Consider the following 276,608-nt stretch of genomic DNA (forward strand, 5'->3'; position numbering starts at 1 on the left):
TCCAGAAACAAAGGACCAAAACTGAGTCTCAGTGCCCGGTATTGCAGCATTGAGAGAGATGCATAGGGTTGTTGAATCACATGCACAAACATAGACATAACTGTGCACAAACATAGACATAGACATAAAATAAGAAAGAGCAAGCAAGCATACAGTAATTTAGAGATACACTATGTTCGGAGGCATCTAAACTTGTGGCATACATCATTTGGCACTGTGCTGGTTAGAAACATTAGTGAGAGTCAGAGGAGTAAGATATACAACAAACATTCTGTATGGGCTTTTAATGAGCGATAGTGCGGCAAACAGACCCAAGAGCAGAGGAACAGTTCAAAGGACTTATTAACAGCAATAATGAGCAGTCACTGGGTTGAGGAACAGATTCATAGAATCCTCCATTGAAGCTCAGTGAGGTGCTGAAAAATGCCCAGCAGAGATGAGTGAATTTAACTCCCGACACACGGGCAGAGACGAGGTATCCTCCATGGATGACCAGCTGACATACTGGAAGGCAACCACACACCCAACAAGTGGGCAACCAACAGATGCACGAGACAGGACCAACTAGGCAGAGAGAGTGAGGTTCATACTCAGCATCAAACAACAACGTTCAAAAACTCAGTCAACACTGAGCAACATTAAACATTCAATATCTAACTAAATTTAACATTAAACGATCTAGCAAAGGACATGATACACAAGGGGATTCATATGGGCATGAACAAACAAGAGGCAGGTGCTGCTCGCAGCTGAAAGTTGGCATGATCAGCGTTCTCATGGAAACAATTAGGGTTGCCATGGAAATGCTGATATGGGCTGAAATATGTGCCACCAGAAACTGAATTTGAACCATTTATATTTGAATTTGAATGGCTAAACTTGAATAATTGCATTGAAAAACTGAATTTGAATCACATAATTTGAAATTGTATTGTTTAATTAAAATTGAATTTATTCAAAAACTGAATCTGAATTGTATCATTTGAAATTGAATTTATTCGTTTGGAACTGAAGTCCAATAAAATTTGATCCTCACTGAAAATTAAACTCTCTATATATCTTCACATTCACTTCTCACAATTCAGATTCAGTTCTCAAATTCAATTTCAAGTTACTGAGACAGACATCCGGGTAGTTGGAGGATGAAGGAAGAGCAATCGAGCGCAGATCGATAGATAGCGTTCATAGGTTGGTTTCACGTGACGTCACGCTGCTGCATCGCGAGAGCGCGCAATTCAGATGGAGGGCAGGAAGTGAAATAGCTGAGGATCTGCCGTCTGGCAAAATGCCAATGTTTTGTGTAGTTTACGGCTGCTCCAATCGTTCTAATCGAGAAAAGGGAAAGGGTTTTTATAGAGTACCGAAGATTGTCACTCATAAAGGTGAGAAATGTAAAAGCTCACAGAACAACGCCGTAAAAGTTGATTTTTAACGTACGTCTGCGGTCGGGAGGAGCAGAGTCTGTTAATGCCCGTGTCTGCAGCGACCACTTCGTCTGAGGTATGTTAGCTAGCCAACGTGTTTTTTGTGTCTGTGTTTATATAGCATTAGGTTGTCATTAAATGCTCATTTACTTAGTAATGCTTATTAAGTTACCGGTAGTCTAATATGGACTTGATTGGGGCTTTTAGGTTGCCCTAGCGCTTGTCTAATCTTTCGGAGTCTATTGTCCCATTGGAGTAAGGAGGAGGGAGAGGGATAATAATCAGTCAGTCCAGTACCTGAGCCCTCACACATGTAGTGTCCAATACCTGATCCCTGCTTCTTGGCTCTGATGATGATAAGTAAGAGGACATGGAGTAGTAGTACCTGAGCCCCTACACATATCAGTCTGTTAATATGTTTTCAACAAGTGTAATACTTTTATCCACTAGTCCAATTGTACTGGCTATATGTATTATATGTAATGAAATGGATTCTAATCTGTTATTGCACACCATGTTCTTGTTATTATAACAATTGTTGAAAAATCTAATCTTGTAAATAAACCACCATGTATAATTCTGTCTTCTCAATGGCATTTAATCTTTTCATTTAAATTATACAACAGCCAGAACTCACAAAGACCACACTCATAACAATAGTCAAAATGTAATCTTGTCTCATACAACCGTATTGATATAACAGCAATATCACACAGCCCACTTTCAAGAGTGCCTGGATCCTTTCATTACATTACACATGTGAGTTTGTAACTTGCTGTCCCAGTATTTCTGGAAGTATACCGTTTCTAAAAAAGCCTAACATCATCCTAAAGTTCAAGATCGGGCAAAATCCTTTCAACAAAAATGTCATTGTGGTTCCACACAACAAAATCACAGTACTCAGCATCTACAATGTGAAGCTGTCCCTGAACTTGGTAGTAGTAGTCATGAGTCCGGTCCAGCATGACATTATCCCCATCATTGATGAGGCAGAAGCCCTTTTCCCCAGCACACAAGCGCAGATTGGCTTCATCTTGGTGAGAGTGTGGACACTAAAATCACAGAGAGAAGGACACGTGAACAATAGATTAACAAATATATTTTCTGCCTTTTGCTCAGTTTAGGACTTGAGACACGACTCAGTCTCGAGATTTAGGGACTTTACTACAACAGAGACTGTAATATTACCTTAATCTTGCAGATGCCAGTTCCGTGACAGTCACAAGCAACAATCCCATCAGGGAGGACCCCATGTATGGCCACTTGGGGTTCAGCCAGAGACCACTGTCCATACAGGAGAAGCCTGCATGCTCCCGACCCATCAGCTTCTCATAGACTCCTCTGGCTTGTGCTTCATGTTTGCATCCATAACTGTACACAGTACACATGCAAAACATGAAAAGGAAATGATTACTTAGTATTGGATGTGTAGAGCCAGTTCAGTGATTTAAATGCCATTTCCCTAACCCATATACTTAGTTCTACTCCTGCATAACCATAGTCTTATAACCCTATAACTAATAACTAACGTGCACCAAAGCAATGTGTTACTATACATTTCATTTAATATTCCACCAGTAAGATACATTTACTTAATAGACAAGCTTCTTTTTATCCAAATTATACCCTCTGTTGTCAGTGTTTCTTTTTCTGGACATAAACACTGTTTACACGAGGCCTTACCTCTGCCTTACCCTAATTTCAAACCCTAAATACCTTGTAGCGGCTGTGGTGAACCTATATGCTTCTGGGTAGCATATGGCCTTGATCAAGCTCTTGGATGGTTGCTGTGGGTTGGTCTTAATAGCTTGTTTCAGCTTGGAAGCAGTTATGCGTCCAGCTCTTTGCCTAAACCAAATCCTGCTTGCACTCTGACTTCGAGTTGCCCTCTCTACAGCCTGGACCTGGGACATGATGAGCTCTTCTAGGTGGAATACCTGGCATAGCTCTCCAAGCTCTTTGGGGGGTAGCTGCAGAGTCTCTGGTGTTCTGTATTCAAGAACAGTTTTAGGAAGCATACTAGATTTGGGGATGAATTCTTTGTAGTAAGGCTCCCTAGCCATCAGTGCTGCACTCCTTGGACAGTTTTTGCTTAAAGTCTCAAAAAACTAGCATATGTTTCTGACCCTCTCTTCACTCTTGGGCATGAAAGTGATTTCCCAACCTGGTTTTCAGTTGTCCTGCCATCAATAGAACGGTCAAGCTTTTTTTTTTTGGCTTTAGCAGAGAAGTCGATCAGAGCTACTGGAGCAGCAGGAATCTGAAAATAAGTTAACACAAAGAAGATCATTAAGTCCACATTTCTGTGGTCCATAACCATAACATATCTATATGCAGTATAAATCTGGCGTTTATCCTATGGCTGTGAGCAAAACAGGTAAGGCTATCATCACAGGATTGAGATGCCAAACTGTGTTTATGTGGGTCTTTGCTGTCTTAGCTTCTCTTTGTCCAACAGGGAAATTGTGACTGACCACATTGTCACAAGCTACACATGTTAAGGCAGAATATAGAATAGAAATAATTTAATAATCCCCAACATTAGGTATGATGGAATATAATGAAAATCCCCTAAAAGAAGATGAAATGTAGGCTAGATGAAGACAAGCAATCTGCCTGATTAAGTAACCAAAGGGGCACAATATAAACATTAATTTAACATCATAATTTAGCCTACAGTTACAGTGTCCAAAAAATACAGTGTCACCTTACCTTTTTACATGTGATGGCATCAGCCACTTGCACTGCTCTGTTGTGCAGGAAGCTGTATCGCTTTCTTTCGAAGTGTAAATGTGCTATTTTTGTGTTCTAGTCAAACGGAATTAACTAACGTATGCATTCAATTCAAATGAATAGGGCTAGTGCTATGGTGTAATTGCCCTGAAGTTTATGGCCTTACATTATGCTAGCACCTGCCAAACACAGCGACACATAACTTACACGCTTACTACTCTCTCTCTCTCTCCTCTCAGTAAGCAGTAACGTTACTCTGACAATGACAACCACGAGGAGAAGTTATCGGACATGACCAGTCTACTTGGCGGCGCTAACACTAGCTACGTTTGCAACAACATTTTCACCGGAGGAAGAGGCAAACGCTTAGAAATAATAAACACCAGGCAAAAATGTTGTTACAAGAGCTAGTAGGCTACCATAAAAACGTGGGATTATAGCTACTGTTTGCAACGTCGGGAGAAAGATTTAATTTCCCTGTTTCTACAAAATAGCTATAACATTAACAACAGTTAAACAAAAGATCGTTAGATCGTAAAAAAAAATTCATTACCGTATTTGTCCCAGCCGAATCCATGGTGGTGGTGGTCACGCAAGTCAGGCAAGCACTTCTTCTTTGTTTCATGGCGGGTAACGTACTGTGCTCCAAAACATTGGTGCTGATTGGCCCAAGAGGAGTCCTGTGCGCCAATGAACGCTATCTATCGATCTGCGCTCGATTGCTCTTCCTTCATCCTCCAACTACCCGGATGTCTGTCTCAGTAACTTGAAATTGAATTTGAGAACTGAATCTGAATTGTGAGAAGTGAATGTGAAGATATATAGAGAGTTTAATTTTCAGTGAGGATCAAATTTTATTGGACTTCAGTTCCAAACGAATAAATTCAATTTCAAATGATACAATTCAGATTCAGTTTTTGAATAAATTCAATTTTAATTAAACAATACAATTTCAAATTATGTGATTCAAATTCAGTTTTTCAATGCAATTATTCAAGTTTAGCCATTCAAATTCAAATATAAATGGTTCAAATTCAGTTTCTGGTGGCACATATTTCAGCCCATATGCTGATTTCATGTGCCAGCGGTACCTGAAACACATGAGGGCTAAAACTTCAACATGCTTGGAACAAAACAAACTGGGAACAATGATGCTGTGACATCAACAGAGAGCGCACAACAGTAACTCGCGCACGGCGGTCACTAACAACCGGACCCGTGTGCTCACACAAAGAACTTACACAAACACGAGACAGACAGGGGAAGATGATGCTATGGCCCTCATCAGACAAAACCAAACCTGACAAGGTGACAGGACCATGACATTACCAGAGAGTGCATGGTGGTAACTCGCACATGGAGGGCACTTACAACCGGACCTGTGCACTCACACAAAGAATGTACACGAAACACAAGAAAGAAAGGGGATGATAATGCCATGGTCTCGTCAGACAGAAACCCAACCAGACAAAGTGACAGGACAGTACCCTGCCCCCTGAAGGGGACGCCTCACTGGGGACAGTGAACTTGTGAGTGAGCTTGATTATATTAGTTTCTTGACTTATTTTAAACAATCTAATTTAAAGTCTTTTCATGGCCCCTTGGAAGTTTGTGAGGCCTGGTTAAGAACCACTGTGGTAATATACAGTACAGTCATATGGTCATTATTCATACAATATCTGCCAACATCGGATTGTGAAAAATAAGGAGATATGTGGTTCATATGTGCAAGGAACGGTAGCCGGTGGAGTTTCTGGTGACTTCCTAGGGTAAGATGGTGCGCCCGTAGGGAGTACTGAGATGCTGAGAAACTTCATTACCCATGACTTAATATAATTTGCATTTCTTCGATTATTTTTCTTCTTTATCTTATGTATACATGTTGGTTTATATGTATTTTTATTTACTTTATTTCAATTATGTATTTTTTTTCATTCACCTGTACTTCTTTATGACTGTAATTTTGTACACATGATTAAACATTTAACCTTCTGCTTTTTAATAAAAATATCCACTGTTTTAGCACAAAATGTGGACTTTCTGTTTTCATACAAATTCATATGAGTGCAGTCAAATGATATTGTACGAATTAGCCAAATTTAGCCAAATTTCATATGAATTCTTATGATTTCGCCATGAGAGCGTGCAGCACATTCTCGTGAGCAATGTGTGGATGTGGAAAATCATGAGTTTATTGAGAGAAATTGTAAATTGGGAGTACAGCAGATATGCTGTCATAATTGCAAAATCAAACCTTTCAGAATAATAAATGTCCCCTCCACTTTGTATCTGGTTCCAGATCATCCTGTCTGGTTATTTTGCAGTAATGACCAACTGACTGTAAACTATCCCTTACATAATTCCTAAAGCAATAGAAACAAGAAAGTTTCAACAGCACAGACATTGTTTCTGATCACTGAACTGGGCAATATAGTGAGACAAAGGTCTCAAATCTAACGGTATTCACAAGCACTAGTAGGTATTTCTGCACATTACTCCCTAATGAGTATAATCCATAACACAGAGAGAGGAGATCAGCATTATTAATACAGCTCCCTCTCAGCTCACCGCTGCAGAGTAATTCTTATAATCCGACTCACAAGAGGCCAGACAAGCACCTGCCTAATCTGCCTGACATTAGCACAGAAAGGAATGAGTTCATTCATCTTTGTTATGTACAGGGATTCTGACTGTTTCCTTCCATTTCTCCATAAAACTCATTAAAGCACTGGCCCTTTTACCAAAATTGTTTTTTAACTGTTGAAGTTCTTTTAAACTTGACAAGGCATCACAAACAGTGCGAAACACTTACCTTAAAACGGTAAAGGTGTCAGCCTAGTGAAGGCTTTCTTAGAAAAAATCAATCAAAGAAAAATGACATGGACAGAAGCAAACACGTGTTCAGTGTGAACAGTGTGACCCTAACTCGAATGCACAAGCAACCTGTTTATTCACAATCTCAAAGTCCTGACTATGTGAGGTTCTGAAACTTGCTACCTGAAATCACGTAGATTTAGGAAATGAACTTTCAGTAATTAAGAAAGTTTGTGACCAAAATTTCGGCAATTTTCCACAAACTTGAGGCATGCTCCACAAATTATTTCAATGCGCAGTGAATGTCTCCTTCACATTCGGCTTACCCGAGATTAAACAAGTTTTTACTAATAAATTCTTGTCTGACAAATATGATTATTGTATACAGACCTGTGAAACATTCCTCAAATATTTCAGAAGTATGATGTGTGCCAGTTATTTTCTGTTCACGGTTTCGAATTAGAACTTACGATGACCAATTCCTGAGTAAATTACTTGTTTTGAATAGGTTCTTTCAATGAATGACAATGACCCGAACCGGTTTGCGGATTATTAAACAGCTCACTCACAGGCTGAATCGTTTGGTGATGTTTTTTCATCTCAAAACAGTAATGGAAGACTTTAAACAGATAATTAAAATAGTGCTTGGATGAAGGGGATATTTACATAAAAAAAATTATAGAAAACATAACCTACGAATGAATCCTTTTGATTGGCAGTGGGGAAGAAGGTCTTTATGAAGTTCAACTCCTGCACATGCAGCTTGGGAAACAACTTACTAGCAGGTAAATTAACAACCAAAAGAGTAACACCATATTACCAATATTGGAAGCACTTAAATGTGCATTAACTGATTTTAGCTGTTCTAACTTCCACAAGACTGAGACGTTGACTAAGCCTCTCCCCCTCTTTCCAAAACCCTGCACATTAAAAATAGCGTTAAAGAATTAGTTCACCCAAAAATTCAAATTTGCTGTGAATTTACTCTCCCTCGGGCCATCCAAGATGACTTTGACTGTCTTTCTTCATCAGAACAATATTTAAGATTTTTAGGAAGTATTCCAGGTTTTTAGCTTCATCCAATGCAAGTGAATGGATACCAATATTTTCCAGTCCAAAAAAGTCCACATGACTCCAACTAATCAAGTAATGTCTTCTGAAGTGAATCGATACGTTTGTGTGAGAAACGAATCGCTAATTAAAACTTTATTATCTTTATTTGCTTCCTGTAAACACTCAATGCCTCCATTTGCTGTCGCGTGACGTCATCGTGTTGGTGCGTTCATGCGAGAATCCAATCCAATGAGGTTAAATTATCAGCAAAAAACATTTTTTTTGGGGTGAACTATTCCTTTAAGACCAACAATAAGCACAAGAGGAGCAGTAGTGCATGCTTCCACGGTTGTCAAACACAACAGTAGCAAAATTGTGTTCTCAGCTGCCAAATATTATGAATCTGAGTGACACTAAGCCTCAATGATCCGCTTCAACTACAGCACTATGAGAACACGCAAAATGATTGACAGGCAGAAACGAACAACGAATCAACGACCGTGGCCAGGGGACACATTTTTGTTTGCTGATTCTAGAATCTAGTGCTGTCACAGAGAATGGTGAGCTCTCAGGACAATTATTTCAGTGATATCTTTCAGGGAGTAGCAACATTTTCTTCATACATTACATAACAAAAACGCTTACAGTACCTTTAAAGTACGAAAAAGTACCATGGAAGTACCTAAAACCATGGTATGAATACAGTAATCTTTCAACTCCTGCAAATTTCCGTCTGATGCCATCACCGTAACATGGCAGATGGCAGATTCTTTGTTTTCTTGAATCGTAATTTTGAGTCAGAGTCAGGTAGTTTGTTGTTGTTGGTTGCTTTGTTTGTTGTTGTTGGTTTCCTTGTTGTGTCTTCTGCTGAGGCTGAAAGAAGACAACCTTGACAGTGTTGATCTTAGTGAAATCTGTCAACAGTTTGCTGTTGTTAATGACAGGAGAAAAACATTTGTTTGGGTATTCTTTACCCTAAATTCTTTAAATAAGAAGGCCTAAAATAACCTACTTCTATGATTGAGCACTGTGTGTGGTGACAGACCATTGCAATAGGAATCACGTGAAGTCATGCATAGTTTGGTATTTGACATTTTATTTAACTTTATTGGCAGCATAACTTGCCATGTACTTTAAATAGTATACATTATTAGGTGGCTACTTCAATGAGAATGTGAATCTTTCATACAAGGTGTTGCTGTACTTCCCCAATGCTTTACTGATACCTTTTCTACTAGTAGAAGTGTAGAAATCTAAAACAAGATAATGTAGGTCAGCAATTATATTTACTATGGTAAGGCAGAGAAATGTATAGGAAATAAGACTTAGAAATAAAGTTATTTTGCCTGTGTCACCAGACTTATTTCTATGCAATGGTATTTTCTTAACACCAACATTATCAATATAATGATTTTATATAGAATTAAAATTTTACACTAAAATGGTTATAGTTTGGCTATTTTAAGTTAAGTCAAATTTGCAGAATCACAATTTGATTGGCTTGTTAGATCAGTATGATGGACAAAATTATTGAAAAGAGGAAACATTTAAGCCATGATGGTATGCAAAATATGTACTTTTGTACTTTGAAGGTCTAAAATTGTAAGGAGAAAATGTGCCATGCAGAATTGCTGAATGGCTTGCTGTGGCACACAGGTGGACCTCATTCACCACTTATCATCCCCGCCCTGCTCGTCACACTTACTTAATGATGTCTTTGTCTATTAAGTTGGGTTGGAGAACTTTTTTAACATTGAATAAGTACAGTACATGTACATCACAGAGTCCATCCCGGATGTGCATGACTTTCTTTCCTCTGCTGAACACAAAGATTTTTAGAAGAATATCTCAACTCTATTGGTCTATTCAATCCAAGTGAAAGGTGACCAGACCTTTGAAGCTCCAAAAAGGACATAAAGGCAGCATAAAAGTAATCCATAAGACTCCAGTGGTTTAACCCTCAGGGGTCAACGGACATGCTGGATTTTTTATGCATAACAGCGGAAACACCTTAAAATACTAAATTTTTGGGCATACAAATAAGTGTAAGACATCATTAGAAACTATAAAGGGTCTACATTTATTTGTGTACACTCAAAATGTAAAATAAAGGAAATATATAGGGTGCACTTTCAGCTGTCTCTGTCTCTGTGAGCATATTTCTGAAACACGTCACAAAAATTAACTGAAACTCCGCAAATACTTATCACACAAACATAAAGCATATGTCTAAAGAAAGCTTAAAATGTATACTTTTAAATAAAACAATTCAAATTTAAAACAAATATTCTACTGCAATGTAATCTGTATGAAACATAATGATGTACAGTTTCACCTGGCTCAGCTAATTATCCCTAATGTGATCACACCCACGGGCAGAGTGTGTACGGTAATGTGCTGAGACGATCAATGCAAATGGTAAATGCCCCCAAGGCAATTATATATATATATATATTTTTTTTTTTTAATTTTTTTTTTTTTTTTTTTATGCAATTTATTCCTGTGATGTAAATCTGAAATTTCAGCATCATTACTCCAGTCTTCAGTGTCACATAATCCTTCAGAAATCTTTGTAATATGCTGATTTTCTGCTCAAGTAACATTTAAAAGAAAGTTCAAAATAACAGCATTTATCTGTAATAGAAAGCTTTTGTAACCTTATGCTGTACACTACCATTTAAACATTTGGGGTCAGTAAGTTTAAAAAAAAACTATTTGGAAAGAAATTAATACTTTTATTCAGCAAGGATGCATTATATTGATCCAAATTGACAGTAAAGACATTTATAATGTTACAAAAGCTTTCTATTTCAGATAAATACTGTTATTTTAACTTTCTATTCATCAAAGAATCCAGAATTTGTTTATATATACAGTATATTGTGTAAATGCTCTATATCAGATATTACATTTTATTCTGTTCCCAGGGGAGGGGTATTTGTCTCCTCAGGTGTGAATCATATCAATGTTCGTGATCATTTGTTCATTCGCCCCCTCGCATATGGCCTTTCTAACACTAAAAGTGTCTTACAAAAGATAAATGACTATATTGTTTTGTATGAATGAGTGATCAGGATGGTTTTAGTATGTGTTATATGGCCTTATTTCAGTGACTTAATTTTTTTGTTTTTCCAAAAACCATGCATAAACATTATTTGCTCAAAAATACAAACATGTCAATACATATTGCTCACATATTATTGTAGCCCAGTTAGTGCTGAATACAGTGTTATCAGACTTAAGCCATTAATACATTTTTAAGCAATTGAAAAAAGCACAAATGTCAAGGCATGTAAAAACTTCTACAGGGCCCCAAAACACCGTCAGACCCCAGAGACTTTCAAAGTTCTGGCCATTGAATACACCAACAGAGCAGAGATATGTTTTCTAAAAATCCATGTTAGTGTTCTGCAGAAGAAAAGTCATGCACATTTGGGTTGGCATGAGGGTGAGTAAATGATGAAGGAATTTTCATATTGTATGTTTTTTGTGAGTGTTGTTAAAGGCTTTGAAATACTGACTTTCCTTTGATATTACATAAGTCCAGTGCTTTGTTCAGAGAGGTAGCATTAATTTGGAACACAATCAAAATTAACTAATAATAATAATGTGTTTTATACAATGAAATGGACTATACCATTTCTTATTTTTGGAGCAATAGCTTAAAAATCTGGTTTTACTGCTAACATAGTTTGGCCCATCAAACCCCTTGATCACAGTAATATGGTCACAATGTAAACTGAAAGCAGCACTTCCACCATCAACTGGATTCAGTATCCTTTTCCTGATGATTTTATGTTTGAATGCTATTCATTTTTCTCCTTTCTTTCCAGTTGAAGCCTTTGCGGAATGAAATTTGATGCAGAACCTTTTAACGGATACTCCTGCTTAGATTCCTGCCTTATCTTTGACAGACAGTTTCTGAGACTTCACCAAGAACTACAACACTTGCATTCCATACATCAAAAGATTTATTCCCTGGATTTTATGCTGACAACTTTGTGGATGAATCCTCTCCTGTGTGTGAAAGAAGCTAATCAAGTTCTGGACTGATTGTGCATTGCCTTCACATTGGGACTATACAGTGTACTGTACATACTAGAATAAAAATAATAGTGAGGCTTTTGATGATCAGTAAAGTTGACTCTGGGTGATCTCACCAAGCAAAATATTTATATAAAAATACTGAATTTACCAATACTCTCCAACTAAAATTGAAGCACACAGCTAGCTATAAAATATCCATAGACAAACATTTTTAGCCAAATGAGGTGTACCTTTTCTTTTCCAGAACAATGATGGTCCATATAGTACTGATGTCCAGTTCGTGAATTAATCGTTCTTTTGAAACAGTTCTTTTTAGTGAACGAGCTGAACCAGTTCACCAGATTGGACTGAAACGTTTGAAACAATTTGCGTCTCGAGTCAGAACTGATCCACAAGTTACCCAATATTAACCTGTCTCTTGGATGTGCCTGACGAGGCATGATGAGCTGATAACAGGGAGTAATATGATCCTAGAACTGGTGATATCTGCTTTTGCCAACTCTTCTTTACAATTAATTGCTCTAACTAGTTCACAAATCGGACTGAATGCTCAGGCCACAACAGCTCTCGAGTCAACAGTACAATGAGCTGCAAGTAACAGTTCTCAAGTCAACAGTACACTGATCTGAGAGTCGCCTCTTTCTGAGGTGTCTGACATACTGTACTGTATTATGTACTGTTACATCATCATTAACAGTGAATATAACACTTTGGTGTTATATTTGATACCAATCTGTCCTTTGAAAATCAAATTAGCAATGTTTATAGAACAGCATTCTTCCACGTAAGAAATATTGCTAAATTACTGTACATGCTCTCTGTTGCTGATGCCAAAAAATGAATTAATGCGTTCATGACCTCAAGACTAGATTATTGAAATGCATTACTGGGAGGATGTCCAGCAAGATCAATAAATAAACTTCAAGTGGTTCAAAATGCAGCAGCCAGAGTGCTAAAGAGAACCAAGAAATATTATCACATTAGCCCCATTTTACCACATTATATTCCATCAAGTTCATTACGATCGCAAAATTCTGGCCTGTTAATAGTTCCTAGAATATCAAAATCCACAAAAGGCGGTAGATCCTTTTCATATTTGGCTCCTAAACTATGGAAGAGTCTCCCTAACACTGTTCGAGATGCAGACACACTCCCTCAGTTTAAGTCTAGACTAAAGACTCATCTATTTAGCCAGGCATACACCTAATTTATCCTCCAACCCACAATTAGGCTTCTTTAGTTTAGTCTGCCAGAACCAGAAACCAGCAACATTGATCATGATTTATAACTCTTGTTATAATTTGTTTCCCTGTCTCAACCTCGGGACTCCTATCCTGAGGTCACCAGAACAGGCTGGATCAGCACCATTCCTGCTTCGTGTTGGACTCCACTGCTACGTGTCGCTGAATGATGATGACTAAATGCAGCCGGTGCCAGCCATATATCACTTCAGTCTATTATGATGGACTTCAGAGGATGAACTGATTCCAACTCCAACCATAAGACATGTGATACTTCATATGCCATTGTCTGAACCTTGGATTTAGGATGGACCACACCGAACCTCACCAAAATGACTGGCCAGGTTGAACTGTGATCCACCTCACTGATCTCTGCCTGCATCACCTCGGTCTATTGATGGACTATGCTCTTGAAATGGAATACATAGACTAACAATGGCCAACAAAAGCCTTCATCAGTCAATTAACAAGGACAATTGCATCTATGTGAACTTCTGCAGTTAATCCATGATGGTCTTCAAAGACATTGGTCATTAGTCTTACAGTTCAAACAAAATCGATGTTAAACAATGACCCTTAACACTTACTTAGTTTAATAATTTTAAACCATGACTTGAACTATACATAAGTAATATTTACATTATATTCATGATGTAGCCAGAGGGGAACTGGCCCCAACAGTGAGTTCTCCATTAATCAACATATTATGGAGTTTTGTGTTCCTTGCCACAGTCGCCTTCAGCTTGCTCACTGGGGTTATTAAACCAGTTATTATTTATTTAATTATTTTTAAGCACAATTAACAATCGTATTTTATCTAATTACACAATGATGATTCATCGACATTGTAGACATTACAGTTTTATCTTCTATTAATGCCTGATCTTCTGTAAAGCTGCTTTGAAACAATGTGGGTTGTGAAAGGCGCTATGCAAATAAAATTGACTTGACTACTGAGAACAGATGAGCTGCTGACATTGAGCATGTGTGGGATTAAGTGGCACAATGTATGTTTCAGGTGGTTTTTGCTGAACAACAGAGAGTATAACAAATAAAACAGGCTGGAAATATGTTTATGACTTGATTGTATTAATGTTTTATCAACGTATGAGGATGATCCAGTCTACAGCTCTCGAGTCAACAGTATATTGAGTTGTTCGCAGTAGTTCTCGAGTCAACAATACACTGATCTGAGGACAGCAGCTCTCGCGTCAGCAGTATATTGAGTCATTCACAGCAGTTCTCAAGTCAGCAGTATACTGATCCAAGGACAGCAGCTCTCGAGTCAGCAGTAAATTGAGTCGTTCACAGCAGTTCTCAAGTCAACCGTACACTGAACTGAGAATCGCCTCTTTCGGACATAATACTGAGAATCGCTGATCAGTAAGCAGCTGATGATCACGCATGAACCGAGAACTTGAACTTGAACCTGTTCATTGAAACGAACCGTCCGAATGAACCGGTTCGCGGAAATGAATCAGACTTCCCATCACTACCATTTAGAAAGGGTTTACTTAGTCTTTACTTTACTTAGAACTTGACTGGCCTACACAAAGACCTAAGACCTGAACCCCATTAAACACCTTTGGTATGAATTGGAACGGTGACTGCGAGACATTCTCCATCACCCAACATCAGTGCCTGACCTCATATAGTCATAGATAGTCATACGGGATTGGAACAGCATGAGGTTAAGTATATGATGGCATCAGTTTAATTTTGGGTTGGATTATCCCAAAAATAATTTGGCCTCAGGTTGGGTAAAGCTTCAGTCAGCTTTAATAAAATTATGCAAAGAGAATCTTTGATATAACAAATAACAAATCAATCACAGAAAGTGTTGCTTCATAGCTATGCTTCAAAACACCCAGAGGATAACGTTTCTCTGTTAAAGACGAAAATGTCTTTCTAGTCCACATTTTAAAGACAAGAAAATGTGTTCTTAGAGCATTTAGCTTATTTGGACCTCATGCGATGTCAAAGAAAATAACATTAGGAAGCTTCTAAATGTATAAGTCTGGCTTCATAAGTATCTGTTACTGACTGCAGAACACACAAAAATACACTTAAATGTCATATCTGTTGAAATTACTTTTTCTCGGAATTCATCAGAACTGCATTGACTAAATACACTCACCTAAAGGATTATTAGGAACACCATACTAATACTGTGTTTGACCCCCTTTCGCCTTCAGAACTGCCTTAATTCTACGTGGCATTGATTCAACAAGGTGCTGAAAGAAGTCTTTAGAAATGTTGGCCCATATTGATAGGATAGCATCTTGCAGTTGATGGAGATTTGTGGGATGCACATCCAGGGCATGAAGCTCCCGTTCCACCACATCCCAAAGATGCTCTATTGGGTTGAGATCTGGTGACTGTGGGGGCCATTTTAGTACAGTGGACTCATTGTCATGTTCAAGAAACCAATTTGAAATGATTCGAGCTTTATGACATGGTGCATTATCCTGCTGGAAGTAGCCATCAGAGGATGGGTACATGGTGGCCATAAAAGGATGGACATGGTCAGAAACAATGCTCAGGTAGGCCGTGGCATTTAAACGATGCCCAATTGGCACTAAGGGGCCTAAAGTGTGCCAAGAAAACATCCCCCACACATTACACCACCACCACCAGCCTGCACAGTGGTAACAAGGCATGATGGATCCATGTTCTCATTCTGTTTACGCCAAATTCTGACTCTACCATCTGAATGTCTCAACAGAAATCGAGACTCATTAGACCAGGCAACATTTTTCCAGTCTTCAACTGTCCAATTTTGGTGAGCTCTTGCAAATTGTAGCCTCTTTTTCCTATTTGTAGTGGAGATGAGTGGTACCCGGTGGGGTCTTCTGCTGTTGTAGCCCATCCGCCTCAAGGTTGTGCGTGTTGTGGCTTCACAAATGCTTTGCTGCATACCTCGGTTGTAACGAGTGTTTATTTCAGGCAAAGTTGCTCTTCTATCAGCTTGAATCAGTCGGCCTATTCTCCTCTGACCTCTAGCATCAACAAGGCATTTTCCCACAGGACTGCCGCATACTGGATGTTTTTCCCTTTTCACACCATTCTTTGTAAACCCTAGAAATGGTTGTGCGTGAAAATCCCAGTAACTGAGCAGATTGTGAAATACTCAGACTGGCCCGTCTGGCACCAACAACCATGCCACGCTCAAAATTGCTTAAATCACCTTTCTTTCCCATTCTGACATTCAGTTTGGAGTTCAGGAGATTGTCTTGACCAGGACCACACCCCTAAATGCATTGAAGCAACTGCCATGTGATTGGTTGATTAGATAATTGCATTAATGAGAAATTGAACAGGTGTTCCTAATAATCCTTTAGGTGAGTGTATATACCAACTGACATTGTTGACATATAAGAGGATCCATGTAATACCTACAGGTATGACCTTTTAGAATAACTGGATATATTGTATGATGGATGATGAGAGAATGAAAGGAATATTTTCTTCTTGGTCATTCAATCGAATGAAGTGGTCTCTCGCCTCCTGATGCCTAATTTTTCACAAGTCAGATTAAGGAGAAGCTTTCTATGGGAGAAATGAGGCATATTCCCACTGAAGGTGACTCTCCATAGGAATTCAACACCATTTCTGAGGGCACTTTTCATTATTATTGAGCTATACACCCTATGACCTGTCAGACTGATTTAATGTAGTGTTAGTATGGCGGGATTCGTTTAACTGAACCTTGAGTCTTTTTCGCATTCAGCTTGTGTGTGTTTATTTTCCTTCTAAAAGCAAAAGGCTTGTTTCAATTGATCTTAATTCATTTTATCTTAGTATTCCTGCTGACAGTGACTCTCTGCTCACTCACAAATTAGATAGATATACAAATCCATGGCTTGAAACACTGAGTGATGGATGGTTATTATCATTCTCCCATCAAATGAGCCTTTAATACAGGACTCGCAAGGCAGCACTGTATTGATATTCCCCAAACATTCTGCTTCAGGGTTTATCTAAATCCTTTATCCAAAATATTAAACTTTTGTTCAGTTAGTTCATCCTGGATCACTTAATGTACAGAATCAGTTCAAATTTGTAGATAAATTCAACCTTGGGGATGCTATTTTTTTTTGTAAACTCAAAAAAAAGTTCCAATTGACTAGCATTGATGAAATGTTCAGCAAAAAAATGCAACAAACAGCGATACGTTTATTGTGATATTTGCATCTTACATTTGTGAGTTGCAACTGGTTTTCTTTTGTCTGTTTACAGACATATTGTTTCACTTTTAATTGACTATATCACAATTCCAGTGGGTCAGAAGTTTACATACTCAAGTTTACTGTGCCTTTAAGCAGCTTGGAAAATTCAATCAATTGGAGGTGTACCTGTGGATGTATTTTAAGACCTACCATCAAATTCAGTGCCTTTTTACTTGTCATCATGGGAAAATCTAAATAAATCAACCAAGAACTCTGAAAAAAAAATTGTGTACCTCCACAAGTCTGGTTCATCCTTTAAAGCAATTTCTAAATGCCTGAAGGTACCACATATCAGAGTCCTATATCAGCATAACCTGAAAGGCTGCCCAGCAAGGAAGAAGCCAAAGCTCCAATTTCCTCTGGTCTGATGAAACAAAAATTAAAAATGTTGTCCATAATAACCATTGGAGGAAAAAGGGTGAAGTATGGGGGTGGCAGCATCATGTTGTGGGGTGCTTTGCTGCAGGAAGGACTGGTGCCCTTCACAAAATAGATGGTTTCATGTGGAAGGTAAATTATGTGGATATTTTGTAGCAACATCTCAAGACAGCAACCAGGAAGTTAAAGCTCGGTCACAAATGGGTCTTCCAAATGGACAATGACCCCAAGCATACCCCCAAAATTGTGGCAAAATTGCTTAAGTACAAAAAAGGTATTGGAGTGGCCATCAGAAAGCCCTGACCTCAATCTGATGGGCAGAACTGAAAAAGTGTGTGCGAGCAAGGAGGCCTACAAACCTGACTCAGTTACACCAGTTATGTCTGGAGGAATGGGCCAAAATTCCAGCAAATTATTGTGAGAAGCTTGTGGAAAGCTACCCAAAGACAGTTAATTTTTCTACAATTAAATGTCAGGAAATGTGAAAAAGTTTAAATGTATTTGGCTAAGGTGTATGTAAACTTCTGACTTCAACTGTACATAGTAAGCCAGAGTCAGAAGACCTGAGTGAGTGAGATGGTGCATAGGGATGAATAAGATCTGTGATGTAAGGAGGGGAAAAAACATGTAGAACTTTATATGTTGTGAGGAGTAATTTATTCAGAATGCGTTAAGAGACAGGCATCCAGTACAATCTACTTAAAATGGGGGTGATGTGAGATGATTTCTTGGAATAAGTGAGAAACCGAGCTGCAGAATCTTTTATGAATTGCAGTTTATTGTTTATTTTAATGGGGAGACCACAAAAGAGGGCGTTACAGAAGTCGAGTCATGAATTGATGAATGCGATAACAAGGGTCTCTGTATCTTTTATATTGAGAATGGGATGTAGACAGGCAATATTACAGAGGTGAAAGAAAGCAGCTTTTGTGAGAGGAGAGATGTGAGGGAGGAAGTAGGATGAAGAATCAAAACTAATGCAGAGGTTTCTGACTTTACAGGAGGGTCTGACTAGGACACCATCAAAATCAACAGACTGATCAGAGTGGCGAGATGTAAGATTTGTGGAACCAACTAAAAGTACATCAGTTTTGTCAGTGTTACATTTAAGAAAATTATTGGACATCAAGGTATTGATGTCACTGATACATGCAAATAAGGAGCTTGTGGGTAAGGGGTAAGTGGGTTTTGAACTGATAAAAATCTGTGTGTCATCAGCATAAGAGTGAAAGTTGGGTTCATGCCAGAGGATGATGCGACCTAGGAGAAGCATATAATTGATAAAGAGCAGTGGACCAAGAACAGAACCCTGAGGGACGCCTTGAGAAACAGAAGCTGTAGTAGAGTTTGACTGAGATGTAGAGATGTAGCATTGACAGTCAGAGAGATAAGAATTGAACCAGGATAGTACAGTACCAGAAATGGCAATAGCAGAGAAGTGATAAATGAATATGCTGTGTAAGACAGTGTCAAACACAGAACTGAGATCTAAGAGAACAAGAATAGTGAGGGCACCAGAGTCTGTGGCCATTAGACGATCATTAGCTATTCTAATGAGTGCAGTCTCTGTGCTTTGGAGTGGATGGAAACCAGACTGAAAACGCTCAAAGAGATTGTGTGGCGCCAGATAGGATTGTAGCTGAGAGGCAACCATTTTTTCCAACAATTTGGACAGTAAAGGGAGATTTGAAATAGGTTGTTAATTTTAACTTCAGAAGGGGCTAGGCTTGGATTTTTTAAAACTGGTGTGACAGCTGCCGTTTTTAGTTCTAGAGGGACAATACCAGTACTAAGAAGTCTGTTGATGAGGAGTGTGATAGGCACCGAAATGGCAGACAGACAATGTTAAAGCATGGCGGTGCGGACAGGGTCTAATTGACAAGAAGTAGAATTAGGTTGATTAACTCAGTAATTGCAGGTGGGCTAGTAGGGATGAAGTCAGAAAATGTGCCTATCATTAGGTCAGTGAGGAAATCCTGTGTTGCATGTGGCAATATGATAAGAGAGAAATGTTTGTATAGTAAATTAATTTTATTTTTGAAAGAAGTGAAGAAATGACTGACAGAGCTCAGCATAATCGGAAATAACAGACACAGGTGTGTTGGTGTGTTTGTTAACAGTGGAAAGAGTTTTGGGTCTAGAAGATGCATTCTTGATAAGGGAAGAAAAATATGCAGAGCCTGCCGCATCGAATGCAGATTTGTATGTCTGCATATAGTCATTGTAGGCAGATGAGTTAAACCAGTTCCCCTTCTGTCACTCACTCAATGTTGTGTCGATGTAGTGACACTAAGGGTTGCTCTTGAGAGCCCCGAACACCTCTATTCTTTTGAGAAAAGGCCAATGAGAATTGGCGAGTGGAGTTTGCATGCCAGTCCCCCGGATATATGGATATAAAAGGAGAAGGAATGCCCACTATCATTCAGATTTATTCTTTGAGGCGAGTGGTTGTACTATCAGCAAGCTGAATACTACTGCTGTTCCATTCACCTCTTAAGAAGCATATGCTGTTGGATATATGGTGCATTTCCAGCAGCTTTCTCTCCTTCTGTGTGACGAGTGCAGATTTCGCCTGGCTGGCACTGGAGGCGATTTGTGGGGTTCAATGGTCGCGGTTTCGCCAGTTAATTCCCCACGGACCTCCCGTTCCCCAGCATGCTTGTTTGCTCCTGTCAGGTTCGAAATGAGACCAGCCTGCCTCATGGCCAGCTTGACGTCTCTTTCTGGGCCTGCGAGCAGGATGAGTCTTCAATCGTTGCATCAGAGAGCACACTGGTGATGTCAGACGCCGAGGACTCGACTGGGCTGCCACCTTCGAGTCTCCATGCCCAGTCTGAGGCTGACGCAGAGCTGACCGCCATGCTTGCTCAGGCCTTGCCTGAGCAGCTCTTTGTCTGCTTCAGTGGATAGTGGAAAGGGAATGCTGTCTCCAAACAGAGGCTTGTCCACTGGATCGTTGATGCCATCGCTCTGGCATACCAGGCCCAGGCCATGCCCACCCCTTTGGGAATACGAGCACACTGTACTAGGAGTGTGGCATACTCAAAGACACTTGCCCATGGCACCACTATAGCAGGACCTACCACTGTGCCCTTTCCATATGTGGCTGGTGAGCCCACATGTCGTATTACCATATGTTGACCTCCCCTTTTGGGCAGGATGTGGTCTCCGTGGGTTCTTTTCCCCCTGAAAGAATAGGAATGGAAAAGAACTCCTTCCCTGCTGCGTATAATAGCGTTAGATGGCCCCAGCTGGATCTAATACTCTGTGGAGTGAATACAGAGAGAAAAGGCCATGGCTGGTGTGGCCTGCTCCCATGCTAATTATGTCGCTTCCCCCCCTCAGGGATGTGAGGAACTACATGACATCTTTTTGGGGCTTTGGGTGAAGATACGTGCAGACTGATGAACCTGCTTTTACGCACGCAGCAGCTTGTTTGCACCTGCATCAGCAGTTCCCGTAACACGGTTCTGCTGTTGTGGCGTTTTTCTATAGGGACCCCTAGTGTCACTACATCGACACAACGTTGAGTGAATGACAGAAGGGGAACGTCTTGGTTACTGTCATAACCTACATTCCCTGATGTAGGGAATGAGACGTTGTGTCCCTCTTGCCACAATGCTGTACTAGCTGCTGAAATGGCCGGACCTTGTCTCGGATCCTCAGCACAAAACCCGAATGAGAGTGGGCATTCCTTCTCCTTTTATACCCGTATGTCCAGGGAGAGTCATACAACTTCCACTAGCCAAATCTCATTGGCCTATTCTCAAAAGAATAGAGGTGTTCAGAGCTCTCAAGAGTGACCCCTTGTGTCACTATATTAAAAAGATTTTTATATAAGGGAACAGTATAACTTCTAAAAGTGAACAGAGGTTACAACAGTAACCAAGATTTTTTCTTAAAGAGATGCTCAAGGCAATGTCCTGCAGCTTTCAGAGTGTGAAATTAATTTGTAAACCAGGGAGACGAGTGAGTGGAGGGGACAAGTCTACTCTTAAGAGGGGCATGTAAATCAAGGGCAATAGAAATGGATGTATTGTATCTAGCGAGGATGTCAATGGGACAGGTAAGTACAGTAATATCTGTAAGGTATGAGGTTCATACTGAAGCAGAAAAGGATACAGGGTCAATAGATTTAAAATTGCGGTAGGTCATAATGGATTTCAGACATGACCTGGGGAGAGGGGTTTCAAAATAAATGATTGAACAGACGGTCCGATCTGAGAGCCTAGCACAGAGACATTACTTAAACCAGCAGTACAGACAATGTCTAGAGTGTTGCCACAAGAGTGTGTAGGGAATTCAACATGTTAAATTTAAAAATTATGTAGGAAATTAGTGACTTTGTGGCAGGGTAAAGTTACAACTGCCAGCATTCGTCACTAATAGTATGTAGGGAATTATATAAAATTCCGCATGATTTGCAGTATGCTTTCAATTTAAATTAAACTGCCCACATATCTTCACCAGTACTTTTTAGGATTTTATATGTAAATAATTTATTTAAGAATCCTGTCTGCATTCAACCACCATTATATGAAAGATAAATGACAAATGATCCGAACAGAAATCTTAATAAAAATTCTCAACCATTAAATATGTAATACAACAGTTTGCTCACATTTTATATGTAATTTATGCAATTTAAGGCCGGCGACAGAGAAATGCACAGCAAATAGCAAGAGCCACACAAACTCGAAGCAAATCCATCAGATAAAGTGATGAAATACGTAGATAATCCAAGGGAGGTAAGAGAAGATAAATCAAAGCAACTGAGGGAGTCCAAATATTCAAACACGCAGAACAAACACAAACATGAGTAGCAACAGTGTTCTCCGGAAGCGTTCACTGGGCAAGCGTAATCAACAGTACAACAGCTGTTGTAGCCCATCCACCTCAAGGTTCGACATGTTGTGCATTCTGAGATGCCGTTTAGCTCACTACAATTGCACAGAGTGGTTATCTGAGTTACCGTTGCCATGATCATTTCGGAGCTTGGTATTCGTTATATTAAGCATGATTCAAAATGTTATATTATGTGTTACACAGAAGAAAGTTTGTTTGGAATGACATGAGTCTGTGTAAATTACAAAATTTTATTTATTTTTATTTATTTATTTTTTTGTTGAACTTTTCATTTATGGAGGATTTCATGGCATCAGCATCCACACTGCAGAAAGATCTCATCAGCATTGAAATCCCCTCAGTACATTTTCCTTTCTAAAAAGGAAGTGGGATTGAGAGATCTGACCTCATAAATAACTAGATCGTGTTCTGCATCTCTTCTAGCTGTCTTAGCCAGCTGGAAATGTGTGGCTTAACTTTTACTGACATAACAGACAGTAATGTCCCGTCTAGACGTGTTCCGTCTCCTCCTCATTCAGCTCTACATTCTGTTCACTTCAGTCTAACATTTGTCCAAATGACTCATAATTCGAAAACTTGCAATTCCTTAAAATTTGGGATAATTACATAAAGAAATTAAAAAATAAAACTGTATACTTGATGAAAAAATAGAATGTAAAAATGGTAGTTTACATACACTAAGCAGAATGTAGTAGTTCAAGTAGGTTGGTATATTAACATTATATCAGTTAATGAAATATGTGCTATTTATTGTAAATACATGCATCCATAATACCTGAAAAATTGCCACTATATTCCTTGCAATGAATCTCTGACAACTACAGTTGCCAGTTTTTTTTTACTGTAAATTTAACAGATTTATCAGGGTATTTGAGTCCTACTGTAGTTATACATAGCAAGTGAGAATTAAAAGGCCAAGAAGAAAGAGTATCTAACAAGATGTGTTAATTGCTCCATATGCACACAATATACTGTCAATCATCATGTTTCTTAAGCTGATTATGGTGTTATGCAGAAATGAGCATTTCAATATGTTGCCCACATTAAACAGATCTTTTAAAGGGCATGTGAGTAATGTTTAAGGCCTTGTCACAACTCTCTCCTTTCCTGTTCTTTGAGCTACTGGCATTCATAACAATGAAATGAAAGGTACTTAATGGCATTTGAAGAGGGATTTGTTAATTTGCCTTTATCACAATAATTGAAGGCCATCGCTGATTAATTTTTTCAGGCGTCCATAATTCATGTTTTTAGGCCCCTGACAACAAAGTGAAATTGCAACATAAGGTTAAGTGATCATTAAAAACAAGAGAACAACACACCACCACAAGGTGCTCGGCTTTCTGTGTGTGTTCATTAGCATTCACTCTTTGCCACAGGGTATTAGGATTCACTCCAGTTAATTTTTTCCCCTGTGGGCCAGCAATGTTCAACCACTGTTCAAAATTAAAGCTGGTTCAAAATTAATGCTGTGTCCAAAACCAAATGTAGTCAGATAAATTATGTGATGCTTTTATTATTTTATCAGATCTATTAGAAAACATAAAAATACAATTCACACAAAACTGCTTTCAATATCTGAGTTCAAACTCATTTAAATGATTTTTCTTCTTCAGGAGCTTAAAAAATATATAAGTGGTGAAACTGACTGGAGAAAGTAATAATTAAATAAATAAAAGTCTCATTACGGGCCAAAAAAAAAAAAAAAAAGACAAAAGCAATGAACCAATTTTGTTATTTTGTCAAGTTTTAATTTGGCCAAATATTAATATTTGAAAAACTTATGTCCACCAAATCAAAGTCAGGTGGTGGAAACAACATGCAGGTAGCTATTCAGTTGGATAAAAAAAATAAAATATTTTAAGAGTAACCAGGGGTGTTGCTAGACATAAAGCTCTTCTGGGGTACAGGCCCCCCATTACTCATATCTCTTTTCTTTTCTTTCTTGAAAGCCTGCTGCGTGCAAGAAGTTTGCAACACAATGCACTATACAAACATCCCTTGCTTATCCCACTATTCCTAGACTGCAACAAGTACTGGGAAAGGTAAACATGTAGAGACATTAATCTTTATGAAAATATTTAAGTGTCTTCAACATAAACATTCTCAACATGTTTTATGGCATAAAATGCAAATAATAAAACTGGAGAGAACTTTCTTGCACAGTTGCATTCTTCTATATTACACATTACACATTTCGCATCAGACGAAACGGCTTTAGACAAAAAGGGCTCAGAATGAATAGAGAGTTGGTCGCTAGGCACAGTTGGTAGTTAAACTGGCTGAGTTTGGTTGCTTGCTGCGAAACTAGCTGAGCTATCTCTAACTTTAGTGCTAATTGATGCTTCATGAAGCGTGAGTGAGGGTGCCTTACATTTACATTTGGAATATGACAGTTCCAGAGTGATCAGTAACATGACACTTATGAGTCAAATAATTGTCTCAAATAATATTTCACAGAAAATTATATAAGCTAAGGCTGATATGTCCCCTTTGAAATCAAAACAAAGTGGTCACAGGAGATGCATTTAGGTGACCAGGTGTAAACACCCATGTGTCTCGTCTGACCACATGTGATCAGATCAACCGAGACGCATCTTGATACCAGGTGTAAACAGGGTCTAAGTCCACACTGGGTAAGCTTCATCACAATTGTGAAACTTATCATCATGGAAACAGCTGGCATAGCTTTTTAGCCCCACTGTCCCTTCCCCCGCCATCTCTATTTAGACAAGCCAAGAATTTGGCAACAACAATGCCTAGTAAATAAAAGGTGTTTACAGTGCCTCAGCCCTCATTTGCTTTATGACCCACAGCTGTCATTCCAGGAAAGTAGGTTGGAGGGAGAATGGCATATACCATGTGCCTGGCTGCTGTTAAAAGATCAAACAGGAAAACAGCCAAGGATTGCCCGAAGTTTACCATCTCCACCGTGACCTTGCTAAGACTCGCCGTCCCACAGCTCACGGGCATTGCTGACACTTGATCCACATGTCAAGGTTGGGTGACTGATGTATAAAGCAAAAGAACTTGATTTGTGCTTCTATGACGATGACGACATTGGACGAAAAGCAAGGCATGATGGGTAACTTTTCATGAACGAACCAGGCATAAACAACAGAATTCATAAATCTTTAGAGGAAAGTACTCCAAATAAGACTCGTATTAGGATACTTACAAAATATCAAAACAAGTGTCATTTATAATAAAGAAAGTTAGCATTAACACACTTTTTAAGCAAAACGTTCACATAAAGAAGTTACTGCTAGTAATATGCTGATTAAGCATAAATAATAATAATACAAATAAATAAAAGAAGAATAAAAAAATGTATGTCAATTTTATGAGGCACTGTTTAAATATCTGCGGTACTATAATGAAATATTTGAACTCTATATGTTGTTTGCAAAAAGATTTATTGGTGTGAAGTGGACATGTTTTTGTGAGATTCACCCATATATTGTAGCATCAGATTTCCCAACCCACATTCATAATCTAGGTCATTTCTGGATTAGATCAGCATAATCACATCCCCCTTCTGATACCTAGAACTTCATCCCAAAGATGATACCTCCAATCATCTTCTAAGGCTCCACATAAGATGATTAAAAACTGAAAAAGTCTTGTCTGAGAGACATTCACGATTATTCATAGAACTTAGTTCATCACTTGTCTTGAGGGGATGACAAGATGAAGTTTAACAAAGGTTCATCACAAATCAAAAGTCAGAACTCATTCTCAGAGAATGTATTTTGCAAGACATGACAAGGATTCCCACTGGCCCTAAAATAAGAGAAAGGTCTGAGCATACCGTCTGCGCTTGGTGAAACAAAAATTGTCATAACATGTTATGCTCAGGTTTAAAAATTGACTGTACTGTATAGTGTCACTATTTCCTGAAGCGAAGCCTTTAATGATTTCCACGGGGCATTATTTAGTATTCATATCTGTGCTTATAAACTAAGCTTTTGTGACTCTGAATATTTTCCCTCCTTTTCAGACATTTAAATATTTATGTGCATTTCAGATCTTGTTCGAATCACCAGTAAACGTATTGTGACCTAGATAATGCAGCTGTAAAAAATTAAGTTGTATTTTTTTACACAAAAACCCTTTGTCCGCATTGTGTGACTCTTCCTTTCCCAACATCTTTGAAATCTTACATGATTTAAAGTGTTTTGTGCAAAAGTAATACATACGCCAATACGATTTTGATTGATTGCTTCTACGAATAGATAACAATATACTACGGAAGATGAACAGCAAAATAATTAGTTGAAATACCAATTTGGTCTTACAGTACAGTGACAGTATCACAAAGTCCAAAATTAAGGGACCTTTCATACGAAACTCGTTCTTGAAAAAAACATTTTGCAGATGTCTCAAGATGTATTTTTAAAAGTTAAAGTTCTTTTGACACAACATGTAAAAAAAGGAGTCACTCCAGTGTGAGATGCAAGTGCACAGCAGTTTTAGTCCCAGACATCGGTGGGGCTCCCGCCGTGGTAGGAAAGTTCTGCTTGAGGTGTGAGATGTTGTTTTGGGTACAGGCGAAAATACGCTGTTGTCAGCGCTTTCAGAGCAGTTCGCGTTAGAAGACGCCGGGTTCTGGTCAGTCATTAGGACTTTGGGTTCAGGTTTGTAATTTATGAAAAAACATATAGGCCATCCAAACTTGTTTTTGTGTGTGTAGCACTTCCCAGAATGAAAACACTTTGGCTTACAGAGTGGCTACATATTGCTTGTTTAATTCCTACAATCTCTGCAATATATAATATGAATATCAGTATTTGTAGCAACGCTCCATTTCAACATGTGAACTGTTCATGCAGAGTCTTACTTTTGAATTCACGCATTCAAATGCAAATATGTCAGATATCCAATTAGGAGCACATATGTCTCAAATACAACAAAACAATGAACACACAATACTAGATTCAATAATAATGCATACAGCACTTCTCTTACAATAATAAAGGTATCAAATGTATAAGTTTACAGTGCATGTCACTTTTGCAAAAAAATATTTACTTGCATAGATTGACTATATGGCCTTGTTCAGACTGCCACTAAAAATCAGATTTTTGGCATATCCAGATTGTATCCAGATGAGTTTTTGATAGTCTGGACAGCAAAAAAACACAAGAAATCATATTTTTCTGAATCTGAATGGTTTTAAATGCGATTGAAATCATATTTGTTCAGAGGCGTCGCAGTCCGGACTGCTCTGGCTGCTCAAATCGGATTTCAAATGGTCTTTAGCATCACTCTTATCGTGACACACAACGATGAAGGCTGTGTCTCGTTTCGAAGTCTGCGAGCTAGGTAGGACGCGTCCTTTGAAGGCTACAGTATACCAAGCGTCCTCTTTTAAACAACTCTCGTTTAAATGAGATGGCCTTTGTAGGACAATGGTTGCTATGACAGCACGCCACTCTTTAACAACCGTGAGCGCTTTGAGTGAGAAGGGAACACATTTCCTTTAGAAGGGATTGTATGAGTTCAATTTTAGTTGAGTTATAATGACGTAGAGAGAAAAGAAAATAGATTTTAAAGGAGTAGTTTTAGTCTAATACTTTATTTTAATTATATATTATTATAATTATACATATTATATAATCTGCACCCATCTACTGAGGTACTTCAACTTGGGATCAAACGAGACACAGCTGAAGTGGCATCAAAATATTTACCAGTCTCCTCAGTCGCTAAGTTTTCTTGTGCTACTACATCGTTACCAATGCAATCCATGCAGATAGGTTTGTTATGTCTGAATGCGCAAATCTGATTTGATCACTTGCAATTAATAGTGCGGACAGTCTGCCTGAAAAAATCTGATTTGCCTGCAGTCTGAACATAGATTATTTGTGTGAAGACTCTATATAGAAACTAGGGCTGTCAATTGATAAAAAATTGTAATCAAATTAATTATATGATGTTCCGTTTTAATTAATCGCGATTAATCACATTTAATCGCGTATTCAAATATTTACTGAGAAAGCCCCTCATATAACAGTAATTCAATCTTTCAATATTTAAAAATTATATATATATATATATATTCAGATAATTAAAATGCTTTACATTCTTGTGGCAGAAAAGTTAATTATTGATAAGACAATACAAAAAATGGCTTTAGAATACAATGTATTGTTTACTACCATATTATTGAAGCCAATCATTGGCATACAGTTCACAGCAATCCATTACACAAGTGAATTTGTCAATCAGTTGGAGATTTATTATGAGGGCTTGTTTAAGGACCCGTCAATTTCAAAAAGCATCATACATGATTGAGTAGCGTCTCGGTGCGTTGCGTCATAAACATAAAATGTTTAGGTCACTGGGTCAAGTTAAATATAGTTTAACACATCTTGAGATCACTTAGTTCGAATTTGCACTCGTAACGAATGTCTGTTTTGTGCTGTCTGGTTGTTTTCTTCACTGTATAAACTAAGCGTTGCCACACAGCTGAAATTTCAATTTCTGCCCTCTGGAGTAAACAGGTGGTACTACAAGCTTGCATTTCTCAGGAATCTTCCTTATTACAATCCGTGGGCATTGCGATTAATTGCGTTAATTTTTTTAAAGCGTTATTTTTAATAAAATTAATCGCACTGAATTAACGCTTTAAATCGACAGCCCTAATAGAAACAACAGCTACGGGCTACCGATCCATGTCTATCTATTCAGGTACTCTGTTTATGGTGTATATTACATGTATAGAAACAGATATATGCATTTAACATCAATACGATTTATATATAGGCAGGGCTGGGCGATAAAACAATATAGATATATATCACAATAAAGAAAATCCATGATAAGAAAACACTCTCAGCTTCGCTCACAATGTGCCAGTGGCAACGAAGGGTCAGACTGGATGAACTTGATAATGCTAGCTGCCTTGCTAACGATTAGGCTACGTCGGACACCGAATTGATTCCATCCACACCGCAAGACATCATGACAATGTTTGTGCCCTCTCATCGTCTCTAGTGAAGAGCGCGACAGAACAACAGTGATGTGGACAACAGCTCTGCTTCTGCTTCAGGGTTGAGAGTAACCGTTCTTTTACACTGATTCTGGTAGGAAGGAAAATGAAAAACAAAATCACCATCTTCTGAATCTTCACTTTCTGATATGTCACTTTAGCAGGGTTGGGGAGTAATGGAATACATGTTACGGGAATACGTATTTAAAATACAAAATATAAGTAACTGTATTCCACTACAGTTACAATTTAAATAATTGGTAATTAGAATACAGTTACATTCAAAAAGTATTTTGATTACTGGAGAGATTACTTTGCATTTTATTGTCATTTGTTTTATTTAATATTGAATCCTTTCAGAAGGAAAACATTTATACATATAAATGATGCAACCCAAAGTGCATTTGAACAGCGGTGAAACACTTTCTTATGATGTGTTACATTCATACAAGCAGACAGAGAAGTACGTTTGAAGTAAGTTTGGAGCAGAAGAAATAGAAATAAACCTTGTTTAAATTGTCAGCTTTACACTAATCTAAAATGCTATTTCTAGCCATTTAACATGCACATGTTACCAGTGGCGTGTCCAGAATTTTATATTTGGGGTGGCAAAGGGGGGGCAAGAGCTGAATGAGGGGTGGCAACTAGGCTTCCCATGATATATGTAAAAAAATAAAAATAAAAGTGTTATACTGGTTATGAGGGACATGTGCTTATTTTAATGAATTTCTGATGTTCAGAGAGGGCTAACAGTAAATTCTGAACTATCAGCCATTTCAACTGAAAGATGAAGGCTGTAATACTAACGTTGGATAAGAAATCTTTAAAGTACAATCGTTTTCAATCTGTTTCTAACATTGTGTGTAGGAGTATGTTTTTGAGTGTGTGTGTGTGTGTGTGTGTGTGTGTGTGTGTGTGTGTGTGTGTGTGTGTGTGTGTGTGTGTGTGTGTGTGAGAGAGAGTGCCTTTCTGTCCCTCCACTGCATCATCTCTTTCCTCAGGTCTTAGCTCCTCTTCTCCTGCTACCACTGAATCTTTCTTAGATTTTTGGAAAAAATAGCTATCTATGTCTCCCTTCTTCTTCATTTGGGTATTCTGTCACACAAAACAGGAAACAGTCACATAAAAACACATTAAGGATGACTATTACATATACTTTATTAACAAATAAGATTTGTAAATGTGTACATCCTTCATAAATTGTGCACTAGCATTTGGCCACAATGTGTAAGCTAGCCTATCAAAGTGCCAGGGCTCGACATTAAGCCTTGTCCTTTGGACAAGTAAATCGGTCATCCACTTATCCGAGTAAAAAAGTTACTTTTCTGTGGGGGGGGGATATTTTTGGTGGTGTAAATATAATTTTTTCTAAAGCAATATCCTCATCAGTGTTCTATCAGCTTTTACTTCTGAAAATGTGCATATTTTCTATATTTATCCAATGGCGGTAATTATTTTTATGAAGGCCAATTTTAAAACCTTATTTAATGTATGCATTATCTTTCATGTCAAATGTTTACATTTGAGCAATAAATCACGTGTTAATAGTAACACACTATAGCAATATACCAATCAAATTAAATAATGTATACTGCGAAATTACAAATGCAATAAATAATGTTATAAGATTAATGTTTTAATTTAACATTTGAATATACAAATAAGACATTTTGGAAAAAAATGTATGATACTTTTGAACATCAAACTAAACTGCCAGTAGGTGGCAGCAAGTCACTTAGTCTAATAACTGAGTCATTGATTCACCCGATTTATTCAATACGATGAATCATTTAGTAAAACGCCGTTGAGTGCTGTTTTTCTTTGTTTAGAACTATTTTCGATGGTAAAATAGAACAAAAACAGTTAATAATGTGTCTAAAATGCAAGTAACTTAATATGAACTACTTGTTTATTTAACTTAAATCAATGTAACATTTGCAATCGTAATAATATTCGGCAAAACATAGTCATGTTATTAATAATAAACTCAACATTTTGAATATATGTTTCTTCTGTGAGTTTTGTTATGCTCATTTGGTTTCATTTCTCCACTAAAGTCTCTCACAAAGAGACAGGCTGCGCTGGCCTCAGCTTTACGAGAAATACAGTGTTATCCATTTGTAATCGCTGTCTAACGTTAAATGTAATAAAATCAGAACCGTTCTTGCTTTTCTCCTAGTTATTTTTCTCACTGAAGTTTTAATCAGGCTACTTGTCCGGTCAGGCAAGTAAATGTCTTTTACTTACTTGCCCTTTCAAAAAAATCCACTTGTGTCGCCGCGGACAATGTCGTCGTAGGCCTAATGAGCTAACGATAGCAACTTTGCATTGATTGAAAATATACATAAGTCATTATAACAACCACCACTCAGGTAACTTTTGTAGATTAATGAGCAAGATAGACACATGATTGACTTTACCTGTTTCTGTGCATTAAAAAGAGAACAGTCTAAACGGCTTCAGCCTGGTGGTCGCGGGCCTGCCACATGTTGTAGTTTTGGTGAAATGATTAAAGAATGGGGGAGGGGTGAACTTAAGATATGCCAGTGACATCACTATATGACGAACACTGTCCCAATAAATATTATTTAGTTTGCACAGACATTTTATTGCTTCGCCATTTTAATATTTGCTTAGGCTATATTTGCTTTTGATACATTTACATTTTAATAGCAATTAGTAATTAATCCCAAACCAAGTAAGATCATCTTGGAGATATGTTAAATGTTGAATATATGTTTTAATTATTTTTATGTAAAATTAAATAAAAAGCTTTTAATATATTAATTTAAAAACATTTATATAGTTAACACATATAATTTCTCCACATGCTTTTTTTGTCAAGTTTTGTCTCCTGAAATCACTGTGATTTGAATGACAATTTCAATACCATTACACCTGTCAGAATATGCGATTCAAATGAAAAATTTGCTTTCGTGATTCGTGGAGATTCTCACAACTATAGGCTACTCGAGTCCACTCTGGACAAGACGAGCGCATTCTTCCTCCGAGACGAGTCCACGAGCACTCCAGTTAGGCTACTGCAGCAGCGCTCGCTGCGCTCCGTCACCCGTGGATTTACCGATCTGCCGTTTACACTAGCCTGCTGCAGGGGCAGAAATGCACTTAATCTACATAATAAAGACATCAGACTTAAAACTAAAACTATTGTGAATTATAGATCATATTTGATAAGTACTTTTCGTGACCCAATCGATTGAAGTAGCCTAAGATGGGGGGAAGTTAAGCCGACGCCCCTCCGTATCCGAGCTGTCATCTGGGGTGGCAAATGGGGTGGCAAAGCTATTTTTTAGGGCGGCAGCTGCCACCCCGTGCCACCCTTGTGGCCACGCCCCTGCATGTTACCAGACACAATCATGTTTTGTTTTTTTTAATCAAGAAAATTAATGTTGAATCATAATTTTATTTTTCTAGGAAGATCTTTGATATTAGGGCAAAAATCTAATTCTTGATAATAATTTTTGTATTGTTTTCCTGTAAAAATATCTAAAAATCCTTAAAACAAGATCAATTAGATTGACCTTGTTTGAGAAACAACACTGCATAAGATATTAAGGTTTTTCAGAGAATGTATTTTAACATGTGTATTTTGTCTTAATGTACTGGCAGAGTTTTTATTGTCAAAACAAGTGAAAAAAATCTACCAGAGCTGAAGAAATAATCCAAAGTATTTAGAATACATTACTGACACAAATTACATTTTACAGCATGTATTCTGTAATCTATAGTGGACTACATTTAAAAAGTAACCCTCCCAACCCTGCTTGTTTAGCTGCTAGATTAATTTTCTTTTTCCCTGCGTGTACAATGCCCACTTCAATGCGACTATCTGTGGAATGAATTAACTTAAGCATTGATTTGGGTGTTTTGAATGTCACAGAGAAAGCTCTGCTAACTTCACAGACTGTTTCTTTTTCTGACTCTTGTCCCCTCTTTCCACTGAGAACTGCTTCAATTACATTGAATCCAATTATGGGCTGTTCTGCTTCTATCCATCCCAAAAACTGTATTTCTGTTTGATTTGCAGCTAGCCCAATCAATGTACCTGATTGTGGGAGTGTTGGTGTATATGGTGTGCAAATGCATAAATGTAAATGATTGTAAAAGTTCATCAAGGGGTTTCACTGCACAATGAGGTAAGTTCACTTTTCTCCATTCCTCATTAACGAGACTTGCCTGAGGACCAGTAGTCCACAGAGCTTCCACCAGAACTCTATCCAACCGACAATGGACCAGACATCTCCTGCCAATGAGGTCTAAGAGTTTTGCGTGGTGTCGAAGAAAGATATAATTAACACTGTTTTTTGGGTCGCAAGGCACAGCAGTCTGTTCTGGGTGACTAAGTGGGGACTCTGACTTATGGGCTAGTGAGGGTCCCATCACAGAGGCCCCCTGCCATTTCCCTGCTGCTCCCTAGATCATCAGCAGCCTCTGGAGAGGTGTCCCTCTTGACCACACTTAAAGCAGCACCTGCATTGCTCACCAACTTGTGCCTCCTGACATGCTCTGCATCCCCGTAGTCTTTTTCTGTTAGCAGTGGTATCTCTTTCTGTTCTCCCTTGTGTTTTATTTTTCTCCACAGTCTCACCCACCATCTTTTTTATCCCTAAGACCTCTGCTGAGTTGTTCAGTTAGTTGGCTGGTGCCTAAATCTGCCTCCTCATGTTTGCTCTGAATCTTTTTCCTGTTCGGGGTTGAGTTGCATTTCACTGTGGCAGCCTTTGGGTCCTTATCGGGCTCTGGACATCTTTGAGGGGGTAATTTGGGCTCATGGGGATATTTGTAGGTTTGTATTTCACAGAGTCTTGGGGGTCTATTCATGACAGCCTTTTTCAACTTTTGTTGATGTTCCTGTTCTAGATTTGCAGCCTCATTTACTCTTTCTATCAGCACTTCGTCAGTGACACTGGGGTTGCTAGGGTAAAATTTGAGCTGCAATTTCACTGCATCATTTAACAGTCCAGTCTCTATTGAGCAGAGTAATTTCCTTTGAATTAATTCTGGGCTAAACTGTTCAGCTTCCTCACTTAATTTCCATAACAGCTTTTCTCTGAGTTTAATTCCTCTGAACAGGAAATTCTCTGCTGATTCTTTAGGATCCTGTGAAATGTTCATTAATCTATGCAATAGATCTGAGGAGGAGTCAGCCTTGAAGTGACCTCTCAGGGTTGTCTTAAGAGTAGGGATAGTGAGGTCCTATTTGATTTCAAGCATATCCCTCAGGTGGCGGCCTGGGCTCACTGCACATGTCATCTTCAATGATTTCTGCCTCGGTGTGGCCCTTTTGCCATCCTGACTCAATTTGGTTCATAAGGCTGGTGTAAGACAGTTTTTCACAATGCCCTGCTTCTCAATCTGAAACTCCTTCCACAGAGTCACTTCTGGTAGCACAGGTGGTGAAATTGTAGTAGTTCTCGTCTCCGGTCGCAATCTCCCCCTCAAGTGATTGTCTAGCCTCAGATTACTCTTGTTATAACTTGGGAGTATTTCTCTTTCAGGATATCTATCTCACTTGGCTCATTCTGTACAGTCATTGTCACACCAGGGTTTGACTGTTTTAAGGAATCAACAAAGGACAGAAGCTACTCAAGAAACTGCTGAAATAACTTGTTGTCCTCCTTTTCTATGTCATCCAAAGTCTTCTCCACCAGCCTGATGAGGGCACGTCTACTTTTGCTCTCAAACCCTCCTGTAGGCTCACTGCATTTCAGGCGTTAAAAGAAAGAAATGAGGTCTGTAGCATTCAATGTCAGCAGAACTTGGCTAACTTTGTCCATGCTTGCAGTTTGTTGTCCAAGTTCATCTCTGGATCTCACTCACTGTAACTTGCAGCTCCTGGCTGTGGCTCACCAAAATAAGTAGCAATTCCCAGAATGAAAACACTTTGGCTCACAGGGTGGCTACATATTACTTGGTTATTTCCTGCAATCACCGCAATATATAATATGAATATCAGTATTTGTAGCAACGCTCCATTTCAACATGTGAACTGTTCATGCAGTCTTACTTTTGAATTCACGCATTCAAATGCAAATATGTCAGATATCCGATTAGGAGCACATATGTCTCAAATACAACAAAACAATGAACACACAATACTAGATTCAATAATAATGCATACAGCACTTCTCTTACAATAATAACGGTATCAAATGCATCAGTTTACAGTGCATTTACATTTATGCATTTGGCAGAAGCGTTTATCCAGAGGGACTTACAGTGCACTTATTACAGGGACAATCCCCCAGAGCAACCTGGAGTTAAGAGCCTTGCTCAAGGACACGATGTTGGTGGCTGTGGGGATCAAACCAGCAACCTTCTGATTAACAGTTATGTACTTTAGCCCACTACGCCACCACCACTTCACCATGCCAACAGCTATGGGGTTTCAGACTCAAAACACAGCAACTAATTAACTCACGTTACCGATCCGTGTCTAGCAATACAGGTACTCCGTTTACAGAGTATATTATGTGTATAGAAACAGATCTAACAACAAAACGATTTATATTTAGGACTTTAGTGCAATAGTTTAAACATTTTCACCAAATAACCTGCAAGATATAATGGGAATGTCAGTATTTGTGGCAACTTTCCATTTCAACATGTGAACTGTTCATGCAGAGTCTCACTTTTTAATTCACGCAAGGCTTCACATGAGTAGCCGTATATCTGACCTTGGTGCGGTTGCCCCATATTGGTGAACAATGTAATTGCATTTAGGGATAGAAAAGTCATAAGAAAGAACACATTTCTACTGTATAAAATTAAACAAATTTTAAATGATCTAAGTACCATAATAAAACTGTATCACTGTATCAAGTTAATAAGAACTTCAGGTTTCAAAAACGCATGTCGAGACACCTGCGTTCTGTTTCATTTGTTTTGCTGCGTATAGACTGTGTTTAGCACAGGTGTCATAAAGATTTAAGTTCAGTTTGCAAAGAGGTGATTGGTACAATGTTTAACATTATTCCAGATTTTTCCACACCAATTCAAGTTTCAGCGCTTGATAAACAGCACTGTTTTTTTTTTGGGGGGGGGGCCACCGTGCCTTGTACTGTATGTTTACTGTTACTGTTACGAATGTTTCCTACAATGCTTACAAAAAGTACACCAGTCTCACCAGTCCAGAGAACCAACACGACAAATACACTCCAATCAGCTGACCTAACAAGCATTGTTGCGTAGTCTTTAACAAGAGGTGATTTGTTTAGCTGACAGTAAAATCATTGAAAACAATAAGGACAGGCAATAAAGCAAAGCACAACAATCCATCCCAAGAGCAATACTAAAATAACAATTGGTTTAAATAAAATATGTAGGCCTAGTAATAAAGCAATAAGCCCTGAGAGATCACGAGAGAACATGCATTATATTACTTATCACAGGTAAGCACAATGTGAAGCAGAGAGCCTAATCTGTGACAAAATCACTATGGACTCAAGTGGGTAGTTTCTTTTTTTCTTTTCTTTTTAAAAAACAAAAAAGGCTGCAACAGCACTATGATAAAAATATCAATGTTCAATAAACTAATACATTTATTACGTAACATTATCAGGAAAAACCTCTTTTTATATATATATATATATATATGTTTTCTGTTGTGGAAAGAAAAATAGCAGTTTTGTGCATTACAGGGATAGTTCAACCAAAAATGACAATTCTTTCATAATTTACTCAGCCTCATGTTGTTGACTTTCTTCCACAAGATGACAGGCAAAGTGACAGACTCAGTCACCATTCACTTTCACTGTTTATTAAAAAGGAAAAAAGAAAAATCCTTGAAAGTGCAATTCCATCTTTATGATAAATAAAAAAAAATAAAGGCAGCTGCTGCCTAACCATCCAAGCATGCAGTTGAGTTACAGTGGGGTTCCCGGTGGGCACAATGGAGATGACTCTACGGAACACAACCAGAACATCACATTTCCAAGCACTTCAAGGTATCCAGTGACAAGGTCAAGGACCTAAAGATAGTGTATTTTTGTCTGACCTGCATGAAAAAGTTGAGTTGTATTGCGGCATTCAGAATTTGAGAGATAATATAACTGACCTGAGCACACTGCGGGTTGTCTTCAGGTGACGGTGAATAATTTATAGACAGGAAGTACTAACGGATAGAACATTTTCATATTCTCCCAAACACAGAGGTGGATGGCACTCTTGGGGAGAATTAACTAAGAATGATATTGTCGGTTAGCTGTGCCACACAACAACAAAAATATGTTTTGAAGACAGAGGATGGTGCAAATCCTGATCTGGCAGGCCAGTTCTGAGTGCTACAGAAGATAAATTAATTTAAATACTCATGGCGCAGAACTATTTTACATTTGTTCCATGTTCAACTGGATAAAGAGTGATTGATAGAACTCCTTGCAAATGTGCAGCAACTGTGCAGATTTCTGCTGGAATGAGCTGGTCTCCATCTGCATTAGCATTAACCTTGACTAAAATCTTAGCACTTTATTTAATGTAGAACACATTAACTTTCGATTTACTGCTGTCTTTATTAAAAACCCTGAAAAACGTAATAGCACCTGTTGAACTTTGGATTGCCTGCTTTACGCTGCAAACATATGTGGTGAGCTTGGCGAGGTCTGAGCATTGTCTAGGCAGATCGAGGCTAGGAAGATAAGTGGTGAATGAGTTCCACCTGTGTGCCACACCGGTCTCGTGTTCTAGTGAGGGGCGGCGGAAGGATTTAAAGAGAGAGAGAGGGGAGAGAGAGATGCACAGACCAGTATGTGTTTCTGTATTGGGTTGAAAAGCTATTTATCTTCTGTGTGTATAAATGTCTACGTGCTGTCAAGCCGGTCCCAGCTTCCTCCTTGCCCATCCAAACGGAGATCCGTTACAACATATTTTTTCTCAATCAGAGTTTGTGTCTTGTTTTCTAGCTCTGAAGCAATATTGTATGATATGTTAAGACTTGCTTTCAGTGTTATATATCTTGGAATGGATTAGAAATTTTCCAGGCTTAATAAAAGTTAAAGGGATAGTTCACACAAAAATACCCTCATCATTTACACATCCTCATGTTATCCCAGATGTGTAAGACTTACTTTCTTCTGCTTAAAACAACTGAAGATTTTCTAAAGTATATCTTAGTTCTGTGGGTCGATACAATGAAAGTAAATGGTGGACAGAACTTTGAACTTCCAAAAAGCCCACTAAAGCAGCATAAAAGTCATCCACACAACTCCAGTGTTTAAAGCCATATCTTCAGAAGCGATATGATATGTGGGTGAGAAACAGACCAATATTTAGGTTATATAATTAATATTCCCTTCCCAATAGGTGGTGATATGCACCAATAATGTGAATCAACAAAAACAAAAAGAAGAAAAGTGTGAAAGTGAAAGTAGAGATTTATAGTAAAAAATGACTTGTATATTGATCTGTTTCTCACCCACACCTATCATATCACTTCTGAAGATATGGAATAAGTGTATCCACTGGAGTTGTGTGGATTACTTTTATGCTGTCTTTATACGCTTTTTGGACCTTCAAAGTTCTGGCTATTTTTCATGTGCATTGCATGGACCAACAGAGCTGAGATATTTTTCGTTCTGTTCTGCAGAAGAAAGAAAGTCATACACATCAGGGATGACATAAGGGTGAGTAAATTATGAGAGAATTTTCATTTTTGGGTGAACTATACCTGCAAGCTCAATCAACAGCAACAGCCTCATATATATATATATATATATATATATATATATATATATATATATATATATATATATATATATATGTAAAAAGAAAAAAATACAGTTTCAATAAGGCACTTAAAATTGAAGTAATATGGGGCCAGTCCATAAACACTATTGACTGACCCCACATAAAATTGCTTACAAACCATTTCTGTGTCTAATATTATGTCTAATATTACAACTTTGTTTAGATGACAATGTAATGCTGCTAAACTATGTAAATTATTTTATCACACTAAAATCATGTTAATATGTATTGTTTACATACTGAATGTTTAAAACCTTGTGCATTGTAATGTTTATGTACTGGCCCCATTCAATTGTATTGCAAGGGCTTTACTGAAACCAAGATTCTTTTATATATTCATGTTTTAAACATGAATTCAATAACATTTTGTGAGGATTACTCTTAAAACTTGAGAAACCGATTAACATATTGCTAATAGAAATATACGTAACTAAAAATATATTTTCTGAAAAGTTATTATTATACAAATTTGCTTCTCAAGCAAATGTATCTCGTATCCAGGGTGTTTAGATAATTTTACTGGAAATTCAAAAAAAAATTTTTCCCCGTGTAGGAACAGAGCTTTAATGTAAAACCAGTGTTTCCTGATTATAGAGGACTAGATTTCAATCCATTGCTGATGAGTGCAAAATGACAGCTGTGTTTGTGCCCTCTTCTTTGGCAGCAGTTCAAACTTGGTCACCTTTTTCCTGGCTCACACTATGTGAGACAGGACCGGTCATTCTCATTGTCACGCATCTCTGCTTGGGCGGGATCAGGGTCAAGGGTTCGTTTTGTATGTTCCTGTCTAGCCCTCTCAGGTTATGCCGTTGCAAATAAATAAATAAAACCGCTGTAATTGAATCATGCTAAACTGAATAAATCAGCAGAAACTGGAGACTTAACTCTGTGCAAGGGGCAATTATTTATAGAGTAGTTTATTTTGCAAACACTCTTTGTCTCTCCCTCTCTCAGTCTTAAAAAATGCACTCTTATGATAGATTAAACAGATTAACTGCTTTAGATGCATGATAACCTAAAGACATGCTTAATGTATGTACATGAGAAGTAGAGCTCACAGGATTAATAATTTAAAATGCTTCCTTAAAATATTTACAAATACAGTATACCCTACTGTTGATATTTCAAAATATAACAAACATTTGAAAAGTTCTTTTTTTTTCAATGAGTGAAAATAACGAGTTTGCATTTTTTATTTTATTATAATTGTTATTGAAATTATTAATTAGTGCGAATCGTCATGCTGAAATAAATAATTACAGGATTTTCATTTATTGGTGAACTATCCCTTTAAGGTAAAGTTTCTCATATTCAGATGCTTCTTAGACCTTAAATAAACAAACAAACAGGGTTGAGCACGCCAGGGTCAGATCCCACATGGAAAACTGTAAACCAACCAGTGCCGATTTCTTAGGGTTGGCAAAGCCTTCTCTGCTGGCATAACATGCATATGAATCAATATTTTTTTCATCCTTTCATTCTCATTCACCTTTTTGTCTATGTGTTTTCAATTTCTTTCCACTCCTATGTCATCTACAAATGAAGAGCAAAAAAACGAAAAGTTTATCCAATCAGAATGAATCCCTCAATGCTTATAAGCAAAGTGTGACAGCTGTTTCACAAATTAATCCCATGCTCCTTAGCCGAAGCACCGTGTGAGTCTGAGCTCCACCCTGTCACAGACCTCAGTGGGACAAGTGAAGCAAGTTCTGGTCATTAACTTCTCTTGAGAGTTGTTTGGAGGCAGTCATTATCGCTCAACTCAGAGACCTACAGACATTATTCTGTGCCTGAAACTGAGACAGAATAGCCTGACATGAGTCACAGTCACTGTATTATTTCTATTTCTGAATTTCTGTTGTGTGGTGTGGAACAGGTTTTTGAATAAAATGACACCAGTTCAATAGTCATGAATTGAACTCAGCATAATTTCTATCTCCAAAAAATATTTAACACAATAAATCAGGATCTTACGATATTTGCTTTGCATTGCTGGTTTATGTTTTGCAAACTAAAGTTACCTGATGCTTTTTCTTCCAGCATAATCATTGCATTCTCGAGGAGGCATTAACATGTGGTTTGGCTTCAAAAAGCTCAGCAGATAAGACATACTGTAATGGAAATTCACCTGTTTTTTGCTGTGGAATATTGTTGAGGATCACCTCAACAGGCAGGTCCCTTGTCACCACCAATTTAATAAAAATTAAAAAAAAAAAGATTTGCTTGATAAATATACTGTGTGTGTGTGTATATATATATATATATATATATATATATACACACATATATATATATATATATATATATATATATATACATTGCATTACACCTGGGATTTTAAAGGGTGACAGCCAAGGTTTGGCATTCAGAGTTTACAATGAAACCACAGTGGATATGTCCACCATGCTGGAATCAGGGTACTTTTAAATACAACAACATTCATGCTTTGGAAGACACTTTTACACAGAGTGACTTTTGATACATTTATATTTAAGGTATTCAGTAGGCCTACATTTGATCAGCATACAGTACATGTTCACTGTTCCCTGTTCCCTTGACTTTTTCATTACTTAATGTTCTCCTAGTTGAGCCACAGGAAATACACGGTAACTAGTTGCAAGTGGGATATTTTTAATGTTCAGATTATATATGTACATTAAATGTACCCCCCCAATATTTTCACCCAAAATGAAAAATTATCAGCATTCATGCCATACCAGATGATCAATGATTTTAGAGGAATATTTCAGCTCTCTAGGTCCATACAATGGAAGTGAAACTATCGCTTTATGAACTTTAAGAATAAGAACTTGACATTGAATTCAAATTTGAACATGAATGTGGACAAAACTGTGGGTTACAAAGTTATCTTTTTAGACAAATTGTCTACTAATTGGGATGATTTAGTACTGTGGATAATCTTCCTAGAAATGGCCATCCAGCCAAGATGACTCAAAGGGCACACTGCAAAATGCTCAATTAGGTAAAAATGAACCCTAGAGTGACAGCTTAATGCTTGAAGGAATCATTGGAACTGGTTAACATCTCTGTTCATGAGTCTTTTAAACGGAAAGCATTAAACAGGCATGGTATACATGGCAGGACACCACAAAATAAGCTGCTCTTTTCCAACAAAAACTTAGCCAAGGACTACCTTGACACTCCACAATGCTACTGGGAAGAATTTTTTTGGACTGATGAAACTAAGCTTGAATTGATTGGGAAGAACGCGTAGCACTATGTATGGCATAAAAAGGGTACCGCATGCCAACATTAAAGCATCATCCCAACGGTGAATTACCAGTGGATGGAGCATCATGATTGGGGCTGCTTTGCTGCTTTGGGAACTGGATCGTTTGCCATCATTGTGGAAAAAATGTATTCCCAAATTTATCAAGATATCCTACAGGATAATGTCAGGGTGACTGTGAGTCAGCTGGACATCAGTACACCACACCAGACATCCTAAGGATATGGCTGAGCTGAAGCAGTTCTGTAAGGAAGAATGGTCAAAAATGACTTCTAAACATTGTGCAGGTCTAATCCGTAACCACCGGAAATGCATTGTTGAGGTTATTGTTGCCAAAGGATGATCAACCAGATCATCCAGTGGTTCACTTACTTTTTCCATAGCACTGTGAAAGTTTGATGGGATGCGTTCAATAAAGACATGAAAGATTATAATTCTTTGTATGTTGTAAGCTTAAGCACCATCGTGTATGGTCTATGTGACTTTGACAAAGATGAGATCACACACTACCTGACAGTCAAATCAATCCAAACACAACAAACTCATGTTGAATCCCACTTACTCCGATTAACTTTGTCGCCGACATCTTAGACTGAATTAATTTATGACCAATAATGCAGAAAAACTGTTAATTCCAAAGGGTTCACATACTTTTTCTTTCCACTGTGAGTGTTCTAATATTACAGGTGTGACAGAAGAGATATCTAAAGACCTACATACTTCCTTGGTGAAATTGGAAAAGCATGGAGACTTGTCGACAATTTCTTTTTTCATCAGACGTTCATGGCAGAGGTCCAATTTGTTTATTGTAAGCACTGTATTTGGCAGCAAGAAGCAGAAGGTTTGCATCTTGACCTTGCAAGGACATATTAAAGGTGTTAAGCCTGTCAAATATATAAGGTAGGTATGACAAAGAGGCTAACCATTGGTTGTTGTCAAAGTGCTTCACAAACTCTGAATTGGCATTCATTAAAAACTATTTAACTTCTTAGCAAAGTTCATAAAGAGGCTGGTTGCAGCACTTTCCCCCTTTTCAGACCCCATTCCCTGGCACATTAAAGAAACGTGTCTTGATCAAATTAATTACATGTACGGCTTGCTGCAGAATAGACTCCAGTGGTTTTGGCATCTTTTGGCTGTCAATGATTCACGTGAATTATGCAATGGGTCCATTTTGACAGGGGAGCCACCTGGTGAGCGCACCAACCTACTCAACCTCCCCGTCATTGCACGAGCACTATCAGTGCATACCCCAACACATTTCTTCCATCCCACTTTTGCATGTTGGATGTAATTATCCAAGACACTAAAAATCAATTTGCCGGTTGTGGGGTTGTAAGAGGGCAACAAAACAGAACATCTTCCTCAATATTCTAGTGTTTTACAAACCTTATGTCAGTGAGTAATTGTGCTTGCCAAGCTATATCCCTGCTCTCATCTACTGAAGCTGTAGTGAATAGTAAGAGATCTGCCTAACAAAGTGAAGTACCAGTTCTTTAACATAATTGGCAAGATCAGATATTCTTTGACTGACGGTATCATTTGACAGTGGAATTGAACTTAATTGCACTGCAGAGCTTTTAGCCAACATAACTCTGCACATGTCTGTTGCAACAGGCAAAACCAACTTCTCTCCAATAGTGAAAGATTTTCCAAGTTTAGCAATGCATTACGAGACTATGAAGCTTCAAGGCATTTACTTGGACATTTTTGTGTCTGTTAATGGTAGACCTTTGCTGTTTAAGGCCATCAAGCATCAAGACCTGCAGGTCAAGGAATCTACCGTATCTTTTAAGGCTTGAAGTTTGGCTTCCAAACGGTGCTTTATTTTACCAGGTTTCATGCTGTATTAGCCAGCACATCACCACAAATAATAATACACTGTGGACACAGTTCAGCAGATGTACCATCTACTGTAAATCCAAATAAAAGTTAACTCTCATCATATTTTTTGGTTTGTTTTTATTTGAAGATGTCGATTGACTATTGCTGCCAACACTCTTCTTTTCACCAGTGAAAAATGCATTCATGTTGTCGATAGATTGTCTGTGGAGGAAATGTTCTGCTCAAGATTAAAGGTGCTGTAAGTGATTTTTTTATGGAAATGTATGCAGAAAATATTACTTCTCCCTGAAATATACTGCTGAAATAAGTGCACTGATATATCTCACAGTCTCTGTGACAGCACAGCCGCAATAATTAGCTGAAACTAAAATAAAATGAGAACACGCAGATACCGAGACCTGCAGACACATTTTTGTTTGCTGTTTACAGAGTCTAGAGCAGTAACAGAGACTGGTAAGACATCTCATGACATTTACTTCACAATAATCTTTTAGGGAGTAGGAACATTTTTTACAAACCTTTCCATGAAAAAAATCACTTACCAGCACCTTTAAGGCAGATTACATTACTGATTACCCAACTGAAACACAGATTTTAGCCCGATTTGCAATTAGGCCAAGTTGATGCTTATCGGTGCTAGTTGTCTCCAGTCTGCAGATTTTGGGCCAAATTTCGCAGAATATCCCATAGTATTAGGTTAAATTTACATCTAGTTAGAGTATATCAAACGTTTTGAAATTTTAAAGCCGAAAATAAAAGAAATATGTCAACAAAATAACAAGGGATGTTGCTTCTGAATGCTCATTTACTCTGAAATCGACCCAATTCTACCATTTTGTGGACAAGTGGCATCCCCTATCAGACTCATCAGACATCAATTTGAATGCAGTCACCTTTTCCCTTCGCTCTACTGGTTGAACAATGCACAAGTAAACAGACACCTGTTCTGGTCCCAAGTAAATCTGTGAGATCATCAGGTTCAACAACACTTCCAGCTTTGGCCACTGCGGGCAGTGGTTGAAAATTTTCATTGTGGCCACACAGCTGTTTAGTCCCAATCCTGTAAGTTCTTGTTGCATTGTGCATGTGGAAATGCTCTAAATTTCACATTTAAACATAGCTGTAAGTTCTACTGTCGATTTTTTACGATTTGGCTTCACCAAGCATTTTATTGATCTCCGATCATGATCATTCAATATTTTTTTCTGACCAAATTTCTTTTGCAAAGCTGATGGTTCAACGCTATTCTTCCAGGTTTTAATAATGCATTGGACAGTTCCAATTCCAGAGATTTCAGCAATTTTCTTTGCTTGATACGGATAAATAATGTGCCCCTTCTGAAACACAGTAACAACTTTTCCACGAGTACAGGATACGTCTTCAGACATGGTTATTTAGGAAATGAGAAGCTATAAACTGCATCAGTTAGGGATAAATTAATTGCTGCCAGCTGAAACATATTAATCACTGCAATAATGATTCAATCAGAGGATCTTAAGTATCTGCTTATTTAAATTTGTTTTTTTTTTTATTTCTTTTGGTCAGGCAGTGTATTTACACCACTAATTAAATAGTCAAATATAGTATAAAGGCATCACTGCAGCTTGTTTATTGAGTTTATTACATAGTATCATGGTACTTTGTGGTTAAATTATAACTACCACAAAATTAAACATGGTTACTATACTAACACCATATTACATATTACACCACGGTTAAACTATGGCTTTTGCAATAACATAAAAAATAAAAATAATAATTAAAAGTAATTTTTATTTATTATTATTAAATGAAATATTGACATTTCATGAGATGAGACAGGAAACAGAATAGAAAAATGTTGGACAAAAGGCAGAATCAAACCTGGGTCTTCCGCATGATATCAGCACATCCACACCATTGTTACACCCATGTCACTGCAGAGACACTGGGGGTGCAGTTGTTCAATTTGTGTGTTTAGACTACTGGCATGCAAATGTCCACACTGTGTGGCAGATGCTATTTACACCTTGTGCAAAAAGTCACTCCGAACAACGAATCCACTTTAAACGTGTGCATGTGTGTGTGTGTGTGTGTGTGTGTGTGTGTGTGTGTGCAGACATATGGATGTGTGCCTTAACATCCTCACATCTACTTTAATACACTGTATTAACCGTTCCTTAATACAAGGTAGATGAAATAAATACAAGGAGAATCACTAGGCCATTAAAAATGCGAAGTCCCCTCCTTTCCATTTAGCCTAAAAGGAAAGCAGAACCTGACCTTGTCAAGTGCATAAGCATGCTTTATTAATGTATGTCCCTGTAAAAGCTTGATCTAAAATTCCTATTCAAACGTCCTAAAGAGACAATTCCCTTGGGAAAGACACGATCACTCTTACCAGTACATTTCTGTTTAGAAATGTTTCTTTTTCTAGTTGCAATATGAATGAGTCATGCATTCTATATAGAAATGCGCAAAATGCACCACCAAAAACGGATGTAAATATGTCATTAGAGAGCTGACAGCACTCCAAGAAATAAAATGTATATGAGACCTATGCAGCAGCAGGTGTTGTGATAATGAATGGTTTTGTCATGATTGGTTCCCTTGGAAATTGTTGAAGAGACGAAAAAAAGGAGAGCCTGTTCTCTCTCTGTCATTTAAATGTTCACAGGTATTTTCAATTTCTTGTTGAAAAAGTGGATAACAAATAGGATGGTGTGTGTAGATGACAGAATATTATTTCCAATAAATAATAAAAAATATCAATGTCTTTGAAAAATTTTTGTTAATTTTTCTGTACGATTCTTTGTCTCTGGTTTAGTCTTGTGGTTCTATTTTTATGAGATTCATTTCACACGTTTGTCACATCAGTATTTGCCTAGTGGGATTAAACTGTAATATTTATTTTATTTTTTTTTTTTGTCATTTTAAATTATGCTAAAATGTGACCTAGACTGGTGCTTATGCTGGTGCTTACTGTACATTTAATAATGTGTAGACATCATAAACAATTGGAAACTAGTTTCAATTATAGCTTTTTTTTTTTATCCCCTTTTCTTCCAGTAGGTCTTAGTAGGTCCTCGTGGTGGCGTGGTTACTCACCTCAATCTGGGTGGTGGAGGACAAGTCTCAGTTGCCTCAGTTGTCTCAGTCGTGCATGACACCGCGTAGACTCCGCATGTTGAGGCTCAAGCTACTCTCCGTGATCAACTTACCATGCGCCCCATTGAGAGCAAGAACCACTAATGGTGACCACGAGGATGTTACCCCATGTGACTCTACCCTCCCTATCAACCGGGCCAATTTGGTTGCTAGGAGACCTGGCTGGAGTCACTCCGCACACCCTGGATTTTAACTTGCGACTCCAGGGTTGGTAGTCAGTGTCAATACTCGCTGAGCCACCCAGGCCCCAAAAGTCTGATGCTCTACTGACTGAGCTTTCTGGGCTCCTCAATGTTTCAAATAACAAAAGTAGGTTAAGTTTAATAAAAGCAATGTTTTTATGCCTCTATCTGATCAAAAGACATTCCAGTCAACATTCTCATTACAATTTTATAAATGGAAAGCATGTTCAGTTGTCAGGCATCTCTGTTCTGAGATCAGCCTGGAGGGTCACATACTTGCCTTGTCTTTATAAAGAACCTTAATCCATGGTCCTGCATTAAAGAGGCAGGGAGAATGATTGAATGCAGCCTAATGTTCTTTTCGACACCTCTGTCCTGGACTTCCTGTGTATTCCTGTGACTCTTGACCTTGAGAACATATTTAAATCTAGAAAGAGAAGAGAGTCTGCAAATACACGAGAAGCATTTGGTATGCTATCACCCTTGAGCCAGAGTGGTCAGAATCTGAAAAATCACTGACATCGGACAAGTTTGCGAAAATGACAGGTATTAGTAAATCTGCCAGAACTTGGAGAGGACGACATGGGATTTTCTTTGTTTTAAATAATAATAATAAAAAATAAAATAAAACAACAACAACAAACAAACAAAACAGAAGTTCCATAACAAGATGTCAATGTAAAAGATTATTGATCTTGGATAACGACTCGGTTACTAACGTAACCTCGGTTCCCTGAGAGGAGGTCTCTCCTATTGCGTAAGTAGCTTACGCTATGGGAAAACTCCGTTTCTCGAGAAATATTGAAGTCTTTATGTAAAACGCATTGCAGCTGCACAGCAGACAGTGATGAGCGAGGCAGCTCGGTCATTGGCTGTGCTGCGGCAACTGCTTGAACCAGTGACGGGGCGACTTAGAACGCACGACCAATGGGGGCGTGTCCCGCATTCGCGCGCTCAGAGCCTGCTGAAATTAGCATATGAGGGCTATATAATGAACGTCCCGTCATGCCAGTTTTTTTAGGTTCAATCGACTGAAGCGAACTGACCAAGCACAGACACGCCAGCTTACGCAATAGTCGTTCCCTCCTCTCAGGGAACCGAGGTTACGTTAGTAACCGAGTCGTTCCCTATCGAGAGGTCTCTCCTATTGCGTAAGTAGCTTACGCTATGGGAACACCATGTAAAACGCCGTGCGTGCTGACTTCGCTCTATAAAGCCAGAGGCAGGTGCCTGAGCCTTAAAGCAAAGTGATATTCCACGAGCCGGCCAGCGGCGAGCTATATAGTGGGGTATGACAGGGCGCCCTTGCCTTCAAGGTGGGCGCTCCTTGTACAAACACAAGCACATATCTCATGTACTGAGCTTTTGTGTACTGGTACGCATAATAAACCCTCTAAGTCGGTCAGAGACGGACCTTATAAGGGAGGAGATGATGCCCAGCATATACATACTCCAGTTCATTCCACAGTCAGACTGATAGAATGTTGGAATGCAGTGAGGGGACCTGTAGGTTATAAAACCTGATAAATGTCGAAGGCGAGGCCCAGCCTGCCGCCGCACAAATATCTTCAATGGGTATCCCACTCGACCATGCCCACGAGGAGGCCATGCTCCTCGTAGAGTGAGCTCTGACGCCTAAGGGGCATTGAAGGCCCTTGGCTCCATAAGCTAGCGCTATAGCATCCACTATCCAGCGCGATATTCGTTGCCTTGAGACAGCGAGACCCTTAGTTCGGCCGCCAAAGCATACGGATAATTGTTCCATCTGTCTGAACAGGGCAGAACGTTCCAAATATACTCTGAGCACCCTGACCGGGCAGAGTAAATTTGCATCACCTTCGTCTGCTGAGGACGATAGCGCTGCCAGAGATATCATCTGTGCTCTGAAGGGTGTAGAGAGCACCTTAGGAATATACCCGTGCTTTGGCCTAAGGACAACTCTGCAGTCGTTAGGTCCAAATTCCAGGCAAGCAGCGCTTGAAGACAGCGCGTGCAGGTCGCCCACTCTTTTAACTGAAGCGAGTGCCAGCAAGAGCGTGGTTTTGAGCGAGAGCTGCTTGAGGTGCATGGTTCGGAGAGGTTCGAACTGGGCACCTTTGAGTGCGTCCAGGACTGTGGCCAGGTCCCAGATCGGCACCGAAGGTGGGCGAGGAGGGTTCATCCTCCTAGCGCCTCTTAGGAAACGAACGATCAGATCGTTTTTTCCTAATGAATGTCCTTTATCAGGATTGTGTGACGCCGCTATGGCAGCCACATAGACTTTGAGCATGGAGGGTGTGCAGCCCGCCTCCAGCAGCTCCTGCAAAAAGGCGAGTACACTTGGTATCTCACACGTTTTGGGGTTCAAGCTCTTGGTATCACACCAGTCACTGAACACTTTCCACTTTTGGGCATACAAGCGCCTCGTAGAGGGGGCTCGCGCCTCAGTAATGGTTTTCAGAACTCCACTGGGGAGGTTCTCGGGAACCCGTTGAGGGGCCATGCATTGAGGGCCCACAGATCGGGGTGGGGATGAAGAATCATCCCGCTGGCCTGTCCGAGGAGGTCTTGCCTCAGCGGAATCGGCCATGGGGCAGATTGCATCATCTGTACCAGCTCTGGAAACCACGTCTGGTTTTTCCAGAGTGGGGCTACCAGGAGCACTGCACATTTCACCTCCCTGATCCAACTGATGACCTGAGGCAGCATCGCGATCGGGGGAAAAGCATACAAGGGGCGGCTCGGCCAAACTTGGGCGAGTGCGTCCATGCTTTTTGAGAAGAAGAGAGGGCAGTGCACGTTTTCCTTGGAGGCGAAGAGGTCGACCTCTGCCTCGCCAAAGGTTCGCCATAACCACTGAACCGTCAGAGGGTGGAGAGACCATTCTCCTGGGAGAACTTTGTCTCTGGATAGCATGTCCGCTCCTTGGTTCAGGACGCCTGGCACGTGCGCTGCCCTTAGCGAGCGCAGGTGGTGTTGTGACCATAGGATGAGCTCCCTGGCCATAGAGTGCAGGGAGCTCGACCTGAGTCCACCTTGGCGATTTATATACGAAACTACCGTCATGTTGTCCGTTCGGACCAGGACGTGTTCGTTTTGCAGGTACGGAAGCAGGGCTCTGAGAGCCAAGGCGACCGCTTTCATTTCCAGACAGTTTACGTGTAGGCGCTTTTCCAGGTTTGACCAAAAGCCGTAAACAGGCCTGCCCTCGTAAAGGGCCCCCCATCCTATTTTGGAGGCATCTGTCGTGATCATTTTTCTCCGCGTATTCACGCCCAGACTCACGCCGGTTTGATACCAGTTTATGGCTTTCCAGGGCGTCAGGGCTTTTATACAGCCGTGATTCGCTCTGATCAAAAAATGGCCCAAGCGCCACGCGTGAGTGGGGACACGGCTCTTGAGCCAGCGCTGGAGAGGACGCATGTGCAACAATCCTAGCTGGAGTACAGCTGATGCCGAGGCCATGAGACCGAGCATTCTCTGAAATCGTTTGACGGGGGCGTGCGCGCCCGTTCTGAACGATGTTGCAAGGCGTCGAATAGAGAGCGCACGCTCTGATGAGAGGTGCGCTGTCATCTGCACTGAGTCTAGCACTATTCCCAGAAAAGAATTATTCTGGCTGGGGGATAGCACGCTCTTTGCAAAATTTATTCTCAGACCCAGGCATTGTAAATGGCTGATAGTCCAAGATCTGTGTGTCATTAACTGAACCTCTGATTTTGCTATGATTAGCCAATCGTCGAGGTAATTCAGTATCCGCACTCCCCGCTGTCTCAGGGGAGAAAGTGCCGCGTCCATACATTTTGTGAATGTACAGGGGGCCAATGATAGGCCGAATGGTAGTACTGTGTACTGGTATGACTGTCCCTCGAAAGCGAATCTCAGAAAGGGCCTGTGGTGAGGCGCTATCGGGATGTGAAAGTAAGCGTCTTTCAAATCTACTGATAGAAACCAATCCCCGGGGCGAACTTGCGCGAGGATATGTTTGGTTGTTAACATTCTGAACGAGCGAATCATTAACGCTTTGTTCAGATGTCTGAGATCCAGGATGGGGCGAAGGCCACCGTCCTTTTTCTGGACGAGAAAATAGCGGCTGTAAAAACCTGCCTCGCTCAAAGAGGGAGGAACAGTTTCTATAGCGCCCTTCTCTATCAGTTTGAGCACCTCGGTGCGTAGAACATGTGACACATCTCTCCTCACTTTCGTCTCGACCACCGCTGAAATGCGGGGTGGTCTGCGAGCGAATTGAAGTGAGTATCCGTGTTTTATTATGTTCAAAACCCATTTCGGCATGTCGGGGATTTTTCCCCAGGCTTCCGCTCGCACAGATATGGGCTGAATGCCGGCTGGGGGCGTGTCGCAGTGACGTATGGGCCCCGCCGGCAAATCGCTTTGTGCTAACACAGAATCTACGGCTCTCAGAGGCGCAGGTGTGCGCTGAGCAGCCGTATTGAGTGCCGAGTGCAGAGGTGCGTGTGAGAGTACAGGCACATGCGCTATTTCCGAAATGCTCACAGCATGAGTCGGAGAGGTGCTTGAAACTGTATGAACAGTGTTTTGAAGTGGGGGTGCATTCATCATTATGGGCACGCACGCCACATTCATAAAGCTTTCCGCATTTAGCGGGGAGTTTCTTAGCTCGCGCATTGCATCTGTGATGTTTGCGGCATAGCTGTTTGAAACTGTGTGGGTAGCTGTGTGTAGGGGTGCGTGCAATACGGCAGGCACACGCGCTACACTTATAGCACTTCCCGCTTTTACTGGGGAAGTGTTTATAACTGTGGGAACAGTGCTTGTGTGTAGTGGTGCATACATGACAATAGGCACACGATCTACATTTTTGAGACATCCAGCCTGAGCTGGGGAGGTGTTTGGCACTGTTTGGACAGTATTGATATGTGGGAATGCGCACTTTAGTGTGGACATGTGAACCCTTAGTGACACAGGCAGAAAATGACTCTTTTGGTGATTTCTGTGTGTCGCCGTGAAAACGGCGTTTGATTGCAGGTGAGCGAGTTTTATGACTGGCCCATTGACTGCTGTATAGACATTTCCAGCCGCCTGTAAGGGGACTGGGTAATGTTTTAAATGTTTGCGAGGGAGCGGTCCGGCATTTGCGAGACGCGTACTCCCTCTCTTTCTTCCTGCTGCTAGGAAGACTTACGAGGCTCTGTGTTCAGGGTGATTCTGGGTCGAGGGCCTCGTTGCTCCTGCGGCTTTCTTCGGCCAGCGGAATGCGAGCGGCGTCGAGCGTCCTTTTCAGGTCTGCTCTTCGGCTGGGAGACGGGCGGCTCTGCCCTGGCTCGCTGCTGCTGCTGGGGCGGTTTTTGAGATGAGCTGGAGCACTTAGGCAGGAAGTGATGCATAGCTTGCGAATCCTTCCGCGCCTCAGTGAAGCGCTCCGTGAAATCTCTCACCGTAGGTCCGAACAGGCTGCTCGGAGTGACAGGTGCGTCAAGGAAGGGTGCCTTATCCGCGTCCTTCATCTCCATTATCGTTAGCCACAGATGGCGCTCAAGGACGATCAAATTAGCCATGGCCCGGCCAATGGATTGGGCGGTGGCCTTTGTGGCTCACAGAGCTACGTCCGTAGCACTGCGCAGGTCCTTAAAAGCATCGGGTTCAGGTCCAGACTCGTCCATAGAGCGGAGAAGGTTGGCCTGAAACACTTGTAGAACCGCCATCGAATGCAGCGCTGACGCAGCTTGACCGGCGGCGGCGTATGCGCGACCGGTGAGAGCTGATGTGGTTCTGCACGGCTTCGATGGGTGAGAAGCTCTGGCCTTCCATCCAGCGGTGTAGGGTGGGCATAGATGGTTGGCCACAGTCTCCTCTAGCCTCTTTCTCTCGCGCCGTCCACTGAGGAGAGCGAAGAAGAGAAAGAAGGCTTTAGGCGAGCCGAGTGCGGGGCTTTCCATGACTTTGTGAGCTCGTCGTGCACCTCAGGGAAGAAAGGAGAGGGTCTCTGTCGGGGGGCCTGCCGGCACCCCTGCAAGAGCCACTCATCCAGCCGGCTGCGGGCGGGTTCTTCCGGAGAAGACCAGTCGAGCCCGAGGTCTTCCACGGCCTTAGACAGGATACGGACGATCTCCGAGTCCATGCTGGTGCCTGCGCTCGTGTCCGCTGATGCCGATGGCGCGGGGTCGAACGAGCCCGGCCAGTCGTCGGATGCAGCGTCAAGAGAGAGGCTGTCATCCTTTCCGTCGTCGTCCCCTGATGTGCCGAACGAGATGAGACCCACCGCTTTGTTGGAGGGGTGCAGGTCCGCTCTCGCGGGGAGACATCTGGTAGCGGTGATGCCCGCGGGGACTGAGCCGGCGTGACATCACCGGAGTCGGGGTGCTCTGGCAGCATCTGTGAGCGGCGCTTTTTCTTGCGCGGCTCGAACAGAGGTGGCAGCACGGGGGCAGCCGGCTCGCTTGCGGTGAAAACGGCAAAGCGAGTGCGCAGCTCGGCGAGGCCCAAGGAGTCGCATTCAGGGCATCCGCCCTGAATGAGTGCAGCTTCTGCTTGGTCCAGACCCAGGCAGCGAGTGCAGATGATGTGCCGAACTCCGTCAGAAAGAGGGCCTCTGCACGAAGCGCAGGCTGAAGGCATTTGAAACAACGCCTGGAAAATAACTCTTTTACTTTCTTAAAAAGCGTCGCGGGGGCGAACGCTTGTTCAGTAAAGGATATGCGATGCGCGCCGGATGGCGTAGCAGAAGGCTTCGAAGGCGGCTGAAGATGCCGGCGTCCTCTCAGCAGTCCCGCTGTAAGCTTGTCCACGGCGGAGAAAGACTCCAAAAATCCGGAGGATCCAGCGAAGAGAAGGTCTTCGCTGAAGGAGATTAAATCTAAAAGAACTGGCATGACGGGACGTTCATTATATAGCCCTCATATGCTAATTTCAGCAGGCTCTGAGCGCGCGAATGCGGGACGCGCCCCCATTGGTCGCGCATTCTAAGTCGCCCCGTCACTGGTTCGAGCAGTTGCCGCAGCACAGCCAATGACCGAGCTGCCTCACTCATCACTGTCTGGTTTGCAGCTGCAATGCGTTTTACATAAAGATTTCAATATTTCTCGAGAAACGGAGTTTTCCCATAGCGTAAGCTACTTACGCAATAGGAGAGACCTCTCGATAGGGAACTGAGATATTAAGTCTAAATATGTAGTATTCAGTGATGCTTAACTAATAAAATGAGCTTTAAAATTATGAATGAATGAATGAATGAAGTTATTTTACCAGAGAAGGGTGAGACTAAAACTTGTTAAAGGAATATTCCATGTTCAGTACAAGTTAAGCTCAATCGACAACATTTGTGGCATAATATTGATTACAACAAAAATTAATTTCGACTTGGTTCCAGTGAGGCACTTACAATTAAAGTGAATGGGGACAATCTGTAAACATTAAAATACTCACTGTTACAAAAGTATAGCCACAAGACATAAACAATACGAGTGTTAACATGATTTTAGTGTGATAAATACTAAAATTTGTAGCATAAAGTTATAGCCATGATGATGTAATGACTCTAAAAAAATATGATTTATACAATGTGTGTTTTTATAAAATGATAAGCCTAATTTCTGCCTTTAAACCCTCAAAATATGGCCCAATTCACTTCCATTGTAACTTGTAAGTGCCTCACTATAATCTCGATTTTTAAGAAAAGGATGGACGAGTCGAAATTATTAAGATTATTATTATTCTTTTTTTTTAATTTGTGGTAATCAACAGCAGTCACAAATGCTGTTGATTGACCTTAACGTGTATTGAACTTGGAATATTCCTTTAAACTGATTAATGTATTGATATCTAGTTTATTCAGATATAATAATAATAATAATAATAATAATAATAATAAGGCTGCTGCACTTAATCAAATTATTAGCTGTTTAAAAGCTGGACATTTAAATAAATAGAAGCTTCAGGAAAAAAAAATGAAAGCAAAAAGTAAGATTGTCAAAAAAATATTAACCTATGTTTAGTCTTATTATTCTTATTATTATCATTTAGCTTACTTAAGTTATTTAGGCCTATTTACTTTTTTTTTCGTTTGTTTTGAAGCACTTTTGGTTCTTCAAAAACTTGGCACAACAATCTGCTAAGAAGCCCATGCCATCTGACAAACATTGCGCGTTGCCACTGCGTCAAGCGTCCATGAACGGATTGCGTATAGCACGTGCAGCGGCAGAGACGCACAGGCATCCTCCGTTGAAGCTAAAGCGCGTTTGGGATGACTCTCGCACAATTTTGAGACAAAAATAAATAAATAATCTGTGCATCCCATTACTCTTCTGTAAAGAGAAGCGGTTTCATAATTTTCATAATATGAATGAGAGACAGCCTAATTTAATAGAGGGGACAAATGCATAAATGCATATTAAACATAAACTATGGCATAGCTAATCAGTTTTTTGGCATGACGAAACGTTTCACCTTACACGAGCACCGTTTACAAGGCGCAGATAATGAGGTATTATGTTATTCGTACGCAGTAGGATTCATCTGTGATGCCATGTTTATTTATTGATTTTTATTTGTCATTAATTATGTTGGCGCAGCGGCCAGTGATAATTTCTGTGTGAATACAAAGCACTGTAATCACTGGTGTAAAAGAAAATTACGGAATTTCACATCAAAATAAATCGTATTAAACCCACTTGCGGGTTTTATATGATTTAGATCTAAATTTAAAGCAACCCTGCTTGAAAAGCAAGTTTGTAGCCTACATAAGGGCGATATTCGATTTTCGGAGGGGACAGGAAAAAAGTTGCCATGGGCAGTTTTTGACTAAACTCGTCATTAAATAACTCCAGCTCTGCGTTGAGGCGGCTGTCTAGCGCGCGAGTGAGTGCGCGCGAAAGAATGAACCGGTTAGATAGGATTGAGATGCATAACCCGCGTGGGAACTGCACCGGTTAGTTTACACCGCGCTCGCGCAGACTTCTTAATTTTCTCGGGAACGCTGGACAACATTTATCCACATGCGCGCACATTCTGAACGGCTATTCCTATTGTCAGCTCCTAGTGACGCCTCCTCGCTGTCATGTAGCGTTTCATATGAACGCAGTTGGGACGCAAACAGAGGGTCACCCAGGACCTTATAGCGGAACCACCGTTTTGACAAGCAACGAATACATTTGGAAGCGAGCGAATTCTGGTCAAACGCAATGTTGAAGCTACACTCGGAAAAGTTCGGTTTCAGCCGCGGGAAGATTTGTCGAAACGCTTCTCATATCTAACAGGGGCCACCAACTGAGTGCTACGCGTGACGGGGATCCTGTCTTTTTGGCAACAGAGACTGAACAAAACACATCTTTTTTCACCTACTACTCAAACCCGACAGAAGGATATTTTCCAGACGGATTAAGTGTGCAGCCGAATCTCCAAATAATAAGGATACATATTGGATATATAGGCTAGCTCATATCAATAACTCATCAGCACCTGAGTAAAAAATGAAGCAGCGCTTCAAACGCGCGAGGAATTCACCGTGACACCAGTTTAATATCAGTTGTAAATGCTATACTGACCAAACCTTGGGGTGCATATCTATTGTGGTCAACAGTGGTCTGTCACCCCGGAGCGGAGCATCCGGACAGCTGCATCTGGAGTAAAGCAGTGCTGTGCTGTTTGAGGGATTCCACAAGGGAAAAAGCAAACAAACATTGGGGCAATGAGTCGCATCCTTCATCCACAGGTACGACTAAAAGCGTAATGTGCTCTAGCATAACTACATTTAATTAAATCAGCCAGTAGCCTATCTATTCTACTATTTCAGAAGAAAAAACAAAAAAACTGGCGATTAATTTTATGCACCTTTTATTAATTTATGCATTTATCTCTCTCGCTATATAATTCTATTTCTGTCACACGTTATATTAGGTGGTCTTAACTAGCCTACTATGTATTAACATTTAATACATACACTACTATGCATTTACTGTGTAACTACATGTTGTTCTGCAAAATTCCCACATTTGCTGTTACTATGGTTGAGGTAGGTTTTGGAGTAAGGGTTGTGTTAGGGTTCAAGTTAACAGTGATGTAGCTGCAATGCAACAACATATATGTACATAATAAGTGTATTGCATCAAATGGTTAAGTATACATAGTATTTAAGGCCACCTAGTATAAAGTAGGTCCTTTTTTCCTCCTGTGTGTCTTATGGGAAATAAACAGTGTTTGAAAGCCCCTCAAACCTTTCCAAACTAGCACCGATTCATTTCACCTAAAGCTCAGAAGCTCATTTATTTATGTGACAAGATAGCTGCCTTTATTTAAACTGTGATCTGTCTATCACTTTCGAGTCTAAAAACAGCATAATTTATTATATAATTCATTATCATGTCGTCAGAAAGTTGGGTATATAGAATACAATGGACAATGGAATGTATAAATTGTAGAATACCAACAATTTAGGCTACTGGATTTTTTTTTTTTTGATAAAGCACACGTCGATGTCGGGTGTTACACACTTGTTGGTTTTATATATATATATATATATATATATATATATATATATATATATATATATATATTTGTGGAGTAATTTCTTTATTTATTTATTTTGAAAACTTTTTGGTTAACATCCTATAATTAGAATAGCAGTTAATGAGGGGCGTAGCGTGATTTGACACTGACATTCAGATAGAAACTGTGGAGGTAATTAACGACTATCCTTCCACTGAGGAGATCATTGCCAATGTGACTCAGCAGCGTGTGGGTGTGCTATTGAATTTTGTAGACCGTAAATACAGGCAGGGACAGGACCCAATCCCCTGCCAGTCCCCAGATGAGCCTAAAGACATTTTTAAAGAATGTGAATTCTAGCTGATTATAGAAGCTTGGCACTGCATCAAAAGCAATTTCATAGATTATAAATAATATGAAATGGCATCACTGAGAGGAAAAGAATAAAAGGGATTTCATTTGGCATTGAAAGGATGCAGCAAGTTTGTCGATCTTCGCTCTGGACAGCAGCCTAGTTTGGCACCATGACGAAGTAATGTGTGTCACAACATGCAAGTTTACAACTACAGTACACTACACACATATTTCATGATTCAGCACTTTAGACATCTAGAGCTGTAGATTATTTTGCTCTGAAAATTATTTTAGTGACTATTCACTATAACTAGATAGATAATTATTTACTGAATGAATACGTGGTACTGCGATCATCGTTCTGTGGTGTAACTTATTTTTGTGTAGTTTTTGACAAGGTTATGAAATGCCCCAAAGATTGCAAACAATAGCGAAGAATACTGTAATCTTAAACGGAAAGATAGAAGATCATAAAGGCTATTCAAATGATGTGACACCACATTTCATTCCTGACATTTAAAGGTGATGTGTGTAATTTTTTCGATGTTGGAAAAAAAATACTTTCTCCAATCCCATTTTAAAGGAATAGTTCACTCAAAAATGAAAGTTTCCTTCTCATTTACTCAACCTTATTCCATCTTAAACTCATACTGTATAACTTTTTTATATGTAGATGTATGATGTGTTTATGTCCAAACAATGTATGTCAATAGGTCCAAAACTTTCAAGCTCTAAAGAAAGACTTAAGGCCTTATGAATGTGTAATAGACCTCATCCTTCTCCTTTAAGCCATCAAATTACATTGTTATTGTAATTTTTTCCCCCAACCTTTTTGCCCTTTTCATAGCATGTTTCCTTCACAATGCCGACGGCTATATGCAAGTCATATTTCTGTCCTTGATTTGCACCTTACTACTTTTAATTTAAGCTCATCAAGCATAATTTTCAAACCGTTTTGAGCATTTAGATCAGAATTCCTGCAAGAAATAAGAGTGTCATTTATATTAATTGCACTCTTTTGTAAGTGATTTCACACTAGAAGAAAATAATGATTTCAACTGTCCGTACGATTCCTCTTTGCCAATAAATTGGCCTGGTTAACCACAGAAAGCTTTTTGTCAAATTAAAGCCAATCCAGTGCAGTTTAATAAGCATAGAGCTCTAATTAGCTCATTACAAAGGCAGAATGTGTGTAGGGGTTCTGTGCTCTCTGTAGACCTAAAGACTTCAGTGTTCATGTTTTAAAAAATTGCATGAACAACATTTTAGATGCTTGTAAGCAGGGAGCTTGTCAGTTTCTTACCAAAACTTTAGAATTTACATGTCAGAAGGAGACGAGCCACGGGCTTTTTAGGGAAAACGCAGCAGCTATTTGCTGTCTTGTTTGTCATGTCCATGGCTTATTTATCTGCTGCCTTTATACACTCTAGTTGGGAGGTGAGCAATTTGGTTTCTCTCTTGCAATATTAATAGGCAGAGGCTATTTGCACTAAGTGTAAATAGTGATAGATGACTGCAGTTTGTCCCACAGACACCCTACACCAGCCTACACCTAAGCCTAACCCAAACCTTGCCTTACAAATATTTACCATAATTTTAAACATTACCATGGTTCAAACATTTCTCTCAACTCCCTGACCGTCACTGTGGCCAAATCACTGCGAGGCAATTAACATTTTATTTATTATTATACATAGTATTAAAGGAAATTTTAAGAGTGGAAATAGGATTGGAAAAAGTGTGACAAAAGGGGGAATTGAACCTGGGTCATCCACATAAAATAAAGCACATCCACACCGTCTTTACACACTACGTCATTGCAGCAACCCTTGGATGCGCAGTTTTTTTTTTCAATATCTACTGTATGTTTTCACCAGACTGTTTGAGTGCAAATAGCCATGCTGTGTGGTTGGTGCTATTTACACTTAGTGCAAATAGACACCCCAATATTAATTTTATGTATTGAATGGTCAACAAATCTCATTATGTTTAGTTGAGTTGTACACCTTCCCTTTATCCTGAAGGAGAAATATTCTTTTTTTTAACCAAGACATGGTTGCTGTCTTTTGAACAAGAGAATAACAGAGTTGAGTTTCCAGAACAGGGGAAGCCACAATTTCTTTCCCTCGCATCACACATTGCTCAACAATCTCATTCAGAGACCAATCTCTTGAAATTGCCTTTTGGGGTACAGTTTAGATTTAGGGGTTTCATGCTCTTCCAAATGTATTCAGCAATAGCAGGTTCACCCCATTATTTATTGGCATATCTCAGAGGTCAACTCGGCTCAACTGTCAGAGTCTTTGCATGACTAATCGACACAGTATAAACACAGAAGAAACCAAGCCCCCCATGAGCTGAGAAACATGCCAAACAACTAGTGATCGGTCAAAATAATATATATATATAATGCCGATATTGGGTATTTTTAAAGGATTGATATCTGAACATTTTTGTGGTTTGACCAATTGGTTTTTCTAGCCGTGACTAGAAAATAGCCTCCTAGCATAAGAAAGAGCCATCTGAGACATGCAAATAACCAATCACATTTCATTTTGTTACATGCCAATGTGCTATAATAGTAGATTGGCATGCAACAAATCTAATTTAAACTGTACCGCGGCACAGCAGACGCACATGAGTTCATGATCTTTATTGCTCTTCTGTTTCATCTACCCTCTCTCTTGCAGTTCCCTGCAACTTTTAACTGTCTTGTCTAATAATAAAAAGCCAAGTAGCATTTAAATTATAGGTTACAGTGTGGCTAAAGGCCCTGTGGGGTAAAAGACTCCTTTGATTTGATTTTCTCCCAAAACACTAAATAGCAACAAAAACTACCACAGTACTTTTCTAAACACCTGTTTATCACCATACACTACAAAATATTCCTGATCCATGAGATCTTTGCATGTGGTGTGAAAAGGTTGAATTTGAAGCAACCTGATTGGCCAGATTGAACTGCGATGCACCTCACTGATCTCTGCCTGCATCATCTCGGTCTAATGATGGACTACACTCTTGAAATGGACTACATAGACTATCAATTAATTGCCAACAAAAGCCTTCATCAGCCAACTAACAAGGACAATTGCATCTATGTGAACTTCTGCAGTTAATCCAGGATGAACTTCAAAGACATTGGTCATTAATCTTACAGTTCATACAAAACCTTTGTTTTGAACACCGACCCTTAACACTTACTTAGTTTAATCATTTTAAACCATGACTTGCACTATACATAAGTAATATTGGCAATACATTCATGATGTTAGCTTGAGGGAACTGGCAACAGTGAGTCTGGTTTCTCCCAAGGTTATTTTTCTCGATTAACAAACATATTATGGAGTTTTTTGTTTCTTGCCACAGTCGCCTTCAGCTTGCTCACTGGGGTTATAAATACAATTATTATAATGTAATTACTTATTTTCAAACACAATTCACAAATTGCATTTTAGCAAACTACACAGTGATGACTCTAAGACATTATAGACATTACAGTTTTATCTTCTGTTAATGCCTGATCTTATGTAAAGCTGCTTTGAAATGTTAAAATGTTGAAAGTGTTGTTAAAAGCGCTTTACAAATAAAATTATTTGACTTGAATTTTATGTTTTTAATTTTTTTTTTTGGAAATGTATGTTTCAAATGAAAATTCCTGTAATTAGCATATTTATTTTGAGACAAAATACTTTCATTTTCAGTTTTGTTCAAGTTAATTAAATCAAAAGTTTTTAATAACTGTCCAAAAATGAAAGTATGGGGTAAAACAAATACATCAATAAAAAAATAAACCCTGTTAAAAGGGCTAAAGGTCCCTAAAAAACACTTTTTTGTTTGTGTGTGTGTGTGTGGTGGGGGGGGTTTCAATGTGGGCTCACATTGACTGATGCAATATTTGTTTGTTTATAGAATATTTGATGTGATCTAAAATTACAAATGTGTTTGAAATTTAAAGGAAATCATGCACCTTTTTTGAGGTAGTTATTTTGAGTAAGCTTAATTTGTCAAAATGTCATCTTAATTTATTTCTCAAAAAAGCATCTTGCTGTCTCAAAATGATTTGCATTAGTTGACATATTTGGCACTATAACTATTGCCTCTATATCTATACAATATCGCTATAATCCCCCATGGGCCCTTTTACCCCAAATGTGGGTTAAAGTTCCCAAAGTTATTCCACCGTATTCTCCCCCGTCAATGTTCTCGGGAAGGAAACACGTTCAGCGAGAGACGCTGATATAAACACAGAGAAGGCGTGTAACGATTAAAGCCATCTGTGTAGCGCATGGTGATTGAGTGCAAACGTTACACACATTTACACTCAATGCAGGGATCAACTATTACAAAAAGCCATATTTAAAAAAAGAAACATTGTAGATCATTACAGACAACCTTTTAAGAACCTGCAATTGGACTTTCACTTTGGGCCACGTTGCTTTTCTCACAGCCAATTCAGGCAATACTTTTTTTGTGTGTGTGCCAATGTAAATGGCGGCTTAGTCAGTGCTAAAACCCTTGTAGGTATTTGTAACAGTGTAATACCTCTTTTGAGAGCTCTTTTAATGATTGCTCCTCTGCCACATCTTCTGGAAATGTTGCTCATAATAATAATGTTAAGCCATTTGGGAGTTGCTTTTCTGAATGTCTCTTCTCAAATCCCCTCTGCAATTCTAGACTTACACTCTGAAAATTAGCTAGATGCTGAGAATTGCAGGATATGTAGCCTTCCAGCTTATTGCCATCTAGGGATGTTTTTTATATGCATGAAGGGGTGAACTTGTGCTCCTCTGTCAATAAGAACTGGACAGTATTAGATTGTATTGTTATTTAAATCTTTCTTGGTTGTCTGCTCTCTGTGTCATGGGAGAGATTTAGGGCAAGTGTGAAATTAATGTTATGGAAACTGATATTAGATCCAAATGTTCATATACCTTACATGCATGCAAATAGCATTGGAATACATTATCATTGTCTTATTAGCAGAACAGCTCACTGTTTGTAGTGTTTCCAACAGCCTATCACTTACAGTTTAACATTACAAATGGGATGATTTCATTCTAGCTTCTTTCGCAATGAAAGAGTTAGCAGATTGAGAGGTGGTGTGTCTGCCTCATTTAAAGACTTTCATTTATCACCCCCAGATTTTCATATTCAATTTTAAAAGCATATTTAGGGTTATCATAAATCACTTAAATTAATATCGTGCTTTAGCTAAAAAGGTAATCATGGAAGCTTTTGAAGCTATTACAAAAGCTGGGTGGTTCACACAAAATTCATTTTGTTCTTTAAACTGACTTAATTAGTTTAGCGATGGAGCATAGTTGTCTGGCTGAAGTGGGGATTGCTGCATTGGGGAGAGTTAGAGTGTAAGAATGTGTGTCAAGAGTGCCAAGACTTCTTACTGCAAATGCAAGAATACACAATTATAAGACCAAACACGAGAGTAAACATACTTCGATGAAGGGGTCTGGGGGAGATTTGGGCTTTTTATGAGGGAACAGGAAGTGGTTTTCATTAAAGGCTGAACAGCAATATCTCATCTGAAGGCTTGAGTTTGCAAAATAGATTTTGTATGAGCCGCTCACTATATCTGTGTTTAAAAGAGAATACATAACCCAGAGTCACTTGACAACTTGTGAGTCTTGAAAAACAATGAATGACCAAAAACCTGCAGAACTACATTACATTTGAAGAACACTAAATCTAACACTCTGTGGCGAGTGGATTCTCGTTCAAGAAAACATTTGATTGGAAAAGGCTTCTCAACCTCTGTGTGACATCATGGATGTTCCTGGGTCTTTTTAGCCAAAAGAGAGCGACTGCAGATTTTAAATCTTCTGAAAACAGATTTTGTCACTGATTTTGTTCTAGATACCGAACGGTATCTAGAAGACCATATGGTCCTCTAATAGATAGTTCTGGACTCTTATCTCTTTTGTCACTGCATTTTGAACAAAGGGAGTAGTGGACAATGATATTAGCTTTACACTACATTTTAAAGTGGCTTTTATGCTAAGTGAGGGTGCATATTCACCACATCCCCTTTGCCAGTTTGACAGACACACTGACACAAATAAACTGTACTCTACAAATATGGACCAGTATGTATTGTACGGTTTTGTATTGTGTGCACATCTTTCCAACCGAGCAAGCCAAGGCAAACATTCTCTCCTAGAATGTATTTTCTTTTATATGTAATGTTGGGAAGTTTGAATTATTTTAGTAAATCAGTTAATTCTGACAAACAATCTTTTGTTATGAGAAAATATTTAGATTAATATTGTTATTTGTCTAACATTTTTTATTATTTATTACGTGTTTGACCTTTAAATTAGTTATATAAATCTGGGATTAGATCTGTTGAACACGTGACATGCCCAACTTTTTAGGAGAATCACACAATGAAAAAACTAAATATGATAACATGATAATTGATATGAAAAAGAAATGTGTACTTCTAATAAAATGTTGCGCTTATGTTTAGCAGTTCAAAGCAACAGAACTCATATTTTGCATGTATTTGGTGTATATAATAAAACATTACAAATTCATGCTATGCATATGTTGGACAATTCTACTGAAATGTCAACCACATCATGGAAATTAAAAAGTTAAATAAAAAAAGAAACAAAACACCCTTTTAAATATACAAAGTGGTATAATGGATAATGTCATCCAGACCGCTAGAGGGCGCCGCTTGCTCACACACTGCTGACTGAAGCATTGAATGCAGAAACACAGCCTTTTAAGGTTTTGTTATGCAAGGCCATATTACGATTTTAATCTTCAGTCAATCATGCAGCATTAATGGATATCATAACGATGTCTAAAACGTCGAAGTCTGCTGGTTTCAAAGCATTTAGAATGGTTTCCCACATCATGTAGCCTATAGATAAGTGCCGCTTTCACAACTGTAATGTAAATTTATGACATCTGATTTCAGCATTAACATAACAATGCGTAATAATAATAAAAAAAATTATATTACATGTTCTTAGGAGTGACAAATCTTCTACACATTGTGGCTATTATTATTTCTGGATTATGCAATTAAATTCACAGTTTTTACAAAGTTTATTACTAATTAATTAATCAGCCACCAGTTTTTAATATCAGCATTTTCATGCTTAATACCGATAGGCCAATGGTTGTAATTTGGTTGTAATATTTTTGTGCCAGATTAATACTGCTCTGATTATGAACATAAATCTTGTGATATAAAATTATTGATTTTCTTCCTCATTCTATGAACAGAATCCACAAACGATCGAAAGATGTTGTTGTTAACATTGTATGTGTTTTGAAGAAAGTTTGTATCATCAGAAATAGTTCCTTGTTAAATTGGCATTTGAATATTTAGCATTAAGTCCAGGTGAAATGGTATTTCTAGCCGTTAGATACATCTGTTATGAGTCACGATTATATTTTATAATGAATTCTAACAAGATAATCCATGTTTGATCTTTTTTTTCATCTAGTATGATATTTTGATATGACTCTACTTTGATATTAGTGCAAAGATGTACTGCAAAATTATTACTCCTAATAAGATTTTTTTTCCTGTAAAAAAAATTAAGAAATTAAATAATTAAAACAAATGTACTTGAGAAGCTACACTGCTTAATATACTTTGGATTTTTTCAGAGCATGTAGTTTTATATAAGTGTTTTTTTTTTTTTTTGTTTTACTGTACTGGTAGATTGTTTTCATGTTTTTCACATCAAAAACTAGTGAAACAAATCTGCCAGTGCTGAAAAAGTAATCCAAAATATTTAGATTATGTTATATACAGTGAGTAATCTAACAGAATACTTTTTAAATTACATTTTAAAGCATGTATTTTATAACGTGTAGTGGAATGCATTTAAATAAATACATTTTTTCCATACATGAACATCTAAAGTGGAGAGCCCTTCAGAATCCATAGCCTTAAATAATAAACTAAAAATAAATGAAAAACAAATTTCCCAATGGAATATACAGTAGTATATGGCCACATCCTCTCTTCCAAGCATACTTGAGCAGTGTGCTTATTTGTATGTGCATGTTTGCTGTGTTTAAAAAATGCTTAAGTGTTAGTAACTGCAATATTCACATGCGCACACCCACACACACACACCAATACATGCATTATGTTGGGGCAATGGAAAACTCTCTCTCTCTCTCTCTCTCTCTCTCTCTCTCTCTCTCTCTCTCTCTCACACACACACACACACACACACTTTCATGGGAATATTAAAGAATATTACAGGCAGGCTGAGGGGCACTGCATCCAAGCATCTTTCATTAATTACCCAGCTATTCTTGTGTGGAGAGCTGGCATAAAAGATATTGACTCTTTGTGCTAACTGCAGCCCCTGTCATCTCTATATTTCACAATTAACAACCCTGCAGCTCAAAGTAGATCCAAGCAGCACAGCCACAAGATCAGGAGTACAGTACACAGAAGAGAGCATGAACTCTGTGGGTAGAAGAACGAAAATGAGCTTTAAAATTAAAGATGTAATTTTTGGTATCACATTAAAAAAAAAAAAAAAAAATCAATGACTAGTTTTATTTTAAAGGGATTATAACTTATGTTATAAAACATATAAAAAACAGATCATTTGAAAAACTGTGAAAACATACTTTGACTTTTATAACTCAAAACATCCTCTGCTGTCCAAAAAGTCAGTTTATTGAAACTAAGCTGCAAAATAACACACAAAGCCTGATCTCAATAAATTCTGTGAATGTGGCAAAAGTTTTGCAAAATTACATTACATCAGTCCTTAAATGTATCATGGCAGTTCTGAGGTCAAAGGTCCACTGAGTGGCACAACAAGAGAGTTAGATTGTCTCTCAAACTGATACTGCCCTATAGAGTTTTAAATAAACAAAAACTACCCCCCTACCCTATATTTTAAACATTAACCTAACAAATAGTGTCATAAAAACATTTTGATAATATAGCTGCAAGCATTATTATGCGATTCCTCCTCAAAATGGCAAATCATTTAAAACTGATCAGTAGAGGGTTGGGGTTAAACCCTCCCAATGGAGAAATCCAAAAACCATGTCTTTCTGTCTGAATCCTAAACAAAAAAATTTCAGTGTACAGGACAATCTATCATGCCTTATGAATCCTTGAGTCTTTTTTGATTCCAATGAGAAATGAGGTATGTACATTAAGTTTCAGAAGAATTGAATAAATGGGGTGGAAATGAGATCACTTTGAAAATAGGATATTTGGGCATGGCTTGTAGCGCCCCCTATGGGCGAATGTGGGCCATTCTTGATGTGGGGTTTCCTGTTGGCCTGTAGTATCAATGTACACAATTAGAACATTTATTTACCAGAAAATGGCTCTTTTATGTATGGCCTGTAGCACCCCCTAAGTGCAAATGTTGGCCATTATTGGTTTAGGGGTTACCGTTGGCCTTTAGTATCAATGTAAAAATGTTTAACCCGAGAATGGGACTTTTGGGCATGGCCTATAGCACCCCCTAAAGGCAAACGTGGGCCATTCTTTGCATAGTACTTCAGAGTGATGTCATCTTGAAGAATGTTAGGTTTGAAAAACCATCAGTCAAAATGACATTCCTCCTACCGGAGGAATCTGATAATAATAATAATAATAATAATAATAATAATAATAATAATAATAATAAAACCGTCAATAACAAAAGATTTCCTCCTACCGGAGGAATCTAATGACGCAATTGCTGAAGCAACCATGTCATTTTTTGTTGCTACAGGGACACTTTTCTACTTCCTTCCTTTACACTGTAGGACAGCTAACAGTTGTACAGCTAATGTGCAATTTGCTCACACTCAAATAAGCTTGTAAATGGTTATGTAATGCAAGCATATCTCCTTACAAGTCATTCCCTATAGTAAAAGTTTTTTCATATCATAAGATAGCATTATGTGTGGAACAGGTTATACTTTATACTTTCAACAAATCATGTAAATATTTTTTTTAAATGGAGGTATAGAATCATGTTTCTATCAGACCAGGTTGCCAGTGAGATTAATTATATATAATTATGTCACCCAAAAACCTCTTGTTCTAGTTTTAAATTTAGGGGGTATTTACACTTGGTCACTTCATGTTTACTGATCAAATTGCTGCCCGATCATGAAAAGGCCAAGTGTAAATGCCATCCAAGTGAATATGAGATAAATCCAGAGGTGGCTTGAGATGCATTCCAAGCCAAAATCGGTCAAGTGTAAATGCCTCTGGCTGTTACAGCCAATTTTTTTACTTTACTTCCCCACCCAAACAGAGATACATCAGCATTAGGAAAAAGCTAAACATCACAGCTGTTACTGAGTACTTGCAAATGGCTTGCATAGAGCAGTAAATAAACAACAAAGAAAGGAATGAATGCACATTGGTGGAGAGACAGTACTTTTTTCATATATTTTATGCAGATCACTGACAAAAACTGAAGCTAAACACTAACAATAATCGTTGCTGACAGGCATGATGCGCCTTACCTATGGCAAGCCCAGAGGGGAAAAATACATTGCGTGCTGACTAGCAGACTGTTGCGAGCAGGGCGTGGTCGAGCGGCATCTGTGTAGAATGAGGCCGGGGTGATGAATGGTGAACAAGTTCCACCTGTGCGCCACACAGGTCTCATGTTTCAGGGAGTAACAGCGGGAGTATTTTAGGAGAGGAGACAGCGGTAGATGGGGAGCTGTGTGTGTCTGTGTTAATGTGTAAGGCTGTATGTGGAATGTGCTGTAGTTGGTGTGCTGAAAAGCAAAGTTATGTTTTGTTGATGTACACTGAGAAGTCCTACAATTAAAGTTTGTTAGAGTGTTCACCCGGTCCCTGCTTCCTTCTTCCATAGAAAGGCAGAGGGCCTGCCACACAGTCTCACACACACACACACACATTGGGCAAAAGTCACTTGGAATCACATAATATATCAAATCATTTAAATTTGCTGCCCAACATTAGCACAATCATGGAATTGAACTCTGTTTAATTTGCATATAGCGCTGAAATTGGAGATCAAATTTATATTTGAATACATTTGCTTGTATTCAGAGCAGTGTTCTGGATATAGATCAAGGCAAGATGGTGTGTGGCCAGCTTGTTTCTTTTTTTTAATCAAAAATGTTTTTACTTTGCTGGTGTATGACTGTCAAATGCTCCTCAACATAAAAAAACACAATTGAGGTATTATCAAACAAAGATCTAAGAGGACCACACTCCAATTTCCCTCCCCCTCCCTTTTTGATGTCTGTCCCAACATGTCTACGCCAACTGCCACTGACCTTTCCTGGGAGGAAACGCTTCAGAAGAAGAGGAAAGCGGGGAAGCATAGTGGTTAAACTAAAATCCTGCCTAGAATGCCTACCTTTGCCTCGCCCTCACCTGGAATACCTTGAGCGTGAGTTTGGCTGTATTCGTTTTATCTTGTGGCGATTGACTCCGGACATTTAATTCTATTTTCCCCAGCGTCAGTCGCCACGTCTTCGTCAAGGTAGAGTAAATCATTGCAATCTTTGCCCGCTATGTCATGCAGCACAGCCGGCTGGTGATTAAATGCGAATCAGGATGGTTCTGGTTAACGCTAGATCGCTGTTAAACGAGACGTTTATTTTGCATTTCTTCAACTCATTTTTATTTGTGCCTGAGTCGTGGCTGAGTGCCAGGAATATAAGTCCCTTTTCTGAACTTGTGCCCTCAAATTGTACATTTTTAAACTGCCCTAGAACAACTAGTAGGGGTGGAAGGCTAGCATACGTTTTTAAAAGGAACTTTTGTTGTCGGACAGAGATGTTTTCAAGTTTTTAAAAATGATTATTTCAGTTGGATAAGGATCAAGCACTAATCATCGTGGTGGTGTATCGTCCGACTAAGCCTAACAAAGATTTTGTAATTGAGTTTTCAATTTTTTTAGGAGAAATTGTTCTTAAATATGATGAGGAGTTTAATATTCATGTTTGTTCTGACTCAAATTCCTTGGCAAAGGAGTTTATTAGTCTCATTGATTCTTTTGATTTGGTCCAAATGATGAAAGGACCCACTCATAAACAGGGTCATAGAACTTGTCCTGTTGCATGGATTATTTGTTCTGGCATCTTAGACTCTGTAGCTCATTTCAGATTAAAACAACAAAAACCCAAGACTGAGTCTTGGTTAAATAACACCACACAGGCACTAAGATGGGCTTGTCCAAGAGCTGAATGGAAGTGGAAAAAAGACAAGTTACAAGTGTCTTTTGAAATGTTACGTGACTCATTTAACATATATCAGAAAGCAGTTAAAGCGGCTAAGTCTAAGTATTTCTCGGGCATTATAGTAAAAAACCGTTAAAGACCTAGGACTGTTTTTGCTACTATAAATTATTTTATTAATTCTCCTGTTATTGTTCACTTTGATGCATCAACTACAGTATGTGAAAGTTTCTTAGGTTTTTTATGGATAAAATTGTTGATATTAGACAGCATATTATACCCTCAATTTATGATCCATCTGATCCTCTTGTACATCATTTGTTAATGAATTTGAGTCAATTTCTTTTAACTCACTTGAAGACATAATTAAGCAGATACAACTTACTATGTCTCTGTATGACATCCCCACACGTTTTCTTATTATAAGTATCTTAGCATTAATAAATAAGTGTCTGCTTACAGGGATTGTCCTGGAATACCTTAAACATGCTACTAAACCCCTGCTTAAAAAGCCAAATCTTGACTAGACAGTCCTATCAAATTTTAGACCAATTTACAATTTACCTTTTATTTCTAAAGTTTTATAGAAAGATGTTCAGTTTTTAAGAGAGAAATGGTACTCTTTTAAACATTCCAGTGTGGGTTCAGGAAACATCACTGTACTAAGTCTGCTCTTTTAAAAGCTTTAAATGATATCCTGATATCTGTTTCTGGGGATTCAGTGATACTTCTGCTTTTAGATCTAAGTACTGTGTTTGATACTGTAGAACACAGTATCCTTATGTCTCACCTTAAACAATGTGTTGGTTTCAAAGGTCATGATCCCAATTGGTTTAAATCCTATTTGGATGATACAACTTTTTCAGTTTGTATTGATGTTTTCTTATTGTCTAAATCTACTTTGACCTGTTGGGTCCCTCAAGGCTCCATTCTTACCCCAATTTTGTTTTCATTATAAATGATTCCTTTGGGATCCATCTTTAACAATCATAAGTGTGTTTTCATTATTATGCAGATGACACTAAATGTAAAACTGAGGGTTTTGTTTTTGGGCTGTCAGGCATCTTAGGCAGCATTAATCTTGATTTTTGCATTTTGGCATCTTATGTTAAACCCTCCATGAAAAATGTAGGTGTTGTATTTGACTCTGCACTGACATTTGATAAACAGATAAATGCAGTAGTGAAATCCAGCTTTTTTCAGTTAAAACTTCTAGCTAATGTTAAAAGTTTTCTATCATTTATAGAATTTGAGAGAGTTAAACATGCTTTCATCTCACCCTGACTACAGCAATTCACTTTATATAGGAATAAGCCAATTGTGAATTCATCATTTACAAATTGTCCAAAATGCTGCTGCTAGACTATTGACTTCGAACAAATTTCCCATCTTACAGTCTTTGCAATGGTTGCCAGTCCTTTATTGAATTTGTTTTAAAAATGTCCTTTTGTTATGGCTTTAAATGGACCGTCACCTCCTTATCTTTCTGACCTTCTGTGTATAAATACACCTGTTAGATGTCTAAGGTCATCTGATCAGAGACTATTGATGGTTCCTAGGTCTAGACTGAAGTCGAGGGGCGACGATGCTTTTGATAGCTGGCCCAAAACTGTGAAGCAGTTTACCTGTGTCCTTTAGAACAGTTTAGATCAGGGGTAGTCAATAGGTGGCCCGTGGGCCAAATCCAGAGCGCCATATGCTTTTGAACGGAACACAGAATCGTTTTCTTTACTTATCATTCTAACATAATATAATCATTACTGTCATTTTGTATTATTATTTGTACCCTCTCATTCACTCACAATACCATCTCTGATCGAGTGTACTGTTAATTTGAACTATTGGCAGTTTCCACAAATAAAAAAAAAAACGAACAAGTACATTTTTTATACACCTTCGCTTGCGCGCTCTACGTTCGCGCGCACTGTTGAACGCTGTTTCCCGCTTCCAGTGCTTTTGATTTCAAGTTAACATCAGTGTGTTTAAACATGGCAACAAAAAAAGGAAAGTTGATACTGAAAATCGTTCATTTAAAGAAGAGTGGACCGATGCTTATTGCTTTGTTTTGCCACAACAACCAAATGCTCGAACGGTATGTTAAATATGTACAGAGGCTGTTGATGTTATTAACAGTGGGAACATCAAACGGTACTATGAAACAAGGCACATAGATTTTGACCACAAATATTCACTGGGATCCCGTTTAAGATCAGACAAGATCGCTTCATTAAAAAATGGATATTCTCATAGCACAAATATTATTTCAAAGGCCACGTTTGTTCAGGAAAAGGCAACTGAAGCTTCACTGATGTGTGTGTGTGTTATGGCAAAACACAGGAATCCTTTTACCGATGCGGACATGGTTAAGCCATGTATGTTTACTAAAGCTGAAACCCTTTTTGAGGAGAAGAAAGACATTGAAGCCTTCAGACAACTACCACTCTCAGATACAACAGCCATTAGGCATGCTGAGATCATGGCCCAAGACGTTTTTAAGCAGTTAAGTGAGAAACTAAAAACAGGAAAATATTCCATGGCAGTGGACGAATCCTGTGATATCAGGGACACAGATCAGCTAGCAATGAATGTCTGTTTTTTTTTTTTTTAGAGGGATAAAGGCGGCCGGTGACGATTGTTCGAGAGAGAGAGAATTACGGACATGTCCGTCATGTGTGTGTTTGTTTATGTTGTGTTTTAAGTTTCTTATTAAATTATTATTTATGTTGACAAGCCGGTTCTCGCCTCCTCCTTGCCTATCCTTTAACTGTTTTACATTGGTGCTGAAACCCGGGAAGGAGGAGGGATGCCCGTCGCAGAGTCCTCGACACTGCCGTCCACCCAGGGGAGCGTCGCTGCCATCTGCCGGGTGACGGAGTAGCCCGACCGCCCGGATGCGGGGTACGGCCGTCGTCCGCGGGGCAAGTGGGGACTGGATACCCCGACCGCCTGGAGCGAGGGAGCCGCTGCCGGGGGCGGAGGAGTGCCCTGCCGTCCCCAGAGACGCGAAGGGGTCGAGGGAAGACCGCCGTCCGCGAGTGTAGGAGGGAAGAAACTCTCCGACCGCCCGGAGTGGTAGAGCCGCTGCCAGGGGCGGAGGAGTGTCCCCATCTGCCGACAGAAAAGCGGAGGAGCGTTCTGCCCGCTGGGGGTCGACGGTTTCACTCCGGTTCACCCGGGGTTGGAGCGGCTGTCGTCCGCCTGAGTGTGGAGGAGTGTTCGAGGACCACGCGACGGTACATCAGAGAACCGGTGAATGAGCTTTTCTCTCTCTCCTCGCTCTCCCTTTCGCACCGTGTTGGCTTTTTCCCTTGCCTACTTTGTTGTTGTTTGTCTCCTCCGTCTCCTCCCAGGGCGAGGAAGGCGGGGATGACCACGCGAGATACACCCCGCCCCAGGGATAGGGGGGGTTTAAGTCATGCCGGTGGCACCCTGGCCTGAGATAACGCCGGGAGGAATGTGGAATGTGGAATGTGGGCCGGGTCGGAATAGCGCGCGCCCGGTCCCCAATCGGCCTGATGAGGCGCGCGAGGGATAAAGGCGCCGGTGACGATTGTTCGAGAGAGAGAGAATTACGGACATGTCCGTCATGTGTGTGTTTGTTTATGTTGTGTTTTAAGTTTCTTATTAAATTATTATTTATGTTGACAAGCCGGTTCTCGCCTCCTCCTTGCCTATCCTTTAACTGTTTTACAATCACATTACACAGTACATCAGCTTTTGGGGATTAAACATCTTTCTGATATAATTGTAAATTATATACATTATAATTTAAAATCTGAACAATTTATTACTCCACCCCCCCACATCAACAATGTGGTTCGAACGATGGATGTGCAACATAGTTATTACAGTTTCAGGGAATATTCATAAATAGCTAGTTAATTTCTACAATGATGCATTGTACTATAGTGATGAAGCAGTTAGGTATATTGTAATATGGGAAACGAACCCTCCCCGTATGGAGGCTCAAAGAGCAATGTTTTGATTATGCCACAGAGCCACAGCTCTAACACTTTTGGGAGAATAAACCTATGAATGGCTTACTAGTTGTCTCTGCATATACCATATAGATGTTCAGTCATGACATCAAAAGCCAACTTGGAAGGCTAATTCACAATGGGTTCCTTCCGGGATTTTCAATGTGTTTTTATAATAGTAGTTTTTTATTTATGATTAAAATAAGATATGTGGATGTAAACTCACATCCTTGTGATAGAGTAGTTTTATTCCTTATTAAACAACTTACATTTTTAAAACAGATTCAAAATTGATGTTAAAAGTTGCATTAAAAGTCTCTTTAGTTATGTAACTCATAAAACAGAAACCGCTATTTTTAAAACCCACTGGATATTCCAGAGGAACCCATGACTCAAAAATGCTCCAGTAATTCTCTTCAGGTTTAGGACAACACACTGAACTGTAGGATTATCTATGAATGAAGCCATCAACTGAACACAACACCACATTCCACAGATCAGAGAGATACCCAACCGAGCCCTTAGAGAGTCATAAAAACGAATCCATAGCACCTAAATTGCTGAATGAGACCATCACTCCCATGCCTGCTTAATCTCAAAACAGGGTTTGTAATGTCCGAGCTGAAAACCCTTCTTTGATCCACAAACTTAAACTCTCTGTAAGACCAAATGGCCAGGTAAGACTTTGGGACCTTAATGCATAAATCCGTGGCCATATCAGGAAACAGAGACTCGTGAAGAAAGTCCCAGCATAGACCTAACACAGTGACATTTGTTCCTCCCCCGGGACACCTTCTCTCCCCATCTACATATTCAAAAGACATTCTCTCTTAGCTCAATAGAGACCGCATGGATCCACAATGTATACAAAACCTAGTCTTGCTAGATTATCCTGAAAATGACTTTATGACCTGTGATCAATTTTGTAATGATTATAGCCTGATGTACCTTTTAAAATACGTGTAGTGAATTGTAATCTGATAAAAAAAACGGACAATCTGATGATTTTAATCTTTAATCTTGTATGATTCATCTCATTCTACTGAGAATGGCAACTATTCAAGGCTTAACCTGATAATATACCCCAACAATCAGGTTTCTCATAACGTGTAATGTATTATCCATGTTGTAAAAAACAATGAATTAACCAGTATGATTTGTAAATAGGGATTTTCATGTTTTGTTACTTACACATACTGTATAATATTCATGAAAGCATTGTGACATTTAGTATGTAAATGCTTGCTTGTTTATGAAGAGAATGTTGAAGACAACGAATGTTAGGTCTCTTGCACTATTTTCAAGATATAAAAGTTCTCGATTAAACATTCACTATTTTGAGCAGGAATAATGTAAGGATTCTCCACACAAAGGATTGTAAATCAACTTTGAACAAGGCAGACCAGTTGACCATGTGACTTTGGAAAGCCATTTCTGATTGGCTTAGGACACCTTTGGGGTGCGGCCAATTTCAGTACAAATGTTTCAGAAACTGGAAAACTCTCTCTTCTGCTTTTGAATTAATCTTCTCTCTTGCAACACTCTCTTTGAACTGTCGCTTGGTCTCCTCTCTTCGGCTCTCTTGCTTCTTTCTAATCCTCCATGCCATGTTGAGTTCAAGGAAATCTCAGGACACAAAAGTCCCAAGGAAGCCTCTCACTCTCTGTTCTACAGTTCACACACCCAATGGAAGTCGCAACTCTTCCTTGCAGAAGGCCTCGCTTCAAAGCCCACTTTATCAGCCATCCAGACAATCGACAAAGATCCAAAGAACCAAGCAACAGAAGAAACGCAATACAAGTAAACACAACGACACGCAAGTACATCTCCAGACTTTTGCTCAAAATGCTGGTGTATTAGTTTGGGTTATTCGATTACAAATCGATTTAGTCTCAAAGAGGGATAAATGGTTCTTAAGGCATTGTCAACACTATAGCTCCATTAAGTTCATTATCTCTGTATTGATGATTTACTTCACATTCTGTCACTACACACCAACCTGTTTCATGTTGTATGTGTTAGATTAGTTTTATGTTTAGAATAGCAATGAAGTTTATCTGTATTCAGAGATAATTTGACAGTGGTATATTCTGATAAATAATTTCATCCCTGTTTTTCAATTATTTCTCTTCAAAGCTGTACCTAAATATGTGTAATATTGTTTCCAATAAGCCATGAGAATAATATTACTCCAATATGTGAATTAATCATAATTCCCTTAATAAAGCTAATTCCTTACAATAGAAATTGTGAGCTTTCAATGGTGTAGAATTTTATTCAGACAAATAATCTAGTTATTTGTCATTTATCTAATTTATAATGGTTGTCGAACGCAACTAATTCCTTTATAAATTTCCTTACATAATAATGTAGAATAAGGACAGATTAATTTCATTCCTAGCTCACACATACTGTTTCCTACATATAATGGTGGGGGTACACGAGCACTTGAACCCATCCTGTGTACATTTATACAACCAAATTTGCTACAGAACAGCTATTAAGATTGAAAAATTACATCGCTTTTAAACAAGCAGACTGGATTCAAGCAAATGCAAGGAAAGAAGTGCCCATTCCCAGTTCTTCTTCCAGACACCAGCTATAGTTCTCTGTTGAACTGATGGGAGCAGATTTCCATACAATTTTAAGCCAAACAACCCCCCCCCCCCTTTCAGTTTCCATGGCATCCATGATGCCTAGCGACTTGGCAACTGTGCAAGAGCATCACTGGTGGAGTGTGTCTTAACTGTGGCTTTGAGGGAAAGGATAATATTCTCACCGTGTGACCGAGCCATGTGACCGGAAAGGAGCTAATCAAAGCCTGACCACCTGTGATCAGTGATATTATCATTAATGGAAACTAAATGAAAGCATTTTCATTAAATCCAAAGTGTGTAATATACAGTACGCGCCACTATCTTTACCAAATGGAATTGGAAAAATCATCACTGTTTGTACTGGTCATACAAACAGAATGTCCCGCCCCAAACATACACCATTTGTTGAGACTACGTTTGTGTATGGGCAGCAGTGTTACACTTTTAAGTGAAATAAACCTTCAAATGGCTTACTTATAGATTCATTTGCATATTGAGCTGGGATATGAAAAATAATTTGAACAAATAAATAATTATACAAATCAGTTTTAGCTGAAATAAAACTAACATAGTTGGAAAAGTCCCACCACAACAAAAAGGTGGTGGTGATTCCATGGATCAGTTTAAGGGCTTTTTAACAAGCTGACCTACATATTAAAAGATTTGCTTCCTATTGCATTCTGCCTGCAGAAGCAATCAGCAGGAGCACTCACTCAAACCAGATGGATTCACAGCACACTGTTGAAGCTTCACGAGTCGATGACTGTTTCTTTGCAGCTCCCTCCCCTGTAGGATTGCACGGTTGACCAGTGCTATGGTAGTATCGTCATACTAAAGCTTCAAAATACTGGAGGTGCAATATAACGTGCAATATAACACAAAGATTAACTTTATAAAATTACACTCAATATATTTAAAAATAATAATATAAATTTAGCAAGATTTCTAATCTATATAGGTCTATAATGAAACAGCTGCTCAAAACAGTGTTTTCAATGTTACAATATGACTTGATTTATGTTACCTTGATTTATGTTACCAACAATCAAATATTCACAGAAATAATGGAATAAAAGTGTAAAACCATTGCCTTTTAAACTGGCTGTTTTGATGCAGCAAAGATGATATATATGTATTTATTGTATTTTTTTTTATGTCAAACTAAGAATTTATTTGGTAACAAGTTTATTAGGTAACATTTGAGCCTTCTCCCAATTCATGCATCAGTGATTTTCACCAATTCTGGAGCAACAAGTGGAATGTCTAGTTTCTAAAAACTACCTTTGCTACGACAAACTGTGTTAAGAATGAACATACTATCTTGTGGTATCATGATACTACTTGGTATCATGACACGTTAGCTGGTATAGTATCATAAGATATGATTATGGTAATGTGACAACCCTGCTTCCCTGAACCTTTCAAGTTTCGGGAGGGTGCAGGCATTTGAAACATTTGAGAGCCTGAGAGCTTATGTCTTGTTGTGAAGATACAAAAGCCATTTATCACATTAATCACTCATCACAAATACATTTTGCTTTCTGTTCCTTACCTAACTACTCTAGTTTCACTCCATCTTAATGTATTGTTAGTGTCATGTTGGCAGAAGAAAAGACCAAACAATTCCAGAATTGCATCCTTCAATCCACAGACCCAGGAAGTTGAATGTCAGTTTTAATATCTGCTCATCGAGCTTGCCTGAACTTTGTGGCAGCATCTGTACCATTCTCATCATCACCATTTTATTTTGTTCTTGAATTCATGAGGTCCCTTTTTATTTTCAGCTTTGTGTCATGGCTTTGAATAACTCTTAAAAGAAAAGTCTTACTTCTGAGCTTTCCCTCCAAACTAATTCTCAAACTTCATGCAGTTTGCTGGGTATGAAATTAGCTTTCTGGCAAAGTGGTTTTGACCCCTGATGTTCGTTATTTCATCAATCAAGGAATATACCATCTGCTAAAATGTACTATCTACATCCCGCAATACTGCAAACCATGCAGTTTGAATATCGTATTGAGCAAAGAGTTCAAGTGATGTTTGGATCCTCTACTGGATCTGCTGTTTTAAAGAAAAGGAGAGACAAGTCAAAAATATTTTCTGTGGTAATAAATATTATGCTACAAATGCTGTTGATTGAGCTTAACTTGTATTGAATCTGGAATATTCCTTTAAGTTCTCTAATGTTCACAAATATTTGCAACATTTACACTGCAGGCTACAGAAGTTAGTTTATTGTTTTTTGTACAAATTACTTTAATTACCATTGTAAAGTGTTTATCCTAATTAGAGTTGTCACGATGCCCATAATAGCAAAAATGTATGTTGAAATTGGAAACGGTTCTTGATACCAACTTCAATACCAAAAAAAAAAGATAATATTTACTTAAACTAAGAATTGATGTTATTTAACGGGGTCATGAAATAGAGAATCACATTTTCTTGATATTTAGACATATAAGAGGTAACTGTACTATAAAAACATACTGTACATTTCAAAACTTCCTCTCCAGTCTAAATAGAGCATTTATAGTTGCCACCCTGCTGAACTGTCTCGTTTTAAAATCCCTGTGTTAATGACATCACATCACATTGCTCATTTGTATTTAGACATCCCACAACATGCATCATCTCACTCAGTGGGTGGGGCCCACTGGCACACAGTTCAAGTCCAGCTGGCAGACTTTGTGTAACACCAAATAGGACCCACCTGGACTATTTTTAAATATTTGTACATAAACATGAACTACACGGACTCTTTGACTGCTGCCATGTATCTCGCTGCTTTTAAAAGATGCGGTGTCAAGTTACAACTCTAAAAGTGAGAAGCAATTCTCTCATTCATCTGCTGCCTCTTGTTTATTTGAGCACAAATGCATCATGAAACACATTCTTTCACCCATCTGCGCTATTTGTAATTGGTAGTGTATGTAAACATAGGACGTCTTTGATTGACGTCTACGACCGTTTCGGTGTTTCCGCTGATGTGCACCTCAGTGCACATTCAGTATGTATGTGCGTAATTTCACCGTACTTTGGATTATTTATGTGTGTTTTGTTTGGCTCATGTCAGCATGGATTGCTTGTGAACAGACAAAATACGATTCAAGCTTTGCAAAGGAACTGTTATTGAAGAATGGTGCAGTTAAAAACATTTCAAAAAATTTAAGTAAACCATTTCATTTATGAATAATGTGATAAATGTGATGACTGTTTGATAGATTATGGTGCCCTGTATTAACAGTTGTGCTTGAGATGAACAGTTTAATGTATTCAGATGCAATTTGTTGGACGTGTGTTGTGTGTAAACCCTGTAATTTTGTTTTATAATGTCAAAGGTTCAAGATCACAGGGAAGATAATAAAATTATATAAAAAAAACACTTCATGACCACTTTCAAATATATATATATATTTTTAAAGAAATTAAAACATTTAACAAATGTAAATAAAAAAAGACAAACTAGCATAGTTTTTTCAGCTACCAATACCAGTAAATTTATTAAAAATGCTAATATTCTAATGAACCCACTTCTTCCTTTAAAAAGTTAAATATTAATATACAGTAGAAATTAACTAATTAAATTAATTGACAATGGCTTGTAGTATCAAATTGTTACAAGTATGAAATAGCAGTAGGCTACGTTGGACATCTTTGTTGCAGGAATATATTTTTGGCATAAAAATTAGGAAAAAGACTGTTCAGACAACAGGGAATAGACAATCTTTGATTAAAACATTCCACAAGTACGTAACAAAGATTCTTTACTCAAATGACTAATTTGTCATCTTTGTTGAAAGCCTGGAACTTTAACCAGGCAAAATTATACTATACAAATCATCTGGATTCAGGCAGGAATACCGTAGGTCCCTGCACTGGGACTTATTTTAGGAGATGTTAGTGTCTTGGAGTCTCCAAGCATCGTTCAGTAGTCCACCTGCTTTTCACTGATAAATAGGCCTCAGAGACTATTCTTGAAATTGTCTACCATCGAGGCTGCCAGAAAGACATGTGGCAGTTGAAAGGATTTTTCTGTTGTGGCTGTATTTCACTATAAATGGAGCAACATGACAGACAGATAGAGACCCAAAAGAAGAATGGAAAGCTGCACTCATTCTAACATTATTTCCCCAGTTAGGCTTGCAGTGGAGCTACAATAACAATGCAAACAAAGTCATCATTTACTTACCCTCATGACCGACAGTCTTATTGTAGACAGACACCATTCAATTTCATTTTATGGAAAAAAGGATGTAATGAAAGAAAATTATGGTTGAGGCTAACACACTACCACTACTAACACTACCATCATGGTTACTGTTGTAACCTCCGTTCCCTGATGGAGGGAACGAGACATTGTGTCGAATGAAATGTCCCCTTTCTGGGATGCCAAACGTACCTCTGAACTTGAGAAAAGGCCAATGTGAAGTTGGTTGACAGAATTTTGAATATTCAATATTATTATTATCTATTAAAAGGAGGACAATTCTGATTAATGCTGGTTAGTGCTGGTCTGGTGCTGGTATCAAATTTTGCTCATATTGGTATCATGACAAACCTATTTTGACAGATAACACTTTACAGCACCTTTAACCATAAAATGTAACCTTTTTTGTTAGGTCTGAGGAGGAGGAATTCATTGAGGGCTCCAGTAACATGTTCAAGCATAATTCTACCCTGCCTTCCAGTCGACCCGTTTTAGAGATAACAAATCTTGGTAACGCTTTAGATAACAGCCCGCAATTTACAGCATGTCTTTTTGTAATAATAGTATACCTTCAAATTACTTATGTGTAGGTATAAGGGAACAAAATGCAAAGTTTGGTGAATAAAGGGGTAACAACCTGGAAAATTACGTCTTCGTTCTTCGCTCAGAGCCAAAAATACGTTTGAACAGCTGATCTTTGTTATCTATAAAAATATATTACATACTTATACACATATGCAACATATATTTCAATATACTAAAAACGAATCGGTTACTTAATGTAACCTCGGTTCTCTCTAGAAGAGGGAACGAGTATTGCGTAAGCTAGCTTACGCTACGGGAAAGATTAATCTTTTCTGAGATATTGAAGCCAAAAAATTATCCTTAATTTTGTATCCATTGTCAACGCAGTGCAACATCTGCATACCTTGAGCGGGCTATCTAGTGAGCTCATTGGTTGCTCTGCGGCAACTGCTGCAGCCTATAGACGAACTTGAGTGAACTTGCGTCCAATGACAGGCGCCCGCGCCGTCACTGTATCAAAGCCCGCCAGAATGGGCGTGGCTAGAGTGCATATAAGCGTAAGTTCGTAGGCTGGAACCCTGGTTTTCATTGAATGAAGCGAAAATCGCTCGTGGCGCGAGCACGGCCGGCTACGCAATACTCGTTCCCTCTTTTAGAGAGAACCGAGGTTACGTTAAGTAACCGATTCGTTCTCTTACGAGAAGTTCTCTCGTATTGCGTAAGCTAGCTTACGCTATGGGAACCCATTGTCAACGCCGTGCGCACCAAGCATCCACTGCATGAGCCCCGGGGGTTGGGGGACCCGGGGGAGCCCTTGTGAGTGGGGGAATAATATTTGGCCGGCAAGAGTGCGGGCCAGTGTGTGTGTAATACATAAGCACATAGTGGGAAGGGACAGACAGAGCGGTGGTGCCGGTCTGTGTGGAATGTGTCCCGTCAGTGCAGCTCACCAGGGGAGCTGTAGCGTATTAAACCGCTAGTAGTTTTGCCTGCAGGGCGGACACTTCCAGATTGTAAAATCTGACAAAGGTGGAGGGGGAAGCACAGCCCGCTGCCACACATATGTCGTGAATGAAAATCCCGCTGGACCATGCCCACGAGGAGGCCATGCCTCTAGTGGAGTGAGCCCTAATGCCTAACGGGCATGGTAGGTCTTTTGATGTGTACGCGGCAGCAATAGCGTCCACTATCCATCTAGACAGTGTCTGTTTCGAGGCAGCGAAACCTTTGGTGCACCCTCCAAACGAAACGAGAAGCTGCTCAGAGCGTTTGAAAGAGGCGGAGCGCGCAGTATACAATCTCAGTGCTCTGACTGGGCAAAGGAGATTGGCGTCGCGTTCGCTATCGGATGCTGGCAGCGCCGATAGGGAAATGATTTGTGCTCTGAAAAGAGTACCGATCACCTTGGGGACATAGCCGTGTCTAGGCTTTAAAATGACCTTGGAGTCACTTGGTCCAAACTCAAGACACGCAGCGCTGACAGACAGCGCATGAAGGTCTCCCACATGTTTAACTGATGACAGGGCAGTCAGAAAAACGGTTTTGAGTGAAAGGTATTTCAAATCCACGGATTGAAGCGGTTCGAAAGGGGGGGCTTTCATAGCTTCGAGAACTACGGAAAGATCCCAGATAGGAACCGATGGGGGGCACGGGGGGTTCATCCTTCTAGCTCCCCTGAGGAAGCGGATGACCAGCTCGTTTTTTCCCAGTGACTGGCCGTGCAGGGGTTCAGCGAACGCCGCGACGGCCGCCACGCATCACTTTGAGCGTGGATGGGGATCTGCCCTTATCCAGCAGCTCTTGTAAAAACACGAGCAGCGACGACACCCCACATGTCCGTGGGTCCAGGTCTCTGTCGGTGCACCATTTTGAAAACACAGACCATTTGGATGCATAGAGTCTTCTCGTGGAAGGGGCTCTAGCGTGTATGATAGTGTTTATTACTCCTTCTGGCAAAACGACGGGTAGTCGTTGATCACCGCACGTGCAGCCCAGCGCTCTGGGTGGGGATGCCAGATCGTGCCGCGAGCTTGAGAGAGGAGATCTGCTCTCACTGGAATGGGCCACGGGGCTGTCAGTGACAGATGCGTAAGCTCCGGGAACCATGTCTGATTCTCCCAGCATGGGGCTATGAGGAGCACCGAGTGATGCGTTTCCCTGATCCTCTGCATTACCTGTGGCAATAGCGAGACGGGAGGGAAGGCGTAAAGCGGGCGGTTGGGCCAGTCCTGGGCCAGCGCGTCCTCGCTTTTCGAGAAAAATACTGGGCAGTGAGAGTTCTCTTCTGACCCAAAGAGATCTATCTCTGCTCTGCCGAATATGCTCCATAACTTCTGGACTGTTTGAGCGTGCAGGGACCATTCCCCTGGGGAAATATTGTCTCTGGAAAGTCTGTCTGGGCCGTCGTTCCGGTGGCCTGGCACGTGCGTCGCCCTCAGCGAGCGCAGGTGGCACTGGGACCAACTCAGTATGCGTTTTGTCAGATGGAAGAGGTTCCTGGATCTGACACCGCCCTGACGGTTTAGATAGGATACCACAGATCTGTTGTCCGAACGGACCAGGACGTGGTGACCCTGAATGACCGGGAGGAAGCGCAAGAGCGCGTACTCGACCGCTATCATTTCCAGACAATTTATGTGAAGGAGCTTTTCCTGAACTGACCATAGGCCATAAACCGGAGAGCCCTCGCAGACCGCGACCCAACCCGTGTTGGACGCGTTTGTCGAGATCACTTTTCGGCGAGATACAGCTCCCATCGTCACTCCCCGCTGATACCATTTGGCCACTGCCCAGGGCTGCAGAGCTGAGATACAGGTCTGAGTCACTCTGATCGGCTGGCAGCCCGTGACCCAAGCCCGGCGAGACGCGCGGGTGTTTAGCCAATGCTGAAGCGGGCGCATGCACAGTAAACCCAGCTGAAGTACTGCTGCGGCTGAGGCCATATAACCTAGCATTCTCTGAAATTTTTTCAGAGGCGTGAGGCTGTTCATCTGAAAGGACGCGGCTAGTCGCTGAACACGGCGCACGCGCTGTGTAGATAAGCAAGCCGTCATCGCCATGGAGTCTAGTTCTATTCCAAGAAAGGAAATTTCCTGACTGGGCTGTAGTGAGCTCTTGGTCCAATTGACTGCAAGACCCAAACTGTTCAGATGACTGAGGAGAACTGTCCTGTGAGACAGAAGCTCCATATGTGACTGTGCCAAAATCAGCCAATCGTCCAAATAGTTCAGAATTCGCAAGCCCTGACTCCGCAGGGGTGCGAGCGCCGTATCCATGCACTTCGTGAAAGTACGGGGTGCTAAAGACAGGCCGAACGGAAGGACGGTGTATTGATAAACCTGGCCGTCGGCTGAATCTCAAGAATGGCCTGTGACGGGATTTATCTGAATCTGAAAGTAGGCATCTTTCAGATCGAGAGAAATAAACCAGTCCCCTGGCGCACATGCGCGAGGAGTTTCCTGATTGTAAGCATTTTGAACGGTCTTTTTGAGAGTACCTTGTTCAAAACCCTGAGATCTAATATTGGTCTGAGGCCGCCGTCTTTCTTGGGGACAAGAAAATAACGGCTGTAAAACCCCGACTCAGCTCAGAGAAGGTGGCACTCTCTCTATGGCCCTTTTGCACAGAAGGTTTGCTATTTCTGAACGAAGCATGCAGGCTGCTTCCGTGTTCACAGTAGTTTCGAGCCGCGCTCTGAAGCGGGAGGGCGGCGATCAAACTGTAGCAAATAGCCCTGTTTTATTGTGCTTAACACCCATTTGGATATCCCTGGGATAGCTTTCCACGCTTTGAAGCATAACGCTAGAGGGTGAATGGCCAAGTCGCCCTGATTGCCGCACACAGCGAGCTGAACAGAATGTGTGAGCGCTTACTGTGCTTATGCATGACTGCTCGCAGACAGCAGGGACAGGCTGTTCTGTGAGTGACTTCCGATTGAGGTGAATGGGGAAAGAGTCACATCTGTGAAGTGATGCGCGAGCATAGTCACGGGCATGGGACTTACATACAGAGAGGTGTTTGCTGGCCGTGTGACAGCGCGGGCAGAGAAAGGGCGCGCGCACGGATTCGTGGGCGCGTTTATTGACTCTAACACTCGAGCTGGCTGTGCCCGCTTTATGTGAGTGGGCTCTGATAGGGACGCGGGAAGTGTAATGCTTGTGTGTAGGGGTGAACACTGGATTGTGGGCACATTTTCTACACATAAGGCATGTTTGCTTTTCACAAGATTTCTTTGGGTCGCCGTGAAAACGGCATTTGAGTGCAGGCAAGCGGGCAGTATCACCGGCTTGTTGGCTGCTGAATCCACCACTGCAGTAGCCTGAGAGAAGGGGACTGACAGGGGGCGAAGCTTTGACTGTGGTCCGGCCGCGGTGGGACTGAACCGTCGTTTCCTTAACAAAGCTAGAGAGGACTTCGGTTGCTCAGGTTTCAGCGCAATCTTAGGCCGAGGCCCGCGGGGGGGTGGCGGTCTGCGGCTGCTGTCTGAGCGCGTTCTAGGGCTGCCGCCCTGTCGACGCTGAGAAGTCTGGCTTTGCTGAGCTGGGCGCTGCGAAGAGGCTCGTGCAGGAGGCTGGTCACGTGGGCGGCCTGCAGAGGAGCTAGCGCGACGAGGCAGGAAGAGATTCATGGCTTGGGTGGCTTTCTGGACTTCCGAGAAACGGTCAACAATGCCACTCACCACTTTCGTTTCGCCGCGCAGAAAGAAGCGCCGCTCCCAAAGGCTGCCGGAACCGGTGTTAGAAGCGACTACCTCGCCGGAGCCTCTCCCTCGAGCCTCGCTTTCACCCTCCCCGCCCCCCCGGGACGCGCAGTTGCCGCCGTGCGGCCGCACTGTTTCTGAATTTGGGGTTTTCATAAGCTGTAAGCCATAATCATCAAAATTATATCAAATAAAGGCTTGAAATATCTTACTTTGCTTGTAATGAGTCTATATAATATATTAGTTTCACCTTTTAAGTTGAATTACTGAAATTAATGAACTTTTGCACGATATTCTAATTTTTCGAGTTTCACCTGTATATGTAACATACATAACACAAGCATGTGTGTATTTGTGTATTTCTACCACATGCATAGATAGATTTAGTACTGTATGTTAGAATTTGTAAATGAAAAATCATTTTCTCTTCATGTTTGCACATTTTTACGGTTTAGAATACGTCACAAACAAAGAGTAGAATTGGAAATATATTCATGTTTGCCCACATATACTAACTATATTTTTATACATATGTTGATATATGGCCATATACTGTATCAGGATTTTTTTCCACAGGCACTCAGATTTGGAGCTAAATTGGTACTTTTCTAGTTGGAAGAGAATAGCCTGTGATATCCCATTCATTTCTATGATCAACACTAACTCATAAAAGTTGGAACATAAGGATTCCCAACTAGTGCTGGTGTCTGTGCTGAAATAAATCATGTTTCTAGAGCGCAATGTCTTTGAGTCTTTAATCTGCTTAATGTTCCGGCTGCTTAATTTCGTATCATTCAGTGATCACTCATTAAGCTGGATGAGTATGGGTGTGATGTTTCGAGCCGGAGAACTCACAATGACTCAAATCAAGCTTGCAGTTATCCGGAAATCATGCAAGTAGAGCTGAGAGATCTATTGAAAAGTTGTTTTCAACTGGTGGATCAAACAGAGTAGTGACAAAACAATGCTAGTTGCATAAAAATAAAATGCAACTTACCATACAATCATTCAAACCATGAACAAAACTACACTAGGTAAAATAAAATATCACCCAGACCACATTAAATAGAGGTTCTTGCAGTGAAAATGCTTTGTGATTAGTTATTGATGAATATTATTTTATTGTTTAACAATTATTTAGGTTTACATTTTTTATTACACACACACACACACCGACAAAGCTATTTGGTGTTAGCCGGGTATAATGAAGTTCTCTTTCATTTCTTATCAGGTCAGTCCCATAACAAAGGCCTTGGTGCTGGATTTATAAGTCGCTATATCCATTACTAGCCTGACCTGAATTAACTGTGTATGTATCTGACAAGTAGAGTTTCCAGCACTCATTCACAATTTCAAATTGACTCTTTCATATTCTGCAATGTGATTAGTATTTAAAAATCACTGAGACTAATTAACACCTTTTAATAGCGGTAGTGGAGAGTATTATTTATTGTTCTTTTAACTTGAACAGGGGCCGTATTCACAAAAATGTTCTTAAGAAAAAAATAAGTTAGTACTGAACGTTCCTAAGTGCAATTCTTGAGAAATTCTTAAGAAGATTTTCTTAAGAGAACCTCTCTTAATTTTCTTAAGAGAACCTTCATTTTTTTTAAGAAACTAAAGACAGACTAAAGACAGGCTGATCAGACAATTTAACATTGTCTGATCAGCCTGCTAATGGTGTTGCCTTGTCTAATAGCCTACAACAAAGTAAACACTTAAACACCGTAAAGCGTTGCAATAAATGAATCTTCTAACATATATATTTTTTTGGAGGAGGCGAGAACCGGCTTGACAATATAAATAATAGTTTTAATGATAAACTTAAAAGACAAACACACACATGATGGACATATCCGTGAACGATCTCTCTCTCCCGCACAATCCTCCGCAGTCGGCCTTTATCCCTCTCGGAGGCATGATTAGCCTGATAAGTGACCGGGTGTGTATAATCACGACCCGGCCCCGCCCTCCGCCCTGCCACAAACGCATCACATTTAAAACAGCCCAGTTAATTTGTTAACCTCTTAACGACGGGTGGTTCAAAAATGACCCAGTATTTACATTACATGTTTAAACTGTGAAATTGTAAATTAATGTTGACATCCGATAAATCATTTGAAAGATCTGGGTCTCAAGATTTGATATTTTAAAGCAATTTTGACTATTGCAAAGTTACAACAATAAGATTTTATTAAACATGTAAAGAGTGAAAATCAAAACATGGAAAATTAAACCAGAAGTTCTGACATTTATTGTCTTCGAGCCAAACACAGATGGGCACACTTCAGTATACATTTCATTGCAGGAGTCCAATAAATGTCACGTAACCCCGCTCCCTTGCTCCGCCCCTCGAGCTTCCACGCTCGCTCCGCCCTCGAGCTTCCACGCTCGTTCCGCCCTCGAGCTCGCATGCTCGTTTTGCTCCCTCGAGCTCGCGACGCTCGTTTTGCTCCCTCGAGCTTCCACGCTCGTTTTGCTCCCTCGAGCTCTCATGCTCTTTAGCAGGTCTCCCTCCTCGGGCTCGCATGCCCGCTCTCCTATCACCAGTGTTAGTTTCACCCGCACTCGTCCCAATCACTAGATCATTAGTTTCACCTGTACTCGTCTTATCACCCCTTTATTCGTTACACCTGCACCGCTCGTTAGTTTCCCTATTTATATCACAGCACATTCGTTTCACACCCGTTGGTTAATGTATTTAGTTTCCCGTGTCTTTGCCCCCGCTAGTCTTGTCTAGTTTTGAACTCCTCTTGTCCTCCTCTTAGCTTGCCAGCTCCCTTGTTCCCCTGTCTTTTGCTCCCCACTAGTCCCGTCTTGTTATTCTTATTCTTATTACCCCGGCTTTGACCCCCTACGCCTCGTTGACCACTCTCTCCCGGATTTGCCCCTCCATTCTATTCTGATTCCCCGGCTCCGACATCACGCTCCCCTTTGACGCCTCTTCACTGGATTTGCCCTGTTTGTACTGTTGCCTGCCTTTGTTGGAATAAAGCAGTTTTCTCCGACATTGTGACTGTCTCGTCTTGTGTTTGTGTGTGCGGGTGACAATAAATAAAATCCAATGGAGATTTTTGTCCACAAATGTACAACTATAAAGTAATATTGATCAATCTGTCTTTGTACAGGTTTTACATATTCAACACTTTATCATTCATGTCCATTTTCTGTGCAATCTTACACTCTGTATAGTGTTTCAGTAGCAAAACACCCAAACATGATATTTGGGAGGGTCTGACGAACAAAATGAGTCCTCCCTCTAATTTTATGTGCAGTAGTGATTGGGTAGTCACCAGGGCTGTACTGGTAATCTGGTATACCGGGCATTTTCCGCTGGGCCGACATACTTTGGGGTCAATCAGGGAGGACTGGCCACTGGGAGAACCGAGAGGTCCGGTGTGTCGGCTGCTGAACCTTGCCGAATAAATGTTGTTTCGAAGCTTGTTTAGATAAGCTAAAATGAGCCACGCGTTATGCAGAATGGACCACAGAACAGCACTGCGATATGCAGAAAAGGATATATATACTGTATATATATATATATATATATACACATGTACACTCACCTAAAGGATTATTAGAAACACCATACTAATACTGTGTTTGACCCCCTTTCGCCTTCAGAACTGCCTTAATTCTACGTGGCATTGATTCAACAAGGTGCTGAAAGCATTCTTTAGAAATGTTGGCCCATATTGATAGGACAGCATCTTGCAGTTGATGGAGATTTGTGGGATGCACATCCAGGGCACGAAGCTCCCGTTCCACCACATCCCAAAGATGCTCTATTGGGTTGAGATCTGGTGACTGTGGGGGCCATTTTAGTACAGTGAACTCATTGTCATGTTCAAGAACCCAATTTGAAATGATTCGAGCTTCAACAGAAATCGAGACTCATCAGACCAGGCAACATTTTTCCAGTCTTCAACTGTCCAATTTTGGTGAGCTCTTGCAAATTGTAGCCTCTTTTTCCTATTTGTAGTGGAGATGAGTGTACCCGGTGGGGTCTTCTGCTGTTGTAGCCCATCCGCCTCAAGGTTGTGCGTGTTGTGGCTTCACAAATGCTTTCCTGCATACCTCGGTTGTAACGAGTGGTTATTTCAGGCAAAGTTGCTCTTCTATCAGCTTGAATCAGTCGGCCCATTCTCCTCTGACCTCTAGCATAAACAAGGCATTTTCGCCCACAGGACTGCCGCATACTGGATGTTATTCCCTTTTCACGCCATTCTTTGTAAACCCTAGAAATGGTTGTGCGTGAAAATCCCAGTAACTGAGCAGATTGTGAAATACTCAGACCGGCCCGTCTGGCACCAACAACCATGCCACGCTCAAAATTGCTTAAATCACCTTTCTTTCCCATTCTGACATTCAGTTTGGAGTTCAGGAGATTGTCTTGACCAGGACCACACCCCTAAATGCATTGAAGCAACTGCCATGTGATTGGTTGATTAGATAATTGCATTAATGAGAAATTGAACAGGTGTTCCTAATAATCCTTTAGGTGAGTGTGTACAGTGAGGAAAATAAGTATTTGAACACCCTGCTATTTTGCAAGTTCTCCCACTTTTAAATCATGGAGGGGTCTGAAATTGTCATCGTAGGTGCATGTCCACTGTGAGAGACACAATCTAAAAAAAAAAATCCATAAATCACAATGTATGATTTTGTAACTATTTATATGTATGATACAGCTGCAAATAAGTATTTGAACACCTGAGAAAATCAATGTTAATATTTGGTACAGTAGCCTTTGTTTGCAATTACAGAGGTCAAACGTTTCCTGTAGTTTTTCACCAGGTGTGCACACACTGCAGGAGGGATTTTGGCCCACTCCTCCACACAGATCTTCTCTAGATCAGTCAGGTTTCTGGGCTGTCGCTGAGAAACACGGAGTTTGAGCTCCCTCCAAAGATTCTCTATTGGGATTAGGTCTGGAGACTGGCTAGGCCACGCCAGAACCTTGATATGCTTCTTACAGAGCCACTCCTTGGTTATCCTGGCTGTGTGCTTCGGGTCATTGTCATGTTGGAAGACCCAGCCTCGACCCATCTTCAATGCTCTAACTGAGGGAAGGAGGTTGTTCCCCAAAATCTCGCAATACATGGCCCCAGTCATCCTCTCCTTAATACAGTGCAGTCGCCCTGTCCCATGTGCAGAAAAACACCCCCAAAGCATGATGCTACCACCCCCATGCTTCACAGTAGGGATGGTGTTCTTGGGATGGTACTCATCATTCTTCTTCCTCCAAACACGGTTAGTGGAATTATGACCAAAAAGTTCTATTTTGGTCTCATCTGACCACATGACTTTCTCCCATGACTCCTCTGGATCATCCAAATGGTCATTGGCAAACTTAAGACGGGCCTTGACATGTGCTAGTTTAAGCAGGGGAACCTTCCGTGCCATGGATGATTTCAAACCATGACGTCTTAGTGTATTACCAACAGTAACCTTGGAAACGGTGGTCCCAGCTCTTTTCAGGTCATTGACCAGCTCCTCCCGTGTAGTTCTGGGCTGATTTCTCACCTTTCTTAGGATCATTGAGACCCCACGAGGTGAGATCTTGCATGGAGCCCCAGTCCAAGGGAGATTGACAGTCATGTTTAGCTTCTTCCATTTTCTAATGATTGCTCCAACAGTGGACCTTTTTTCACCAAGCTGCTTGGCAATTTCCCCGTAGCCCTTTCCAGCCTTGTGGAGGTGTACAATTTTGTCTCTAGTGTCTTTGGACAGCTCTTTGGTCTTGGCCATGTTAGTAGTTGGATTCTTACTGATTGTATGGGGTGGACAGGTGTCTTTATGCAGCTAACGACCTCAAACAGGTGCATCTAATTTAGGATAATAAATGGAGTGTAGGTGGACATTTTAAAGGCAGACTAACAGGTCTTTGAGGGTCAGAATTCTAGCTGATAGACAGGTGTTCAAATACTTATTTGCGGCTGTATCATACGAATACATAGTTAAAAAATCATATGTTGTGATTTCTGGATTTTTTTTTTAGATTATGTCTCTCACAGTGGACATGCACCTACGATGACAATTTCAGACCCCTCCATGATTTCAAAGTGGGAGAACTTGCAAAATAGCAGGGTGTTCAAATACTTATTTTCCTCACTGTATATATATATATATATATATATATATATACTGTATAGTTTTAGTTTCAGTTTTATTTTAGGTTTCGATTTAAACTTTTATTTGCTCATCTTAATTGTATTTAGTTTAGGATATCATGTGAATATTCCGATTTAGTTTTGGTTATCCAGGGTTTTTTTTCTCAAATTATTTTCTTCTAATGAGAATTAATACCTTTTTACATCAGTGAGTCACAGTACATCAACCTCAAATTCAATACCCAATAAACAAATTAAACAAAACAAAATACTTTTGAAACAACAAAGTAAAAATACACATTTCAGTAGAAGCTCAATTAAAATAGTTTAACAGAAATTCTCAGTAGGCTGAAATGAAATAATTCAGTTCAATTGAGCTTCTCAGTAGGCTCAAATGAAATAATTCAGTTCAATAAAGCTTCTCAGTAGGCTCAAATGAAATAATTCAGTTCAATAAAGCTTCTCAGTAGGCTCAAATGAAATAATTCAGTTCAATAAAGCTTCTCAGTAGGCTCAAATGAAATAATTCAGTTCAATAAAGCTTCTCAGTAGGCTCAAATGAAATAATTCAGATCAATAGAAGATTGATTGATCATTCTCAGAAGACTCAGTTGAAGTACTCAGTTCAGTTCCAGTGGATGATAAAGACTTTCACAGTGTGTAATTTGTCACTACACTTCAATGTTCGTAAATCCTGAAAAAAAAAACTACTTAACGCAATCACAGATCATCAGCTCTCACTCGTGGGTGGCTCGCCATCTGAGTATCAGTTCACATGTTCCAGTGTCATGGAGTTTCTTCTCTATTCGTGATCCAAACATAAAACCTGACCTGTTTTTTTTTTCTCACCAAAAACAGTGTCATGAACATCAATTCAACTAAAATATAAGTTTAAACATTTCCTTCTCCAAATTATATTCAACATAATAGTTGGCACACAATTTGCACACTGAGCACAGATGGCTTAGCATCACGACCAAATGAACCATCTGCACAGTCACTTACATTAGTAATAAAGTAAACCTCATAAATTCGCATCCTAATAAAATGACTAAATAAAATACATTTCTTTTAAGAAGAAAGTATAATTATATCGTACACTCAACAAGTTGGATAATTTCAGCATTCTAGCTAATACCTCACATCGGTTTGCATCCACTTCCATCTGGACCATCATCATTCTACAAACAATCTTATGTTGTTAATCCAACATAATATAACACTCTTTGTTTATTTTACTTAGTCATTTTAATAATGAATTAATGTTTTTTTTCAGCTTGTGCTTCATCTTGTGTTCACCGAAACATTTCACTCTCCGCTTCTCCATTATTTGCATGACTACATCATACACTCACCTAAAAGTTTATTAGGAACACCTGTTCAATTTCTCATTAATGCAATTATCTAATCAACCAATCACATGGCAGTTGCTTCAATGCATTTAGGGGTGTGGTCCTGGTCAAGACAATCTCCTGAACTCCAAACTGAATGTCAGAATGGGAAAGAAAGGTGATTTAAGCAATTTTTAGCGTGGCATGATTGTTGGAGTATTAGTCTGAGTATTTCACAATCTGCTCAGTTACTGGGATTTTCACGCACAACCATTTCTAGGGTTTACAGAGAATGGTGTGAAAAGGGAAAAACATCCAGTATGCGGCAGTCCTGTGGGCGAAAATGCCTTGTTGATGCTAGAGGTCAGAGGAGAATGGGCCGACTGATTCAAGCTGATAGAAGAGCAACTTTGCCTGAAATAACCACTCGTTACAACCGAGGTATGCAGGAAAGCATTTGTGAAGCCACAACACGCACAACCTTGAGGCGATTGGGCTACAACAGCAGAAGACCCCACCGGGTACCACTCATCTCCACTACAAATAGGAAAAAGAGGCTACAATTTGCAAGAGCTCACCAAAATTGGACAGTTGAAGACTGGAAAAATGTTGCCTGGTCTGATGAGTCTCGATTTCTGTTGAGACATTCAGATGGTAGAGTCAGAATTTGGCGTAAACAGAATGAGAACATGGATCCATCATGCCTTGTTACCACTGTGCAGGCTGGTGGTGGTGGTGTAATGGTGTGGGGGATGTTTTCTTGGCACATTTAGGCCCCTTAGTGCCAATTGGGTATCGTTTAAATGCCACGGCCTACCTGAGCATTGTTCTCTTACGAGAGGTTCTCTCGTATTGCGTAAGCTAGCTTACGCTACGGGAAAGATTCATCTTTTCTGAGATATTGAAGCCAAAAAATTATCCTTAATTTTGTATCCATTGTCAACGCAGTGCAGCAGCTGCATACCTTGAGCGGGCTAGCTAGCGAGCTCATTGGTTGCTCTGCGGCAACTGCTGCAGCCTATAGATCTAACTTGAGTGAACTTGCGCCCAATGACAGGCGCCACGCCATCACTGTATCAAAGCCCGCCAGAATGGGCGTGGCTAGAGTGCATATAAGCCGTAAGTTCGTGAGGCTGGAACCCTGATTTTCATCTATTCAGCTGAAGCTCTTCGCGATCTCTGAACTGCAGAAGCCGCTCGCCGCTCGAGGGGCATCTAGCAAGCTTGGACAGCGCCGAAGAAGCCGGCCGCCTTCGCCACCTTCAGCCATCCTGCGAGCTATGCCATCCGGCGACGTATCCTTTTTAGAGCAAGCTAGTTCCTCAGCTTAACTTCACAAAAAGAGCAACGAAGCGTCTTTTAAAGATGCCTCGCACCACCTGGCGCTCATGCCGCGCCTCTCAGCCGGAGACCGCCACCTCATCTGGCGCCTCTGCCTGGGACTGGAACATGCAGAGCTCGCTCGCTGACGGCGGATGCGACCTCTGCGAGGAGCTTCCGATGTCGACCCTGCGGGCTCGACTCAAGCACTCAAAACCGAAGCCGCCACGCCGCTTTCGCTTCACAAGAGAAAGAAGCGCCGCCCCAAAGGCTGCCGGAACCGGTGTTAGAAGCTGACTACCTCGCCGGAGCCTCTCCTCGAGCCTCGCTCACCCTCCCCGCCTCGGACGCCAGCAGTTGCCGCCGAGCGTCGCGACTGTTGCCATCTCGGATGACGAGGCGGAGGATAAGGGCTGCTGTTCCATCATGGCTTCGACAGCGAGGAGTGGTCAGGCTCCCAAGCCTCCTCCTCGCCCAGGAATCCAGCAGGACCCACGCCGAGTCGAGGAAGAACTAACGCCTCCTCACACAGGCCGCCGACCGCCTCGGCTCGAAAGTGGTCACCGCCTCTGAGCAGGCTCCCAACAGACTCGACGGCTGCTTTTCAGAGCCGCCGCCGCGGCGCCCGCGTCCGGCCGCCCCTTCCTGCCGGAACTCCACGCCGAGCTCTCTAAATCGTGGAACGCGCCTCTCGCCAGGAACCGATCCCATGTCTCCACCTCTCTCGCTCGGTGGACGGCGCCACCGAGAGGGGCTACTCTTCCATCCCCCGTCGAGGATTCGGTAGCAGCACACCTTTGCCCGCCTCCGCGAGATGGCGGTCTAAGCCAGTGCTCCCGCCTAAGGCCTGCAGAACTACTTCCGCCTGTGTTGGCCGCGCCTATGCCGCCGCCGCCAAGCCGCATCTGCTCTGCATTCCATGGCCGCTTTACAGATCCTCCAAGCGGACCTTCTTCGAGAGTGGGATGAGAAAGGCAGGCACCCAGAGGCTGTTTCAGATCTAAGGAGCCGACGGATCTCGCCCTTCGCGCCACCAAAGCTGCAGCTCAAGCCCTAGGGAAGTGCATGGCCGCGCTGACTGTGACCGAGAGACACCTATGGCTAACGCTAGCCGACATGGGAGAAGCTGAACGCTCCACGCTCCTCAACGCCGCCTCTCCGTCCGGTCTCTTCGGTTCCGCGGTGAGTGGCATTGTTGACCGCCGGAAGTCCAGAAAGCCACCCAAGCCATGAATCTCTTCCTGCCTCGTCGCGCTAGCTCCTCTGCAGGCCGCCCACGTGACCAGCCTCCTGCACGCAGCCTCTTCACAGCTCCAGCTCAGCAAAGCCAGACTTCAGCGCCGACAGGGCGGCCGCCCTAGAACGCGCCAGACAGCCGCCGCAGACCGCCGCCTCGCGGGCCTCGGCCTAAGATTGCGCTTGAAACCTGAGCAACCGAAGTCCTCCTAGCTTTGTTGAGGAAACGACGGCTCAGTCCCGCCGCGCCGGACCACCGCCAAAGCTTCGCCCCTGTCAGTCCCCTTCTCTCAGGCTACTGCAGTGGTGGATTCAGCAGCCAACAAGCCGGTGATACTGCCCGCTTGCTCTGCACTCAAATGCCGCTTTCACGGCGACCCAAAGAAATCTTGTAAAAAGCAAACATGCCTTATGTGTAGAAAATGTGCCCACAATCCAGTGTTCACCCCTACACACAAGCATTACACTTCCTGTGTCCCTATCAGAGCCCACTCACATAAAGCAGGCACAGCCAGCTCGAGTGTTAGAGTCAATAAACGCACCACCTAATCCGGCGCGCGCTCCTTCTCTGCCCGCTCTGTCACACAGCCAGCAAACACCTCTCTGTATGTAAGTCCCATGCCCGTGGACTATGCTCACAAGATCACTTCACAGATGTGACTCTTTCCCCATTCACCTCAATCGGAAGTCACTCACAGAACAGCCTGTCCCTGCTGTCTGCGAAGCAGTCATGCATAAGCACAGTAAGCGCCACACATTCTGTTCAGCTCGCTGTGTGCGGCAATCAGGGCTGACTTTGGCCATTCACCCTCTAGCTGCTACGCTTCAAAGCGCGGAAAGCTATCCCAGGGATATCCAAATGGGTGTTAAGCACAATAAAACAGGGCTATTTGCTACAGTTCGATCGCCGCCTCCCCGCTTCAGAGCTGCTCGAAACTACTGTGAACACGGAAGCAGCCTGCATGCTTCGCTCAGAAATAGCAAACCTTCTGTGCAAAAGGGCCATAGAGAGAGTGCCACCTTCTCTGAGCGAAGTCAGGGTTTTACAGCCGCTATTTTCTTGTCCCCAAGAAAGACGGCGGCCTCAGACCAATATTAGATCTCAGGGTTTTGAACAAGGTGCTCGCAAAAAGACCGCTCAAAATGCTTACAATCAGGAAACTCCTCGCGATGATGCGCCAGGGGACTGGTTTATTTCTCTCGATCTGAAAGATGCCTACTTTCAGATTCAGATAAATCCCTGTCACAGGCCATTCTTGAGATTCACCTTCGACGGCCAGGTTTATCAATACACCGTCCTTCCGCTCGCCTGTCTTTAGCACCTCGTACTTTCACGAAGCGCATGGATGCGGCGCCGCACTCCCTGCGGAGTCAGGGCTTGCGAATTCTGAACTATTTGGACGATTGGCTGATTTTGGCACAGTCACATACGGAGCTTCTGTCTCACAGGACAGTTCTCCTCAGTCATCTGAACAGTTTGGGTCTTGCAGTCAATTGGACCAAGAGCTCACTACAGCCCAGTCAGGCAATTTCCTTCCTTGGAATAGAACTAGACTCCATGGCGTATGACGGCTCATTATCTACACAGCGCCAGCCGTGTTCAGCTGACTAGCCAGGCCCTTTCAGATGAACAGCCTCACGCTTCTGAAAAAATTTCAGAGAATGCTAGGTTACATGGCCTCAGCCGCAGCAGTACTTCAGCTGGGTTTACTGTGCATGCTCCGCTTCAGCATTGGCTAAACACCACGCGCTCGCCGGCTTGGGCCACGGGCCGCCAGCCGATCAGAGTGACTCAGACCTGTATCTCAGCTCTGCAGCCCTGGGCAGTGGCCGAATGGTATCAGCGGGAGTGACGATGGGAGCTGTATCTCGCCGAAAGTCATCTCGACAGACGCCGCCCAACACGGGTTGGGGCGCGGTCCGCGAGGGCTCTCCGGTTTTTGGCCTATGGTCAGTTCAGGAAAAGCTCCTTCACATAAATTGTCTGGAAATGATAGCGGTCGAAGCACGCCGCGGCGCTTCCTCCCGGTCATTCAGGGTCACCACGCCCTGGTCCGCTCGACAACAGATCTGTGGTATCCTATCTAAACCGCCAGGGCGGTGTCAGATCCAGGAACCTCTTCCATCTGACAAAACGCATACTGAGTTGGTCCCAGTGCCACCTGCGCCGCTGAGGGCGACGCGACGTGCCAGGCCACCTGAACGACGGCCCAGACAGACTGTCCAGAGACAATATTTCCCCAGGGAATGGTCCCTGCACGCTCAAACAGTCCAGAAGTTATGGAGCATATTCGGCAGAGCAGAGATAGACCTCTTTAAGCGCCAGAAGAGAACTCTCACTGCCCAGTATTTTTCTCAAAAGCTGAGGATGCGCTGGCCCAGGACTGGCCCAACCGCCCGCTTTACGCCTTCCCTCCCGCCTCGCTATTGCCACAGGTAATGCAGAGGATCAGGGAAACGCGCCACTCGGTGCTCCTCATAGCCCCGCTGGGAGAATCAGACATGGTTCCCGGAGCTTACGCAGCTGTCACTGACAGCCCCGCGGCCCATTCCAGTGAGAGCAGATCTCCTCTCTCAAGCTCGTGGCACGATCTGGCATCCCCACCCAGAGCGCTGGGCGCTGCACGCTGGGTGATCAACGACTACCCGCCGCTTTGCCAGAAGGAGTAATAAACACTATCATACACGCTAGAGCCCCTTCCACGAGAAGACTCTATGCGTCCAAATGGTCTGTGTTTTCAAAATGGTGCACCGACAGAGACCTGGACCCACGGACATGTGGGTGTCGCCGCTGCTCGTGTTTTTACAAGAGCTGCTGGATAAGGGCAGATCCCCATCCACGCCAAAGTGTATGCGGCGGCCATCGCGGCGCTCGCTGAACCCCTGCACGGCCAGTCACTGGGAAAAACGAGCTGGTCATCCGCTTCCTCAGGGGAGCTAGAAGGATGAACCCCCGCGCTTCCATCGGTTCCTATCTGGGATCTTTCCGTAGTTCTCGGCTATGAAAGCCCCCTTTCGAACCGCTTCAATCCGTGGATTTGAAATACCTTTCACTCAAAACCGTTTTCTAACTGCCCTGTCATCAGTTAAACGTGTGGGAGACCTTCACGCGCTGTCTGTCACGCCATGCGTGTCTTGAGTTTGGACCAAGTGACTCCAAGGTCATTTTAAAGCCTAGACACGGCTATGTCCCCAAGGTGATCGGTATCTTTCAGAGCACAAATCATTTCTATCGGCGCGGTCTTGAGTTTGACCAAGTGACCGTCATTTTAGCCTAGACACGCTATGTCCCCAAGGTGATCGGCACTCTTTCAGAGCACAAATCATTTCTATCGGGCGCTGCCAGCATCCGATAGCTGAACGCGACGCCAATCTCCTTTGCCCAGTCAGAGCACTGAGATTGTATACTGCGCGCCCGCCTCTTTCAGACGCTCTGAGCAGCTTTTCGCTTCGCTCGAGGGCTGCACCAAAGGTTTCGCCACCGAAACAGACACTGTCTAGATGGATAGTGGACGCTATTGCTGCCGCCAGACGCGCCAAAGACCTACCATGCCCGTTAGGCATTAGGGCTCACTCCACTAGAGGCATGGCCTCCTCGTGGGCATGGTCCAGCGGGATTTCCATTCACGACATATGTGTGGCAGCGGGCTGGGCTTCCTCCACCTTTGTCAGATTTTACAATCTGGAAGTGCCCGCCCTGCAGGCAAAACTACTAGCGGTTTAATACGCTACAGCTCCCCTGGTGAGCTGCACTGACGGGACACATTCCACACAGACCGCACCGCCGCTCTGTCTTTTCCCTTCCCACTATGTGCTTATGTATTACACACACACTGGCCCGCACTCTTGCCGGCCAAATATTATTCCCCACTCACAAGGGCTCCCCGGTCCCCCCACCCCGGGCTCATGCAGTGGATGCTTGACGCGCACGGCGCTGACAATGGGTTCCCGTGAGCGTAAGCTAGCTTACGCAATACGAGAGAACCTCTCAGAAGAGAACGAATCGGTTACCTAACGTAACCTCGGTTCTTCTAGATGAGGGAACGAGTATTGCGTAGCCGGCCGTGTTCGCGCCTACGTAGCGATTTTCGCTTCATTCAATGAAAACCAGGGTTCCAGCCTACGTAACTTACGCTTATATGCACTCTAGCCACGCCCATTCTGGCGGGCTTTGATACAGTGACGGCGCGGGCCCTGTCATTGGACGCAAGTTCACTCAAGTTCGTCTATAGGCTGCAGCAGTTGCCGCAGAGCAACCAATGAGCTCGCTAGCTAGCCCGCTCAAGGTATGCAGCTCCTGCACTGCGTTGACAATGGATACAAAATTAAGGATAATTTTTTGGCTTCAATATCTCAGAAAAGATTCATCTTTCCCGTAGCCTAAGCTAGCTTACGCAATACTCGTTCCCTCATCTAGAGAGAACCGAGGTTACGTTAGGTAACTGATTTGTTTCTGACCATGTCCATCCCTTTATGGCCACCATGTACCCATCCTCTGATGGCTACTTCCAGTGGGATAATGCACCATGTCACAAAGCTTGAATCATTTCAAATTGGTTTCTTGAACATGACAATGAGTTCACTGTACTAAAATGGCCCCCACAGTCACCAGATCTCAACCCAATAGAGCATCTTTGGGATGTGGTGGAACGGGAGCTTCCTGCCCTGGATGTGCATCCCACAAATCTCCATCAACTGCAAGATGCTATCCTATCAATATGGGCCAACATTTCTAAAGAATGCTTTCAGCACCTTGTTGAATCAATGCCACGTAGAATTAAGGCAGTTCTGAAGGCGAAAGGGGGTCAAACACAGTATTAGTATGGTGTTCCTAATAATCCTTTAGGTGAGTGTACATAGGTTGCATTGCATCCGTATCACTTATTAATAATTTATTTCAGTGTTTTATTTATTTTCCTAATTCTTGCTTAGTTGTATATTAATTTTAATACATATTCTAATAACTTTTGAGCAGTTTTGACAAAAATATAATTGTTTATTTTCCACACTTATTTATTTCTCATTTAGGGCTAATTTAGTATGTTATTTCCGAGGTTTAGTTTTTTTTTAACCTGGGCTACATTTGTGCTTTTAAGTACAGTGTGCATTTATAGCATGTTACTGCCATACTGTCGACAAAGAACTCTTTTGGACCTGCGATCTGATCTACCCTTCTCAGCTTCAGTCACCATCACTGAGGGTATGGAGAACACAAGCTTCCGATTACATTTTTTCATGAAATGCCCTGTTCAACTGCACATCCAGGGGGCTCGGACATGTCATTCAAGACAAGATGAGCCACCCTCCCCGGCTTCGCTCACCGTGAGTTAGACTCCGGAGCACTCGTGCTTCCAATGCATTAACTTAGTCGTTTTGTCTACTTTTAAATGAGTCCATGTTTGTGTTTGAAGACTAAAACATTCAAGAACGGGAAGAGTTTTAATTTGGTAATGTTGTTTTCAAGCTCATCCACAAAAAGAGGCCGGATGTTAATATGAAATGTAGAAAAGGCAAGGTACACAGTATGTCTATTAGCCTTTGAAATGTGCCAGGAAGAACTTAAGACACAAGGGGTTGGCCATTTAAGGATCCTTAAGAGTTAGTTTGTTCAACAGCAACATTTATATTGTACTTTCAAACCTTATATTTAATAATGACATCCCAAAGCAGTAATGAAGATTGGTGCTCAAAGACTTATAAAAAGCAACACAAATAAGCGATAGAGGTCATCGTCACATTGCTTGTTTTTACCCTAAGTAAATTATACATGTAAATTATGATCTTCATGGTTTTGGGTTGCATAACTCAATCATTAATTTCAATACTTAATTCACTTAAGTCTCACACTCCCCAAAATTAATAATTTTGCAGTAGACTGTAATGCTGCTTCCCATAGGTGACTTTCAATCAGGCAGCCATTAAATCAAAATGGTTGTTTTTTCTTTGGTTGCAGGGGTTAAATACAAAATTGCATGCTGACACACACTTGCATATTCACACTGTTTATTTTCGCCCACCACAAAGCCTCTGCATACAATTAAGTGTGCAACTAATCAAGCACACACCAACACACTTTTACAGAGCATAAGTAAACATCTTATCACACACACACACACGCACACACAGTGTTTCCATGTAGTGTTGTACACACATGTAGTGTTTCCATGTTTTATGGGGACTTTCCATAGACATAATGGTTTTTATACTGTACAAACTTTATATTCTATCCCCTAAACCTAACCCTACCCCTAAACCTAAACCTCACAGAAAACTTTCTGCATTTTTACATTTTCAAAAAACATAATTTAGTATGATTTATAAGCTGTTTTCCTCATGGGGACCGACAAAATGTCTCCACAAGGTCAAAAATTTCGGGTTTTACTATCCTTATGGGGACATTTGGTCCCCACAAAGTGATAAATACACGCTCACACACACACACACACACACACACATCCAGCATTAAAGCTAGCTAATCACACAACTCCACACTGATGTAAGTGCACACATTAGGGCTAAGTGATTTAAATAATAATAATAATTATATTTATGTATATATATATATAATAATAAAATAATATGTATATCTATATATTTAAGTGACATAATTTTAAAGCGAAGAGCGTGAGATCTTGCTGATGAGTCGACTGTTATTACTGCCACTATGTGTGTGATTGCTTAATTTATTAAACAGGAAAGGAGGACTGATTTTTACTTCAAGCAAACTGGTAATTGCTTTTTGCATTGTCATAGCAACATGAGGAGTTTTCTAAGTGTAAATTAGGCTGCTTGATCATTCAGTGTCGAATCAAGTTTTGAAGTAGTTCTTCTTTCCATTCAACTTATAAAGTCAGATTTTACAACTTCCTACTAGGAAAAGTGCAGTGGAATGCATCTTTAAGTCAGAAACTTTTAGGCTCTTGCAGAAATTCTCAACTCTGATTTCGCCGAGATGCAGGGACATGATGTCACACAAACATGTCAACACTCAGGGAGATAATACAAAGTAAGTGATAAACATTCACGTTATTAAGTAACATCGATAAGTGAGTTGGTTTCCACATTACATTATATTAAAGCTTGTTTAACAAACGCCTGCAGAAACAGATGTATAAAACTTTATAATCTCTTTTGATAATCGTACGGTACACCTGAAGCACAAATGCTAGCGCTGCAGCATTGTTTATTAGCTGGGTTGCTAGGAGACATCTCTAATGAGAGTCAAACCACTGCTAAGCTAACGGGAGGGTTGCAGTTTTGTTTCCTTAAATGTTATCGTCTGAATATCGAGGAATGGAATGCATTCATGGTCGGAGATACAGTATCAAGTAGGAATATCCCACATCCAACTTAAATAGAACACAGCATAACCGTGTACCCTGACGAAACAAAATTTATTGCAAGCAACATTTAAATCGCAAATATTATTAGATCGATTTTTCAAGGTATTGTAGACCTCCTTGGTAGATTCATATGAAAAATTATGATTTTTGAATATCTGTTCAGGAGACGTTAATTTCACAAACAGTCATGCTACAGTTAAAATTAAGCTTGCTTGAGCATTAAATGTAATTTCAAGTTCTGGCTTTCATGTGTGGATGTGTTTTTAAAATGACAATTGGCATTATTAGTTAGCTGCGATATAATGTATGATGCCCAAAAGCATGGGGTGTCCTATTCATTGTGAAACTGTGTTTTCTTAATGGTATGAATCACACTGAAGGCCTAGAGTTTTAATGCATGGCCTGCCACTGTGTTCAGTCCATATGTATTTATGCAATACAAATGACTGATGTATGTCAATAAGCTGTAATACGTTCCTTTTTTTTGTGAGAAACCCAAAAGTTATCTTTCTTCTGTGGTTCACAAAAATTATTTTCCCATTAAAATTGGTGTTAGGTTTAAGGGTTGGGGTTAGACTTTATGGTTAGGTTAAGGTTTGTGTTAGCTGTTAAATTTAGGAAAAATTACAACATTCAGAAAATAATAAAATAAATAAAAAAGTAAAACAGTAAATATATATTTAAAAAAAATAGACAAGGCATGATTTTTTTACAGTGTTATTTTAAATTTAAACACCTCAATACACGCACGACGCAGCAAATTCAATGAACATATTTGAGTAAATTTGGAAAATTTAATTGGCAAAAAAGTGCATTAAAATCTTTGTGATATCCATGAAATTGCATCATTTCATTATGGTGGAAAAATCATTCATATTGAATTATCGATATTAGCATATACACGCAGACGTGCTCACACACAGACACAAACATGTGCATATGAGCCATAATCATAAGCAATAAGTAACCAATAGTCATTACAGCAAATGAAGAGACAGGATCATGATTTACGTGGGCACATGAAGCTACTTCATCATCACTGTGGGAAAAAAAAATGGTGACACCCTCCCACATCCATCCCCTGGCCGTTTAAGCCAACCCAAGATAGACGGGAGAGTTGATTTATTTTTCCCTTTCCAAATTAGCACCCATGAGTCACACACTGGTTTTTAGAATGGTGATAGGGAGCGATTGGGCTTATATTTTAAATGTAGGGGTTTGTGTTTCTTTAAGTAGTGATGACGCACCTCTTTGTTTAACTTGTGATATAGATGTCTTTGAAGATCACTAGCGGTTGTACATCTTTACTGGCTTTTCTTATGAAAAGGGCATGGGGCTATGAAAAACAATCACTCAATATTCACCCACTGCTAGAACAGTTTTAACTGTCTATCTGTTGGCAAGCCCTTTAGTTTTCACTGACTGTTTTTCTTTCTAGTGGAAGGAATTTACCAATTCTGGTTCTGATTCCATTTAATGCATTTGTTTCTGAACAATCCTATTAATGATTCTCTTAGCACCCAAATATTTGGTCCTTACTACATACTTAAAAAAATATATTAAACAAAAACAATACTGTGATGTGAGTATAGAGAAAATGTACATATATGCATTTGGCCGACGCTTTTATCCAAAGCGACTTAAAGAGCCCTTATTACAGGGACAATCCCCCCGGGGAAACCTGGAGTTAAGTGCCTTGCTCAAGGACACAATGATGGGGGTTGTGGGGATCGAATTGACAACCTTCTGCTTAACAGTTTAGTGCTTTAGTCCATTCAGTTCTCAGTTCAGACGCCATCCTTGCAATCAAGGGACCGCTAAGATGTAATGAATTCAACAGAGCCTAAACCTTACCATCAGTAGTGTAAAAATGTAGATAACTCTTTATAATAATGGTCTGTCATTAATAGGTAACTACGCAGGATTTAATGCAGAAAAAATGAGTAGTACTACATTAACACTTTAGTTACTACTATTAACTAATATGGATAAAGTATTAACCAATCAGTAAGCGATAGCAAACAGTGTGGTAGTTCACTTTTAGGTAATCAATAATTAGTGACTTTGATTTGCCTCATTGAGAACTATTAACTAACTATGGCTAAATTAAAATAACTACTAATTACTCAAAACATTAACATGTGTCTAAAATGTGAATGATTATGTTTTTATTGTGTTCCCAACCTGTGTATTCCTTGGGATTTCTCTTCTGTTCATTACAAATTATTAACTTTGGCAGGTTTGATATTGCTGTTGGTCTTTTTAAAATAATTTTGGTAACCCATAAGTAATGAGTCAAGTGTTACCACATAAAAATGAAGGAATTACATTTTATGTGAAGAGCATTTTTTTTTTTTCAGAGTAACTTAATGGATCCAATGAAAAAAACTAATAATGAGTGTCACATCCATCCAGCTTCTAATCCAATCAGGGTTTGCCATTTTCAATGCTTGCTGAAATTGAAAAAAGAGCAAGCATGCCAGTTTTCTCTCCCTTTTCTGTTGATGTCTTGTAGAGATCAACACATTTGTCCTTTAGACACATAATTTTATTATTTTACTTCATGTTAAGAGATAAGACTTTTAAAACATGTAGTAACCACGAGCACCAGCAATTAAAATCATTATCCTGCTAAAGGTTTGCAGCCTATGCAATTATGTTACATTTTTTCAATGATTCATAATTTAATGGAAGATTTTTTTTTAATGTCTGTGAATGTTTGTTAACTATCTGTTTGATTAAATTAATAATCTAACACATGAGGATTCATTACTAACTGACAAGTAACACCTCGGTTACTATTAAAGGTTTATAATGTGTTTTCACTTTATAATAATAATCCAGATAACCTTTAACTCCCAAGGAAGGAAACAGTAAGATCGCATTAATAAATAATGTGTTACCATGACTAGGGTTGTGCCGATGGACGATATCATCGTCCATCGTGATGGCTGACCAACATCACGATGTAGAGCCACCATCATGATGCCACGCCCCCTTTTGCGAGTCTTGCTAGTGTGACTCACTAATCCTAGTCGCTTCTATAGTTAACCTAAAAACTTTGCAGGGATTGCTCTGTAAATTAAATTGAGAATATAACATATTCTATATAACATATATAACATGCATATATGCTATTTTAAATACTGTGGTATATGCCAGAGACGTGACGTGTTAGTCTGTGAAAATACCGTGTCAGGCAGGCTACACAAATATTGATCTTGACATTGTTAGCTTCTTGTCTTTTTTACATGTCTTACACTGTACATTTAGATTAAAATATTTTATGTTGTAGGCTACAAGAAAATAGCCTTTATTAATTAATTATTAGTAGTTGTAGTGTCTCAGAAAATCTTGCTCATTGTCACATAGCTCTTGTATACACTGAAGCGGCAGTTTAAGATAAACCCAGACCAGCGAACGTCAAATAACTTTTGTCTGGTTAATACTTTTAAAGAAACATTTCCTTGGCCATAAATCCATAATGTCAAATCAAATGAAAGAAACAAGGTGAATATGAATAACACACATTTATTAAAACATAGAAGAACAACAAATAAAGAACAAGAAAACGGGTACAACACTCAGACCGAAATTTGGCATTAACATTTCACTTAGAATTAGCAGCACAATTAACTTCAGCACAGGCTACAAAATAAATTATGTTATTGAAATATTGTAAAGTGGTCATATGAACTACACAAATGAACGTTTAAAAAATAATATGCAAAATCGAATAGCTCTGCAATGGATGGCGAAAAATGCGTAAAGAAGTCTAATATCTTTCACCATAGACCATGTTTAAATTTCGATGTTTCTGGCCAGAAATACCAACATATTCACTTTATCTGGTTTTAATAAGCTGCGGATTGGAGTAACTACACTACCCGCTGTGCTGAAGACCTGCTCTGATGGAGTACTGGTAGCACATATGCACAGATATTTCCGTGCTAATCTTGCCATGAACGGAAACCTTGTCGTTCGTTTTCCACCAAGTCAGCGGGTCCTCTTCCCCATCAATGGCCATTTCCTGCAGGTACATGGTCATTTCTGCCTCCACCTTTTGCTCATCAGTGAGTAAAATAACGAAATTATAGTTTTTAAGTGGAAAATAGTATTTATGTAAAGATATATATTAAAATAAATAGTGCACAACTCTTCTTAAGTGAAAGCTAAAAAAAAAAAATGCTTCGTGTCGTGCAACCTACTGATAAAGCGCCGACGAGTCATTAGTTGGGTTGGTAAAATAACGAAATTTTAATTTTTCATATAATTTTTGAAAATTATATGAAATTATATACACCCACAAACCCCAACCCCGCAAGTGAAAGCTAAAAAAAAAAAATGCTTCGTGTCGTGCAACCTACTGATAAAGCGCCGACGAGTCATTAGTTGGGTTGGTAAAATAACGAAATTATAATTTTTCATATAAATTTTGAAAATTATATGAAATTATATACACCCCATAAACCCCCAACCCCCAAACCCCCCACACACCAAATCATCGTCCATCGCGATGTTTTACTGTCAACATTGTCAACTGCCAATTTAGGGGACGTCGCCCAACCCTAACCATGACCCTCACTTTAGAATAATGGTCCAGATAATTAGTAAATCCTCAATGTTTACATGGTAACACTTGATTAATTACTTATGGGTCACCAGATTTATTAAAAAAAAGACCTTCAGCTATATCTAGCATTCCAAAGTTAATAATTTGTAATGAATAGAAGCGATATCCCAAGGAATACACAGGTTGGGCACATACAATCCTATATTTCTGTATGGTAAGCTAACAGAATAATATACAGATTTTGCACTTATGGAAAGAAATTGGTACTTGTATTCAAACAAGTGCAGTTCAACTGATCACAATGTATAGTCAGGACATTAATAACGTGAAAAATTAATTCAAAGAGTTCTCATCAAACAATCCTCCACATGCAGCAATGACAGCTTTGCAGATTCTTGCCATTCTAGCTGTCAGTTTGTCCAGATACTCAGGTGACATTTCACCCCATGCTTTCTGTAGCACTTGACATAGATATGGCTGTCTTGTCGGGCACTTCTCTCACACCTTACAGTCTAGCTGATCCCACAAAAGCTCAATGGGTTTAAGATCCATAACACTCTTTTCCAATTATCTGTTGTCCAATGTCTGTTTCTTTGCCCACTCTAACCTTTTCTTTTTGTTTTTCTGTTTCAAAAGTGGCTTTTTCGTTGCAATTCTTCCCATAATGCCTGCACCCCTGAGTCTTTTCTTTACTGTTGTACATGAAACTGGTGCTGAGCGGGTAGAATTCAATGAAGCTGTCAGCTGAGGACATGTGAGGAGACTATTTCTCAAACTAGTACTAAAACTTGTACATCTGGCCTTCCACGTCTCTTTCTGTCCTTGTTAGAGCCAGTTGTCTTTTGTCTTTGAAGACTGTAGTGTACACCTTGTATGAAAATTTTTGGCAATTTTCAAGCCTTCATTCCTCAAAACAATGATTGACTGACGAGTTTCTAGAGAAAGCTGTTTATTTTTTGCCATTTATTTCTAATATTGACCTTAAGACATGCCAGTCTATTGCATACTGTGGCAACTCAAAAACAAACACAAAGACAATGTTAAGCTTCATTTAACAAACCAAATAGCTTTCAACTGTGATTTTCTAGTAGCAAATTAGCAATTTAGCATGATTACTCAAGGATAAAGTGTTGGAGTGATGGCTGCTGAAAATGGGGCCTGTCTAGATTTGATCTAAAATAACTTTTTTCAAATAATGATGGTTCTGTTTTTTACATCAGTAATGTCCTGACTATACATTGAGTTCAGCTGAATGCCACTTTGGTGAATTAAATTACCAATTTCATTTCAGAACAGCAAAATCTGTATATCAATCCAAACTTTTGGCTGGCAGTTTATATGCCAAATGTTTGTTGTTGTAACATATGCCATATCTTTGCTGTTGCATGCAACTAGTGTAAACATCATAATAAAAAGACAAGAATGTTTTTTCTCCACTGAAAAAGGAGCGATTAGAAAATGCTCTCCATTAATGTATACTGTATTTTGGAAAACAATGACATGAAGAAACTGAAAAGGGAGGTTCAAACTTATACACATTAGTGCGACCTCAGTTGCATTAAGAAATTGTCTACAAAATCTTTTGTTGTCAAATAGTTATTTGATCTCATTTAACGTAACATGATATCATATGAAACTAATAATGGCGAGCGAGAGGAGCACTGCAGCTCGCATCTGATTGAGGAGAAGAAGAAAACAGCTCAGTCCAGATACACTCCAAACTTTCCAAACAGCTTAAGTATAGCAAAGAATCAGTAAATTATACAAAAATACAAAATACGTAAACAGGGTTGGGGAGTAACGGAATACATGTAACGGGATTACGTATTTAAAATACAAAATATAAGTAACTGTATTCCACTAAAGTTACAATTTAAGTTATTGGTAGTAGGTACAGTTACATTCAAAAAGTATTTTGGTTACTAAAGAGACTTACTTTTAAATTTATTGTCATTTGTTTAATTTAATATTTAGTCCTTTCAGAAGGAAAACATTTATACATATAAATTATGTGATCCAAAGTGCATTTGAACAGCGGTGAAACACTTTCTTATGATGTGTTACATTCATACGTGCAGACAGAGAAGTACGTTTGAAGTAAGTTTGGAGCAGCAGAAATAGAAATAAACCTTGTTTAAATTGTCAGCTTTATGCTGAGCTAAAATGCTATTTCTAGCCATTTTACATGCACATGTTACCAGGCACGATCATATATTTTTATTAAAAAAAATTATGTTCGATCATAATTAATGTTTTTTCTAGTAAGAACTTTGATATTAGGGCAAACATCATATTCTTGACAATAATTTTTGTATTTTTTTCCTGTAAAAATATCAAAAAATCCTTAAAACTCAGTTCACTAAAATCAAGTAGATTAATCTTGTTTTAGAAGCAACACTGCATAAGGTATTTAGGTTTTTCAGAGAATGTAATTTTAACATGTGTATCTTGTGCTACTGAACTGGCAGAGTTTTTATTGTCAAAACAACTGAAAATATCTCCCAGTGCTGAAGAAGTAATCCAAAGTATTTAGAATATGTTACTGACCTGGAGAAATCTAACGGAATATGTTACAAATTACATTTTAAAGCATGTATTCTGTAATCTGTAGTGGAATATATTTCAATAGTAACCCTCCCAACCCTGTTAAGCTGCCATTCCGCGAAAGTAAAACTTGCATGTCGAGCAACTTTAAAGGAAATACCCGGCGTTATATCTTTAATGCAATCTTTATTACAGTACTAATAATAAGGAAGCAGGTCATAATTAATTGCAAACCCTGAAACTGGCATTTCTGTTTGCTGTTAGCACCTCTATGAGTCGTGTGAAGTGACCCAATCTAAGGGGGTGAGATTGAAACTCCACCTGGCTGATGCGTTCTCTTCTGCGGAGGCGCTTGTCCCTCACATGCGCTTGCTACAACTAGATTATAACTTAATGGCTCACAACGTAGTGAATCATACTACATATGTGTTGCGGTGTGTATCTTATTGTGAAGAAAATATAGGCAATATGCAGCTCCATTAACAAGAGATTGTTTGTTTTTTGTGAGTTAAAGATGGATACAATTCATCAAAATGGTAAGAGAGGGTAGTCTTTGCCAATTATACAGTCACTGCAACAAAATACTTTTTTGATTTGTTGTTGTTTTGGCTTGTTTTCCAATAAAAATATCTAAAACCCTTTAAAACAACATACATTTACTTTAGGAGCTATACTGCAAAATACATTCTCTGAAAGCTTGCCTAAATATCTTAAATTATATAAAATATTAATATAACTGTATTTTGTTTCAAGGATTTGTAGCTATTTTTAAATGGAAACCAAGACAAAACAATTGATAACTTTGTATATATATATATATATATATATATATATATATATATATATATATATATATATATATAATTTCTTTATTTTTTTTAAATTTATTTATTTGTTTTAGTTTTTTTTTATTATTCATTCTTTAAAAAAATAAATGTATATATTTTATATATATATATAAATATACATTTATATATTTTATATATATATATATATATATATATATATATATATATATATATATATATATATATATATATATATAGATATACTTTTTTCATTTTTTTAATTTATTTATTTGTTTTAGTTTTTTTTTATTATTCATTCTTTTTTTGCATTTAATAATTTTTGGCATTTAGTTTTTTTTAATAAATTACACTTAATGTATTTTTTTAATTCAGTGAATGTCATTTCGATATATTTTTACAAGCTGATTTGGTCTTTATTGTTAGTAAGCATTTTTAATACAACCTTTTAAGTCGAGGCACAAGCTGAATAGTCTGTTAAGAGCTAATGATTAATCGTTTCAATAATCGCCTGAATAGTCGAATACTCATTAAAATAATCGTTAGTCAATTATAAAAATTATCGTTAGTTGCAGCCCTACCTGAAAGTTAACATTTTCATTTTGACCGAAAATGAAAAGAGTATAAAAGTAATTTGTGTAATAGATCTGTGCTGGTAAATTTAATTCAAGGTCATTTTTATGTAGTGAGTTTGGTTTATTGTCTAAATCTGTTTAAAGAGAAATTTTCCACAAATCACCCATGATCTTAAATTGCCACCTTAACCCTTCTTTATTCTGCTGAATGTTGCTCTTATAAAGTGTAAAATTGTTTTTCAAGTGCCTTTAGAAAAGAATAGAACCTTGGCTAATTGCGTCTGTGAGGCAAATAAAGATACAAAGCGATCTATTAGTCTTTAACTGTGTGCATATCTGCTAAATCACAACACCATTTATCACACCGTGCTGTATGACACTTTCATAAAAGGTGATGTGTCTTGTATTTCATAATGCTTAATAAATCTTGCCGCTTTAGTACTTTGTTGTATATCTCCAATACTATTTGTCTGACTTGCTGTAGATATTTTACAATGCAATGATTGTAAGATTTCCATTGAATGACAAATTAACTTTTTGAATCCCCCAAACCTTAAATCTAAATAACAGACAGATTTCAGAAACAACCTTTAAAAAAAGGCTCTAGAGAATCATGTAGCTCACTGAGTGTATAAATGCCACACATTTTAATTAAAAAATCTTTTTTTTCAAAGATGATTTGAAAGCTTGAGACCACTGTGGTAGCAGATAGCATTAGTGACCTGAGCTCCTGTTCTATTAAACCACAGAACATTTAATAAACCAACTTTATAGCACCTCTGGCACAGATTTAAATCCACAAAGACTGAAAATGTCAGATGGAACAGTAGGATCACAATAGCTTTACGCTTTCAACCAGCATGCTGGCATCAATCCCCGGGATTTCTAGCCTTTGTATCACAAGATCATCCTTCCTCTGCTGGCCTGCGATCTCCAGCACCTTTGGCTCAGCAGACCATCATAGAGTCTTTGCTAAAAGGATTCAGGCTTATGCACACGCAGTACATTGCTTCAGACAGCACATCCCCTGGCTCCAGCCAATCAAGCCATTTGTCTCAGAGCTCTCCCAAAAGCAAGCTAAGCCAGCAGACAGTGGAGAAGCAGGTTGACAACACCATTGCATGTGTGTATGGTGTTCTAGTGTGTTTAAGGCTATTTATAGAGCAGGAATACATATAACCAACAGAGAAGATCCCTCTCGTTAGATGACCCCAATGAACTATGATATTGAATTTCAGACAACTGCAAAACAGGGTCAACATGCTGTTGGACTTGGATTGTTGTTATTACCACCATGAGAACAGAATTGCAGAAGGGCAGAAGTTATACTTAACGAATTTAGTTGGTTTTCTCAAATATACAGTATGTGCTACCTTAAAACAGAAATACTTAGATATTTGTCTTTAATAAAATTGTTTATTAATGGTTATTGACAGATATATCCATCAGGTTGATAGACTGGCCAATGTTTGTTTTGAGATTATCTGCATTGGCCAATAACTGTGCCCTCTTGGCTGATTAACAGATTAACATTTATTTGAACCTGAGTACTCTGACCAGGAGCACAGGGAAATGGAGGAGGCTGGACCAACCGCAGCACAACAAAAAGCCTCACAGAGATAGAGAGCTCAGGAGACATAGTGGTGCACATGCAGGCAATGCCAACAGAGGCAGAGATTTTCTGCTGCAGTGAATGGAACTAAGCCCTCTTGTGAACGTGCATACTGCTGCTTACCGGCCGCAATAATTTATAGATAAAAGTACTTAAATATTGATCTTTTTCACACCAAAAGTGATATCACTTTATAAGACAATAATTTAACCACTGGCGTCGGATGGATGACGTTAATGATGATTGTCTATGCTTTTTGGAGCATCAAAAATCGTGTTACCATCCACTACCATTATAAGAACCTACTGAGCTGAGATATTTTTCTGTTTTTATTCAAATGTGTTCTGCTGAAGAAAGGAAGTCATATACACTGGTGGCCATAAGTTTGGAGGAAGGAAAATTGGTTTCGAGAGGAAATTGGTACTTTAATTCACCAAAGTGGCATTCAACTTTTCACAAAGTATAGTCAGAACATTACTGCTATAAAAAAAAACAGCTCCATCACTATTTGAAAAAAGTAATTTTTGATCAAATCTAGACATGCCCCATTTCCAGCAGCCATCGCTCCAACACCTTAACTTTTGAAAGTTGTTTGGTTCATTAAATGAAGCTTAACATTGTCTTTGTGTTTGTTTCTGAGTTGCCACAGTATGCCATAGACTGGCATGTCTTAAGGTCAATATTAGGTCAGAAATGACAAAAAAAGAAACCGTTTTCTCTAGAAACTCATCAGTCAATCATCGTTTTGAGGAATGAAGTCTATACAATGCTTGAAAAACAAAAAATGCATACACAGTGTACACTTCAAAGACAAAGGACAACTGGCTCTAACAAGCACAGAAAGAAATGTGGAAGTCCAGATGTACAACTAAACAAGAGGATAAGTACATCGGAGTCTCTAGTTTGAAAAATAGATGCCTCACATGTCCTCAGCTGACAGCTTCACTGAATTCTACCCACTCAACTCCAGTTTCATGTACAACAGTAAAGAGAAGACACAGGGGTGCAGGCCTTATGGGAAGAATTGCAATGAAAAAGCCACTTTTGAAACAGAAAAACAAAAAGGTTAGAGTAGAAATGAAACAGACATTGGACAACAGATAATTGGAAAAGAGTGTTATGGATCTTAACCCCATTGAGCTTTTGTGGGATCAGCTAGACTGTAAGGTGTGAGAGAAGTGCCCGACAAGACAGCCACATCTATGACAAATTCTACAGGAAATATGGGGTGAAATGTCACCTGAGTATCTGGAAAAACTGACAGCTAGAATGGCAAGAATCTGCAAAGCTGTCATTGCTGCACGTGGAGGATTTTTTTTATGATAAACTCTTTGAAGTAGTATAAGAAGTTCAGAAAATTTTTTCAAATTGTAATAATACATTTTTATGTTTTTAATGTCCTGACTATACACTGTGATCAGTTAAATGCCACTTTGGTGAATAAAAGTACTAATTTCATAATTAAATTATTCCAAATTTTGACTGCCAGTGTACATCTGAGATGGAATAAGGTTGAATAAATGATGAGAGAATTAACATTTTTGGGTGAACTATCCCTTTAAAAGGGTAAACTTTATCATTCAACTGAACTGTCCACATGCTTATTTTAAAACTTGTGTTCCGTGATCTGTCCACGCACAGAATGAATGCACATTCTTGAATGCAAGTTTTTTAGCACATTTATTTGAACCGCTCAGGCAATGCCAGTGGTGTGTCTCATTGTAGGGGTGGCCGAAATTACATCTTGAAATCAACCCCCCCTCCACGGAAGTCACACCCTGTTTAGGGGCCACTGCAACTTGTTAAAATATGGCTGCTTTATCCTCTCTTGCTGAAAGGAGGATTAGATATTTGATTCTCTGCCCAAAATAGAACTGCCACAGAGAAACACGCTTGCAGGCGATGTTGGATAGAATTTGATCTGCTTTAAGCTTCTCAACAATTGCTTCCAAAGAGCCAGACTTATAAAGGTCTGGTAGAATAAGGAATATTGCTAGGGATGAGGGTTGAAATTGCAATTCCTTTTCATGCTATTTACAGGTCGCAAATAATGGTTAAAATCCATTAAGTAAGCCTGTAGGTAAATTTATTAGGATGCCATCTTTCATTTATCATTACCTCATGAATGGTTTATGTGCTGGGCCACACCATATGGGGAATGCTGTCACATTCATTCTGACAACCAATCATCCAATGGTCTAGATCATCATGAAACATGTATGTAATCTGTTCTTATAATCATAGATCCCTAAAACCAAGAAACTTTAGTGACCTTGATATACTTTTCATGCATAAAATACCCCAAAGGATGAGAAAATTATTTTAATGTCTCCCCAATTAATGGCTATTGAGTACCAAACCTACATCAAATTTTTTCAAGGCATAGTTTACTCAAAAATGGAATTTCTGTCATTATTTACTCACTCTCAGAGCCGCATTAATGCATAGGGTTACCTGGGCTTAAGACCCGGGGCCTCCGGCCACAATGCTGATGTAAACACGGAGATGATGCGCAACAGCAAAATGCGTCCATGTAGAGCATGGTCATTGAGTAAAAATGTTTGCCTGCCATTGACTGTACTAAAGGAGTATCACAAAGCATTTGTAGTGGGCATGTGCCAAACGTGTTCATATTCGCTTGTGATCAGAAGGGTATACTTTGAAAGACAATGCAGTCGACAGGGCATGATCCTTTCTGGAATGCACAAAAACTAAATATATCTGGCCCTTTTGTAGTCTCTTCTCATCCACTATTCTTCAGGGACTGCTCTGTATGTATGTGATAGCGGAGCTCTTTTGGCTCTGCTTTGCAGCGGGGTGTTCATCTGAGTCAATTTTTAAAAAGTTCCTTTAGAGAGGCCGAATGAAGCAAAGTGAAGCAAAGGCTATAAGGTTAGAGACTGGTGTGTGTTTGAAATGCAAGGTGGGATTTAGCTGTCACGCACCTACAGCGTGAAGGGAAGGTATATTGAAACAACAATGGTTTGATGGTTTTTCATTAGTTTATCTCTTTAGTCTCTTAGGAGAAGCATCAGAGAGGTGCTTAATAGATTCCCCATGGAGTCTGTTGTGTTTTGATAAATTCTGAAAATGAACAGTAATGTGTGCTATGTGTTATTCTTACTTATGAAGGAAATCAAGGAGGTGTAAATCCTCAGGAGTTTTTAGAGCATGTTAAAAATACATTACAGTTGTATGTTAATACAATACAAAAATAGTTTTTTCGTGATCAGTACATTTATCTTGTTTTCCAGTAAAAAATATTTAAAAATAAACTTGAAAAGCACAATTGTGTAAGATGGCAAGACCTGTTTTCTGTTTTCCGAGAATGTACTTTGAGTTGTTCATATTTCTTACCCCATTGGCAAATACTTTGTTCATGCTTTACACATAAATCTAACAACATTTAGTGTGGTTTACAAAAACAATTTGGGTAAGAAAAGTAAACTTATTTCATGATACTTTGTCTGAAAACATTTTATTTTGTTTTGCTCTATACAACTTACCCTCTTACCCTTAACCTAAGCCTAAGTGACAGCCAAGGGTGGGCCAGAAATTAGACCAAGGCCCACCCAGAATATTACAAATTATTCTATGACTTCAAATATATATTGATAAAATAATTAAAATATATATATATATATATATAAATTCTGATTTCTGAAAGTGTGAAAGAACTGTTTGAATGTGCCATTTTTCTGTTATCAAGGAAAATAAAAAATAATAAAATTGGGTGAAGATATGGCCCATCCTATTTTTCAGGCCCACCCAAAAGTAATTTCCTGGCTATGCCCTTGCTAACCAATACTGCCATATAAATCAAACATACGATATAACAGATGAGGATTTTAAGTTACAGAGCAAGTAATGCTCTATTCTGTTTCAAATAAACCAATGCTACATGATATTAGTTGAGCAACCAAGCAACTCGATGGCTCGAATAAGCCTGTAAATGTAATTTATGTTATTATGCAAATATTAATGTTATGTATACCCTGTCTTGTTCCACCGTTGCGCTTTTGTTTACCATTTTTGTCACTTTTGTACTCCTTAGTTTTCACTTTTGTCCCTTTTGTAGCTCCACAGTCTTCTTGTTAGCCTTCGTGTTCTCAGTCATTGTTTTCACCTGTCCTCATTAGTTTGCCATTTGCTTCTGTTTGTCATCTTGTTATCTTGTTTTGAATTCTGTTTGTTCATTGGCCCCTTTGTCCCTTGTTCATGTATTTATACCCCGGTTTTTGGTTCAGTCCTGGTCTGTCGTTGAATGTTTGTGAATGTTGTTACCCTGGTCTGTGTTCCCTGCCCGAGTTCTCTATTTATGTTTATTTCCCCACTGAGGGTTTTCCTTTGTGTTTTTGTTAACAATAAAGTAAGCTGCATTTGGATCCTCAACCTTCGTCTGCCTTCATTGCCTTACATTCGTGACAGAACGATAGACCCACAATGGATCCAGCGGCCCAACAGGCTAACTACCGGCTGCTCTGCTTGAGGCAAGGGGACCGACCGATTGAGGACCACGTCCGGGACTTCCTCGAGCTGGCTTTTGTCTCCGATTTCCCGGACTCCTCTCTGGTGGTCTTCTTTCGGGGTAATCTGAATGCCTCACTAAGGGAGCGGTTGCCACCGGCGATGCGCGGCTGGACTTTGGAGGAGATGGTAGAAGAAGCTCTGCTGGTCTGCGGCTCGTCACTCACGGTTTACGTGGCAGAGGAGAAACCTGTCTCACCTCCCGCGGTGGCGGCCTTCAGCTCGCCCCTGGCTCTTCCTGTCATACCAGTCCCACCTGTCAACGAGGTCACCCTCACGCCAGTCACCTTCCAAGAGCCAGCGCGTTCATCTTCGTCTGCCCGGAGGAGGGAGAGAAGACGGGCTTCCGCCTCCCGGTTCGCGTCTACCCCGGTCTGCGAGCCTGAGCCCACGCATGTCACTGTGAGCGAGCCAGAACCCACGCATGTCACGGTGAGCGAGCCCGAGCCCACGCATGTCACAGTGAGCGAGCCCGAGCCCACGCATGTCACGGTGAGCGAGCTAGAGCCCACGCATGTCACTGTGAGCGAGCCTGAGTCCTCGTCAGCCACGGTGAGCGAGCCTGAGCCCTCGACCGTCCCTGAGCCAGCACCTGTAGCCTCAGACGTCAGTGAGCCAGTGCCGATAGCCTCAAACATCAATGAGCCAGTGCCTGTAGCCACAGATGTCCCTGAGCCAGCGCCTGTAGCCTCGACCGTCCCTGAGCCAGCGCCTGTAGCCTCGACCGTCCCTGAGCCAGCGCCTGTAGCCTCGACCGTCCCTGAGCCAGCGCCTGTAGCCTCGACCGTCCCTGAGCCAGCGCCTGTAGCCTCGACCGTCCCTGAGCCAGCGCCTGTAGCCTCGACCGTCCCTGAGCCAGCGCCAGTAGCCGCGACCGTCCAAGAGCCAGTGCTTGAAGCCTCGACCGTCCAAGAGCCAGTGCCTGAAGCCTCGACCGTCCAAGAGCCAGTGCCAGTAGCCATGACAGTCCAAGAGCCAGTGCCAGTAGCCACGACCGTCCAAGAGCCAGCGCCAGTAGCCTTGACCTTCCAAGAGCCAGCGCCAGTAGCCTTGACCGTCCAAGAGCCAGTGCCAGTAGCCGTGACCGTCCAAGAGCCAGCGCCAGTAGCCGTGACCGTCCAAGAGCCAGCGCCAGTGGCCGTGCCCGTTCTAGAGCCAGCGCCTCTCGAGCCTTCCAGGGCTCCTCCTCCTGAGCCTTCCAGGGCTCCGCCTCTCAAGCCACTCGAGCCTTCCAGGGCTCCTCCTCTCGAGTCTTCCAGGGCTCTGTCTCTCAAGTCTCTCGAGTCTTCTAGGGCTCCTCCTCCCGAGCTTTCCAGAGCTCCGCCTTCCGAGTTACCCGAGCTTTCCAGAGCTCTGCCTTCCGAGTTACCCGAGCTTTCCGGGGCTCCGCCTTCCGGGCTTTCCAGAGCTCCGCCTTCCGAGCTTTCCGGAGCTCCGCCTTCCGGGCTTTCCAGAGCCCTGCCTTCCGAGCTTCCTGAGCTTCGCCTCCCAAGCTTTCCAGAGCTCCGCCTTCCGAGCTTCCCAGAGCTCCACCTCTCAAGCCTCTCGAGCCTTCTAGGGCTCCACCTCTCAAGCCTCTCGAGCCTTCTAGGGCTCCGCCCCTCGGGCCTCTCGAGCCTGCCAGGGCTCCGCCCCTCAAGCCTCTCGAGCCTTCCAGGGCTCCGCCCCTCAAGCCTCTCGAGCCTTCCAGGGCTCCGCCCCTCAAGACTCTCGAGCCACCCAGGGCTCCACCTCTCGAGCCTTCCAGGGCTCCGCCCCTCAAGCCTCTCGAGCCTGCCAGGTCTCCACCTCCCAGGCCTCTCGAGCCACCCAGGGCTCCGCCTCTCGAGCCTTCCAGGGCTCCGCCCCCGAGCCTCCTATGGCTCTGTTCCCAGAGACCCCAGAGCCTTCTAGGGCTCCGCCTTTGAAACCTCCTATGGCGCCACCCCCTTCGGCCCTGCCTCCTGAGCCTTCCTCAGCTCAGCCTCCAGAGCCTCCCACGGCTCCGCCTCCTGGGCCTCCTGAGCCATCCTCGGCTCCGCCTTCCTCAGCCCCGTCTCCTAGATCTTCCAGGACTCCGCCTCCAGAATCTCCCGAGCCTCCCACAGCTCCGCCTCCCAAGCCTCCTTCAGCTCAGCCTCCTGCGGCTCTTCTCCTCGAGCCTCCCTTGGCTCTGCCTCCAGAGCCTCCTACGGCTCCACCTCCAGAGCCTCTTAAGCCTCCTACGGCTCCGCCTCCAGAACCTCCCACGGCTCTGCCTCTCGAGCCTTCTACGGCTCTGCCTCCCGAGCCTCCTATGGCTCCACTTCCAGAGCCCCCTACGGCTCTGCCCCCAGAGACTCCAGAGCCTTCCAGGTCCCCGCTCCTAAAGCCTCCCACGGCGCCGCCTACCTCGGCTCCGCCTCGTGAGCCTCCTTCAGCTCCACCTCCGGAGCCTCCCTCAGCTCCGCCTTCTGAGAATTCCAAGCCATCACCCCCCTCGGCTTCGCCTCTCGAGCCTCCCTTGGCTCCGCCTCAGAAGTCCCCTTTGGCTCCGCCCCACGTGGCTAGACTGACCTCTGTCCTGTGGCCACCTCTCAAGTTCCCCAAACCGGCCCTTGGCCCACGGCCTCCTCCCAGGCCCCCTGAACCGGCCCTTGCCTTATGGCCAGCCCCCGGGCCATCTAAACCTGTCCCCGCCCGGTCAATACCACCCCGGCCTCCTAAACCTGTCCCTTTGTGCCCCCGTGGACTGCCTAATTGCCTTGTGCCCCCATGGACTGTCTCATCTCCCTTTGTGCCCCCGTGGACTGTCTCATTTCCCCTCGTGGCCCCCCTTGGACGTCCTGCCTGCCCTTTGTGCCCCCTTGGACGTCCTGCCTGCCCTCTGTGCCCCTTGGACTGCCTCCCTACTCTTGTGCCCCCCCTGGTCTGCCTGTCTGCCCCCGGTGCCATCATTTTGTTCTCTGTGGGTTTTCTGTCTTTTGTCTTTGTTTTTTAGGATCGTCTGGAAGCCGATCCTTTGAGGGGGGGCTCTGTTATGTATACCCTGTCTTGTTCCACCGTTGCCCTTTTGTTTACCATTTTTGTCACTTTTGTACTCCTTAGTTTTCACTTTTGTCCCTTTTGTAGCTCCACAGTCTTCTTGTTAGCGTTCGTGTTCTCAGTCATTGTTTTCACCTGTCCTCATTAGTTTGCCATTTGCTTCTGTTTGTCATCTTGTTATCTTGTTTTGAGTTCTGTTTGTTCATTGGCCCCTTTGTCCCTTGTTCATGTATTTATACCCCGGTTTTTGGTTCAGTCCTGGTCTGTCGTTGAATGTTTGTGAATGTTGTTACCGTGGTCTGTGTTCCCTGCCCGAGTTCTCTATTTATGTTTATTTCCCCACTGAGGGTTTTCCTTTGTGTTTTTGTTAACAATAAAGTAAGCTGCATTTGGATTCTCAACCTTCATCTGCCTTCATTGCCTTACATTCGTGACAATTAAAATGTATCACCTTACAAGTCATGTGCTGTAATAAAAGTGTTTTGATGTCATGTGAGGAACAGGGCAGAAAGCCGTTTTACTTGGGATTTGTGTGAAAGGGAAAAAAGTAATTGTTGCTGTAGCACCTTTAGTGTTTATTTCACCAGGAATCTCCTGTGATGCATTAAAAAAACCACATAAAAATAATTATTATAATTTTTATTTTTTTGTAGTGTAAAGTTTTCATAAGCTCTCACGGGTATTCCTGTCCAGCACCAGGGTTATACATTGCTCTTCAAGTAGCTAAGGGTGATGAAGTGAGACAGTTCCATGTGACAGGAAAGTCTGCTGGCACAACCATCCCCTGGACCAGCCATCAGACTCCTTGTGGAAAAAAGTGCCAAGATGAAGTTTGTGAAAGAGACAGCTAAGGGGTTGGGAGAGAAGGAAAAAAAAAATAGAACGATTGTTTGGGATGTTTCTGGAAGGTCCTCAGGAAAAGGCAGTCGAAGGCTTCAAGCAGATTACTGCCGAGTGAGCCAGCAACAGACCAGAGTGTAAGTCTGCCAGCTCATAAAACACACCAGGGGCTGTATTTCTTCCATTTTTCCCTCCCGCTAGATTGAGTGTGTGGTGCAGACAGTCTTTGAGCTGTCAGCACAGAAGTCTGTAAACCTGTCTTTGTGTGATAGAGACCAGGAGACAGCAGAAGGCAAGATGTCTACAGTTGTTCACCTCAGGCCACTGGGAACTTTCAGTCATTTCTTTTTACCGCACGTAAAATTTTCAGCTCTATACTAAAATACCTCATTCAGCAAGACACTCTTGCTTTCTTTTGACATAATATGTCTGTGTGGACAGTATAAATTGTCATGTTTTTTCATAGGGTGTGGATGGATTATCTGAAGTGATGGCTGGATCCTTGGCAACCCCGAAAGCTTTCAGAGGTCATGTGACCATATGGGGTTGTGCCTTTGGAAACTGTATGACTTGTACTGAAAGCCACAAAAGCAATATTTATGGAAGTGTAGTGTGTTGGATTTGGTAAAAGACTTTTGTGCTTTGTTATTATAAGATGGTGACAGAGGTGTTGAAATATCAATAAAATCAAAACTACATTACTGCATTAATTTTTATTTAATTTAGTATAGAGGACGTTCACACTGAACGTGTCTTTGCATCCATCCGAGCTGTTTTTCAATTCTGTTTCAGTTTCAATGCTAAGTCACTGGATTTCTATTTTTCCCCCACATATAGTTAAGAGTTTAGAGTCTCACTAACATGTAATCATTTGTGGTAAATGTGTAATTTTAAAACTGATAGTGGAGGGTTTTTGTGTGTCCTTTGAATTATTGTGCACCCTGTTTTGTCATGATACAATAGCCTTTCATTTATAATATACTGTATGTCAGGAAATTACGTCACACACACTGAAGGTCTACATCACACATTCTGCTAAATTGCTTTGAGTTATTTGAAGTTTATATCTCTATTTTTTTATTTCTATTTTCCTTTATTTTGTGGTATTAGTCATATGTGGCAAGCATAATACTTCCACCCTGTTATGGGAAGATATATGGGAAATTAATATAATTCTAAATTTCAATATACAGTATTTATGTTAACAGAAATACAATTTTAAATATTAGTTTACAAATATGTTTCCTAGATATCAATCTTAGACCATGTAGTGGCTAATTTATCCACTGAATATCCACCCTGTTATTGTCCACCCTGATGCTGCCCATTTCACTGGATGGACATCTGCATTTTTTATTAATTTAGCTTGACCAGTATCTTTAATACCTCACTGTAATGATGAAACATGAAGAAACTTGTAAAAATGTTCAAATGTTTCAAAGCCAGAATGTCCCATTTAAGATATGTACAGAGTTGCAGTTCTGCCACTCTATCCGCAGATTTCGCAGTTTACAGTAACAGTAAAGTACAATCTATTGAAACATATTTCAATAAAAAGTCAGAAGAACAGGGACTGGGCAATAGTAAACCACTTTTTTTGGTAGGACTACACCACTGCTTTGCCTGAGTTTGTCCTCTATATAGTTTCCGTCATCAATAATAACCCTGCTTTGAACAAGAGACAGCAGGCTCATAGGAGGACATAGCATATATTTCTCTCTCTCTCTCTCTCTCTCTCTCTCTCTCTCTCTCTCTCTCTCTCTTTCTTCATGGAGCCATTAGTCTTAAATAAAACATCTCTAATGGATTCTGCGTGAAAAATATAAATCAGTTAGAGTAAATCATTTAGCGACCGTAATGTTGAGGCAAAAAGTTCACAACTGTGATTTCCCCTCTGGTTTCCTGAATGTAATGTTGAAATTAAAGCCTTGTTCTATTGGATATTACATGCTTAGAGGCCCAGGTTGGTGTACTTAATGTGTGGGCAATGTCAGGCATTAACTACATGCGCTTTTCAGAATTGTGGGTTTCACATGAGGTCTTGGCACTCATTGACACACCAATTTAATGCATTATCACTGTTATTTATTTTATGGTGGTGCAGTTAGAAACCAATGCATCCTCCAAATAAAATGGGACAAAAAACATGATGACGGTCTTTAGAGCTACTTCGATTTTATATTTTTTAAGATAAGGTGAGTTATGAATGTCTGTGCAAAGGTCGCTGCTACAATGCTAGGGTGTTGTGGGTGGTTGCCAGAGCGTTGCAGTGCATTCCAGAAGTTATCTGAATGTTTGTTGCACATTTCTTTGCAGTTGCTAGGTTGTTGCAAAGGCAGTTCAAGAGTGTTCTGAGTGGTTGTTACTGGGAGTTGTTAAAAATTTGTTAGGCACACTTGTGCACAGTTTTTAAAGGTTGTTGGCAGACAGGTTGTCCCAAGCATCTTGGAGAACTTGCCACAGTTTTATTTGTTAAGACTCACAAGTTGCTTCTGTCTCTTCATGTAATCCCAGACTGACTCGATGTTGAGATCTGGGCTCTGTGTAGGCCATACCATCTGTTGCAAGACTCCTTGTTCTGCTTCTATTTGCAAAATCAATTTTTGTAAATCTAAAATTGAAATGTCCCACTGACACACTTAAGCAGAAGATATAAAATAACCATCTTAAGAAATATGTTTTTGTGAAACATCAAATGTGCCTATGTATATGTGTAACACAGACTCTGAAGAACTGTGATTATGGTCCATTTGTGGTTTTATTAAAAAACGTGCAAATCATAAACAGACATGCAGGGTTAAATCTCCATCAATAGAGCAGCATAGACAGATGAAAGTCATGTTCACAAAAAGTCAAGGTTCAGGGCAAGCAGCAAACAATCAAAGTATTAATCCAGACAAACCAGGCATGATCAAAAGGCAAGGAGCAGATAATCAGAATATTAGCAAGAGAAGAGGATGTCTTGCTCTCCAGCAAATGTCGCCATTCCTCGAAAGCTGCTTTTATTGACAGAAATTCTCAGTTACCCACATCATGGTTTCGCCCTGTAGGAGACTAATAAGCACATGGATAGAATTTCGGAGGCCTACCATGTCGTTGTGAAAGTATGGCTCTGATTCCCTTGTTGGAGGCATCTACTTCAACTACAAATGGGGTATTGGGTTTAGGATGGTGCAGTATGGGACGGAGGTGAAACAGGACTTCAGGTTCTTGAAGGCCTGGAGGGCTGTTGTAGACCAACACAGTCTGGTGCCCCCTCCCTTCAACATAGATGTCAGTGGAGTGGTGACTGTACTGAAATTCCTGATAAACCGCCTGTAGAAGTTGGCAAACAGCCAGGAAGTGTGGCAACTCCTTCACAAATGTGGGTTGAGGCCAGTTTAATACTGCTCTTACCTTTGCTGTCTTCCATGGCAACCCCTTCTGAGCTGATGATGTAGCCTAGGAATGACACAGAGGTCTGATAGAATTAATATTTTTTGGCTTTTGCGTAGAGTTGGTGGTGGATTAGACATTGAAGGACTGCTCTGACATGCGATGTGTATTTCTAGGGAGTTTGAGTAAATGAGAATATCATTAATGTATACTATTACCCACCGGTACAACATATTTCTGAACACATAATTTAGGAATTACTGGAGCATTGAAGGACTATTAGCCAATCCTAAGGGCATGACCAGATATTCGTAGTGTCCACTATTGGTGGAGAATGCTATTTTACATTCGTCCCCTTCCCAGATGCGTATGAGATTATATGCACTGCGAAGGTCGAGCTTGGTGAAGTATCTTGCGGTTCGTCATTGTTCAGGTGCTGCCAGAATCAGTGGTAATGGATAACAGAACTTTACCGTTATATGTCATTAGCCTAGTTTACATCCACCTTTATCAATTATAATTATAATTATAATTTTTTTATTTAATGCTTTTTTCATTTAGTAATTTATCAAATTTAATACAGGGGATTTTGCCGGCATTTTTTCTAAATAATATTAAATAATTTTATAGAATTGGGCTGTAAGTGTTCCAAAAAAAAAAAAAAAAAAAAAAAGCAAGCTGAAGCTTTTCACCTAGTATTGTGTATTTATTCTTAATTTAAAACATCTTTATGCACAGAAATTACATGTTTTTTGTACTGTGGGCTAATTCCATGACTGCCGTCTATTATTTTGAATGGTGTGGAAAAGAACCTTTAATTATTAAATGGATGGATACTGCGATTAAATGAATCACAAACAGTGGCCATTCATTTGTTCAATGTTCTCAAGATATTTGTGTTGGCACTCCTGGAAGTGTGACGTTTTCAGATCGGCTCTATATTCCATAAAGATCAATCCATAATCAGTACAATAAATTGGCTTTCAATACTGTCGTCATGATTAACACAGGCTAACGATTGGGGTAAACTCTGTTATGTGACACAACATTTTTGTGTTTGCCAATTTTATTGACAAAAATAATTTTTTTCGTGAAATTTGATGCATTAACATAGAGTTTATGCGCTTGAGTCAAACGGAAAAATATTAAGTCGATGTTTGTGACATTTTAGCGATAATGTTTTTTTCTATCAGCTTTATTTTGATGCACTATGATGTGCTTTTTTTGCAAAAAATCCCTGGATGGAAACAGGATGTGGTAAATGATGCAAGGGCGTAAATGATGCAAGGGCGGAGCTCGCCATCCTTCTTGCCCATGAAGAAGAACCCGGACGCCACGGGTGAGGTGGATGGTCATATGAAACCCTTTGACAGCTTCTATTCAATGTAATTTTTCATAGCTTCAGCCTTTGGTTCAGACAAAGGAAAAATCCACCATCGTGGTGGTGTAATACCAGGCAACAGTTCAATAGCACAGTCACCAGGACGGTGAGGAGGGGGTTGTGATGCTTTGGCCTTACTAAAGGCTTCGACAAGGTCGTCATACTCAGAGGGTAGGTTGAGCACTGATGTGAAATTTGTCCTTCACACCAGGAAATGTGAGGATTTTGTTGTTGAATCCATGGTAATCCAAGTATTACAGGGTTGTGTGGCGAATGAATGATATAGAGGCGTGTCCTCTCTGTGTGAATCATGCCTATTGGATAGTGATGTCTGTTGTGGTGTAATGAACATGGCTGGTCCCCAGAAGGCATCCATCTAAAGCTGCCACTGTCAAATGAGATTCACAAGGAATTAGTGGTATCTCAAACCTTTTGGCTAAATCCTCATCAATAAAATTGCCTGCGGCACCTAAATCGATCATAGTTTGAGTGATGATTATGTTCATCAAAACAGTTATAGTGACAGGCACTTTAATACAGGAAGATGTATACAGTGGAATCATGTTGTTACTCACTGCCGGTTTAGATGATTGGGCTGGCCATGGGACTGGATGCTCATAGATGTCCGGCCTGACCGCAATATAAACATAGACGTTGCTTCATGCATCATTCTCTCTCCTCCGTCTTCAGATGAGTGTGCCCAATCTGAATGGGCTCTGTTTCTCCAATGCTGAATATGGTTTGCGGTGTGAGAGTAGGGAAGCTGACTGGTCTCCGCGAACGGATGAGATTATCTAGGCGAATGGCAAGGTTAATAAACTGGTCTAGGGTTTTCCCTTCATTGCGGCCTGCCAGCTCAGATTGTAGCTCCAGATTGAGTCCCCTTTGGAAAAGTAATTTAAGTGTGTCTTCTACCCACACAGTCTGAGTGGAGAGAGTGCAGAATGAACGCGCATACTCGGCAGCAGTGTCTTAACCCTGTCGGAGTGAGATTAACGGAGAAAATTATTGAAAGTGGTGAAGCTTGATCCCTCATTAGACCATATTGTGGTTTCCCAATCCAGAGCCCTTCCAGTTAGCAAGGAGCAAACAAAAGAGATGTGACTGTCATCAGAGGGATATAGCATGGGTTGTTGTTTCACAAACATTGAATACTGCATCAAAAATCCCTTGCACTTAGATGATGTTCACATTTGCTTGAGCAGAAACCTCTGTAGACAGTTGAAGGAGTGCTGCTGGATCAGTAGCTGGTGAAGTCTTCTGTAACAAATACTCTAAAGAACTGGGATTAAGATCCATGTGTGGTTTTATTAGAAAAGCTGCAAAACATAAACAGACAGGCAGGGTTAAATCTCCAGCAACAGAGCAGCGTAGACAGATTAAAGTCGTGGTCATAAACAGGCGAGGTTCAGGGCAGACAGCAAACAATCAAAGTATAAATCCAGAAAAACCAGACGTGATCAAAAGGCAGGAAGCAGAGAATCAGACCAACAGGTAAACAGGCGGGAGTCAAACACAGGCTGGCAATATAAACAGTATAAATGTTCAGAAATGTTAGCCGTGGCAGAGCAAGACTTCGCACTGAGCCTAGTAGTGCTTAAATACTCCTTGGAAAAGGGAACAGGTGTGAGTATAATCAGTCCAGGTAGGTGTAAAGGGATCAATGGAAAGGAGGAGGCGAGAACCGGCTTGACGATACAAATAATAGTTTAATTAACAACTTAAACAAAAGATAAACACACACATATGACGGACATGTCTGTAAACGATCTCTCTCTCCCGCACGATCCTCTGCAGTCGACCTTTATCCCTCTCGGGAGGCTTGATTGGCCTAATACGGGACCGGCTGTGTATGATCACGACCTGGCCCTGCCCTCCGCCCTGCCACATTCCTTCCTCATTCTCTCAGGCTTGGGAGCCCCCAGCATGACGTACACCCCCCCCCCCTTCTTTCCCTGGGTGAGGGCGTGTCCTAAGCCCCGTCAGCTGGCAGGTCATCCCCATCTACTTGGACTGAGGGAGGGGACAAGGGGAGGGAAACAGAAATAATTAAACTGGGGGGGTACTTCCTGTAACAGTGTAGTATCCCCCCAAAAAAACACTGTAAAATTTAAAAGAGAGGGAAAAGGCCAATACAGAGTGGCAGTGAGAGAGATGGAAAAAAAACTCTTACTCGCTGGTTCTCCGATATGCCGTAGCTTGTTCCTCGACCACTCCTTCACCCTCTATAGGACAACAGCCGTGCCTCTCTGGGCGGATCAGAGGCAGACCTCCAGCCCCTGGTGGACGGAACGCCGCGCCGCGTTCTCGGGGAACAGAAGGGGTCTCCCCCGCCCCTGGCAGCGGTTCTCCCACTCCAGGCGGTCGGCAGCGAGCCCCATAAATGATCTCTCTCTCCCGCACGATCCTCTGCAGTCGACCTTTATCCCTCTCGGGAGGCTTGATTAGCCTAATACGGGACCGGGTGTGTATGATCACGACCCGGCCCCACCCTCTGCCCTGCCACAGTAGGCATGCTGAGAATTGTAGTTCAGAATGCTACTAGTATTCTGGCGATGGAGTCCTCTGGAGGTGAGCAGGAGAAGTCCTTGAGTTTGTGACAATATGTTTGCGTGAGGTGTCTCTAGTTTAACCATTTATGTGACCACACCTGCATTAAAAAGGCATGAGGCAGATGCTAACCCTTTACTCTTTCATTGCATGCTGTCTCTCACTGTAAGTCCAGATGGATGCTTACCCACTCTTTTGTTCTCATTTTCCTCCCTTTGCACCTCCATTGCAGGTGTTGACCATCTGGATTACGCTAATCTCCAGGGCAACGGCTGATCTGATTTGTGACACTCTGCTCCTACTCTCCACAAATCTTACAGGTAAGTCTCCATAACTGATCTGAAACTAGTTTGGCTTTATAAGATGTTAGGATTTAGATTTAGGTTGAGAAGGTTGGTCATAGATCAGTTCCACAGGTCATGGTCTCTGGTGTAAATGGCCTCTCGTTTTAGGCATTGAACAATATGTCATGTCGACAGATGGGACTTGTAGTTAAGCCGCAAATCACCACTGCATCTGAAAACCGACTTCAATTGACTTAGAAAACCTTCCTGAAAACCTTAGCAGCAGGGTTGTGAATTGAGAATTCCTTTCAATTAAATTCCTGAAATTTAAATCAGATTGCTGTGCCACGGTCATGGGTTTGATTCCCAGGGAAGGCATAACCTGATAAAATACAGTACATGGCTTGCACTGTAAATTGCTTTGTATCAAAGCATCTGCCAAATGCATAAAATGCAAATGTAAATTGAGAATGCCTTTTATATTCTTGAATTTGAATTGAGGTAGCAAAAAGCATGCAGAATCACAATTCAAATCTGAATTTAAGAAATGGAATTAAAATTAATTGAAATTCAAAGCAGTTCATAGATCTGCATGTAGTGTAATTTTCAGTCCAGTATACATGGCATGAAAGTAGCTCTGTATAGCATTGTGTAATGCTTTAGTCAAAACTCTAAACTGAATTCATGTTTCCATATAGCCAAAGGGGACAGGCTGTAGCAACATTTATTGATGGGTAATCTCATGTTTTTTTCATGGGATATGTGACTTGCTCAGAAAAGGCAATATAAGGAGATGAAAGATGTGATGACTGGATTCAGTCTGTTGTTTTTTAGGCTGATTTGAAAATGCCCTAAATTTCACTAGGGTTTATTTTGGTTGCAGTTCAAACATAGGGACGAATTGAGCACTGCAGGAATACAGCACACAGAGGATGTGTTTGTGTTCAATGCTTTTTCGCAGCTTAGTGAATGTGACTAGTGAGAGACTCTCAGGAGATGAATTCATTTTGTACAGTTTTGCACCTGTAAGTATTATGTTTGCGTTTATATGATGCACAAACTGCTTATATATTGTGTTTTTTATGTACATGGAACTAGAGGTCAACAGATATATTGGTTTTGCCAATTAATCGGCACCGATAACATATTTCTAGAACTATCAGTTATCATCAAATATCCACACCGATATTTTTTTCCCATTGTGTCCGCTGTCGTTATACAGTATGAGAGCGGCCTCTAGAGGCTAAATAAAAACATCACTGATGCCTTGTGGTGTTTGTTTTGACACATGAGACTACACTCTGCATTGAGTGGAACACATCAGATGTGGATTTAAAACATCAATAACGAAAAGGTATGTATACAGTACACTGCAGTACACATTGTCATATCATTATAAGTAATTTATTGACTAGATGCTGCATAAAGTGACAGGCACTTTAATACAGGAAGATGTATACAGTGGAATCATGTCGTTACTCACTGCCGGTTTAGATGATTGGGCTGGCCATGGGACTGGATGCTCATAGATGTCCGGCCTGACCGCAATATAAACTTAGACGTTGCTTCATGCGTCATTCTCTCTCCTCCGTCTTCAGATGAGTGTGCCCAATCTGAATGGGCTCTGTTTCTCCAATGCTGAATATGGTTTGCGGTGTGAGAGTTGGGAAGCTGACTGGTCTCCGCGAACGGATGAGATTATCTAGGCGAATGGCAAGGTTAATAAACTGGTCTAGGGTTTTCCCTTCATTGCGGCCTGCCAGCTCAGATTGTAGCTCCAGATTGAGTCCCCTTTGGAAAAGTAATTTAAGTGTGTCTTCTACCCACACAGTCTGAGTGGAGAGAGTGCGAATGAAAGCGCATTAGACGTGAGAAATCAAATTAATATCTTCATGCAGCCAAGAGAAACGTATCTGTTTTCAATTTTAAAAAAATTAAAAAAATTATCATCACTGTAATATGATGACATCAGATCGATCACATTCTTGCGCTAAAAAGGCTAGACACAGTTTAACAGAAAGCAGTTGTCTCAAAATGCTTTTAAAGTTCTTTTTAAATTGACACATCATCTAAAACAGAGCTCCTGCACGAGACGCTGAATAAACAAAAACAAAGGGAAACAAGGACATTCGTCAAGCACGTGTTTACATAGAAAAACAAATGGATGGATGCAAAACCGTTCGGTGTGAACAGCCCCTTACAGCTGGTGGTGGTCTTTGGCTGTTGTGTCTTGCTCTCTTATAAGCTTTTCTCATATTAAGCAATGAGTTGTTTAAATGTTTGTCAGGAAAGATGTTCAACTTGTAAATGTGTCTCTTGAGATCCTCGCATTCGGTTCCAGTCTGTCGTCTTCCGTCTGTTTGAACAGCCAATGACCTGGGCTCATAGTCTAAGCCGCTTCACCACAGAGTCCAGCCGAATACCACTGCTATCTGGGAATACTGCTACTCTACATACAACTGTACTTAAAACAAGGTGGCATTTCGCTGTTATTATGAAGCTTGTGTCTGGAGTAGTAGGAATCAGTGCAAGTGTAACACAATGTGAACTGTCTATTGAAGCATTTCCCCCCTCATTTTACTTTTGACTTAACATTTGACAATATGGACAGACTAAAACTTTTTATTTATTTTATGCACATTAGTTAAAAATGAAATGCTCTTTTTTTAACATCCAGGAAAGGAATGTTCTATACAGTAATATAAATGTGCTGAATGGTTTATGTATTTATTGCGCCCTCTTGTGGATTAAGGAATCAATGTCAATTTAAAAATCAGGTGACATCAAAATTTGAATATTAGTTCATATATTTAAATATTTATATATTTAGATCATTTTAAAATGTACAATACATATTCATGGTTCAGTCAGTACTGTTTATTTTTGTAATACAGTTCAGCATTATTTTACTTTGAGTACATTTTATTTTTTCATTAAATTTGAAAAACTATAGGTTGATTAATTGGTTATCAGCAGGTACGGCCCAACTTAGTTATAGGTATCGGTAAAATCCACTATCGGTTGACCTCTACATGGAACTACTCTATGCAAGATCTCAATCCTTAGAACTTTAAAGACTAAATCTCTCACATATTGTGAAGATTTTTTCTCTTAAACGCAGACACACACTAATCCATCCAGTAGACAGATTAATGCATCTAGTTTACACTGTTGAACTTTATATGCAAGGTTGTACATCCTGTCAGTAACTTGACTCAGTAGCGAGGTAATTAAACCTACAATCATTAGCAGTTGTTGTCAAATATCTTAAATTCGCCATACAAACATGTTTCATTTTGCAGCACTAAAACGTCAATACAAATTGTACACGATTTCATCCTAAGATTCCAGGAGCAAACCAAACATTATGTCTTTTTAACAGTTGTCCATATAATGCATAATTAATCTGTACTGAACGCCTGTAAAAACAGAACCATATTCTGGCCACCCCAGTAAAGTGATGATATAATTATATGACTTCAGGAATTCAACCACTGATCTCCGGCACAGCTGTGGCAACAAAGCCTTCTGGAATATGAGTGTGTAGTGAAGCCATTATCTGTATCTGTGTTTGTTCATATGACAAAATTATCTGTATCTGTCTCAGTATTCGGATAGAGCCAGGTTTGGCTGGGGCTTAAACCAAGTGCATTAAAACTAAATGAAATGCCCATTTTTAAATGTATCTCTTACGTTTAGAGTTTCTGTTAATAAAATATGCCTTGTGTATGTCTTCATAATACAATAATAATAATAATTATTATTATTATTATTTTACAATTATTATATAATTAATTTATCTTTTTTTTCTTACCAGATGAAGCTGAATTTGTTGGCCACATTAACTGTGGAATATGTTGTTAACTTTGGTTTCTCCTGGTACTTCTGATATTAATATCTGTCTGAAAAGTTTTTGTGTGCCTGTTCATGTATAACAACATAATTCTGGAGGCAGGATGTGTCAAGCTAATTTTGAAATGTCAAGCACACATTTTGTATTGAATAATAAATACAAATTCAAGCATCAAAAGAAATATAATAAATCAATATAGCCTAAAAACAGGTGAAAGTCCCTTAAGTCCATCAGGAAGTTTTACGATAGGACACCATTATTTAGTTAAATAATAATAATAATAATAATAATAAATGTTACATTTATACAGCTCTTTTTCAAAGCTCAACAACACTTAACATTCTCAAATTTAGCACAGTTAAAAAATAAATTAAAAAAAGACAGCGCAAGTTTCAGTTTCTTTGTTTTACATATGCAGGAATATTCAGAATATATGAATAATATATTGAAAATGTAAACCTTTATGGAGCATTTAAACTTTATTTCTGAATAAATTATTCACCAGATAATTACCTTAAACTCTGACGTGAATATAATTGTGCTCAAAATTAAGAGACGCTAGATGAGCTCCGACGTGAAATCATCACTTCAGGTCAGGAATTTAACCTCGCGCTCAGGATTAGGCAGTAATAAATACATTGGAATCAAGTGTGAATTGTGAATAGACATTTCAAGAAGTGGAAAGTTTATATGATGTCCTATCTTAGTTAATATTGCACTAGACAAGCTCCAGATGCGAACAATTAACAAAGACCTAAACTGAAAGTTGAGACTGTGGCTACCCGATCTAAAGTCACATTTTCATTCATAATGTTTTACACTTTAGAAATATTGGCTCCACAGATTCATAAAATCATTGTAATTTAGAATATGTAAATTTTTCAATGTCACTTTATGCTTGTGTTTTTGGGATTATCAGTAAAACTAATAATTTGTATATTATTCAGATGAATCCATCATTAATTTAGTAATTTTTGTGCCTTTCTGAATAGGATATTCAGAAAAATTTTTAATTTTACTGTAGTGACGACCTCCAGACTCATCACCACTTGCCGGCCTGAGGCGCGAGTGCGGTGCAGTTCTGCACGTGAAGGTGGAAGGTCCACGTTTGTGGGGGCCCGACTGCAAATGCTCGGTGTCTGATCGCTGTGAGAATGCCGATTGTGGGCACCGGCAAAGTGACCCAGGGAGTGAGGAAACTGCTTCCTTTATGACAACGTGGATACCGCAGCCTGTTCGGGGTGAGGCAAGCAAAGTAAAGGAAACAAAAGATTCTCTACCCGGCCCTCTACCGGGGAATGGAGTGGTCTGGATACCAGCTCCTTGGCAGACGTCTCTCTCCCTGAGTTTCCTGTCCCTGGAGTGCTTGGGAGCCTTCTGGGTCCGAGAAGTGGCCTGATACGGGGGCGTCCTCTTCCTGTGAGGAGCTCTATGCTGGGGCAGAGCTGCCTGGGGTTTCACCGCCGCAAGGGGATGCCCTCGGTGAGCAGATGGAATGCGGGATCTTGAGCCAAGGTGGGGCAATATGTGTTGAATAACCTCTGTCTGTTTCTTCACTGTCGAGAACTGCTGGGCAAAGCCCTCTACGGTGTCGCCAAATAGGCCGATCTGGGAGATGGAGGTGCAGATCTACCCAAGTGCAGGTCTCTTAGTGCCTTAGCCTGGTGGATTTACAGGAGGGCCATGGCGTGCAGGGCGGAGGCGACCTGTCCAGCGGTGCTGTAGGCCTTGGTAGTCAGAGACGACGTCAACCTACAGGCCTTGGAGGGGAGTGACGGTTGATCACACAAGGTGGCTTCGTTTTGCAGGCACAGGTGCACCGCAACTGCCTTATCCAGCTGGGGGAGTTCTGAGTACCCATGGACTGCCCCACCGTCATGGGTAGTGAGAGCGGACGAGCAAGGGAGTCGGTTTGGGGCAGTGAAAGGTACCCTCCATGGCTTCGTCAGCTCATCATGCACCTCTGCGAAGAAAGAAACCAAGTCCCAGGAACCAAAAACCCAGGAACCGAGTCCTCAGCTTCAGAGTCCGCCAAGACACTCTCTGGTGCAGTGGCAAAACTCTCATCCAGCTCGGGGGCTCCGAAAGAGACATCAGACTGGCTGTAAGGTGAGCCGGTCTCATCTCGGAACCGGACGGGGCAAACGAGCGTGCTGGGGAATGGGTGGTCCACGGGGATATACCTGGCAAAACCGCTCCCGTTAAATTCCCAAAATTGCCTCCAGTGCCAGGCGCGCCGGCTCTATACCTGTGGGTAGAAGGCGCGACGTGGGGGGAGGCTAGATTGGCTTTCCCCAGGAAGAAGGAGAGCCACGACCGCAATGTTGCCATGGTCATGTTCTCGCAGTGAGAACATGTGGCGTCCATAAACACGGCCTCTGTGTGATCTCTGCCCAGACACGAGAAGCAGCGCCCGTGGCCGTCAGAAGTGAGGAGTTAACGACTACATCCAGGAATGGCACAAAGATGGAAGGGCATCTTGAAAAAGATGCGTCTTTAAAAAGATGCTCAACGTCAATGTGTTTACTCTTTTAGAGAAATATATACACTTTTAGAGGGCTGTCGAAGCGCTCAGGGCCATAGTCTGCACTGCCATGCAGAAGAAGAGAAAAGCCGCTGATATGTGCCGTCCAACAGCGTATGATCTTTAGAGGTGAGTGGAACATCAGTGGGTTTTACTCAACTGAAACGCTGAAAAAAAGTGCTGAAACACAACACAAAATCTGTCTGAACAGATGCACGCTTCTCTCCTTCATACCCGTATGTCTGGGGGAGGGGCATGAAAATTCTGTTTACCAATTCTCATTGGCCTTTTCTCAAAGATAAGAGGTAACCGAGGCTCTCAAAAGAGACCCCTATTGTTACTACATTGACACAACGTTGAGTGAGTGACAGAAGGGGGAACAAGTTTTAGCAGACTTTTAACGTGCCACTTGTCCTGCACATCACTGATGTGATGATAATAATGCTGTGTGATAAGGCCACTAGTTTTCTCACTTGCTACAAATGTGCTGTGATGGTTAATTGCACAACAGGAAGATCACAGCACATCTCAAAGTTTGCAATAGATGCCTTCTAAGTCCTCCTGTCTTTCAAAGTTCATTCTTCCAAGGTAGCTTGGCAAGACTGGTCTTCATAAGAACACAAGTCTTTTCTCTGCATTCTTAGCATTGAGAAACACCCCGAGAGTTCTGTACAGTCTAGTTATTTAATTAGATAATAATCCTGTAAATACTTCACAGGAACTATACAAAAACAACACTCATGTCGTCTGTCCCTCTGTGGCAGTACTGGTTCTTTGACAAAATTGAGTAAAAGGTCTGTTAAGGTAAAATAAAGTCTAATCTGAAAGTCTTGAAGGAGAAAAGTTTAAGAGTCATTTAACAAGCTGACCTTTTATCATTGCAGATCTAGCTATCCATCCATCCATCCATCCATCCATCCATCCATCCATCCATCCATCGTTTTTCTGGACTGCTTTTAAACTCCACACATTAAATGCTGTAGTATCAGATGTCTGTGATTAACACTTGCTTTGGCTGAGCATGAATCACTGAAGTAGCTAGCACACCTAGGTCCACTCAGCATGCCAAATAGTCCCACATAAAATGGCCCTTAACTACTCTAATAAAAATGATTTTGCAAATCAAAGGCTTAACTGTGTGCATACCACTAATCAATTTGTGTTACACACAGCTGGAAATTTCAGAAAATAATTTTTTTGTGCAATGGATACATTGTGGCCAGGGCAATTCAAATTAATCAACAAGTGGGCCAAATGGAAAAACTGAATTAAAATATTTTGTCAACAATAAGCTACTATCTGCTGACAGTTCAAAGCTGTAATATAGCATAATATTTTTTCACTAAATTAGTGAAAACCAGTGTTGATACCTTTCATTTTTTATATGCGATGAGAAACATTTCCATCTAGTAGGAATTTCAGACCTAGTAAATTTCAAATGACAAAAACAACAAAATCAACCAAAATGTGCTTTCAAAATTGGTCCTGAGAGGGTGTTTGGGATGTGATAAAGTCCCTTTGCATAATAAACTCATTGGCTGAGAACTATTTGCACAGCTTAAGCAAGTACTTGTCAGTTCATTTTAGTTGTAACAAATGGGTTTTGCGGTCAGTTTTAGTTTTAGGATTTTTTCATCTTGGGGAATGGTATGATGACACTGTAAAAGGCACTATATTTATTTTAAAACTGAATGCCATCCTCCATAAAACAAGGTAGGCTAAAGTCTTACAGCAAACTTAAGTGCATACAAAATTTCCGTAAGAAAATTGTTTAGTTGCAACATCATGCAGGCTTTGGGATGGGCCAGTTGATTAGGCTTGATTTAGGCTAACATTAAAACAACTGTGATTACAGTGTCATAATGAGCATTAAATATTAACACTAATTATGCTGATGGATATCAAGTCTCCTGGAAGCAATATTGTGTTAGATGATAAAATATCCAGAGGAGGATTATACAATTTTATTGCAATTTGCTCTATTGTTATGTTGTATGCACAGCCGTTTTTAAAGGTAATTTTGAAATTAAAACATTCAAGAATTTCAGCCTGTATAAAGTTCAGAATGCTGGAAACCTGTGATTACAGTAGCTGTAATACTATACCCAGTCATTGTATACAGTATCAAGTGCTTACTCTACAACTGACACTTTGTCATTGTAATTATGAACATAAGTTTGCAGTTGCTTATGATACGTTGTTCATATGGATTTTTTTCCCACTGTATGGTGGCTGTAGGGAGTTCCACACAATATGAACAATCAATCGTGCAATATGTAATAAAACTCCCAGTATGTGTTAATGAGAAAATATCTCTAAGACAAGTTATGGCTCCAAATTTGTGCTGTTTCTAAAGATGAACCAAAAATGTAGAAATATTTCTCAAAACATAGAATGTTTTCTTCTTAAAGGAAAAGTTTAAATACAAATAAAAAATCAAATCTGTCATTATTCATGATATTATTATCGTTCTGAACCCAAATGACTTTTTCTTCTAAGGAACACAAAAGGGGAATTTTCAAGACTATTCTGACTTGAAAAGTGAATGAGAACAAGAGCTGTCAAGCTCCAAAAGGTACCATAAAATTATAAACATGAATCAGTTGATTATGTTTCCAAACATGATTCATACACAAATCTGACTGATCCGGATCTCGAGTTTATCTGATTGATTCAATTGGTCGATTACAAAGGTTAACATACAATTAAAAGATTATCAATAAATTTGTGACTTTTCGAGTGTTTTTTATTTATAGAGCTATGACTTCAGAAGACCTAGAACACATCCAAACTAATCCAGTCGTTTTCCTCCATTGAAACTGGAGACTTTCGAAATCATCCTCCATTACACACTACAGTAAAATTATGACATTGAAAAACTGAAAACAGAGTTTCCAAACATAAACATATCTTTTTTTACCTATTCACATATTTTTTAAAACCTAAGTTTGTCACACACATCTTTGTAAGTTATGTGAGGCAGCTCAAGCAAACTCAAAATAAATCACAGAAAATGCTAAGATGCTGTGAATAAATCGTTAATATAAACACACACACACATGCACGCGCACACACTTTCTCTTTCTCTTACACTGACAAATACATCTGCAAACAAACATTTCTGTTTGTCCACACTGTGAGCTGCGGGTGACCTCAGCTTCGTTCCACCACTAGATTAAATTTTTTAGACCCTGTTCCATCATGTAATTTAACCCCAAACAGCAGACTACACAGTAGGGGTTGCACGTCTCGTTTTTGGTTCTCACCTCAGGACTGCATTACTGAAGGATATGTGTTCAATAACTTTTATATATATATATATATATATATATATATATATATATATATATATATATATATATATATATATACATCAGTCAATATTTTGATGGCAAGATCCAACTTTATTACCTTAGCCTCAGATTTAATATTTTAATGAAAGGTTTTCACATTTTTATTTTTAAGTATACTTTTGAGAACTTGCAGTTGTCAGACCTGATAATGAATGTGGACAGTATTTTTGTAATCAATTAAGATTGTCAAAGCACTTTAATTCTTCTTATGTATTGTAATAAAGTATTTAAAATGACTTAGTGTGTTTGTGTGTCAAGGTGGTCATGAAACCTCATGAAATTGCTTTCCCCATGAAAGCAATTGCCGGACAATCTTTTTCCTGTGTTGATATATACTTTTGAAACAGGCAGATTGGATGAGATATTTCAAAGCCACATTAAGGGGAAATGTATTCTCATTCTAGAGAGTATTTGACTGGACAAATATCTGTGTAGTGCAGAATGAGTCATGTTACAGAGATTAGGGTTAGTATTGTGTTTTGTTTTTTAATGTTCATTACATGCTGTTTATTGCCTCATTTTGGTTTAATGCATTATAACAGCTGTTTACAGTTCATTATTCTCTCTCTGTTGAGAACAGAGGTGGGTAATAACATGCTACATATACTACGTTACATTTACTTGAGTAACTTTTTGGGAAAATGTTTACTTTTAGAATAGGTTTAAAAGGGGGTACTTTTTACTCTCACTCAAGTAAATTTCTAATGAATTTATGATTAATTGTTTTTACTTTTACTTCTTTACTGTGGGTAGCGTTACTGTCATTACATTACAGGGTTTAATTTTAATTAATGTGGAATTTAATGAGAGATTATTGAATGGGACTTTTATGAGAGCGGAAATTCACAGTGCTGCGCGTGCTGAGCCGTATCACAGACTGTCACTCAATCACAGCAGCAGCATCAAACTCTTCAAAGTGAAACACTTTCCTCGTTCTGCACAGTGAAAATATGAATAGTTTCGTCATGAAATGCCTTAATTTAAAACCAAGACAAGCTGATATTTCAAGATTAAAATCCCAGCTCCATCTTAAGGCAGCACGTCAAGGTAAATTTTGGCTCTAATTCTAACACGGACTTTTCTGTCATTTTCAGGATGATTCTGTAACTGGGCTCTTATGACATCAGTTCCCCTTCTGTCACTCACTCGACGTTGTGTTGAATGAAGTGACACAAGGGGTCTTCCTGGGACGCCAAATGTAGCTGTGAACCTGAGAAAAGGCCAATGTCAATTTGGCAGACAGAATTTGCCTGCCCCGCCTGGACATACGGGTATAAAGTGAAGCGGGGCAGCGAGTGTCAGTCAGAATTTTTCTTTTGAGCCGAACGGTTGTGCAACAGCAAAGCTGAGTTCACCACTGTTTCACTCACCTCTGTTGGCAAGAAGCACTGCTGTTGGATCTCTCTCCCTGCACGCTGTGCAGTCCACGCCCCATGGTGATTTGACAGAGCTTTCGATGCCTGAAAGAGTGTTTTTCCTCCTAAAAAGTGTTTATTTCCTCAAAGTATTTGAGTTCCCACTTAAAAGAGCAATACACAGCAGGCATTGAACGTCCTTTTCAGGACGCGTCTTTTTAAAGATGTTTTTCCGCCTCTGTTATGCTAACCGGGATGAGCTTTCTCTTTTCCCAGTTGACCTGAAGCCTAGACGGCTGAAGTGCCTGAGCACCTGGTCCCTGTGAGCACACAGTAACTCCCGAGAGTGAGCCAGGATGACCAGTTGTAGAGGTAGTCGAGTATGCGGATGCCCACTTCCCATAGCAGGGCAAGAGCTGCCTCTGCGATCTTTGTAAAGACGCGAGGGCACATGGACAGGCCGAAGTGGAGGACCTTGTACTGATACGCCTGGCCGTATATGAATAAATGTGTATTATGTAATGGAATATAGGGGAGTAAACATATATTTGTGAAAGTAACAAGTTACTCACTACTAAAGAAGTCATCAGGATTACCTTAAACAAACATATAAATGAGCACCATATAATTTATGCAAGAGTATTGTCACTTATCTGTCATTCAAATCAGCAAACATCTGTAAAATAGAGACATTTCTGGTTCATGTTACATCCACCAAACCTTAAATAGCAGCAAGTTCAAATTCAAAGCTTTTATATGACAGTTTTTAAATGAGAAGCTATTGATGAATTAGTTTGCAGTTCCAGATTAAAGGATTATACATTTATTTATTTATTATCGTATGATATTGAACATAATGAGCTGTAAATTGTCAGTTATCGGTATCATCCCTACGCTATACATTTTATCAGCTGAAACAGTTGACACAATGTTGGAAGCAAACAGTTGTCTAGAATGTCATCGCATGACATAGCATTAAGACTGTATTAAGTTCATTGGAAATTCTGATCCCCCAGTAAATGCACCTGATCTGCATTCACACTGTATGACTGGGCAGAGGGCGGGGCCGGGTCGTTATTTGATCAGGATAATCAAGCCTCCGAGAGGGATAAAGGCCGACTACGGACAGTGAACGTTTACGGGGATCTGTCCGTCCTATGTGTGTGTTTGTGTCTTTTGGTTTTATTTCTTCATTAAACTATTATTTATATTGTTAAGCCAGTTCTCACCTCCTCCTTTCCCTTATACTTCCTTACACACTGCTCCGTCCATTGAGCCTGATGGCAATTGATCTGGTATTGTGCATAGCATTTTTCATTCTGCATTTGAAGTGTTTGCCATTTGAGAGAGTCAGCTTTGTAGTTGCAACAGTGCAACCTCTGACAAAATTTTGTTGCACTGGCAGGAAAAATGCAGTTGCAGTCTGGAGCTCTGATTTCAACATGGACTCAACCAATGTTCCAATGTTTGACTGACCAATGGTAGAGGCGGGGAGTGTTCGGGAAACTAATTTGAAAACAAGTGCACTATTCATTAGTTTTTGCCATTCTGTTTGGTAATGCTACTTGCACAGTTAAACACCTAAAAGCAATTAAAATTCTAAATTGAAATGTTTTTTGTTTTTTTAAAAGACATGTTGAGATTACTAAATATATTGTTCTTTTTTATTTTTATTTTTTTTACAGCACGCACTTTGATCCTGTGGAATCAGACGTCCAGTCCGACCACCTCATCAGGTCAGTTCACATTTCAGTTCTTTAAAATATTAATTTGTTAACATAATATTAACATACCGTGTGATCTTCACCCCTTCCTGCCATCAGTTATTCAACCCTTGGACAGACCTCTGTTTTCTGCTGACAGGAGTCCCCCTACAGCAGGTGTCCAGATGCGTCATGGTCACCACAGATGCCTCCAAACTGGGTTGGGGCACTGTGTGCAATGGGCACGCAGCCACCGGTTCCTGGAAAGGACCACGGCTATGTTGGCACATCAACTGCCTAGAGTTGCTGGCTGTACTTCTTGCCCTGCGGAGGTTTCTCCCGCTGATTCGGGGCAAGCACATCTTGATCCGTTCAGACAGCACTGCAACGGTAGCTTACATAAATCGCCAATGAGGCGTGCACTCTTGTCAAATGTCACAACTCGCCCACCATCTCCTCTAGAGTCAGCTATGACTGAGGTCGCTGCACACCACTCATATATCAGGCAGCCTCAAAACAGCAGCGGATGCGCTGTCGTGACAGCCCACACTCAGTGGAGAGTGGAGGCCCCCAGGTGGTTCAGCTGTTTTGGGACCTACGGTGAAGCACAGGTAGACCTGTTTGCTTCCCAAGAAAACTCCCACTGCCCACTCTGGGACTCCTTGTCAGAGGCTCGGATTGGCTCTGGAACCTCCATGTCTGGCCCTTGGACGGGATGTGGAATATCTATGTGGCCTACCACCATCTGTCATAGATACAATCAATCAAGCCAGAGCATCCTCTACCAGGCAACTTTATGCCCTAAAGTGCTGTCTATTCGCAAACTGGTGCTCTTCCCTATCAGAAGTGTGCAGTCAGGTCAGTGCTCTCATTCCAGCAGGAGAAGTTGGAGGGGTGGCTGTCCCCCTCCACCTTGAAGGTGTATGTAGCCGCTATATCGGCTCACCACCACGCAGTGGATGGTAAGTCCTTAGTGATGCACGACCTGATCATCAGGTTACTTAGAGGCGCCCGGAGGTTGAATCCTCCGGACCATGCCTCTTCTCCGTTGTCCTTGTGGGCCTTCAGAGAGCCCTTTCTAGCCACTTGAGTCAGTTGAGCTAAAAGCCCTCTCCTTGAAGACGGTTGGGGACCTGCAAGCGTTCTCTGTCAGCGACACTTGCCTGGAGTTTGGTCCGGCAGATGCTCATGTCATCCTAAGACCCCGACTGGGCTATGTGCCAAGGTTCCTACGACCCCCTTCAGGGACCAGGTAGTGAACCTTCAAGCACTTCCCCAGGAGGAGGCATATCCAGCCTTATCATTGCTTTGTGCACCTATTTGGACCACGCACGGAGCTTTAGATGTTCCAGGCAGCTCTTTTTTTGCTTTGGTGGACAGCGGAAAGGGAACACTGTCTCCAAACAGAGGCTTGCCCACTGGGTCGTCGACGGCATTGCATTGGCCTATTAGACCCAGGCCGTGCCCAGCCCCCTTGCGGGTTCGAGAACACTCTATGAGGAGTGTGGCATCCTCGTGGGCACTGGCCAACGCCACCTCTCTAGCAGACATCTGCAGAGCGGCAGGCTGGGCAACACCCAATACCTTGGCAAGATTCTATAATCTCCGGGTTGAGTTGGTCTTGTCCCATGTTTTGTCAGGTCCGCGCATGTAGAACTCGGTAATAAGGAACAGCTGACTGGGTGTACCACTTGCGCATAGCGCCTTTCCTCTCCACTGAGACGCTCCCTGGATGTCCTTCCTCCCTAGCCCTCTTGCTTGCAAATTCGGTGGAGGAATTCCCAACCAGACCCACTATGCGTACTAATTACTCTGTACTGGAATAGGTGCTCCAGAGGTGTTGGTTATCACGGTAACCCCCTGTGTTGTATTTTCCGTGGTACGGTCCCCCTGTTGGCGGACCCGAATCTCCCTTGGGCAGTTCCCTCTGCCCCCAGTCACAGGCAGAACCTACCACTGCGCCACTTCCATGTGTGGCTTGTAAGCCCATGTGACTTATTTGCCACATGTTCACCTTTCCAGCCTTGGCAGGATGTGGTCTCCGTGGGGTCTTATCCCCCTAAAAGAATAGTATTGGAAAATAACACCTTCCCCGATGCATGTTATAGTGTTAGATGGCCCAAGCCGCATATAACACTCTATAGAGAGAAAACATAGACAGAGAAAAGGCCGCGGCTGGCGTGGCCTTTTCTCTTGAAACTGGTGTATCTGGGTCATGTTTGTAGGCCCCCTTGCTCGCACACACCTTTTCAGTTCTGCACACAAATTCTCTTTTAGATTGAGGTCAGGGCTTTGTTATGGCCAGTCCAATACATCGACTTTGTTGTCCTTAAGCCATTTTGCCAGAATACATCTCCGTCCTGAGCAGTATGATGGCTGCCTGGTCCCATGGTGTTTATATTTGCGTACTATTGTTTATACAGATGAATGTGGTACCTTCAAGCATTTGGAAATTGCTTCCAAGGATGAACCAGACCTGTGGAGGTCCACAATTTTGTATTTTTTTTTCTGAGGTCTTGGCTGCTTAAAGGCACAGTTAGCATAGTGTATTTAAACTTCTGACCCACTGGAATTGTGATATAGTAAACTAAAAGTGAAGCAATCTGTCTGTAAACAATTGTTGGAAATAATACTCGTTTCATGCACAGAGTAGATGTCCTAAACCACTTGCCAAACCTATAGTTTGTTAATATTAAATATGTGTTTTAATGACTTCAACCTAAGTGTATGTAAACTTCTAACCTCAACTGTATATTTTCAGATGATTTATATTCATATATATATATATATATATATATATATATATATATATATATACATATATATATATATATATATATATATATATTTGCCAGGCTCCACAGATTAAAAAAATTAGACAAACTAAGAGTTTTGGAAAAGATGCCAGTTCATATTATACAACTGTACCCTCCAGCTAATACAAACATAGAGAGGAAAGCAAAAAAAGATAAATATGAATAGAGAAATAGAAATATTAAATTGGATCCATCTTGAAGAAGCCCATGTGTCTTGCTATTAGTTGTACAGCGATTACTGTGAATAGCCAAAATTGCTTAATAGACATAAATGCTTTAAACAGATCTTCTGAATATGTTTTCTCTCTGAATTTTAAAGAAGTAACATTTCTTTATATTTCTTTAGATTGTTACAGAGATTGTCTGTAGTTAATATGAAACATTTGGAGCTGACTCAATTGACGCAAATGTTTAGTCTCACAACTAAAAGAACACATGCTAATATGCATTCCCACATGGAATCTATGCGTGCAGATTCCTGCAGAAAGCTACAGTAAATGTTTTTCAATAGCTTCTTTTCTACCATTGTCCAAATGGTTCTGAGCATGGTGAGGAACGATTCCAGTGGGGTTTCCACTTAAGCACAGTTCATCACTGCATGATTTCAAACCATACTCAATGATTTTATTAAGTGACAACTCAGAATGCCACAATGGCTTTAGTACATGTCAAAGTTAAGAAAATGTAATTTTTGGAGAATTTTCATGATTTTATGATGATGGTTTAACTAGTATAGTTACTCTACATGCCTTTACTCAGGGGGGTAGATTACTCTAGATATCTCATTGAAACTTATATAATATATAAAATTATATTACTCGTGTAATATTTAAAAAAAAAGTAGTCCTAAAAACTGGAATATGTGATCGTCCTCTATAGCGCCCGGTGGTGGAAAAGTAGCCAATTACAAAGTTCTGCCTATCCCTCTCCTTTTGTGTTTGTTTAATCATTTTTATTTTCAAAATCCCACAGATTTCCCCCAAAATCAACACAGAAGATGCATGCAAATTCCAAATATTCTGTCTGTGCCTGCTAATACAGAGGCCTTTGAAAGTATTTGGACACTTAAGCCACGCTTAAAATGTATGGGACAAATTTACTAAGAATGAATTGTGCCCACTAAAAATGCTTTTTTTTTTTTTTTGCATACACTAACTGTGCTCGTTTAGCTCCCAGTTCACTAAAGGTATAATGCAGATCAGGCAATGGTGCAAATGCACCCACAAAATCGATGCGAAAACAATGAACAACATCCGGTTTCTCTGCTAGGACACAAGTGTGTGAACTTGAGAACTTCATATATTCACACAATATGACATTGAGACCAGCTGGTTAAGAGAAATTTGAAAAATGACTAAATAAATGTTAAATAAATAAAGTTATAAAAATAATTAGTTTCTGGTTTGATATTTAAGTGTTAAATGCTTACGTTTAAAAATACTTTATAGAGCCACTGTATATTGTTGAATGCAAAAGGGGACTATGACTACTTTTCTGCTTTCTACATAGCATTTCTTCTATTCTTTTGGCTTTTTTTAAACTTTTATTGACAGTAATCGTGCAGAAACAACAGGAAATTGCCAGAACTCACATTGCTAGCATTAGTGCCATGGCTCAATGTGTCAGAGCACGTGTGCTAACCAATATGCCACAGTTCTTCAACATTTCTTCACATCTATACAATAACACCAACTGCATCAGTTCAAAGCCCTCCTCCTCTCTCTCTCCTGTCAGGTCTGTTCTGTAACACTTCAATAGATGGCATCGGAACGTGCTGGCCCAGGAGTAGTGCTGGAGAAGTGGTGTCTCGTCCCTGTCCGGAGACCTTCCTAGGGGTTCGATACAACACCACCAGTAAGTGCAGTGTATCTCACATTGAGCAGCCCTTTCACACTTGTTCCATCTGGATAGCTCCGTCTGTTCTTGTTTCATTTCTATGGCAAGACAAGCTGTTTATATTGTTTGGTCTCTGTTTTATCGAAAGCCCAGCTGCTCTTATACTCTTGTGTCTCTTGTCAAGTTGATGTTGTTGTACTTCAAACAATGGCAGGTCATTTAGGGTACTCCTGTGCCTCTGTAGTGTGGAAGTTACATCTTAGATTAATTTAAACCTAGCACAGATAGGAACAGCAGTTATCAGAGTACGTGAGCAAGCAGCTGAGAGCTACATAACAAGGTTTTCAATGTATTTTGTTTTTTCTTCCTTCTCTTTCTTCCATCCTTCTTTTCCTCTTTCCCTTCCTTTCTTTATTATTCCTTCTTTCCATCCTTCATTCTTTTCCTCTTTCCCTTCCTTTCTTTTTATTTTTCCTTCCTTCAGTCCTTCCTTATTTTCCTCTTTCCATTCTTCCTTCCTTCTTTTGCTCTTTCCCTTCATCCTTTTTATTATTCCTTAATTTCTTCGTTCCTTTAATTAATCTTTCTTGCTTCCTTTTATACCTACTCCCTTCTATTGTTCCTACCTTCCTTCCTTCTTTACTTATTTTCCTCTTTCCATTCTTCCTTTTTATTATTCCTTCCTTCCTTATTTTTTCTTTCCCTTCTTGCATCCTTATTATTATTTCTTCCTTTAATTAATCTTCCTTGCTTGCTTCCTTCCTTTTATTCCTCCTCCCTTCTATTGTTCAACCATTCCTTCCTTATTTTCCTCTTTCCCTTCTTTCTTCTGTAACACGTATCAAAGCGTTTGTACTCTATAAAATACTTAGGGATAGGTTTGTCTTATGGAGGATATCAATAAAGTGGGCTCAGTTTTCTGGGAAAAAGTTATTAACAATGCAACAATAAAATGGAAAAAAAAAATTATAGAAACATCAGTGTAATTCAGCAAAATTGTTCACTTAAGAAAGATTTCTCCAATGTCCAATAGTGTTTAGGTTCCTCAGTCCTTGAAATGTGAAAATGTCTCAATGTGTATTTGCGTAAACTAAAAAGGCCTTTTAGTTATCTCTCTGTCTCTCTCTCGACCTGGGTAGTGTGTGTTGAGATCTCAGTTTAGCTGTCAGTTGTAAAATTCTTCTAGCCAGTAAATCTGTGTTGAATCACGATGAAACTTGCACCACAGATCAGGAATCATGATGAATCTGGCTTGTCATTTCAGTTTGGATCAAGCATGCAGAGTCAGCATAAAAAAATAGTTAAAAAAAATAAATAAAAATCTGCACAAAATAATGCAAATCACATTATATATCTCTTAGTTTTCAACATCTTTTCTTCACAAACATAATTTGTTTCCACACTATTTTAACAATACTGGCACAAAACTGATGTATTTTTCTGATATTTCATATCAAACTGCATGAAGTGTTCACATGCTAACACAGCACATTGACATTTATGAACACGGGCATGCTCAGTAAACACATAAATTAAGTACATTTGATTGTGTGACATCGGTTTTACATCTAAAACACACATATTTTAAAAACTAAACCTTTTTTTTATACCCATAACTGCATGGATGATGCAAAATTAAACAAAAGAACAGATTAAACTCTGTCTCAGTTTGACCAACTTGACATTGGACATACAAATATATATTTCATAAGGCATCTAATATAACTCTTACTGTTTTTTATCCACCATTAAACAACATATATAAAAGTAATTAGCAAATATTAGTTAATTAATTGTTTCATAGACAAGAAAACTCATTAGAGCTCTAGTAAAATCAGTAAACATGAACGTCAATGATTGTTCTTCGATGAAGAGATGGATTGATCAACTCAACAACCCACTAATAAACTTGATGGGAAGAATGTTACAAAATCAGCCTTACTTAACTCAGAACGTGTGTGTGCATGCTCAGTTGGCTTGTCTGTCTGAAATGATGCAATCAATTTGCTCTGTATACCCCGGAGTGACCTCTATAGGTTAAATGTGGTACTATGTGAAAAACTAGCATGAAACCTATGTTATGTGCAATTCAAGAGGGTTACACTTTCTTTTTATTGTTCCTTTCTTCCTGCCTTCCTTCCTTCTTTTCCTCTTTCCATTCTTCCTTACTTTTTCAAACTCACTGAAAATAATGGAATGCAGCTGTACTGAAAATACTAAACCAGACACTTAAAATAAACGTAATACATTTATATGTGAGATGAGAACATAATAATATTGCATAAAGTCCAAGTAAAATTCAACGCAGTCATTAAAAGTGATATGATTACATTGGCATGAAATGATTAAATGGATTCAGATGGATCTGTTTAAACCCTCATAGTTGAAGAAAACAAGAAGATGCTAAATTGTATTGTTGCTAGCTCATAGCAAGCTGCAAAGTTCAATGGAGTTATTTGGACTAATCCAATTTAAGTTAGTTTAACTCAATTCCTTTATTCGAGTTTATTCAAAAACAAATATTTGAGTAAAGCCTACATTTACATTTTATATTAAGGAAACTCATTTTTACTTGTGTGGAACCAATGTCCACAATTGAATTACATAAAACCAACAGGAAAAAAGTCAGTGTTCTTTCTTCCTCCATCCTTCTTTTCCTCTTTCTTCCATTCCTCCTTTATATTATTTCTTCCTTCATTTTTGTCCTTCCTTCTCTCTTCCTTCCTTACTTCCTTTCCTTCTGTCCTCTTTCATTATTTGTATTATTCCTTCTTTCCTCTTTCCTCCTTTCTTCCTTTTATTATTTATTAATTCCTTCCCCCTGCTTTCATTCTTTTTGGATTTGGAATTACAGTTTTTATTTTCTGATTGCTTAGGCACTCTCTTTGAAACTACAGGCTATTATCGCAAAACTCTATACACTAACCACAAAACCTTACACCAAACCAGCAAAACATTATACAATTCTTGCAAAAATCTAGTTCGGAAAAACAAAATTTTCTAAAAGAGTTTGTAGAGTTTTGCAAGAATTGTATAATGTTTTGCTGGTTTGGTGTCACACTATCAATACAAATAAGGGGAAGTTATTTACTGTATTTGTTTTCTCAATGTTCTAACACTCCTCAAATAACAAAAATGCAGTAGAAGAAAATAAAAACATTTGAGCTAGAAAAAAAAAAAGATTACACCTCATAAGACCTACCACTTTGTGGGTCTGCCCATAAGACTGTGGACTGTGCTCAAGCTCTGATTTGTAAGTGAACTCATTATCTAAATGTGTTTTCACATGTGTCAATGTGGAAAGGCATTTGGCGAAATAGTGTAGCAATGTAGAGACCAATGATTACAGTTTTTCTAGAAGAGTGTTATTAAATTGCAAACTGAGTGTAAAGCAGTGAATTGTGTTTACAGTTTTGCAAAAAGTGTGTTATAAAATTACAAACTGAGTGTAAAGCAGAGAACATGCATTCAGTTTGGCACACTAGGTAAATGCATTGGCTACAAGTGTTAATGGTTTCAGAAATAGTGCTTCAAGAATCACTGTTAGTGCTTAAGCATTCACAAAAATCTGTAATGTAATATAAACCTGACATTGCTTGAAGCAGTTCTCAGAGTAGCACAACTGTGCAGCTAGCTGAGGGCCACATAGCAAGATTATTAGTTTTTCTTCTTCCTTCCTACCTTCCTTCCTTCATTTAATTTTTTCCTTTTTTCTTCTACACTACATTTTATTATTCATTCCGTCTGTTCTCTTTCCCTTATTCCTTCCTTTTTATTATTCCTTCTTTCCTTCCTTCTTTTTATTATTCACTTCTACACTTATTTTTATTAATTCTTCCTTGCTTACCTCACTTCCTTTTTCCTTCCTTTTATTATTCATTTCTTCCCTCCCCCACTACTTTCATTCTTTTTGGAAGTGAAAGTAATGTTAAGCAGTTGTGATTTCTCAGGGCCAGCAAAGCCTTCTCTGCTGGGGTAACATGCCTTGTAAATAAATACTTTTTCATCCTTTCATTCTCATTAACCTTTTTACCTATGTATATTCAATCGCTTTCCACTCCTATGTCATCTACGAATGAAAAAAAACTAAAAGTTTATCCAATCAGAATTTATTCCTCAAACCTTACAAGCAAAGTGTGACAAATGTTTCACAAATCGCATGTCCGAATCCATGCTCCTTAGCTGAAGCAGTTTGTGAGTCTAAGCTCCACCCCATCAGACCTTCAGAATTTCCACAGAATCCCACAACGCTGCAGTGAATAGGCATCTAAAGTCAGACTGTTAGATTCATCAGTCAATCAGATTGATTTATTGGTTTTTGTGGGTGTGGTCTTTAGGATATGTCCCAATGGAGGCCTTCTAGCTGGCCTTGAGTGACGCAATCATGCTTTAAGTGATGTACATAATTTGAAAGCGAAGAGTGCGAGATCTTGCTGACAAGTCGGCTGTCATTACTGTTGTCATCACCATTAAGTAAGAGATCCTTATGGATTTAAAAACCTGAGATGTTCTGCATGATCATACGATTGATTAATTAAACAGGACAGGAGGACAGATTTTCACTTCAAGTAAATTGGTAAGTGCTTTTTGCATTGTTAGAACAACATCAGAAGTTTTCTAATTGTAAATTAGGCTGCTTGTGCATTCAGTGCCGAATCAAGATTTGAAAAGTAATCACATACCCTGATGAAACAAAATTTATTGCAAGCAAAATTTAAATTGCAAATATTATTAGAGAGCTTTTTCTTGGTATTAGACCTCCTTGGTTCTGGCTTTCGTGAATGGACGTGTTTTTAAAATTTAAATTGCCACAGAATGGATGATGGCATACGGTGTCTTATTCATTGTGAAACTGTTTTCTTAATGACGTGAGTCGCAGTCGGCCTAAACTTAAAATGCACGGGCCGCGGCTGATGTTAAGTAATATAAACCTGGCACTCTTTGATAGGAACAGCAGCTGTCAGAGTAGAACAACTGTGCAGACAGCTAAGAGCTACATAACAAGGTTTGAAATGTATGTTTGTGTGTCTTTGAAAGAGAAAGCGTGCGTCCATGTCTGGTCTATAGTTCTTTGGTTACATGTAAGGTTGGTCAGTTTTTCAGCTGTGTTGCATGGCACAGAGTTATGCCATTACTAAAGAGCTCACAAATTTTTTGGCCATTATAAATGTTCCGACCGTATCTGCTTCAGTAGGAGGGTTAGCAAGTGTTTGAGGCAGATGAAGTGTGTGTGTGCGTGTGTGTGTGTGTGTCCTCTCCCCTTTTCATCCTCCAGTGTGATTTTTTTTTTTTGGCCATGTTTAACTGCAAAACTCCTCTATCCCCATTTTTGTTTACTGATATCAACCAGACCCTGTGGGGAGAGATTCACAAACCGTTGCAGGTCAAACTACTAAAGTTACAGTTTTTCACAATTGCTAAGACTAATGTCTTGAAGCCTTCACCCATTTTCTCACAACTGTAGATACAAAACCAAATCTTCAAACGACATTCACAAAACCCCTGACTCTTTCAAAGAGTCGCCTCAGAACCATTTATCTCAAAATCAAACAAAGTTTCAGACCTTACACATAGCCAGTCAATACATAAACACTACAGAGCATTTATTAGACACTGCATCAAAGAATATTTTTATTATTATTATTATTATTATTATTATTATTATTATTATTATTATATATAGTAAACACATTTTAGTAATCACAACTTAGTACAATGCATATTTTGTATACTGTAAGTACTTCAAGTAATACTCACTAAAATTAGTTGGGATAAAAATGACCCAACACATAGCCCAATGGTGGGTTGATATAGCACCGACCCATTGTTGGGTTATTTTAATTTATTTTAATTTTAAAAAAAAATTATTGGGTAGCAAGTTTTACCCAATGCATTGGGTTATAAAATAAATAATTTGTTGGTTTTGTTTTATTTTATGTACCACCACAAATAAATAAGTAATAAATAAGTAGGCAATGGTGTAATGTTGCTGGCAAGGACGAAGACGATGGAGCTACGAACCCAAGTGCAGTTTATTAAACAAAAGTGAGATCCAAAAACCCTAACTAGGAACATGAAACATAAACATGAACATGATGAAACTAGACTTGACACAAACAAAACATGAGTTGACTAAATCTTGACTTGACTTGACATCACTTAAACAAAATAAAACTACAACAAAAAAAACATTAACAATACTCAAAGGCAAACATGAGGGCTAAAATACATGGGAAACAAGTTAACAAGACCACCAGTGAAAAAACAAGACTGAAAACAATGACAATGAAAGTGATGAAGACAATGAAACATGAACCAATAACAAGACAAGACTAATAAACAAAGGAACTAATGAGAAAAAAAAACATGAAACATGGCGGGAACAGGACAAGAAAGTGAACAAATTTCAAAATGAAGGACCTGAAGACATGAACAGGACTAACTATTCAAAATAAAAGACAAGAAAAACAGGAACCAACAGAATAAACATGACATATCCACTCCTCTAAGGGGCGGCTCCCGACGCAGCAACACATGAACAAAACCAGAATAAATTGACATAAGTCCTGTGTTCTGTTGGGAGCTGGGGGGTGTCTTAGGCGTGGGGCATGGGATCAAGGCGGAGTTCGGGGGCTCATGAGAGGCTCGAGGGGCGGAGCCAAGGTGGAGTCTTAGGGATGGAGGTGGGCCTGGACTGTGGAGCAGAAGCAGGCCTGGACCGGTGAGCAGAGGCGGGCCTGGACCGGTAAGCAGAGGTTTGTTTGTGACTTGGCATGGAGCAGTCTGGGGTTCGACTGAAACAGTGTGTGGAGCAGACTGAAGCTTGGCTGTGACATGGCATGGAGCAGGCTGAGGTGTGGCTGTGACATGGCATGGAGCTTTTCTTTAGAAATTAATGAAGTGTTTCCCTCACATATGAATCCATCACATCCTATTTTTTAAAAAAATTGTTCATATAAAGTGAATTAACAACTTGTAATTTCAATTTCCAGCAATGGGCTTCATTGACGAGGCGATCACAAAACGAGCCAGGCACCTTCCTGCAATGGTAAACGAACACCATCAAAATGTTGCTGCTTTTTGGCATTAAAAAGTCACAATAAAACTGATAAATGTCACAACGTGAAAAACGTCATAACCGTTGTGAATTCCGGGGCGCAGAACTATCTGAAAAGTGGCTTCTGATTAGGCTATCACCCAATAGAATGTAGATGCTGGCTATTGTGTAATAAAGGGGTCGGCAATCTAGTCAGCATTGGCACGTGGAGGGGTAATCATTGGCACACCAGCAACGGCGAGAGAGGAGTAGACTATATTTATGTAAATTCCGCACCTGCATTCCAATCTACATCTTGATGTAATCCTTCCTCATGATTACGCAGTGTGTTTCCATCAGCTGAATGGGAAGCTAAACACTATTAAAGTGTGATGAGACTTGCGCTGTGCGTGCAAGCCATTCGCACATCACGAGCCAGCAGCACTTCTCTTTCGGTTAATCGTGCAAGTAAATGCGCCCGCTTTGCTTCGGTCAGACTGCGTGGATGACAGCCTACATTCCGTGTTTCATTTGTTTCTTTTTGCTTTCAGAACAACACGTAATGTAATAAGGAAAACACTACTATTACAGTTTCTTTGGATTGCTTAAGCACGATTTTCAAAACAGGGCCTGTGTTTTCAAAACACTACACACAATTAGCATAACCACACACCCAATTAGCAAAATACTACAGATCCTTTGCATAATTAAACACTCTTGTAAAAAAACACACACGTTTCACATTACTATACTCTGTTTGCACGAGTTACACTCTGCTGTGATAAACCTAAAACACTTTTAGCACTTCTATTTCCCTATGATTAGAGTAGGCTACCATCAACAAAGTACAAATATAATGTAAATTCACCAAACACTACATAAGACCAATGTTGCAGACTGAAGAAACTCATTTATTTCTCAACACGCCCAAAATGTCGACATGGAGATTCATAATACTGTAACAAAATGTCACTTTACGTATTGTACTGTAAGTTTACTGTTTAAAAAAAAAAAAAAAAAACCTAGACATTGTCTCTTCGCATAGCTGGATCTGGCCAGAGAATTTCATCAACATAGCAGGCAATGTTGTCATTAGCAAGACACCTTGGAAAGAAACGTCTTGAATGACAAATCCATCCTTGCATTGCTGCTACCTCCATCTGGTCACAGGCCTCCTCCATGGCTTGGATGAGGGGTACCTCAGCCTGGAGACGGAGATCATATACCTTCCACCGCCATGCCGAGAAAAACTCTTCTATAGGGTTGAGGAATGGAGAGTATGGTGGAAGATATAGGACGGTGAAATGTGGATGTTGCTGAAACCAGTTCTGAACCAGAGCAGAGCGGTGGAAAGACACATTGTCCCAGACAACAATGTATTGCATATGATCGATTTGATTTGCTGCTGTTATGTTGTGCAATTGGACCAAGAATGTAAGTATGAGTGCTGTGTTGTAAGGGCCCGTATGGGCATGGCGGTGGAGGACCCCATTCTGTGTAGTGGCTGCACAGAGTGTTATATTACCCCCACGTTGCCCTGGGACATTGACTATAGATAGCCCTGTGGCCAATGATGTTTCTTCCCCTCCTTCGTGTTCTCGTCAGGTTGAACCCAGCCTCATCTACGTAAATGAACTCATGCTGGATCTCCTCTCCATCCATTCGTAAAACTCTCTGAAGAACAGTGTCAGGCAAAATTGTGTAGTTCAGTGTAGATCTAGTATACATATTACAGTACAGTAAAAGATTATGAGACAGTATGCAAGATCACACTGCTAAAGTGAATACATACCTCTGCATAATCATGCCGCAGTCGTTTCACCCTTTCGGAATTGCGCTCAAAAGGAAGTATTTTAATGTTACACTATAAAAATGTCAATATACTTTTCTTTCAGTTGATGAAAAACTGCCGTGTCTGCAACATCGGATAATGAGTCTTAAAGCTGAGGCGTATTACAATTACTTCGCTCGTCGGCCAAATATATTAAATATTATGTATGATTTCCAAAGAAAAAGTGGCGGAACGAACACAGAAAGTGAGGGGGAGCATCCCAATTAATAGTTTCTACGCCACAGTTTAAAATAGGCTGGCTTTATAGCAAGTGTTGGTGTCGGTAGCCAAGTGAGCAGCAATACAGCAGACCCAAAATTAAGGGGAAATTATTTAATTAATCAGCTATTATTGTATGTTGATAAAGAACATGAAAAGTGTTCATATAATGTGATATTATTAACTTACCTCTGTATCTTCTGTTGGCAGTGGCACTGGTCGTCCGTTGAAATTTAAAATGTCTTTGTGAGACCAATTTTAACCTAACTGGGTGCGTTATTATAGAAACAACCCAATAAACGTTAGGAATAACCCAACAGAACGACCCAATATGTTTAACCCAGCTATTGGGTAAAATAAATAATCCAATGTTTTTTAAATGTACAGTATTGAATGTCTGTATATTCAGCATTTGCATACTGTAAAAATGCAGTAGTCCAACTGCAAAAGCCAAAAGAACAAAGAAAACTCTAAATGAAAAGCACATTAAAGTACACTCAGAAATGTTGTGCAACTACAAAATCAAAGACAATGAGCGATTCATTCTGCCTCAGCATAATAAATTTTTGCTTTATGTATGTTGTACAATTGGTTTGATCACATCATTAGAAACAAGTATGAACAATTTTTAGTTGTTGTGTGTAAACGATGACAACTGTGTTGCAGTTGTGTTTAACATTTGGCACCCTTGTTTACCGTTTTTGAACAGAAGCGCATCACATTGTGAAACGTGTTTTAGTGAGTGAGAATGTTTTTAGGGTTTTGCAAAAAGAGTGGAGATTTGCAAATGGTGTCTAACTACCCGAACTTGTTTACAGTTTTGCCAAATGAGTGATTCATTTGAAAAATGGGTTTAGGCCACTGAGCATTTGGTTCAGAGAATGGGGTTTAGTGTTTTTGCAATTAAGAAAAACTAATAAAGTTAGAATTGTCGATACATTTAGTTAGTGCTACACCACAGCTGTACATTTACAATGTTCACAGCAAGAGAAGTAGAAAGAGGAAGTGTATGGTCAGATGACACTTTAATGATAAAATATTCAAACTGCTTCTTGATGGCTGTATCATTGTAAATAGCAATTCTGCGAGGTAGATTGTAGTGATGTCTGTTCATGAAGCCAAAAGTCTCGCAGAGCAAATCATGTCCATCAGTCATATTCCTATGAACATATGCAGCTCATTTAGGAAAAAAGTAAAAAACAGATGGGTATCTAACGATGGAGAGACAGAATGCAAAGTCTGAATCCAAAGTCATTATTAAATATGAAATACTGTATATAATACAGTTTTTCTGAATTGCTAAAACACTAAACCCCATTCTCTGAACCAAACAGTCAATTTCCTGAACCCATTTGTCGAATCAAACTCTCTTTAGGGAAAACCTTAAACCATATTGGCCTACTTAGACACAATTTGCAGAACTCAAAACCACTTTTTTGTTTTCAAAACTCTAAGCACATTCTCATACTTTAAAGCTCATTTTGCATGTAGATGCATATGTGATGCTAAATGATAAACACAGGCACAATTTCAACACAGATGTCATCATTTAGACACAACGACACAAAATTGTTAGCACTTGTTTCAAAAAATTAAACCAATTAGTGAATGGCATATAAGCCAGCGCAAGTGGCAAGTGCCAGTTCAATGTTGATACCAACAATGCATGGAAACTATTGACGAGTCAGAGGAGAAAGAGTTCACGTCAGAGGTGGCGGACGAGGAGGAACCTACCAGAACCAGGCCGTGCCCACCTGCTTGTGGGTTTGAGCACACTCTACAAGGAGTGAGGCATCATCGTGGGCACTGGCCAATGGTACCTCTCTAGCAGACATCTGCAGAGTGGCGGGCTGGGTAAAACCCAGTACCTTCGCGAGATATTACAATCCCCATGTTGAGCCGGTCTCGTCCCTAGTTTTGACAGGTATGAACACATAGAATTAGGTAATATGGTGGCAACAGCTGGCCGGTTCTATCGCTTGTGCATAGCATCTTTCCCAGTTGAGTCCACAAGTCATGGACCCTGGGTGTCCTTCCTCCCTAGCCCTCTGGCTCCGAACTCAGTGGAGGAAGTTTGCAGCCAGACCCACCGCAGGCACCGACTTGCATGCACAGGAATAGGTGCTTCACAGGTTCTGTTTATTCCAATATCTCCTGTGATGTATTTTCCACAGTACGTTCCCCCTTTCGGCGGACCCGCATCTCCCTTGGGCAGAGCTCCCACTGCCTCCTGGTTGCTGTGTTTGTAGAGCTCCTCCCCATCGAGGCAGGACCTACCACTGTGTCACTTCCATGTGGCTGATAAGCCCATGTGACGTATTTGCCACATGTTAGCCTGCTCCCAGGCTAGTTGCGTCACTTCCCTCCCTCAGGGATGTGGGGAACTATGTGAAGTCTCTTGGGTCATTGGGGAAGGTTACGTGCAGTCTAATGCACCTGCTATTTTTGCACGCAGCTACACTAGCATCAGCAGTCCACGTAACGCGTTCAATGGTGTGGCGTTTTTAGATAGGGACAGGTGAGTGACAGAAGGGGAATGTCTTGGTTACTGTCATAACCTCAGTTCCCTGATGGAGGGAACAAGACGTTGTGTCCCTCTTGCCACATCACTGTACTAAGCCGCTGAAATGGCCGGGACCTTACTCTCGGCACTGAACAGACTCACGCTTCCCTCCTTTTCTACTCTTATGTCCGGGGGAGGGGCATGCAAATTTTGTTCGCCAATTTTCATTGGCCTTTTCTCAAAGATAAGAGGTAACCAAGGCGCTCAAGAGAGACCCCTAGTGTCACTACATCAACACAACATCTCATTCCCTCCATCAGAGAACGGAGGTTACAATAGTAACCGAGACATTTTCTATTCTGGTGTTTATTCTCAATGTAATGCATATTGTGAGTATGCCTATGAGAAAGAGAAAGGTGAAAGAGAAGAAAACAAATTGCATGTGTGTGTGTGTGTGTGTGTGTATGTGTATGTGTGTAAGTTTTGGAATTGATATATGAATGAGGTGTGTGCATCAGGGGTGAGCAGTGTAGCTATTATCTGTGTCTGTATCTGTTGCTATGGCAAAATTATCTGTATCTGATTTTTTGGTTTTTGTGGTTTAATAATCACATAGGACGATATGCTGATTTTATGTTAATTTGAATAATTTTGGAGCCATGAAGGATCGTCATATTAGTCTAATGATGCTCTCTTTCTGAAAGCAAGTGGCTTAAAAAAGTGCATTCAAATCATAGTGATATTTACGATATTGCTTAGTTTTATATCAGCAGCAAAATCTTCACGGTGATATCCCCAGCCTCATACAGTCCTATGCAAAACTCTTTGCTTGTTCTTTGCTGGTAATTTGCATTCGCTTTAGAAGAAAGGCGCTCATATTGATCAGAAACTTTACCCCTCCCTCACCTCACTAACTGCCTACTCGCCTGCTTGAGGAGTGAGTGAGATGCAGAATCATGCTCAGTTGGTCTTAAACATTAACAAGTGGAAAATTTATATGTTATAGGATCTTAGTTAATTTTACTCTTGACAAGCTCAGATTAGTGATAAGTGCACAATAAATGACAGCAATGCGGCCATCCGATTTGAAAAAACCTTTCTCTGTGCATATTTATTCATAAAGTTTACCCTTAAGTCATATTGGCTTCACAGACTGACCATTGTGCTGTAAGTTTAGAAGCACATCACTCAATCCCTGTGCTCATTGGATCAGAAAACTAATGCCTAATGTGCATTAATTGCAGAAATGTAGAGGGTAAGTCTTTTCATTGTAGTAGCAATAGAGTAGAATTAAATTACTTTGATTGGTTTAGTTTAATTAAACATAGTTTATTGAATTTGTAGGGCCTTCTTTTAAAAAGATCCCATTGCATGACATTCTAATTTTCAAAGTAATGAAAGAAGGTGGATTGACTTTGAATTACTTGACAAATTGAGTAAAGGAATTTGAACGCAGCAACTAGACGTGACTTCATTGAAGGTATTCCACGTCTAGTTGTAGTTGTAGGTGAAAATATGCATACAATATTTAAGAACAGTCTCAGTAAAGTGAAATTATAATGAGATAAATCAGTTTGTAATGAACAGAAAGGAGAAAACTTGGATGAGTCTGATCTACATTGAGACTTTAAAGTTAAAAAGTTAAATCTAAAATGTAACTCTCATTTCAATATTGAAATCCAACATAACAAACAAAAAACAAACAAAACAAATATATATATATATATATATATATATATATATATATATATATATATATATATATATATATAATCAGGAGATCTCAATCTTGGAGATCTATCTTCCTGCAAAATGAAGTTCCAACTCAACTTGTATGCATACGAGCCGGCTAATCAAGGTCTTTCTGGCTCATTTGAAAATTACAGGCAGTTGTATTAGAACAGGTCTGAAACTGGGCTTAGCAGGAAAACAAGTCTCCAAGAACAGGTTTAAGCAGTCTTGGTAGAGAGCCACAATAGGTGGTATAAAACTGTAGTATAAAAATAGAATATTTTATAAAAGACTTGTTTTAGAACATAAAGGCCCTTGAAAGAAATGTAGAGGGAAAAGCTTATGACTTAGTTACCGCCTCGGGGCAAGTGTTTGAAAGTTAATTATACTCCAGCTGTGGGAGAAAGGTTTTATATTACATGATATAACTCCTCATCCCTTCTCTCTTTCTCTCTCTCTCTCTCTCTCTCTCTCTCTCTCTCTCTCTCTCTCTCTCTTCTTGTCTATCTCTCTCCCTTCAGGCATTGTCAGTCTCTTTCTCTGACCTTGACAGACTCTTTCATTGCCTGGGCTTTTTGCAAAGCTTGCAATTCAGCTGTGTTTCGGCAAGCTCTTATGACAGGTAGAGAAAACGAGATCAGCGGCAGCTGAGCAGGGTCTTTTTTTCATTATGCTAAGTGACATTCACTCTCCATGGGTCACCAGCAGAGCATGCGAGTGAGACGGAGCCTTGACAACATTCTGTATGTAGCCCCCCAAAAAAATTCCTCCACTGTTTCACATTGAGCTTTCTGAATTCTGCTACAATAGCCCAGCTGCTTCTCCCTACAAAGCCAAAATGCAGAAAATACACTGAAATACACCGAAACAAATTTGTTTTGACAACTCTGTATTATAAAATAGTTTCACTGTGTTTTCTCTAAATCTTAGCGTATTTAAGTCAAACTGTCTCTCGCAATGACAGATCACAGTCTCTTGCTTTAATTCATAACTGAATTTAGAAATGTAGAGCATTTCCATGCATGATCTTACACTGATTATGCTTATTAAGCCGATGGCATGTGACGGCATGTAAACGCCCTTGAACATGTCGATTTTTGTCCATTACCGTGATTTTAAGTAGCATGTACTGTAAACACATTTTCCAGTGTTCTTACTGGGTTATCCTGTGTGCACAAGTTTCGCTTACCGGATGTTTTTTTTTAAGTAAACAGATTTTTGTAGTTATCAGTGTATTAGTGCATATGTAAATGTCTTGAATATATGTAGTTACTGCATTTTATCTTTACAGGGCAGTTTTGACCCCATGGTATATTCAGCCAATCAGCAATGGTCCATATATTTTCCTTGGTTTAATTTCAGATTTTACTGTTTTATTTCTTAGCTTACCAGCTAGAAAATACAGCATTGCTGGTTGCCAGCATATTGTTGTTTCAGATACAGGTTTCAGCATGGGATCTGATGATATGATTACATTTTAAAATTTTAGCAGTATTCATCTAATAAAACGGAAACAACAACACCGATTACCACAATTATGTGCGCAATACAGTGTAGCATTTTGTCCCATTACACCCCTACTTGTTGGAAAAAAAAACAGCTTGCTACTGGAAAAGCTACACTATTTAAAAAAAAAAAAAGATCCTAGCTACTGTCACGCTACTTTAATGTGTAGTAAAGTAAATAGTAGTGACTCTACTTTCAGTAAGTTACTCCCCAACAATCGTCTTCACACATCAACCACTTGCCAAATGTGTCTACACCCTTTAAAGAATGTCACAATAATTTCTTTCCTGCATTGTTCAGTACTCATCAGCGCAGAAATGGCCAAGCTGGGGACATGTTCTATTTGTCTTGTCACACCATCAGATCTGCTTCAGGCAATTGTTTGGTTGATCAAACGGGCTGGATACTGAGGCAGATGACTCACCATGTAACAGTTTCGCTTCGCACTGTTTGGTGTGCGATCTATAGAGCTGCCATTCACCTTCAGAAGCTCAATCAATATTGCCATAAGAAAAAAGGGTAGAAAAGAGGGAGTATTGAGAAGGATGGAAAGGCTGTTTTCGGAAAAGTGTCATAAAAACACTTCCGTAAGTGTTTGCGTTGAGTTCACAAATCTTTAAATTGTTTATTTAGTTTTAATTGAGTCTGATTTACAGTTTCTGGCTTCAGTGTTTGGGCTCTCTCTGGACTCCTCTGCTGTTTTTCAAGTTTAAGTTTAGATTTTAATTTAGATATATCTTAAAGCTTTCAGATGGAACATGGTGAAGGGAACTTCCTAATTACTGTTCATTTTTGTTTGTTTGTTTTCTTCTCGCCTTTATGTCTATGTTAGAATTAAAGTTCTTCCCAAGAGACAGAAGAATTAGAGGACATACTCTTAAAATAAACCAAAGAAAGTACTGGTGTTCCTCTATGTTTTATAATAAGGAAAAGAACACAGAAAAGCAAAAATAGAGAGAAATGGTGGCAGAGCTTTCCTCTAAATGGGTCTCATTTACTGACCTCTAAGCACCTGTGTGTTTTCAAGCAGAAATATATATATATAATATATATATATATATATATATATATATATATATATATATATATATATATATATATATATACTCACCTAAAGGATTATTAGGAACACCATACTAATACTGTGTTTGACCCCCTTTCGCCTTCAGAACTGCCTTAATTCTACGTGGCATTGATTCAACAAGGTGCTAAAAGCATTCTTTAGAAATGTTGGCCCATATTGATAGGATAGCATCTTGCAGTTGATGGAGATTTGTGGGATGCACATCCAGGGCACGAAGCTCCCGTTCCACCACATCCCAAAGATGCTCAATTGGGTTGAGATCTGGTGACTGTGGGGGCCATTTTAGTACAGTGAACTCTTTGTCATGTTCAAGAAACCAATTTGAAATGATTCGAGCTTTGTGACATGGTGCATTATCCTGCTGGAAGTAGCCATCAGAGGATGGGTACATGGTGGCCATAAAGGGATGGACATGGTCAGAAACAATGCTCAGGTAGGCCGTGGCATTTAAACGATGCCCAATTGGCACTAAGGGGCCTAAAGTGTGCCAAGAAAACATCCCCCACACAGTGGTAACAAGGCATGATGGATCCATGTTCTCATTCTGTTTACACCAAATTCTGACTCTACCATCTGAATGTCTCAACAGAAATCGAGACTCATCAGACCAGGCAACATTTTTCCAGTCTTCAACTGTCCAATTTTGGTGAGCTCTTGCAAATTGTAGCCTCTTTTTCCTATTTGTAGTGGAGATGAGTGTACCCGGTGGGGTCTTCTGCTGTTGTAGCCCATCCGCCTCAAAGTTGTGCATGTTGTGGCTTCACAAATGCTTTGCTGCATACCTCGGTTGTAACGAGTGGTTATTTCAGGCAAAGTTGCTCTTCTATCAGCTTGAATCAGTCGGCCCATTCTCCTCTGACCTCTAGCATCAACAAGGCATTTTCGCCCACAGGTCTGCCGCATACTGGATGTTTTTCCTTTTCACACCATTCTTTGTAAACCCTAGAAATGGTTGTGCGTGAAAATCCCAGTAACTGAGCAGATTGTGAAATACTCAGACCGGCCCGTCTGGCACCAACAACCATGCCACGCTCAAAATTGCTTAAATCACCTTTCTTTCCCATTCTGACATTCAGTTTGGAGTTCAGGAGATTGTCTTGACCAGGACCACACCCCTAAATGCATTGAAGCAACTGCCATGTGATTGGTTGATTAGATAATTGCATTAATGAGAAATTGAACAGGTGTTCCTAATAATCCTTTAGGTGAGTGTATATATATATATATATATAAAACAATGTAAATATATATTGTGGTGGGATGAGCAAGAGACAGAAACAGTGGTTAAAAAGTAGTGACACACATCGTTTCAATCCAGCTTTACAGGAAATCATGCATTAACAAAAAAATAAACTGGAATATCTATAAAGTCTTAGAGTGATCATTGTGTATTTTGATTAAATATGATTGTAAAATGTAATAATAATCGTATTTAGAACTGCTGAGAGCAAGCAGAAGGCGACTGTGGCAAGGAACACAAAACTCCATAAGATGTTGGTTAATAGAGAAAAATAACCTTGGTATAACATCATGAATATAATGCCAATATTAGTCCAAGGTTCAAGCAGTGGCATATGAAGTATCCCATGTCATCCTCTAATAGTGTTAAATATAAAGGGGATCTGGCGTCCTCGTGGTTAAAGGGGGCATTGTTTAGGAAGGGGAGTATCCAATGTAATGGATCAGGACGTGGGCGGGTCTGGAGGCCGCTATTCGACTCCCATTGGTGTTCCGTGGTGTGAGGGACGGCAGCTGTCTTCCCTGGAGCAGCGGCGAGTGTGAGGGGAAGGGCAGCCCCAGCATACATGCCACTGCTGGTGCAGATCCGGGAAAATCTATCGCAGCCAGTACCCTCCACGCTATCTTCCTGGACATGGTAGAATACTAGTGTGTCCACACATGGAGGTTGAAGCCGGCTCCCCGAGGAGAATGCCACGAACACGAGGAGTGATACAAACAGTAAATTGATACAAACAGTGCTGATGATGTGAGACATCAGTGCTCTTGGAACATCTCTCTTCTAATCCGATTTGAGGACCAGAACTAACTGTTGTATAAATGTTTATTAAGTATGTACACAAATATTAGTAAATGACACCCAATGTCCTCCAGATCTCTGCACCTCTTCAAACTTCCTAGGGATAATCCTGGCTGACAAACCAGATAAAGTTATTTCAGCTTGACACTCACCATATTTGTGTTTTAACATCAATGCATTGTGTGCTCCAGCTGTGTGGACAACGATGTAAGAGAAATAGAAACCATGTGCTTTTAATGCTATCGATCTCTACTATTACAGTTCAATGATGGATAGAAAGTTCCAGTTGATATTACCCCCATAATTGCTTCTTGTTATGATGCGTGCTGATGCCAAACCCATAGGGCAATCAGGGCTCTAATCAGCTTGTAGCATCGAATCGACTCAAATCTTTGCCCTACTTACTCACGCAAATTGCCAAAGTTGCAATAGTTGTGACAGTTTCCATGGAAACGAAAGTAATATGAACTAGAAGATGCTGTGACAACGTTTTATTTTTTATTTCTCCGTGAATGATGTATCTCTCTCACAAATGTTTAAAGCTAACAAGCAACCTGTGATTATTTTCAGAGTTTCAAGTCAAATAATATTTAGTTGCATCTTTACAAATGTTCCTAACAATGCAATGGCTGATTGTTCAAATCTACATCTGGAGCATGCTGGTGCCAAGATCCCTGGTGTATTTCTTTATTTTAATTTCTGCAATAATACCTGAAATAACTTGTTCCAGTGGCTCAAATGGTGAAAGGTTGATTACTATTATTGGGTAGGTTTCATTATAGGCCTTGTTAAGCAAAAGTAAAACTAAACCTAAAAATCACTTTTTTCAAAAGAAAAAATACAAATAAATCTGTATCAGCACACCTGTACCCAGGACTGATTTGACCACAGATGTTTCACAAGATGTTTCTAATCCTACTTTCAAATTGAGTATTAGCTTGTTTAGGTTTCATGTTGTCTGTCATGTTGTTTTATGTTACAGCCATGTTTGGTCACTGTTCAATGCTCAGTATGGTGGACTGAGGGAGAATTGTAGTCTGTAAATCAATTTCATGTGACACTAGTTTTTAGCAAATAGTCAAGTTTAAATATACATGCTAGGGTCAAACCCACATGCACTATGAAGTAACATAATGACCGCAACCCAATTAAAATTCTGTAGTGTTTTGGGTCATATTGCATAACTTTGAATGATGTAATAGATTAAATGCAGTGCCAGATAATTCATCAGATGAATAGAAAAAACATTACACCGTTTAAGCGAAAAATCGGCCTTAGAAATTACATTTGGGGATCAGTCATCAAAACAAGCAGACATCAAACAACAATGGCTGCACACCTAATTGTTTCATGTGTGTCTGTGTTTTCCAGATAATGTATACAGAGAATGTCTTACCAATGGAACTTGGGCGAAGAAGGGCAACTACTCCCAGTGTCAAGAAATCCTGAATGAGGAGGTACATGGTTCCATTCAGACTTGTTCACCATTCATAAGGAACATTATTAGTTACAGTTAGAGATACAGTTATTTCAAATCAAATAATTTTAATAACTGTTTTAAATATACAGTAGGGTCCATGAGAGTCCACAATGAAAATCAGATAGATCGATAGATGAAGAAAAGGTTAAAGGATAATTGCCCCAAAAACAAAAGTTCTTGCACTTCAGAACACAGAGGTCACCATTCACTTTCATTATAAAAAAAAAAGATGCATTGAATGGTGAATGGTGACTGAGGCTCCATCTCATTTTGTTTTCCACAGAGGAGAGAAAGTTATACACGTTTGCAACAAAACTGTTGGTTAATAAATAATAAAATAATTTTGGGTGAACTACTATATCCTTTTTGAAGGTAATCAGTAGAAAAGGATCCTCTAGAAAACTATTAAAAAGGACAACACTTGAAAATAAGGGAAGAAAATAATATTTGCCATTTTAATGTTTAATTTTAAGCCCAATTTATAGTAACTGAAAAAACTAAAATTTTCAATGAAGATCTCACAAATTTGTCAGCAGATTTGACCCTTTGCTGTATCTTTTACTGTAAATCATTTATGCATTTTCCCTGAAACTTCCCATTCTCACCATTTCAGTTGTGCCTTTTGTGCTCACTAATATATTGAGTATGAGTGAAAGACAAATTGTGCAAAATGTTTTCAAACTAATTTTTGTACAGAAGGGTACCATGGCTTTGGAACCTTGCCTTTAAAGCATAACAGTGGTACTCAGAGGAATAGCCGAGTCTTTAAAACTGTAAGCCATTACTTACTAAGACAGAATCCCTATTGGCCTTTATGTCTGGCATTTGTACTCAACACTGTGGGGCAGATGAAGTGGAACAAGTCTCCATTGCAGAATGTTTCAAACATTGCTGTCAAAAGAATTACATTACTGCTTTTACTTCCATTTTCACTCAAGTTCTATTTTAGTGTATCACGGAAAATTGATAGCAAAAATGAAATTTTCAGAAAATATATTTTTACCTTCAAAGAAATTCTGTCATCCTTTACTCACCCTTATGTTGTTCCAAACCCATATAACTTAGTCTTCTGTATCCAAAAGGAGATTTTTGGCGTAATGTAAGGAAATGACAGTTTCAGTCACCATGTCATTGTATGAAAAAAAAGGATAATATTATGCCTTACAGCTTATTTTATGTTCCAAGGAAGAAAGAAATTCAAACAGGTTTTGGAACAACATAAAGGTGAATAAATAATTACAGAAATAGTCTTTTTTGGGGGGGGGTGAACTCCAAGACATCAGCAGTTGCGTAGTCACAGCAAGCAGTTGAGACAGTTTTTTCAAACTCTCTGGAATCACTTGGCAATCATTTTGAAACTAAAGTTTTTAAGAATTGGGGAAAAATTATACAGAATCAACAGTGATGATGCCGGCATTCATATTCAAATTAAATTAGAAATATTTCTGCAAGCTGCAATGATGGGCCCAAGCACCATGCATTTGGAATTTGACATTATTATAATCAGGTTTATTTTGGGAATCATTCACCAATGGAGATTTTCTGTCTTCTATTGGACATTTCTGGTACCGCGTCTGAAATTTGCCACAAAAGGTAATTTTATATATATATCAACCTTAAACTTAGAACATAAATGGATTAGACAAGTAGCTTTGATTTTCTAATATTTGTTCATATATTTTCAAATATTTTTATATTTCAGTTGATATTTTTAGTATATTATATTTCCCATAATTATTATTTTTTTTAAGTTTGTGGAGGACATTTCATTACAATAAACCAAAATTTCTATAATTTTTAAAAACTGGTTTCACTTGCACAATGAACTGCCAAGTGTCTTCTATAAAATGAAACCAGGCACAGAAATCATACACTTCACCTTATAATGTAGATGTGAATTAAAGCATGATGTATTTGAAGCTTAATTTAAAGTGAGAGAGCATTAAAACAAAAACTGTTCTGTTCAGTAATAACAAACACTTCAGACTTGATAATTGCTCCTCAGCACTTTTGCACTCTGATGATTTTAAACAGTTTGTTGCATGAAGAAAAACAGAAAGAAAAAAAAAAAACATTTCTACCAGATTTTTAAAACAACTGAAATTATTCTTCAAGGTGTTTTTTTGTTTTTTGTTTTTTTGCAATACACATTTCAGTCTGCTAGCCAACTGGCACAAGGTGCTGCTGGGACATGTGACAGATCCTAGGTAGTCTAAACCACCTGCTTACCTACAGTATCACACAGACATATGGTATGCCAGGCAGACGTGTGTTAGTTGCGTGTTATCTATGCCATCTGTTTCCTGCAGGATTGTTGATTTAATAATTAATAAGTTTGCTCACATAAGAGAACATGTGCTGGCTCCGTGGTGCTCACAGCTTAGGCAAATGTGGAAATGGAGCCAGCAGGGAGAGTGCACTTGCGTGGACGGCCCTGAGGGACGTACACAGCCAGGCAGGTTGAATAAATAGACAATCACTGCACTCCAGGCTAAAAAGACCTGACTGAGAGACCATGTAGTGTGGCAGCCCTCATGCAATTCGAGCAGATTGGACAGGATTTCAGGAAGATTTTTATAATGAAGTCCCTATTTGATATGTATTTGTGGCAGTAGCTTCTGCAAGACTGTTTTGTTATACACTTGGAGTCAAAGTTTGGAGATACTTACAGGAGCGGTGGCCCTGTTGTCAGTGCAAATGCTCTTATTATTTTGAGCTGTGGTTCTCATGGGCAACCTGGGTTCTAGTCTGGCTAAAGTCATGTTCATAATGCTGGTCCCTTCTCTCTCTCCATATGATGTCTCTCTCTCCTACTGCGTTTGACATTTGTTTTGTAGACAATTGAGCTGGATATCAATACATATTTTCTGATTTGATTTTATTCGATTCCGATTCACAAGCTCTCTATTTGATACTATTTGATTTTCAATTCTGATTAATGTAGGGATAGTTTAGTTATTTTTACAATTTTGCCTAATATATTAAATAAATTAATTGAGCACTTAACCAGTCACAAAAAAATACAATAAATAAAATTCTTGTTCCACTTTAATCTGTTTTGAATACTATTCTTAAGGTCAATATTAGGTCAAAAATGGCAAAAAATAAATAAAATAAACAGCTTTCTCTAGAAACTCGTCAGTCAGTCATTATTTTGAGGAATGAAGGCTATACAATGCTTGAATTGGCAAAACAAAAAGATTTCAAAAGGTATACACTACATTCTTCAAAGACAAAGGACAACTGGCTCTAACATGGACAGAAAGAGATGCAGAAGGTCAGATGTACAATTAAACAAGAGGATAAGTACATCAGAGCCTCTAGTTTCAGAAATAGTGTCCTCAGCTGACAGCTTCATTGTATTCTACCCGCTTAACACCAGTTTCATGTATAACAGAATGAGAAAACTCAGGGGTACAGGCTTAATGGGAAGAATTGCAAAGAAAAAGCTACTTTTGGAACAGAAAACCTAAAAGAAAATGTTAGAGTAGACAAAGAAACAGACATTAGACAACAGATAATTGAAAAAGAGTGTTATGGATCTTAACCCAATTGAGCTTTTGTGAGATCGGCTAGACTGTATGATACGTGAGAAATGCCCAACAAGACAAGTGCTACAGGAAGTGTGGGATGAAATGTCACCTGAGTATCTGGACAAACTGGCAGCTAGATTTCCAAGGATCTGCAAAGCTGTCATTGCTGCACGTGGAGGATTTTTTTTTTTTAGTTTAAGTACAACCCTCACATTTTTGTAAATATTTGATTATATCTTTTCATGTGACAACACTGAAGAAATGACACTTTGCCAGAAGTTTAGACATGAATGGCTGTGTGTTGAGTTATTTTGAGGGGACAGCAATTTACACTGTTATACAAGCTGTACACTCACAACTTTACATTGTAGCAAAGTGTCATTTCTTCAGTGTTGTCACATGAAAAGATATAATCAAATATTAAAAAAAATGTATGTATATATATATATATATTGTAACAAGGACTCAGGTAAGTTGGGATCCATAAGCAGTTTTTATTGAACACACAGATGTTAACGGGAGTAAGGAATGTAAACTAGAACGCTCAGTAGTGTAGCCGGAACAAACAAGACTTCGCAGTGAGTGTGTAACTGCGTGAAGCTTAAGTAGAGGGAGATGAATGGAGATCAGCTGTGGACTAATTAAGCTGTGGACTAATTAAGCTGTGGACTAATTAAGTATGTGGGTTGCGGAGGCAATTTAGAATTCAGGTGAATCGGATCTCCGGTGGCCGATCGGGGAGGCGCCTTCGTAGGCGTTTGTGACATGTATATATATAGTATATATATATATATATATATATATATATATATATATATATATATATATATATATATATATATAGGTAATAATTCCTTTAACAGCCTAATTTGTTGTTCATTTGTTCATCTGAATCAAAATTGAGAAGATACATTTTTCTTTTTATAAAATAAAAATACTGCCAGTATTTTATGGGTACTGTTGAGCATTCATGTGTAATAAAATGGACTCTCTGAATGGAAATATAAGAGGCTTGGCCAACAGTATATCTTTTTTAGAAAACTCAAATACACATTTTTGACAGCTGAGTTTGGAGAGGTTGTGGACTGTTTTGTCATTTCCTGTTGAAATTTCTGAGCCATCTAAAGGAATCTCTGACCTAAACAAAGGCAGCCGATGAACCTGAAGGTGAAGCTATAACAGACAATCTGCATTACAAAAGCGAGCACCAAGAAGTCCAGTGTCCCAAAGAACCAATTATATTTCAATATGAACCACTAAAGTAATGTACATAAGCAGTGTCCAAGAACAACTTAATGAAAGCAGGTGTTTATTCCCTTCTAGCCTGGTATGACCAAAATGCACTTGAACCAAATACACAATTTAATAATTCCCTTCAGATGTTCAGTCAGGTACATCATTTTGACTTTAAACTCACTACTTTTCGAAGAAAAGGATTACAAATTGTCATTATCGCTCTAGACATTTTAAAATCAACTTTGCATTCATTGGTGAAGACGTATGTGTTCTTTTTCTGTTCCGCTGTTCCAAATAAATTGTTCCTTTTAGCAGTGATGGAGGGGATATCACAGGATTTGGTGTTTAACCTCAATGAGTAATTTCCCTTAAACCACTCTGTTATGAGACAGAGACATGTGTAATCTTGGTGGAGTGGTGCATGAGCCGATTGGTTTCCTGTAGGGCCGGTAAATGACCTGCAGTGTGGGAACAAAATATTCATAATATTGTGCAATATAATATAATGTCCATGGTGATACAGTGGATCCAAAAAGGATATGGACATGCAAGCCACATTTTAAAATGTATATATTTCATTATGTAAGACAACAAAATATTAAATCATGTGTTATCTGCAAATAAATGATGATAGACTTTCTCTGAACTTATAGCTGAATTATGTAATTTCTGCAACACTAGTGCCAATGAACTGCAAATTGTAAATTGAAAAAATAAATACATTTCAAAACAGCTTTCTGAAAATGCCCCTTGCCTACATTTGTTCAAACTGTCATATAGTCCCAAGGTTCAGTAATTTTATTGGGTCTAACTGGTCTCTCAAAACAAACACTGGAATTTTTATGGCACCACAGAGACACAGTGTTCACAGTTTTTGAGAAAATTAACCTAACTTATTGTTGTCTGCATATTAAGCTTGGATTGGAGAAAGTATTTTAACACTAAAAAAGTTACATACAGCAATGTCTTGTAACTAACTGGTTTCAAGGAAGTTTATAGTGGATGTACAAAGTCAGTTTTCCTCAAGATCACACAGATGTCCTATTTTGCTTGAAAGTGCTAGTGCTAATTGTTATTTTAAATGCCACACGATGCCTTGACATTCGTAAATGTTTAAGTATGGCTTAAATGGGCAAATAATTTTTTGAGGGCCATTGTATAATGTAAGACAAAAATGGTAGGAAATACAATTGAAATTGAAGACCTGCATTTTCTATGCATAATAAGACAAAGGGGTATGATCAAAGAATGTTGGAAAGCAACTTGACATAGGGCCTCGTTCATGATACATGAGCAGAATTTTTTTGTTTATGTAAATCGTTCGTAAAACAGGTGTGATGTAAATTTTTTGAGTTTGTGAGAGTTCTGATAAATAATGTCTGGCTGGACATGGATGGATTTTTATTTTTTATTTGATATAAGCTCTATTATTTATATTTTATATTTTAGTGTAGGCATCGTAAAATCGCATTCAGTTGATATATGGTCAGTGATAAAACCATAAATTAACACATCGTAGGCAGCTTTTAAATCTGTAATATCTTACAGCATTTTGGTCAAAGACCTTCTTTAGGCTTTCTATCAATTTCTTTGAATATTGTCCCTGTTACAAGGGAAGTATCACTGTACAATCGTGGAAATACTCGAGAAATTTCTCCAATGACTCAATTGAACCAGAGAAGGTTAGTTGTTGTGGACATCTTCCTGTCAGCATGAACTGAACATTTTTTACACTAAACTTCTGATGGCAGCAAAGATGACTGTTCCTCAGTCATGTGAATGCACTCCTTTAAAAAAAAAAAAAAACCTTTCGTTTGCATGTATGTTAAAAGCTTCCTATTCTCATTTACTAGTGAGTCTGAAGCCTTCCTTAAATGGCATTCCATGGAGCATGGATTATGATAATTGTGTAGAAGCATGCATACATGCTCTGTTTATAAACATTTGGAATACACAAGTTGTACTATCAAATCTGAGGAATGTGAATCCGGCGGAAGGTTGTCGGGAAACTTCATTTTATGTTGAAATGACTCCCAATTCTAAAAATTGTCATGAATGAGGCCCATTGTGACATCACAAACATGAAAGGAATAATTGACAACGGAACATTGAATTATTGAAAAATAATGCCAACCGATGTGGCAATGTGGCCACGACACGCTTGAGATAATGTCTTATCTCAAGACATTTTCTGGTTTTCGTCCCTAAAACACTCTTGTGAGTGGAACTACTTTCTTCTACCACCAATTGCTTGTGTTTGTAGCGACTCTTGTAAGTAGTAACATTGCTTCAAATTACCAAGATGTAAGTTTTAGTAAACAACTGCTTACAGCCCCACTGAGCCGCAGGTGTGCGCTTACACGAAGGCTCTGTTTGTTGCTCGCAAGCGTGTGTGTGTTGTGTGTGAGCATGTGTATAAGAAAGAAAGAGAGAGGGTAAGGGAGCACAAGGGTGCTTTCCACTATGGGAGGCTAAATAGGCCGACATAAATACAAGTTATTTTGGATAATATAAAAACTATTGTACTGATCAAGTTGCAGGGGGTGCATTGAAACCAAGGCTCTGTTTGTTGGTCACGACTCGAGCCTATGAGTGTGTGTGCGTGTATGTATGTGTGTCAGCATGTGTGAGTGTGGATGATATAAGAGCGAGAGAGAGAGAGATAGGGAGCATGAGAGCACTTTTCAACTGAAATTTAAAGCGTTACAAAGTTAACAAAGTTAACAAATTTCTTAGTTTTAATTAGTTATTTTGCTGAGGCAGACTTTATGGCTCTTTTAAATAACTTAAATAATTTGGCAAAGTGATATGGAACCAATATGCAGTCAAGACCTGGAACTACTTCATATGGAAAATAATTGCACACCTTAGAACGTTTGTAAACTAATTAGAATCAAGCATGTAACAGACAATTGATATACCCTGGAAACTGTTGCGTGTGCAAATCCCAAGAGATCAGCAGTTACAGAAATGCTCAAACCAGCCTATCTGCAACAAGCACTGAGATAAAAATGTTTCAATGATTGGCTGATTAGATGGTGAGTGGTGGTGGCGTAGTGGCTAAAGCGCAGGGCTGTTAATCAGAAGGTCGCAGGTTCGAACCCCACGGCCACCACCATTGTGCCGTTGAGCAAGGCACTTAACTCCAGGTTGCTCTGGGGATTGTCCCTATAATAATTGCACTGTAAGTCGCTTTGGATAAAAGCGTCTGCCAAATGCATAAATGTAGATAATCACATGAAAAATGGACCTTTGGATTAAAAAACAGGGAATGGACAATACAGTTTATTTTTGGTTTTTTAAGGATGATTTATGCAATGAAACAATCATCATAATCTATAATTTACAATATATTGATAGTTAGAATGATTCAAGATTTTTCAGCCATTTTTCTTGTGGCCTATACAGTGGCCTCACAGAGTCTTAAGCTACTCTTAAAAAATAATTGCATTAGAAAACAAAATATCAAACCAAGTGGCATTTGTTTTAAATAATTTGTTTTTCTGCATAAGCACACTTTTTAAGCGAACATTTGACAAAATCAAGTTTATTAGGTTTTAAATAATTGAACAGATATACAGTACTATTCAAAATGAAGACAAAACGTATTTGGACATTTTCAGGTTGACACATTTGGGGAACATGTCCATACTTGTGATAAACTACTCTGTAATGACACCTGTGTGAACTTTAGTTGGAAATGATTTAATATATCCACTAAAAAAAAAAAATTGCATACATGGTGAAGTTATTTCTGAGAAGCAGAAGCTTGCAGATGCCACTTTTTTCTTTGTAATGAAATTGATACATTAAGTGTAAGTAAATCCTTTTTTAGGCACTGTAAATGTGATTGTTTTGAGCAAATCTCAACATATCATATGCAGCTACTAGTATAATTTACAGCGAATGTTGTACTGGAAGTGTCTTCAACATCATAATTACTGTACCTAATAAAAATGTTACACTGTTGTAAATGGGCACTAATGAAGTTTCTGTCTGCCATGTAGTAATTTGTCGACCTTTTCAGGAGCCAAGATGCCTCTTGAATACTTTTTCATGCTTGAAATCATTTTATGTGCTGGATAGGTGCTAAGATTGCATTGCTAAACCCTTGTGCGCTCTCAACACAAAAAAGCACTCTACTAAGGTATTTTCAGGAAAGTGTAAAAAGAGGACATTTGGCAATGCCAATACATCTGCCATTGCTTACATGCTCCCTTAAGAGATAGGGTGCTAATGCAAAAATGTAGTCAGCCCCTTCACAGATAGCGTCCATAGAGAATGACACACCCTATAGGTAGAATTCCATGTGTTTGATATGGGGCACCTTGACTCCCTCCAGAACAACCACAAGAGACATATTGTACAAACACAAAATGACAGCAAAATTCTAAATGCCAAACCAAGTATTCCTACAGACCGATTAGATGGGGCTGTTGGGTGTGAATCTGTCTGCCTTGAGACGACTAGTCTAGCCAGGAGACATTTTGATGTGAATTGGTGAGCTTGTTGCGGATGGGTTGGTTGAGTGAGCTCTTTTTAAAATAGGACAACACTGATACAGGGATCAGTAGAGGCAGCTTTGACGAGCCCTCCTCTCAGGATTTAGTTAAAAGATGTGGCTCCAGAGAGAGAGAGAGAGAGAGACTGTTTGTCAACCCTTACTAATGCCCAATTCAGAGAAAAGGTTGAGGGTTAAAGAGTAATTTAGTCTAACTTTAAACAGTTAAAAAGGAGAGTTTAAAGGTGAAGTGTGTGTTTATGTGCCACTAGCAACATCAAATGAACCTGCAACATGCTTTTTGAGTGGCCTGACTGGGCCAAACATACAGTAACAGCACTGGCTTAACCAATGGCATGAGTTTAGAGAAGACTGTCTGTTTGCTAAGCAAAGTGAGTGTTTGAAACTTGTTTTAAAGTTGAGGTGTGATTGTTCATACCATAAATGTCACCTAATGGAATTGAAAAAAGGATGATTTTTTTTTTTTAAATGGATTTCCCAAATGCTTCTTCCATCTGCCATTGGTCATATTTTCAGTGCATGAATTCATTATGGGAAGTTAAAAGGTCCTACATTTTGACGTGCTAAACTAAAACTAAGAATTTTAAGATTCTTTTATAATTAATTTGTGTGCAATTTATGAACTCATGTTAATTGAGAGACTTTGAATATTTGTAATAAAATGAGTTTTTACACCAAGACCATTTAAAATGTAAAAGTGGAGGCAAAAGGTAATTAAAAATACTGAAAAACTTAAAAAAGTGTAACCCACTATAGCTCCTAAAATACACCCTTTTCCCTTTTACATTCAGGTACATTTTAACGTTAAATCTTGACATTGATAAACATATGTGTCAGCTACCTCTTTACAATGTGATGGTGTAATGTATTACTGCAAGGCACATTTGTTATGTTAAAATTTGTAAATGTAGTTTAAAATTTTGAATGTAATCCACTATTATTAATTTACTTTCAGATGTTGGTAGCACTTTACAGTAGGGTTCTATTTGTTGCCAGTTAATGCATAAGGTATCATGAACTAACAATGAAGAAAAGTACAATTGTTCATTGTTTGCTTATGTTAGCTCATATTGTATTTAATGTTAACATTAGTAAAAAAAAACTTTTTGTTTTTAGAAATGTATTTGTATATGTTCACATTAACATAGATTAATAAGTGATGAAAAAGTATTGCTTATTGTTAACCAGGGCTCTAAATTGCCAGTTTTGCTTGTATTTGTTATAATTAATATACAGTATTATATATACTAAACATAATATATAATTATAATATGCGACATAACATTTTAACCCATTTGCATGTGTGCAATACGTGTCGTTTATGCTTATGAGGAGCATTACAACAGAAAACATACAGTAGACAAATATTCCGATGTCTGCCTTGCTACAGGATTATTGTTGATGGACAAGGGATTTTCAGTGGTCTATTAGTTAACCATTACAATTAATATGCTAGTGTATTAAAAAAAATCTATTATTACATAGTAATAAATTAGTAAATACATATTCTATGGAGGTGGTATCAAATAAGTCATTAAAATATGGCATTGTATCATTGTATTGTGTCGGTAGTTGTAGCAATAGTAAACTGTATTAAATTATTACTCAGATTTATTATTATTATTATTTTTACTAAAATTCAACAAAAGAACTGAGAGCAATGCTTTCCAGATGATGAGATCTTTGGCAGACATCTTGGCGACATCTATATGGTATCAGGAAAAGTAGAGATCAGTCTTTTAAAATCACATTCATCCCTTATTTGTAATGTCTTTTATGGGGGCTGCTGTTAATATTTTAAGCAAAAACATATATCCAAATTCCATCTTGAAAAATGACCTCATCCCTAAAGCAACAAGCAAATCCAATCTTGCAATTTCTGATTTTGTTTTGTTTTTTTTTGTGGTTTCATCTGGGTTAAATTGTGCTAGCTGATTTGTTCATCCAAGCCTGGTCAGCTTTGCAGTAACTGAATTCCATAACTGATTTCCCTCCCCCTGCTTGGCCAGTCTGGTCCTCTGGTCTCCATGGTCCACTGGGTGTGCAGTGACCAGTGGGGGGTTTGCTTCACAGGCCTGTTCTGTGAAAACCGCAGGTCATCAGTGACAGATTTTTGCACCAGGAGGACACAGTAAGAGGCAAGAGTGGGAAAGGTGCTGAACCCATGACGAAAAAGATGCCTACAGTACAGTTTATTCTCACACACACATACACATACTAACCTAAGTGTTATGTGATCAACATATGCCTCCTGGAATGTAAACACGTCATTTGGTCTATTACTCAAGCAAGTCCATATACTGTAGATATACACTTATAATATTTCCATTGATTCAAGTACATTGTAACCTAAAATGTTGACGATGATGATAAGCAAAAAGCTCATTGATATGTGTTTCTATGGATATTTTGAATTAAACATATATGCAGCGGATATACTGTATATACATATATTTAGTTCAAAATATCCATATAAACAGCTTTTTTCTTATCATCATCATCATCAACACTTTAGATTACAATGTACTTGATCAATGGAAAGTATATTTTAGAGACTGTAGGTTGAAGGTTGAAATGCTCACAATCGCGATAAGCAGGGCAAAACATTTGCACTTAACGTGGATGTTTACAAGGATTTATACAGTAGGCACTGACATATTGCAGCACTGATATAAAAATGTAAACTGTGTTCATAAGAGCCCATAGTTACTGATTCACGCTGAAAATTAATGAGCATCACAATGACATAGACAAGCCCACATTATCACAAACATTAAAACTTACCTCACCGTCTTTTCTTAGGTTGGAGCTGCAATTTTAATCTTGAAATATATTGTTGTCTTGTTGTAAAATGAAGGCATTGTGTGGAGTGGCCCTACATCAGCACTGCTGTGATTCGGCCGCAGGCAAGAGGTCGCAGGCCGAGTGCTGTAGGTAATCAGAGACATTACAGTTCATACATTTTTTTTAAATTAGGAAAAACTGAGTATGGTCATAAAAAACAAATTTGTACATGGAACTACTTTCTTACGTGACGAATCAGATTCGAATGTTGCTGGTTCAAAACAAATGATACGTCTAAGCCTTCATTAGTCACTTCAGAAATAGTATCAAGGCTTGTGCTGTTTTGAACAAGTTATTGGATAAACAATGATGGATGTGTGTGAATGTGTGTTTGTGTGTGTGTGTGAGCGTGTATTTATCACTTTGTGGGGACCAAATGTCCCCATAAGGATAGTAAAACCTGAAATTTTTGACCTTGTGGGGACATTTTGTCGGTCCCCATGAGGAAAACAGCTTATAAATCATACTAAATTATGTTTTTTGAAAATGTAAAAATGCAGAAAGTTTTCTGTGAGGGTTAGGTTTAGGGGTAGAGTTAGGTTTAGGGGATAGAATATAAAGTTTGTACAGTATAAAAACCATTATGTCTATGGAAAGTCCCCATAATCATGGAAACACAACTGTGTGTGTGTGTGTGTGTGTGTGTGTGTGTGTGTGTAGAGAGAGAGAGAGAGAGAGAGAGAGAGACGGAGTGTGTGCGATTACCTGTTGCCACTCCCAAGCAGAGATGCTGTGAGCTTTCTGAAGATCAGCTTTCTCAATGGAAAAATTGCTTGCAAAAGGGGTTTTTCCCTCTATTTCGCGATAGCCAGTGTGCAAGAGTCGATAGAAAACACAATGTCCATCGCCATTTTATATAGCACCCATTGTGTAATTGAGTCTGTTGTGTCTCTCAGCTGTGATGAGCCGTAATGCTGAAGTTGTTTGTTTAAAGCTGTTTAAAGCTATTGTCTAACTTTAGTAGTGTAGAATTAATGCAATTAAGTGATCACGAAGAGCTGTTGTTTTTAAAAACTGGCTGATGTGGATTAAGTTCACGTCACCTAACTGGTTCATATTACACACAAAAATTATCTTTTGCCACCACCTGCTGGCTAACATATGTAATGTCAAAAAAACAATACATGTAAGAGACACATTATACAGTAACTCTTAACATATATGCTCTACTCTTACACTTTAGTTTAGAACCGCATGAACACAAGCGGAGTGATACACACAGTGAAGCCTCTGAGTGCTGATAGTGCTCATGGAACGTCTCTTGTCCAATCAGATTCGAGGTCCTGAAGTAACTGTTGTATGTATATATATATATATATATATATATATATATATATATATATATATAAAAATATTAATTTTATATTAACCAGAAATTTTTCATATCAATTACATAATACCTTAAATGAGCTGTTATGCTTTAAGCAAGACCATTTTTTTTGTGCCAAATCTAATAATTCCATTAAAGAAATTATGTCAGGTTGGCAATCATCTTGATAGTTGAAACCCTAACATCTACCCCACTCAAAATATTAATAACAATTTGAATCAGCTGCTGGTTAGCAATGTGTGGCTATCTACATTCGTGTCAGACAGAGCATTGTAAAGTGATACTTATGTGCAATGCTATACAGTAGATTACAGATAAAACAGATACGTTTTAAAAAAAAAAAAAAAATTATTTGTAATGTAGATTTTATTGTTTATTTTATCACAAATGCCCACTCTGAGGATATAAATCTAATCCAGACCTCTTAAAAGTAACAATTCAGAAATTTGACAGATTATATAGAGGATTTTAAAGGTAGCCAATCCAATCAATTGTGTGTGGAGGGCATCGTGGGAGGGCAATTTCTAGTTTTATATGACAATTCAGATGCAATGATTTTTAAATGCAAAATATGATGCTACATCAGAACATCTTTGTGTTATTAATTTAAACAAGTAAATTAATCATGTATGGAAGACTGTCAATGCTAAGTTTTAGTTCAATACTTGCCAAATTGAATCATAGAATATATTTTTCAATGGTCTTGACCTTGTCAGAGATTTCTCCAAAAACAATCTGTCATTTTCATCTTCTATGCTGTGCAATTCTTATGGCAATAAGTGTGGAGAATGTATTTCTGTTTCTGAGGAAATATTGTATGAAATGGCATTAAGGTGCTGTAGGCAATTTTTTATGGAATGATATGCAGAAAATGTTCCTTCTCTACGGAAGAGGATTAGGGCCAAGCAATAATAAAAAAAAATAAAGCCATCTCGAGATTAAAGTCATTATAATGCGAGATTAAACTTAACGAGTTTTTTCTCGAAACACAACGACTTTATTCTCGATATTTAATGAGTTTATTCTCAAGATTGTATTTCGACTTTTTTCTCGAAATGTAATGAATTTAATCTCGCATTATAATGACTTTATTCTCGATATTTAATGAGTTTATTCTCAAGATTGTATTTCGACTTTTTTCTCGAAATTTAACGAGTTTAATCTCGCATTATAATGACTTTATTCTCGATATTTAATGAGTTTATTCTCAAGATTGTATTTCGACTTTTTTTCACGAAATTTAACGAGTTTAATCTCGCATTATAATGACTTTATTCTCGAAATTTAACGAGTTTAATCTCGCATTATAATGATTTTATTCTCGATATTTGATGAGTTTATTCTTAAGATTGTATTTCGACTTTTTTCTCGAAATTTAACAAGTTTAATCTCGCATTATAATTACTTTAATCTCGAGATGGTTTTATTTTTTTATTATTGCTTGGCCCTAATCCTCTTCCGTACTTCTCCCTGAAAGGTATCAGTGAAGTAATTTTCCTGAGATATCTTACCGGTTTCTGAGACAGCATTAGACTATGCAAACAGCAAACAAAAATGTGTCTGTTTGCCTTGGTCTCTGATGCTTTCTGCCTGTAAATTTTTCTGTCATTTTGCGCATACTCATAGTATTGTAGTTGCAGTTAATTTTTTTAGGCTTATTGCCATTTTTATGCAATGTTGTTCATAAGAGTTGTCAGTTGAGTGTGCTATTTTGCTGCTGTTGTTTTGACAACTGCTTCTGCTCCGTGTCAGTCTCAAGAAAGCACATTTGGTGTCTTTGGAGTGTGGGTGTGGAAAATTTCAGGATGGCTAAAATCTGTAACAGCACCTTTAACTATAATGACATTATAACTTAATAGCTAAAGTTGATAAATCTAAAGTTTTCAGTTGTAAAATCTAGCTTTATAAACAGAAACAATTATAAGACAGTGTAGGTACTGTAAGTAGTTTGTAGATAGGTTTTGTGGTGCTGTCAAACCAATTGGCTCAACCAATGTTATGCGTTTGAGACGGGGCTATCTGATTGACCTGCTAATAATGTACATGAGCAGTGTTCAGGAAACCTGTCTGAAAACTCACCTTTTTTTTGCAAATAGAAAAGATTAGAATAGAAGAACAGGTAGCCCTGCAACAGATGTCATTGCCCCCCAAAGCCCCCCACTAAACATCGTGTCAGTCTGAGATTACATAAAGAGACAGAAGCAATTGAGAAATATATAGAAGAAATGTGGTGAATTCTCCAAGAAGGCGTGTCTGTGACAGGCGCCCGGAGCCAAGGTACCAGTCGTCAAGCCGCGAAGGCTGTGGGGAGGACGGAGGGTTCCAGTCCAAACCCACACTCACGGCAGCATGTCGTCCATCTGCGCATCCGCCTCAGACTGGGCGGGCTGGCCCGAAGGCGGCAGCTCAGTAGAGTCTTCCACGCCAGATGCCTGGACGCTCTCCGATGCAGCGCCGATGTCATCATCCAAGTCTAGAGGCTCAAGGGAGAATGCCGGCTGGCTGTGGGGCGAGCCGCACTCATCCCAAGCTTGGACCGAAGCGAGCGGATTTACCCCACAAAACCGAGCCCGTCGTTATCCCCATATCGCCTTCATCTCCTCAATCCCGTGGGAAGAAGGAGCGATGCGGGGGGGGTGGCTGAAGTGGCATTCACCTTGAGGAAGGAGAGCCGCGACTGCAATGCTGCCATGGTCATGTTCTCGCAATGAGTACATGAGCCATCCACGAATGCCGCCTCAGTGTGATTGCTGCCTAGGAACACGAGGCAGCATCTGTGGCCGTCGGTCTTGGAGAGAAATCGACCGCATCCAGGAGCAATACAGAGGCGGAAAGGCATCTTGAAAAAGACACGTCCTGAAAAGGACATTCAACGCCGCTGTGTATTGCTCTTTTGAGAGTGGAAAACTCAAACTCTTTTTGAGAAATCAAACTCTTTTAGGAGGAGAACACTCTTTTAAGAGTGAAAAGCGCTGTCGAAGCACCCAGGGGTGTAGACTGCACAGCGTGCAGAGAGAGAGAACGCCAGCTGGAAACGCGCCATAGATCCAACAGCAATGCTTCTCGCTGACAGAGGTGAGTGAAACAGTGGTGAACTTCAGCTTTATTGTTGCACTATCGTTCCGCTGCGAAGAAAAATTCTGACTAGCACTCGCTGCCCTGCTTCTCTTTATACCCGTATGTCCGGGGCGGGGCATGAAAATGCACTATGCAACACATGTGCCTAAAACTTTTGCACAATACTGTACATTTGTTTATATTTTGACCAAATTATGATGGAAAAAAATCTGAATTCCATTTATTAATTTTTTTTCAGTGTATGGTCTTTCTCTTGAATGCCCCAAAAGGCTTTTAGGGGTTATTTCATGTTGAGATTTAAAGTAGATGTAAGATATCTACTGGTCTTCGGTCTCTCATCTTCCTAATGTGTTTCTGTGTCTCTCTTATGATCTTTCAGAAAAAGGGCAAGCTACATTACCACATCGCAGTCATCATAAACTACATGGGACACTGTATTTCTCTGGGAGCGCTGCTGGTCGCCTTCATCCTCTTTATGAGACTCAGGTGGGTGAGTCCTCTGCCGTGAGGAGTTCTGAAGAACTGAGTAATTGGAATTGAATGACATGTGTATTAGTCACACTAGTGGATGCAGTGAGTGGATAAATAAGTAACTAAGTGTCCTCAAAATTGTATTGGATTTAAATTCTATTCTCATAACTCAAAGGAAAGTTTTATTGCTCAAAGGTGGCTCCTTCATAGCTCTCTGGGCCTTGGTAGCAATTGTTGCAGGGCCTGGTGTGAACTCACCGGTTGCCCCACCCTATAGACGACCCTGTTTGGAACTGAATGGGAACAGGTATAGTTCCACAATGAACTTATTTTAGTGCAGGTACTAATTCCACAGTTGTGTGGAAAAATGCCTTAAGATAAACATGTTTTCAATTACTGAGATCAAAGTCATTTTATATTTTTTATGGGGCTCAAAGTAAAAAATGTCATGTGGTGTAACTGTCCGGAGATAGCAAAAAAATTTATTTAAAAGAAAGTATTGAAACAATTTTGTTTTGAAAAAATGTAAACCCTTATGAATGTTTTTGAAAAAAAGATATATGACATTTTTATGAAAAAGGCACATTTTTGTTCAGGTGTTATGGTGTAACATTAAGTCTTGATAACTCATGATTTCCAAACCTTCTTTAGAAAGAAGAATAAAAAATGAATCGTCTAAAAAAAAAAAAAAAACAGTATATTTGAAAACCCCAGGCTTAGATAATTTGGTAAATTTAGATAAATTAGATAATGTTTATATCGTATTGAAATCTCTGACGTTTGAGTGCAAACTTTGGTTTGTTGGCAAATCTGTGCAAAGTTTGAGACATTGTTGCAATCGTTGTCTTAAACTCTAGAGGAGACACATGTTAGATTCCTGGAGTCTCAGGAGAAAAATCTGAAGAGCAGATGTCAGCAAAAATCTACATTTATTTTCCATTTAAAGGGATTGTTCACCAAAAATAAAAAAAATAAGAAAAACACTATTTTTACTGTGCAAACTATTTACCCAAATATCCAGATTCCCCACAAATGGTCCCTTTCTGGACAGCTCTACCCACATGTCCAATGTCCTTTGCGTCAATCAATGTTAAATCAGTTTAACTGTGTGTGACATGGGCTCAGTCCCCAACACAAATATGGGCTGCCTTCCTGTCACATCTCACCAGTAAATTGATTGATTTTCCAGCTACTGACAGGAACTATACATCAGGTGGCCCAGCTGAAGGGGAGGGAACGAAGAATTATATATGCTCAGTGATTACAGGCAACTCCTTGGTGATGAGCCCTCCTTGAGCCCAAGTTTCTGGGGTCCAAGGACAACCTGTCCAGGTTATCTCTCACTTGTCACAGCATCTGAGAAATCGATATGAAATGGGTCATCGGACTGCTCTGTGGCAATGAGATTTTAGAGTAATGGTTAAGAAATGAAGACACCTCACTGCCACACCAAGGACATGCTCATTCCCCTTCCAGTTTGATTATTCCTGTCCAGAAATGTAGAGAGAAGAATAGCTGTTTCCACGGAACCATGAACCAACTAGTTGTTAAGTTCAATAAAACCATGAAATCTGTTTACTATAAGATCATGTCCAAGACTTATCCAAAAATGAACATTTTGTCATAAATCATTCTCCCTAATGCCACTCCAGACCTGTATGACTTTCTCTCTTCCATGGAACACAAAAGGTAAAAGTCTTCTTAATGCCATATAATGAAAGTGAATAGTGACTCCAAATAGGATGATAAAACACCATAAAACAAGTGTAGCAGTATCTGTAAAACTGTGCTATATTCCAAGTTTTCTGAAGACATAAGGTCACTTTGTGTAATGAACAGGAAAATGTAAAAGATTATTGTTAACATCTTTTCACCATATAATGAAAGTGAAATTGACTCTGGGCTGTCGAGCTCCAAAAAGGACAAAAAACACAATTAAACCACTCATGCATTCTATTCCATGTCTTCTGAAGACATATGACCACATTGTGTGATGAACAGACCAAAATGTAAGAACAAATGAGGTTCTCTATGGTATTCTATGGAAAACAGAAAGTCATACGGGTTTGGAGGCACTATTAGAGTGGGTTTATTATGACTGAATTGTTCCTTTGCTATTCCTTTAATTAGCCTGTATCAATGTTCAAAACTGGATTTCAGAAGAAAGGCTGTAACATATTCCAACATTCCCTCACACTCTGGTGTTTGGGCCGCAGATTGAGGGAATTGAGCAGATTAAACAGCCATGCTGTTTAGGATCTTTTAGACTAGATTATCCAGAACTTAATCTGTTTTTATTAATCCTTTTTAGAAGATATTCTGGTATCTTTTCCTGGATTTCCAATCATACATTGGACACAGCCTTTCACAACTGCCCTGCTGATTAACCTCTGTATGTCTAACTAATCTTCCAAAGTCAGTGTGTCTTGGACAGATTGAGGCTGGGTGCAATAAACCAATATATTTTTGGGAAAACAGAGGTTGTAAAGTTGCAGTTAGGCTGGAGCAGGTCCTCTTGCATGGAAACAGTGTAATGAAATAAACAGTGAACAGATGTTCAGGGCACACAGCTAGTGATCTTGCACTCAGGCTCTCATCTGTGCCATACCTGAGTGTGCCCACTGGGACAGAAGGACAGGAGAATTAAAATGGCTTATTCATGTTTAAAGGGGCATCATATCCTAGGTAAGAGTTTGAGAATTTGGAAGCGCTCCTGGTACATCCTCCATGGGCATCAGAGCTTTCGCATATGGCTAATGTTAGATATGAGTGATACTTCTTTTTAGATAACATAATCCATCAACTGAGCAGAATGATGTTGAGCGAAGATATACTGAGCTACTATAAATGTAGAACTCAGAACTAGGTTTGAGGATATATTGAATATTCACTATATTTGCAATGATTGTGCTACCGATATCAAATTTAGCAACACTGTAAATATTGCAATGAATTTATTGCAATAATGTGTTTTTAATTTGGCCATTAAAGGAATATTCTGGGTTCGATACAAGTTAAGCGCAATCGACAGCATTTGTAGCATAATTTTATTTACAACAACTATTCATTTCGCTTGGCTTTATTGTATTGGCTTTACTGTATTATTAAGTGAGAAACAAATTAGATCATTAAGTATTGAAATTTTATACAGTAAATATTTATATTTTACAGCCTACTGTAGATCAGTGGTTGCTGAACTCAGAAAACCTTTTTAGATTTTCTCACTCTCTCTACCCCAGGGAGACTTTTTTTCTTATTTTGTTACAATAAGAAAAAAATAACAGCAAATGGTTCAAATCCAAGGTGAAAATTGTGCTTTTTACATCACTCTAACTAAACTCAGCAAAAAAAAAAAAAAGAGCATTTTACATCTCTCACTTTCAACTGCTTTTATTGCCAGCAAACTTAAAATGTGTAAATAGTTGTATGAACATGAAACGATTCGGGGGGGAGGGGGTAACAGTCAGTATCTGGCATGGCCACCAGCTGCATTAAATACAGCAGTGCATCTCCTCCTCATGGACTGCCCCAGATTTTCCCGTTCTTGCTGTGAGATGTTACCCCACTCTTCCACCAAGGCACCTGCAAGTTCCCGGGCAATTCTGGGGGGAATGGCCCTGGCTCTCACCCTCCGATCTAACAGGTCCCAGATGTGCTCAATGGGATTGAGATCCGGGCTCTTCACTGGCCATGGCAGAACACTGACATTCCTGTCTTGCGGGAAATCATGCACAGAACGAGCAGTATGACTGGTGGCATTGTCATGCTGGAGGGTCATGTCAGGATGAGCCTGCAGGAAAGGTACCACATGAGGAAGGAGGATGTCTTCCCTGTAACGCACAGTGTTGAGATTGCCTGCAATGCAACAAGCTAAGTCTGATGATACTGTGACAAACCACCCCAGACCATGACGGACAATCCACCTCCAAATTGATACCGCTCCAGAGTACAGGCCTCGGTGTAACACTCATTCCTTTGATAAATGTGAGTCCGATCATCACCCCTGGTGAGACAAAACCGTGACTCGTCAGTGAAGAGCACTTTTTGCCAGTCCTGTCTGGTCCAGCGAGGGTGGGTTTGTGCCCATAGGCAACGCTGTTGCCTGTGATGTCTGTTAAGGACCTTCCTTACAACTGGCCTACAAGCCCTCAGTCCAGCCTCTCTCAGCCTATTGCGGATAGTCTGAGCACTGATGGAGGGACTGTGCATTCCTGGTGTAACTCAGCAGTTGTTATTGCCATCCTGTACCTGTCCTGCAGGTGTAATATTCAGATGTACCGATCCTGTGCAGATGTTGTTACATGTGGTCTGCCACTGCGAGGATGATCAGCTGTCCTTCCTGTTTCCCTGTAGTGCTGTCTTAGGCGTCTCACAGTACAGACATTGCAATTTATTGCCCTGGCCACATCTGCAGTTCTCATGCATCCATGCATCATACCTAAGGCACGTTCATGCAAATGAGCAGGAACCCTGGGCATATTTTTTTGGTGTATTTCAGAGAGTCAGAAGAAAAGTCTATTTAGTGTCCAAAGTTTTTATAACTGTGACCTTAATTGCCTACCATAATGACCATTCCACAGGTGCATGTTCATTCATTGTTTATGGTTCATTGAACAAGCATGGAAAACATTGTTTAAACACTTTACAATAAAGATCTGTAAAGTTATTTGGATTTTTACGAAATTATCTTTAACATACAGTGTCCTGAAAAAGGGACATTTCTTTTTTTTTGCTTAGAATAGCATGTGTCCCTCTAAATTGCTAGTTAATTGCCCATTAGAAAACCCCAGGCAAAATAAATATATTAATAAAAATTTAACAAAATCAAGCATTAGTTAAACTACCCCTTTAGGGATTTAGGGGGGGTGGCTGTGGCTCAGGTGATAGAGAGGGTCGGCCGCTAATCGCAGGGTTGACGGTTCGATTCCCGGCCCACAGGACTCCACATGCCGAAATGTCCTTGGGCAAGACACTGAACCCCAAGTTGCTCCCAATGGCAGGCTAGTAGTGCCTTGCATGGCAGCTCTGCCGTCATTGGTGTATGAGTGTGAGTGTGAATGTGAATGTGTGTGTGAATGGGTAAATGGGACACATTGTAAAGCGCTTTGGTAACCTCTAAGGGTAAAAAAGGCGCTATATAAGTGCAGACCATTTACCATTTAACCATTCTAACAGTTTCTTTTGTTTTGATGATTTTATATATTTTTTTTTCCTCTACAAACATTTGATTTCTGTTTAGTGAAGTATCTTAAAACATTCTATAAAATAAAATAAATAACAAGGCATTGTTCACACATTAAATTCTGTCAACATTAGCCATAGAGAATTCCATCATTACCCTCATGTTGTTCCAAACCTGTATGGCTTTCTTTCTTCCGAGGAACACAAAAGATGTTAATCAAAATGTTAGCCTTAGTCACTATTCACTTTTGCATCTTTTTTCCATGCAATGAAAGTGAATGATGACTCATGCTGTTAGTCCCCAACATCACCTTTTGTGTAAGAATAAACCGATCGACATGGGTAGATTTTTGCCCATCGCCCCTACGCCGATTTTGCATGGCATGTAAACACCTTTACTAGTGTTCTCACCGGCTTATCCAATGTGCACACGTATTGAGTGCAAGTCTCTTCACAGCTTGACGTCAAAAGCAGAGAATAATGCAATTATGTTTAAGCTTTGTTAGATACTGAGTTAGTTCTGCAACTTTATGCAGTATTAGAAAAGGAGGACCTCTGCTCTTCTATTTCTGTCCTTGCTTACGCAAGGAGGGTCAGCAGGGTGATAGAGTCAGCAGACCTCGGAGCACATGGTCTCTGTATGGGGCAGTGGCTTTCCGCCAGAACCCCCACTATAACATATGAGTGGACAGACAGGTCGCTCTTACTGAGGCCAGCATGGGATGTTACCAGTACATCTGCACATCATTGGGGATCTAGGAGGCTTGTTCCTCTGGTGCCACAGACAATGTGCAAAGCAGTCCTGGCTTGTTAACACCGGTCTCCCGCAGACAGAGGGACAGAACTGCCTTCAGTTTAAGATTATTGTTACCATGTTAATGGCTTAAAATTGCAACTCTCAGTGCTTTTGCCATTGACCTCTCGCAACATTAGCCATAGAGAAACAAATTGTGGAGCCCAGCTCCCTGTGAATGGTCCGAGCGAATGATTGTTCCTGAAAGGACTCATCTTAGGAGGAAAGAGCCTGGTGCTGTGGATCAATGGGCAGTGAGTGATGAGGGGGAGGACTTGAATAGGCAGCTGTGATAACATACTCCTATTAGCGCAGGCAATGGGAATGCTTATAACTAAAAGCCATGCAGTTTAGAGCAGGCACCGGAAAACTGTGACCCATGCAATGATTGAGAAATAAGAGGCGTGTAAAAAGGAAGAGCCTCTCAAAATACAAAATATTTTTTCGAGTGGGGAGGCGATTGTTTCAGGGATTGATTTTTACATTACGTATAATCCCCTTCCTCAGTCCTGTCAATTTAACATGGTCATTTATTACAATTGTAAAAAAGAATATGCAATAAAAATGTGTCACCGTTATTAAATCATGCTAAATTACCTATATGTACATTTCTTAATTAGGAATTTTTCTGCCATTGCAGCAATTTAAGAATAAAATGCCTCCTAAATATGTCTCGCCAAGCTACCCGAGAGCAGCAGCACTGAATGAGTAAGGGGCCGTTCACAGTAAACATGTTCTTGCATTCAGAAACACTGGCAAATGTCACAGAATGGAACAGAACGTAGGGTTCTCTAGATTTGTGTTTTTCAAAGTTGAACAACTTGCACTTTACTACTTTAACACAACATCTTAAAATGCAGCATTTTGTGCCAGACAACAACAAAACAACTAGATGTGATGCAAGATGTTCCTCTTACACGTATGTATATAGACCTAAATTATAAAATAGCACAGATGAATAAATGAATGAATGAATGATCATTACATTTATATTGTGCTTTCTTGGGCACTACACTCAAGGCACTTTGCACAGTGAACAGGAGACTCTCCTTAACAGTGTTCAGCATCCACCAGGATGACGGCAGCTATAGTGCACCAGTATGCTCACCAAACACCAGCTATTTGTGGAGAGGAGAGAGAGTAGAGTTACAGAGCCAATTAATGGATGGGGATTATTAGAAGGCCATGATTGAGAAGGGTCAATAGGGGCAATTTGGCCAGGACACCAGGGTTACACCCCTACTCTTTGCGAGAAGTGCCCTGGGGTTTTTAATGACCACAAAGCAACAGGACCTCGGTTTAATGTTCCATCCAAAGGACGGTGCCTTTTTACAGTATAGTGTCCCCATCACTATACTGAAGCATTGGGACCCACTCAGACCACAGTGAATTTTGAATTTAATTCAAAATTTAAGTTCATTTTCTTGCATGATGTGCCAAACAGTCATGTAGGTACACAATCCATGGTGTAAACTTCAACAGTCAGGGTATATTTAATGTTGTTTATGTAACTCCCAAATCCACAATACCTGAAATTATTTTTAAACTGCACTTAAAAATACCTTTCACAATGAGATCTAAAAAATAACAACTTTTCACCAGTTAGTTGTGATTTTTTTTCACAAAGGGAATGGGCAGCTTGAGTGGTGTAATGATCAGACCATCTCTTGCCAACCTGAATCTGTCTACTCTGACATCAGAACCACAGGGTTTTGGGCACGATTAATTCCTGTCCCGCCAACAGCATCAACACAACTGCCAGACAGTTGCCAAGCACCTTAAATGTCCAGCAAAGCCTAAATATTTTCATCCTTTAAAGCTAGTTTGTTGTCAAATGACCAATGAGGCAAAACAGACTAGCAAATTATCCTTAATCTGGTCCATTAAATGTAAGGATTAGGGCTGGCGATATTATGATGTACAGTATAATGTGCAAGGGTAAAAACAAGTTAACCAGAGATTTTATAGTGCCATAGTTATGTTTTCCAAACTATTATTGGTCATGACTGCTTTACGTTATTCACTCGTGAAAGTGACAATGAAACTTCGTGAGAAATGTGTAAATGTCCCAAAGTCAAAATGAGTAAATTCACTTTTTATTCAAATAATTTTCCAGTGTCTACAAGTTAAGCTCAATCAATATAATTTGTGGCATAAACAATATCCCAAAACAATTTCACTTGTTGCTCCTTTTCTTTAAAAAAAACAAAAAGGCTAAAAATATGGGTTACAGTGAGGCACACAATGGAAGTGAATTGGGCCGATCTGCAAACGTTATCCACAAATAGGCATTACCACATGGTTATTAAAATGTAAAGCATTCTCTAAACTTTCAGAAAATAATGATACCATTGCCGTGATATAAAATGTCTCATGCAAGATTTCACAGTACACCTATTATGGATTACATTATCTTTATTAAACTACAGGTTAGGTCAGATTGCAGTTCAAGATTAGCTGTTAAAAACATACTGTAGAAATTATATTGCATTCATTATTATGCAGCATGAATAGTGTTCTAGCTGTATTAATAGTTTGTTTTGTGTGTGTTGCAGTAGGCATACTACCAGGTTTCTAATGGGTGTAACTTATGGCCACTTGTCACCAGCACTGCCAGCCTTTCACCACAGAGAGTGGCCCCCTGACCCCCACCCTCAGCTGCCATGGTGACTGTTGGCAAAGCGAGTGCTCTTACCCTGTGTGTGATATGAGTGCGGATTGAACAAGTGAAGATCAGTGATTTGCTGACCTCCCACATGCTGGTGTGGCAGGCAATTATAATAGACATAAATTATTTTCCTTAGGGGTTCTGCTGGTCTAAAACATCTTATTAATCTAATTATTATAATTCTCCCCTGAAATCTGATTAAAATTGAGTGAAAATGTCTTGTTCATACGAAGTATGAACTTTCCTGTACCATTAAAATGTACTTTATTTTAGTGTGTGTGTGTGTGTGTGTGTGTGTGTGTGTGTGTGTGTACATGCATACGTGAGTCTGTGTTGCTCAGCCAGTTTTACTTTTTGACAACTGGAGCAATAACTTGGAAAATGCCTTTGACAAAAGTTATAAAGTCACTCTATAACCTGCTTTTTGTGAAGGTCAAATCCTCAACCCTGTCATGTCAAAAATAGTGCTCTGATTAACTGCATGGGTATTTGGAGAAGGCTTCTGCTCTTGGCCACTGATCCAAGTCTTAACATAAGTAATCCTATGAGTAAAACAGAGGCTATGCATTGGCCAACTTTAAGACCATTGGCTTATTTTTTCCTATAGGAAATAGAGATTAAAGGGAAAGTTCACCCAAAAATAAATATTTTCTCATAATTTACTCTTGTGATTTCAAACCTGTATGACTTTTTTCCGTAGAACACAAACCCTAACCTTAACATAACTTAACTTGACTTAACCTAAATTAAGAAGATATTAGGCAGAATTTTCATATTATATTGTGAACACGGCAATGGAGCCGAGGGAGTAATCAAACATGCTCACCTAAAGTTTTTCCACAATAATTAATTTGTTTCATAACATCATTGTTTTGCAAAGTGTGCAGCTGTCATGAACGTTTCTAAAAGTATCCCTTTTTAGGTGAAGGAAAATGTCTCGGTTACTGATGTAACCTCCGTTCCCTGATGGAGGGAATGGGACGTTGTGTCGATGAGTTGACACTAGGGGTCGCAATGGAAAACTGCACAAGAGCTGAACTGAGTTACGCGGACTGGCGGTGTGAGACGGGCAGACCTCTGTGTGCCTCGTAGCCAGCGCAGCAAACAGTCGCATAACTACCCCCAACAGCATGCACCGTAGATCCAACAGCATAGAGAGATGAATGGAGGCGGCAGAGGAATTCAGCTCTGTGAACTTGCTCGCTCGGCTCCGAAGATATCTGATGTGTGTTTGCAGCGTCGCTCCTTTTATACCCGTATGTCCGGGGTAGTGGCATGCAAATTCCACACACCAATTTCCATTGGCCTATTCTCAAGATCAGAGAAGTCTGGGCTGAGTGACCCCTAATGTCAACTCATCGACACAACGTCAAGTGAGTGACAGATAGTGAACACCATTCTGGTGTGGATGAGAGGCCTAAATGTAGCTAAATTAATGCATCCAAATGAAAATGTATTAGTTTGATCATGGATTAAATGTTCCTTTTCTCTCATATGTAATGCTGGGAAATCCAAGTCATTTAAGTGAATCAGTTCTTTCGGACAGTTAATATAAATGATCCGGTTAAATAAATAATTCAATAACATTGGGAGCATTGGGAATTTATTTTAGTCGGTTCTTTGTATGCTTCATATAAATGAACTAGTTCACACAAATGATTGACTGATTAATTTAAAGGGACTTTGCCTTTTTTGAGGCTAAATATTTAGTACTGCCATTTATCACCATATAGAAAGTTATTTAAAATAGGGTGTTTTCTAGTTTTATTAATTTATTTTAAGTATAAACGTATGTTTTCATTTTAATTGTAACGATGTTGCTGGCGCTGGCAATGACAAAGAGCAATTTTATTAACAAAAGTGAAATCCAAAAACCTATAAACATGAACTAGACTTGACATAGACTTAAACTTGACATGACTTAAACTTGACATGACTTAACAACATTACCAAGCACAATACCTGAGCAAGGACTATGGTAAATCAGGGGGCTTAAATACATGGACAAGGTGTAAAACAATGACGAGGGAACTAATGAACAGACAGAACTGACAACAAGATAACAAGACAGTAACCCAATGAAAACAAGACACATGAACATGGAGGGAAAAAGGAATCACATGACTAGGGAACCACATGACATGAAACAGGAAATAAACTTTTCAAAATAAAAGACATGAAAAACATGAATCAACAAAAAACACATGACATTAATGTTGTCAATGTTGCAATTGAGTTTTTATCCTATTACACACAATAAGAATCAAATATCAAATCATATATTGTCATATTGTGCTGTGTTGTGTATATTTTTTTAAAGGAGATCACACAGAGGTTTAGTCAGGCACATTCACACACACAAACACACAAACACACACATATTCTCTTTGCATTGGAAATTATCCCTGGCTGAAGAGAGAAAGCAAACAGCTATTAGCTCAGTTTGTTTTTCCTAATCTTGCATCCCGAACCTCATCATCTCATCTTGTTTGAGCTTATCGATCCGGAAGGAACTGCAGCCTTTATCTATTGTAATGCTGATTTTACCACATAGATATTGGATGGATTTCCCTTTGCTTGGTATTTATGTAATGATGAATAATGTAGGTCTTTCACACAGATGAACATGCTAAATGCTTCGTGTGCACAATCACACACATATGCATGACTGCACAGGTCTTCATATCTGGATGATCTGGACAGGATTGGTGTTGCATGTGGGGCCTTTCTGGGCTTGGGTCACTGGGAGTAGGAGGCTGGTTTGGGGCAAGGGGTGGGGGTTGTGTGACAGACCCGGAGGATCTTGGTGGATGGGAAACAGTTTCAGTCACAGCACACCACAGTAGAGCTACAATAGGCTCTATACATGTGCACATGCAGTAGAGGAGGTCACTTGCTGAAAATGTCATTGAGCTTTAGGGAAATTAATGAAGTGCACACACACACACACACACACACACACACACACACACACACACACACACACACACACACACACACACACACACATTATGTTAAAGGAATCATTCAGGCAAAAATTACAATTCTGTTATCATTTATTCACCCTCATGTGTTCCAAAGCTGTACACTGTTATGTTTATTTTTTGTGGAGGTACATTAAATAATAGCAACCGTTCATAGTGGCTAGGAAAAGGAAAAACAAACGAACATCATAAAAGAACTATGGACTATAGTCCATATGCACTAAATTCCAAATCTTCTGAAGCACAATACAATATATGATACAAAAGCTTTGTGTGAGGAAAAGGCTGAAATTCAAGTAAAAATGTATTGAAAATTGTGTCCTCTGCTGCAGCTCTAAAATCTAATTCTCCATTCTACAAATGTAAACTGGCATGTCGTTTTCGGTTACAACACATGTGGGAATCAATGTCATTATTGTGTCAATGATGTTATACCTGGTGTGGCATACAGCACCATATGTGAATCTGAACGTGAATGAGATTTTAAAGCTGTGACATAGGGGAAGTTTATCAGTGAATAACAATTACAATTTTCTTTCTTTTCCTTGCAGAAAGCTATTGTATTGTTTAAAAAGACTTGACATTTAAAGTCATATGGACTACTTTTGTAATATAGTTTTTTTGTTTGCCTTTTTGTATGGAAAGGAGCCCTGTAAATATGATTAAAAAAAGTCTCCTTTTGCGTTTCACTTAAAAATAATAACTTACAGGTATGAAATTACATGAGGGTGATTAAATAATGGCAGAATTGTCATTTCTGGTTAATACTGAAGAGCACATTTTTAAAAGCATAAACACAATTTTCATGTATCCACAACACTTTCACACTCAATGTAGATTGTAAACAAAAAGAAACACATTAATTAGTTCTCATCTGATGTGTAAACTTGTTTACTTGCAAAGATCACAGACAGCCTTGTGATTGTTGACAAACTGTAAATTGCATGGAGTAAAATTAATGAGAAATATGCAGGGTGAGAGTCAATTTATTGGTCGTGTTGTGTGGGAATATACAGTCTGTGAGAAGCATCTCTAGCAATATAAGTTACCAGGACTTAATTAACAGGGCTTAACTTATCAAAAAGTAAAGGCGTGCATATCGCTCGCACCCACATTTGCACACAAACACATGCCAACATGGTGTATTTACACTGAAGGTTTTAGTTGTGTGTGTGTCTGTATGCAGTTTGTGAGTGCACATCTTTGTGTGTCTGTTTGCGAGAGTGCATCCGTAACTAATGAGAAAGTAATGCCAGATGCAGCTGCTCAGTGTGTTGTGTGAATAAGGTCAGGGAACTGCATAAGCATCAGATACTCTGCTGCAAAACGCCTAGAGCCTGTGTTTCTGTACAAGGACAACACTGGCCTCACAGCTGTCCTTCCTCCACATAAAAGTCATCTTCACCCACTTGCTCTGTTTGTCTGCATTCATCCATCACACTAGAAACCGCGGATCAACCATACGCTCATCAATTAATTGGGCAAGGGAATTTATGCAACTGCAGATTGTGCAGCTCCAAAAACTAGCGAAATGCAGTTTTTCTTAATTAATTAATTTTGTCTATGGCTGGCTATAACATGTGGGAATTTGTTCATCATTGGTTTATTTATTATTATAATAATAAAGGAATAGTTCACCTAAAAATTAAAATACTGTCATTATTTACTCACTCTTATGTTGTTCCAAAAATATATGCCGTTTTTTTTTTTGTTTGTTTTTTTTGTTTTTTCTGAGGAAAACAAAGAATTTTTAAAGTATCTTTATTTAGATCTTTTCCAACAGCAGTTCATAGTGACCACGGACTGTCAAACTTCAAAAAGGTCAACCAGGCACTATAAAGGGTCCTTCGGACCAATCACATTCTTTCGCAAAAAAAAAAAAAAGAAAAATTTAAAAGTTAGAGGCAGCCCAATGCATAGAACAGAATGCAGGTGTCTCAAGATGAGTTTTAAAGGTTAAAGTTCATGTTAACTTGACACTGTGTCTAAATAAACTGGCACTCCATTTCAAGACACTCAAAAACAATGACCAAAGATGGACAATGGTCAGGCACAAAAAACAGAACAGATGGGCGTGAAAATGTGTTCATTGTGAACAGCACCTAAAAGCATCTTACAAGTAGTCCATACTACTCATGGTATACTATACTATATTACTCGAATGCTATATTCCAAGTCTTCTGAAGCCATATGATAGATTTGTGTCATGAACAGACCAAATTATTATTTATTATTGAACAGACAAAACCTTTATACCTGTACATAACTGGCAAGTAGTGTCAAGTGGAGTGGTAGTGGTGTAGTGGGCTAAAGCACTGAACTGGTAAGCAGAAGGTTGTTGGTTTGATCCCCACAGCCACCACCATTGTGTCTTTGAGCAAGGCACTTCACTCCAGGTTGCTCCGGGGGGATTGTCCCTCTAATAAGGGAACTTTAAGTCGCTTTGGATAAAAGCGTCTGCCAAATGCATAAATGTAAATGTAAGTAAGGGCACCAACCATAAACAATGGTGAGTAGCTTTAGTTAAGACACCAAGTCTCATCTCCATCTCATCCTTTTCCATTTCAGACTTCATTACCATTCAGAAGACACCGTGCCCTCCCATCTGTCACCAGGAAAATTACACAATAATTTTCACAATCCATCCATCCATCCTCCAAAATGTCTCCCCACTGTGTTTATCACAGATAGCTTTGATTGACGGGAGTTTATTTATAACCTCTCCAATGAAACGTCATCTCAGTGTCGGGATCTTGCAGTATGTCTACATGAATCAGTCAAGCCATTCAAAATAATTAGCACAGGTAGAGCTTTCAGAAATCCTTTTTTGTCTCATATGTTGGAGGTTCTGAACTGTCTCCAGATCTGTGAGAGAAAAGATTTGCACAGCACATTCAAGGATACTTTTTATCTTGACATCTAATGGAGCTACGCTCTGATGCCACTTTTAAGACATCTCATCTCTTTGATATTCTACCATCAGAGCTGAATGAGTGTGTCTATCTGTTTGTGTTAAAGAGATGCCCTATGAGTAGGCCTACATGCACCCACAGAAATCCACAGAATGTGACAATTCTACACACAGTTCCTCTAGCATTTATTTAAGGAATAGTTATTAATATTTATTAATAACACCTTCATATTGTATTCAAATAAATTATTTACCACCACAGGTAAAGTTACCGAAATGGCTCATGCGTTATATTCCAAGTCATCTAAAGCGATACGATTGTCTAGGTTACAAATGTAACCTCTGTTCCCTGATGGAGGGAAGGAGACGTTGTGTTGAAGAGGCGACACAAGGGGTCTCTCTTGAGTGCTGAATATGCCTCTGATCTATGAAAAAAGGCCAATGGGAATTAGGCAGACAGGATTTGCATACCCCGCCCCTGGACATACGGGTATAAATGTGGGCAAATACGTCAAGTTCATTCAGGAATGAGGAGCTGGAAATGGTCCGGCCACTACAGTGGCTCGGCTCAGCGATGTGGCCGGGAGGACACAACGTCTCGTTCCCTCCATCAGGGAATGGAAGTTACTGTGGAAAATACACACAGGCGTAACGTTCACGTAGGAACCCTAACCTGCGGAGCACCTATTCCAGTACAGGGTAGATCTGAGTACCCGCAGTGGATTGGGTCAACGAATTCCTCCGCTGAATTGCGGACCCACAGGACTAGGGGAGAATCATTCAGGGAGCCGAGTGAGTGGGCTCTCTCCGGGGCAGCGCTTGCAGGTTCACTACCTGGTCTTTGAAGGGCGTGGTAGGAACCTTGGGCATGTAGCCCGGCCGTGGTATTAGGATCACATGTATGTCTGCTGGACCGGACTCCGGGCAAGTGTTGCTGACAGAGAACTCTTGCAGGTCCCCGACCCTCTTGTTGGAGGCGAGCGCGATCAGCAGGGCCGTTTTTAAGGAGAGGGCCCTGAGTCCAATTGATTCTAGTGGCTCGAAGGGGGGGTCTCTGAAGGCCCGAGAGGACCACTGAGAGATCCCAGGGATTTAACCTCCGGGTGCCTCTTAGGAACCTGATAATCAAGTCGTCCTTACCCAAAGACTTGCCATCGTGGTGGGCCGCGATAGCAGCTACATACACCTTCAAGGTGGATGGGGACAGCCTCCCCTCAAACGTCTCCTGCAGAAATGTGAGCACTGACCTGACTGCGCACCTTTGTGGGTCTTCGCCCCGAGATAAACACCAATTCGCTGAACAAGCGCCACTTTAAGGCATAAGTTGCCTGGTGGAAGGGGCTCTGGCTTGGTTGATCGTGTCTACAACAGTAGGTGGTAGATCAGCTAGATCTTCAGCGTCCCGTCCTAGGGGCCAGACGTGGAGGTTCCAGAGGTCTGGGTGTGGATACCAGAGCGTGCCCCGTCCCTGAGAAAGAAGGTCTATCCTCAGGGAAATTTGCCAGGGAGGGGCTGTCGTGAGGAGTATGAGGTCTGAGAACCAAGCCCGGGTGGGCCAATAGGGAGCCTCTAGAGTGACTTGTTCCTCATCCTCCCTGACCTTGCATAGCACCTGTGCAAGAAGGCTCACTGGGGGAAATGCATACTAGCACAGCCTCATGGGCCAGCTGTGTGCCAGTGCGTCTGCCCCGAGTGGAGCCTCTGTTCGGGCATACCAGAGCGGGCAGTGGGAGGTCTCTCGGGAGGCAAACAGGTCTACCTGGGCCTCGCCGAATTGTTCCCAAATCAGCTGGACCGACTGGGGGTGAAGCCTCCACTCCCCACCGGGCCAGCGTTGTCATGACAGCGCATCCGCTATCACATTGAGGTCGCCGGGGAAGTGAGTGGCATGCAGCGACTTGAGTCGCGGCTGGCTCCAAAGGAGGAGACGATGGGCGAGTCGCGACATGTGGCGGGAGCGTACGCCACCTTGGCGATTTATGTACGCTACCGCAGTGGTGCTGTGTGACCTGATTAGGACATGTTTGTCTCTAACTAATGGGAGAAACTTCCGCTGGGCAAAGAAAACAGTTAGCAACTCTAGGCAATTGATGTGCCAGCGCAGCAGGGCACCTTTCCAACAGCCCGCGGCTGCACTCCCATTGCACACCGATCTGGAGGCATCGGTCATGACCAGGAGGTGTCTGGACACCTGCTGCAGGGGCTTCATGCCCGTAAAAAGCAGAGGTCTGTCCAGGGTTTGAATGTTTGACTGCAGGCGGGGGTGATTTGATGCGTGCCATGGCGCCATGCTCGTCTCGGGACTCGAGTCTGAAGCTAGTGCTGAAGCGGTCCCATATGCATCAACCCCAGCAGCGCGACCGCCATGGACGATGCCATATGCCCCAGGAGCCTCTGGAAAGTTTTAAAGAGACCGTTGTGCCTGGCCTGAATGTGATGTTGAAGCCGGCAGTGTGAGTTATCTCCTAATTTGTATCCCTGCATCCATCTTTTTGAGAACTCATCTAGTTGAAGGTTCATTGATTATTGGTTAAAACGAATTGTGTATGTGGATTGGATGTGACATTCTTTATTTATTAAGTTTCCCCCAAAAAACTAATTTTAAAACGATGCCACGCATACTATAAATGCAGGCTTTGTTCGCCTGTGGTGCTTCGTTTGTTCAGGAGAATGAAGTTTGGCTTCCTCCGTTGTACAAATTTGGCTTGATACAGAATTAAATTGATGTGTGGTTACAATCATGCATATATCATCTCATCTATTTTCATCCATTCAGAATTTAGAACTATTTGTTTAATACATTTTGTTTCACTCAAGGATTATTTAAAATATAGTGAAGCTGTTTTCACATGAATGCCATATCTTTTGGTTTTCATCCATGAAGTTCCACATAAAAAGAAAATAATCTCTGTTTATCACAGAGTGATAACTGTTGCTTTTTTATGCTAATCTGTAAAGAAAGTTTTGGGGGGTTTTTCAGGGTTGGAATTTTTGTGGTATTAAATATGTGAATGTACACAGAGTTGGCATATTCTTGTGTACAGCAGATATTCACTTTCAAGCTCCTCTTTCTTATTTGACTGAAAATATTTGTAGACAAAACCCTGAAAGTGACACATTTATGATCGCTTGAGGTCAATTCAACAAAACCTCTTTTCTTCTTTGTCTCTCTATTTAACATTCTTTTCTTTTGAGCTGTCAGAGTTAATTGGACAAAGGTCGGAGGTTCACATAGTGAGAGAAACAGACAGAGAGATTGATATTAATCAGCTCTTAGGGGCATAAACATTCATGGCAACATTATATTTCTGTTTAGCAGCCACTTAAACTAATCAATGAAATATGATGAACTGTGATGAATTTAAAAAAGTGAAGATAAATCAGTGCCATATATCTATTCATCATCCCTTAATAACCCTTAACAGATTAATCAGGGCACTAGGGTACATTTTTTTATAGCATAACTCAACTTTATGGATGCATAGAAACTGTCAGCCCATTTTCCATATAAACTCTAGAAGTGTCTAATGGGATCATTATGGAGATGGCTGCACCATACCCTGATATATCTGCAGTGAGAATGAATGATGAGGATACAAGGCAGCCCTGTAGATATTCCTTATACATTCTAATTAGGAGTTTGTTAAAACACCCAACACTGAGAATTTAAAATTCTAAAATTAATTCAGCCTGAGCCACTTAACGTACTGACTCCATTCAAATAGTATTTGGTGTACTATCTATTCACTCTCGAAGAAGGTCCGCTTGGAGGATCTGTAAAACGGCCATGGAATGCAGAGCAGATGCGGCTTGGCCGGCGGCGGCATAGGCGCGGCCAACACAGGCGGAAGTAGTTCTGCAGGCCTTAGACAGGAGCACTGGCTTAGACCGCCATCTCGCGGAGGGCGGGCAAAGGTGTGCTGCTACCGAATCCTCGACCGGGGGGATGGAAGAGTAGCCCCTCTCGGTGGCGTCGTCCACTGAAGCGAGAGAGGTGGAGACATGGGATCGGTTCCTGGCCGAGAGAGGCGCGTTCCACAATTTAGAGAGCTCGGCGTGGAGTTCCGGCAGCGCGGCGTCGGCTCTGAAGAAAGCAGCCGTCGAGTCTGTTGGGAGCCTGCTCAGAGGGCGGTGACCACTCGAGCCAGAGGCGGTCGACGGCCTGCGTGAGGAGGCACATTAGTTCTTCTTCGACTCCGGCGCGGGTCCTGCTGGATTCCTGGGCCGAGGAGGAGGCTTGGGAGCCTGACCACTCCTCGCTGTCCGAAGCCATGATGGAACAGCAGCCCTTATCCTCCGCCTCGTCATCCGAGATGGCAACAGTGCGGCCGCTCGGCGGCAACTGCGCGTCCTGGGGGGCAGGGAGGGTGAAAGCGAGGCTCGAGGGAGAGGCTCCGGCGAGGTAGTCGCTTCTAACACCGGTTCCGGCAGCCTTTGGGAGCGGCGCTTCTTTCTGCGCAGCGAAACGAAAGGCGGCACGGCGGCTTCGGTTTTGAGTCGACATCGGAAGCTCCTCGCAGAGGTCGCATCCGCCGTCAGCGAGGGTGAGCTCTGCATGTTCCAGTCCCAGGCAGAGAGCGCAGATGATGTGGCGGTCTCCGGCTGAGAGGGGCGCGGCATGAGGCGCAGGTGGTGCGAGGCATCTTTAAAAAGACGCTCGTTGCTCTTTTTGTGAAGTTCGCTGAGGAACTAGCTTGCTCTAAAAAGGATACGTCGCCGGATGGCGTAGCTCGCAGAATGGCTGAAGGTGGCGAAGACGGCCGGCTTCTTCGAGCACTGTCCAAGCTTGCTAGATGCCCCTCGAACGGCGACGCGGCTTCTGCAGTTCAGAGATGCGAAGAGCTTCGCTGAATAGATGAAAATCAGGGTTCCAGCCTACGAACTTACACTTATATGCACTCTAGCCACGCCCATTCTGGCGGGCTTTGATACAGTGACGGCGCGGGCACCTGTCATTGGACGCGAGTTCACTCAAGTTCGTCTATAGGCTGCAGCAGTTGCCGCAGAGCAACCAATGAGCTCGCTAGCTAGCCCGCTCAAGGTATGCAGCTGCTGCACTGCGTTGACAATGGATACAAAATTAAGGATAATTTTTTGGCTTCAATATCTCAGAAAAGATGAATCTTTCCGTAGCGTAAGCTAGCTTACGCAATACGAGATAACCTCTCGTAAGAGAACTGAAGATTGTCCTAAAGAAAAGAGAAGTTGAAAAGCCAATGTGAATAAGGGTAGGATGAAAAAGAGAAAGTCCAACACTGAATTATAAAGAAGCTGAATTGTACATAGGCTTTGGAAAACTTCTGTCATCATTTACTCACCCTAATGTTGTTCCAAATCTGTATGACTTTCATTCATCCACACAACACATAAGGAGATACATAGCCAGAAAATTAGCCACACTTCAAATTCAATGCATTTTTTTTTTCCAGTCAATGAAAATGAATGGTGACTGAGGCTAAAATTCTGCCTAACATCTCCTTTTGCATTGCATCTTTTTTTCTCCCCTTTTCCCCCAATTTGGAATGCCCAATTCCCAATGTGCTCTAAGTCCTCATGGTGGCAGAGTGACTCGCCTCAATCTGGGTGACGGAGGACGTATCTCAGTTGCCTCCGCATCTGAGACCGTTAATCCACGCATCTTATCACATGGCTTGTTGAGCCCGTTACTGCGGAGATCTAGCGCATGTGGGGGCTTCACGCTATTCTCCGTGGCATCCACGTGCCCCACCGAGAGCAAACCACATTATAGCGACCACGAGGAGGTTAACCCAATATGACTCTACCCACCCTACCAACCGGGCCAATTGGTTGCTTAGGAAGCAAGACTGAGTCACTCAGCACACCCTTCGAGCTTGCAATTCCAGGTGTGGTAGCCAGGGTCTTTACTTGCTGAGCTACCCAGGCCCCCAGTGATTACATTTTCAAGCAAATTTGTTTTGGTTGAAAAATAGAAGCTTTCTAAGAAATGCATATTGACGCTATTTTTACATATCAACACACAATGAATATTCTGCAGTGAATATTCCTTAGCCTTTTGACTGCGTTTATGTGTGGCAGCGATCTCCATTAGGTCAAAACCTTTCCTTCCTCTTTGACAGTGTGAAAGCCAGGATCACTCAAAGTGCAGTGAGTTTGTCCTCAACTTCTTGACCTACTCCACACTGACACAATTCTGACTGCCAGTTTAGTGTGTTGCATATAAGAGCAGATTCTTCACTGTCCTGAAAGCATTTGAAACCAGGAAACCTGTTTAAATGTTGGAGCGCAATCATTCAAGAAGCAGTCTTATTCTAATGTTTCTCTTAAAGCACTGGTTTGAAGAATTTTTCTGAAGTTTAAAACACTCATAGAAAGATTTTTAAAAGGATGCTTCACCCAAAAAATGGGAAACACTTTTTAGGGTGAGATTTTGGGTCTCCTGATTGCTTATATCAGACAATGAAAGTGAATAGTGACTGAGGCTAATATTCTGCCTAAAATCTCCCTTTGTGTCCCATGGAGGAAAAAAAAAAAAGTCAACATGAGGGTGCATAAATTATCCCTTTTAGCTTCATGTTTGATACCATTTTCAGTACAAGGCTGTTTTTTTTAAATGTGTTATGTCCTTTATCGCCAAAGTTCTAATGGAAACAAATCAAAGTGAAGAATGTTGATGGAAAACAGCATATTTTAGCAGTCACAGTGGTGAATGTCAAGGCTTTTTCATGTTTTCTTAATTCCAAAACTACATGTTTTTAGACAGCATGTTTAACTAGGTTGTAAACTCAATGTGCATATGTTATGTGAGTGCTGGATATAAAATATGGATTATTTTAGTATGCAACTGCATTACACAGTCAGTGTGCCATTTGAAGAAAAAAATAATGCACTATGATGGGAACACACACAGAGGAATGTCAAAGACACTTTGTATCTGCAGCCAATAAAACCACATGAAATCTGTTGTTTTATGGTGCTGTAAACAGGCTTGGTGAGAAATTAAATACTTTTAAAGTTGTTACGTAATCAGGATACAAACAAATGTGTAACTGTAATCAGTTACAGTTACATAAAACCCAACACAATCAGATTACAGTTACATTTGGTATAAATTGGGATTACTAGAAGGATTCCAATTTTTATTTATAACACAAGGAAGAAAAGATCCTTCTGTAATCGATTGAAATAGACTGCTGCTTGCTTTGGAGTGGTACAGATATGATCAGATGCATGCTTGACATCTCTTCTGGTTCTCTCTCGTGACTCACATGTCTGGAGCACCACTTACTGTCGCATACGAAATAACACCTGCCTCACATCACCACTGTGCTCTCAAGGCAAACAAGGTCAAACCATTAAAAGGGCTGTTTTATCACAATGGCTACTGGAGAAAATATATTATATTTGTGAACATTTCGACATTCTTGTCTCTTCAAAGGAGAAAAGGGATGCTGTAATTTTCGAAGGGCCGACATATTATTTAAAGAAGCATTTGAAGATAAGACCCAAAATCACATTATCTAGGTTATCTAAAAAATGTTATATTACTTCCCCCGGAGGATGGCCCGTAATCCAGTAAATGGGATGCACACTGTCGAAAATTCAATGTCACTTCTCATTTACATCATAACTTCAGTTACACTACAGATGTTATCTAAAATGCTTTTGCGATGTAATGACAACAGCAACAGTGAAAAGAGAAAAATTATTTCCCTAAGTAATCAGTATTATTTGTAATGGATTACATTTTAAAAGATACCCTCCTAAACCTGGCTGTGAATACGCTCTGGGGGAATTCACTAATATTGAAATGTGCCTGCTGATAGCGCCCTTGTATATGCAAACTGTTTGCATTGTTTTACCACCCGTTTCACAATGGAATTAAGCAAATCAGGTAAAAGTACAGCCAGAAATGTTGTGCTGAACACAATTTGCAAAGTGCAGTTCCTGATCTCGCTGATCGGTTCTGAGTTCCAGGTTGTAAAGAATACAGAGGACAACCAAGATCTAGAATACTTTTCTGTACAAAATGCTGAACGTACGCTCAACACAACACATATGGATACACACTTGGTTTTTAAAGCTCTTCCCTATTACTTGTTTAAAGCCATAATCAGTTAAATACACGATAAGCTCAATTGATAGCATTTGTGGCATAATGATGATTACTTCAAAGATTAATTTTGACTTGTCCCTCATTTTCTTTCAAACAAATCTGGGTTACAGTGAGTCGCTTACAATGGAAGTGAATGGGGCTAAATTAGTAAATGTTAAAATAATCACTGTTTCAAAAGTATAGACACAAGATGTAAAAAAAAAATATGCATGTTAATGAGTTTTTCATGTGGTAAAATCACTTACTAACCTTTTCTTTGTAAAGTTATATCCAATTTAACTTTTTTACCATGGCAACCGGAAAAACAAACAAACCCTATAATCCTGGTATCAATGATTTAAACAACTTTACAGCTGAAATAATACACAAGTTTTAACAGAAGAATTATACAAATGCTTATATAAATTATAAGCTTTACATTTCCGCCATAAAACCCTTCAAACATTTGCCCAATTCACTTTCATTGTGTTGTAAGTGCCTCACTGCAACCTCAATTTTTCTTTCTTTAAAGGGGTCATATAATGGTACATGCACTTTTTCAAGTTGATTGTACTGAAATGTGTGTTGGCTGTGCCTGTACACAACCATCCTATTATGATAAAAATCCATCCAGTGTTTTTGTTTTAATCTCCTTATATATTTTCCCCTGCCTCAAATCGAGCCGTTCGACCGTGTGACGTCACACGGTCGGACGCCCCTCCCAGGATTGTTGATTGACAGCAGTGTTTCAACACAGACCCGCCCTCGCTCGTGAGCGAGCTGTCAATCATAGTCCGTCATCATTGTTGATACACTGGAGCAGGATGGTGCCTAAGCGATTGTGGTGTTCTGTTCTTCGGTGTAATAACGAACACAGCAGTCATTTTGATGTTCCTAAATCTGAACCGCTGAAGACGCAGTGGCTGAGTTTTGTTTATGATGGGAATATTCCCCAAGAGCAACATCAATGCGTTCATGTTTGCGCGAATCATTTTTCACCAGACTGCTTTATAAACGAGGGTCAGTATAAAGCTGGTTTTGCTAAGAAGCTGCTGCTGAAAAAAGATTCGGTACCAACTATTTATATTCCCTCTGCACCTCCAGAAGAAGTAAGTGTAACATTTTATTAACCTTTATATTAATCTTTGCAAATCGCTTGCACGCTTCACAATGAATGTGGCTAATGTTTACACTCAGGGTACATTACGGCATGTTTTCCATAACGTTACGACGTTCTCAATATAATTCAGAATCCCACGTTTATAATGAACAACGCGTTATGGTTATTGTGTTATTAAAAACTGTGTACGGAGGGGCGGGGTGACCAAAGCTCATTATCATTTAAAGTCATATGCACTGAAACGGCGTGCTGAAAACAGAGCTGTTTTTGAGCAGGTAAAATTAGTGTTTTCTTAAAATACTAATGAGAATTTGTAATAAAAGTATATTACAAAGTTTTCATTTAGACCCTAAAGATTCATATTAACTTGTACAAAAATGGCATTATATGACCCCTTTAAAGAAAAGGAGGGATGAGTCACAATATATATTTTTTCAACATTATGTCACAAATGCATTTGATTGTGCTTAACTTGTATTGAACCCAGAATATTCCTTTAACTACTCTTGCTATGATCAACATTCAACAGGCATCTATTTTCAATAAGATTCCATTTACTGCTTGCTTTGCATAGCCGGTAATACCTCAATGTTTTTTGCACCAGGATAATAGTGCTGAGTTTTGTGAATAAAATACAATCTGCCTAATCTGCATAGAATGGAGGCATGTTTACGCAAAAAAACAAAAACAAAAAACAAAACATTATTTTACATATTCACAGCACAGTGCTATTTCAAGTAATTTTGTGGCTGGTTATACTGGATTCTAGGTGGCTGGTAAATAAGACTTTGTTTCTTACATCATCTTTCATTCCTCCTCCATTCTCAGAAGTATCCGGTGTTTGAGAAATATCATCCACTGGAACCTGATTACAGCATTTATCCTGCGGAATGCCACCTGGTTCGTAGTGCAGCTCACCATGAATCCAGAGGTGCATGAGAGCAACGTGGTGAGTAAATAATCATAAAGACAAATACACACACTTGTGTGAATATTGTCTCCTCCCATTACTTTCCTTTCAAAATAAACAAACAGTGCACACATAATCCTATTTTCTTTCTAACAAAACACACACACACCCTCACTATTGTGCCTCAACCATCCATAGCTCACTCTCTATATTTCTCCTTTCGACTTTCTGTTTTTCCCTTGTTTTGTTTGCACACATGCAGAGAAACACCAGTTTCTTTCTCCCTTATTAATTGCACTGAAAACTGTCTCTGGCACCTGGGAATACATTTCTGCAGTCTCATAACAGGTGGTAGCCTAACTAGAAAGAGTGCATGCATATTTGGCTCTAGATGTGTGTCGGAGGGTGTTTTGGTGCGAATGCAAACAGCTAGGTCTGTGAGTCACCAGCTACTGTGCCTCCCAGAAAATTAATTACCCTCCAAATGTCTGTGCCTCCTTAATAAACTCATCTGAGCCAAGTAATTACTTCACCTGCCGTCATGTCAATACCAGTCCCAAAGGGGTCTTCCCAAGTGTGCTCTAACTGCTTCCTTCAAACACTCAATCTTACATATTGGAATTTATGATGCACATGGATTTTCAAAAGGTATCAGAATCTGGTTGCACTAAATTTGTCCTTGATACTGATCTTTTGTTGTTGCCAAAGCATAATTTATACTATTGTTTTATCTGTCTTTTATACAATGCCGTCTTACTTGGTGCTCCATGCTTAGATTATGTGCAGTGGTGCATTAGTTCCATCTCTGAGGTGGATCTTTCCCTTTTAAAAAGAGAGCCAAAACGTTAAAGGGATTTGATGGTGAGAGAAGTTATTAAACATTCCTTCAGCAACGGCATAATTTCTGTTCTATGAAAGGTCTAAAATTCTTTGAGCTATTTAATTCATTTGTTCTCTTTGGGGTGAGGCCTCTTAAGGCCATTTTAGTAGCTCATAAGCATATATAACATTAAAGTATCAGGTTGATAACATGCTTTAACTGTCCTTCGGTAACTGTCCATGTTACATTTTTTGGGGCATCAGAGATTGCAAGAATAAAACATAAATTATTGCAATGAAATTTTGCATGATAAGATACACTCCTGCCATTTGTTCATTTGTATTTATTTTATAGTATTTTCTGCAATGTGTTTTTTCTTGGATCAAATGACCCTAAACAGCAATGGATACCAGTTGCATTTCTGAAAAGTCCATGTCTGCTTTGTTTTAAAATAGAGGGAAACAGCTTGAGTAATATCTAAAAACCGGGTTTCGATTAGGTAAGAGGATTTATTAAAAGAATTTGAAGGAAAATAAGTAGTTATTTTTTAAATTACTATTATTTTTACATGTACATCATTAGGGTCTCTAAAACCCCAAACATAAAAACAATAAGAACTCAATAGGGGGAGTGGGGACTGCTGTGCATTGAACAAGCACTACACGGATGCCTTTAATGGTTGTGCACTGTCACCATGTCAACAACCGCGTCTCCCGCTGAAAGTGTTTAAATGCGATCCTCCCAATAATATGGATATGGGAAAATGGACCACATGGCTGCGAGCTGGGCCCCGGGAGTTGTAGGCCCCTAGGCTTCTGCCCATATAAGCCTATAAAGAACCTGTTTATCCCCTGTATGTAGGATGCATCCATTCAGAAAAGGCTTTTACAGTGACCACATTTATATGCACTTAGGTAAATTGTTTATTCCAGGATTTTTGCAGAAAGTGGCATTCTGCCACTTGATTCTGCCAAATCGTCGTGAGGACAATTTAAGACATAGCTTTTCAAAGTTTACTTGCTGATAGTTACTGCACGCAATCCACCGCACGGTGTCAGCACACTTAAACATTTACAAAAAGTGGCATCTTTAATTCATCACTTTAAAATCAACACCTCTAAAAATATTTAACTTACTAGTTTGTTGTTGGACGATTAGTGGAGCATCCTGTTCCAAGGATGTGTTTCTTTTTAGGACATGTGTCTGCTTGTTTTACATCCGTCGTCTTCAGTCAGTCATTTAAATGCTGCCATACTGCCAATTTAAGACTTTTTCAAGTCATTGGAGATTTAATTCCTCTGATATCTTTTTGAAATTCATGTGTTTAAGCTCCAGAATTTTACATTTGCGTGCAGTTCGCGACACCTGGCCATTAAAGCACCACACGGCCACAATCCGTAACCATAGCAACAGCTCCAGTACAAACATATGCATTTAGGCTTACAAAATCTTACAAAAAAATATTTTATGCTTATACATGTAGTATTTTTGCCACGTAATAAAGCATTTCACGGTTTTTAACCATGGATTCTAAATTCTTACAGTTAAATTAACCGTATAATCACATCATCCCTAATTCAATTCATATTCTTAAATATTTATACACTTTATCATATTAAACATTCAGAAAAAGCATTAGGGTTAATGTTTCATAAAACAATTTACCCTTACTTGCTCATCTGAAATGCCTGTCTGCTTTCCTCTCCATGAAAAACAACTGATCATTTCTATGGACACCTTTAACATCTTCACTGACTCCTCATATGACTCATGTGATGTATTTCTTGTTATCTAAATTCATACGAAACGTTTTGTGTGGGTAACAGACTTTACAGACCGAAATTGCACGTTGTCTTGAGAGTTTTATTTTTGTAGGGGGCGCTTGACCATTCAAATCCGAACCCTCCATTCATCCGCATTTATATCTAAGAACGCTTTATATCCATTTGGAGACATTTTATACTGAATAGTTCTTTTTAATAAAAAACTGATAATTGTAAGGATTCATACCTGTGAACAAAAATCTGCTTCAGCTCTATCTTTAAAACATTTTTTTAAATCATCATCCATTAATAATAAACGACTGCGAGTTCATGCATCCTGGCCAGTGCTTGGAAAAGTAACAGGTACCACATGACTCCTCCATCAATTTGGGCAAATCCAACTCAGTTGTCTCAATTGCCATGCAATTGCAAGGTATCTCAAAGGAATTTTCAGCGTTGATAAAAATATGTATACAAGGACAGATGCATGATTGGGGGGTCAGACAAATCACACCCTTCACAGCATTGGGGGGACGTGTGCCTCCCGTCTCCCCCAATTGTACACCAGTGCTATAAACTAAACCAATGTAAAATATCGACTGTCCCTTACATCCTCTTATATGCACTTGTACATTATACAAACCAATGTAAAATATCGACTGTCCCTTACATCCTCTTATATGCACTTGTACATTATACAAACCAATGTAAAATATCGACTGTCCCTTACATCCTCTTATATGCACTTGTACATTGGGGAAATCCTTGAGTTTTATGTAAGAGGTAAACCCTACTATTGCAGCGTAATTCCGCTTCAGGTCACGAGAGAAAGTTAAGGAAATAAACATAGCAACAATTCTGTAATATCTGGAAATAAAGTGAACAGAGAATAAAAATAGCAAAGTTTCCTCGGATCCCTTGTTATTTATTTACACAAGCGTTGTAAAGGAAATTACTTTGCTGTAGAGAAAGCTGCTGTATATGGTAATAAATAGAAAGCCGCTAACATGAAAATGCATTCACCGATTTCGAGCCTTAGCAGCTTTCTCTGATGTCCATATAGTCAGACAAATTGAATCACTGAGCCAGGTTTAACAGTAAAAAGTAGCACATTCATTGGGGAAAAATGCAACTGTCAAGTATTTACACTGCTATTGAAAGACATCATTCAATAAACAACTGCACAATTTGTAATAATACTTGCACAGAAGGTTATAATCTCAGCAAGGTCTTAAATTCCTGTCACACCAAGGGGATTTTTATGAAATGGGTTGTAAAATTGTAAACAAGCTAAATTCTTCAGAAGTACTGAAAGCTGGAGGACTTTTTGATTTATGGAGCTTTTCATTTTATTCCTCTGTATCACACATTGAAACAAAATCGTTACTACAGAGTATATGCAATGCTCCATGGACTATTAGCTCAACAATTAATGCCTGGAAAAAAATAATCTTCAATAGTTTCTCAAGCCCATGAGGCTAAAATAAGTGTTATCTTGAGATTTCTCTTTTTCTTATAGTTTTTGAGAGTGGAGTAAAAGCGTCACCCCCTTATACGGAGAAACCAACTTTATAATGTTTATGTGACACTTGAATCCCCACTTCAATCATAACTCAAAGCTGTAATCTTCAGACTGGAGCTAAGAGTGACAGATGTTTTATCTTCTCAAGGGACAACAACTTGACAGAGCCCAGTGATGAAATATGGCCAAAGAAAAGGAACAGAGGGATTAAACCGGATTATATAGTGCTCTTTCACACTCATAGAGCCTCTCTGATGTGTGAATGTGTCTCATGAAAATGCCAGCAGCAACTTTGCCTTCTCAACTGATCAAACGTCTCTATTAAACATCTCTGTTATTCACATCTCTTGTATTTGTCCTGTATGCCTCTCTTTAACATGGCCCACGGACACATTCTTAGCTGTTTACACAGTTTACAGAGTGTAGTGCTGTCACAGAGATCTCAGGTCTCTTATTTTAGTAATATCGCTTAGGGAAAAGAAACAATTTCTGCATAAAATTCCATTAAAAAAAAATAGCTTACAGCACCTTTAATCTTTTGATAGATTCAGGCCACATTCACACTAATACATTTTTGTCTGAAAACACTTTTAATTTGAAAATGCATTGATTTTGCATGTACACCTCTTTTCCACACTAGAACTGCATACGTTTTACTCCGAAAAATGTAACGTTTCAAAAACGCTATCGATTATATAGACATTGTATTTTTTTACAGCTATTCAGTACATCAGCAGTGTTTAGTAATTTGCAGTTATTCGTTATGAGAAGGCATGGTCTGATTGTTTAATTGCTGTTGTTTTTCTCCACAAATTCAGAAGCATGGATTGCAATTATGTGTGTCACGACCTCGCTCACCTGCACCATGTCTCGTGTCGTCTGCACCGTGTTTCGTGTCGTCTGCCCCGTGTTTTCTGTTTCACCCGTCACTAGTCACTTTCCATGTCACACTCCCTTGTTGTCCGCCCGTGTTTTCTGTTTTACCGTTCACGCTCCCTGTCATGTCTTCCTTGTTGTCTGCCCGTGTTTCACTGTCTCTGTGAAAACTACACTTCCCTTCTTCCCGTCGTTTCCGGCCCTGTCTGCATGTTATTGTCCGCACCTGTCTGTCATTTTGTCATTACCGTGTCTCGTTATTTAAACCCCACTGTTTTCCCTTCCCGTTGTCGTGCGTTAACGTTTCGTGTTGCATGGTTACGTTTCATGTTTGCGCTATTTCTGTGACTACTCTCTCTTGGTTTATGTTCCCTGCCTGTTGTTCCCTGTTCATTGGAGGTTACCCTGCTCTTTATGTTCTCTGCCTGTTGTTCCCTGTTCGTTGGAGGTTACCCTGCTCTTCGTGTTCCCTGCTTGTTAACCCGTTCATGTTATCCCTGCCCTTTGTGGATGTTCTCCAGCCTATGTTCATCTGTGTGTTAGTTTAGTTTTTCCCATCGTGGACTTTTCTTTTGTTCCAGTGTTTGTTTATTTTATGTTATCAGTAATAAAAGCCGCATTTGGATCCACACCCCTGTCTGCCTTGTCCTGCTTCCCTCACAAAATCATAACAATGTGGTGTATAAATATGAAAGGAGATGTATGTTTTCCCTCATGATTCTGATAGAGCTCTATGCCCTCCATCAATGACAGACTCTAATATGCTTGAGTTTAACAGGCGTTTCTTATTTGAGAGCTTCTATAATTAAGCAATTGTAACAGCATTTATGTGTGGATTAAATTGTAAAATGTATATGTTTATGTGTGCGTTTTGATGCATTTTATGGACAAAACATTTCCAAAGACATAGGGACACATGTTTATATGACACACAGAGTGCTCATTTACATAATAATTAAGATGTGTATACAAGTAAATGTAAGATTCAGAATACAGAAATAGATCCTCAAAAACTGACAGCTTTGAACTGGACTGTGACCATCTGTAATGGGTTCTGATTGGTGTGTTGTGCTTCTGATAGTCCTGTCATGAGAAGCCATAACCCAATGGCTTGCATCATACTTTCATAAATCTGCTCCATCTCAGGCCTTGTTCTAGACCCCCCGTCTCACTCTTACAATCTGTAATGTCCCCTCCCTTGGAGAAGACAGGTTCTCTGCTTGGATTTTGAACTTGACTTCAGTCATAAAACAGAAGCTTTAATTTCCTAAAGCTATTAAAATAAAAGCAGTTTTAAAACAGCAAATGTTAACAAGAAGTGGCATTGCGACTTCCTCAGGTACCATTGAGGATATTTCTAAACCTCTAACTAGATTTCTCTTTCTCTCATCTCTCTCAGATCTGGTGCAGGCTGGTCACAGCAGCATATAATTATTTCCATGTTACAAACTTCTTCTGGATGTTTGGAGAGGGCTGCTATCTGCACACAGCCATAGTGCTGACCTACTCCACCGATAAACTGAGAAAGTGGATGTTCATCTGCATAGGCTGGTGTAGGTATCTCATGATGTGCTAGTGAAATATCCAAGCTACAGTGTAAGAAGTGAACACATGCAGTTGTTACCTTGAAATATGTTTGATTTTTTTTGGTCATTTAAACACACCGATGTTGTTCCAAAACTGCATGGCTTTCTTTCTTCTGTGGGACACAAAATGTATTCCACTGAATAGAGAAAACAAGATATTAATGATGGGATTTGATTTTATCAAAGGGGCATATATTTGATTGTGTAAAGTGATCGATCAATACCAAACTGGAGCCAGGTTGTTGGATGGGAGGGGTTTAAAAGAAAGAGAGATCCCTGATGTCATCTGAAAAGGAAAGTCATTTCAGGGGCAGAGCAAGTTGCTACATTTTATGAAAGATTAGAAAGACAACCTGTTTTTTTTTTTTTTCATTTGAATAACATGGGTAGGTATATAAAGTGTGTGCAATAAGACCAGGAACGAGCATTAAGAAAGTAAATAAGTTCAATTTAGATTTTTTTTATGTTGACTTTAATGTAACAACATCAATAAATAAAGTATTGTCAATTACTGACTTGAAAAACACACCCTACTCTAATAAGGACTTCAATTGGATCCATTTTTCCTCTGAAATAAGGGCAACTGATTATGCGAGTAAACAAGCCTTGAGTTTTTCTAAAAGAAATTCAATGGTATATTGCAAATGAGTCATTGCAGATGATTTAACAAGAAGCTCTTTAAATAAATCAATTATACAGTTTGTACAATGCCTTTGATTTTCAAATTAATGAGAGTGGGTGGAAATTTGATCTGTTTTTCACTTTTTACAGGTATTCCATTCCCCATTATTGTTGCATGGGCCATTGGCAAACTATACTACGACAACGAAAAGTGAGTTGTTGTTGTCGTGTTCTCCTCTGTATAACTCTGTATAATAAGGTTAGATTAACTCCAATTATCTGTGTCATCTACCCTTGCCTCTGGTAATTAAACAATCGATCCATGATAACGGCAGACAAATGTATGTACTTAACGCCTTCTGCTTGGGAAATGTACAGTGTGTTGTGTGTACTGCGTTTAATGCAACAATTTGCATTAGAATGAATCAATGGACAATTTATGCTGATTTCCTCGCTGTTTGTAATATTATTATGCATCTAATATTAGAACAATGTTTATTCCCTATACCCTGTAAAAAAAACAAAGATGAAAGCTCTGGAGCGCTTAAAAAATAAACAGATACATTTTTCACACAAGCTTTACAGAGTCTCTGTTAGGAGTTAGAAAAGCTATTTGATTTTCCTTCAAAGAACCGTAATGTTCCTTACTGTACACTATTTTATAGTGTACCCAAAAATGTGTCACAGGTCTTTTTTAATATCACGGACAGCAGGGAAAACAATGCTAAATGCAAATAATACAATCCATTTACCTATTTAATATTGTATAACTAAGAGGAGAACGCTTCCCATATCTTTTGTTGTCAATCGAACTCTATTTTGCCGCAAATTCATGTGAAGTGAGTCATATTAGGCAGATGCCATCATGGAAAGGTTACACGACATACCCTCTTCCTCGAAAAAAATAATTAACAAAACTGCAGCAGGGTAAAAGAAAATATGACCCAGGCTAAATTAAATACAAGTTACATTTGCGACTGTGTTCAGTTGCCACGCCACGTTAAATGTAAAACCTGGGCCCTGAAACAAAGCCAGTAAAAGAAGTAGTCCACCCAAAAATGAAAATTCTCTCATCATTTACTCACTCTCGTGCCATCCCAGATGTGTATGACTTACTTTCTAATGAAGAACACAAATTAAGACTTTTAGAAGAATATCTCAGCTCTGTTGATCCATACAATGCAAGTGAATGTTGACCAGAACTTTGAATCTTCAAAAAGCACATAAAGTCAGCATAAAAGTAATTAATATGACTTCAGTGAAGCAATAAGATAGGTGTGGATGAGAAACAGATATATATATATATATAATCTTATATATATATATAAATTAAAAATATATAAATTAAAAATATATAAAGTCCTTTTTTTGCAATTAATTCTCCTCCCTGCTCAGTAGGTGGTGATATGCACAAATAACTGAATCACTAAAAACACAAGAATAATGTGAAAGTGGAGATTTATTAGTACAAAATGATGTAAATAATGATCTGTTTCTCACCCCCACTTATCATATCCCTTCTGTAGTGCCATTTGAATTAATTTAATGCTGCCTTTGTGTGCTTTCTGAGCGTAAAGGTTTTGGTGCCTATTCACTTGCATTCTGTGAACCAACAGAGCTGTACACTTGTACATTGAAGCAAGATCATGCTTTATTCATGCCTTCTGTCACAACATATTACATTCTGCGTGAATTTAGTTCAGTGAAGTTGCAGCATTGTCAAAATAATTTAGAAAATTAGTCTGTACACTAAGGGTAAATTGAAAATAATCTCTGTGTTTGGAAGCTTGTTGTCCATAAAACAATGCCGCTTGCATCTGTCAAACGCTGTGTACGTGCCAACCTTGCACATGCAGAAATGCTCACAATCGCAATATAGGCAGGGCAAAATATTTGCACTTATTGATGTTTACAAGGATTTATACACAGGGTTTGGATGGTTACTTTTAAAATGTATTACACTACAGATTACAGAATAAAGGCTGTAAAATGTCATTTGTATCATATTCCGTTAGATTACTCAAGGTCAGTAATGTATTCTAAATACTTTGGATTACTTCTTCAGCACTGGTAGATTTTTTCCCTTGTTTTGACTATAAAAACTCTGCCAGTACATTAAGACAAAATACACATGATAAAAATACATTCATTGAAAAACCTAAATATCTTATGCAGTGTTGTTTCTAAAACAATATAAATCTAACTGATCATGTTTTAAGGATTTTTAAATATTTTTACGGGAAAACAATACAAAAATGATCATGAAGGATCATTGCCATAATATCAAAGGTCTTACTATAAAAAAAAATTATGATCCAGCGTGAATTTTCTTGATAAAAAATATGATCGGGCCTGGTCACATGTGCATGTAAAATGGCTCGAAATAGCATTTTAGCTTAGCGTAAAGCTAATAATTTACACAAGGTTTATTTATATTCCTTGTGCTCCAAACTTACTTCTCTGTCTGCTCGTATGAATGTAACACATCATAAGAAAGTGTTTCGCCACTGTTCAAATGCACTTTTGTATAAATGTTTTGAAAGGACTAAATATTAAATGAAACAAATGACAATAAAATGCAAAGAAATTGACTTGAGTTTGAAACGTACCCACCATAAAACATACTCATAAAAGTATTTTTTTTCCAAAAAGTTACTCAAGTAAATGTAATGGAGTTAATGTAGCACGTTACTACCCACCTCTGGCAATGACAAGGTCATAGGTCTGATTCCCAGGAAACACACACACTGATAATATGTAAACCTTGAATATATTTTAAGTCACTTTGGATAATGTATCAATTGTACACTTGAAGAAAACATGCCTGCCAGTACTGTTTAATTTTGGCTTCTTGATCACTAAGAAGGAGTCTGAATTTCTGTGCAGGTGCTGGTTTGGGAAGCGGGCCGGCATTTACACTGATTATATTTACCAGGGTCCCATGATCCTGGTGCTACTGGTGAGTAAGCATTGTTTTGATTCATTTCAACATGCAGTTGTAACTACATAAATGTGTCATAAGATTTGGTGCGTGTGGGCAATCGATCAGGTTGTTTCTCTTTCTCCATCAGTGAAGTAGTTTATTGTGTCCTCCAAGATTTCATAATAATAGCTGGAATAAGAATGTGAGACGGTTAGTGCTTTATTACTTCTCTCTCTCTCTCTCTCTCTCTCTCTCTCTCTCTCTCTAGATTAACTTCATTTTTCTCTTCAACATTGTAAGGATCCTAATGACTAAACTGAGAGCCTCCACCACTTCAGAAACTATTCAGTACAGGTGAGAAAGAGACTTAATCCCAATTTGCATATGTCCACTGAGTAATAAAAGTGTGTATTACACTGGTAATAGGATAATACATATAAAATATTGTGAAGAAAAAATTGTTTCTTAGTACAACAGACCTATTTTTCCCCACATACTTTTTATTGTATATATCAGTGTCTACCTAAATTCAAATTTAGACCACACGTTCCTCACCACTGTTCTCTAATTTTTCCTTTTTTTTTTTTCTTTTTTTTTTTATCTTCTGCTTTAGGCACTTTTGATATCATTTTCAATTTGCTTTGAATTTAGATGCAAATATCTCAATTTTGTTTACTTTTTTTAAAGGATAGTATGTGGATAGGAACACAACCAGGTACTAAGTATTTAGTACAGGTGAAACAATCTGTACAAAAATAGACTATTTAGTAAAGTCAGATAGCAGAAGGAACAGGTTTAGCAATTTTGATTTTAAAGCTTTTATATATTTTCGAGTTCTGGTACACTGAAAATGTATAAAAAGCTGTTAACCGTGTCAAAGCTGTGACATGACAAATGAAAGTAGGAACTGATGGATGGATTATTTGTTTATGATTAATGTATTGGGCATGGAGAAGGAGAGAAAGAGAGATTATCTGTATGTGTATATGATGCTAAAATGTCCTCCAGCTAGATGACTAATGTCTTTGACAGTCACAGTCAGTGGCCCATGGCAAATACAATACATACTGCTTAAACCAAATGTATCTCAATGTCATCCTATTCAACACATTTGTGTATTAGGCAGTGTGACATTAGCCACAGTGGTAAAGAACATTTGCGGTGTCAAGTTGTGAATTACAGTTTTCAATCACAGTTGTCATGCCCAAATGGAACATTGTCAATTATAATGCTGAGATTTTTGATAGGCATGATACGTTATTTGATGATTTAGTTGATTTTCATCTCTTTACCTCTTGTCCTTACAGGAAAGCAGTGAAGGCCACACTGGTTCTTCTGCCTCTCCTGGGTATCACCTATATGCTCTTCTTCGTCAACCCTGGCGAGGATGAAATCTCACAGATCGTCTTTATCTACTTCAACTCTTTCCTAGAGTCTTTTCAGGTAAACAAACACACTTTTGACCTATTTGTAGTTATGTTCAACAAAAACGTTCCAGCATTGGAAAAATATTTATGTTAAAGCTGAAGCTGAACTTTTTCGACGTTAAAAGACTTTCTCCTGTCTCAGCTTAATATACAGAGATAACTGAATGCTAATTATTTAGTTATTTGTTGGTTGATTTCCTGAAACTGTAAACACTGTATCTATTTAGCTCTATAAAAAATTGCTCTGTTTTGTACAGCCTGTCCAGCCCGACACAGCAACACACAGGTGGCATTAAGCTAAATCCACATTAATCTGGACACATTTGAAAACGTCTCGGTTACCTAGGTAACCTCGGTTCTCTCTAGATGAGGGAACGAGTATTGCATAAGCTAGCTTACGCTACGGGAAAGATTCATCTTTTCTGAGATATTGAAGCCAAAAAATTATCCTTAATTTTGTATCATTTGTCAACGCAGTGCAGCAACTGCAGACCTTGAGCGGGCTAGCTAGCGAGCTCATTGGTTGCTCTGCGGCAACTGCTGCAGCCTATAGACGAACTTGCTTGAACTCGCGCCCAATGAGAGGCGCCCGCGCGCTCACTGTCCCAAAGCCCGCCAGAATGGCCGTGGCTAGGGTGCATATAAGCGCAGTTCGTAGGCTGGAACCCTGGTTTTCATTGAATGAAGCGAAAATCGCTTGTGGCGCGAGCACGGCCAGCTACGCAATACTCGTTCCCTCATCTAGAGAGAACCGAGGTTACGTAGGTAACCGAGACGTTCTCTTACGAGAGGTTCTCTCGTATTGCGTAAGCTAGCTTAAGCTACGGGAACCCATTGTCAATGCCGTGCGTGCCAAGCATCCACTGCATGAGCCCCAGGGGGGTGGGGGGACCCAGGGGAACCCTTGTGAGTGGGGAAATAATATTTGGCCGGCAAGAGTGCGGGTCAGTGTGTGTGTGTGATACATAAGCACATAGTGGGAAGGGAAAAACAGAGCGGCGGTGCCGGTCTGTGTGGAATGTGTCCCATTAGTGCAGCTCACCAGGGGAGCTGTAGCGTATTAAACCACTAGTAGTTTTGTCTGCAGAGCGGGCACTTCCAGATTGTAAAATCTGACAAAGGTGGAGGGGGAAGCCCAGCCCGCTGCCACACATATGTCCTGAATGGAAATCCCGCTGGACCATGCCCACGAGGAGGCCATGCCTCTGGTGGAGTGAGCCCTAATGCCTAACGGGCATGGCAGGTCTTTCGACGCGTACGCGGCAGCAATAGCGTCCACTATCCATCTAGACAGTGTCTGTTTCGAGGTGGCGAGACCCTTGGTGCGCCCTCCGAACGAAACGAAAAGCTGCTCAGCGCATCTGAAAGAGGCGGAGCGCGCAGTATACAATCTCAGTGCTTTGACTGGGCAAAGGAGATTTGTGTCGCGTTCGCTATCGGATGCTGGCAGAGCCGATAGGGAAATAATCTGTGCTCTGAAAGGAGTACCGATCACCTTGGGGACATAGCCGTGTCTAGGCTTTAAAATGACCTTGGAGTCACTTGGTCCAAACTCCATACACGCAGCTCTGACAGACAGCGCGTGAAGGTCTCCCACACGTTTAACTGATGACAGGGCAGTCAGAAAAACGGTTTTGAGTGAAAGGTATTTCAAATCCACGGATTCAAGCGGTTCGAAAGGGGGGGCTTTCATAGCTTCCAGACCTACAAAAAGATCCCAGATAGGAACCGATGGGAGGCGCGGGGGGTTCATCCTTCTAGCTCCCCTGAGGAAGCGGATGACCAGCTCGTTTTTTCCCCGTGACTGGCCATGCAGGGGTTCGGCGAACGCCGCGACGGCCGCCACGTACACTTTGAGCATGGATGGGGATCTGCCCTTATCCAACAGCTCTTGTAAAACCACGAGCAGTGATGACACCTCACATGTGTCATCACTGGGGTCCAGGTCCAGGTCTCTGTCGGTGCACCATTTTGAAAACACCGACCATTTGGACGCATAGAGTCTTCTCGTGGAAGGGGCTCTAGCGTGTATGATAGTGTTCATTACTCCTTCTGGCAAAGCGACGGGTAGTCGTTGATCACCCACGCGTGCAGCGCCCAGCGCTCTGGGTGGGGATGCCAGATCGTGCCGCAAGCTTGAGAGAGGAGATCTGCTCTCACTGGGATGGGCCACGGGGCTGTCAGTGACAGCTGCGTAAGCTCCGGGAACCATGTCTGATTCTCCCAGCGCGGGGCTATGAGGAGCACCGAGTGACGCGTTTCCCTGATCCTCTGCATTACCTGTGGCAATAGTGAGACGGGAGGGAAGGCGTAAAGCGGGCGGTTGGGCCAGTCCTGGGCCAGCGCGTCCTCACTGTTCGAGAAAAATACTGGGCAGTGAGAGTTCTCTTCTGATGCGAAGAGGTCTATCTCTGCTCTGCCGAATATTTGCCATAATTTCTGGACTGTTTGAGCGTGCAGGGACCATTCCCCTGGGGGAACATTGTCTCTGGACAGTCTGTCTGGGCCGTCGTTCAGGTGGCCTGGCACGTGCGTCGCCCTCAGCGAGCGCAGGTGGCCCTGGGACCAACTTAGTATGCGTTTTGTCAGATGGAAGAGGTTCCTGGATCTGACACCACCCTGACGGTGTAGATAGGATACCACAGATCTGTTGTCCGAACGGACCAGGACGTGGTGACCCTGAATGACCAGGAGGAAGCGCACGAGCGCGTACTCGACCGCTATCATTTCCAGACAATTTATGTGAAGGAGCTTTTCCTGAACTGACCATAGGCCGAAAACCGGCGAGCCCTCGCAGACCTTGCCCCAACCCGCGTTGGACGCGTCTGTCGAGATGACTTTTCGGTGAGATACAGCTCCCATCGTCACTCCCCGCTGATATCATTCGGCCACCGTCCAGGGCTGCAGAGCTGATATACAGGTCTGAGTCACTCTGATCGGCTGGTGGCCTGTGGCCCACGCCTGGCGAGACGCGCAGGTGTTCAGCCAATGCTGAAGCGGGCGCATGCACAGTAAACCCAGCTGAAGTACTGCTGCGGCTGAGGCCATGTAACCTAACACTCTCTGACATTTTTTCAGAGGCGTGAGGCTGTTCATCTGAAAAGACGCGGCTAGTCGCTGAACACGGCGTGTAGATAAGCGAGCCATCATCGCCATGGAGTCTAGTTCTATTCCAAGAAAGGAAATTGCCTGACTGGGCTGTAGTGAGCTCTTGGTCCAATTGACTGCAAGACCCAGACTGTTCAGATGACTGAGGAGAACTGTCCTGTGAGACAGAAGCTCCGTATGTGACTGTGCCAAAATCAGCCAATCATCCAAATAGTTCAGAATCCATGCACTTCGTGAAAGTACGGGGTGCTAAGGACAGGCCGAACGGAAGGACGGTGTATTGATAAACCTGACCGTCGAAGGCGAATCTCAAGAATGGCCTGTGACGGGGATTTATCTGAATCTGAAAATAGGCATCTTTCAGATCGAGAGAAATAAACCAGTCCCCCTGGCACACATGCGCGAGGAGTTTCCTGATTGTAAGCATTTTGAACGGTCTTTTTGCAAGCACCTTGTTCAAAACCCTGAGATCTAATATTGGTCTGAGGACGCCGTCTTTCTTGGGGACAAGAAAATAACGGCTGTAAAACCCCGACTCGCTCAGTGAAGGCGGCACTCTCTCTATGGCCCTTTTGCACAGAAGGTTTGCTATTTCTGAAGGCTGCAGGCTGCTTCCGTGTTCACAGTAGTTTCGAGCCGCGCCCTGAAGCGGGGAGGGCGGCAATCGAACTGTAGCAAATAGCCCTGTTTTATTGTGCTTAACACCCATTTGCATATCCCTGGGATAGCTTCCCATGCTTTGAAGCGTAACGCTAGAGGGTGAATGGCCGAGTCAGCCCTGATTGCCGTACACAGCGGGCTGAACAGAATGTGTGGCGTGCTTATTGTGCTTATGCATGACTGCTCGCAGACAGCAGGGACATGCTGTTCTGTGAGTGACTTCCGATTGAGATGAATGGGGAAAGAGTCACATCTGTTAAGTGATGCGCGAGCATAGTCACGGGCATGGGACTTACACATAGAGAGGTGTTTGCTGGCCGTGTGACAGAGCGGGCAGAGAGGGGACGCGCGCACGGATTCGTGGGCGCATTTATTGACTCTAACACTCGAGGGGGCTGTGCCCGCTTTATGTGAGTGTGCTCTGATAGGAACACGGGAAGTGTAATGCTTGTGTGTAGGGGTGAACACTGGATTGTGGGCACATTTTCTACACATAAGACATGTTTGCTCTCTGATAGGGACACAGGAAGTGTAATGCTTGTGTGTAGGGGTGAACACTGGATTGTGGGCACATTTTCTACACATAAGACATGTTTGCTCTTTACAAGATCTTTTTGTGTCGCCGTGAAAACGGCGTTTGAGTGCAGGCAAGCGGGTAGTAACACCGGCTTGTTGGCTGCTGAATTCACCACTGTAGTAGCCTGAGAGAAGGGGACTGACAGGGGGCGAAGCTTTGACGGTGGTCCGGCTGCGGCGGGACTGAGCCGTCGTTTTTTCAACAAAGCTAGGAGGACTTCGGTTGTTCAGGTTTCAGCGCAATCTTAGGCTGAGGCCCGCGGGGGGGCGGCGGTTTGCGGCGGCTGTCTGAGCGCGATCTGGGGCGGCCGCCCTATCGACGCTGGGAAGTCTGGCTTTGTTGAGCTGGGCGCTGTGAAGATGCTCGTGCAGGAGGCTGGTTACGTGGGCGGCCTGCAGAGGAGCTAGCGCGGCGAGGCAGGAAGAGATTCATGGCTTGGGTGGCTTTCTGGACTTCCGAAAAACGGTCAACAATGCCACTTACCACGGAACCAAAGAGACCGGATGGAGAGAGTGGGGCGTTGAGGAACGTGGAGCGCTCAGCTTCTCCCATGTCGGCTAGCGTTAGCCACAGGTGTCTCTCGGTTACAGTCAGCGAGGCCATGCACTTCCCTAGGGCTTGAGCTGCAGCTTTGGTGGCGCGAAGGGAGAGGTCCGTCGTGCTCCTTAGATCTGTAACAGCCTCTGGGTGCCTGCCTTTCTCATCCCATTCCCGAAGAAGGTCCGCTTGGAGGATCTGCAAGACGGCCATGGAATGCAGAGCAGATGCGGCTTGGCCGGCGGTGGAATAGGCGCGGCCAACACAGGCGGAAGTAGTTCTGCAGGCCTTAGACGGGAGCACTGGCTTAGACCGCCATCTCGCGGAGGGCGGGCAAAGGTGTGCTGCTACCGAATCCTCGACCGGGGGGATGGAAGAGTAGCCCTTCTCGGTGGCGCCGTCCACTGAAGCGAGAGCGGTGGAGACGTGGGATCGAATCCTGGCCGAGAGAGGCACGTTCCACGATTTAGAGAGCTCGGCGTGGAGCAGGAAGGGAGCGGCCCGGGCCGCGGGCGCCGCGCGGTGACGGCTTTGAAGAAAGCAGCCGTCGAGTCTGTTGGGAGGCTGCTCAGGGGGCGGTGACCACTCGAACCCGAGGCGGTCGGCGGCCTGTGTGAGGAGGCGTATCAGTTCCCCTTCGACTCCGGCGCGGGTCCTGCTGGATTCCTGGGCCGATGAGGAGGCTTGTGACCACTCCTCACTGTTCGAAGCCATGATGGAACAGCAGCCCTTGTCCTCCGCCTCGCTCTCCGAGGTGGCAGCACTGCGGCCGCTCGGCGGCAACTGCGCTGGCGCCGGGGCGGGGAGGGTGAACGCGATGCTCGAGGGAGAGGCTCCGGCGAGACAGTCGCTTCTAAACCCAGTTCCGGCAGCCTTTGGGAGCGGCGCTTCTTCTGGCGCGGCGAAACAGAAGGCGGCGTGGTGGCTTCGGTCCTGAGCGCTTCGAGTCGAGCCCGCAGGTTCGACATCGGAAGCTCCCCGCAGAGGTCGCATCCGCTGTCAGCGAAGGCGAGCTCTGCATGCCCCAGTCCCAGGCAGAGAGCGCAGATGATGTGGCGGTCTCCGGCGCTGAGAGGGGTGCGGCATGAACCGCAGGTGCGAGGCATCTTTAAAAAGACGCTCGTGCTCTTTTGTGAAGTTCACTGAGGAACTAGTTTGCTTTAAAAAGGACACATCGCCGGATGGCATAGCTCGCAGGATGGCTGAAGGTGGCGGCGGCCGGCTTCTTCGAGTGCTGTCCAAGCTTGCTTGATGCCCCTCGAACGGCGACGCGGCTTCTTGCAGTTTCAGAGATGCGAAAAGCTTCGCTGAAGAGATGAAAATCAGGGTTCCAGCCTACGAACTGCGCTTATATGCACCCTAGCCACGCCCATTCTGGCGGGCTTTGGGACAGTGAGCGCGCGGGCGCCTCTCATTGGACGCGAGTTCACGCAAGTTCGTCTATAGGCTGCAGCAGTTGCCGCAGAGCAACCAATGAGCTCGCTAGCTAGCCCGCTCAAGGTCTGCAGTTGCTGCACTGCGTTGACAAATGATACAAAATTAAGGATAATTTTTTGGCTTCAATATCTCAGAAAAGATTAATCTTTCCCGTAGCGTAAGCTAGCTTACGCAATACGAGAGAACCTCTCGTAAGAGAACAACATTTTCATTTTCAGAATGCTCTCCGTCCACACTGCCATTTTCAAGAATTTTTCAAAAGATGCGCATCCACACTGAAACATATGAAACCCTTTAATATCCTCTTACAGCTTTCGCGAAAAATCACTGTTCCGTGTATGGTCTGAAATGCAATTATCTTCGAGTTCCACAATTGTGACAGCAATTCTGAGTAAACTTCCTGTCCCCTTTCAGAAACTAAATGACCAAAATATAGAAAAAAAATATGCATTTTCAAACGAAAATGTATTAGTGTGGACGTGGTCTAAGTTACAGCTGGGACAACATAGAGTATTTGTTTCGTTGGGAATATTCTGGAAAGCGGTTTTAAAACAATGGTTATTTTTGCAATTCCGTTTGGTGACACTTGTCAAATTTTACACTTCAGCCTTAACTGAAATAACAATAAAATGGTAGTTTTCCAAAACAAATTCAACATTAGTTAATGCATTAGGTATCATGAACTAACTATGAACAATATATGTTTTACAGCATTTATTAAGCTTTATTAATGTTAGTTAATACAAATACAATTGTTCATTGTTAGTTCATGTTAGTTTATTGTGCATTAACTGATGTTAATATTTACAACTTTTGATTTAAAAAAAATATTACATTAACCAAGATTAATAAATGCTATAAAAGTATTGCGCATTGTTAATTCATGTTATTAAATGTTAACAAATGAAACATTATTGTAAAGTGTTACCATAAAACGTAACTAAAACTCTAAATGTGCACTAATACATGAACAGAGACTCTTTCTCAGAGAAATTCTTTTTTTAACCATTTTGTATGGTCATATTTAATTAATTAAAAAAAACACACACATGCACACAAAAGAAAATACAATATAAATAAAGCCATTTATGAACAATTAAATGTAATATTAAACTTAAATTGAAAATCAAAATACATAAAGTAAAAAAGGGACATTTTAAAAACTATGAAAACCCTGGTTATGTTAAAGCAGATCAAAAACATTGCAGACATTGTACAACTCAGAGTTTGATTTACTAAAGTAATATCATTAAGCTTCACCAACTTATTTGGAAATCCTTGTTGAAGTGGTCAAATTCTTACAGCAATCCAGAGTCAACCGTGTCATCCAAAGCACACAAGGTCAACTCTATCCCCCAATTTGCACCATTTGCTTCCTACTGTCACCCCTGGGGTCTCACGCATGTTCAATCCATGTTTTCCTCCAATTCATCTGCCTCCCACAGCTGTCCATATTCCCACAGGAATGAGTCATCTGTGGGGAAAATTGAATGTTACGTACTCAAGTTAGGCAAACATGCTAAATGATTTAACACAATCTGAGTGTTTTAGTCTGGAGACAATCCAAACATTTTTAAAGACCTCATGAAATTAGGATTGGAGTGTTGGGGGTTTTCGTCCTCATGTCTGTTAGCTTTTATGCCATCTATATGCTAGAGTACTAAAAGATGTTGGCAAAATTAACTTGTAGCAGATATACACATTTAACATACAACTTTCTCTTTGGAGAAAACAGACCAAACATATTGATGACTCATTTCAGACTAAACAGATTTTTGTTAATAATGGTTCATGAATGTGATCACCTAAAGCTATTTAAAATATGTCCAGCCTATACTTTGTTTAAATAGGAAACACATCAGCATGGGACAGAAATCTGTGCTTGTAAAGCCATTTCATGGGGTCTTCAAGAATATTCATCTCAGATAAACTCATACATTTGACATAATAATGAATTACAGTAAAATGGTAAAAGCTGTGGATTGGTTCTAAATAAAATCATTATGCATACAAATCTTGACTGTGTTTTGATAGGCTATGTCTTACACATGTGTTTTTTTGTACATTGCGGTTTGGCTTTAGCAATGATGTAATTCATACAGACGTTCCACTTCCCTTGTGAAGGTCATGGAAAATGAGATGTCAAAGGAATATTCTGGGTTCAATACAAGTTAAGCTCAATCGACAGAATTTGTGGCATAATGTTAATTACCACAACAAAAAAAAAATCGACTCATCCCTCCTTTTCTTTAAAAAAAAGCAAAAATCTGGTTATAGAGAGGCACTTACAATGGAAGGGAATGGAACCAATCCATAAACGTTAAAATACACACTGATTCAAAGTATAGCCACAAGACGTAAACAATATCCATTGGAAGTGCCTCACTGTAACCTACATTTTTGGTTTTTAAAAAGAAAATGACTGGTGAGTGATAATAATTTGTTGTTTAAGCATAGTTTGAACCTTAATTGATCATGTAAATAAATAAATTGAACCTATTTACTTTCTTAATGCATATTGCTGGTCTTACTGTACCCAATACATCAGTAACATTATTATACAAAATAATAATAATAATAATAATATGTTTGTCATCATAATCTGTCAAAATATAATATAATAACTTGCTCCTCCTTTGAAATGGCATTCCTTTTTGTGTGCCGTTATAAATCCCTATTACTTTTCAATGCCTCCCCTGCAAACACCTGCCTTCATTCTGAATTATAACACCAACTTTTCATGATCCAATCAATGCCTGATGGATAAATTCAAACAGAACATCCTTTTTACTCGGACAACATCCGATTACGAAAGCAAAAAAGTAAATGTTGTTTCACATTGACTTTAAAGACGGCATTATGGAAAACAAAACATAAGTGTTATTTAGAAAGGCAGGCGTTTAAGTATTTTTTATTTTTTTATTTTTCTTCTTTTCAAGCAAATCTTAAACTTTCTTTTGTTGTCTTTACAGGGTTTCTTTGTGTCAGTGTTCTACTGCTTTTTGAACAGTGAGGTAAGAAAACTCTTTTCCTCTCTTGCTTCTGTTTTTGCCTTCAGCACTAATTTTCCCTTTTTTTGACTCATAAAAACACTCTCTAAGTAATAAATCTGTTCTTTGAAGTGCAATGCAAACAGTGCAAATAATTTGTGCAATTCAGATTTCTTTTGACATTGCTGCCTCATCAGACCTACCCAAAATAGAATTACACTAAGACTCCCACCATTTAACTCTCAGTTTACCCAAAAAGTTTCCCGAAGCACTAAGTAGGACGTTAGTAGCACTTAAGTAGTACTTAATCTCTAAGGCACGTTTCCCAAAAGCATAGTTATCTAAGTAGTTTGTAAAAAATTTCGTAAATTAACAAGAGCTTTGAACCGCTAAGTCCATTAAGTGCAACTTAAGCGTATCGTTTTGGCATCTTTCACAGGTTATCAAAGACAATGGGGCATTCAATAAATTGTATTAACATATTTTGATAATTGGAAAGCCATTGTAAACTATTTCAGAGGATAAAAAGTGTTGAAAAAATTGCATTGAAATCAATAGGCAGTCTCCGCAGTCTGTGCGTGGGACATGATCTAAATTAAAAGACATACTACAGTATAATGTTAGATTATCCTTCTATGATAAGCATAATTGTAATGCAATAGAAAGATTATGTTTTTATTAAACATATTATTTAAGAAGACATACGTGAGTAATGTGACCATGCAGTTTAAAACTTAAATAATTATGCCTAATTAATAATTAAAATGTTGTTGACAAAGGAGATTAAAGTGAGAGTGTGCAGTGAGGAATTCCATCTCTCTCTTCCTCCTCTTCCTCCTTCCTCCGATGGATGTTTCAAATCTGCTCGTCTATAGTCTTTTAACAAGGCAGTAACAAATTACATGATGCGTAATGGCAGTAAGGCTACAAGTAGCCTACACAGTGCCTCATACTCTAACCAGATGATTTATTACTATTTAGACAGGTCTATGAGTTGTTCTGATGCCTGTCATTTAAAAAATGTTCTGTGTGTATTTGTTCGGTTTCCAGCAAAAGGAACAAAACTTTAGGCTACATGAGAGCTCCTTATGATTCACATTGCTTTCATTCACATTACATGCATATAATGCGTCACTTTCTTTGATCTCTATGATTCAGCATCAATCTGAAACTCCGTCTTACTATAGCTGTCATTATTTCTTTAAATTCTGTAATAGTTCATACATTTCGTCACCTTGACAAGGTTACAAACAACTCCATGTTTGTTAGTATTTTCATATTATTTTGAAGTTGAGAAAACAGTCTTCTGGACATACTGGCCAAAGTGATCAGCATTAATTTGGACTGGACAGCTCCCGTAATGAAGCACTTAAATTCAACTTTATAAAGAGCATTGTACATGCTGGATTGGCAAACAGGCATTACTCCATCGTAAAATAATGAGCAACATTAGTTAAGATGATCATAAATGTTAATTTGCAACGTTATCGGGAAACCCAACCAATAACTTTAAAAGCACTCCGCTCAGTGGGGCCTGGGTAGCTCAGCGAGTATTGACACTGATTACTACCCCTGGAGTCACAAGTTCGTATCCAGACTTCAGCCAGGTCTCCTAAGCAACCAAATTGGCCCGGTTGCTAGGGAGGGTAGAGTCACATGAGGTAACCTCCTCGTGGTCGCGATTAGTGGTTCTCGCTCTCAATGGGGCCGGTGGTAAGTTGTGTGTTGATCGTGGAGAGTAGCATGAGCCTCCGCGGTGTCATGCACAATAAGCCACGTGATAAGATGTGCGGATTGACTGTCTCAGAAGCAGAGGCAACTGAGACTTGTCCTCCACCACCTGGATTTAGGTGAGTAACCGCGCCACTACGAGGACATACTAAGTAGTGGAAATTGTGCATTTCAAATTGGGGGAAAATGGAATAAAAAAACACTCCTGTCATAAAATATGAATGCCTGCAAGGGCTAAATCTGGCTTGTATTACATGCCCTTCTGAAAAGGACAGTAAACCTTTGGGAATTCCAGCCAAATATTCCTCTTTAGTGTCAAGCCCAAACCGCAAATACAAACCCATCTTATGCATCTTGTTGATCCCCCGAAGTAAACATACTTATAGGTGCCGTAAATGGATCCAGGATCGGATCAGTCTGTACTGTTTTGTTTGTAATTTCAGCCTTCAAACAAGTCCAAGGTTTGCAGAACAGTGTGGGACCTCATCTAAGGTCACCCTGAATCACAGATAGATATCAGAATACACAAGCAAAGCAGGGAAACAGTATTTTTTAAAGTCAAGCGATAGCATTGATCTGTTCCCGGTATATATGAAAGGGACCCTGCACTTTGAGATGCAAGTCCTCCAAAAAATTCCAACACTGTCGCGGCTTTGATACTTAAGAACGAGTCCTTGGTTCCAACTTGGGTTCACAAAGTGTGCTCAGCTAAAAAGTGTTGGTACCAAATTACAGCTTGGTGCAAATTATTCAAAGTCAAAAGAAAACAGAGAATTTATCTGGCTTGAAAGCACAATGGAGTTTTGAGAGACTTTTATTCAACCAGATGTCCATTTGGTCACTTTCTCTTCATGAATATGACAGTTTTCTGTGCTTGCTCACAGGTTAAAACTATTAAAAGATATATTTCAATAAAAAATGAAAATTCTGTCATCGTTAACTCACCCTTTTTTTCTTCTTCCATGGAACACAAAAAGAGATATTTAGCGTAATGTCCATACAACTAAAGTGGATGATAATTCACATTGTCAAGCTTAAAAAAAGGACAAAACAGTGCCATAAATTAGTCCATGTGTTTTCTGTACAGTATTCACATCCTTCTAAATCCATACAATAGCTTTGTGCGAGGAACAAAGCAGCCCTATACATTGCGAGTAAATCACTCCCATATGCAACCAAATTTCATGCTATATGCGAATAAAAAATGTCTGTTATAAGCCACTGGTTAGGGTAACACTTTAGAATACTGTATCTTACTTAATGCATAACTAATAAGGAATTACTGCAGAACTAATAAGTAATTCTTCATTAACACTTAAGTCACTACTATTAACTACTAAGGAAGATGTGTTAACTAATCGGTATGTAATAGCATTTTAAAGTTGTGTTAAGTAAAAATTAGCTAATCAATAACTATTTAATTCAGTCATGCCTCCTGATTAACTACTTTTAATTATCTACTAATTCAGCTTCAGGAGAAATAACTATTGAGTAACTACTAATGAACAGTTGATTAATTACAATACTGTTCCAGGTTGTAAGTAATTCCCTCATAATTATGTGGTCATTATTTATTAATTACTCAGGGGTTCCCTGTATGTTCCCTTCCCCTCAATCATTGCCTTACATACAGGAATAATTTACCCAAATGTAATGAGATATGTGCTGAGAAAAACAAGAGACACACACTATACTGTATATAAATCATAAACCTACCTGAGGTAAGTTGGCTAGTCACTTATAGTGGGGATGGGGTTCCATTTCGTTGTTGATTTCTGGTAACAGACCACACTCACAAAGTAATTGACCATACAGGCCAAAACTATGAAATTCACTGTAATGACTCATTTTGGGAGTGTAGTAATTCCACGAAATGCATATTGCATTTCCATAGTAATAATAACATTAGAAGTAAGGAAGAAGAAAGTGCCACAACCTGAATATTGTAATGGCTAATTGTTATGATATTATTGCAATTAATTGTAATTAATCGACTGTTAATTTACTCAATAGTTATTTCTCCTGAAGCTGAATTAGTAGATAATTAAAAGTAGTTAATCAGGAGGCATGACTGATTACATACTGATTAGTTAACACATCTTCCTTAGTAATTAATAGTAGTGACTTAAGTGTTAATGAAGAATTACTTATTAGTTCTGCAGTAATTCCTTATTAGTTATGCATTAAGTAAGATACAGTATTCTAAAGTGTTCCCCTGGTTAGAAATTGTTCAAATTTCACTTGCCAGTGATTTAGTTGTGTAGTTGTGAACGAGACAGGTTCACAACTACACAGTACGCTCGTTTGCCCCGTCTCGTTCAGGGATTGGGAGCAGGATGAGCTCCCGATCGCAACATCGGAGAGCGGGTTGGGGCAGTCGGACGCTGAGGCCTCAGACTGGTTGGCCACACCTGAAGATGGGAGCACAGTCGAGTTCGCAGTGAGAACATGAACCATCCTCTAATGCTGCCTCAACGTGACTAAGGCCTAGACACGTGAAACAGCGATCGTGGCCATCAGAGGCGGAGAGATAGCGAACGCATCCAGGAACTACACACAGACAGAAATCTTTAAAAAGAAGCTCTCCTTCAGTGCGCACTCTTTTAGAGGAAAATATACTCTTTTTTGTAAGAATGTACACTCTTTTAGCTGTCGAAGCACCCAGGGGCGCACTAGTCATGCACAAGGGGGAGAAAGCCGCTGAAATGCAACGTATATCCAACAGCATGCGCTTCTTGTGTGAGAGATGAATGGAAAGGCAGTGGAACTCGCTGCTCAACAACGCTCAGCTCCGAAGAAAGAATCTGAATGAGTGGTTACGAGCCAGCTCCTTTTATACCCGAATATATGTCTGGGGGAGTAGCATGCAAATTCCACTCACCAATTCCCATTGGCCTTTTCTCAAATATCAGAGGTGTTTGGGGCTCCCAAGAGTGAACCCTAGTGTCACTACATAGACACAACATCGAGTGAGTGACAGATAGAGAACCATATTTCTTTGTTTGAACCTCTCTAGATTTTTGATTTTGATCAATTGACATCAGCTTGACCTCCTGGACTAATCCTTTGAATATTCCCCAACTCCACACATAGCAAAGAGGTTAATTACATACATCACCAGAGCTTCTAATTAACTGTGAAGACTAACCTTTGCCCCTCATCGACATAGGCAACTAATTTATGCTGTGCATAAATGTCATGCTCTGTCATGATGGGGGCCAAGACCACTTGCTCTTCTGATATTTTAATCTAAATATTGTTAAATAAATAGTGCATTTTTTTTATGGAGTACTGAATTCAGAGCAGTCCAATGCAACACTATGGCCATGTTTAGACTGCAGGCAAATCAGATTTTTCTCTCAAATCAGATCTTTTCAGGAAGACTGTGTGCACAATAAATTGCAAGTGATCAAATCAGATTTGTGCATTCAGACATAACCAACCTATCTTCATGGGTTGATTTGGTAATGATGTAGGCCTACCCACGTGAGGATGCTTTGAAAACAGATGTGGGAAAAATGGAGGTGCATCATCTCGGTCACCAAATAAACACCCTGTCCAGTCGAGGTGCAGAAATCTTCTGTCGCACAATAGAAACTCAGCAAAGGAGTGATGCAAAATACCATTTGAAATCCAAATTGAGCAGCCAGAGCATCCAGGCTGAGATGCATTTGAAAAAATCTGATTGCAATCGCATTTGAAACCACCTCCCGATGTTTTGTGAATCAGATTCAGAAAAATGTGATTTCATGCGTTTTTTTTGCTATTCAGACTATCAAAAACTCTGGATATAATCTGAATATGCAAAAAAATCAGATTTTTAGTGGCAGTCTGAACAAGGCCAAAGATTACGTTTCAATTCTGTTCTGGGAAACTTTAATATGTGGAAATAGTTTGGATACGTATAAAATGTTTTTGCAACGTGACAGCCAGGTTGGATTTCATGAAAAAAAAATTACATCGATCAAACTGAACCGTCATATTTGTGTACTTGATTTACCTCATACATAGGCCTGTTACGGTTTAAAACATTTCATTGCAACTCGGATGTTCACAAATTCAGTTACATTTTAAGGAAAGAAAAAAATGATATGCTTCAAGAGTGGAGTTTGCATGTAAACAGTCAAATATGTGCATGAAAGTATACTTGACAGAGGTAGATTTGTGTAACAGTGCTCTTTAGTTTCTGTATAGTTTCTGTACTTCTCAAACTGTTTTAAAACATGAATGCAAGCAAGTCAATGCAAATCTGAAATAATTATATATATTATTATTATCTATCCGAATACAGAGACAGACAATTTTGTCATATGAACAGATACAGACACAAATACAGATAATGGCTTCACTGCACACCCCTTGAGGACACATTACAAAGGTTCCGCCCTCCCAACCAGTGTTTATGCTGGTTTATGCTGTATTAACAATAAATGCGTTAAATCACAATTAAGAAAAATTAACGCATTAAAGTTCTTTAATTAATCACATGTGTAAACGCATTAATTCCGACAGCTATATGTACAGTGTGTGTGTGTGTGTGTGTGTGTGTGTATATATATATATATATATATATATATATATATATATATATATATATATATATATATATATATGTATATATGTGTGTGTTATCGACACAATTTTAAGAGAAATGGCACTTGAAACTGCACTTCTGATGTAGTCTTAAATCAATTCCACTAATCTAAAGCTGTTTTTAAATATTCAAATTTTATTGAACAGCATTTTAAATTGACTTTAGTGCTTGATGCAGTTGGTATATACCTGATACAAATATAATCTGTTGTTCAATATGGCATCCTCTTTCATTATTTAATCATGGTGAACAAGCAAACGGACTGAGATATTTAAACGTTTGTCTGCTTCAGTTGCTTGTGGAGTGTTTACTGGTTTAAATTCCAGCTTACTGGTTTAAATTCAAATGTGATTTAATTATAAAATCCCTGGTTAATAATAGTAATAGTATAAAAAAATTATTAATAATAAATTCACAAACATCTCAATCTCATATACAAATAATTCAGCATTACAGTGTTTCTTAGATGCCAATTAACATACCTGTGTGATAAAACACATAAACAGACAGGCACCATTATCTGCAACATTTTCTCTCTTGCCTGTTAACCACAAAATACATTTTGATTACACCAGATAGTCAATTACAGATATTCACACAATGAATGCAGTAAACATTATATTAATAAACTAGAGTATATCTTTAGCTTTTTTTAAAAATATACATAATGATACACATATTATATATATATATATATTATTTATCAATTTATATTTATCTATATACATCTATTAATTAACCAAAATGTTAGCCGCTTAGCCACAAACACAAGTCTCACACGTGACACACACACCACGCCGTCATCTCACACAGTACTCTATTCACCCGTTAACAGCACTCAAATAAACTTTAACAAAATGATAACGTGAACTAACGGTTAAATACAACATCACATGGAATACTTTTTCACCTTTGCTCATTTAAACATGAAATGAACGGCTATAAAACAATTTAACATGTAATGAAGGGAGCTCATGAAATCGTACCTCTCCTCTCTAATAGCATTGCCGGAAAGAGGACGAACTCTGATTTCGCTGCTATTTTAATCTCTCACCTACGTATGACATCAGCCGACGTGCATACAGAGATTACCTTTCATAAGAGCATGCCCCAAGACAAATAATAATAATTAAAAAGAATAACAAAATAAAATAACAAAAATTATTTATAATCTGGTGTAACAACATATCCCTGCTACAATTGTTGACACAAGCTTTGGCAACTCTGAATCAGAAACACCATCTTGCGAGAGAGCAACAGGCATACGACTGATTTTTTTCCCTCCAACTTCTCCAAAGACCGGCCCTCCAATAAAGTCTATTGAATGAGTTGGAGATGTAGAAAAGAGGTTTAAATGTTTACTCTGACATTGATTTGATTGATTTGCAGAGAGTGAGGACTTTTTAAGAGCTCAGACTTGACTTTCGAATTGATTAAATGAAACACCCTCTCCGAATTACTGTCTGAAACTCTCTTGATTCCTTGCTCCACCACTGTAGCATCTGGTTCCCTTCCATGTATTTAAACTGCATTTGGCATTTTAGATGTCAAACGATTGTAAAAATGTCTACTTCTACTTACAGCATAGCTTAAGGAAATGCCATAGTTTTGGTTGTTAGGAAGAGGGCTCTCTGGTTGCTATGGTACCCCACTGAGTATGCAAACAATGTACAATTTCATTGGTGACATATCCCAGTGTTGAGATTTAAATGTTAATGATTTGACTGTGAGATCAGCTTTTGCTGGGAGCAGATCTTTACTGCCGCCTTTTGACCTGTCCTCCAAATCCAGATTTATATTTCCTTCTCCATCCAAGTGTTATATACTGTACGGTAGGGCCTTAAGTCTTAGACCAGATTGAACATCTGTGACTTTTTTCTTTTAAACCTGGAAAGTAGCATACAGTTTTTAGGATTTTTCAATTATGACAAAATGAAGAAGAAACATTTGAGATTTGGAACTATTTCTAAGTCTCAAATGTGTTTGAGAATTGTTGACATTGACCATGTTAACTCTGTTATTCTTGAATCCATATTTGGAACATTCCTAATTCTCATGCTGGATAACATGGAACATCAGGTTTTGCACAAACTTGTGGAGTCAATGCCAGGTCTAGTGCATGCTGCCATTAAAGCAATCTCACTCACTCACCCACATTCTCCATATTTCATTTTTTTCTCTCTATGTCCGGCCTCCCGTAAGTAAATCCTCTTTTCTTTAACCGGAACTCACACATTTGCTAACACAGATATGCAGGTTCACACATTTTTAATTCCTCATTCCATGCATCACACACACAAAGGCCCACCAACATAAACACATACACACCTGCTCTCGCTCTTACTTTTTCACACATACAGACAAGCAGTATAGATATTATTAGTCTTGCTAACATTGCCACAAATAAATGAATTTTATATTGCAAAAAATTTACTATTAGTCTAATATTTGTGCATTCACACGATAGAACTTTAATTTCCCTTTAATTGCTATCAATGCACTTTTTCTTATAAATCAGAATTTGGGTGATATAATTAAATGTGAATATGATGCATGCTGTTTTTGCAGAGCAAAAATACATCAATACATGTCACTTCCCTTTCCTATTACTTCAAATCATAAATGCAAACTCTAGAGCTGTTATGAGGGGCAGCTAGCATGACTTGTGACATGTTTGACAGAAATTACATGCTGCTCTTTGTTGCCATGTTTTGGGCATTGACAAGTGAAGTGGCAAACGACTGAGAGACCTATACATTAGTACAATTAATGAATAAGGTTCAACAACTTCATACAGCTGCATCTCAAATAATGTGAATATCGTGGAAAAGTTTTTCTGTAATTTAATTAAAAAAGTGGGACTTTCATATTATTCTAGATTAATTAAACATCAAGTGAATTATTTCAAGCCTATTTTTGTTGTAATGTTGATGATTATGGCTTACAGCTCATGGAAATAAAAAATCCAGTATCTCAAAATATTAGAATAAAGAATATATAATACAAAAATGTCGACCTTCTGAAAAGTATGTTCATTTATGCACTCAATACTTGGTCGGGCTCATTTTGCATTAATTACTGCAAATAATAATTGCTCGCTGGTCCAAAGTCCTCTTTTCAGATGAAAGTAAATTTAGCATTTCATTTGGAAAGCAAGGTCCCAGAGTCTGGAGGAAGAGTGGAGAGGCACAGAATCCAAGTTGCTTGAAGTCCAGTGTGAAGTTTCCACAGTCAGTGATGATTTGGGGTGCTAACGATTATATTGATAATCAACTAATCTAATGATTATTAGAACGATTATTCGACTATTCAGCTTGTGCCTAGACTTAAATGGCTGTATTAAATGTGCATACTAACAATAAAGAGAACAAAATCATCTTTTAAAAATATCTCTAAATGACATCACTGAATTCCAAGGAAAAAAAGTTTTTTTTTTTAGTTTACTCAAAATTTTAAATTCACTGCAAAAAAAAAATATATTTTAATCACGAGTTTTTGTCGTTTTCCATTGTTTTCCACATATTCACTAAAAGCCATTCTAAATGTCTTATGTTGTTTCTTAGGTAAATGTATTTCCCCATCTGTCGCTCACTTCGACATTGTTTTTGTAGAAGCGACACTAGGGTTCTCTCTTGAGCGCCTTTTGCATCTCTGATCTATGATAAAAGGCCAATGAGAAATTGGCATACAGAATTTGCATGTCCTGCCCCCGGACATACGGGTATAAAGGAGGGGAAATGCATGTTTCATTCATAAATTTTCTTCGGAGCCGATGGTTGTTTATGCAGCGAGCTGCGAGTCACACACTGTCCCTCTTATCTCTGAGCGATTGCTGTTGGATCTACGGCGCATATCAGTGGCTTTCTCCCTTCTCTGCATGGCAGTGTATTTTGTTCTTGGGCGCTTCGACAGCGCAACTTAAAGAGTTGATTTTCTCTAAAAGAGATATTTCGCTAAAAGAGCAATAACACAGCTGGCATTGAATGTCCTTTTCAGGACGCATCTTTATAAAGATGCCTTTCCGCCTCCTTCAACAGAAGGAATGCCACACTAGCCGCCCCCTGCGTCGTTCCTTCTTCCCACGGGATTGAGGATGACCCAGCTGGCGATGGAGGCGATCTGGGGATGGCAGCGGGCTTGCTTCCGCTGGGTACGGCCCTGCGAACCACCCGCCCCCCGGCACACTCGTTGACTTCCATCTGGGCTCGAGGCAACAGCGGCTCACCTCACGGCCAGCTGGCCTATCCTCTTGAGCCCCCCGAGCTGGATGAGCTCGCCGCTGCATTGGAGAGCGGTCCGGCGTCTGACGCATCTTTACGAAGGTCGCAAAGGCAGCCCGTGCTCAGGCACCTCAGCCGTCTAGGGCTTCAGGTCAACTGGGAAAAGAGCAAGCTCGTCCCGGTTCAGAGCATCTCTTTTCTCGGCATGGAGTTAGACTCAGTCTCAATAACAGCGCGTCTCACCAACGAGCACGCTCAGTCAGTGCTCAGGTGCCTCTCTCTCTTCGAGCCCGGCACAGCGGTTCCTCTAAAACAATTCCAGAGGCTCCTGTGGCATATGTAATCCTCAGCCATGGCCACGCGGCTCAGGTTGATGCATATGAGACCGCTTCAGCACTAGCTACAGACTCGAGTCCCGAGACGGGCATGGCACCACGGCACATAACGTGTGACAATCACCCCTTCTTGCCATCAGACTTTCAACCCTTGGACATACCTCTGCTTTCTGCTGACCAGAGTCCCTTTGCAGCAGGTGTCCAGATGTGTCGTGGTGACCACAGACATCTCTTGACAGAGTTGGGGCGCCGTGTGCAATGGGCACGCTGCCGCTGGCCTCTGGACAGGACCCCGGCAGCGTTGGCACATCAACTGCCTAGAGTTGTTGGCTGTATCTCTTGCCCTGCGGAGGTTTCTCCCACTAAAGACGGGGCAAGCACGTCTTGATCCGTTCAGACAGCACCATGACGGTAGCGTACATAAATCGCCAAGGCGGCGTGGCTCTCATCATATGTCACAACTTGTCCGCCATCTCCTCCTTTTGAGTCAGCCGCGACTCAGGTCTGCAACACGACGGCGGATGCGCTGTCATGGCAGGTTTCGCCCAGTGGAGAGTGGAGGCTGTACCCCCAGGTGATCCAGCTGATATGGGACCAATTCGGCAAGGCACAGATAGATCTCTTTTTTTCCTCCCAAGACAACTCCCACTGCCCGCTCTGGTACTCCCTGACAGGAGCTCCACTCGGGACAGATGCGCTGGCACACAACTGGCCCCGGGGGCTGCACAAGTACGCATTTCCCCCAGTATGCCATCTTGCACCGGTGCTGTGCAAGATCAGGGAGGACGAGGAACAGGTCATCCTGGTGGCCCCTTACTGGCCCATCCATGCCTCTCGGATCTTATGCTCTTCACGACAGTACCTCCCTGGAAAATTCCCCTGACAATGAAAGAATAAACTTTATTATGAAAGCAATAAGGGACTGTTCTATTTTGAATATATGTGTTTCTTCAACTTCAGGCAATTTCATGTTCTATGTATTTTTATGAAAACTAACAGATTTCAATTTTTACTTTTTGTTAAATGAGTCACCTCGAAACTGAATTTATTGATTTTATTTCTTTATTTATTTATTTATTTTTGACCATGCCTTCATAAATTATATTTGGTTTTTTTTCAAATGCCTTTTTTAAGTAGAGATATTATTCGTTTAGCATTGTCCCAGACACAGACTTTCAATATTAAATCAGTCATTATAAAAAATACATATTATCATAGTTAAAAATGTGAAAATCTAAACAAAGAATAAAATAAGAAAGCTATTTCAGATTTTATTGTATGAAAATGTTTTCTACCACACCAAACAATTTAGTCTGATATAGGGTTACCACCTCTAATAATTACTTGTTTAACCACCTCATTAAAAGTGTCATAAAATAGCATGCTTTAGATGAAATATAGTACTTGAAATGTGGGAAAGTTATGTTTGACAAATCACTTGTGAGGAAAATATTTGTATTGGCCATCATTTTCAGCAATCTGTAATTTTGCCATATTATGTAATAATAATAATAATAATAATGTAAAAAAAAAAAAAAAAAAGCAGAATCCATTCACTTTTCAATGGGGAAAAAACATGCTGCTGGTGGCTGAGGCTAACATTCTTCCGAACATCTCCTTTCATGTTATAAAGTCATACTTGTTTGAAACAACGTAAAGGTGAGTAAATGATGGCCGAATTTTCATTTTGGGGTGAAAACTAACCCTTCAAGTCCATTATTCTCAATTTCAGCATAGCATATGATATAAAAAAAAATTAATGTCACATTTGTCCTGGCAGGTCCAATTACAGATTCGGTGTGCATTCACCACATCTCTTTCTTTGTCAATAGGTTCGCTCAGCCGTTCGTAAACGGTGGCATCGCTGGCAGGATAAGCACTCCATTCGCGCACGAGTGGCACGGGCCATGTCTATTCCCACATCTCCAACGCGGGTTAGTTTCCACAGCATCAAGCAGTCGTCTGCCGTCTGACATCAACAGAAGTGATGCATCCATCCCCGTTTCTTCTGCTTTCCCTCTAACAATCCTCGGCTAACCCTCTCTTCTACAAAAACCCAGGGATAACAGCTATGGGCCAAACAGGGTATTATCCTCGGTTGAGACACAGATGGGTGGAGATGTACACAGACAATGAGGTCCACCTGCTGGTTTCACTGGAAGAGACTGCAGAAACAGATTAGAGCATCGGTGGTCTTGGACAGTGACAGGAGACTGTGGAAAGGAAAGATGAAGCTGGCACCAAAAAAGATCTATAAGCAGGCAGGGTGTATTTTTTTAATTTTCAAAGCTATTTTTCAGTTCCTCTCATCCTGGTCAGCTTTCTATCTCATGTCTTATCTGGTGGGAGACCTCAGTGTTATTCCTAACTTGATTCTGGAATTATCAGATTAGGATAATATGGAATATTATGGAATACTATGGAATATATTAGATTTCGTTTTTAGGAATTTTACTAGAAATAGAGATAAAGAGGAAAGAATTGTGGTTTCCAATTAGAGGAATTGGAAACCTGAATTCAACAAACTGTTTTCCAACAAACTGCACACTGAATATCTCAGTTATTGGGAAACTTTATCTTTGAAAACTGATTGTTTTTGATTCCTTTGACTGGATACTAAAATATTATATTTTCCAGGTTATTCCAATTGTGCCCCTTAAATATTATTTTCTTTCATGTCACTTACCAAGTAATTGCATCTAGTAATAGATCCCCTGATTCTTTTAATTTCAGTATATTTGTGAGCAAACTTGTTCAACATGGATACTTTATATTACATGTACATCTATTGCTGCATATATTGTGCAATGCTAGTAGGAAAAAATTGTAAACCTGCTCACATCATGTAAACATTTGACATCTCACTATTTTATTTAAAAAAATGATGAAAGGTGTGTGTTAATGCACACCCGGGACTCCCAAACCTCAAGGATTTATAAAAAATCCTTGGCTAAAGAAGGGGGCTCACAGGAAGGGAAGAATATCATGAAGACTGGTAACATAGAAGATCCCTGGGCACATTCTCATTCTTAACACATAAAAGAGTTTTTATGACAGAACGAAGATTTTGATTTTATCCTGCATTAGGAGCCTCAGCCAAGCGGGCAATTGAATGTATCCAATTATCCACTCTAGTTCCCCATTATATGTAGTTTTATTCTATAAATTCCCAGATTACCAAGCAGGCTAACAAAATAGAAAAAAAATCATAGAAGCTGGAGCCAAAGAGACTCCTGGTCTCATAAAATCATGTTACACTACCTACATTATTGCTAAATTAGTTTTACATAGCTCATTTTAAGTATTACAGCAGAATGGTGTTATAGAGCATTAATGGAGCATTAATAGAGCCTTAATCTTAAAAACCTCAGCTCTCTTTTAGCGCCACACAGTGTAAATCAAAAGATGCAGTCAATATGTCAATAGCGAGTAGGTTCTACGTTTCAAGCTTATCATAAATGCACTATTTATTCTCCCTTTATCATATCAGGTCAGTCGCAATTGGATTTTTATTACCCAATTGTAAAGCCCCACCCATTAATTTACAAAAATGGGAACAGGGGCTCTCTAGCTTCATAGGGAAGGAAAAAGCACCATAAAAAGATGGTAAAAATAGTACATACGATTTCTATTCCAGTGTTCTGAAACTTTACGAGAGCTTTCAAAACACAAGCATGCTGACAATGCACGCCTGATTATATTGTCTCAATGGGAGAGAAAAACAATTATACGTTTAATACAAGCCCACTCATATCTTAGGATTTTTCCAAATGGTTAAGTCAAATTATTACAAGTTCGACATGGGTTGCAAATCAGTTTTGAAGACATGTTGTTGTTTGTGGACTATATTTATTCATGCTTCTCTAGACAACTGTTTTTGTGAGGTAGGAAATCTCTAAATTTGCTAAAGATGAGTATTTCAGTTTTGTGTAGATCTAGGACCAGTTTCTCCAATTCAAATCCCACCCTTAACAAATAAGAATCAGATATCATGTCAGCCCAGCAGACCACCTCTACAAAACCTGTTTATGTAGCACCACTCACTTTACTTTTATACGAGAAGCAAACCCCTGCTTCAATATGATTATAGAATCAACACATCTGCAAGCCTCAAGTAGAGTATGTTAACATCCATCTATGTATTGAGGTTCTTTCTAAGCCTGAGCTACCAATAACCGTGTCCTGTGACCGCTCACTGCTGACTCAGCACTGTAAAGCAGATAGGGCTTTTGTGCAATATACAGTACATCCAATCAATCATATCTGATAGGGATGGAAAGAGAGCAAGGTTGTTTAAAAAAAAAAAAATATAATCTATAATTTGTGCTCTTCTGACCTCAATGCACTTGTGCTTGAATAATTTGTAAACGCCTTTGCAGAAACAGCTTCAACATTCTGCCTTTCAAACATTCAGCTTTGCTTGTTGTGTAAACATCATTATACACGCCATATATATATGGGTTAGCCATTATATAAGGTGACTAGCATTGTGGAGTTTGCTAATTACCATATAGCAGTGTATTCAGTATACCTGGAAAACCAATGACCAAGGACCAAGTTACAGCTAGTTAATAGCAAGACAAGGTTCATTTTAGTGTTGTTAATAAGTTCAGGACTAAAGGAGGATTCATAATGAACTGATTATGTCTGGCGCTGCATCACTATCTGCATTCCCATTGGTATTCGCAGCATCACGTCCGCTCTCATTAGCATTAAGTTGAGCTCTGATCATTTTCGCATCGCTAACAGTTGCTGCCAATAGTAATACCAGAAATGACCAATTCTTCCGGTCTCTTTGTGGCTACAAATTGCTGTCAGTGTGAACAACCCTTAACAATGTGTCCTAACCAGTTGCAATGCAAAGGTTTCCAGCGGCAAGAGTTTTGTCTGCCCACACTGAATGCAAAACTGCTGCACGACGTGACATAATCACAGCTAATCACATAATATTTCATGTTTAATGTACAGATATGAGAAGCAGAATTTTGGACCAATGAGATTCAGCAATGGGTGGAGTTACCCAGCATGACGCAGCAGAATTAAAAACCAAATGATCAACAAAATATCCTGTTGCTACGTTTTTGGGCACGTACAATGGCTGAATATGACTTTATAAGCTCTTTTTTTTCTCTTCAATTTGTTACTAGCACACTGCCATGTTATGATATGAAAACAATTTTACGCTAATGCATCATTTGAAAAACATTTACATTTTAACACTTCTATGACAGACACACCTACTTATTCAAATCTGATTAACTCCTGTGGTAGCTCACCTGATCGAGTGTTGGACTTTAGAATCGGAAGACTGCGGATTGAGACCAGGCCAAACAATATTGTTGCTTTAGAAAATGTGCTTTTTATGTTGCATTTTGTTCGACAAGAACTTGTTAGGTTTAGGTGTAGGTTAGGGGAAGGACGTCTGTTTTGTTCACCTCTCATTTATCTTTTAGGACTCTTTTAGTTATGTTTAGTTTACAGTTTTACATTAGGGAAGTGTGTTTTTATGTATTAAAACCTAAATCTAAAATTCATTTTAAAAACATTATTTAACATTATTTATGCACTTTTGGCACCCTCCGCTGGACATTTCACTGGAAAACTGCAGCCAAACATGTAATAAAGCATGTCAATTTGGTTTGGAAAAATGTTGCCATGGTCACATACATTTTAATGAGATCAGGCTGATTATGCTGCTAGTGTTGCAGAAATTACACACTTCAGCTTTAAACCTTGTGTAAGATTAAACTGATGGATGATTTGAGATTTTGTGGCCTGTGTGTAGTTTCCCCTGTTCCTGAATCATTAGATACATTTTTCACTTTGTCTTTTGTTTGGAATGCAGGTCATGTGACCACCAGACAATAGCCTTGAACAGTTATCATACCCTCAAACATATGCAGTATTCAAACAAGACATACATGATGTGCACCTCAAACTTTCTTTAAAGAAGATGCAGATTATACTGGCTAAAAGAAAGAAAAAGAGCAAAAGAGACAGTCTTTCCTAATGACTTATGATTTAATCTTAGCATATAACTCTCTAATGCTCATATATAAAGATGTTCAGACTCACCATTCTTGGAAAGGTCAAAGTCTATATTAGGTTTGTTGGCCGCCATCCTGCAGATGGAATTGTGAGTTTTCAGTATTAGTCTGGGAATTTCGATTCATTCCATTTCTGTGTTGCTGAGCTAACATTAGGATTAAAGGAATAGTTGGTCAAAAAAATAAAAGATCTGTCATTATGTACTTGCCCTCATGTTTCTCCAAACCCATCTGACTTTCCTTTTTCAGTGGAACAGAACATGGGGATTTTTGAAGAATATTCAGGCCACTCTATTCCATATAAAGAAAGTGAATGAGGACTGGAGCTGTCAAACTCCTAAATGACAAAAAAGCACTATAAAAGTATCCTAAAAGTGATCAATATAACATTTCAAGTCTTCTAAAATCATATGATAGCTTTGTGTGAGGAACAGACTGAAATTGAAGTCACGAGAGCGAGTAAATTATTACAACATTTTATACATTTGAGCGAACTACCCCTTTATCTCTTCATTCCTTAGTTGATTTCCTGTCTCTGTGAAAACCAACGCTGATGTCTGTGTTTGTTTGTTTCTATTTCTTTAATTTAATTTAAGTTACTCCAATGTTGTGAACTGTACAGAGGGTTGGAACAAGTACAAGCGATGTAGCTGTATTCGTTACAAATATGTCAATAAGTGATATTTTTCGGGTATTTCTATTGTGTTTAGTCACTGATGTGAAAGTGTACAAAGAAAAATATATTTATTTATAAATATGGCTCATAAAAAAATACATTTATCTCACTATTTAAATAGAGGTCAGAGAACACGAGCCCACACGAGACTCATATCAATATATCCATAACACTAATGTCCAGAATGTGTGAATACAAAGAAATATTGTATTTTGCTTTCTGTGGTTCTGTGAGACAATCTTGCCATAATTTCTGTAATTTTCTGCAGTGCTAAAAGAACATTTTATTGTTTCTCTGTTTGTTTTATGATCGAGTTTGATATTTGAGGGAATTAAGGAACTGTACAGAAATGTATATGAAATAAACTACACAAAGAGTAAAGTCATATGTTGAAGGCATATAAAAGATGTGAATTACTATTATTATTATTTTCAAAATCTTCTGTTGATGTGTGTACATTCACAGCTCTGTATAAAAATGAAAATGCTGTCATCATTTACTGACCGTTTTGTTATTCTACACCTATATTACTTTTATTTCTTCTTCTTTAAACCCCAAAAGGAGTTCGGTAGAATGTTAGCCTCATTCACCATAACGCTTAACTTATTTTATGTTCCATGTAAGATAGAACATCATACAGGTTTTGAACAACATTGTAATTTTTCTGTAAAACTATCAACTATCCATTTAAAATATGCCATACTGGATTTAAAACAGTGGTTCCCAAGTCATTTTAAGAGCATTTTAGTTTACTTTTATACCATAAACAATTGTTTGTGTTGGATTGCCATTTGATGTCCAATGTAATATCTGGGTTGTATAGCAAAACTCATTGAAAACCATTGCTGTAGTAACATAATGCCATTTCTCAGATATCAAGTTCCTTGACAAGGGAATGCCTTTGAGTATGATCCTTTAAATGTCATTACATCATGTTTTGTTGTTCTAGACACATTTTCACAAAGTACAAATTCCTTTTTACATTAAAGTGACATATGAGCTATTTGTAATTCAATGCTGATATACAATACTCTATTTATTCTTCAGGACATAAGTCCTTTATAGCTCCAAAATAGTGAAGAATCTGACCTTGACAGAACAATGTGAGAAAGATGATTGTAACACAGTTCAATGGAAAGGAGGAGGCGAGAACCGGCTTAACAATATAAATAGTATTTAATAATAAACATAAGCAAAAAGACAAAAAGATAAACACACACAGGTGTCTGGCAGCTGCTCCGTATCTCTCTCTCTCTCTCTCTGTGTCGCACTGCTGTCTCAGGTCGCCTTTATCCCTCTTGGGCTTAATCAGCCTAATTAGGTGTCGGGTGTGCAGCATCACGGCCGGCCCCGCCCTTTGCCCTGCCACATTGATCTATCAAATAAGAGAAAATGTGTCTGTTTCCTTTTTCAGATAAAACAGAAAAAGAAATGTGTTTAGTATGGTTCATTTCTCTATACAAAGTGGTTACCCAATTCCCTAGTTGTTTTTCATTGTAATGAAAAGCTCTCTGTTAAATTGACACCTCTTTCCTGTAGCCTTTCACTCTCCTCTGAATTTGTTATGCTTTTCCACTGACAAAAAAAAAAAAGACCAGGTTTAATTCTACGGATTCATTTGCAACCTGACTTGCATGTCTAACAGCTGAGACCATACATAACAAATACCACCTAAAATGAATCCATCAGTAACACTCAGGTGTAAAAATGCCACAAAAGGTCCAGCTTGTGAAGACACATTGCTAACACATGACTGACAGCACATTTACACTTCAGCCAAACAAAAGCAAATAACATTCCGGTTATGAGACTGGTGTTAATGCCATTTGTGTTCCAAATACAGCAATGTTCATGGTATTTTTGAAGGTACCATCACCCAATAAACTTAAGTGAGATAAACCAAGATGTGTTGAAATTATTTGGATGTGGACAATTATAGGTGCTGATAAACACCTGGCCTTGGGAAATCTCTAAACGTTTAACAGTCTAGTGTAATATCCATTAAATGGCTGTGTGTTGTAATACTTTAGGCAAACCTGGAGAGATACTTATAAAAATAATTTACAATGTCTAAACTGTTTATTTTGAACCAAACACATACACAGGATTGGGACTGCACATTTAAGAACAGCATTTCTTAAATCGAAGAGGGAATTGCAATAAAACGATTTTAAATGTCCCATGTTAGGCTGGTTGCCATTTAAAATTAAATAAATGACCTCAGTCTGGATGCATTAGTATAAAACGCATAAATAGGTATTAAGATTTGTGTTATCTGACGTTACAAAATGAATTACATTGCATGATTAAAGGTATGATCATGCTTTTGAAAACAATCCTTGTCAGAGAAATTACAATAATGAAATCAGTTAGAAATTCATCAACATATTAAATGAAAAAACTCCCAAAAAGGATGCATACAAAATGATTCAGCTGTCTTTACTTTGGCTGCACAGCACCATCTACTTTTCATAAGAGGGTCCCTCTTTGACATTTGTACAGGATTACTGGAATTCTTTATTTCTGCTGATATTCCAACACAGGCCAAGGGTGGGGTCAGAGTAGAGGGCAACCATTACTATGACCTCAATATGTTTAGAAAGATCAGAGAAGATATTAGATTTGAACATCGAAAAATCACCCAACTCACCCAAGACCACACAAAAAATGCTGTTGAAGTCTTTAGCATAGTGGCGGTAGACGGTCAAACGTCTAACGTAAGACTTTTCAGTGTAACAAAGACATTCCATATCAATGCTTTTCAGCAGCACAACACACACTAACATGGTGCTTTTCAGCTCCAAATGAACACACATTAATAGGGTGCTTTTCAGCTCAACACAGCTTCATTGGTCTCTCTCTCTCTCGCCGAGTCTCTCCCCGACTGCCGCTCTCATCGTGGCTTTATCTCTCGCTCATTAAGGCTTCAATCACCTACAGCTGGCCGAGATAATCCGCTGCAGGTGTCCATCCCGGCCTCGCTCTGCACAGTTGCCGCTCGGCCTGGCCCGCTCTCGACTGTATCATATCCAAAGCTACTGCAGCCTCATAGAGAAATTATTGTACCAAAGAACTTAAGACATACTGTAAGCAAAAATATATTTTAACAAATATGAAGAACATGTGTTGAACGAAGGCCATTATTCCTGTGCATAGCAAACTTTTAAAATGGAAGGCAAGGTCACTACAAGATCTACTACAACCTGAAATCAGACCAGTCAGAAGTTGAATATTCCAGGTTAAATGTAAGTTAAGCTCAATTGACAGCATTTGTGGCATATGGTTGGTTACCACAAAAATTTATGTCAACTTGTCACTAATTTTGTTTAAAAAAAAAAGGAAAGCTCGAAGTATGGCACTTGCAATGGACGTAAATAGGGCCAATCCGTAAACTTAAAAATACTCACTCTACGCAAAGAGGTACAAAGTTAATTTCACTAACATTCACTCTCTCTGTTCTTCTGTGGTGGAATGAGCTTCCAACCTTCACATGATCTGCTGATACTTTTTCATCATTCAAGAAACCGCTGAAAACACATCCGTTCCATGAGCACATAAACAATCAATACTAGATGCAAATCCTTGTCTGACTCTTTCTTTTGTGCTAGCAACTTTACTACTCCAGCCACTGCGAGAGCTTGGCAGTGCGAAGAGGCACTGCTGCCTTGCTGCCTATATAACCTATGCAGGTAGTTGCCTTCAAGGGTAGAATCCTAAATTAAATATAACCTCAGAAGAGACCATTTTGTAACACTCTACATAAGCATGCAACACATTAGCATCTTTTCTACTATCAGGCCAGTGCGAGCCAGGGCTATCACCTGGTCAGCTGGGGCTAATAGCCTTGGACCTCGAGCCGCGAGACCAAAATTGATCTTTGTTGCTACCATTGGGCCCATAGCACTGCAGTGTTGTACTAAAACCCACTTTTAACATGACACCCTGGTGCCAACGTCACACACCCTGCCCATTTCACAAGCAAGAAGGAAGCTCAAGCGGAGGTATCATTTTATCTAGTTTTCTAAAACATCACATTTATAGCAAATGTAAGCAATAACTAGCCAGAAAAATTAGGGTTGACAACTCACTGACTGTAACTGCCATGGTGTCCCTAGTGGTCTCTCCACTAACAGTGGGACGATGTCCTAGCACTCCATCCATTATCTTGAACCATGGAAAGTTCTTTCTTTGTGCAATTTTCCATTGTGCGGTTTAAAAGATTAGTACTGTACCCGCAAAATTCCACCTTTGACATTGACCCTGCCTCATTCCCACGTTGGCTTTGTTTGGCCCAAGGGTAATCGGCGGGCCAAAGTCCTCGCCGTGAAAGCCCTGAGGCGGTACGATGAAGCCCCAGAAGGGACAGTGGGAACGCAACTGATCCTGGCATGCACTAGCATGCCCTCATTTGACCCGATAGTGAAAATGTGGCTATTGTGTCATATAAATAGTGCTGCTCATGTGATGCATGTGACTCAAAATTGATTAACATTTTATTTGCCATTAACATGCAAAACTAACAATGCGATATTCACGTAAGCAGAAATATACAAAACACACAAATGTTGAATAAAATAGTCTTTGATATTATATTAAACTAGTTTTATCAATACGTCTGCATTATTGAATGAATTATAAGTCTATTTATAATCTCAATTTCTCTCATTTATCTTGATATTTACTAAACCAGTACAGTTATACTAACTGATAATTCAGCAGATATTTTTATATTAATCTGAGCATCTTTAGAACCAATGGAATAAATCTAACTAAAACAGGACCAATAATAACTTCCTTCCTTTCCTTCATTTAAGATGGCTTTGTGAATGTCAATTAATTTGACATTTATGGGAGATTGTTAATATCATTCTATACTATTCATTACCGTGAACCTGACATTGAGTAACAGCATTGTGGTTCACCCTTCTACATTACAAGACTTCGTACTGTATCTGTCAAAAATGTGCTGAGGGTAATTGAACATTTGCTGTTTATTTGCGCCTGTTTAACACGCACACAAGAATTGCAAATCTGTAGCATGTTTCATATAAATTTACAATAGCGCAAAATAATGACAGCTTTGGAAGACAGCGTGCAATTGTGACACATTTACATGATCTAATGCAGTAGTAATGCATGGGCAGTCTCCCAGTCCTTGCTTCATGTCAGGAATTGCGTCATCACTTTGCCCAAGTGCGTAACAGACAGAAAAGAGGATGCTCACTTCCTGTTTTACTTCATCATAATTCATCTTTATCAGATGGCACCAATTAGAATGTCTAATAGTCAATAAACTAATTCATGAACTCCACTGCAGTGTACAATAGTGCACAGCTATTGCTCTAAGGTCCAGTGTTTCCACTAAAACCAAGTGTTAAACAAAAAAAAAAATGAAATAAATAAATAAAATATTATTTAAAAATATTTACTTCCACAGGTTCCTAAAATTGTGTTGTGGCATACGTACAAGCTGTGCATCATTCAGAATTAAATAGGCCTTTTAAGTTCAATTCAGTTCCGGAATTTGAATATATTTTGAATTGATTTATAGCAAACAGGATGCAGAATTGTAATTTGAATTTCATTTAAGGAAAACATTATTCATAATCGTATGATTATTACGCTTTTATAACAGGTCTATTATTATGTTATTACAACAAGGTGTGTTCTCGTGCAAATTTAGGCATATACGCTATTTGTATTTGTGTGTATATGCAGTCTGTATAATTCGATTTACTGCAAGATTGAAAAGAAAACTGATTTATTTGAACGATATAATAATTGAAAATTGGCCAGCATCAACACATTCAACAGTCATTTTGAAATTTCCGGTCCATCCTCCATTATAACCTAGCTTTTAAATTCATAGCAATGCCAAACATATGTACTGCTTTAAAGGCATCACCTCCGGGCATCTTTCTGCTCAAAGCAAGGTTCTCTTGTAACCCAACTGGTAGACCATGGCTCTAGCAATGCAAAGATCATGGATTTGATTCCCAGGGAACACTCACTACTGATACGTTGTTTTTCCTTTAATGCACTGTAAGTCACTTTGAATAAAAGATCCTGCCAAATGCAAAAATGGAACTGTATTAGTATGTTAACAAAACAACATTGTCTGTGTCACCCTTACCATTATGAGTTTCACCTTTACCTGAGCTATTACTGGTCTCTCCTGTACCTCAGTGGAAAAGACAGATGTGTTAATAGCAAGCTTCTCAACTGCACCTCCACTCCTATATCTAAACTGTTGCTCAGAGGAGGACAGGAGAGGTAAGATTCATTTCTGATTCCATTCTATGACCTTGACAGAGGTAATAAACTATGGGTCCATTGAAAAGCTCCACACCTCCATTGACCTTTAATTCTAGCTACATTCTGGGACATTCTGTCAGGTTGCACGTCCCTCATATTGACCTAATGAGACTACAAAAGGAGAAGAGCATCTGGTCACTGTCTTTATCTGCCTAGTTATTGACAGCTTTATATTGTGTCTTGTGCTACTTGCGCTGTACAGAGAGAAGACAAATCTCACCATTGCAGCAACACTGTATAATTATTACTATGTTATAACAGTGCTATTATAAGTTTATTACAACAATGTGTGTTCTCATGCAAATTTAGGCATATAAGCTATTTGTATTTGTATGTATGTGCAGTCAGTATAATTTGAGTTACAGCAAGATTAAAAAGAACACTTATTTTGTTGAACAATTGGCATGACTGATTGAAAGTAGGTAAGCATCAACACATACAAAAGTATTTTGCATAGTGCAATTTCTCGTCCATTCACCACTATAACCTAGCTTTTAACTTCATTGCAATAGTACACACATGCACTGCACTAAAGACATCAGCTATAGACCTTTTCTCTGCTCAAAGTAAGGTGCTGATATGGTTAAGTGCTCAGGGTACAGGCCTTGCTCTAAAAACATCTCTTATCGGCCCGGCCACCCCAAACACCCTGGTTGTGTTTTAGAAGACACACTGCTTCATAGATTAAATTGCTGTGGTTGGTCGATAGCTACAGATAAAGAATGTCAGATAATTCTGTGAGCCCTTGAGAGAGGAGCTGGCTCACAAGAAATCAGGTCTGGTTTAGAAGGAGAAGAAAATGGAATAGCACAGATCATTTCAGTGTTGCACCTTTGTTTGAAATGAATAAAAGGCATGCAGTATAATTGAATTTTCAGTGTTACACCTTTGTTTGAAATGTATAAAAGGCATGCAGTATAATTGAATTTTCAGTGTTACACCTTTGTTTTGAAATGTATAAAAGGCATGCAGTTTAATTGAATTTTACACTGAAAATCAAAAGTTTAGACACACTTGACTGAATTTATGTTTCTCATAAACCTTTCATTCTGAAGGCTACACTTAAATGATTAAAATTAGTTTTGTAGACAACTATAAATTGTGCTTCAGTATGAATTTATTTAAAAACTAAAATGATTATTTCTTTAATATATGAGTTGGCCAGGATATATTGGAACTCCTGCCATTATATTTCAAAAAGCATCCCAGGTGGCACCTCATGAAGTTGGCTGAAAGAATACAAATAGAAGCTTGGATATAATCCTTTGCATTCAAGTTGAAGCACAGTTAAATGTAATCACAGCTGTTACATTATATAAAATAAGTGGCTCTTTTCAAGACCACTTTCTGTCAGCTGTGAACAGCAAGTGTTTTGATGAAAAATCATTGTGTCATCACTGAGGCGCTCACATTATTTTCCATTTATGTTTAGTGTAAGTAAATTATGTCAGGTTACGTTTAACTCAATTGGCATATTCATTAAAGGTCATATTATAATACATTACTTTAAATGCATAAACCTAAAAGACTAGATCACCCAAACATGATAATTCCCTCAAATTAGAATTAGAATTAGACTGTCGTGCACTATCCCTTCAAAACCCTGCCCTCTAAAGACATGACAGCTCAACTCAGTCATGTTAAAGGCAGAGAGATTGGCTATGTTTTTTGATTTCAGGGTTATAAAACAGATATGCAAACCAGAATTTTTAAACAAAGAGTAACCTCAGATGTTGAATTACAACTCTCAAGTGCCATTGCTTCTGGCTTTGTAAAATGTATTTGGTTATCAGAAAATTTGCTAAATGCATTAATATTCTGAAGCAGAGCTGGAATTGATGTTTGAGGACTAGAAAGTAATGCTAAGACAGCATGTGCATACAGGCTTATCTTGTGATTCATACCATCAAACTTGCAAGCAAGCCCTGAGGGCTTTGGGCTAATAGTATCAGTCAATGGGTCAATTGCAACCGCAAGCAAAAGGGCCAACAAAAATCATGAAAATGAATGAGTATTTGGTACTTATGATCAGTGAAAGTGGAAAATAATATGAATATATAATATTTTTTAACTATCCAGATCCTTACTAATATATGTGATTATTTTCTTATAGTTTGCATCATATAATTGATCTAAAGAAGAGGGAATAAAGATAATTAGGTATTTAAAACCATACTTAGGCCATTTAAACCTACTACTGATTTTGGTCTGTTTTGAAATTTGGTCTTTGGCATTCATGGCCTCAGTTTAATCCATGTTCACCTTATATCCTGAGTAGTATCCATACTGAAAAAATGGATTTTTTTAGCATCTTTAGATTGGATTGTTGTTTCAGTTTCTGTTTTGAAGAGAAGGACATTATCGGCATACAGCGACAACTTATGGTTCTTCTCCTCTAATAATGATGTCCTTAACTGATCTGTCATCCCGAATGAGTTGGGCTAGGTGTTCAATACCGATTGCAAACAATAGGGGTGACAGTGAGCATCCTTGCCTACAACGATGTTCCAAGTTAAACCTCTCAGATCTATATCCATTGACTCTAACATATGCGAGTTGGCTTGAGTAGAGTGTTTGTACCCACCTTGTGAAATTGGGACTGAATTCAAACAGTTCAAGAGTTTGGAATAAATGCTGTCAGGACACACGGTCAAATGCCTTATGTGCATCGAGTGATAGAAACAACGCCTTCTCCCTTTTGGATTTTGTATAGCTCATTATATTGAATACTCTGCAAAGGTTATCCTCATAATATATTTCTGAAATAAATCCAGTTTGGTCTGGATGTATAATTTGATTAATAATTTGATTTACCCTTTTATATTGAATAGCCGTTAATGTGCAGATATCACTGTTCGGCAATGAGATGAACAGTGATATACAAAATGTTCAGATAGTGCACTCTTCAGCACTTGCTTTATTACAGAAGATATTTCTGACCTCAGAGAGGAGAGAATGTCCCCTTTTATCACTTCAAAATCCATGTTTATACCTTCAAGCCGCCCTTCGGAAGTAGCAGGTCAGTGGGGGTTGCCTGAGGCACTGTGCCCGGAAGCTTCAGGCCTTGCACCAGAGGGGTAGCAGTACTTGTACTTGTGGAGATTAACTGCCATCCATGACAGTGATACTAGTCCGGTGTCTGTTTTATGTTTATTTGCGGCAAGTGTAGTGAATACCATAAGGTTTCAGACTTAGAATGCTGTTGGAAAAGTTACATTATAACTGTCACAATTCCCTGTTGTCTGCTCAGTGTTTCTCCCCTGTCACCCGTCCCGAACTACACTTCCCATAATCCCCTGCCCTCATCACTGCCAGTGTCATTGTTTCCACCTGTGTTTAGTTTACTTATCATCATCCTTCTGTATTTAAACCCTGTTGTTTGTTCATTCGTGGTCGGTTGTTCTGTTAAGATTCAGACGAAGGCAGACGAGGACTGAGGATCTAAGTGCAGTTCTTTTAATGAGGAAACAAACGGTGAACAGGACAACTTAAAATAACTAAACAATACAGGGAACAAACAAACATCCACGAGGGGATAACAAAATATAAACATGAAAAACATCCACGGAGAGCACGGGCAGGAGAAACATCAAGAACAACCATAACATACATTTGACGACCGACCACGAATGAACAAACAACAGGGTTTAAATACAGAAGGATGATGATAAGTAAATTAAACACAGGTGAAAACAATGACACTGGCAGTGATGAGAGCAGGGGGCTATGGGAAGTGTAGTTCAGGATGGGTGACAGGGGAGAAACACTGAGCAGACAATTGGGAATCGTGACAATAACAGGTTCTCCTGGAGCTATGTTAAAATGCATCTTACTCCATGTCTTGTTCATCAGCACCCCCCGTACCCTGTTAATTTTAGAAACAGTCCATTAGTTGAAATGGCTGCCTGGGGACTGTAAAATGGGGTATTGACACATTCAATAAAATCAACAAGGCCAATTTTCTATAAAAGAACAAAGATACCTCATGATATGATATCCCTTTAAAATGTTGTTTATTTATTGGTTTGTTGTCATGTAGCTGGTTTCCACATATTTTGCAATTATTCCAAGTTGTTTGACATGGCATGACAGATATTATCTGGATCCCCATATTTATTGTTTATTTGCCTGACAAATCTCATGACAAAAAAGATGAATCTATAATAGCTGCTCACTCAGTGCAAGCTTTTTTCTGAAAAGAAATTTGTCATTTCCCAACTTTTGTCATTTTGAACACTACAGTCAAACTCTATTTTATCATACATTTGCCATAGATTATTCCCCTGAAAAGTGTAAATACTGTGGCTCTGTGATTTTATCAAAACATTGCTTGATAGTTTATATTAACCCAAAATTTCTGTTTATATGTTTTTGGAGAGTGCGCATGTACATATGTGCTCAAGTGCATAGGGGAACCTCGAAGTTTGATTTAGAGGGAAATCCATCTATTGCAGCAAATGTATCTACACAGTGCATGCAGCTTTCTTGTATGAAACGGCTGTGATGATGGGAGTGTGGCAGAGTGACGTCTATAGAAAGTGAGGCCGGGAGAGTGAGAACAGTATGGAGTGACACCTGTAGGAAATTATCTCTAACAACTGTTTGTGTTTGCAGTGAACTGAGAGGGATAATATGGGCAGTCCAGACCACCGGAGGGGAGAGAGATTTGCGCTTCAAACGCCTGAGTGTGTGTGTGCTTAAAAGCCACGCAGTCTGCTCTTACTGCAAACAAAAACATCTGTTAGAGATATTTTAGCACAGGTGTCAATCCTTACCGTTCTCACTCTCCCAGCCTCGTTCTCTATGGACGTCGCTCGGCCACACACCCATCACTACATCATCTTTCTGGTGTATGTGTAAATGAGCTTTAATAATGTAATATTCACTGAAATTATTACTCCACCTTCTGTGAAACGTCATTGATGACAGCTCTATTATTTTTTACCAACATGTTCCAAATTATGGATTTATGACGTAATGTAGTTACTATGGTTTTGGGAAACAGTCGTGACTATCTAGTTAATTTATCCAACGATGCATCACACTATGGTGGTTAAGCAGTGAGCTACGTCTTTGTACGGGAATCACACCCCAGTCCTACCCAACAATTAAGTTATTTACCAATGGCATTTTTGCAATATTGTTTGGCAATGCTAATGGCACATTAATTACACTTTAAAAATGTATTATCTGATCATTTTTGTGAAACAGTTATGGAACATCAAGAGAAATAAATTATGTGGTTTTTCAAATTTTCTAGATACTAGCTAAATAAACCAATCGATCCAAATAGCCTATTACCGGTTAACATTTGTTGTGACTATAGTGTTTAGAAATCCATATTGTAAAGCCATATTTTGAAAGGGCTAGTCTGTGTGTCTTTTTGAAACCCTGTGTAACGAATCTGGCAATGAAAGTCAGACGAAGATGATGATGATGTGAAGAACCCAAGTGCAGTTTATTTACAGTGGCATCCAAACATGAAACATAAACTTGACTATACTAGACTAAACTTGACACAATGCTATACAAACAATACCTGACAAAGGACCATGGCAAAAATGAGGGTTTACATACACAGACATGGGTAGCAAGTAAACAAGACAACCAATCACAAGACTGAACTAATAAGAAAATGAAACTTGAACCAATGGCATAACAGAACTAATAAACAAGATAACAAGACTCATGAACACAAACCAATGAGAACAAAACACATGGAACAAGAGAGGATCACATGAGGGAACAAATCACATGACATAGCAATGAAACAGGAATACACTTTCAAAATAAAACACATGAACACAAAACATGAACAAAACACTTAAACGTGACACCCTGAAGGCTTGGAGAGAAAATCAAAGGATATTTCACAGTAAATTAAGATAATGGCCGAAGCGGAATACATAACATGACTGCACTGGAGCTGTTTTGACAAGTCAGGCAGTGACACAACCAGGCTGCATTTATTTACTAAAACATAAAGCCGAATGGGTCAGATGTTAAATTAGATCATGCCAAGTTATATTAATAAAACTGGCTGAAAAAGAATCATGTCGCTGAGCATTTTAAGGATGGCACAGTTTACATACCAAGCTCATGGGGGACTTCAACATTTATTCTAAATGCAAAATTTCTACCCAAATTTTATCAAAATTCCTTTGTCTAATCTGTCCTAGTGCTACTTGATATCTGTCAAGGCATATAATGACACACATCAGTCATGACTGAACAGAATATTGACTGGCATTTAAACGCAAGAGTCACAGAGAGAAAATGTAAGAAGACTGACAGCTGGACAAGGGTCATATCTTCACTGTGGAGACCGAATTGCTTTAGTGATTATTACTTCAAGCAGGGTTATTATAGTTTTTAATTTAGTATTTATTTAATTTAGTTTTCACTGAATTTCACTCTATGATTGTTAGTTTCAGTTTATTTTTTAGTATTTGATTTTCATTTTAGTTTTTAGTGTTTGAGGGCAGCAGATTTCAATATGCAGCAAATTTAAATATGCTTATCACCCTCAAAAAAATATTTTAGCCTATTTTTAAGTTACGCATTTCAAGTTCCATTCAAATTTAATTTTTAAACTTTTAACTAAATTAAATGAATTAAACTTAAAATATTTAGGGGTTTTTTTTTTTTCATTTTATTTTCATAAAGATTACTCAATAAATTTTGATGGAATTTTGTTATGAAATGTATATAGTTAAATCTCAAAATATTACTATTATTATTATTATTATATTATTTTTTGTGCAGTTTTAAATATCTCAGGGCTACCGTGTTTTATCATTATCTAGTGGAATTAAATTGTCATGTTTAATGAAGGTGTGGTGTACAGGTTTACAATTTTGTGTATTATCAAATCTAAAACTAAAATTAATTGATGGTCTGTTTTATTTTATTTTCATTTATTTTGGAGCCAAATATATTTAAATTTGTTTGTTTTTGCAATTATATTAGTTTGTATTTGAAGGTATTGAAAATGATTTCAATTAGTTTATTTTTACAATATCGATAATGACAACATAAGCTTGGTTTAATCTTGTATAGTTGAACAAGATCTGCTCAGACACAAAAGTTTATTTGATCTCTAAGAACTACAAACCAAGCTGTGCAGTTTCTTTATATTTCTTTAGCCTTGATGTCTCTCCTTAAAGAGAAAGCCAATAAGAGTTACATTTATATTTACATTTATTCATTTGGCAGACACTTTTATCCAAAGCGACTTACAAAAGAGGAAAACATAAGCGAATCGTCTTAAGGAGATAGTGGTACGAAAAGTGCCATACTACAAAGTTTCACTAGCATCAGAATAGGTGAATTTTGTGACAAAACAGATAAAAAAAAAAAATTTTAGTGACTGGTTAAGTGCTCGTGGAAAAGATGTTTTTTAAGTAATTATTTGAAGACAGAGAGTGAGTCAGCTTCACGCATGGATTTGGGAAGGTCATTCCACAAACATGGTATGATGAAAAATAATTAACCAATAGCTGATATAGTTTCAGTATCCAGCTTAAGACTCTTGTTCGTTCTTAATAGTTTTTTGTCATTTAGTTACTCTTTTGACTGTGCCAGAATTACTGTAATTAATGGCTAACACTTACAACAAGGTTCCATTTGGTAACATTAGCTAACAATATTAGTTAACATGAACTAACACTGAACAATTGTACTTTTATTAATTACATTAAAAAAGATAAAGAAATGCTGTAAACAATATATTGTTAATTATTTGTTCATGATACCTAATGCATTAACTAATGTTAACGAATGGAACCTTGTTGTAAAGGCAAGTCAAGACATTTTTATTTGTATAGCGCTTTTCACAACACACATCATTTCAAAGCAGCTTTCCAGAAAATCATGCTTTAACACAAAATGAAACTGTAATATGCATAAAGTCTTACAGCCATCATTGTGTAGTTTTATTAAATACTGATATTGATGGTTTGCCTCGCTGTTTTTTGGCCTCTTTGCCATGAGACTGCACGGAGACAGGAAATGCTGGTGGAACAGAATTGAGAAATGTCAAAAAACCCTCAGTATCCATTAAATGTCAAAGCACATGCACTGACTGCTTGATACTTGACACACCATTTGAGGTTCCTCCGTTTGCCAAACTGAGTTTTTGTTGCTTGTATAATTTACTTAATTAAAATTAACTAAAGCAACACAATTCTTGAACATTTAGTCACAACTCGATTTCATTGCATTCTATCCATTTAAATTGGTGAAATGGAAGTTTCCTTAATCCATTTGAGATGGGACTGTATGAATTTGTTTTGTGGTGTTAATGTAGGCTTATTACTGATGAAACTGGACAGGGGATTTCCAATTCTGATTATGCAATTATGTGCAAGATGAATATAAAGCAGAACACTTGTTAGTGTTTACTGTTTGGTTATGTCGAGATTTAGAAGGGTTTCTGTTATTTTAGAGTGTCACAGAACCCGGTAGATAACCTCTTGCCACCCTTTCTAAAAGGGCAGTCCTCTAAGGAACTTAGAAAACTAAACCCATAAGATCCAAGTGCTAGAACACTCAAGAATGACAAAATTATGTAACCCCATCATAAAGGTCTTGTCATTTTTAGGCCACAGATCTTTTATATCCCTTTTTGAGCATCTTCCAGCAAATGTATATTCATTTATACCCAATCACATCCCTAAAGGTACGAAAACAAAATAAGTAAATTTTTCCTGAAAGCCGTTGTGAATCCTTTCATGTTTCATGAGGCAAAGCACTCTGATTTGTAGGATTGGCAGTTCCAGAGTTCCTCTAGTGAATCTGTTATTGATGGCTGGACGAGGGTTGAATAGGACTCTGTCGTTGGACTGTAGCCAAAGTGGGAGACGAGCCAGCAGTCTCAATGACAAACACAAGGCCATCTGTTGGTCACTCATACACATGAGAATCTTCCACCAATTGCAGTCCTCAGGGTAAGCACATGTCATGAGCACAAGTAGAATTGACAAAGGCAGTCATTAGTCGCCTTAGTTTATGCGTTATGAGATCAACTGGCATGTCTGGTGACAACATAATCTCAAAATGGATTCAGACAGGGAGGAAACATTTGACCTGAAGCACTTAAAAACAGTGAGATCAGTTGACAAGTTACACCTGTAATATAATATGAGTTGCAAAGAAAAAAATCCATATTACGTTCAAAATATGTTACCTTTGCCCTAGGCATTGCTATTTTGAAAGTGACATGACTCCAGATTTATGGTTACATTTATCACTTCAGGGAAATATATTTAAGGCATGTTTTGTCTGTGAACTGCATAGTTCAGGCTGTTTTTAATTCATAATTCTGCACTCATAAGTCAGTCAGTATCACAAAATATGTGACAGGGTCAGCAGGACTGCAATATTAACTGTCTTAGTGTCCATGCAGCTTATTACATGACTACTATTCAAATCAATTGTTCTCATATTTGTTGTAATTATTTCATTATATGAGAATAAAGAGATTGCAGAGTGATACGAGAAATATGGCACTAGCATATCGACAAGAGATTATTTGCCAAGCAAAATGGTCAAATATACACTTTCGCAGACATTATACAAAAATATTTGACAGCATAATGCTGCGGTTGACCAATCAGGTATTCTGGGTAATCTGTGTGATAATATACATTAATAACAACTAAAAAAGAACCAAAACCGTGGAAGTTCAGGTTGACTTACAGGTCTCCTCTCTAGAAGGATATTTTTGTGACTTTCATGGTGAATTGAAAGAGTGATTCAGACTTCAAATTAAGCATTGCTAATTGTGTTACAATTATAATTAAAATGTCCAAAAAAGTTGCTATTAAATAACCCTGACAGAAAGGGTAAAACTGAGTTCATCCACTAATTCCATCCATCCATCCATCCACCCATCGTCAACCGCTTATCCTGTGTACAGGGTCGCGGGGGGCTGGAGCCTATCCCAGCTAACATTGGGCGAAAGGCGGGGGACACCCTGGACAGGTCGCCAGTCCATCGCAGGGCATCCACTAATTCCATCTTTCTCTAAATAGAAATAAACAACACATTTAATTAAACCATGTGAGTATGTCCTTTGGCCATGATTAAGTAAGTGCACAATGTCTCAATGTCTCAAAAAGGATGTCATTAAACCATTTTCAACCTTTCCCTCTCCTTGTCTGTGGTCCCCACATGCTTTAAAACATCCACCATTATGCTGGTAACAAAGCAATCCAAAATCATTTGCTTAACTGACTAGCTCCCTGTTGCTCTGACCCCATCATCAGCAAATTCTTTGAGAGGCTAATCAGATATTACATCTGCTCTGTGAGCCTGCCTCACTGGACTCACTGCAGTTTGCTTACCGCAACAACCGCTCCACTGATGATGCCATTGCATCTACAATACACACTGCTCTCTCCCACATGGAAAAAAGGAACACATATGTGAGAATGCTGTTTGTAGACAACAGCTCAGCTTGCAAAACCATAGTGCCCTCCTAGCTTGATTTTAAACTCCAGGCTCTGGGCTTCAACAACCCACTGTGCAGCTGGATCCTGGAATTCCTGTCAAGCAGATGCCAGGTGATTAGAATGGGCAGCAACATCTCCTCATCACTGATCCTCAACACTGGAGCCCCGCAGGGCTGTGTTCTCAGCCCACTCCTGTATTCCCTGTACACTGTGTGGCAACACATAGCTCCAATGCCATCATTAAATTTGCTGATGATACGACGGTGGTAGGTCTGATCACTGACAATGATGAAACAGCCTACAGAGAGGAGGTGCACACACTGACACGCTGGTGTCAGGAGCACAACCTCTCCCTCAACGTCAGTAAGACCAAGGAGCTTGCAGTGGACTTCAGGAGAAAAGATAGAGAACATAGCCCCATCACCATCAATGGAGCACCAGTGGAGAGAGTCAACAGCTTCAAGTTCCTCAGTGTCCACATCACTGAGGAACTCACATGGCCCGTCCACTATGAGGCCGTTGTGAAGAAGGCTCACCAGCGCCTCTTCTTCCTGAGACGGCTGAGGAAGTTTGGAATGAACCACCGCATCCTCACACGGTTCTACACCAGCACTGTAGAGAGCATCCTGACTGGCCGCATCACTGCCTGGTACGACAACAGCACCGCCCTCAACAACAAAACACTGCAAAGGGTGGTGCGAACTGCCAGACACATCATCGGAGGTGAGCTTCCCTCCCTCCAGGACATCTATACCAGGCGGTGTGTGAAAAAAGCTTGGAGGATCATCAGAGACTCCAGCCACCCGAGCCATGGGCTGCTCTCACTGCTACCATCAGGATGGCGGTATCGCAGCAACAGGACCCGCACCAGCTGACTTCACAACAGCATCTTCCACAAGCAATCATACTTTTGACCTCTTGATCACTCATGATACATATATCAGCACTGCACTTTATTACCCTCAGACTGGGCTAACATTTTATAATTCTCTTAATAACACACTAGCAACTGACTATCAACCGACAGCTGAATGTCAACACAACACTTCATATTTATTTCCACTGATTACATGGGGGGAGGGGGAGGGGTACAGTGTATTTTTATTGTAAACAGTCTTCATATTTTGTGTATATTGTATATTATTAGGTGTATGTTGTATATTGTGCTGTGAAACAAGATGTGTTATCTGTGTTATGTGTAAATCAGATGTTTATTGTAATTGTCATACTGCTATGTTGCTTGGAGCTGCACCCAAGATTTTCACCCACTGTTGCACTTGTGTATATGTTTGAGTGACATTAAAGGGATTTGAGTTTGAATTGATTACTCCCATTCATATTACCAGGCTTTTCTCTGCAGCAAATGCAGTCGTTCACTTAAAAAAAAACATTCTTACATAAACTTTCCTGAGCACAACATACTCTCTTGTGGTAGATTCATCATTTTGAAAACCTAAATTAACAAACTCCCTGATGGTTGAAGGAAGCAACACAGGGATTCAGGCTAGGTTTTCTTCACTTGCAACGTCTTTCCACTTCTGGAACAAGTGGAGTCTAGATTGATCCTCACAATGAACTATAGAAATAAATTATAAATAAATATTCTACGATACATGACCATTTGCTTTTCAACATTTCTCCCTAATGTCACTCCAAACTAATAAACGAATATATATTTATTTTATTTTATTTGTTTATCACACAAAGTGAAAAATTCACTTCAGACATGGAAAATGATGCACAAGCTGCATGAAGGCACTGTCCACAGCCATTTTATTTATAAGATGGCTAGAGATATTTATTAAGATATCTCCATTTGTCTTCAGCATAAGAAATGGGGTCATATGGGTTTTAAATGACAAAGGGATGAGTTCATTTGTATTTGACAGAATGTTTATATCACCTCTACCAATATAAAAAGCTTTTTAACAGATTTAAATATTATGGCATATTACAAGATGTGCTTACATTTGACTTTCAATAGACAGCATCCATTTATTTACTGGGCAGAACTGAATCACCTGAAAAGGAAAGAAAAATAAAGCATTCAAAGTGTTGTCCTTAGTTATGTGTAAATGTGGGAGCTTTTCTCATAATGGTCAATTCACCCAAAAATGTACATTCTGCCATCATTTACTCATTGACCTAATGTCAGTTTCTCACTTTTCCTTACAGTGCATGCATAGTGACCAGGATCGGTGACATTTAGGAAAGGACAAAACAAAAAGCACTGTTAAATTAGTCCAAATGACTAAAACACTATATATTGCAAGTTTTCTGAATCCATATAATCTCAAATAGGTTATTTTTAGTGAAATTATCAGATGCACCAAAGAAGTACATATCACATTAGTACCACTAATTAATGTTTTAATGGATCTTACCAAGAGTGATCAGCTTTGAAGTACTTGGGAGTGCAAATCTCTGCATCTGCTATATTGATGTGACCTAAAACACACACACACACACACACACACACACAGTTAGTTTGTAGTAGAAAAACTTTCTAACTGTTCTATCACCTGTAAATTGTATCATGAATTGTCACTTTTTAAATTAAATGTACCTACATCTGAGAAAAGGAACAGTGAATCATCCTTTTCTTTCAAGCAAGTCATCAAATAATATCTGGAAAAACAGTGAAAAGTTAAAGTCTCTGCACAGACTGATTTCTAGAAGAACATTTCTAATTTCTTCTATGCTGAAAGGGATGACCTCAACAAAAATGTATTATTTTTACAGTTACTATTTGGACATTCAAATTCATGTTCTTCAGACACCATCTGCAAGCAGTCTCTCTCTCTCTCTCTCTCTCTCTCTCTCTCTCTCTCTCTCTCTCTCTCTCTCTCATATATATATATATATATATATATATATTAATTCTGTCACATATACCGAAACACAGAAAGCCCATAAAATTAGACCACATCCAAACGATTTCCATTACTGCAATTTTTCTTTTCCCTCCCAATCTGTAATGCCCAATTCCCACTACTTAGTAGGTCCTCGAGGTGGTGCGTTACTTACCTCAATCCGGGTGGCTTAAAGATTATTAAAAAATAATAATTATAATGTAAATTAAGGTGAGGAAATATATTACATAAGAGAATTAAATATCAGCAAACTCCCATTACATTCGTGGTCTTTTATTTTTTTCTTTGCCTTTTTAACACGAAAAATTGCCTCCTGTCATTGGTCAGTTATTTTACATTCAATTTTACTGTATTTGGATATACAGTAAATAAAACATGCTGTATTTTAATACCACTCAGAGTATATTTACCCATAATGCAACTGTGAAATACAGTAGCATACTGTGTAATCACTCTACAGCAAACGGTTCATAATACAGTAAAATACTGCCCTATTTACAGAAATTGCTAACAATATAGTATAGTATAGTATAGTATAGTATAGTATAATACTCTGTTCTTTTGTTATGAACAGGAGAGGTAAAAATAATGATAAATACAAAACTAACAACATGCAACTAACCATGTAACTGTGCAGAGATTGGATAGCTAAATTAATAAGCTTGGCATCTTTTAAAAGACTGGAGAAAATGCTTCTGTAATGGGATAAATGGAAAGGAGGAGGTCGAGAACCGGCTTGACGATATAAATTATATTTATTTAAGAACTTAAACCAAAAGACAAACACACACAGCTGTCGGACAGCTGCCCCTAAATCTCTCTCTCTCTGTGTCGCACCACCGTCCACAGTCAGCCTTTATCCCTCTCTGAGGCTTGTTTGGTGTGTAGAATCACGACCCAGCCACGCTGTCCGCCCGGTTGAAGCTTCCCAGGTTATTTCCAATTTTATCATGGGCAGCAAAGGCCTTTGGTCCAATCAGAATCAGAATTGTTCTGTCACTTGGTATGTTGCCAAACTAGGCAGATGAAAACCTGGACAGGTTGCATGACAATATTGTAGAATATTGACACATAAAACCATTTTACATACCTGTAGAAAAACAAAAATAAATAATAGAAATTAAGATCTGCAGCATTCTGGCCCTTTTTTAAATGCTTTGACCTTTTGGCCAGAACGTAACTTCCCCATCATTTCAGCGTCATGCGCCACCTACAGGCTGCTTTGTAAGACACAATGATCAGCTTGATCAATGAAACACTTTATTGTTTGTCTTTCAGACTGTGGAGATAGAAGAAAAGGTGTCTTGTGCCATAATATGTACTTGCATTTCTTACAAATCCCTTGTATTATTTATCAAAAGCGAATGCTCAATATGCTCAAGCGAATGCTTGATGTGCACAATATCCTCTGAAAAAATATATGACAGTTAGTGCTGTCATGTCAGCTGAGTCGAAGTGATCATGACTAATTTACCATTTAAAAGAAGCTAACAGCTTGTATTTATAGAGTTCCGAAATCTGTCAGCAGTCAGCACTTGTTTACCCACAAAATTGTTTGAGGCTAAAACCCATATTTTTCATCAAAGACCCAGTTGTCACCAAGTCACTGATGTCTTTCCGAGAGTCAAAGAATGTTTATGCATGGCTGGCAGCTTTACAGAAGAGCAGATTCAGGCAGTTTTTCCTGGATAAAAGGAAGATACTGTGACTAACAACCGTTTGGATGCTGCACTTTGGTGTGAAAACTATTGGTTTGTGTCTGAGTGAGTGGCCACTCATACACTGATACAGAAATTACAAGGAAGAAATGTACTATAGAAGTTTGTCTTTTTAGGTTGTTTGTTCATCCAGGGACTATACGTCTCTTCAATTAAAGTCTGCAACAGAGTTTGCACCTCCCAAATTCTACTCCATACCCTCAAATTTCTGTGGATCACATGTTGTTCTCGTATATCAAAGACTACAGAGGGAGTTGCACTCTAAGGTAAGATATGGCTCTTGATATTATATGGTTTGTGAAATCACAGTTTAAGCTTTAAACTGCATACATGCACCTCAAAGGAAGTTGTTTCAGAGAATTGTCTTGAAGATCAAAAATGACCCAAAGGAGAGAAATATAGTCCTGCCCCAACTTATGCCATTGGTTGTGTAATGTTTATGGGTTGGGTCTACGCGGGACTCAAAACAAACGGAGCGATTTTCATAGCACAACAGAAACAGTGTTTACAGTTTTTGAGAACATTAACCCATGAATGGCTTACTAATAGTTGTCTTTGCATATTAAGCTAGGATAGACCTAAACCTATCTATTGGTTGGGTTATCCTCAGGAGGTTTCTGTGAGACCTTATTTGGTGGGTTCTTCCCAGAATGATATAAACGATATCTGAGGTAGCGTCCAATTTTACTTAGATTATTTTAATATCTATGTATCATATCAGATTGCATTTGGATTGTATTTTTCAATCAGAAGCATCAACTGTTTTTATGTTCTGTTTTTGTTTCATGAATTTACAAGCAAAACGTGGCAAATGATATCTGTTTACAGCTTATAAACTCTAAAAGTATTTTTTTCTCAGGGCTTTTACTTGATATTAATTTGATATGTGAGTGAAACAATATGCATTTTATTCTACTCGCAAACTTTCTGATCTGCATGATGATTTGACCATATATTTAACAGTTTTTTGTACAGTAAATAATCATATTTAATAAATTATGGAAATGTAACACTTCTAATTTGTCAGCAAATTAAAAAGCACCTTATAAGATTTGGTTATATTGCCTATAGGCATTGTAAAGTCATTAAATGACTTTAGTGTTCGCCAAGCGAGGTTTAATTTTTAATTAATTTGATCATTTCTTTTTCAGCACGGAACGTCAAAAGAATGCCAAAACATTTATTTATTATTATTTTAGCGACTCAAGAGCAAGCATACAGTATTTTTCTCATTTATTTGCCCCATGTAATAAATGATAGTATGTATGTAGCTAATGATATGCATACCTAAATTTCAACATGTTAGCATACTTTGAACTTGTTTTTAATTCTACAATAATTTTATAAATGCTTTTTAATCCACTAATTACATTGCATTCGTATACATAATAATTAGCATTTTGGCTGTGTAATCGCAGAATGACGCAAACACCAAAGCAGAACTATAACTGCAAACCAACATGTTGGCCACTATGCGGCGCATACGCCGTAGGTTCAATGCAGAAGTATAAATCAAGACACAATAGCAGTCGCGGAACACAGCCGATCGATCGCACTACATCTCGAAGTATTTGTATCTGAAAAGGTCTATGAAGACTGCTTTCTGACACTGCAATCATGCTTAATGTGGCACATATCAATACTGTAGCCAACCGGAGATGTGGCTGTTTTAGCACTTGCAGACAGGCTGATACAGTACCCTGGGGTGGACTGGGAAGAGAAAATGTCCCGTGATTGTACTTACAAACTGGCCCAAAAGTTGTTTAAAGTGCGTCGGCCCACCGGGAAAATGCCCAGTATGCCAGATTACCAAATCCACCACTGACAGTACCTCACCTGCCATTTAACAATCTGCATAGATTTGTGGCTACATTATCTGCCCGTTCAGCAGACAATATTAATGGTTAGATTAATATTACCTTATCACAGATCAAATTTACTGTCAGTTGGTGGGTGATTGGATGGCTGGAAGGTACAAAATAGGGCAGTATGCTTAAAAAAAAATTTAACAGGAATAAATTATTGTTTCATGTTTGGAATGAGGTAGCGGATGTCTTAAAGTTGAGCCAATTTTCTTGAATACACATTCCTGATCTCATTTGGGACAATTCATTTGGTACCCTTTATATATGACAAATAAATGTAATCTTTGTCTTTATCATTCCAGTTGGATGATGTTACAAATCCATGTTAGTTTTCAATCCCTCTCTTCCTGGTACCTCTACCTTGTTAGATTGTGGTACCCAACGCCCACTTTTCATGATCCAATTAATTCCTGATGGATAAAATCAAGTTCTGCCCTACATTTGTCTTGTTCTTGTTATTCTCCTAATTAACTCAAGAAAAAATTACAAAAGCGAAATGTTCAGGTTGACTATAATATACAGAAATTAACTTTCATTCATACAAGATATTCTACTGCACATTAACCTTCATTCAGAATTCCCAACCACACAGATAAACAGATATCAATGGCTCTATGTGACTCATTCAGCTTTGATGGCAGTCCTGGCAATTGCTAGGAACATGATATGTGCATTTATTGTGCACTTTGCTAAGAAAATGCATGCTTCAAACATAGAGTAAGTATAAATGTAATCACAGTTATATTGACCTCCAGACTGCAGTTATTTTACAACCTTTGGAATTTACTTCAAACAGTAAAGACCGGAATTTTGTAGTAGAATAAAAGCTACAATGTTCAATCTAAAAGTAGCAAATGCAACAATGGCAGATTAGACCATTCCTGTTGAAGCATTTTTGGTCTGACCTTTAGTCCCAGTTTATGACTAAACTACTATTAGTTACATAATAAAAAATTATGCAATGTACATAAAGACTTAAGAAAAGAAAGAGGCAACTTCCTGTTGATTTCTGGCTGTAAAATATGTAAAAAAAAAAATAAGAATCTGAAGGCGCATTTACTGTACACTGTCAACCAATTCCAATTCAATTGTCCAATCAATTTTGTTTGAGTGTATCTGTTTACTGCACAACTAATAGCACAATGCAAAATAGTCTGAAATTTGAAAAACTGCCACCAGTGGCCAATGGGGTAAGTGTTGTTGGCCGTATTGGCCATATTCCAGGTGAAATATCCACGGAGGGGCACCGAAAGCGAGTTGTTTTCAGCTGCACAGTGTCGGAGCTGGCATAATGTGGCACATCCTAGGATACTGGAACTTTGAGAAATGTCTGTTTGTGTAATCATGTTGAGCCAGATCCGACAGTTTTCTATTTATCTTTTCTTTGAATGTGGTCAAAATCTGTCCCTGACCACCTTCAAATGTGGTTTAAGTGATCCAATAACAATGAGTATTGGGTGCATTTACACTCGTCAAGTGCTATCTGATAGCGATCCGATCACTGAAAATGCATGTTAATTCAAGTTCTATATGTGACCTGTTTCTCTTTTCAGTGTACACTTAGACTGTTAGGAAATATAAAGGTCAGTCATAACTAATTAATACAGTGGACAATCAAAACCATAAAACCTTAATGAACACAAGTCTATTCTGACCACATAAAATGTCATTTTCTGACATTTAGGACTAGAATTAACTAGATTTAAATTTGAAATCTGAAGACATTGTAAGTCTGTGCAAAATTCACTGCCAGGATGTTAGTGTTGTGGGCAGTTTCCAGGGCACTACTATGTGATTTGTCAGGTCAGTGGTTCTCAAAGTGCGGGGCTGTAATGATTACCCTGTCTTGTCTCTCTGTTACCCTCTTGTTTTCCATCTTGTCACTTTTTCACTTAGTTTTCACTTTGTTCCCTTATTTAACTCCATAGTCCACCCTGTCTTGTTTCACTGTTGCCCTCTTGTTTTCCTTATCTCTTTTAGTTGTCACTTTAGTCCCGTATTTGATTCCATAACCCTCTGTTAGCGTTCGTGCTCACTGTTCATTGTTTACACCTGCACTTGTTAATTTGCCTTTGGTTTCTGTTAATCACCTTGTTATCCTGTTTGAGTTCTGTTCTTTCATTGGCCACCTATCCTATGTTTGTGTATTTATACCCCGTGTCTTTGTTCTGTCTTTGTCGATCGTTGTTTGGTGTAAACCCGGTATGTGTTCCCTGCCCAAGTTCTCCGTTTGATCCTTCGTGTTTTAGTTAACTGTTTTATGCTTTATTTCCCCATCGTGGGTTGTTTGTTTGTGTTTCTCTTCTGTTTATTCAAATAAAGCCTCAGCTGCGTTTGGATCCGTAACTCCTCGTCTGCCTCGTTACTCCAACATTACAGAACGATCGACCGCACATGGATCCAGCAGCTATCCGAGCCAAATGTCGGCTGCTCAATTTGCAGCAAGAGCACTACCGGCTCGTAGACCACGCTCGCTACTTCCTCCTCCTGGCCAACGCTACTGACTTCCCGGACTCTGCGCTGATGGTCTTCTTCAGGGATAGCTTAAATCCCTCGCTGAGGGAGCAGGTGCCACAGGCAACGCCCGGCAGCACTCTCCGCGACTACCTGGAGATGACCCTACTAGCGTGCAGCTCACCGCACCCTGTCACACCAGCCCCACCTGTCAGCGAGCCTGCCCCCACGCCAGTCGCCTTCCATGAGCCAGCGCGGCCCACTGCGTCTGCCCGGAGGAGGAAAGAAGACGGGCTTCCGCCTCCCGGCCCAGCGCCAGCCCCGGTCTGCGAGCCTGAGCCCCCGCATGTCACGGTGAGCGAGCTAGAGCCCCGCGCATGTCACGGTGAGCGAGCTAGAGCCCCCGCGATGTCACGGTGAGCGAGCTAGAGCCCACGCATGTCACGGTGAGCGAGCTAGAGCACCCGCATGTCACTGTGAGCAAGCCCGAATCCTCGCCAACCACGGTAACCCAGCCAGAGCCTGTAGCCTCAGACGTCAATGAGCCAGTGCCGCAAGCCTCAAACGTCAATGAGCCAGTGCCGCAAGCCTCAAACGTCAATGAGCCAGTGCCGCAAGCCTCAAACGTCAATGAGCCAGTGCCGCAAGCCTCAAACGTCAATGAGCCAGCGCCTGTAGCCTCGACCGTCCCTGAGCCAGCGCCTGTAGCCTCGACCGTCCCTGAGCCAGCGCCTGTAGCCTCGACCGTCCCTGAGCCAGCGCCTGTAGCCTCGACCGTCCCTGAGCCAGCGCCTGTAGCCTCGACCGTCCCTGAGCCAGCGCCTGTGGCCTCGACCGTCCCTGAGCCAGTGCCCAAAGCCACGACCGTCCCTGAGCCAGGTGCCTGTAGCCTCGACCGTCCCAGAGCCAGTGCCAGTAGCCTTGACCGTCCAAGAGCCAGTGCCAGTAGCCATGACCGTCCAAGAGCCAGTGCCAGTGCCAATGGCGTGACCGTCCAAGAGCCAGCGCCTCTCGAGCCTTCCAGGGCTCCTCCTCCCGAGCTTTCCAGAGCTCAGCCATCCGAGTTTCCCGAGCTTTCCAGAGCTCAGCCATCCGAGTTTCCCGAGCTTTCCAGAGCTCAGCCATCCGAGTTTCCCGAGCTTTCCAGAGCTCAGCCATCCGAGTTTCCCGAGCTTTCCAGAGCTCAGCCATCCGAGTTTCCCGAGCTTTCCAGAGCTCAGCCATCCGAGTTTCCAGAGCTCAGCCATCCGAGTTTCCCGAGCTTTCCAGAGCTCCGCCTCTCGAGTTTCCCGAGCTTTCCAGGACTCCGCCTCTCGAACCTACCAGGAGTCCGCCCCTCAAGCCTCTCGAGCCTCCCAGGGCTCCACCTCCTGAACCTCTCGAGCCTACCAGGGCTCCGCCCCCTAAGCCTCCTACGGCTCCACCCCCAGAGCCTCTCGAGCCTCCTGCAACTCCGCCTACGGGGCCTCCTACGGCTCCGCCTCCAGAGCCTCCGATTGCTCCGCCTCTCGATCCACTCAAGCCTCTGACGGTTCCGCCCCCAGAGCCTCTTGAGCCTCCTACGGCTCCGCCTCTCGAGCCTTCCAGGGCTCCGCCCCTCAAGCCTCTCGAGCCTTCCAGGGCTCCGCCCCTCAAGCCTCTCGAGCCTCCCAGGGTTCCGCCTCTCGAGCCTCCCAGGGCTCCGCCTCTCAAGCCTCTCGAGCCTCCCAGGGCTCCGCCCCTCAAGCCTCTCGAGCCTTCCAGGGCTCCAGCCCCTCAAGCCTCTCGAGCCTTCCAGGGCTCCGCCCCTCAAGCCTCTCGAGCCTTCCAGGGCTCCGCCTCTCGAGCCTTCCAGGGCTCCGCCTCTCGAGCCTTCCAGGGCTCCGCCTCTCGAGCCTTCCAGGGCTCCGCCCCTCAAGCCTCTCGAGCCTTCCAGGGCTCCGCCCCTCAAGCCTCTCGAGCCTTCCAGGGCTCTACCCTTCAAGCCTCTCGAGCCATCCACGGCTCTGCCTTCCGAGCCTCCTCCAGAGCCTCCTACGGCTCCGCCTCCAGAGCCTCCAGCGGCTCCGTCTCCTGAGCCTTCCTTGGCTCCGTCTCCTGTGCCTTCCTCAGCTCCGTCCCCGGAGCCTTCCAGGCCTCCGCCTCAAGAACTGTCTACGGCGCCACCGCCCTCAGCTCCGCCTCCTGAGCCTCCAGAGCCTCCCTCTGCTCCGCCTCCTGAGCTTTCCAGGGCTTCGCCCCCCGAGCCTCCCACGGCTCCGCCTCCAGAGCCTTCTAGGGCTCCGCCTCTAGAACCTCCTTCGGCTCCGCCTACTGAGCCTCCCTCAGCTCCGCCTTCTGAGCCTTCTACGCCATCGCCTCCCCGGCTCCACCTCCCGAGCCTCCCTCGGCTCCGCCTCCAGCCTTCCACGGCGCCGCCTCCCAAGCCTTCTACGGCTCTGCCCACAGGGTACACCATGGCTCTGCCTGCCTCTGCTCCGCCCCCAGGGTCTCCTGCGGCCCTGCCTATGCCTCCTGCTGGCGCCGCCACCCAAGTCTTCGACTGCCCCGCCTCAGAGGTCCTCCTTGGCTCCGCCTCACGCGGCTCCGCCAGCTCCCCAGTGGCCACACCTCCCAGGTCCCCTGAACCGGCCATTGGCCCACGACCACCTCCCAGGCCACCGAAGCTGGCCTCTGTCCTGTGGCCTCCTCCCAGGCCTCCTGACCCAGTCCCTGTCTTGTGGCCTCCTCCCAGGGCTTCTGACCCTGTTCCCGTCCTGTGGCCTCCACCCAGGCCTCCTGCCCCTGTTCCTGTCCTGAGTCCTCTTCCCTGGCCTCCTGACCCAGTCCCTGCCCAGTGGCCTCCTCCCAGGCCCCCGACCCGGTCCCTGTCCTTGCCAAGTGGCCAGCTCCCGGGCCATCTAAACCGGCCTCTGTTCTGCGGCCACCTGACCCTGGTCCCTTGACACACCCCCATAGACTGCTTGCCTTCCCTCTCGGCCTCCATGGTCTATCTATCTACCCTCTCCACCTCCCTGGACTGCCTAATGGCCCCCGCGGACTTCCTGCCTGCCCAGTGTACCCCCCCTGGTCCGCCCATGTGCCCACTTGTCTCTGTCTGTTTGCCCCTGGTGCCCTCATTTGGGTTTTTCTTTGTGGGTCTTTTTCGTCTTTTGTTGTTTTGATCGTCTGGAATCCGATCCTTAAGGGGGGGGCTATGTAATGATTACCCTGTCTTGTCTCTCTGTTACCCTCTTGTTTTCCATCTTGTCACTTTTTCACTTAGTTTTCACTTTGTTCCCTTATTTAACTCCATAGTCCACCCTGTCTTGTTTCACTGTTGCCCTCTTGTTTTCCTTATCTCTTTTAGTTGTCACTTTAGTCCCGTATTTGATTCCATAACCCTCTGTTAGCGTTCGTGCTCACTGTTCATTGTTTACACCTGCACTTGTTAATTTGCCTTTGGTTTCTGTTAATCACCTTGTTATCCTGTTTGAGTTCTGTTCTTTCATTGGCCACCTATCCTATGTTTGTGTATTTATACCCCGTGTCTTTGTTCTGTCTTTGTCGATCGTTGTTTGATGTAAACCCGGTATGTGTTCCCTGCCCAAGTTCTCCGTTTGATCCTTCGTGTTTTAGTTAAC

General features: G+C 39.9%; 1 protein-coding gene and 1 long non-coding RNA gene across 2 annotated transcripts; one reads left to right on the forward strand and one right to left on the reverse strand.

Moving 5' to 3' along the window:
• Positions 1–2,664: 2,664 nt before the first annotated feature.
• LOC127653373 (uncharacterized) lies at positions 2,665–5,050 on the reverse strand. Its single transcript, XR_007971797.1, has 3 exons — positions 4,711–5,050; positions 3,589–3,684; positions 2,665–2,795 (listed from the first exon to the last, which is right to left on the reverse strand). It is a non-coding gene; the product is annotated as an uncharacterized LOC127653373 (long non-coding RNA).
• Positions 5,051–119,023: 113,973 nt separating this feature from the next.
• On the forward strand, positions 119,024–242,577 carry crhr1 (corticotropin releasing hormone receptor 1). The gene is made up of 16 exons (XM_052138465.1): positions 119,024–119,188; positions 123,231–123,327; positions 125,895–126,055; positions 130,303–130,390; positions 143,125–143,175; positions 147,693–147,812; positions 167,114–167,199; positions 184,145–184,251; positions 208,796–208,916; positions 215,258–215,411; positions 216,216–216,276; positions 218,952–219,024; positions 219,257–219,342; positions 220,296–220,431; positions 229,707–229,748; positions 242,437–242,577. The coding sequence occupies exons 1-16, from the start codon at positions 119,024–119,026 to the stop codon at positions 242,575–242,577; spliced, it is 1,689 nt and encodes a 562-aa protein (XP_051994425.1).
• The last annotated feature ends 34,031 nt before the right edge of the window (positions 242,578–276,608 follow it).

The sequence above is a fragment of the Xyrauchen texanus genome, chromosome 12 (assembly GCF_025860055.1).
Source record: "Xyrauchen texanus isolate HMW12.3.18 chromosome 12, RBS_HiC_50CHRs, whole genome shotgun sequence".
Taxonomy (NCBI): domain Eukaryota; kingdom Metazoa; phylum Chordata; class Actinopteri; order Cypriniformes; family Catostomidae; genus Xyrauchen; species Xyrauchen texanus.

What these genes read in the sequence shown, in the direction of transcription:
- crhr1 (XM_052138465.1), top strand. Translation starts at nt 119,024, where the DNA reads ATGCGCGGCTGGACTTTGGAGGAGATGGTAGAAGAAGCTCTGCTGGTC. An exon ending in ATCCTCTTTATGAGACTCAG is followed by an intron (nt 184,252 to 208,795) that starts GTGGGTGAGTCC and finishes CTCCATTCTCAG; the next exon opens with AAGTATCCGGTGTTTGAGAA. An exon ending in GTTCATCTGCATAGGCTGGT is followed by an intron (nt 215,412 to 216,215) that starts GTAGGTATCTCA and finishes CACTTTTTACAG; the next exon opens with GTATTCCATTCCCCATTATT.